The 246,463-nt window shown below is 32.2% G+C and overlaps 8 protein-coding genes, 2 long non-coding RNA genes and 3 pseudogenes across 30 annotated transcripts; 9 read left to right on the forward strand and 4 right to left on the reverse strand.

The window, feature by feature from the left end:
- The first annotated feature begins 29,919 nt into the window (after positions 1 to 29,919).
- LOC124843453 (WRKY transcription factor 22-like) lies at positions 29,920 to 31,699 on the forward strand. Its single transcript, XM_088102344.1, has 3 exons — positions 29,920 to 30,444; positions 30,601 to 30,711; positions 31,019 to 31,699. The coding sequence occupies exons 1-3, from the start codon at positions 29,930 to 29,932 to the stop codon at positions 31,467 to 31,469; spliced, it is 1,077 nt and encodes a 358-aa protein (XP_087958470.1). The 5' UTR covers positions 29,920 to 29,929; the 3' UTR covers positions 31,470 to 31,699.
- A 10,553-nt stretch (positions 31,700 to 42,252) lies between these two features.
- Positions 42,253 to 45,647, forward strand: LOC148191346 (uncharacterized; annotated as a pseudogene).
- A 13,290-nt stretch (positions 45,648 to 58,937) lies between these two features.
- LOC148191347 (ERBB-3 BINDING PROTEIN 1-like) lies at positions 58,938 to 67,429 on the forward strand. 18 transcript variants are annotated; one of them, XR_015783008.1, is made up of 6 exons: positions 58,972 to 59,124; positions 64,871 to 65,001; positions 65,162 to 65,274; positions 66,034 to 66,070; positions 66,159 to 66,206; positions 67,175 to 67,260. XR_015783008.1 is itself a non-coding variant. In XM_088102229.1 (6 exons), the coding sequence occupies exons 2-6, from the start codon at positions 60,021 to 60,023 to the stop codon at positions 66,580 to 66,582; spliced, it is 477 nt and encodes a 158-aa protein (XP_087958355.1). In that variant the 5' UTR covers positions 58,989 to 59,124; positions 59,889 to 60,020; the 3' UTR covers positions 66,583 to 67,017. The 18 variants fall into 18 exon arrangements, 12 of the variants coding, with proteins under 12 accessions (XP_087958360.1, XP_087958357.1, XP_087958350.1 ...); XR_015783012.1 differs by having other exon boundaries at positions 67,184 to 67,245; XR_015783011.1 differs by having other exon boundaries at positions 67,171 to 67,218.
- Positions 60,044 to 64,804, forward strand: LOC148191348 (uncharacterized). The gene has a single exon (XM_088102222.1). It carries the CDS (start codon positions 60,865 to 60,867, stop codon positions 62,182 to 62,184), a length of 1,320 nt encoding a protein of 439 aa, XP_087958348.1. The 5' UTR covers positions 60,044 to 60,864; the 3' UTR covers positions 62,185 to 64,804.
- A 1,247-nt stretch (positions 67,430 to 68,676) lies between the features above and the next one.
- Positions 68,677 to 89,246, reverse strand: LOC148191349 (uncharacterized). Its single transcript, XM_088101497.1, has 15 exons — positions 86,217 to 89,246; positions 85,885 to 86,133; positions 84,984 to 85,676; positions 82,848 to 83,666; positions 81,764 to 82,384; positions 81,101 to 81,143; positions 79,728 to 80,923; positions 78,128 to 78,925; positions 76,329 to 76,934; positions 74,854 to 75,630; positions 72,429 to 73,142; positions 71,200 to 72,012; positions 69,641 to 70,393; positions 69,295 to 69,392; positions 68,677 to 69,001 (listed from the first exon to the last, which is right to left on the reverse strand). The coding sequence occupies exons 1-14, from the start codon at positions 89,211 to 89,213 to the stop codon at positions 69,345 to 69,347; spliced, it is 11,127 nt and encodes a 3,708-aa protein (XP_087957623.1). The 5' UTR covers positions 89,214 to 89,246; the 3' UTR covers positions 68,677 to 69,001; positions 69,295 to 69,344.
- Positions 89,247 to 101,850: 12,604 nt separating this feature from the next.
- LOC148191350 (uncharacterized) lies at positions 101,851 to 195,855 on the reverse strand. The gene is made up of 4 exons (XR_015782819.1): positions 195,702 to 195,855; positions 195,499 to 195,568; positions 194,809 to 194,946; positions 101,851 to 101,875 (listed from the first exon to the last, which is right to left on the reverse strand). It is a non-coding gene; the product is annotated as an uncharacterized LOC148191350 (long non-coding RNA).
- Positions 110,904 to 113,472, forward strand: LOC148191351 (uncharacterized). Its single transcript, XM_088102353.1, has 3 exons — positions 110,904 to 111,929; positions 112,059 to 112,871; positions 113,020 to 113,472. The coding sequence occupies exons 1-3, from the start codon at positions 111,096 to 111,098 to the stop codon at positions 113,344 to 113,346; spliced, it is 1,974 nt and encodes a 657-aa protein (XP_087958479.1). The 5' UTR covers positions 110,904 to 111,095; the 3' UTR covers positions 113,347 to 113,472.
- On the forward strand, positions 154,642 to 155,958 carry LOC148191352 (uncharacterized). 2 transcript variants are annotated; one of them, XR_015782886.1, is made up of 3 exons: positions 154,682 to 155,040; positions 155,139 to 155,284; positions 155,626 to 155,958. It is a non-coding gene; the product is annotated as an uncharacterized LOC148191352 (long non-coding RNA). The 2 variants fall into 2 exon arrangements; XR_015782885.1 differs by having other exon boundaries at positions 154,642 to 155,040; positions 155,139 to 155,958.
- LOC124845698 (uncharacterized) lies at positions 162,803 to 194,686 on the reverse strand. Its single transcript, XM_088102079.1, has 14 exons — positions 194,555 to 194,686; positions 181,635 to 184,680; positions 181,301 to 181,549; positions 175,916 to 176,635; positions 174,889 to 175,701; positions 173,409 to 174,020; positions 170,986 to 171,981; positions 169,025 to 169,807; positions 166,898 to 167,269; positions 165,574 to 166,386; positions 163,696 to 164,640; positions 163,479 to 163,537; positions 163,330 to 163,387; positions 162,803 to 163,131 (listed from the first exon to the last, which is right to left on the reverse strand). Exons 2-12 carry the CDS (start codon positions 184,632 to 184,634, stop codon positions 163,496 to 163,498), a joined length of 9,345 nt encoding a protein of 3,114 aa, XP_087958205.1. The 5' UTR covers positions 184,635 to 184,680; positions 194,555 to 194,686; the 3' UTR covers positions 162,803 to 163,131; positions 163,330 to 163,387; positions 163,479 to 163,495.
- On the reverse strand, positions 184,698 to 186,803 carry LOC124827983 (uncharacterized; annotated as a pseudogene).
- An 8,878-nt stretch (positions 195,856 to 204,733) lies between the features above and the next one.
- On the forward strand, positions 204,734 to 209,180 carry LOC148191353 (uncharacterized). Its single transcript, XM_088101378.1, has 12 exons — positions 204,734 to 204,958; positions 205,010 to 205,116; positions 205,443 to 205,527; positions 206,730 to 206,886; positions 206,999 to 207,240; positions 207,340 to 207,546; positions 207,614 to 207,706; positions 207,787 to 207,888; positions 208,360 to 208,575; positions 208,674 to 208,715; positions 208,806 to 208,916; positions 208,992 to 209,180. The coding sequence occupies exons 1-12, from the start codon at positions 204,734 to 204,736 to the stop codon at positions 209,082 to 209,084; spliced, it is 1,680 nt and encodes a 559-aa protein (XP_087957504.1). The 3' UTR covers positions 209,085 to 209,180.
- A 6,155-nt stretch (positions 209,181 to 215,335) lies between these two features.
- On the forward strand, positions 215,336 to 218,318 carry LOC148191354 (uncharacterized). Of its 2 annotated transcripts, none has more exons than XM_088101499.1 (4): positions 215,336 to 215,486; positions 216,090 to 216,721; positions 216,995 to 217,705; positions 217,865 to 218,318. In XM_088101499.1, exons 1-4 carry the CDS (start codon positions 215,345 to 215,347, stop codon positions 218,078 to 218,080), a joined length of 1,701 nt encoding a protein of 566 aa, XP_087957625.1. In that variant the 5' UTR covers positions 215,336 to 215,344; the 3' UTR covers positions 218,081 to 218,318. The 2 variants fall into 2 exon arrangements, with proteins under 2 accessions (XP_087957625.1, XP_087957626.1); XM_088101500.1 differs by lacking the exon at positions 215,336 to 215,486 and adding an exon at positions 215,498 to 216,009.
- Positions 218,319 to 237,924: 19,606 nt separating this feature from the next.
- Positions 237,925 to 241,112, forward strand: LOC148191355 (uncharacterized; annotated as a pseudogene). The gene is made up of 5 exons (XR_015782774.1): positions 237,925 to 237,981; positions 238,035 to 238,376; positions 239,442 to 239,678; positions 239,988 to 240,696; positions 240,848 to 241,112. The product of XR_015782774.1 is annotated as an uncharacterized LOC148191355 (transcript).
- The last annotated feature ends 5,351 nt before the right edge of the window (positions 241,113 to 246,463 follow it).

Here is a 246,463-nt window from a genome sequence, read left to right on the forward strand (position 1 = left end):
TTAGTTTAAATAACTAGAAATAGCTTTTAAATAAATATTTGGTTAATTTTCTCTTTTTAGGCAAATAAAATAGGTTTTTAAGTAATTAGTTTTTTTAGAAAAATATTTTTGAAAACAAAGTAAAAATAGTTTTTTTAAGAATAGGTTATTTTTTTAGTAATCTTTGTTTTAACTCTTTATAATTCATTTTTATTTTGTAGGTTTTTGGGCTGATTGGAAGCTTACACTGGGCCACTGGAATGCAGTGATACATTGGGTTGCTGCTGCAATTTAATTAGGATTAAGTGAAGAATTTGGGCCGCCGAATTGGGCCACTGCTGCTGTTCTGAGGCTGCCACGCTTGGAGTTGGAGTTGATGCCACTGAATTGGGCCGTTTTAAGTTGGGGCGCTGCTGATTGGAACGCTGTTGCTGCCAACTGATTAATGAAGCTTTGGACTGCTGGTTGCACACACTTTTGGGCCAACCTTCCTTTAATGAAACGATGCGTTTCAGATGCTGTCACTGGGGGTCTCAGATTTGCAAATCATTTTGGCAAAATGAAAGAAGTTGTCGTGCATTTGAGTAGAAGAAAAGAAACCTCCAGCTAGGGCAAAAAGAAAGAGCGAAGTGAGAGCTGATGTGTGCGAACCTGCCCGGAGATGGAAGAAGCTGACCGTGGAGAAGGAAAGCTGACTGGAGCTGCCCATTGGAGAGGATCGAATGGCTGGAAACGCGAGTTCAAAGCAAAAGAAAGATGACTGTCCGAGGAGGGGAAGTGAAGCGTCCAAGTGAAGCAAGGTTTCCCTCTCCCATTTTTCTTTTCCCCCTTCCTTTTCTCTTTTCGTTTTCCAACCCTATAAAAAGGGTTTTTCACCATGTAAATAACACACTTCTACACACGCACTTTCTACCTTTTCAGTTTACAGTTCTCCGTTCTAGAGTTTAGGGTTTTATTCGCTTTTCTTAGAGTAGGATACTGTTCTTGATTCTGGATTTCGCTGATGAGATTCATGGAACTGTGACAATCCGTGAGTTCCTCGTTCGGTGATTTCTGGTAAAGTGTTTGTAATTTTCCTTTTTCATATTAATAAAGTTCAAATTCGTATTCTGGTTTGTGTTGAATTTGTTCTGTGATTGTTGATTTCTGCTATTGTTATGTTCTGAGAAAATGAATTGGATTCTGTATCTCTGCATTCTATAATTCCTTTTGGAATTAAATGACTCTGTATTGAGCAATTTTTACCGAGAAGTCTTCTCGAGTTAGAGTTGAATCCAATAGTGTTGTATTTCTGTTCTTGTGAAAGTGTGCATTGATTGAATAATTGAGTGAGAATTTCCATTTTAAGTTCTGAAATATGAACTCAAAAGACCCCAAGGAGGGCTTAACTTTCTCGGAATGTCTTTCTGAAGAGGAATTGAGACTCTTTCATTCAGTTTATTGCACATTTTCCTCTGTTGTTTGCTTTCTATCCAATATCTTTAGTTTGCTTCTTCATTTTCAGTATTTCTGTTGACTTTATATTAGAATAGTCTTGGTTTTTATTGTGATTTTATTTTCCTTCCATTTAAGTTTTGTTATAAGTTCCACTGTTCTTAGCATTTTTAGTTAGGTTTATTTTCTTGTTTTCTTGCATCATTTACCTATTGCAGTGATAATGTTTAGATTCTGTTATTAGGTAGTAATAATGCTCATTAGTTTAGGATCATTTTAGTTGCATTTAAGTTCTCATAGTAGTTTCAATTTTGTTTCTGTTTAGGTAGTTTAGAGTTCTATTCTCATTTCAAATTACATTTTATTTCTTCATCTTTTTTCCTTTATACAGATTTGATTCATTCATTTTTTCTCTTTAATTTCATTGTTCATATTTCATTTCCCCACCTTGCATTGGTAGTTAATAATTAGGTAGTAAATAAAATACAAGATTTAACTCTACACTTTGAGCTTAATTCTAGCCGAGTCTTTGGATTGATACCTAGGTTGTCCCTATACTTCATTAGTGGGGAAACTTAGTTTGTTCTGGTTTTAGGCGACAAAAATCAGTTTAACAGTCATGTTGATATGAGTGGATTACTTCTATGATTTGCTGATTGAGTTGACTAGAGAATTTCCTGATTAAATATTTTGTGAAAGAAAATTGAAACCATGTGAGTTTTGGGCTTAATGTTAAGGATGGACCACCATGTACCATACCTATATTTTTTTTTTTGTGTGATTTGCCCATGTTTTGTTGATACTCTAATAGTTAGCTTGATTCTGTGTTGTGCAACTGATTTGAATATGCATGATTTGATATGATTGAGGCATTTCTTGTTTTAGCTACTTGGCCAAATAAACTTGTCCTAACATTAATCCATTGGAACCCTTTTTGAGCCTTAAACCTATTTTTCTTGTTTCCAGTCATTGTCAAATGAGAAAAGAAGAAAAATCATATGTTCCTTACCTTAGGAAAGAAGAAGGAGTAATTGATTCTGTTAGAAGTAAAGTGATGAATAAGTGTGTGGGTGTGTACCTCACCCACAAAATAATAAAAAGGGAAAAAAGGAAGATAAAAAGTTGAAAAGAAAAAAAAAGGAGCTAAAAAAAAAAAAAAATCTTCCTTAAAAGAGCAAGAAATAGAGTTGATTTTGAAATCAAATGTCATTACTCTTTCTATATCAATTTCAAAAACTCAGAAATTCCAGAAAAATTCCCTACCTTTGCCTTGGCCTCAATAAAACCTTAAAAAGCCCTCTTGATCAGTAATTGCATGTTTACTGAAGTGTGTGAATGTTAGAGTCTTGCTAAATATCAAGAGTGTCTACTTACATGGGTATTTTGAGTGTAAACACAAGCCAAAAACACTTGAGAGAATTGGAGAGAAATAAATACATGTTGACTTGAGTGTTGTCTTTCATATTTGATTTTCTTGGGAATTCAAAAAGGTTAACTCATGTGTGAAGAATAAAGTGATTCCATTTGCATGTCCATGACAAAGTAATGCCTAAATGATTGATCTATGTCTAGTGTTACTCATTCTTTTGATCCAAATGCAAATATGAAATAAAATGACTCAGAACAAAGTTTTGGAATTAATCAATTTTGCCCAGGAGTGCAAAAGGATAAGTGTGGGGGTGTGATGAGTGCATATTTATGCCCATATTTATGCTTTAAAAATTCAAATTTTTGATGGGATAATTGTGCTTAAATGGTTTATTTAAGTGAATTTGTGATGATTGGAATTGTTGGGTTTGGGAAATAAAGAAACGTAAAAAGTGAATTTTAGCACATAAATTATTATTGGATGTTCTAATGTTTATTTGTGCAGCTGAGAATATAAGTTTTATTGGTCCAAATGGCAATTCAAGGCCCAAAATCAGATTTTATGTGGAAAATTCAGAAGGGGCTAAAGTGCAAATAGAGGAAATTTCAGCGTATTTGTGCAATTTTGGAAAGTCAGAAAATTTAAAAGATAAAATTCAGTTGTTGAATTTAATTTGGGAATATCAACAGAAAATATCTTCCAAATAATTTTATCATTATCTAAATCTTTTAGTTATTTGGAAGATATAAGATATAAGATAATTGAATTAATATCTATCAAATATTCTTTAAAACTGATTTAATCTAATGAATATTTGAAAGATATAATATATCAACAAAAAATATCTTATCAACAAACTATTCAAAGTCCAAGCCCAATCAAGCCTATATAAAGAGACCCAGGGACTTCACTTAAATCATTCATTCTCTCATACTCCTCTCACTTTTCTTTCATCTTGTATTCAACTCCATTCATGGAGAACTAAACATCTAGGGCTATTCTACTGTAATTCCATTATGGATTCTGAGGTTAGAGTGATTTAATGCAATTGTTTACTTTGGTTATTAATTTAAGTGTTCTCTCTCTATGTCTTTCATCTCTCTATCTTGTTAAAAGCAAAGATTTTTGCATCATAATGTGTTTGAATCTACATGCATATTGATTTTATGAGTTTTAGGGTTTCTAGGTTTAATTGAGAATCTACTTTGATTTAATTTAGGAACTTTCATATGATTAAATGGTTTTTACTATCAATTGAGAATTTACTTTGATTGATTAGCTTTTAATTTGGTTAGGAGATTTAAGAATAGACATGATTAAACACAATAGAATTTGATTGAGAATGTACTTTGGTTGAATTTATTGTGAATAATCTAGAAAGGTTTTGCATTTGATTGAGAATTTACTTTGGTTAAATGCATGATCGCCCTCAAATTAATTAAGAATGTACTTTAATTAATTTGAAACTTAAACAATAATCAATTGAACAATTATCCGTGAATAACCGATGATGAATCTATCTTGGAAAAGCAGCGGAATTAGCCTATTTAATCATAACTGTTTTTAAGTTTATTATTTGTTCTTTAAACATTCTCCAAACATCATTTTTATTCATAAGCATTGCATAGCATAAGAATTAGATATTCAAAAGCAATTCCGTGTTCGTTGGGAGACGACTCAGGGTTACTTTAGCCCTATCTACCTTCTTATACTACTTGGCAATACTGAAGTTGCCTTGAAAAGTAGTACTAATTTGATAGGTTCAACGACAGCTTATCAACTATTATAAATCTTGTTTATATTATCTTGTTACCAATGAGGAGCATTAATGTCTTGAAAACAATGATTTTGATGATGTTACAAAGTGAAGAATATGAAGACCCTTGTTGTATTAAGTTTAAAAGTATTCTTGTATGTTGGTCCGCGAGGAAAGGGAACAAGGGCCCAGATGCTAGGTAGAGGAAAAGAAAACCGAACACAACAGCTAAAAGACCGAACGACGTCGAACACAACTCGAACACATTTAAAGACTGAACGACGTTGAACACAAGCCAAACATAGTTAGAGACCAAACGATATTAAGTCCAACTAACACTGTAGAATAAAATGTTAAGAATTGGAAGGCGGAGAAAGGTTGAGTCGAACAGTGGACAACGGTGAGAGAGAAGAAGAAGGGCACCGAACGGTGGAAAGCTTTGAGAAAGAAGAAGAAGGGAGCTGAACGGAAGGCAGTGAGGAATCGAGCTGAACGGCAGAAGGAAGTGAAGAATCGAGCCGTACGGCAGAAGGCGGTGAGGGCTCAAGTCGATCGGTGGAAGGAGGTGAAGAACTGGAGCCAACCATTTGAAGAGTTAATATCATAACTGTTCCAAGTCTCGCAGATAATCGATTATCATTTACAATAATCGATTAACACTCGAAATTGAGAGATGTCTTTTTAGTTTCTGACTCTGCATGAACCTGGGCTTATAAATAGTGTTTTCCACAACTCTTAAAAGATAACTTTTCATTTTGAGAGTATTAGAGTTGTCTGCCTAAGGGGAGCTCTCTGTAAGTGAAAAGGAGATTTATACCATTTGAGAATACAGTGCGTCTAAGGAAGTTGTCAAGTGATAGTTTCTACTCTTGTCAAGTCTTGTGAATAAGAGAAGCTCGTGCTTTGTATGTCAAAGGTCAGAGCGATTCTCTTCAAGTTGGCAGAGTTGTTGCTCCCGATTCGTTTGTCGAAGGAAGTCTCTTCTGGTCCGTTCATCGAAGGAAGGTTTTGTTGTTCTAAATTTCCATTCACTTTCATTATAACTGTGAAACTGCTTTTAGTGAAATAGTTAATCACTCTTTATAGTGATTAAAAACTGGACGTAGAATTTGTTGATTCGAACCAGGATAAAAATCATTTGTGTGATTTCTTCTACTCCTTATACTCTTTACATTTTCTGCAGATCAACTGTTTGATAAAACGTTTATAAGAAAATTAAAGGAACAATTTTTTTTTAAAATTGACCAAACACACTTTCTGAAATTTTTTTTCGCTGCCCGAGTCAACTATACCAGTTGTTTTAACCAACACATCTAACATAAATTGATGTTCAAAGAATGAAAGATTTATGTTTAAATTTGAATTATTACTATAACATTTTTTCAACAATTCAATATAACATTTATCAGTACATAAAAACATACAATAATAAAGAGACATTTGAAATATTTTTTAATTTGAATTTTTTGTTCTTTTTATAATTGTGAAAAAATACATTTTAACTTTATCAACTTTGTTTCATTAATGTTTGCAAAATTTAAAAATGTTTTAGTGGACAAAATTAATTGAACTACATTGAACGGTTAAATCATGTTGTTAACTAAAAAATAGTTTGCCTAAACTGAACTAAACTAAAAAGTAGTTGAGACAAACTAAACTGAACTATTTGTTGATTCGAACCAGGATAAAAATCATTTGTGTGATTTTTCTACTTCCTATACTCTTTACATTCTCTGCACATCAATTGTTTGATAAAACGTTTATAAAAAAATTAAAGGAACAATTTTTTTAAAAATTGACCAAACACACTTTCTTATATTTTATTTCGCTGTGCGACTCAATGATACTGGTTGTTTTAACCAACACATCTAACACAAATTGATGGTCAAAGAATGAAAGATTTATGTTTAAATTTTAATTATTACTTTAATATTTTTTCAACAATTCAATATAACATTTATCGATGCATAAAAACATACAGTAATAAAGAGACATTTGAAATACTTTTTAATTTGAATTTTTTTGTTCTTTTTATAATTGTAAAAAAATACATTTTAACTTTATCAACTTTGTTTCATTAATGTTTGCAAAATTTAAAAATTTTTTAGTGGGAAAAATTAATTGAACTCCATTGAACGGTTAAATCATGTTGTTAACTAAAAAATAGTTTGCCTAAACTGAACTAAACTAAAAAGTAGTTCAAACAAAATAAACTGAACTATTTTTTGTTTTATCAAAATGCACTACAATGAACTGCACTAAATTACATTAAACTAACCTATAAATTGAGGTGAAATATAAATTGAACTGAATTGCTAACTGCTTTAATTTTAACTCATTAGGTTGTTTTTATAAATCTACAAAACTGCATTCTAGTGTTTGAGGCTTGAAAGTCCTTTGAGACTTGGAACTTTACTTTATAAATACTTATTATGAACTATGATATTAATATATTTTTGTTCCTATATTTCTTTTTCAATGGGTTTACAAATAAAATCATACATGGCTAGTACTTTTTGTAAATAATTGGTTATAGATATATGACCCTAATCACATCACTAGATATGAGAAAATGTCATTATATAATATAGAATTGAAAATGAGGAAACATACATAACACCTCAATCATACGCAAAAATTCAAATTCAAAATGGCTTTATAATTAACCAAAAGTAAACCATAATTGTAATTAATTGTAAAATAAAACTCGAGATAAAATCGTTAATTCAAAACCAAAATCATAAACTTTCCAACTCTCTCAATCAACTCGTTATGTTATACAACATCTGAATTATCTCATAATCATCTACTCCCATATAAAATGATCATAACAGGTGATAACCATAACCACAAATATAGGTGAGCTACCTGAGAATCAATCATAATCAGATAAGCATAATAAAAGAATCACAAGTGCTAATTATGCATCACAACCAATCGACACACCAACAACTTAAACATGGTTACACATCATTATCATAAACTTGTGGTCTATTCCTCGTAGACTACCATACCACCTATTCTCTTCTCACATCCACGGTCAAAGAGAACATTTCTCCCGCATCCACGACCCAAAGAATCATCTTTGGATTTACTAGGTACAATGAGACAACCCCACTACAACCTGACATATATTCACACACATACATCCCAATGGCAACACACATATACACAATTCACACACTAAAACAAATTGAGAATATAAAAACCAAGAATAACAAAAGTCAAGAATGTAAGCTCCCCTGTCTCTAATCCAACAAAGAGTTATAGATCTTCTAAGCCCTCTTAACAGCTTGATGCTCTCCTCTCAAACCTATCTCACGACTATTATAGGATTTTTTTTTGTCTCTTTTTCCTTATGGCTAGGGCTTCTATCTTAACATAATATAAGTAGGAGGTGTTAAATATAGTAAAACTCTGTATATGCGATTAATTTTTCTTATGTTGAATTTACATCTAGAATACTTTATTTATAATAAAAGAAATATAGACTAATCCCAAAATACAAATAAGGAATATTAATCAACAAACTTTATCTATCTATTAATATATCTAATAATATCATATATCTAATAGGAGGCATACCTAACTTGACTGGATTTTTTTTTTGAATATTTATAAAAGTCCATTCTTTTAGAATATGATAAAATAACATTATCTTTATTCTAATTCATTCTGATAAGTCCCTAAATAATATATATTATTATTATCTAACAATAATATCTAATTATATATAAGATATTTTAAGATAAGACCATCTAAGAATATCTTTTAAAATATCTAACAATATCTAATTGAATAATTTTTTATCGAACCTTATTTTTTTAGAAATTCTTTTAAAACAAAACTAAACCTTTTGAATATTAATAACAAACTATTTTATCTTTTATTTAGAATAGTTAACCACATTTTTATATTTTTTCTAATTATTAAAATTTCTAGAATGTCATATTTCCCACTAAAAATAATTTTTAAACAAACACAACAATACATTCAAACTTTAATAAAGGATGCATAACAATTATTATAAATATTAATACACACCAAAATTACATATAAACAAATAGTAGTTAAATAATTAAATATTTATTATGCACACAAAAATCAAACATATTACCACCCATTCATATTAAGAAACTCTAACCAGTTATGCTACAGTTTATTTTAATAATTATTATTTTTTATTTAAATAATAACTCTCATAATTACCACCTTTTCTCCATATCTAATTTTCTTAAATTGAAATATAATTTCATTATGTTATTTACATAATCAGATCCTTCAGTTCAATTATAATAACATGTCAGTTCAATCATATGGTTATAGATTTTTGTGTATTAAATAGTTTTGTTATTATGATGGATGACATTATCTGTATTTGAAATTTCAATCTAGTGATCCTGATCCAAATGGTTGAACTAACACAACAACATATAGAGCTCACAAAAATATTGAAGATAGTTATACTGAACCAGTACAAAAAATGTCAACCAGCTTATAGGGTCAATTATAGCGAAAAGAACACTACTAACTCCCTATGTATCCAGTTATAATTACACGTGCTGCTAACATACATTAGTGCAGAAAGGGCTTTAGACGTCCGTTATTTAGGTCTTTTGACGTTCGACGTTCCCTCGACGTCTTTGTGGGTGACGTCTATGTAGACGTTCGTTGTGTCAGGCCGGACGTCTATATAGACGTCCGTTGTGTCAGGCCGGATGTCTATATAGACGTCCGCTGTGTCAGGTCGGACGTCTATATAGACGTCCGCTGTGTCAGACTGGACGTCTATATAGACGTCCGCTGTGAACCCTCGGACGTCCATATAGACGTCCGGCGCCTCGCCCCCAAACGTCTACTTGGCTGAATTGTTAGTGGTAGGGGCTGAGGGGTTGGACGTGTGTTTGTGCACTGCCGGACGTCTATAGACGTCCGACTGTGCACTAACCGACGTCTACTGGGCGTTTTTTGCAATAATATAAATATGTGTTTCATATAAACAAAGTTCTACTTAATGTGGAGTTCAATCCACTACCAAAACTATCAACATAAAACTTAAACTAAAACTAAACAATGTTCAACAAGAAATAAAACTATTCCTAACTCCATCTTTGCAGAAGATAAGCGGTCCACTCCTGCCTTATCTGTTTAATTGTGTCCTCTGAAATAGGCGATGTACTCCTGAAGCGCTGCAAAATTCAAGAAAGATTCATTATGGTTTCATATATGTTGAAGATGAATTTGATTTGTAATGTATTGAAGGTATACATCATTACCTCATTCCAGTCATTTGTAATGACAGCTCGAATGATGGTCTTAATCCAACACATCACATAGAAGCCACATTCCCATGAATCTAGTTGCTGGTTACACTAAAATCACAAACTAAATAGTTAAGAATTTAGATCATTCAATAACATAGAAAATGAATTAGAAACTATAAATGACTTACAACCTTTGGATACAATATTTGAACCAGTTGACCATGAGATTTACCAATAACTCTGTACAGATTGAAAACAAAGTATAATTAATATCACTATATTTATCATAAAAGTTGAAGGTGAACATCAAATTCAAAGTCATTTTTGGAGAAACAATTACCCTTGAAGCATGGTTCTCAAGTCATTTTTCATCCTCTTGTGCAACGAACAAAACCATATAATTTTACATTGTTTGGGAATGATGACCATCAGCTGCCAGTGCGACCTATCACGAAGGACAAATAGTTATTCAACTAATTAAGGAAACTATAATAATAAACTGACCACATATAACAACACCTACCCCTCAATGTATGGCACAAGGTATACGTCTCTTTTTGACTCATCCATCCATGTTTGCAAATAATGTTGTCTGTTTTAAAGTGTGTTACCAGACGGTTGAATGGTCTGAGGTTCAACAAATCCGTACATGGAAGACCGACCTTGGTCTACAACGATTGTGTTCATGTACATGAAACAACAAAGTTAAGTTGTTAGAAACTATAACAGTGTAAATAAAAGTAATATGAAAGACCAAATTGACTATCTTACATGCACCACAACTGAATGATGGAAATATTCAACATCCGGTCTCCCCCAATAATCTCCAATGCATAAGATAATGTGATATAAACTGGCACATGTGGGGGAAGACCAAATACTCTCAAATCCCATTATTGTTCTAATGGTGCTTTCTTCAACCTGGGTAATTTTGTCATTACCTTCATTACCAGTGACTCTGTCAGATTTCTTTTTAAAACGGGATAAACCACATGTTGGACAATACTTTAACGAAGCAAACTCCTTTGTGTACAAAACACAATCATTAGGACAAACATGTATCTTTTGATATTCAAGACCCATTGGACATAAAAAATTTTGGCATCGTAATTACGAATAGGTAGAGTATTATTTTCTGGAAGCATCTCCTTCAACAACTACAACAACTCGGTGAAATTTTTATCGGTCCATCCATTCCTTGCTTTTATACTAAACAACTTTAAAGTTGAAGACAAACGTGTAAAGTTCGAGCATCCTGGGAACAACAGTTGCTCTGAATCATTAATAAGAGAATCATACAAATTAGCCCTTCCAAAATTATCTTCACCGACATCACGTATCATGTCCTCTAAATGGTCACTCATCCATTCTTCCACATAATCCGTTCCTTGTGACGTGGTAGGATGCTCCAGTACTTCTCCATGCCAAGTCCAAACGGTATAAGTCCTCATTATGCCGTACATGAATAGATGGTCACGCACATTGCCTAAGTCTTGCCATATTTGATTAAGACAACGCACAGAAGGACAAAAATATGTCCCGTTGACAGACTTAGCATTTTGTTCAACGTATTGCAAGAACTTCGAAACACCCTTATCATATTCTTCACTGATGCGATGTTCGTTCATCCAGCTTCGATCCATACTATGTTCGTAAAATCATCAGTTCAAGTGTTTTAACTCTCACAAGGTTAGGCCCTACCCATTCAAAAAAAATTAATTTTCATAATTTGCTCAGACACGTGCATTGAAGTCTACATCATAAAATTGATAAGATTTCGGCAGCATTTCGCATTGGTCTCTGAAATACACGAAATGAGAGTAGTCAACAATGACCACAATCAAATATGCATCCGGAGAACAACACAAGTACTGAACCGAAATTTTATCAATCTTATCCATAAACTCCAATTGACATGTTATTGCAAATTATGAAAATTAATTTTCTCAAACTGTCAAATCGGATAATTCAAAATTTAACACAAACAATTAAAAGATTAATCGTTTGCGTTAAATTTCAAACGGGAACTAAGTGTAACTCAATGATTTGATACTTATAATAACACAACTAATACATGCATATTCCACTACAAGAATTTGGATTATTACCGAAGGATTATTACCGAAGGCCAAAGGACCGTCGGTAAATAAATTTTTTCGACGGTCAAAATCGACATTACCGAGGGGCATGGTAAAGTGTAATTACCGAAGGTCAAAAGAGCATTACCGAGGGGTTGTGGCCTTCGGTAAGATGCTCGACACCTTAAATTAAGTAATTGGGGGTATTGTAATACCTCGACCCTAATTTCGTAAGAGAAGACCCTATTCCCTCTCTGCTGTCATCCCCAATTTCGTGAAAGGTGGACTTTGGTTGTGCTCCCCCATTCCCCCCTGTTCGTTCTCGTCCCCAATTTGTGCTTCCCATTCTCTCCCTCTGGCTTTTGCTTGAGTTTTTTCTTCCTCTCGCTGTCCCTTTCTCGTCTGTCTGGTGGAATTGTGCGGGTAGGGTTCGGTGGTGTTCGAGCAGTGCGTTGGCATTGCCGTGAGGAGGGTGGTCCGCTAACGTTAGGGTGTGTGCCAAGGCGCAGAGAGGAGGTTGCTCCCGTGACGTGAGGGCGACTGTCGTTGTCAAGGGAGGCTATCGGGCTTCGACATTGAGGTATGTTCTGTACTGGCTTTTAGATTAATAAACTGGGACAAGTTTTCGTTAATATTATTGGAAAGTGGAAATAAAATGAAAAGCAAGTTATATTGAATTGGTTTAGTGAAATGGGAATACCAATAACAAGAAAGAAAGATGCAGATTAGTTGGTAGAAGAGTGATTCATGTTGGTTTCAGGAAGGAACAAATGCAGTATAGTTACCAATTGTAGCATGTTTAGATGGCTGAGTTAACATAGTATAGATGAGAAGCAACGCGCAGAGGAAGCAAAAGAAGAAAGTGGTTTTGGTATTCATGTTTACTACTAGGTTAAGAGTTAGTGTGAGATACAAAGAACGTAGTTTCTCAATATATAGCTATTTATAGTGATCAAGCCAAAAGCATAGAAGAGTGCTGAAAGTAAATGATAGGTCTTGGTTCAAGAGAGATAAGAAAATGGAGTAAATGATAGGTTCGAAGGGAAGAAATTCCCTTATCTAGAGGACAATCCCTGTTCTGAAACAAAATAGAGTCCACCCACAGAACTACAACACCCTCCTCCTTAGAAGATAAGAACTGCCTCACTACCAATTAAAACTTCCCCTAACTGATGTTTAAACTCCTCCTAACTACCCCTATTATAACCACTTCATACTAACTTCTATTTATTATTTTTTCGAAACAATATAACTATTGAGATCCTCATTTGAAAGATTCATCCTGATCTACTGGCTGATATTGTCATAACTAATATGAAGCATTTGCCTAAGACTCCCCCACCACTGTCAAGGATTGGGAATTTACCAGCAACACGACAATTAAACTCCCAAGTCAGTCAATCACATGTTATAGCAACTTCTGTTCCAATAAATTCTGTCCAATCTGTGTCTGGTACTGGTCAAGCTGTGTTGCCTTCAACTACGGCCACTGTTATTGGCACTAGTTCATTACCGTCTGACACTTCTATCTTCAGTGACCTGCCTGCTGATTCTAAACGTGATCCTCGGCGGGTAAATCTTGCATATGATGGTACTTTATAAGTAATGAATGATATTATATTAGTGGAATGATTTATGTGTAAGAAATCACTGTGTTGCTTGTAAATTTCCACTACATATGTGAAGTAGGTTATCTTGTCAACTTTGGGTTTTGTGAATCTAGACATTTGTAAGATACATCATAGATTGTAAACAGGAGTGGCACAGTGCACAAGGCTCCCACCTAGTGGGGTTTAGGAAGAGTGTATGTTTGCATTAACCCTGTGAGTGGAGAGACTGTTTATTTGAATGGCTAGCCTTGAATCAAGAAACAATTAACCATTCAATTCCTTGAAGGCTCAACCTCATACCATAGATTAACCATGGAATAACTGTCAGTGCTTGTGCCACTCAAGGTTTGTACTACCAAGCAAAATCATATATAGTATTGTATTTGAAGCTCATGAATAGGATTTTACTTGGTGTAAAATGTGCTGTAAAGTATGTTTGGGAACATGATAAATAGATATAGTCTATTCTTCAAATCTGCATACTGTAGGGTGGTGTGAATCTTGCTATTGTTCCAATGTATAAAGAATTTATAAAGGAAGACTAGTTGGTAAAGTAGAGTTCTGTTTTATCACCTGGGATGTTTTTATAAGTATTGCTTAGATACAAAACTGATCTTAATTCTTGACGCAACTTTTTTAAGTACTTTTTTATGTAGAGTTTATGAATGTTTTGGGTGATTTGATTGAAATGAATTGGACAAAAACTATGGCCTTATATAAGTTCTATTGGATGCATCTCTGTTCCGGAATCTAAAAGCCTTGGATTAAATGCAATTGGAAGAACAATACTTCTTTTTCCCATGATTTGAAAAGTCCACACATCTTTTCACTTTTGATCAATTATTGATGTGGTTGAACGTTTATCTTAATTGCTTTTTTGCATGAATAATTGGAAGCATTGTACCGTAAATACCAATTCCAACTGTAATTGATTTGATTGGCATGGTTATAGATAGATGTACATGATTCATAGGTCAAAATTAACCTGTGAAATACTAAATGAGTTGATTTATATAAATGATTTTTTCCTTTATATTAACTTGTCAAAATTAACGTTTCAAGTTGGCTTTATATTCCTTTATTGCTATTTTTTCCAATAAATCTATTAATTATTTGATTGATTAAAATATTAGTGAATATAATATTTAAGTTAATTAGATTTTTCCAGTAAGATCGAGTTTGATTATTGCACAGATAAAGAGATGAGATATGAGTGTATAAATCAAATTTTGTATTTGATTTTATCAAATATAGATAGTGTTTTGTGAATTTCGATAGGAGTATAAATTAATATTTAAATTTTGATTTTATTTATAATTGAACCAAGTGCTCAAAATTATTACGTGCACGTCTGAAATTGTAGCAAGTATAAGTAGCACATATGAAATTATTACGTGTCTCGTGCTCATCAAATGTTGATCCTTACACTTATATATGTCCTTCTGCATATGATACTGCATATGATACGTGTCTCTGCAAATTGTTACGTGTCTCTACATATGATACTACATATGTAAGAGGTGCTATATTAATTACTTATTGTCAGTTTAAGAAGGTTTTAAACCCCTCTCTTGCATATCTTACCCATCATATTTGCTAATTATGTGGGCATAAAGCTATTCGTGTCTTGTTTATTTTTCAATACTAAAGTCTTGCATCATAAATTTCAATTATATTCTCTACCAATCTTTTATGATTCTGCATCTTAATTGATTTTTCTGATCATACTTTCTTGTCAACCATCATAATTGAGTGTTTGGTTATGGGTAATTAATCTGAAAATTGCATCTTCTCATCTTCCAGAAGTAACCATTTTACTTATGTTCAGAACAGAACAAGATTTGTGTCTTTGGGTGCCGTGAGCAATGATTTAGTTGAAGAGAGTGTGGAAGGTGATGACCTAAGGAGCAGAATCTTGAGGCTAAGGCTCCCCAAGCGAAGCGCCACAAACATTTTTCAGAAATGGGTCCTTTAAGGGAATCCTGTTACACTCTCTCAGCTTCGAGATATTTCCAAAGAGCTTCGAAGATCACAAGGGAAAGTAGTGCAATTGCTGTTTGTTTTGTCATATCATGCAATATGTATTAGATTCGTTTGGTTAATTGTAGGTGTAGTGCATTAGGAATTCAATTTTGCACGTTGCTATTATTCGTTTGGATAAGTGCAGATTTTTCAGAGAAATAAATGAGCTGTTATAGTAAATTGGAATTTGCCTTGTGATAAATGAGCTGTTATAGAGAAATAAAAGAGAAATAAATGAGCTGTTATGTGTTTTTCTTAACTGGATAAGTGCAGATTTTTCAGAGAAATAAATGAGCTGCTGTTATAGAGAAATAAAGAGAAATAAATGAACTGTTATGTGATACTGTCTTTCGGTAATTACCGAAGGCTTTTGGCCCTCGGTAATTGTTAGCGACAAGGGATTTACCGAGGGCTTGATGGCCGTCGATAAGCCGTCTGTAAATACCCATTTTCGACGGCTTCTGGCATTTTCCGAGAGCTTTTGGCCTTCGATAATTCCTTTCTTTTTTGTAGTGTTCAAAAGCCAATAACACATGCACACTTTAGAGTAAAAAATATGCATACACAAAACCCAATTACATGCATACAAAAATTTTTCAACCAACAAGCTAACCTGAAAAGTAGATTCGAAATGAAAGGGAGGGAAATCGAGGAGGGAACGGCCTAAAACGTAGCCCAAAAACAGTCAAAGAAGCCGCCCAAGAACACGCAAGAGACTGCAAAAAAACGAACCGAAAACGATTTTTAATCGGTTCAAATCAAAGGTATTTCATCGCAGAGCAATGTAATCAGATTGAAAGTCAATTTAAACGGTCCAAAAGAGAGAAAACGCACATGGAAAATCAATGGCGCAGACAGCGTTCGCGGGGGGAAGACGATGAATAATGAGCGTAACTGCTCGCGGGTTCGCGTTTCCAATATTAATACTGTTAGACGTCCGGTACTCTGGGGCCCGGATGTCTACAATATTATAGACGTCCGGTTCATCACTAATGTGACGTCTTTGGGGATTTAAAATTGATATTCGCGGGTGGTTTTAGACGTCCGTGGTGGTGGGCACAGACGTCTATAATATTATAGACGTTCGTGGGAGGGGGACGGACGTCTACTAGGCCTGAACAACTGAACGTTTCAACTCCCCATGTCAGCCCCTTAAACGTCCGTCCTGGGAGGGGCCGGACGTCTATAATATTATAGACGTCCGTGGGAGGGGGACGGACGTCTACTAGGCTGAACAACTGAACGTTTCAACTCCCCATGTCAGCCCCTTAAACGTCCATCCTGGGAGGGGCCGGATGTCTATAATATTACAGACGTCCGTGGGAGGGGGACAGACGTCTACTAGGCTGAACAACTGAACGTTTTAACTCCCCATGTCAGTCCCTTAAACGTCCGTCCTGGGAGGGCCCGGACATCTATAATATTATAGACGTCCGACCCCCCATATCGGATGTTTAAGAGGCTGAAGACAATTAATTCTCCAACCACCCTGTCAGTACCTTAAACGTTCGATATGGGGGGCCGGACGTCTATACTATTATACACGTCCGGGCCCTCCCAGGACGGACGTTTAAGGGGCTGACATGGGGAGTTGAAACGTTCAGTTGTTCAGCCTAGTAGACGTCCCTCCCCCTCCCACGGACGTCTATATTATAGACATCCGGCCCCTCCCAGGACGGACGTTTAAGGGGCTGACATGGGGAGTTGAAACGTTCAGTTGTTCAGCCTAGTAGATGTCCGTCCCCCTCCCACGGACGTCTATAATATTATAGACGTCGAGCCCTCCCAGGACGGACGTTTAAGGGGCTGACATGGGGAGTTGAAACGTTCAGTTGTTCAGCCTAGTAGACGTCTGTCCCCCTCCCACGGACGTCTATAATATTATAGACGTCCAGCCCGACCCAAGACGGACGTCTAGAGTTTCACTTATTTATGAATATGTCATCGGTCAATTATTTACGTTAGGACTTTTGTGGACGGACGTCTATGGGATGCACTAGTGATAGTCTCTATTAATAGAGATGATAACGGTTCAGTTTATGCAGTTAATTGAACTATAAATACAAAGGTTCAGAAAATAGTATAATTCAGTTTTTAAGGAAAAGTAGTTTATTTTTATAGTATAAAAAAACTAAAGTTTAATGCAATTAAATTAATTATGTCCAATCTTAGTAATTGTGAAATATTTTATATAATTCTTTTACTTTTACGCAACTGTTACTTGGTATTATGATTTAAAAATTATACCATTATAATTTTTTTCTAAATATTACACTAAAGATATGATAATATTATCTTTTCTTTTATGCGATTTTAATAATTCATATTGAAACAATAAAAAAATAAATATGAACACAAATACAAGTATTTTCGTTACTTGATGGAGACGAAGATGTGACAAAATTTTTATAGTGATTATATATGATAACACGAATGAGATCACAATGAATATGAAATAGGGAAACTCGTTCCTATCATACTTCAACATTTCATAAATGAATTTAGTAATTTCTTCATAAAAATCTTTCAATGATTCATGAAGATTTTCTTGTTAAAATAGTTAATTTCTTATTAATTAGATAAGTGTAATTCAATTTGAATTTTGAGAAAAGTTTTAAATTGCATTTAAATTTTTAGCTAATTTGGTAAAATTTATTGTATGACTGATGTAAAGGATAAAAACTAAAAAAATCATGTTTTGCTTTTTTACTTTTTTATATTTTAATAAATTTTATGTAATGAGAAATAGTCGATGGATTTTGGTATCAAATGTTAAATATCAAACATCAATTTATTTGAAAGGATAAAAACTAAAAATCCAAAATTTAGATAATTGATATCTAAAGGAACTACTAATCTCTATCACGTGTGTATTTTAAATGTTTTTTTTTATTCTTTGATTTTCAAGTTTTTATATACTTATTTGTTTTGATTTATCTTTATTTAAACACATTATGTAATATTCCATCAATAAAACTAGGCATTATAAAATTGATAAAATAAAACATATTTGTATAAACTTTTATATATATATATATATATATATATATATATATATATATATATATATATATATATATATAATATCAGTTATTTAAAAAAAACCATAATAATAAATATATCTAAACGAATTAAATATAATCACTGGATAACTACGAAGACTTTATGTTGCATCACTATCCTCTACCAGAGATGCTCCAACACCTATCTCTCATTTGCTCACACCAATAAGGTGATTATCACAAAAAAAAAAACAAATGAAACACCAAAGACAACAAAAAAGACAACAAGATAAGCTAGTGTTCAAAAGAGAACTCCATGAACACTATAACATATCACGTATTAGTTCAATATTTAACATTCTATAACTCATAAGCATATAATCTGTTGACTGTATACTTAATTATGTGGATAAATGCTTTGACATATGTATTCAATATATGTGTGCACCCGTAGTAATTATACTCTCCAGAGTCATAAACATAGGGCTTTTCATGCTTACACTAGTACAAAAACAAGAAAAGACACCGGTACTTTTTGTTTATAGGCATCGGTTTTGCAACCGAGGCATATACGACCGAGGTAAAAAAAAGTAGGCTATATGCCTCGGTCATGGACCGAAATAAAACAAGATAGGATTATGCCTCGGTTTTTAGAGAACCGAGGTAGTAACGTGTTCTTTTTTCAGATTTTAGAACTCGCCACCGTTAATCAATGAGATTCAATTTCTGATTTCAGATTTTAGAACTCGCCACCGTCAATCAGTGAGATTCAATTTCTGAGAGGCTGAATCTGAATGTAAGAAAACCCAAAAAATTATCAGTGGGAAGACAAGACCCTCGCCACCGTCACCACCGTCACCAGTTTCCTTTGCTCGCCGTCGATCCGTACCGGGGTCCAGTGGTTCAAGCCTCGTTCCTCGATCTGCACCGTGGTCCAGTGGTTCAAGCCCTCTACTCGCCGCCGATCCGCACCGGGGTCCAGTGGTTCAAGCCTCGTTCCTCGATCTGTACCGTGGTTCAGTGGTTCAAGCCCTCTACTCGCCGCCGATCCGCACCGGGGTCCAGTGGTTCAAGCCCCGTTCCTCGATCCGCACCTGGGAGCGTGGCAGCAAGCTTGGCGAGACAGAAATGGAGGTAGCCGCGACAAATGGAGGTAGAGGCAGCAGCAAACCGGCGACGGAGATGGAAGCAAAGACGTGCTCCAAACGTTGTAGAGGAAACGACCAAAGCACTTGGCGGTGGTGAAGAAGATGAACAGGAGAGTGGTTCTGTTTCGCGTTGAGAAGAAGATGAACATGAGAGAAGAGTGGTTCTGTTTCGCGGACGATTTAAACAGCTTACTGCCTCGGTCTTCCAACACCCGAGGCGTAAACAAACGTTACTACCTCGGTCACCAATGTAACCGAGGCGCAAAGAATCGACAAAAATAAAAAAAGATGCATCATCACCTCGGTCAGTGTGGAAATACGAATTGCAGGCCTTTTATGCTTCGGTTCTGAGTACAACCGAAGCAGTAGCTGTACATCAGAATAGCTAGCAGGCAAAGCAGTCCCATTTGGGCAGGCAGAGCAGGTATGGAGCAGAGTTTTATGCCTCGGTTTAGCTTAGAACCGAGGCAGTATCGGGCTTTAGGCAGCAGTGTTGGGGCAGCCGAGACATATAGATCTATACACTTCGGTTTCTATAAAACCGAAGCCTATACGGCGCTTTCTAATCCCTTTATTTTACTAGTGTTAAGACCAAAATTCCAAAGTAAAAACCTCTTGTCATTCTCCCCTCCCCCACCTCATTCATCTTTATATGAATTGAATGGTTGGTATATATCAAAATACCTACCTTCAGAATCTCCATATATGTCAAGCATACGCTAACAATCACCAAGACATATAATTTCTCCTTGAAATTCCCACAATAACCAAACCACACATCAACATATAAAAAACTGTCACTCACACACATACACATACACACTCGTTATACTCACCAACAACATCAAGTATGATACATATCAATATCAAACAACCAAAGAAATTAAACCAAAAAGCATGAAACATGAACTGGAACTCAGTGGAAAGAATGATGCTTAATGTCATTCTTCTCGCAATTTGGCTCGTTCAATGACTATTGTCTAACGCTTGATAATAGTTCATTTTACGTGTTTTTATGTGTATGTTTTGATGAATAAATCAATTCCTTCATAGAGTTTACCTTGTCTTGTCTTCAAGTTTAGTGTGTTTTCATGTTTTTTTGTGTTTAACTTAGTATATGCTTGTTTTACCTCTAATATCTCTTTTAGTGTATGAATAAGGAAATAGAAAGCAATTATGGTGGAGGAAAACAAGTTGGAACTCAAGGAAGCATGATTGGACAACAAAAGATGAATTTTAGGTGAATACCCACGCTCGGTGCCACAAGAGTCGTGTTTGATACATTTAAGAAGTGGATTTTAAGCTTAACTTAACCCCACAAAACTGACTTATAAGGTGAGGTTTGCACCCACTTATATATTATAAATTGGCCTTATCTCTAGTTGACATGGGACTTCCAACACATCCCCCTCACACCGAGGTATAGACATCATCTCAAGCGTGAGAATAGACATTAATGGGTATAGCGGCCCGATAACGGGGGAAACAACATGTCTAACAAACAACAAATATCGCTAGGATAAGTTCTAACCATAGCTCTGTTACCATGTTAAGAAGTGAACTTTAAGCCTAACTTGTGTTGAATATACAAATAGGGTCTTCTATTTATAATAGAAGAAATATGGGTTAAACCCAAAATACAAATAAGAAATAATAACAAACTAACTAAAGATAAAAGATAAATATAAAATAAAGATAATATATCTAACATTCCCCCTCAAACTAGTACATACATATGTACCAAGCTTGTTACTAATATAATTCATCAAGTCTTAGTGAAAATATATGCTTCTGCACTCGAGTGACACCAAATTGCTAATGATTTGTAAGAGGACATAAAAGACGAAATACCAACCCAGAATACTCCCTCTGAGCAACAAATCTGGGAGGTTGCTCCATGTAAATCTCTTCTTGCAAATCGCCGTTGAGGAATGCCACCAGTGGATAAAGAGGTAATTGTTGGAGAGCCACCATGACTATAAATAAATTAACAAAAACCATCTTTTCCATGGGAAAAAAACATATATGGATGGGTCAAATGCAATGGTGACAAAAGAGAGGTCAGAAGAGATAGCAGTGGAAGAAGCAATGGATGAATAGGAGAGAGAAATGTTAAAAAATCCAACATTCTCCAATCAAGGCACCTAAAAAAAAGGAAAAAGAGCAACCTCGATGCTCTGAATAAGTGCCTGGAGGAGATGAGACGTGTGACAACACACGATGAACCTGAAAGAGGAAAAAGGGCGACGTCGATGATCTAAATCGTTGTGAGACATGCCACTATGCATGACAGAAAAAGGAGCAGATCCACAACTTTAAAAGGCGCTGAGAGCACATAGGAGCTCCGATGAAGGCGTCGTTAATGGCATGGTGGTCGCCTAGCTGAGACGATCAAAACCATGTGATCGTCGGTCGAAACTAGAACTCCGGTAGTGACAACGGTAGATGATGGCACCTCCGACAGCAGTAGATGGCACTGCTGTCGGCAGAGACGAGTGTAGTGGTAAAGACAATAAGAATTTTTTTCTCAAAACACTAGTGGAAAAACAACTTATAATGTCATCCGTTCAACGTCTAACCACTAAATAGTCAATGTTAAAAATGATCGGTGACAATTTTGTAAATAAATGCAATTATTAAACGTCGTTTAGAATTATAATTCGACGTAAAAGGATATAAAACATCGAAGGCCTCAGTGTTAGACGTCAAAAGGCTAGTGAATTCATTAAAAATTTTAGCGGAAAATTGAAAATTCATTCACTTTATCTTCGCATGTGAGACCTTCTGCTCTACTCAAACTTTTCTCGAACGAGTTTGACGATCATCGTAATCTTTCTTTCGTTTGATACAAATGCATGTTAATTAACTACTTTAGGTATGATTTTCGTTTGTTTTCACCGATTATTTTCGTGTTCTTGTCTTTCATAGACGCATTTTGCTTTCTCTCTCACTGGTGGCAACACTTTATTTCGATGAACCCACCTTTTGAAGGTTAGTTTTCGTTTTCGTTTTGAAGAACTTATTTGTTGAACTTGTTTGTTATTTTTTTTTTTGAATTTGTTTGTTGTTGTTTGGTTGAACTTGTTTGTTGTTGTTGTTTGATTGAACTTGTTTGTTGTTTGTTATTGTTATTTGTTGTTGATCCTATATTACCGTTCATAGTTCTGCTTTTCAAGTTTCGTAGAGTTGTAAAAAAGGATTACAATTAATTAAAAAAAATAAAAAAAATTGATTAACATCGTATATTGACAAAATTCGATGTTAAATTAACGTTGTATATTGACAAAATTTGACGTTAAATTAATGTCGTATATTGACAAAATTTGACGTCAATTTAAACGTCTCTTGATATGACGTCGTTCTCGAATTCGACGTGAAAGGCTCAAAATATTCGACGTTGTACGCTATTTTTATACTAGTGAAAGAATCTTAGGCTCTAAATAACAAGTCAAGAGGTGGACTTTAAGCCTAACTCAACCCTGCAAAACCGATTTTGTGGGGTTGAGTTGGGCTTAAAGTCCACTTATTAACATGATACCAGAGCTATGGTTAAACCCTATCATAGCGATATTTGTTGTTTGTTAGGCATGTTGTTCCATCCGCTATCGAGCCAGTATTAGACCACCCATTAATGTCTAGTCTCACGTTCAAGATGATATATGTGCCTCGGTGTGAGGGGGTGTAGTGGAAGTCCCATATCGACTAAAGATAAGGCCAATTTAAAATATATAAGTGGGTGCAAACTTCACCTTACAAGTCGGTTTTGTGGGGTTGAGTTATCCTTAAAGTCCACTTCTTAACAAATACTATGAACATAATGAGAAAACGAAATTATTTCGGGAGGTCACTGTTTACTATTTACTGTTCACTGGTACAACTCACGTCAATGAGCGATGAATACTGATCGTTGAACGCCAGTTTTGTGAGAGCTCCAACATTGAGCGGTGAATAGTGATTGTTGAACACTAGTTTTTTCAACAGAATTAGCGGTTAGCGGTGACAGCGCTGACTTACCAAAATGGGTTATTTAAACATGTTTTTCATGATATTTCAGAGATTCTCTTCCACCCATACTTCATTATTCACCTAGAGTGACTAAGAGAGTCCTTTAGAGGTTGTTTAGGGTACTGGGAAGCTCTCCCACTCCTCCTTAGACCTTCAATCTTCATCAATGGTGATTTTGCCCCTTTTGGGTTGAGAAGGAAGATTGGTCACGAATTTGAGATGGAGATGTTTAGGGGAAGCACAATAGAGCATGGAGGAACTACCAAGGACCTTGGGAAAGGGCGTGAATTTCTCTATGGTTTTAATTTCTTCCTTATCTTTTCAATTTGTAAAACCCTAAGTTCTCTACCATTGAGGAATTTTCTTATTTGTTGAGATTAGTTGTAATAAACTAAATCTTTTATATTTTGTGATGTTAATGCATATGCTTTTACATTTCAAAGTTAATATTTGATTTCTATGCTTAATGCTTGTTGTGACTTGATCACCCATGGCTTGATTTGTGGTTCTTAATGTATTGAGAAATATGACTTGAACCTATAATTGAAATTAAACACCTAATGAAGCTTGTACCTAGGGATATAACATGACTCATTAGTAATCTTAAAGCTCTTGAACATAATGCATGGTTGCTTGTTGAGGATTCACGAAATTGGAACTTGATGAGTCATCATAGGCTCAAAGTCACTAGAGATAGGATTTGAGTATAATTTTGAGTTGATTTTGACTTGAGTATGGAATTGAGATGTTTTTGAATGCATGAGAATGAAATGGATGAACTTTAGTTTTAACAAATTGTAAATAATCTATTTTACATTTCCTTGCAGACTAACTGTTTGATGAAAATACTAAAAAGAGTTTCTTATATTTTTGTGTACTTTAATGTGTTATTGAGTTATGAAAGGAAGAGTTGTCATATGTTGCAAATACCTTGGGAGAGAATGATATTTATCACTTGCTACGTTGCGACTGGTGCACTAGTCGTTGGTTTTGCAACTAACAATGCTTAGTGAATTAGAATTAAAATGGTTAGTGAAAACTTACACTTAGTAGTACCTTGCCACTGCGCAGCACCAAAGCTTTCGCAAAATTCCCACTAAGCGTTACACCAACATCGCTCAACTCCACATCAGAAACCTATACACTCCATTCAATGATTTTAGAGAAACAAGGACCTGTTTAGACGACTAAATTAGTATTCTTGACTTAGTGTTTAGTTTAAAAGATATTTCAATGTCAGATTTGCATACCAATTTCCTCAAATGGCCAGATTCTTATTCCTTCAATTCAACATAATTCAAACAATTACAATCCACATGCAACCATTTCAATCAACATAAATTCAACAGGTTTAACCACCAATATCAGAGTTTCTATAAATCTCTTACAAACTAAATATGCAGTCTAAATTATCAAAGCATTAGAAACTTTAAACAAGACAACTAGGTTCCTTTACTTGACAGATGATCAAACCATTGTACAAAGCTTAAAGCAACTCTAAACACACATGAAACTCTATTTACTCCTACGAATAATAGAAAGAATTTCAAGTGAGTTTATGTACCACATTGGATAGAAATGAGAAAATAAAACACTATATAAAGGTGAAGTCTCATTAACTCATTGCTTTATGATTTTGAGTAGAGAATAATGTCAATCTCATATGTGGTTGAACTCAGATCTTATTGATATTATACTATGGTTCTTCAATTAGATTAATAGAATTTTTTTTCAAAATTTTATTGATTATTTAACTTTTTTCTTTATATTCAATTAACTATAAAATTCAAAACTACAATTACAAATATGCTTACCATATAATGTAAATAAAATACAACCAAATTATAAAATAATTTCTTAAATAATTGTACTTATATTCATATTAATTATTACTCGACTCTAAATGCATAATATAGTATCATATACAAATGCAAGTCATAATTTAGTTGGATTTTTATATTAAAAGTGTAAATTAAAGTTAATTTTGACCATCTAATTTAATAAGAGTAATGTATAAAATTTGATAATCACAATTTTTTATGAGTAGTAATAATTCCTTATAGTTAATTAAGATTATCAGCATTTTATTATTGACTTTGACCTTATTTCAAATACTGGATGCATATCAAATTATTGACTGACATTAAAACTAAAACTGAGAAAATAAATATGGAAACGCCACGTTTCAGTAGTCATACAGAACCGAATGAAAGTGAATGGCTGACAATTCCTCAACGGGCACGAAATTAAACACGCCATTATTTTCTTTTAGCCACTCGAGGAAATTGAATGACCTAGAATTCTTCCCGAGATAAAAACACCGATTTTTCTTTAGCCTTTCAAGAAAAATTAATGACCAACCGTTCTCAATAAACACGACAAACATAAATATTCTTTTTGAAAAGTTCGAACAAATTTTAACCTAGGAGTGTTGGACTATGAACCGAACTCTTTCCTTTGGTAAATTTTTATGCCTTAACGGTAAATTTTCTCCCGAGACCATTCTATCTATTAAAAGTATTCATATTCTCTCTTTCTGACCTCTAATAGATGTATTGTGGAAAACTATACTTTATATTTCTACAAAATTCTAAAAATATGAAATATGTCTTACAAGTTTATTTACAAATCTAAACATATTTAATAGGTCATTTTTATAATTGCAAATAAAATTTTTCATAAATATCTGAACATAATATTAATTATATCTTTAACCAATTAAAATTATTTTTAATTAAAGGATTCATATGTTAAAATCTTTATCACAGATATTTTTTTATCTATCCTTATTGCTAGCAAAAATATATATTTTTTAAATTTTAGAGAAAGAAAAATAGCATAGTTTTAGAGATATTTAATATATTTAAAATTTTATGAATACTGTATATTAAGTATTCAAAGATAATAATATATTTGTTGAAAACTAGTGTTATAACATATGTCTTGATATTTAATTAAAATACATATCATAGCCAATATATTATTAAGTAATTCAAGACATTATCATATTTGTTAAAACTTAATATTGAAATATACCTCTTAATATTTAAAATAAAGTGTGATAAAAGAAATATGAACTTAGAGGAGAAAATTAATTAAAATCAAATACAATTTAAACTAAATACAGGTAAATTTATATCTCAGCTATATTTTCTAAATTGTTTTTCTTCTAAAATTTGAAATCAATATTTTTTTTTTATCTCTAACAGGATAGGATGTAGTTAAATGCTTAGGTACAAGAACTAAGTATGTTATTTATATAAGAAGTGTGTTTGGTATTTTTAAATGAATATTTACAAATGATAAATATAATATATAAGTTTAAGATTGTTTTTCTGGTTTATTTTTACCCACAATAAATGTAAAAATTATTAACAATATTATTTTATTTAAATTTATTTTATTACAATTTATCATTGTATATAATAATTTGTTGTTAATAATAATATGAAAATATTTAATTCGAAATAGAAGTTTATAATTTTTATTTGTTTTCCTTGTTTAAAAATCAATACAGCACAAAAGTGCACAAGTTGGTTAGATGTCAGTTAAGTATTATATGATAAAACACATTTAATTAGATATTAGAAACAGGGTAAAAACATTATTTATAAATATCTATTGATTGGATATCATTAACTACTGCACACCTACAAATAACTTATTTTGACTTTTTAATACATAATAGAGAAGATAAATTAGACAAACTCTATTACTTTTACGATAATGACATAAATAATAAAATAATATTGAAATAATTTCTTATAGAAAATATTTAGTTATTCAAATATTAAAAAATAATTTAATTTATACACAATTTGATATTTTGTGTATAAAATCATATATTTTTAGCAAAATACTTTGATGAAAATTTAACTGCTGTTTACTTAATGATTAACAACATAAAGTTAATAAAGAAAGAGACTTCTAAAAACTGGATCAAATATTGATAAATTATTTTAGCTATTACACTACAAAATAGGTTATTCAATGGAAATATAATATTGTTTAACAACAAAATACACTATGTAGTAAATTTATTGATTTATAAATAAATATAGTATTATTAATTTTTAATTAACACTATATAACTATTTTACTCTCAACACTGTGTACCAACACTGAACAATCTGCGTAGGTTATTTAATGGTATAAGAGATTCACTTTACAATAAACTTTTGTATAATTTCTTATAATGTTGGTGAAAGTTTAGTTTGAAGATTTCTAATAATATGGTAAGGGAAGAAAAAAAATGAAATGTGATGTATATTTCTTTTTATCAAGTCATTTTGTTCATTACAACTTTGGAGGTCACATATACTTAAATTTATTTTATACGATATCAAAATTTATTTTCTCATATGATATATTATTGTCTATTCTAGTACTAGTCAGATTTTGTTGAGTCAAGCTTATCATATCATCTTGTATTATATGTTTTATGTAAGTGTAAGTTTTATTTTAAAAATCATATTTCTGGAGTGGAGTTAGAGTTCAAATTTATTTTTTAATACAAAATTTGATATATGAGATTTGTGGATTTATCCCACAGCTGGATTTTACTGATATTCCTTTTATTTTTCATATTTTTGATAAATTAATTTGTGAGATTAAGTTATATTTTAAATTTCTTTTCATAAAATAATATAAAATTTATTAAAATCAGGTAATCTAAAATAATGTATTGAAGATTTCTCATTCATTAAATATATAACCAAATATACACATATTAAACCTCAAATTTTAGTCAAACAAATTTTTACTGTCAATTTTTTTTTAATTCTCTAACTAAGTTAGCTCTGTAACAGACAACACAAATTTTCAGCATACTCTTCAAAATTATTCTTAATAGTACTCGATAAACTCTGCACATAAACTCACTATAATAAAAAATATTCTAAAATAATATTTTTTTTGCCAAAGTATTTTTCTCTTTTGAATTTTCTCTTTTTTATGGTCGAGTTGCAGGTTAGTACATGCATCAATCCAATTATTACCACTAAAATGAGATTTTCTTTTTTGCTGAATGTTTTTCACTTATTTTTTCTTTTTATAGCTATGTTTGTATATTGATGAATTTCTCTAAAAGTTCTCATACTAGTTATTTTTGGAGAATATTTAAACTTGAGAAAAAAACTTCACGACTATAGTCTTCACAATTGAACTAATTACCAATCCTTATTTTGCATAGAAAATAGACTAGATAAAACAATTTTTTTTTAATTTTATATTTGTATAAAAAATACCTGTATAATGTTATATTATATATAATTAATTTTTTAAATAGTTATTTATAAAAATTATTTTCTTGTCTTTTGTCTGAAATAAGATAAATGTTAAATAGTATTCTTAAAACGATTAAAAAATTAGTCATATGTAAAAAAAAAAACATTTTGAATAATTTTTAATTAAAATCCTTCCCTTCAATAGTATGATTTTTGTTTCTCTTCCTTTCCTTCTATGTGTTTTTTCACTTTCATCTCAAGAAGTTTTTACTACAATTTTGTCCTGTGTGAGCTGGCAACAGCATTCATATTTAATTATTTGTCTGCATATGAATTACTTTCAGTCACAGTCCCAAAGAGAAGAGATGCGTGCGGAACTGTGATTCTTTGCCATAATCCAAACCTAAAAGTCTCACCACTACCTTTGACATTTTAAAATGTCAACCCAAGTAAATCAAAAACTGCTTCCATAATAAAACAGTAATATAACAAAAGAAGAAGAGAAAAAAAGAAACACAAATCAGAAAGCACTTGAGAACCATCATACTTGGACATAGATACCAAATTCCTCATCTATTATCTCTCTTTGAAATATATAGTTACCAGTTATTTTGTTTGACTATAATATTTTTTTTAAATGATGTTAATTAATAATCTTCTAACAATCAATTGTATGTATTAACTCACTTCTTCTTTGTTACAATAAATATTTACATTAATATGTTTTTTCTTATATAAAGTCCTAAATTAAAGAAAAACACTAACATGATGTTTTTTAAATTTGGAAAGAGATAAGGACTTATTTGTTGGGTAATGATACTTGAACAACCATTTTTGACAATATTTAGACACGCGCACACGTATCAAAATCTGAGTGGTCTATTTTCATTTAATTTTTCCAATTAGACCACTCAGATTTTGGCACGTGTGCGCGTGTCTAAATGTTGTCAAAAATGGTTGTTCAAGAAACATTTTGCTTATATGTTTGTGAGTAGACTTTTGTTCAATGTCCACTTTCTCTTACTATCTATATATACATGTCTTTTCCTACTTATGGCATCTTATCTTTTTCTCCCTCAAACAAAAGTCAGCGCCTTTTTTTTTTCTTTGTCCTCTCTCAGTACCAGACTTTTTCAGACCTTGTCTTTACTGTTATGGAACCAGATTGGGATCTCCACGCCGTAGTCAGAAGCTGCACCACTACTTCCTCCGCCGCCGCCGCCACCACAACCGTATCCACCACCTCATCTGATTTTGGGGCTTCTGTCCCACCTTCTACTTCCCGCAGCTTCTTCTCTGTTTACAACCCTGCTGTACAAGGAGGTCAAGTTGTGTCTCCTTTGGAGAACCCCTATGGAGCAAGGCCTTCCATTGAAGAGCTTCACGAGCTTTGCAAGCCTTTCTTCATCAAACCACAGCCTCACACCTTCCAACCTTCTTCTCCTCTTTCTTCCTTTTCTTATTCATCAGTGTCCAAATCACCTTGTAGCCAGCAAGAACAGAAGCAGCCTCCCCAACCAGGTTCTGCCTCCACCCCAAAACAGAAAAGAAGGTTAATATGCCCTTTTTCTTCCTTTTTATAATTCATGGAATGGGAATTAGATTCTCCAATCCAGAAAGATTTTGAATTTATTTAGCTCTTAAAAACCATGTCTTTGTGGTTCATTCATGACTTTGTCTGAAATGCATGTTTTTTTTTCAACCACAGGAAGAATCAGGTTAAGAAGGTTTGTGATGTGGCAGCTGGGAATCTCTCCTCAGACATATGGGCATGGAGGAAATATGGACAGAAACCCATCAAAGGGTCACCATATCCAAGGTTTACCTAAAAAAAATTTCGTCTTTTTTAACAATAAAAGTTTAATGGAGTAGTTAATTCCTAGTCTAAAATAAGAAAAAGTTTTAAACTCAAACAAAACTCACAAATACAATTATATTTTCTTTATCTCATAGATATGAATGGAAACTTGTGTGTACAATTTTTAAGAAGCCAGACTTTGACTTGTTACACTTTACCAAGTCTTTGTTGTTAGATTTTGCCTTTTTTTTTTAAAAGAAAGCCAAAAGGGGTTAAAGTTATGAACTTAAAAGAACCAACGAGACATTTTTTGTTGTGTGATTTACAGGGGATATTACCGATGTAGCAGCTCAAAAGGATGTTTAGCCAGAAAACAGGTGGAGAGGAACAAATCGGACCCAACAATGTTCATAGTGACATACACTGGTGAACACGACCACCCTGCTCCTACTCATAAAAGCTCCCTTGCTGGCTCCACTCGCTACAAACCTCAGACTGGTGGAGACACAACCACCACAAAACCTGTTTCTCCAGCGACCTCATCAGAGGTGGCACAACACAGTACAAAGTCAGAGTGCATAGAAGAGGAGTTGGAAGATCTGATGAAAGATGATGAAGAAGCAAATGAATTTGACTCAACAGAAACAGTGGTATCAGATGATTTCTTTGAAGGGTTAGAGGAACTGACAGGGTCTGCCATTGACCCCTTTACAGCTACTAGTAGCATTGATCGGTGGTCACTGGCCAATAATGCTACCACTGCCGCTGGTGGTAGCTGAGTCACTCTTTTCATTGTAGAGAATAGCAACTTTTTTCTTTGAGGGGTAGAGGAACAGGTTGGTGCATTTTGGAGGAATCTTAACTAACAATTGCTTTGTGAAAGGGAGAAAAGTTCTTCCAAAGTATATAGTGAAAGTGTAGATTAGGCATTCATAAAATTTGTTAAAGTTGGTGATTCTTAGCCATACCTCTCTTAATTTGAAATCAATTTGTTTCCATAGCTTTTTTATTTTTGTGTCCAAGTAATTTGATTAAGTTGGTAATTGGTTATGATAAATATGGTAGCACTTTTGCATTGACTTTTCCTCCCAATGATGAGTATTGTGTGACTATGATATAAAAGGTCCATAATTGTTGGGTAGTTATTCCTACTGAGGTACGCTCAACCACAAAAACCTTATGGGAAATATAAAACTATTCTTTACGCGGTTTTTAAAGTATCATTATTTTTAGTATATAAAAAAATTTTATTATTAGATTTTATGAATGAAGAATGATATTTGCTAAATATAGATTAATGCAACGTTATAAAATCCTTTAGTTGTTTAAAATATACGTATAATTTCGTTAGATTATTAGAATGTATAAAAGAATCGTGTTATCAGAAGGTAGTTATATATATGTTCTAGACCTCATTTGATCCAAAATCTAATAATTATATATATATATATATATATATATATATGTCAGAACCATTAAATTCAGCTTTTAGTGGAATCCAAGTGTAGTACGAATGTTCAGAAAATTCAGAAAGTGAAAAACAGATGTGTGCATCTGGTTGGTCGATCGGTTTTTTACGGTAGTATATAAGCAAAATTTTCAAACGTTGAGCCACTTTTGCATGCACCTCTTCTTTCCAGAATTCAGAGTTTTCTCCTCCTTCTCTCTACAATCCTCCTTCTTCTCTCTAAAAATCCTCATTTTATCCTTCTCCTGATAATCATCTAGGTTGTGTGTGAGTTCTTCCTTGGTGGCAAGAAATTCTTTTCCATCAATTTAGTTGTTGTGTGAAGTGGGTAAGTAAACTCATTCGTTCTTTTTAAGTTTTTGTAATTTCTGATACATGTTAAGCTTGCATGTGTTCTTCATCTATCTTTTTATGAACCTGTTTCTGTTTTAATCCTCTGGTTGGTCCCATTTCACCGATCGGAATTGTAGTAGGTCGCTTTAGAAGTGGTTGCTGGTTAGTTAAAGTTGTGGAAGCTTAGGAAGTGTCTCGTTTATTCAAGGTAAGGGAAGCTAGTGATTTAATTATATTTTTCTGTGTTTGAAGTTGATGTGTGAACGTTTGTATGTATGAATGATGGTATGTTTGATTGAATTGTATTCAAATTTTGTGTTTGGCTGAGACATGTGAACTGGATTGGAATTCCTATTGTAGAACGTTCGGTCAGTCTCGGTGGGAGAAGAGAGTGTGTGAAAAGGTGAGTAGTGAGCAGTGTGTAATAGGTTCAATGGAATGGGTTTAAAATAACTTAGAAATCACGTTTGGAGGGTTAGAGATTAAGGAAAATATCTTATTTTGGTTTAAAAATTGTTATTCAAAGATTTGTTCTGTTGACCATTTGGCAGTGTTATGTACTCAGTCATTAACTGGGTTCGGTCTATTAGCATTATTATCTATTTAGGACTTTTTGGTCTAATCGCAGTGTTCTAATATTAAACTAGTGTTCGATCTAGATAGAGTATCCAATAACCTCTAAGTACTTGGTTTAGTATAATATTTGGTATAAGTTTTAAGAATTTCAGTGTAAGTTATGAGTGTTGGTTTAAACTCTTTGGGTTGAGCTAAGTGCCTAGTAGTTGGTCTCTATGGTGGTCGGTCAATAATAGCGTTCGGTCAGTTTCTTCTATTTTGTCTGTTATGAACCGTTCGGTTCTCTCGGTTGGGTAGTGTGAAGGTGTTCGGTCTCCAATGTTCACATGTTTTCTCTTTATTATGTGAAAATTTAATTGATGAATGATTGTGTAAGTTAAGAATTGAAGATTTATATTTTCAAATATTGTGGAAGAGAATTCCAAGGAGGAATGTCTCATGGATGATTGTGGAATTGTAAAGTATGAATATGGATATGCTAAGCTGGCGTTCATCCTGATATTCTGTGAGTTACTTATTCTCAAGTAGAGAGGAGTAACTCATGGGTGAGAATGGCAGGAGGTCCTACCGCCTCAAGGTGCCGAGGTAGGTAATATGGGATTAACCTTGGGTAGTACCTTGATTGGTGTCAACTGTTACACTACCACAAGTGCAAGGACGACTGTAGCTACATATTCATACAATCCGGATGGTCAAGTCATAGTGTTCGATTTATATATATTTATATGAATGATGATGTTTTGGTTGTATGTGATGAATTGTATTCATTATTGTATGATGTACCATTCGATTTCATATATATTGAACTTGCATGAAATGCATATATGTGTTTATAATTAAATTACAATAGCTTACCTTATTTTCTTGTTTTGTCTTGTCGTGTCCGTTCAATTTTGTTTTCCCTTGCGATGACCATCATGTGGATGTGAGCAGAAGGTGACGAGTGTTCGGTGGAGCAAGTGTTGGAAGGCGAAGATCTTGTCGCTTAAGTTATGACCGTTCGGTCATCTGTTGTGTATAATTTTGAATTGGATCGTTCGTTTAATATATTTAGTATTCCTTTTGCAAATCAATCGGTTTATACAGTGTGTTGTATCACCGTTCGGTTTATTCCTATGTTTTGTATCAAACTTATGATATTCTGTAAAGTTTTTAGTTTTATGGTTTTTTTTCGATAACTGTAATGGTTAAACACTTTACTAACTCTTATGAACTGATCTATCATATTATTATATGTGATTAATCTATGATATAATATTATGCTATATTTTGAGGATGTTACAAAATATATATACATACTTATATATATATATATATACACTAGTTTTTAACATAATTGTATTTACTTGCAGTTAGTTTTGATTAGATCACTTAGGGATCTTTAAGAAATGTTTTAGAGGTATTAAAATTTTCTATTATAAATATATACAAATTTGAAAGGGTTAAATGCATAAATTTTAATAATCTATTTTAAAAATTACTTTATTTATATATTATTTTTAGCTAACACAAAAAATGATTTTTAAGTTTGATATTTATGACTTTTTATGTTTGGTCTAGGTTCAGACAATTGCGACGAACGTAAATCAAATGTAAATTTATGTATGTTGCAAAGACAATATATAAGTTTATGGTTTGTTTTTTATTTTCTATATATTTTAAGCTAATATTTACCTCTATGAAAGTATGGAAAATCTTTATACAATATAAGAATATAATACGAAGGTTTAGAATCTTCTAAGTAGTATGAGTATCTTATATAAATCTATAAAATATAGAAAAATGGATAAAAAAAATACTAATAGGTGTTAGAATATCTTATTTTACACGTTTGATACTTATCATGCTTTAATTGATAACATTTTATAAGTAAACAACCCCTTTTAGCTCAAATAACGACATGAGGCATGGAGAATTGGAATTTAGTGAATTTATTGATTTATTGATTTCTTGATGTACTGTAGTGATTTTGGAGGAAAACAACAATGATGTAGCTGAGCCATAACTCTTGGCACTGAGCATTGAAGGCAGGAAAGAAAGAACATGAATTTTGGCCTTCTAATTGAGCGAAACAAAATGGTGTTGAACCACATAAGAAAACCCTTATTGCTAAGCACTAAGTTGTCACGAAAACCCTCCAAGAAAGGAAAATTCAAGTGTTGAATAAAGGGCTGAGATGAGAGAAAGCTTACCATGAGAGGAAACCCTTATTGCTAAGCACTACAAATGAAGGTAAACATAGTCGAAAAGAATTTTATATATTGTATTTGGTTTTGTCAAATTTAATTAGTTTTTAAGATGAAATTAGAAAATAATCACAAGTTTTCATGAACATTAATGGAGAGTTTTAAGACAAGATCGTTAATAAACTCTTTATTTAGAAGTTTAACAAAAAAATATAAAATAATAGCTTTTAGAAAAATTGACCGTATAGGATAACACATTAAACGCTATCTATGTTTAATCAAATATCCTAAATGCAAACGTTTTGATAAATAGACTAGTATAAACTCTATAGTACATGAACTATGCTAAATGGTATAATAAAATGTCTAACGTTTTAAATACGAATAATACTTGTTGCTTATTGTGTTGTTTCTTTTTATTTGTGCAGATCACATAAGAACAATGCTTTATTCAAGTTCTACGATAGATCAAAAGAATGTTAAGAGATAGGAAGACATTGTAGGAATGTTTCTTCAAAGCTTTATGTCTGATCAATCCGTCCAAGCTGCTCAGTCCATCTTTACGAAAGAATAGTAGCATCTGACCTAGTGCTAAAGGCTACATCACCTACTCCAAAATCAATGCTTCTAAGTAACAAATCTTTTTTCGAAATTGCCTATATAAGAAAGACCACATGAAGAAGAAAACAAGAATTGCATATACTCTTATGCTGTCAAAACTCTCTTTCATCTCTGTCGTCTAAGTTCTTTGAAAAAGAAAATTCTTTGTAGCAAGTCTTTCAGATAAACTTTGTATTGCTCATATATCCTTTCTAAGAGAGATTTTATCTGTACTTGTCTTATAAAAACACTTTGCTATTTTGTATAATCAATAATGATTTAAAATACTTGGTTATTTAACTCAGGGGGAGTTAAACGTAATCAATTAGACTATTGTTTACCCGGAGTAGTTATACTCGTTGTAAATGAGAAGTGGTTAAACTCATTGTAAACGATGAGTGGTTAAACTCGTTATTATAATATTTTCAAAGATTAGTGGAACCCTTTAAGAATGCTAAAAAATTATTAGACATAACTCCATTGTAGTGAACCAATATAAAAACAAGTTGTCCTTCTTGTTATCTTTTCACTGAATTTTTAAATGCTTTATAAAAATTCTTTAATTGTTCAACTCTATGTGTAGACCATTGAACCTTTGCAATAACATTTAGCACTAAAATTGTGAAAATTTTTAAACTACTCAAACATTCTCTTTCTAGAGTTTACATGTGATTTCAAAGAGTAGAATTTTTTGTTATAAATTAATTTGTCTCAAATGAATATACATGAAATGTAGGGGCTTAAACTATATATTTAGAGTTGTCAAAACGGGTAACCCGGCTATTAACTCTTTGACAAGTGTACCAAATCGTTCTAAATAATAAACCGGTAAGATCGAATATCGCATCCCAAGGAACTCGTATGACACTTTACAATCGTATACTTATCTAACTAATTTAGACTAAAGAATATTCCCTTTTGATATGGTTTTAGTGCAATGAAATTTAACTTCATATATACGTGATAAATTGAACTTCTTGGAGACAAAACACTTGAGAGTTTTTTAATGAAAGATGATACAATATGGAATGGAGATGTTGGAGAATGATTGTACTTACTACACTCTCATGCAAATGCACATTACTACTACTTCATTTAATTGCTCATGTTAACCTGCTTACAATACTCAAACCCAATCCCTTGGTAGAGAGAGAGTCTAGACTTACTCATTAAGTTCCAATCCCTTGGTAACCTAGAAAGTTCATCTGCATTAAGAATAGTGGTTTAAGACAACTAAAGGGCCAAGCTCTATCCCTAGACACAATTTCCTTTAGGTGTTTATTCTAGTTCAAGGTTCACATAATACTTCCCAATATCAAGCAAACCTAAGATTCATGCTATGGTTGATCAAGTCACAACAAGCTTTAAGAGAAGGAAATAAACACTCACAATAAATGAAAGAAGCTTAAATTCATTGAACACAAGTGCATTTACATGAAAGTTTCGTAGTTACATCATTCCCCAACAAATTGAACTTAGCTCTCCATAGTCATGGAGAGCTTGAGCTTACAATGGAAGAAAATGGAAGAGATGGAGACCCAAGGAGAAAGGATGGAGAGTTCCTACTGCCCAAAACCAGCTCCCAAAGGTCCAAGAATGGTCTTTCTAGCTTCAGCCGCCAAGAAGATGCCACCCTCAGTTCACGGAAGCCTTAAATAGGTCTAGGGTTCCAAGTCAGCAAAAGTCGCGCCTAGCCCCCTTCCTCTAGGGCACCCAGGCGCGAAATATGTGCTGGGGACTGGCGCTCGGCCCCCTGTCTGGGCGCCCGAGCGCGAGGCCTGTGCAAAAAGTGGCGCCCAGCCCCTTGTCTAGGGCGCCCGGGCACGAAGTGCTCGTAGAAAGTTGCGCCCAGCCCCCCTTCTGGGGCGCCCGGGCATGAAGTGTTCGCAGAAAGTTGCACCCAGCCCCCCCCCCCCTTTTCTGGGGCACCCAGGCGCGAGGTACCTTCCATGCTCCTTCAAAACACTTGCTTTTGTAGCTTTTCCTCGGCTCCCACTCTTGGTAGTTAAAATACTCCTCCAAAGCACACAAATTGAGGAATTAGTGATGAAAACTTCTATGTGAAGCCTAAGCTAAACTTATTCACAAACTTAGATAAAAGAGAGGATTAAACATGTTTCAAGCCTCAAAAGAGTTGATTTGGTAATAAAATTGCATCACAAATAATGGTAAAAATTACCGTTATCACCGGCCCAACCCAACCCGACCCACCACAGGTTGGTCACTTAGTGAGCCAACCCAACCTGGCTCATTTATTAGCAAGCTGAAAAAATTTGAACCTGACTCGACCCACCACGGGTTAGTGGGTTAAACGGGTTGCCTCACCGGCTCACTTAATTATAAGTTTTTTTTTAAATAAAAAATTTACAATTTCTTTTAATTCAAATCTAAATAAATTTCACTCTAAAATGATGTTCAATTCCAAAGACAATTCTAAATAAAAATATATATATCATACCATCTAAGCGTAATCCAAAAACAGTGAACAAATAAGTTTTTAAGATTAATAATTTTTGTATCATATGTCCATTTATAATATTAGAGTCTTGAATAGTTAAATCTATAGGTTTAAACCCTCGGATGATCCTCGTAGTTGTTGGAGAATCTCAAGTGGGTCCTCGTTTTTTAAACTATCAAAATTGGGTTCATATATTTGTAAAATTGAGCCAATTTTACCATCTCCGTTAAGTTTTGGCAAACAACGTTAAACTATGATGACGTGTTCATGCTGATATGTATTATTTGATTATGTGGAATTTTTATTTAAATTAAAGGATTATGACATGATAAAATTGAAAAGGGAATTAGGGATTTGGAAACACTTTTCTTTAGCTCCGCCGGACACATTGCGTTCAAATCCACCATGCACCCTGTGCTCTTACAGCTACTGCCGGAACCACTTATAGGAACAACAATCAGGGGCAGGTTGAACCCATCCACCAAGCTCACATCATGAAAGTCAATATCGTTGAAGCCGTCTAAACTGAACTCCACCAGCGTGTTCGATGGAGAGCCTTCACTTCCATTACATGTTATCTTGCCAGAACTGCAGTCTCTGGTAGCACAAGAGAATTTTTCGGTAATTGAGTCAGTGGTGTAACACCCCAAAAATCCAAAATTTTACACCAGTTTTTTTTTTTAAAAACATTGCAGAACTAAACATCAAAAGTGTAGGTGTCTTACAACATAAGGTTAAAACCTTACAAATATCAAATTCGTTATTCAAAGACATAAAATTTCTTTAAGACATGATAAATCCCCCATAGTTATTCCCATAACTCTCATCGGGCTACTCCATCTCTGCCTCATTTGCAACGCCATCTACTCCTGTACAAGTACGATCATTGTAGGTGGAACCACAACCACAAAAGGAAAGGGTGAGTAACTAAGAACCTAACATAGGATATAAATTTCAATATCAAAATATCATAACTTAGATTATCCTAGTCACAACCTTACAATACAACACAATATTCAACTCATAACTTAGATCCTCACCACTCAGACTATCAAAGTCACAATATCAGTACCTCAGATCATAACCACTCGGACTATCAAATTCACAATATTAATACCTCAGATCATCACCACTCATACTATCAAAGTCACAACATCACAATACATCACAATATTAAACTCACAACTCAAATCATTGACATAAGCTTCTGTTGTTTCGCAAAACAGGGCGATTCAAGTCGTTTTCCATCGCAACTTCAGACCTATCTCCCCGACTCCTCAATGAATTACGAGTAAAAACTTCGGTTAGGCGCACCCACCGAGCACTATACTCACACGAGCCGAAGTCATTGGGCGAGACATCCAACCCTCTCTAGTCCCCACGCATGAGGAAAGGGTGAAACTCGAATCTCAGTCTCCCTAGAGACTCAACACACTATCGTATCGCAATATGAACACCATCGATTCGACAAAAATTCTAAGGAAATGACAGACCGCTTGTTCTCACAATTTTACCATCACAACCATCACACTTGAACCTCAGTCTCCGCATAGACTCAACACACTATCGTATCGCAATGCAAATACCATCGATTCAATAACATTCTAGGGATATGACAGAACGCTTTCTCTCACAATTTTACCATCATAACCATCACCATCATATATAAAGTCAACTAAATTCATTGACTAACAAATAATTAAATAACTTAATTTAATTATTTATCCTAGTGTCGTACCCCTCTGAAATTACTAATTTCACACTTTCATCAACTAGAACAACATTTCTAGTGCACTCCCACTTTTTAACTAAATTCCCAAAAACACCTAATTCCGATACACCCTTTTTTCTCTAAACACACTCCCTTCTTTTCTCTTCCAACAATGGAAGCGAATTCTCAATATCCTCTTACCCACACTCTTGGTTAAAGAGTGTAGATAAGTGCCCCCAATGAGTAAAATTGAATGTTGTCCACACTGACCTTTGCTTGTTATTTTACTCATAAATCTTTGTACATAACTCCAATTGAGTTGATTTCTTTTTTATTGGAAACTAGACTCAATTATATTTCTTTGGACATAAAACTCGAAATCTTTGGACTACAGGGATAGCTGCAGTAAAATCATTAAAAATCGGAAACTTTAATCACGCTCTGGTATGCTCAACTTTGACCTTTGATGAATGTTTTGCTCATTACACTCTCTACCGAACTCCAATTGAGCTGATTTTTGCTTTGTTGGAAACTAGACTCAAATATCTTTCTTTTGACATAAAACTCTAAATTTTTGAACTACAGAGATAGCTGCAGTAAAATAATTAAAAATCGAAAACTTTAATCACCCTCTAGTATGCTCAGCTTTGACCTTTGATGAATGTTTTGCTCATTACTCTCTCTATGGAACTCCAATTGAGTTGATTCTTGCTTTGTTGGAAACTACACTCAAATATCTTTAATTTGACTACTCATACGACTATTTTGGAATTTGGGAAGGGTCTCAAATAAATCTCAACATGTTAATTTTAATCCCAACACACAAGGAAGAAAGCATGCAACAACATTATATTGTTACCTTCTACCCATCATACACTATGTTATATCCCAAGTTAAACCCCTTACCTCAATATTTCTCGACATTGATTCTCATCACCATTTATTATATAATACCACAAAATAAAATACTTAAGGTAATCATTTTATTTATACGGGTCTTACATTCTCCCCAACAACAAAAATTTTCGACCTCGAAAATTCTATACTCCAAGAAAATATATGATAGTACGATATATATGCATATATATATACTAATTTTTTTTTATTTATACGGGTCTTACAGGTGGTGCAGAGTGTACGGCCCCAAATTCGACCCAGCCAATTCACGGGTACATTGACACTATAGTTTTCACCGCTTGGCAAAACGAACCCCGTGGTTGAAAGACTGACCTTACCGCTTACAGCGGGCCACACCGTTTAAGTGTTTTTTTTTAAATATTATATTTAATTAATTTATAAATTACTTAAATATTTTATTTTTTGATAATATATTACGAAAATTATTCTTATTTTATTTTATTAAAAAATTATTATTAATTCAATTAAATTATAATATTTTTTAATTAATTATATTCAATGTGCCACATCCGTTAATAGATGTAGCCACATTCGTTTAAGTGTTTTTTTTAATATTTATTTTAATTAATTTATAAAGGTATAATACCTCTTTTTGTCCCTCTTTATAAGGGAAATGTTCAATTTCGTCCTACCTTTTTTAAAAAGTTCAATGTGATCCCAAGTTGTGAAAAAAGTGTCCAATTAAATCCTTTTTGGTCACAACGCTAAATATTTAACGATCCAGTTGACAACGTGGACTGATGTGTGTAACGTGGCTGTTTACCTTCATAATGTGGCAGTGACAGTGTTTTTCATTAAATTTCACGTGGCAGTGGCAGTGATTAAAAAATTCTGAGTTAGGGTTTGGGTATTCGAAATCGCGATTTGGGGATAAGCATTTTGGAGGACCTGGAAATCCAAATTGGGTGATCTTGAAGGTGAAATCTGCAGAGCAAATCCAATTCTACAAATCAAATCAGGTTAGAGTTTACATTTGATAATTTGAAGTGTTTGAGGTTTTTCGATATGTTTTCATTGTTGTCGCGTTTCAGGGGGTTTAACTATGGGTGAAATTGTTTTGTATGAAAAGTTGTCTTCTTTTGATGCATGATAGTGGTCCCATAGGTCATACTTTAACTGAAATTAGTGGTCCCCCATTTGCATTTGCAGGGTTCGGGTAGGGATGTCTGATGACATGTTTCGGGTAGTGGTCCACCATGGTGGGACCTTGATCAAAGAAGTCCCCTTTAATTATATAGGCGGGGAGATAGTTAATTGGGACGTAGACCCCGATAAATGGTGTTATTTTGGAGTATTAGGTTCACTTAACCATATGGGTTACATGCAAGTAGAAGAATTATATTACAGTGTCCAAGATGTTCTACATAAGGTTGATGATGATAAAGGAGCTGTGAACATGATGAATGTGGCTAAGTATTTGGGGAAAGTGAAGCTGTATGTTGTGCATGGGGTGGACGAAGCAACTATCTTAGTAAATGATGAGAATGAGATTCTTTTGCTATGTGAAGGTCATGGAGAGAGTGGTGAGGGTAGTGGCGTGGGAGGAGCAGCACATGTTGAGGGTGGTGAAGAAGGAATTACAAACATAGTGAAGAAGGAATTACAAACGTAGTGAAGGGTGCAGTGGAGGTTGAGAATGGCTATGCAGTGGATGTTGACAATGAGGATGCACGGGATGTTGAGAATGACGATGCATTGGAGGTTCAAAATGAGGACTTACTGGATGTTGACAATGAGGATTGGTTGGATGTTGAGCATGACGATGCATTGGAGGTTGAGAAGGAGGATTCAGTGGATAATGAGGATGTTGAGCATGAGGATGAAGAAGATGATGAGGTTGCACTAGAGGTTGAGAATGAGGATGAAGTTGAAGATGTAAGTGAAGAAGCATTAGAAGTGGATAATGAGGCTGAAATTGAGGTCGAAAGTGAACAAGTAGTTGATGTGGAAATTCAGGATGGAGGGGAGGTTGATAGTGAAGTGGAAGTGGAAGTGGAAGTGAACAGTGATGATGAAGCAGGAATGGATGATTTGAGTGGTGATGAATACGTGGATGATGAAGACAGTGAAAAAGAAACCCAACAATGTAGGGGTTTGTCAGATGATGATTGGGAGTCTGATAAGCTTTTAACTCCTGAAAATAGTTCAAGTGAGGAGGATGACAATGATGATACAATATATGTAGGTCCTTTCTCAAAATATGCAAAGCAGAAGTCCATGGCAGATTACAAGTGGGAAGTGAGCACTATTTTTACTGACAAGGAAGAGTTTAAGGATGCTATTAAAAGGTATGTTGTTCATGCTGGGAGGGATCTAAAATTTATAAAAAATGATAACCGTAGGGTGAGGGTGACATGCATGGGTGGCCAAGGTAAGTGCCCATGGCTAGCTTATTGTCGTTATTTGCCGTCACGAAAAATTGTGCAATTGAGGAAGATAATTGATACTCATAGTTGTAGTAGGCAACTTAATATTAAGCTGATGAATGCTATGTGGTTAAGTCAGGAAATAGATAGATCTTTAGTTGAGAATCCTAGTTTAAAGGTTAATGATATTCATACTAAAGCATAAAGAAAATGGAATACAAATGTTTCAATATCCAAGGCAAGAAGGGCAAAGTTAATTGCCACAAGACAGGTTGAAGGAGATTTCATAGAACAATATAAAAGGGTGTACGACTATGGACATGAGCTGTTGAGGTGTAATCCAGAATCAATAGTGCAGATTAAAGTTGACTCTCATAATGGTGACCCAATCTTTCAAAGAATATATGTTTGTCTCAAAGCTTGTAAAGATAGTTTCATAAGTTGTAGGCCCATTATATGTTTAGACGGATGTTTTTTGAAACGTGTTTACAAGGGGGAGCTGCTGACTGCGGTTGGTAGGGACCCAAACGATCAAATGCTACCCCTTGCCTATGCAGTAGTAGAAGTGGAGAACAAAGACAGCTGGACATGGTTTTTGCAATTGTTAATTGAAGACCTCGGGGGCAGTGAAGTATGCGGAGGGTGCACATGGATGTCAGACCAGCAGAAGGTATAATGTGCAGCTTATTTTCATTTTTAGTTAATGCTTTTGTATAGGATATGATTTTATTACTAAATTTAATTGTGCAGGGGTTAATTGTATTCACTATCATGTACTTTTGTGACAAACATGTACTGCCTTTATTTAATGAATCAAAGTGGTTTCATCATGTTTTGGTCAAAGCTTGTACTTAGATTTGTAATATGTGCCATTAGTCATTATCATATGCATTATTGGGTTGACCTATTTCAATATTTTTAAACCAAATGGGGGACTGATTCGAATAATCTCCACTGAATTTAACTTCATCTATTGAATTTTTAAACCAAATAGGGGACTGATTCCAACATTTTGTACATTGCATTGCATAACTGATGTTACACCAACCAAAACACCTTCGCATTGTCAACGTACTTTTTTCAAGCATCCAAATACATAACAGGTATTAAGCCAACTTATAACAAACACCCAAATTCACGATCTAACTAAATCAACCTAAACACAACTTGAAAATTACAAGGTCAACCACAATACACACACACATAGCTACAACTAACAACTTCATCCTTTTCTGCAAATCCTTCACTGCATTTTCCAGCTCACTTATTCTCTTCAGAATTGTGCAATCTTTTTCATCCACGTTGTCTTCACAACACCACTTGAAAAAGTTACAACAGCTCCCAATTGAAGATCCATCCTGTTATTCACCATGTTAGGGAATCTATGAACAAATGCATCAAATCAACTCAAGAAAACATTAACTGAGAAGGGTATACTTCAAACCTTGTAATGAGGACAACCACACAAATTTCTCCCAGCATTCTTCGTACTTCAAACCTTGTAATGAGGACAACCACACAAGTAGGGATTAACCCACCTCCCCTACAAGCACCACCATGGGACGAACGAGAAGATCCTTTGGCCCAACTTTTCGAAAACGAAGAACACCCTTGGGAACCCATTCCTTGGTCTCCCCAAACACTTCCCAATCCTCAAAGACCAATTCGAAGGAAACCAAACCCTAAGCCTTTATTTAATGAAAATCACTACCCACTGCCACGTGAAATTTAATGAAAAACACTTTCACTACCACGTTATGAAGGTAAACAACCACATTGCACACATCAGTCCACGTTGTCAGCTGGATCGTTAAATATTTAACGCCGTGACCAAAAAGGATTTAATTGGACACTTTTTTCACAACTTGGGACCACATTGAACTTTTTAAAAAAGGTAGGACAAAATTGAACATTTCCCTTATAAAGAGGGACAAAAAGAGGTATTAAGCCTTTATTGTATTAATAATAAGGCTTAATACATCTTTTGGTCCCTCAAAAGCGGGGGATTGTTCAAATTCGTCCTACCTTTTTAAAAAAGTTAAAAAGGTCCCAACATGTGAAAAAAATGTTCAAGTTAATCCTTTTTGGTTACGGCGTCAAATTTCTAACGGTGCAACTGCCACTCTGGACAAAACATAATGACGTGTCTAGTTTATGTCATTGTGTGGCAGTGTGAGGTTAAATGATGTGTAAAATTTAAATTTTAAAAAAAAAGGGTAGGTGTTGCTTGCTCTGCGTTGAAGAAGATGCAGATGTTGATGGCATGATGAAGACTGACGATGAAGGGTTTGCTTGTAGGTTCGAAAAGTTTGATGTGCTGATGGCAAATCTTGGTTGGTGATTTTCGTGAGAGGGTTTGACGTTTTTATTCGTGATGAACTCGCGATTAGGGTTCCTAATTTGGGATTTTCTGTCATGCGATTAGTGGTAGGCTTAAAACTTAGAGTGATATAGCAAGAATAAAAAAAATACGAGGGTGTTGAATGTGTTCAGTAAATTACAAATTTACAACTGTTATAGGTTTTACTTATGGTAGTGGAAAGTTATATTTTTGTGGTCCTGTGCTGTTAGATATTTCCATTTGCATATGGAATATAGTAATTTAAGCCCCTATTATCAATGAACTATGTGATTTTGCAAATTTTCAATTTTGGATTCAGATATCACTATGGTGAACTACACAAGTTTGTTTTGCTTTTTAACTTTGCACATCAATTTTAACAGCTTAAATGATTCCACCAGTTCAACTGGAAATAAAATAATTGCACCTAATGGTTCAACTGGAAATAAAATAATTACACGCATAAAATAATGAAAGTGACAATAGCCTTCAACCAGTTTATCAGTGGCCTAACTGAGAGGATGCCAAGGTAAGACTGATTTTTGTATGGATTGAATTTTCATATGCTATGAAAATAAATATTGTATTGGTATGGATGAAAATGTAGGGTAAGATTTGGTTATGCCCTAATTGTGAGTTCATCGCGAATAAAAATCGTCCAACCCTCTCGTGAAAATCCCCAACCAAGATTCGCCATCAGCACATCAAACTCTTTGAACCTACAAGCAAACCCTTCATCGCCATTCTTCATCACGTCATCAACATCTGCATCTTCTTCAACGTAGAGCAAAGCAGCCCTACCTCTGTCAAAATATTTTTTTTAAAATTTAAATTATACACATCATTTAACATCACACTGCCATGCAATGACATAAACTAGACACATCATTATGTTTTGTCTAGGTGGTAACTGCACCGTTAAAAATTTGACGCCGTAACCAAAAAGGATTAACTTGAACAGTTTTTTCACAAGTTGGGACCCTTTTTAACTTTTTAAAAAAGGTAGAACGAATTTGAACATTCCCTCTCTTTCGAGGGACCAAAAGAGGTATTAAGCCTACAATAAATTAATAAACTAAAAACTAAAAAGAATATTAAGCTTTAACGGATGTGGGCACATTCGATGTGGCATATCTGTTGAAGAATTTTTTTTCAACGGATGTCGACATCCATTGAAGAAAAGAATTATGGATATAGGATTTTTTAAAATATAAAGGTTAGTTTTGGAATTTTAAGAAAATGTGGTGGTGCAGGGAGCAATCTGGAGTGGTGTAGGAAGTAACCCTCTTAAACTACCTAACTATTTTTAGACAATTTAAGCGTATTTATTTACAAAAGGCCCTAGTAATTACAAAAGGCCGCAGTAATTATAAAATATGCTTGTGATCTGATTTCTAGTCAATCCAATCACTTAGATTCTGGTTATAAAAGTCCCTTCTTATTTGAACAATACAATAGGCTTGGTACAAACGATAACCTATTAAAACATGGTCTGTCTATTGTTTCCCGATGCTATCATTCTATTTAACAAATGTTTTTATTTAAAGCAAGGTTTAATACCCAATTTTGTCCCCAGTTTGGTTCGGAAATCTCAATTTAGTCCCTTTTTAGAAAAGTAAGTGTAATGGATCCTTACTTGGAAATTTGTGAGTCAAGTTAGTCCCTTCCGTTAAATATAAGCAAACAGAGTTAATGGGTTGATTATGTGGCAGTAGTCAGTGGTTAGGTGTCAAAACGCAATTATGTGCGTGCTTACGTGGTGTTAGGGAAGCTGTTACAAAAATTGTGTTTTATTAGAAATTGGGTTTATTTAATTGGGGATAAATTGGCAGCAGTTAGGATTTTTAATTAATTTTGTGCAATTGAATAGAAACAAAGTTAGGGCAGCTGGAGTTCTTCACGTAGATTGCCAACACGGAACAGTTGTGGGTGTTCTTCTTGTTGATGGTCTTCTGATTTGTGTTGTTATTTACGGGTTGTGCTTAAGTCAGTGGTTGTTGGTGGTTCGTGGTTGGCGAGTTGTTCTTCCTTCTTTCGCAATTGCTTGCCTTAGTGGTTCGTGTTTTGTGGTTGTCTCGCTTTGGGCTTCGCAATGTCTTCGAATCACTGTTGTTCATCTTGCTCATGGGGAGCTCTCGTGGTGGTTCATCTAGAGGATTCGTTGGAAGCCAAATATGCCATTGTGGGGAGGCTGCTGTGTTGAGAGTGGCAAAAATAGTTAAGAACGAGGGGAAACAATTATGGGGCTGCCCTAATTACAAGGTTTGTAGTTTAATGTTTGTGATAAATTATTTTTGTTTATTAATGAAATTTTTGTGGTTGGATACTTTGAACATCGAACAAGAAATGAAGAACTTCAAGGATGCAATTTCTTTAAATGGCTTAGTGAAGATTATGTAGATGATGCTGCTAGTACTATTGGTAGGCAAAGGAGGAAGATTAATAGCCTGGAGAAATGTGTTAGGGATTATCAGAAAAGGGATAAGATGTTAATATCAATGATATGTTTTTTGGGATTCATTAACATCATTGTTGTATGTATTTTGTTTAAAAGTCCATGATGTGTTCTATTAGACAGTTTATGTGAAGAGCACTTTGGGCAAATTGTAATATGATGTTTTGAAATGAACGTGAAATTTGAATTCAAGCATATGAAATTATGGTTTCAATTTCAATTTTGTGTGATATATACAACATAAAATGAGGAAGTGGTGTGTAACTGACAATAAAATGAGGAAGTGGCTTCTGTAATCCAAAAAGAGAGTTTTGTATAATAAGTGACTTTTTAGACAAGAAGAAGTATATGTGCCTTCTTTTAATCCAAAAAGAGAGTTCTGTAACAGAGGTATTAGACACTGTCAGTGTTTGTAATATAATTGAAGAACAAATCCACTGTCAGTGTTTGTAATATACAGGACTCTGTTGAAGTTGATATCATAATGAAAAAAGAAGCTGTGATGACAATATAATCAAAAATTGGACTTGTGAAATGCACATCCAAAAGAGAATTTGTCATTGAAATTCAGATTATAATCATCCAAACATCATTCATAATTACATGATAATGAAAAGAAAATCTGTCATGAGATTACAAAGTGGACTTCAAATGCACGTATGACAGTTTACAAAATACATGTCAAGGTTTACAAAATAGCCCTCACTTAAGCTAAACATACTTAACCTAAACATAAAGTCAATCCTAAATCACTTTTAAACTTGTGTTGTAGATGGCTGAGTTTATTCTAATACGCATTGAGTAAGTTGACTTGGTCCAGTAGTTGGCTGACTTTGTTCAGCTTGGGTTTGCGGTTGTTGAGTTGATTGATATTGGGTTTGGTTTGCTGGAGGAGCTTGTGGACAACTATTTCTTTTATGACCAAGCTGTCTGCATATGGAACATTTCTTACGAGTTCCATTTTGCTTCAGTTGTGTGTCATCCTTCTTTAGCTCCCAAGCCTCTAGCCTTCTCTTCTTTTTTGGTCTACCAGGCAACACCGTTTTAGTTGGAGGCAAAACATCAGGCTGAGAAGTCTTTTCCCATAGTTGAGGACCATTGACAGGGTATATGATTGGAATGTATGTTTCTTGGTAGGTTGACTTTGTAAACCAATGTGGGACGTACTCTTCTCCATTGATGTTGATAAATGTCATGGCAGCTAGTGCATGACAGCATGGGATGGCTGTTAAAGTCCACTTTCTGCAATTGCATTCCAGTTTATCTATGTCAACCACATACTTGTCACTCATCATTGAAATGTGTCTGACCTCAAAAATTTTTTGTCCTGACCAACTGCAATGATTAAAAGACAAATAAGTATTTATAGTACAAAATTGAATACATAAAGAAGTCCATATGGTAATGTAGTGATGTCAACATACCTAGGTATCCAGTATTTAGTCAAGTGCAATTCCTTGTCAAATCTTTTTTTAATCGTTGGACAAAGACTACCTTCATATGTAGTTATTTTGTTTCTATTTGTTGCCCATCTCTTCATGAGGTACAAACGAATGTCTTCCATCATTGTGATGATGGGCTTACCTCTTGCATGTAATATTACACTATTAAATGCTTCAAACATATTATTCACTAAGGTGTCACAAATAGCATTACTTGTAAACCTTGACCGTGACCAAAATCTATTTACACAAATAAGAAGTGAAAAATATCAGCTACGAAAACAAAGAAAAGTAAATAGGAACAATGAATTTTAAAGGCATCTGGATTGACATACCTTGGTGGAATGGCTAGTAAGTATTTAAAGGCATCTTGATTCACCTCTTTAACTTCTCTCATCACTACTTCTGATTCAGGTTCTACCTCAGGTTGTACATCGATCACTGCCTCTGTCTCAACTTCTACCATAGCCTCTACATCAGCCACTACATCAACCTCAACTTCTATCATTTCTGGCTCAACTTCTGATTCAGGTTCTACCTCAGGTGCTACTGTATGAACCTCTGCTTCACCCACTGCCTTAACATCTGCTTCACCAACCTCTATCTCAACTTGCTTTTCAACACACTCTCTCTCAACTTGTCCTTCACCACTAGGTCTATCAACTTGCTTTTCAGCACTCTCTCTCAACTTGTCCTTCACCACTAGGTCTATCAATTTCGGGTTCACAAAAGTATTCCAACTGTAGAAGATACTGAGGTTCACACACCTTATGTATAACATAAAGGTGAGCTTCACCATTCAACATAACAATATTGATCAGATGACAAGCACCCTTGTCATCTAATAAAGGTTCCAAACAATCTTCTAATACAGGACCACGACCCAATGAATACCATAAGTCCTTTACATTCCTATAACCCATCTCCTTTAGAATGCTTAATATTTCAAAATAACTCCATCGATCAAGGTCTATTTTTAAAGTTGTGGTTTCACCATAGTGATATCCAAATGTCCCATTATTCTCAAATTTCCCTCCATGGTGAAACACGACTTCAATGTCTGAGTTGGCCATATTATCTAATATAAAAATTGTTCACAGTTAGTCTATGCTTAACTCTTAACCAAAATGATATCTAAGTCAAACAAAGCAAAACCACATTTACCACAATAAACAAAGCAAATGGCACAACACAGTACCACACACTATCAGGGGGGACCACAACCACAATGTCGCAACAGAAACAAAGCAAATGCACTGACAATGGGGGACACAAGACAAACAAACCATACAAAAATCAAAACTTATGGGGGGACCACACCGAAAGCAACCAAACACAAAACAAAATCTACCATAAACGCACCTTTGAATGTCGTTTTTCGTTATTTACCCCATCAACACGATCTCCACGAATGCTCGTCCACTGACAAATGCTTTGTCTTAACGTTAATGGTTCTCGCGATCACTGCCTTTATCTTCTTTCGCACAAACCAAAATGCCCTAATCTACCACAAATCACCCATAAATCAATTTATCCCCAATTTCTAATAAAACCCAATTTTAAAATCAGTTGCCCTAACTCCATGTAAGCACGCACACAATTGCGTTTTGACACCTAACCATTGACTACTGCCACATCATCAACCTATTAACTCCGTTTGCTTATATTTAACGGAAGGGACTAACTTGACTCACAAATTACCAAGTAAGGATCCATTACACTTACTTTTCTAAAAAGGGACTAAATTGAGATTTCCGAACCAAACTGGGGACAAAATTGAGTATTAAACCTTAAAGCAAAGGCAAGTGAACACTGCTTATACAAAGCTTGACAAATTTAAAGTTCCATAAGTTCTTAGTATTTTTAGATCACATACATATCAATTAAATGGGTTAAGAATGTTGTTTTGATAGAAGAACTCCTTCAAATAGTATTTGAGAAAATATCACTTTGTACGTAACATATAATTTTGTACAAAAATAATAGAATATAAAAGTATGTGATTAAGAATAATTATTTTGTTAGATAATTCTTTCATAAATTAAACAAATTTAATATAAAGAAAGAATACTTAAGACAAAATGCTAGAGTAATCCAACAATTTGGATAAAAAAAAAATACTAGTACATATAAATACAAAGCAAAATAAGCCAACACAGATTCATAAATATATTGCAACTGGAATAAACAAATAATATTGTTTTAAATTAAATTCATTTCACGATTAAGTTAATTTGTTTCTTTATTATTTTTTATGTTGTACTTTACATAATACAAGTAACAGAAAAATAAATAAGATTTCCCAAATATCTAATATAAATAGTTCAATAATCTCAACAATAATAGTTGGTCAATTTCATCAGATCGATCGCATAGTGAATGTCAAATGTTTTTATTGAAAAATAATATGAATCATCCAAGATGACATGGAAAGATTGATCATGGATCGAATAAGAGGAAGAGTCATTAGTAGCATATTGTTCTTACGAAAAAGACCGTGTGTCCTTTTGAGATTGAATAAGAGGAAGAGTCATCTGTAGAACATTTTTCTATGTTTAAGTTAGTAAGAGTACAAAATATATGAATATATAAAATGAGTACGTATGAGAGAAATTGAGCCTATACTTTGAGAATGCATTATATATTTACAAGCAAAGGTGAACAAAAAATGTAAAGGTGGTAATGGATTGCGAAATAAAGTTAAATGGAAGAATATCCACTATTTGATTTATTATTTCCATATGTTCATCAATTATCAGATTTAGTAAAATTTGTGATATTATTCTCATAATTATATTTAGGCTCAAATCTCTTTTTTTATTAAATCCAAATTTTTGTTAAAACCAATCAATTAGACTCTTTCCCTTAGATTCACCTTAATAATGCCTTTGTACATGCCACACATGTCAGTTTGTAGTATTTTCTATATATATTTTTTATTTTTTTGCCATGTGTCAAGTAATTGCAGTATCACATGGTAGTGACAGTGTCACATGTAGTGTCGATGTCACGTATCAGTGTTAGTGTCACGTATTTGTATCACTGTTATATATCAGTGTCAATGAAGGCCACATGATAATGTCTTGTATTCAATTCAGTATTTACTATTAAACTTAATTACTACTTTGGTCTAGTTTTATAGAGTGACAATATTAGTCCATTATAAAAAAAGTTACAATTCAATTCAGTCAAAATTTCAAATATGAATACAAAACATTGTCATGTGACATTGATACTAAAATCGACATTGTAACGTGATACTAACATTGTCATGTAGTGTGACAATAATATTACGCGTGACATAAGAAATTAAAAAAAATAAAAAAATAAAAAATAAAAATAAAAAATTTAAAATATTACGAACTCACACATGACATGTACAAAGACGACATTAATGGTTAAACAAGAAAATGGAACTTAATTAAAAATAAAGAAGGGACCAAACTAAGTAATTGAAACAAAATATGACCAAATTATTATAAAATAAAGGTGATAGTAGAGAGAAAGAAAGAAGAAAAAGAGAACGTAGACTAACTTTTTGTCTTATTATTAATAGGAAAAGAAATATTTATTGTTACAAAATATAACCCAAAAAGTATACAAATCAAATATTTAATATAAATATTTAAACCTTATAAAGAGTAATAAATCATATGAGTGATTGTATCAATCATATGAGCAACTGCAACAAATGAATGGACAACCATTAATTCGTAATACTCCCTCTTGGGTGTACATTAATAAGAGAATGTGTCTAGTTAAAATCTTACTAGAAAAAATCCTTTGTGATAAAATCCTAATGAAGTAAAAAAAGTACAACATTCTTTATTCTTCAACTCAATATTGTTCATCATATATTCTATTTCTCTCCCTCGGGTAAACTCACATCATTAAGATGACAAAGTCTAATCTTGTGAACCATTTTCTCAAAAGTTCTCCTTAGTAAAGACTTTGTAAATAGATCTATCACATTTTCTAATGAAAGAATCTTTTGGATCTCTACATCATCCTTTCAATTGAACAATGCACTATTATCTTCATATATGGTTATTTATTTCATTTTTCCTAAGGATAGACCACAAGTTTGTCAAACATGTTGATTATAGACCTTAACCAAACACATTCACGACTCACCCCATGTAATGCTAAATTTCTGCATGATTTGATGATGTTGTTATTATGGTTTGTTTCATAGAAGTTGTTGTGTCAACATATGAGAACAAATATCTTGTTTGTGATAAACCATTATGAAGATCTAATCAATAAGCCACACATGCATAACTTATTAGATCTGATTTTGAATCATTTGGATAAAATAAGCCCATATTCATAATACCCTTAAGGTAATGAAGTATATGTTTTATTCCAATTTAATGTCTTTTTGTAGGTGAAGAATTATATCTTGTTTACAAATTTTCAAAAAATGTTATATCAAGTGAAGTATAATTAGTAAGATACATTAATGCTATTATAACAGTAAGATATGGTACTTCTAGACCAAAAGTTTCTTCATACTTAGTAAAGACATTGAAAATAGGTATGCTATATTTTCTAATGAACGAATATGTTGGATCTCTATATCACCCTTTCAATTGAACAATGGACTATTGTCTTCATATATAGTTGTTGATTCCATTTTTCCTGAGGATAGACCACACATGTTTGTCGCACATGTTGAATTATAAACCTTAACCAAACACATTCACGACATACCTTATGTAATGCTAAAATTCTGCATGATTTGACGCTGTTGTTGTTATGGTTTATTTCACAGACCGCCATGAAATTGTTGTGCCAACACATGTGAACAAATATCATGTTTGTGATCAACCATTGTGAGAATATGATAAATAACTTACATAACCCATTAGATCTGATTTTGAATAATTTGGATAAAATAAGCTCATATTCATAACACCCTTAAGCTCATATTTTACTCCAATTTAGTCTTCTTTTAGGTAAGAACTATATCTTGTTTAAAAAAGTTACAAAAAATGCTATATTAGGTCGAGTATAATTAGAAAGATACATTAATGCTCCTATAACACTAAGATATGATACATATAGACCAAAAATTTATTCAATCGATCTAAAAGGGCATTTTTCAATATTCAATGACCTCATAACCATTAGAGTGTATAAAGGATGTGACTTGTTCATATAAAACCTTTTAAGCACTTTCATTATGTACAAAAAATACCTTTATTTAAATACTCATTTTGTGATCCCTAACAAAAGTTTCTACTTCCAAGATTCTTCATCTCAAATTCTTTCTTTAAACAATCAATTGCCTTTAGGAGCTCATTAGGAGTTCCACTGATGTTTATGTTACCTTCATAAACAACAATATGACAAATTCATTTTCTGATCTTTTCATATATATACAAGGACAAATACCCTTCTTTTAACAAGTACTCACTAAGATGGTTATACCACACACGTCCTAATTGCTTTAATCCATGATATGAATCTATTCAATTTTATTGCATAATCCTCTTTAGGATTTGTATTGTTGGGCAAATTAAATCGTCTAGGAAGTTTCAAATCATTCTCAAGAGAAACATATAAATAAGCTGTTACAACATCCATTAGATGTAAATACAAACCTTCTTATGCAACTAGGTTAATCAAATATAAAATGTTATTGCATCCAATACTAGTGAATATGCCTCTTCAAAAATCAATATCAGGTCTTTGTGAAAAGAGCAACTAATCGTGCTTTGTATCTAAAAATTTCACCATTCTTATTTTGTTTTTAGGCAAAAGAAAACCATTTGTACCTAATGGGTTTTACAACTTCAAGTGTGTGAATTGCAAGTCCAAAAACTTTTTGTTTAAATAGCGAATCAAACATTGCTTCAACTACATCTTTCGATTTTGGCCAATCATTTCTTTGTTGACAATCTTCAATGGTCATTTGTTCTTGATCCTCATTTCTACTGATAACAATCATTGCTATGATGTATACAAAAGCATCATCAATGTTGACTACATTTTTGTTCCATATTATCTTATTCATAACATAATTCATTGAGATCTCATCATTTTCAATCATTTCAGGCACCTAAGGTTCTTCTGGAACTAAATCATTAATTATGTCATAAATCTTTTGGAATTTCCACCTTTTTAATTAGGTCATCTTGTCTTTTAGCTCATTTTCTCATTTGAGGGTTTTTAACTTTAGAACTAATTGACTTACCATGCTTTATATGTGTTATAAATTAATATCAATTTTATTTGGAGCATTAGCAGCTAGTATATGTGATTTATTTATTGTTTTTGAGTCAGTAAAAACATCTGGTAATTGATTTACTAATTTCGTAAATGAATTATCCTTTGAACTTCTAATTTAGATTCTTTTGTACGAGGATCAACATGAGATAATGATAATTCATTCCAACCAATATCTTTTTCCAATTATTTTATTTCTCCCCTTAATGTTGGAAAAACTGATTTATTAAAATGATAGTCAATAAATGAAACTGTAAATAAGTCTTAAGTTGGTGATTCAATATATTTTACTAGTTTTGGAGAATCATATCCAACATATGTTCTCAATCGTCTATGAGGATCCATCATAGTCCTTTTTTGTGGGAAAAGGGAACACATACAACACACCGAAAAAATCTCAAATGAGAAATATTAGGTTACTAACCAAAAACTAACTCCATAATAGAGTATTTGTGATAACTTGTTGGCTTGATGCGAATCAATACTACAACATGCAAAATGGCATATCCCTAAGTAGCCATTGAAAGATTGACTTTCATAAGTAATGTTCTTGCAATTAGCTTTAGACGTTTTATTAACGATTATGAAAGTCAATTTTGAGTATGAACATGTGCTTTTGGATGTTCTATTTCAATTCCAATTGACATACAACACTCATGAAAAGCATGAAATGAAAATTCACCAGGATTATCATGACAAATTTTTTTAATCGAATAATATGGGAGGTGAGCTTTTAACTTGATTAATTGTGCTAATAACCTTACAAATATCTAATTGTGATAATAAACAAATATGTTAAGTGGGTGTCCACATTTGTTTTCAACTATTTATTGCATCATGATAGCTCTAAGATGAGCCAACCGATCATACCAACCAAGAAATTCATTTTGATTTGTAAACTTTTGGTTTACAATGACATGCATTTTAATTGTATTAATATATGTGTAGTACAAACCATAAGAGAAGATTGATAATTTCTCCAGTGCAACATTTTTTATTCAACCCAAGTCTAATGATATAAAAATATTCCAGATCTGGTTCATTGTTCATCTTAATATGATATTCATGTAGACAAATATTTTTGGAGCTTAATAAGTTTCTATTAGACTTCATGGTAGAAGTATAATAGCTTTTCATGAACCGTCACTTATATTTATAGTACAAACAATAATGCTAATATTGACTTCTTGCACAACCAAACAAGAAAAAAAAATATTACTCTTGAGAATTGTATGAATTGTTGCACTATCAACAAAACATAGTACGTTTATTAGTCTCTACAACACTATTGCATACCAAATGATCATATTTAATTAAATTTTAATAGACTTAATAATCTTAACTCGTTGTTGGTTTATTCCAAAATTAATCAACTCCACAAGTCATATATTATCATCAAATATCAAATAAAACTAAATATAAAACATAATCTCCAAAAATCTTTAAACCTTTATATATATATATAGTATAAGAAAATAAAAATACAAATCTATATCAAAATTCCTATTTCACATTCTTACACATAATATGTATATTTTAATATATCATTAATTTAAAATATATCCATTTGTAATATATATATATATATATATATATATATATATATATATATATATATATATATATAACATGTACAATATTAACATTTGAATATTTCCATTCATACTTACATAACAATTACTATATAAAATCTATATAATAATAAATGCTCATCATACACTCATTGCACATATACATTCTATAATACAAAAGAAAAATTGATTCTTATACCTATGCATAATTAATACCAACATTAGATAGGCATATTTCAAATCAATATATACAATAAAAATACCATAGAAAATTAGCCTTAAATTAAATTATAATAAAAATAAATTAAAAACTTAATTACGTAAAGACTTATGTCATTTTATTAAAGAATGTATAACAAAGGATACTCGAGTGACCTTTACCATTACAATGATAATATATATTTTTATCTTATTCGTCATTATTTTCGCCTTTTTCCTTTTCTTTCTCACATTATTATTTCAAATTTGCTGATAAAATGATTTTGTTTGAAATTTTCTTTATGACCATGTCTACTACCATGATCACTGACACAATCATGATCCCGACTAATGCCACAACTATGACCATGAAAATATGAATATGATATTGCTACATTCACTTATAGGAAAGAAGCACAGTTAGTTGCACGAGTCTCGTGACTTTTCATAAAAATTTATTTGTTTTATTCAACCACAAGAAGACAGAAAATTAATTCAAAATGTTTGTGAAATCGTTTTTCATGATATTGTTGTTATAGAAATAAATTAGTCGATAAAATGCTTTATTTCTTTATTTAATGGTATGACCAATACTCGTTGCATCTAAATATATTTCATAATCTAGTATAGATAAATAATTCTTTCTCATAATATAAGAATTACAAATTCAAATTTTACAAAGTTTGACATATTTAGAACTAACACATAAAATATTTATAGTAATAACTTTTCATGAAACTCAAATTAATAAAACAATATTAAATGTTAAGAGAATAATAATAATAATTATAATAATCATCCTCATAAGAACAATTATAATAAAAATAATAATAATAAGATATAAATAAAAATTAATAAAATCAAGCAATTTTTATCACACAAATAAAAATATAAAATAAAATTATAAATAAGAAAAAAAATTAGAAAAAACATAGGTTAAGTAAGATACACAAAACACTGTCCTTAAAGAAAAAATACTTCCATTAGCTCAATTGGTTAAAGCATGAAGTTGATAATGTGGTATAAAATAACTCTGATAATAAAAAGTATGATAAAGTAACGTTGATAATGAAAGTGTTATAAAACAACTAGAGAAAAGAAGAAAGAGAAAAAAAAAAGCATAAGAAAGAACATAGATTAGTTTTCTGTATCTTATTATTAATAGAAAAATCTTATTTATAGATAAAAATATAATAAAAAATACAAATTAAATAATTAATATAAATATTTAAATCTCACAAAGAATTTTATCCTTATATTTATTATTTATTAAAGTGAGACACTTAAAAAAAAGTATTTTTAATTAGTGTTTTCTTTTCAGCTGTTAAGGAAATGACTATAAATATACTAATTTTTGTTAATTTATTTTAACCGCCACATTTTTTTCCCTAAAACTTTTGTACTGATATGTTAAGTGTTTAAGTATTCTTTATTACTTGAAAGTTAATTTTTAAAACTTAAACATAATATTAGAAATTTGCAGTTCCAGAACTATGGTGAGAAATGCGTGTGGCAGAGTGTGATCCTAAGATGTCGTCAAATTTTCACGTCTTCTCAACAACGAGATTCGCATTCTCTAGGTACAACTTCTCTTTTCTATTTCTATAACCCTAAACCTATTGATTAAGCTATTCGTTTGATGTGTTCGTTTTCGTCTTCTTAGCATTAGGGTTTCTGAGTTTAATTGAAATTTTGCTTTGGCTGGAGGAAGAGTTGAAGAGGACCGATCTGAAATTGGAATCTTATAGATCAAGGATATTCAGGATATTTAGAGAATTGTTGATCTTCAATTAGTAAGATACCATACAATGACTTTGTATAACAAAAATAAGCACCTAGATGATTAATCCTGAGTGAACGGAAAAAAATAGTTTGTAGAAATTAGCAACTTTCATTGAATTGGCGAGTTTTGGGTGGCGATGCTCTAATGCTTTTTATTAGGTTTTAATTTTTGATATGTTGGGTAACATTATTTATCATGTGTAGAGGGGGAAATATGAGCTATTAGAAGCAGCGTAAAAAAGACTTCTTGTCCATCTTTTAGGAAATAATTATAATGAGTTTAGCAATCACGAAATTTAGGTAAGAGCTCTGCTTTAGTTTATTATAAAATTTTCATTTCATTTTTCCTTTTATAATAAATAATTGTACACCAATTAAATATGGTTGACTCAACCATTACATGGAATAGATTTTGTATTTCATATCTTTGATTGGTTATGTTTTTCCTTTAATATATGTGAGCTTATTTGGAGGAAATGCCTTTTATTAGCTTCCTATGCAAGCACTTTTATTGAAAAGAATATGTAGCCAAACATATTTTCATATATCTATGTTATAGTAGGATGGAGTGCCCAAAATACTTGATGATGATGTGTTAACCCTGTTATAAAGATGATAAGTATGCTGCAAAAGATGATTTTGTCTTTCAAGCCATCAGATATAACAAAACCAAGTTTGAAGTCACTCCTACCTTATGTTTCTGCAAATCAGGTGGTTCAACTTCTTGAGCGAGTCCATCATACTCTGTTTGGCTCTTTTTTGACATGTATACATAGTTCTAAACAATATTTATCCTCAATGTCACAAATTATCTTCTTTAGTTAGTTTGTGGTCGTATTGACATACTCAAATAAGGTTTCCATTAACTTTGGTATTTCTCCTAATGTTCTAAAGTCACACAAGAATTATTGCTTTGATTTAAAGATGCATTGATGACTCAAACTCTGTAACCTTGTTTTTATACTTTTTTTTAGAATTTATTTCATTTTCAGGGATAGTAAAAATATGTTAAATGTTATTATTTACTTTGTATGACAAATAAATATAGAAATAGAAAGATGAATGTGTTAGGGATCGAGAGTTTACGAGTGAAGGAATAAAACATTAAATGCCCAACTGCCTTAACTACTTAGCGTTAGGAAGAGCGGGGTTATTGGTTGTATAAATAGCAAATAATCAATTGTAGTGGGGGGTCGATTGTTTGATTGTAGTCTAACAGGGTTTGTCATCCTGAGGAGGGAGGTTAGGCTCTCTAGAGGGAGGTTATGCTCCCAAACCCAGTCCTTGTAAAGAGATTCGTTTACGGTGAATAATAGCAAAACTCATTCTTTCATTTCTGTTTCTATCTTTTGAGTGTTTTCTTGTTAGGTTCCAAACCCAGGAACCTAACAGTTGGTCCAATCTGCCGGATATCCTTAGGAGAGGGGTCAAGAACGGATCAAGAAGTGGTCAAGAAAGGGGGGAAGCATGGAAGAGACAATTCTCGGGAAAGGAGGATCAACGAACAGAAAAGGGAGCTAGCAGAATGGAGAAGAAATATGCAAGAAATGGGGCAGGAAACCAGAGAACTCTTGCGAGTTCTTGGAGGAAAGGTGTGGAACCACGAAAAGGGATTAGAAGGCAGTCCAGGGTTTGTAGATGAAGATCAACATACTGTTAACGAGAATCAGAGAAGGAGAAGGGAATGCTCGGAGGAGGAACGAGAGCGAAGACAAAGGGGGGAAAAATTAAACGCACTAGAAGGAAGAATGGAGGAAAGAATGGCGGAAATGGAGCCGTCAATGGATGGACGAAAGGCGGAGATGGAGTCGTCAAGGGAGGAAATGAAGGTGAAAACGGCGGCAGTTCGACAAGACTCGGCAGCCACACGCCAGGATCTTCAAGAAGTGAGGCGATTATCGGGGGGACGACACCGCATTCAAGGGGAACTATCTGACGACAGTCAGGCGCTTGTGAACACCAATAGGAGTACGAGACGCAAGGACGAAATTGGGGGTGGAGAAGGTGAGCGGTTCAATTGGAGGAAGAGGGTGGAGCTGCCCGTGTTCGAAGGATTAGATCCATTGAACTGGATCAATTGGGCGGAGCGATTCTTCAAATTTCAAGGAGTAGCGGAAGAGGAGAAAGTACGATTAGCGTATGTGAGCATGGAGGGGAGCGCTGGCTACTGGTTCAAAGCTTGGAAGGAGAAAGCCAAGAATCGTTCATGGGATGGTTTGAAGGAAGCCCTGGTGATAAGGTTTGGAACCATTGTTGAGCGGTTGACAGCATTGAGACAGACGGGGACGGTGGACGAGTATATACAATACTTCAAGATATTGGCGAGTCGAACGAAGAGGGTACCGGACGAGCAGCTGTTGGGATATTTTCTTGTGGGATTGAAAGAGGACATCCGGAATCAAGTCCGACAGCATGAACCACAGGAATGGATGGTGCCGATGCGGATTGCAAGGGATGTTGAGGAGTTCCAGAGAGTTGCCGAACGGTCTGAGGACAAGTGCTATAGCCCATACCGATCGGGAGTGGCCGAGCAGTCTGAGGCCATAGAAGACCAATTGTTTGGGGGACGAATGTGCGGTGAGGTGACACGGTCCGAGGCCAATTGCTATAAACCAAGCAGATCGAAAGTTGCCGAGCGGTCTGAGGACAAGTGCTATAGCCCATGCCGATCGGGAGTGGCCGAGCGGTCCGAGGCCATAGAAGACAAGTCGTCTTGGGGACGAACGAACGGTGAGGTGACACGGTCCGAGGCCGATCGTTATAACCCAGGCCGATTGAGAGTTACCGAAAGCTCGGAGGCCAAGCGCTATAGCCCAGGTCGATCGAGAGTAGCTGAGCGTTCGGTCGGATCTGAATAAGAGAAGACTGCTGGACCCAACGGGAGAGGCTTGACGAAGCTGAACGGGCTAGCACTACAAGCTGCGAACCCGAGAGGACTGAAGGAACAAAGTTATACGAGGTTCGTGCGCCTCACAAGTTATACGAGGTTCGTGCGCCTCACCATCAAGTTATACGGGCCAATTTTACGAACAAAGTTCATAGGGTATGACACACCCTTCATAGGTGTCACGGCTCTTCAGCAAGATCCAGAAGGTTGCTACATGCTCTACCAGGTACGCTTCGAGGTAATCTCTTTCCTTTTCTTTGGACCCAAACGAAATTAGTGTCTTTATCTTTATTTAGCTCTTACTGTGATAACACAAAAACTTTAAGGTTCATGTTATTTAGCAAAATCTAAATAAAGAGGGGCAACTGTCAACACCCAATTTCGTCCGGGTAAGTAAATCAATAAAAATAAAAAATAAGAGAATAATAATTAATGGTGGATAAAAAAGGGATAAAATAATAACTTTAATACCAAATACAATATTTTTGAAATGTTAGTTTAATATGGTAATAATTTGGATTAATATTATGCTAATAATTATAAACAATAATTAAAATAGTATATTAATATAATTTGTTGCATCAGTTGCTTTGAAAGAGGAAAATATGATTTTCTGACAATAATGATAATCAATGTTTTGAATATTATTTAATTTGTTTTCTGGCAACCATGACCATTTCTTTCCCTATTTTGTTTTATTGTCAATTAAGGCAAGATTTTCATAATATTATAATGTGTGTATATAAATACGCACTCTGTCATAGAGAAATAGGGAGACGGAAAAAATAGAGAGAAGCATGCAGAAATAATAGAAAGAGAGTATAAAAAAAAAATAGGTTCTCACCCATAAGGCAATCATCAAAGAAGAAAGAGGAGAGTACTGAAAGCTAAAAAGGTATGTCATCTCTGTACCATTCTTTTTCTCTTTTTATTGTACTCTGAAGTTTTTTTATAAAGGTATGTTTTTTTTCCTAGACACAAATAATGTTTTTTTAAATCATAATTTTTTTATAAGTATGTGTCGGCCTATGGCCGGTTTCTTTCTTTTTTCCACCATTCTTAAATAAATAAAAAGTACAAAAATCTTGTTATACCAAATCTTTTTCGGATTCACTTTTCAAAAATCTAAATCAATCAATAATAATTTTTTAAACAAACTCAAAACCCTTTTTCTACATAAAGAACTACGTGATCCCTTATTGCCCATTATAAATGGATGTACGTAGGACCAAGGTCAATTCTTGTCGGGTTCATAAAACAAAAAATATTTTTTTTTGTGTCTTAATAGTTTCTTTATATTATTTTTTTAGGGAAAATTAAACATTTAAAAAAAACCACGTCAACCTATTTACATTTAATTAAAGGTACTGCCTTTGGGCAGGCGCGATAGGGTGCTAACACCTTCCTTACGCGTAACCGATTCCCGAACCTAAAAATCTACTTTTCGCAGACCATGTCTTATTTTTTAGTTTTCCATAGTTTTTCCATAATAAATTATGGTGGCGACTCCACAAATTTATTTCTCAAACCTGTTTGTTTTTCGGCTCGCCGTCCCGTCGCGATCCCGGTTGCGACAGACATTGAAGACCATTTCTTCAGGGATTATAATTCTGGAAAAGAGGTGACCAGAATGCTGGAAGCTAATAAAATCTAAGAAGAATGGAAGTCATTGGAGGAGGAATTGCCACCACCCAAACCTCCAGACCTGAGTTGGAGGGCAGTTGCTAGAGGGTTTCTTTCATATGAGTACACGATGATGAAGAGGAGCCATGAGATCAAGCCTCCCGTTTCCAACCTTGAGGACAAGGTTGTTCGGCAGCAGGGTGTAATGTTAGGGATGGAGAGTTTACGAGTGAAGGAATAAAACATTAAATGCCCAACTGCCTTAGCAGTTAGGAAGAGCGGGGTTATTGGTTGTATAAATAGCAAATAATCAATTGTAGTGGGGGTCTATTGTTTGATTGTAGTCTAACAGGGTTTGTCATCCTGAGGAGGGAGGTTAGGCTCTCTAGAGGGAGGTTATGCTCCCAAACCCAGTCCTTGTAAAAAGATTCGTTTACGGTGAATAATAGCAAAACTCATTCTTTCATTTTTGTTTCTATTTTTTGAGTGTTTTCTTGTTAGGTTCCAAACCCAGGAACCTAACAATATGTGAACCTGTGATTATGATAACTCATTATCAAGAGAATAATTAATTGTTGACATCCATAATGATATTCACAGTGTCACTGGTCATTAAGGTTCCTATTATATGAATGTTTGGCCAAGCGCCTCTGCTTCATGTTTTGAACTAGAACTTTGCAATTTGAAGTTATTGTGTGATAAACTAGTTAGATGCTGTTGTAGTTGATTTATTTATTTATTTTATTTAGTAAAAGTGTAAAACTAATTGAGTTGTAGCCAAATTAAAATTGTACTCCTCTTGCAGCATATCAAATAAATCAGCGTTTTTTTATTTCTTTATATTATATATCAATTATTATATACCAATTATCAAATAAACATAATGAGAAAATCAGCTTATATTTATTTCTATAAGATGGAGCATTGTCTGATATTTTAGCATGTGTACACGTTATCTCTTATTTATTTTTTTGTTTTTATTTGATTTATATTTACAGAGTTTTAATAATAGGTGTTGTTTCTTGTCTGTGTAGGCAAACTGAAAATGTTTACAAGAATGTGAACAGGAAGATTGAGAAAGGAGTTGCTTGTCCCACATGTATATCAGTAAACAACGTAGTCTGCCATTTCTCTCCACTAGACAATGACGAGTCAGTGTTGAAAGGTGATATATTGAAAAAGTAAAATTTTTAGAGCATTAATTTGTGATGTGTGGTTGGAAAATTGAGTCTTTGGATTTTGTTATTGTTTGGAAGTTGATGGTTGTTTCTTTGGTTGGTGTGGTGATAGGGCTACTCATATAGATGGTTTTATTTCTTCTGTAGCTCACACCCATGTACTTCAAGAAGGTCCTATTACAGGAAGGGCAGAAGATGTCATTGCTGCTGCAAATACTGCTGCAGAGGTGGCCTTGAGGCTTGTCAGGCCAGGAAAGAAGGTAATCAACTGTAACTAGTTTTTATTCTAGTTGCATCTTTGTAATGGGTTGATTTGGATTTTACAACATGTTGCCTTTCTTGAGTGTGTACCTTTCAGTGATAGTTGTAAATTCAAGTGATATGTAAGCATTAAAATTGGAGAGAAATTAGTTTGTTTCATGTGTATTATTTGAAGGAATTTCATTGCTCTGTTATGTGCCTTGTTGATTTTGATTTCTAAATTATGCAAACTGTCATGAGCTACGGATAAACTCCGATGAAGCTTAATTGTCATAGTTACACTGATAGAGGTCATTTATGGTTTCATTGCTCATCTTTGGAACTCATCTTGACTGTAGTGTGTTGTGCATTCTGCATGATGAATTCTGTCTTGAATTTGCATCGAAGACTTGATTTGATTTTTGTTCTAATTGAAATTGTTCTATATCTCTTATTTCTTTCCAGTTTTCCATGTTCTCTTAAAACTATCCTAATGTGGTTTATTTTATATTGTAATTTGATTAATTTTTCTCTGTATGATGACGAAATCATAGGCTATGGATGAACTCCAATGAAGCCTGATTTTTTCACAGTTACACTGACAGAGAATTGTTGATTTTCTATCCCATTATGTTCTTGGTGTTTGGCCTTTGGTCCTTGAAAGATGCATTGTTTGAACAAGATTATTATTTATCCATCACATCAGCTTGCTCACCCTTTTCTATTGACAATAAGCTTGAATCTTGGACTTCTGCTTAATGATTTTATTTGATGGACAGGGATGCTGAAGAATTGGCTGAAGTTGAAGCTAAATTGGTTAATATTTTTACCACTTTTTTTTTTTTTTGTTAGTTTAGGTTGACATTTTATTGTCTTCTTGATCGCACCTCTGTACTGTTATTAGGATAAAGATTGGAAGGCTAACAATGGAGCTGCAAAAAATGGCAACAAGGTAAGATAATATGTATTTTATTGGGTTTATACATAAATTTAGACATTGTTTGCTTCATCCTTGATTCTTATTTCTAAGATTATTTTTGTTTACACAGTTGGTATGTTCTGCTTCTTTATCAGTTATAGCATCTTGCTAAAATCGTTATTTAGTGCTGATTGGTTATGATTTTATATTTAATTGGGTTGTAATGGACTGCTGTATGCAGCATTTTGATGGATGTCAGATGCTTGGAACACGCCTTTTTCCGAATGACTTGCTTGAATTTCCCAATTGGACATTATTGCGTTTTGGAGTGTGCTTGTGTTTATGTGTGTACACACTTGTGTGTTTGCTTGTGTTTGGGTTGTGTTCTCATTCTGTTGTTAGGTTGTAAAAATGTTCTTATAAATGTGTATATATTTAGGATTTAGGGTACTTGAAGATGATAAATCTCCTTTGGCAAAGCTTATTTTCTCTGGGGCTACATTCTTTGTCAATGAATTTTTTTTTATCATTCTTTTACTCTTATTTAAAGAAAGAGTGCGAGAATAATACAAATTGGAAGAATATATTGACTCAAGAATAAAACAAAGACTAGTTTAAGTCACAATAATTTTGCAATTTATTAATTAGGAGGGTGAAGAGTTACAATTATAATTGTTTCATTATGTAGCATTAGAATTTGGGATTATGATGAAAGAGGATCTTATTGAAGGGTTCTCAAGTGTTTTTCCTTTTGTAACATTTAATATCTTGCTATTTAATATTTGTGTTATGAAAAAGTAATTAGTTATATTTATTTTCAATATAATAAATATTTATATTTTAACTTGCAATAACGAATATAAAAAAAAAATTGTTTATATTCGTTCAAAAGTCCATTGTTTCAGTTGCGGTTTGCTCTTTGAATTTGATTTGATATTTGTTCTTGTCTTTTTCTTTTCTTTGGTGGATTTTGGCTTGTTTTGTATTGAATGAGAAGGTAGATGATGCAGGGAAGTTCGAGAATTGCAAATAAAACTGAAAAAGCCTCAAGAAAGAAAATTGGCTTTGAAAAAAGATGTAATGCAATGTCACTGTTTCTGTTCCTTGTCCTTGTTTAGGGTATCACTTTGTGGTTTATTATATAGCTGAAACTGAGCTCAATTTTCTATATCTCCCTCCATACTTTGATGTATGAATTTCTAAAGTCCACTCTTGTATTGGGAGGTGCTTATAAAAAATTCTCTTGAGAATGAGTATCATAGTTTGTCATTTTTACTCTTTAATTTATATATTTGCTATATAAAAAGAAGTATCATGTTTTAAAATTTAATTATTAATACTAACTTTATCATCTTAAAAATAATTTTAAATAAAATAGAAAATTTAATTATTTACTGTAAAATTAGTGAAAAATTATTAATAATTTGAAAATATACAAATATATTTTAAATTATTTGTGACGGTTTTAAAATTTTAATAAGGATTAAATAATTGTAAAGTATAATATATTTGTGATGATTTTTAATTGTTACCATGTGAAAAAATTACATAAAAGGAGTAAATTTTGTAGCGTTTTTTTATCTGTTAGAACTATTTTTTTTCTGGCGACAATATTAATAGTTAAAATATTTTTGTTGCAAACTGATTTTGACATGATTTTACACTTATTTTTAAAACTCTTTATATTTATTTTCTATTTATATTTATCTAATATTATTTTCTAGTTCAGATTGAGGGTGTGTACATTACTAAATTTTCATTTAGATACTTATTAATTATAATGTTCTTTAATTTTGCCCAGAAAAAAAATTGAAAATGACCTGTATAAATGGCTGTAATGTAAACAACGATTAAAAGTGTCTATAAACTATTAAGGACTCACTGAAACCTTTGACAAGTAATTAAAACTTAGAAGACAAAATTTGAAACTATTATACATTTATAGGCACTATAGGCGAAAAAACGATTGTATGCTTATAATTTCAAGTTTGGTGTTTTAAAAATGGGTTCAAAGTAAACAAAGTGAAGTTTGAAAGTAACGTAACAACCTTGGACAAACCGTACCAATTTTTATATAGTTCACCCATTCCATAAAACTACGGTTAAAAATGTATGTGAATGTTTTAAACAAGAATCTATATATGATGTATATTTAAATTAAAATTACTTTTTTAAGTAGTTTATATATATAATCCCCTTTACTTCATGTCTTCCATCAACGAAATAACTCTTTCTATTAAAATGTTGTACGAAACATTTTCTCAAAAATCTTCATGCTCTCATCAACTTTCTTTTATAAACAAATATATGCGTGTACGTTAACTATGTGACAACAGAGGACTCAAAAGTGATCCATGATAAAAGTTGAGTACTAGATAAAATCATTATTATGATAATATGAAAATAAAATTAACAGCAAATGAATACAAACATACATTTGTTTTTTTTTAACCAGCATAACCAAATATTCAAATACAGTCCATATTTAGTGACAGTTCATCACTTCACCTTTAATCAATATTCATGACTGTTCATCACTTTTAATCTCACACATTACATAGTACAAATAATAATGTATTTCATCTCCAACTAGGTAGAACAACACAGTTTTTTTTTTAAATAAAAAAACACAATCATACCTAATAAAATAGGAACACATTCATCTTCAACTAGGTAGAACAACACTTCTTTTTTTTTTCGTTTTTTTCATTTTCTTTAAAACACAATCACACATAATAAAATCGAGACAGATTAATCTTCATCCATTCTTAATGCCTTCAATCTCCTCTTAATTACTGCAATATTGGAGTCGGCAACATAGACCCAACCTAGACGAATTATAAAAACAATTAATATACTTTCATAAAAACGATTTCAGAAAGTTATAAATTTAATTATAGAAGTATAAGTAGCATTAAGTGAATTTCAAGCTAGTCACTAGTCTCATAACTAAAACATGACAAAGAAATATTCACTTAAATAGATATGAATAAAACATAAAATAACACTAATATAAAATTACTTACGTAATAAAACGTAATCATGATGTTATCATGTGAAAAAGTGCTTTCTCACTAATCATCAGCTGCATGCGCATAGAGAAGATGACAGTAAAACTCACCCTAAAAAAGTGCTTTCTCACTGATATTTGATGTACCACGTCCATTATCTTCAGTATTGAAGAACTGAAATGTTGATACTAGTAGAAGCATCTGGAGCCTATTTAAAACATAGGACCATATAAAAGTTACTGTATGCAACTCAAAAACACATTACGCTAAAAATAATGTTCTCAATTCAAAGCGCCAATAACTAGCTTTGTTTATGGTTTTCTTATAAATTCTCCCGAAAGAAAATGTAAAGTATTTATAATGAAAATGAAAAATCATAGCAGTTGATAAAAGAGAAATTAAGAAGAATGTTACAAATTAGCAGGAACAAAGATTAAGACGTAAAAGTATTGATACCTCTTCTTCACAAGTTTTGTGCAGAGCAGAATTAAGATCAGTCTCCTTTCGAGGTCTCGCATATTCTGAATAATACCACCTTGTCGGATTACCTATTTTGGTGACTCCGCTGAAAGTTTTCATGGAGCTGCACTTGATGACGTGGACTTCCTCTAAAGATGGAAAATTTAAAGTGAAGTTGCCAGCGCAAAAGCACGTCAGTTGTTTTAATCTTTTAAGATCCAAAACCTGAAGCCGCTTAAATATAATTTCTTCATTCTCATGAGATTCATCTGCAACAATTGCCATCAATCCCTCACAGTCTTCCACTACTAGATCTTCAAGGTTTTTAAGGTCTCTGGCTACTGATGCTGGAAACACGCTTTTAAGGCATTTGCATTTATCAACGAACACATGTTCTAGATGGTGCATGCTTAGAATTCCACGAGGATCTTCATTCCAAACATTTTCCACATTTGGAAGATTCGATAAAACCAATTTCTCCAGAGGAAGAGTAAGTAAAGTGTCTTCCCTCGAAGGATTGACATAAAAAATGACTTTGACATAATTGCAGTTTCGAACTTCTAATATCTCCAATTTGGGTAATGAAGGAAGTAAATGAAAGGGTAACACTGCATCTGATAAAAAGTGGCAGTCATTCACAGTCAATTTGGCCAACTCACTGAAACAGAGGTCGGAGATATGCAGTGAGACATTCCATATCTCTTGTAGTCCTGGCCTACTTTCCAGATCAAGTTTGTCAAGCTTTGAAATCTGCACGTCCAAAACAATAAATAAAAATATGAAACTAATTATTTACCAGAATTAATGATATCTTTTAAATTAGTACTCTATAAATATGAAATACTCACTATTTTTATTATTAATTATTTTTTATTACGAAAAGAAATTCACTTTACTATATTTAAAAGAAATTTTCTACTGAATCACGTTTTCTAATTCACATTACTTGACTCCAAGACTTGCAAAACCAAGTTAAGAATTGATATTTATAATTTTACTTAGTTATCATAAAGTTAAAAATTTGTTGTACTATGTTTTGGACTAGTAAATAAATAAATAAAAATTGTTGTTATGAATAATAAAATTTATAATTATTTTAAACAATGTTCTTTTTCCTTCTTCTTCACATTTATTATTTTTAATGAAAAATAATATATATATATATATATATATATATATATATATATATCGAACTCTTTATTATTTATATTTTGTTTATTTTGAAATATTTTAGTACAGTACTTTCAATTTTTTTTCCCAAAAATTCAGTTATAGTTATTAATTAAATTTGTAAATAAATATTATAATTTTGAGTTTAAATTATAGACATAGTGTTAACTAGAAGTGATAGGAAAAAAGTGTAATAATCAAAATTACATCCTATAATCAAAAGTTATAGGAACAAATTATAATAATTTTCAAGCATGTTGTCCTAAGCCGTCTTGTATATTTAACAAGGGCTATAGATATATAATCAATGGCCTATCAGAGGCTGTATTTTTTATATACACAAGAATCCTAACAATGTTCAATAATAAAATATATTAACGACGTACCTTTTCCAGAAATTCCTTCTTCATAGTAGAGTTGAGACCAGTTTCCAATGTAGTGTTTGATCCTTCAAGTTTAACTTCAGACAACTTACTTGCCTCCAGAGTACCTCCACATAATCTTACCATCTCGTCGCACTCTCTTATTGACAATTCCTCCAACAATGGAAAACTTAAACTCCCTTTGTAAAACCTTCGGAGATTTTTCAGATATTTAAGTTTCAAACAATTGAGCTTCGAAAATATTATTTCATCCTCATCTGATTCCTTCCCTTCTTTAGACACTATTTCTTCAATTGATTCACACTTTTTTATTTCCATTCTTTGGAGTTTACCCAAACTTTTGGCTGTCGAAGATGTGAACAAATATGAAAAGCTATCACAATTTTCCACTTTTAAACGTATCAGATTTGAAAAAGACACTCTGCATGTTACCAAGTTTATTAAATTTGAACACCTAATGACTTCAAAAGTTTCTAGATTTCTAACAAAGGGTTCAGTCCATGAGTTTTCTAAACCAATGGAAACTAGCTCTTGAAGGGATTCCAAGCGTAATTCTTTCAATTGTAAAAGAATTTCACTTTTATTAGGTCTTTGATCGCAGAAAATCACTTTGAAGGAACTGTCACACACCACAAGCTTCATTACATTTGGCAACTTTTGTAGAAATCCATACTCCGGAAATTCATCACACTCAATATCAAAGCACAGACCGAGAACTTTTAACTTGTGTAAAAGGTTTTTCTGAAATTCTCCGTTGACAATCATCTTTAATTCATTTTTACCCACTGTCAGATGCTCTAAGTTGGGTATGATTAGCTGCAACGAGAAACCAATAACCATGTAAAAGCAGCTCAGTACAGTCATAGATTCAACTCCGTATAAAATTGAAATTGTGAAGTTTCATGCCAAAATAAGCCAGATAATCAGTGAAAAACTAAAACATTTCAAGATAAAATAAAAAAAGTGTGAACAAGTCCATTTAAACGAGAAAAAAAGATGAACTAGCCAAACCAGGTTGCTGCTCATAAGGCGGCAACCATTTTTATTTAAAATTAATTTTCAAATGAAAAGCTTAATAAATGAGATGAATAGTGGTTCGTATAGGAAGAAAATAATGAGAAATATTTGGATGGTTGGTAGGAGATTGTTTATCAAGATTTAAGCACTTTTAACGCATTATATATATTATGTGTGTGAGAATGTATGTTATTGAAAAAAGAAGAAGCGCAAACCTCAAATGTTGGTGCTGCATTGAAGTTGGGCAAATCACATAGTGCCAATGACGTCATAGAGGGAAACCTAAGCTTAGGATTTGTTCCATCTGGATGAGCTGGATTAGCCTCTGTAACTTCACTACAAACTGTTTCCAGATTTGGAAGCTTCCGTAATTTCAATGATTTGACACAATAGCAAGGAAACGTAACCTCCACATTTGTTCCTCTTAGATCTGTATTCTCCTCTGCAACAATTGTCATCAATCCTTCACAGTCTTCCACTGTTAGATGTTCAAGTGTCCCAAAATCTTTGGCTAATGATGCCGGAAACACGCTTTTAAGGCGTTTACAGCTATCAATTAACACTTCTTCTAAATGGTTTATGCTTAGAATTCCATGAGGATCTTTATTCCAAATAGTTTTCAGCTTTGGCAGATTCGATAAAACTAATTTCTTCAGAGAAAGAGTGACTGTGACTTGTGTTGAAGAATTGACATCAAATATGGTTTTGACAGAATCACAGTTATGAACTTCCAATGTTTCCAATTTAGGTAATAAAGAAAGTAGAGTGAAAGGTAGCACTGCATCTGATGAAATTTTGCATTTATTCACAATCAAGGTTTCCAAGTAAGTGAAACAAAAGTCGGATATCTGCAGTGAGAGACGCCATATCTCTTGTAGGTCTGCCCTATCTCTCAATTCAAGACTCTTTTCCCATTCCCGTGATGCAATCTTTCGAAATCAGCACATGTAAATGAAAAATATGAAAATATAAGGATTACCAAGAATTCAGTCTTCACAGTTTTGCTACATATAAATTTTAATATTTTTTCTTTCCTCCACAATTCTATTTCGAGACATTGAGAATTGGTAAAATTTTAGTTACATTTAAAATTTTATTTAATTCTCATAAAAATGAAAATTGTTTCTACGGTGAACTTTGATTAAAAAAAAACAATTTCCTTTGGCAATTTAAGTATAGAAGTTACTTATAAACAAAATCTCTAACTATTTTTTAGTTAACTTTGTGATTGATTTGATTGAGTTCTAAATTTTTTCAAATTATTATTTTGCTAATTTTTCTAATTTGTTTTGTTGAAGTTTAGGAATGTAACTAAATTAATATTATTTAAAAATTCAACTTTCATAATAATAAAAGCTTGAAGAATGAGACTGAATTCAACTTTCATAATAATCTTCCCTTAATTTTACTTTGATTTTATTTTTAAACTATTTTCTAATGTTTTCTAAAAATCTATTACTAATATCCAGGAAAAACAAATTTAGCAACTTAATTGTAGTACTTTATAAATGTTATTAGAAGTGAGGTTTTTTATTTTAGTTAACCTTTTATATTTATATCTATTTATCTTATAAAACAATTATTAGGTATTCTTTTTACTTTTATATAAAGTATTTATTATTTTTGAGTTTTTTACAGTAACAAAAAATTACCGTTTCTAATAAATTTCTAAATAAGATAATGACAATGATAACAAATTATTTTTGCTATTATTATTATTATTATTTTATAATTTGTAGGTTATACTTAAAATCCAATAATATTGACTATAGTAGATTTATTTTATTTTTTTCATTTTTATTTATTTATGCATTACAGATGATGCATTTTATCTCTATTTTTAATTTACTTTTAAATATCATATATCTGTTTAAAAATGTGTTATTTTTACATGATATAAAATTTGTGTAATATAATAAAACATATTAGAAGATTAAAAATAAATATTCTTTATGATAAATATATAACAATGAAAAATGAAATAAATATAATGAAATTTTTATTAATAAATAAAAGTTATAAAAATTTAAAATTAATTAAAAACATATTTTATTAGTAAAGATACTAAATTAATGTTAAAATGACATATAAAAGATATTTGATTCTTTTCTATTCCTTTATATTTATAAGTTATTTTAATTAATAAATTTACCATTTACTATGAGTACGTTAATTAAGTTAAATTTAATTTAATTTGTATGGGTTATTGGGACAATGTTTGAAACCATCAGTTTATCATAATTTTTGTCAAATATGATTTCTAAAGTAATTTATTATGAAAATTATTTGAAAATAATTATAATTGAATGATAGAGAATTTACATTTTATTAACATATAAAAAATTTGTTTGTTTATTAATGTATTTTTGTTGCATTTTATAAAAAAAAAATTGGAAATTTGTAAGATACAATATATTTTGCTAATTACTTTAAAATTAAAAAAAAAACAAGTGTTTTTAACATAAGTTGAGATAAATAAATAACTTTCCTATAATTAAAAATAATTTAATTAAACTTTTCTGCAAAATTTTTATCTTGAATATTTTATTTTATTGTCTTCCTTACTAATAAGTTTGTCATGGAGGCCATAAAGTTAAACTCTTAAAATATTCAATAAAAAAAATAAAATTAAACACGTACCTTTGTCAGATATTCCTTCCTCATAGTAGAGTTGAGCTCCGTTTCCAATTGAATAGCATTTGGGAGTTTAACTTTAGACAACTTGCCTGCTTCTATACTTCCTTCACATAAAGTTATCATCTCATCGCAATCTGTTACTGACAGTTCCTCCAAGGATGGGAAACCTAAACTCCCTCTGTAGAACCTTTTGAGCTTCTTTAACCATTCAAGATTCAAACAAGTGAGCTGCGGAAATATTATCTCATCCTCATCTGATTCCTCCCCATCTTCCTTATACACTATCTCTTCAATTGAACCACACCGTTTTATCTCCATTTTTTTGAGTTGATCCAAACGCTTGGCTGCTGAGGATGTCAACAAATATGATAAGTTATAGCAATCCTCTACTTTCAAACACCTCAGATTGGAGAAAGACACTGTGCATCCTACCAAGTTTTTTAAACTCTTACATCTAATCACTTCAAAGGTTTCTAAATTTCTGACAAAGGAATCGGTACAAGAGTTCTCTAGCCCAATGGAAACCAACTCTCCAAGGGACTCCAACCGTAATACTTTCAGCTGCTGTAACACATTATTACCACTTTCACAATAGAACATCTTCTTGAAGGAACCATCACACACTACAAGTTTCTCTATATTTGGAACCACTTCTAGAATTTTACATCGAAATACATCCGAACCAAAGCAGAGAGTAAGAGTTTTTAAGCTCTCTAAGAGCTTTCTCTCGAATTCTCCTCGCAAAATCATCTTCATTCCATTTTCTCCTACTGTCAAGCACTGTAACAACCACGAAAAAAAGTAAGCAAAAGTTAGTTAAGACTCACAACTCTTTTAAATTTTCATATCAAAACATATTGTTGATGAATATTGCTAAGATAATGTATATTTATTTGAATACGAAATTAAAATCCGTTAATACCATCCTTCTTCCCATAATTTTCAAAGATTGTGGCGGCATGAATACATGATACATGATAAACGAGTGAGAATCTCTTGAATTGATATGAGATGTTATTGATGAGTCGTGAAATCTATTCTTTTACTTATTTATATCAAAATATTAGTGAATTTTTTCAAAATTTATATTTTGACAGGATGCTCCTACTGTTTTTATGGAACAATGACAAAACAAAAGTATAGAAGCGATCAAATCATTCTGGGAGTCATTTGTGTTTAATTATTCCCTCCCATTCATATTAATCATCACAAATTCTGAATCCAAATTATTACTCTTTTTATAACTCACTATTGATTGCAGAGAAACCAAGCTAAGGGATACAATGAGAAATATGAGAAACCTAAAGGAATCGCCCTATTATTTTTCAACTTAAATAAAGTTCTTTCATTTTTAACCAAATCGTTTTAATTATCTTCTAAAAGTAAACTAACCTACCAAATTATATATAACACTTTACAATATTCAGTTTTCACATACCGATCCAATTATGCAATAAGGAGAGTTAAAACAATAATACCTTTTCAGGTTCGAGTTCTAGATGCGTATAGTAGTAAAAATACTTCAACTTTGGTAAATCCCGTAATTTCAATGATCTGACACAACAGCAAGGAAACGTAACCTCCACATTTGTTCCTCTTAGATCTGTATTCTCCTCTGCAACAATTGTCATCAATCCTTCACAGTCTTCCACTGTTAGATCTTCAAGTGTCCCAAAATCTTTTGCTAATGATGCCGGAAACACGCTTTTAAGGCGTTTACAGCTATCAATTAACACTTCTTCTAAATGGCTTATGCTTAGAATTCCATGAGGATCTTTATTCCAAATAGTTTTCAGCTTTGGCAGCTTCGATAAAACTAATTTCTTCAGAGGAAAAGTTAGTCTGTCTTGTGAACATTTGACATCAAATATGGTTTTAACAGAATAACACCTTTCAACTTTCAATGTTTGCAATTTGGGTAATGAAGAAAGTAAATAGAATGGTAGCACTGCATCTGATAAAAACTCGCAGTCAATCACAATCAATGTGATCAGCTTACTGAAAAGAGGGATCTGCCTTGAGCCTTTCCATATCTCGTGTAGTCTTGGGTTACTTTTGAGATCAATCCATGATTTCCCTAGTGTCTGCAAGTGCAAAAGAATAAATAAATAAAATGAAATTCATTATTTTATTTCAAGAGTTAATAGGAATTGAATTTTTTATATTAATAATAATATGAAATCTTCACTATCTTTTTTAAGAATTATCTTTTTTTAAAAAAACTTAGTTGACTATACCTAAGAGATTTTCTAGCGAATCACGTCTTCTAATTTACATTACTTGACTTCGAGACCTAAGAGATAAATAAAAGTTACTTTTATGAATTTAAAAATTTATATTTTAAAAGAACTGTCCAATTATGTCTAAAGTTTTCCAGCCAAGATGTCCTAAACCCTCTTGCATGCTTAAACATATGTCATGGATATATGTCTATACATAACAAAATGATAGTTTTTATAATGTATTAACAAATAATTATCGTGGTTTTAATATTTCATAGTTATTAAAGATATTGTGCATTAATATATTTAATCATTAAAATTAATATTTATAATTTTACTCTTCATCTATTAAAGTAATAAATAGTTTGATTCAATATGACTTATTAAATATTTTAAAATTTTAAAATGAAAGTATATTTTATTAAAGATAATAAAATCATTAGAATGGTATTTCGAATAACCATAGTCAGATTTCCACCACTTGATGATAAATATATTTTATTTTAATAAACTTAAAAAGTTATTATGGGTCAAGTTACGATTCATCTATTGTGTTAGTATAGATTATTATTTTGAATTTTAAGTCATAAAAATTTCGAAAAATGTGTTTTGATAAAGTGTAACCAAGGCATGTATAGAAAAAGAGTTAACAACAGTTTATCTAGTAGAAAAGTAAAAGTTATATTATTATTCAGTCAAAAAATTTTACGATAAAATTATTATATTTTTAAAATAATTATCTTAAGAATCGTACTTATTAGCAGGAAAAAAAAGAAATTATTATACTTTTTCAACTAATGTTAGTTAATTTTAGTTTATGAAAGAAATACTTTTATATTTTTCTTATATTTATTTTTATAGAAGTAGTAATAAAAGAATAGTTTGGTTGTATACAATTTAGTTAGAAAATAAAATAAAGATAATTTAATATACTTATCTAATTTGGAAGTTATTTAGAAGCAGAGTCATAAATTCAATTCATACTGAAGTTCTAATAGAGGGTATTGTAACGACAAAATCATATCCATGTTGAATTAAGAATATTAAACATATACCTCTTCCAAAAATTCCTTCTGCATAGTCTCGTTGAGATCATGTTCTATTGGAATAGCTTCTGAATATCGTGGTTTAACTTGAGACAACTTGCATGCTGTTATCGTACCGCTACAGAAAGTTTCCATTTCGGTGCAATTTGTTGCTGACAATTCCTCTAATGATGGGAAACTTAATCTCCCTCTGTAGAACAATCGGAGTTTACGTAAATAATAAAGATTCAAACGAATGAGTTTTGGAAATATGATCTCATCCTCATCTGATTTCTCCTCCTCCTCCTTAAACACTATCTCTTCAATTGAGTCACAACTTTCTATCTCCATTGTTTTAAGGTGATCCAAAGTTTTGGCTGTTGAGGATGTGAACAAATATTGCAAGCTATCACAACTTTCAAGTTTCAAATATGTCAAATTGGAGAGAAACACTTTGCTCGCTACCACGTTTTTCAATTTTGAACAACTAATGACTTCAAAGGTTTCTAGATTTTTGACAAAGTATTCCGTCCAAGAGTTTTCTAACCCTATGGAAACCAACTCTCCAAGAGACTCCAATCGTAATTCTTTGAGTTGTAATAGAAGTCCACTGTAATTCACATTTTTAGGACTTTCACGATAAAACATCCCTTCGAAGGAACCATAGCACACCACAAGCTTCTCTATATTGGGCACCTGTTCTAGAATTTCACATTGAAATACATCCCATCCAAAAGAGAGAGTAAAAACTTTTAAGTTGCTTAAGAGTTTTCTCTGAAATTCTTCACCCGAAATCTTCTCCATTCCATACTTCCCAAGTATCAAACACTGTAATAACCAAAAAAAACACAAGAAAAAGCAAGTTAGGGCATTATAATATTACCTATGATAATTGTTTATAAAGGTTGAAGCACCATTATTTTGTTTTAATAATGATAAAGTACAATAGTGTCTCTAATAATATATGGAATTGATCTCACATCTTATTTTGTTGTTGTCATAATGTGTATTCTTTTACTTATTTATACAAATACATGTTCTTTGAACTTTATTATTCAACCGGACAAATCTTTAATCTTATTTCAGTCAGAGTCAAACCGATTTTAATAAAATATTGCTGTTTAATTTTGTAATAAAATATAATATACTAATTTTAACTAATCTAATACGTATATTAATTATTTTTCATAAATTATAATAATATAATATATATTAATCACTACTCCTTTTTTTACCCATGTTTTCGAATTAACTTTTGTAATTTTACAAAAGAGAGATACTTGTGCAGTTGCCTTCAAATTTAATTTTGAATAGCCCTTTTTTCCTTTTAAGAACTTAACTACTCAATTATTGACACTTCCCAATCAATAAATAGACTCAGTGACAATGGTTATTCTTTTAACATGCTACCGATCCTATCACTTCAATGATATCTAAAACAAAAGTGGCGGGTTAATAGGCAAAGAAGATAGAAGACTTATACGTGAAAGTTACATATTTTTAATGATTATTTTGTACTATTCATATTGAACAATGGTAAACAACTAAAGAAACTGATGATTCCACATTAAATTTGCAGTGACGATTCATATTGTGCATAAAGAAGAAGTGGCAAAATAGTAGTACGTACCCTTTCAGTATCGACTTGATTCTCTGTATTCGATTCTAGACGCTTGTAAGTGTGACACTTGAGAGAGCAGTAGTAAAAATACTTGAAATTGGGCAAGTCCCGTAGATTCAATGATCTCACACAGGGACAGGGAAATGTAAACTCTAGACTTCCATTTGTATTGTCTTCTACAACAATAGTCATCAATCTCTCACAGTCTTTTACAATTAGACTTTCAAGCTCCACAACATCTTTGGCTACTGAAGTCGGAAACACGCTTTCAAGGCATTTACATATCTCAACATGTACTTCTTGAAGATGGTGCATGTTTAGAATTCCATGAGGATCTTCATTCCAAACATTCTTCAGATTTGACAGCTGCGATAAAATCAATTTCTTCAGAGAAAAAGGGAGGGGCAGTCCCGTAGATGTCACATCTCTGCCTTGTGTTGTGCATTTGACATCAAAAATGGCTTTGACATCATCGCAGTTTCTAACTTCCAATGTTACCAAGTTAGTTAAGAAAGGAAGTAAATTGAATGGTAGTAGTACTTCTTCGGCCCCTAAAGCTGGAAACATACTTGTAAGGCTTTTACATTCCTTAACATGTACTTCTTGTAGATGGCACATGTTTAGAATTTCATGAGGATCTTCATTCCAAACATTCTTCAGATTTGACAGCTGCGATAAAATCAATTTCTTCAGAGAAAAAGGGAGGGGCAGTCCCGTAGATGTCACATCTCTGCCTTGTGTTGTGCATTTGACATCAAAAATGGCTTTGACATCATCGCAGTTTCTAACTTCCAATGTTACCAAGTTAGTTAAGAAAGGAAGTAAATTGAATGGTAGTAGTACCTCTTTGGCCCCTGAAGCTGGAAACATACTTGTAAGGCCTTTACATTCCTCAACATGTAGCTCTTGTAGATGGTACATGCTTAGAATTCCATGAGGATCTTCATTCCAAACATTCTTCAGATTTGGTAGCTGGGATAAAGTCAATTTCTTTAGAGGTAAAGTCATCGTGTCTTGTGTTGTACGTTTGACATCAAAAATAACTTTGACAGAAACACAGTTTCTAACTTCCAACGTCTCCAATTTAGCTAAGAAAGAAAGTAAACTGAATGGTAGAAGTACATCTGATGAAAACTTGCATCCATCCACAATCAAAGAATCTAAGAGACCGAAGCAGGAGTTTGGGATGGGTCGTGAGCCAAGACATAACTGTTAAACATAGAGAAAATTATATATGGAATTAATCTCCCTTGTGTTAAATACATATAGGGTTCTCTATTTATAATAGAAAAAATATGGGCTAAGCCCAAAATACAAATAATAAATAATAACAAACTAACTGAAAGATAAACTGAAAGATAAAAGATTTAATATTTCTAACAATAACTCTTGTATTTCGCTCAAGCGCAAATTTGATATACTCTCCTGCGAAAGAAATTATGTTTAGAATTTTGTTTTTGTCGCACATCAGAATTTGTTTGAAATGTTAACTTTTTGGGAATACATCTTTTCATGGTTACCGTAACAATGATTACAACATGAATATAGAAAAATAAACTAACAAATCATAATAATAAAATAAAATAAAGAGTCTCACTTTTATATCTCAAATTTGTCCGTTCATTTTGTCTCACTTAATTCAAATGGAAAAGAGTGTCTTTGTAAGAGAATGTTAATTTTTACAGGATCGTGAAGAGAGAAAGAAGAAGAGTAAGAGAGCATAAAATTGAGTTTGAAAATTCACCAAGCAGCTAAAAAAAATTATAATCCTTGCTTCTTGACTATTGGATCATGCCAAAACTTGAAAAGCAAGTTCATGGTATATTGTCATGAGCGAAAATTCCCCCGTTGAATACCTTTTCCAAATTTGGGGAGTGAATTTTCCGAGTGCAGCTGGCATAAAATTGGCTTTAACAAATGTAATTAAGCGAATTCACCATTGCAAAAAACTGGCTTTAACAGCATTACTGTTAGGAACACGCAAACACAAACTATAGGCGTATTTGTTTTGAATGGTCACATAAAGGCAAAATTTTGAGAATTACCTGTTGTTTGGAGCAGTGTATAGAGTATTTGAGGGATGGCAATTCTTTTAGTGTCAATGAGGTGAGATCACGAAACACAAACTCTTGTGTTGTTCTTTCTCCTTCTCCACCCTTTTCATCCTTCCAAAAGATTTCTACCAATTCCTCACAGTTTGTTACCTCGAGCACTTCGAGTCTTGTAAGATCTTTGACTACCGATGCTGGAAACAAACTTTTAAGACTCTCACAATCTTCAACACGCATTTCCTTTAGCAGTTGAAGGCCCATGACTCCCTCCGGATCCTTGTCCCATACATGCTTCAGTTGTGGTAGCCAATCTAAAGACAATATTTTCAGACGGAATATTCGGGAAGGTTTTGTCATCACCCTGTTCTCATCATTCATATTAAATATCACCTCTGCATCACTGCAATTGTATACCTCTAACCCTTCCAAATTGTGAAAGCAAGAAACCAAATGAGATGGAATTATATGCTTTAGAGTATGACATTCCCATACTGTCAACCTTTTCAAATAACCAAAGTTGTTTTGCTGCACCCAATGAGTGTCATCCCATACTTGCTTTATAATAAAATCATCAGTGATATCAAGCAGCAGATATTCAGTATATGCGAAACTGACCTGTAAATCAGACAAATTATTAAATTACTTCTCTACCTTTAAAATTTAAAATAACTAACTAATTACCGTGCCAGATTGTGTTATTTTTATTTTAAAACAATAAATTTTAATATGTAAAATCTATTAATTAATTATAATGAAAATTTTGAAACATCTTGTGTGAAAATCACTTACCTGTGAAAATATGACACGTTGTTCAAGGCGTATTTTTGTTTAAATGGAAATTTATAGCACCGAATGCTTTTTCAGAAAAATAAGAGTGAATTTAATTCTTTAAAAATGGAAGAACAAAATCTAATTTAATAAATAGATAAAAGGTCTTAAAAAGGTATCCTAAAAAAATCTCAATGTTATTTAAAGCTTTCATGGGAAAAACATGTATGTATTTGTAATTTCCAATCATGATTTTTTATTTTTTTCCCACATAAGAATATAGTATTAAATAAAGAAAAAAATTAAGTACCTTATCATTGAAAACTTTTTGTATGGTGGCATTCAAGTGACCTTCCCATTGCCATTTGGATTTTTCATTTCCTTTCACACCAAATATATTCTTCAACTTTGGTGCTATAGACCTTTTTTCACTAAATTTCTCCATTTTCGGACATTCTCTTACAATAAACATTTCCAGTGACGAGAATTCAAATTCACACTCCTTGTGCCTGCAAAAACTTGCAAGCTTCTTTAGCCCCACAAGTTCTATAGAAATCAACTTGCCGAATACAATTTTCATCTCTTTGCCTTCTTCACTTTCCTCCATGCTTATTATTTGCTCTATTTTATCACATTCGATTACCTTCATTGTCTTGAGTTGAACCATACTTTTGGCAGTCGAGGATGCCATTAAATTCCTCAATCCGTTACAATTCTTCAGTTTCAAACACGTCAAACAAGTCAACATTACAGAGGAAGGAGCTAAAGTGTTCAATTCGTAGCAATATTTTAATCTCAAAAGCTCTAGTCTTTGTAGAACTTGGTATCGTTCAAATCCTAGATCCTTTATATTCGAGAAACAAACAAACAATTGCTTCAGCTTTAACACGGTTCCCAATTCTTGCGGCTCAATGTTTGAACTTGTCACTGACTCTTGAAATCGAGAGAAAGTCAACTTTAACTTTTCTAGTTTTGGCATTCTATACATAAACGAATAGAGAAGATCTGGAGACTTGACTTGATCTTCTCTCAAGATAATAAGCTCTTTTAAACATTGCATTTGGTACTTGGGTAATAACTTTTGAGCTTCGTTGAAGTGAATTTCCATATACTCCAAGTTAGGGAATACCTAAAGAACAAAGATAAATACTAATTAAGAAGAATGAATTAAATGCCTCCCCCACCCCTTCAAATTTGTTTTTGTTATTGTAGTTTGCATATTTAATTGTTACTGTTTATGATCAGTATTGCCTAAAATTTTTGTTTTTGTTTGCTTGTTTGTACTTTTAAAATTCTTAAATTATAAATTAAAATAGGAACATCATACTTTTCAAAATTTCATTTAATCATATTAATGTCATGGATGTAATTTGAGTTTAGAAATCCCAAAGATTCACAATCCTAGATCATGTATGTGCCAAAAACAAACAGTATTAGTTAAACTTCGTATTTATTTATGTTATATTCTTTAAAGATATTTTAGTTACATAAAATATTTTAGTTATAACCATTAGAATTTCAACTTATATTGATATAAATAAATGTTAGAGAGCCAAATAATATATATATATATATATATATTCTAAGTCAATATTATTAAGAAGGGAATTTAAGTCAATTCTCATATCACAAAATTGATTTGAAAAGTAATAATTACAATTTCGTATTAGATCAACATCAAAAAAATAAAAAATTTATCATGACAGAGCTTCTTATTATTGAAATTGTATGGCATGATATAACAGGTTCGTACTTGTAAAATTTAATTTTTTTTTTGACTATTTACATAAATGGAGCGAAAAATTACACAATTATCATAACATCATTAACCCTCTTTTACTCACTCTTATGTCACTTTGGTTATTCTACGGGAAATAAAAATTATAGTTAATAAAAAAATTCACTAAATTCTAGTTAAAAATTAAAAAATATATATAAATCAACCAGGATTTTGTATTTAAATCTGTTTTAAACAATGAGAATAATCCATAATTAATCATCAATTCAGAGTACCAGTTTGCTAATAATTAATGATAAGAAACCGAAGTAATTTTGATTTCACCTTTAAAAAAATAGAAACGTGCGAAAGAATACAAGATGAAAGACTATTTTTGTTTTGTCAAAGTACAAACTTTTCATCATTATAATAATAGCAAATTAAATATGTTTAATAACACTAAAAAAGGAAATTTGAATGACAGTAATAATCGTAATAAAAATTTAACAACAAAATAAAGTAGCAGTAATTCCTTTATTTCTTTTAAAATCAAATACTTAAAATTCAATTTTTTTTATTAATTCGTCTTTCATTTCTTCTTAATTACACAATCTTTATTTGTCTTTTCTCTATTTTTCTTTTATTTCTTTTAGTCTCTATCAAGCATATCATAAAACTAATTTATTTTTATTTTTTTCTGAAATAAGATAAAGATGGCATGTTGCTTACCTCTTCAGCTAAGAAAATGAAATTTTCTTCATTTCTCGTTTCACTCTGCTTCACGCACTTGTCTATACTCAGCTCCTTCAATTTTGGACATTTTATAGGATGTCTTCCCTCGTAGAATTGCTTCATGTTTGATAGCCCATATAGTCTCACATAAGTTAGCTCAGGAAACTTTAATTGATCCTTCATATCTTCTGCTGCATCTTTACTTGCCACAATTTCCACCATCTTCTTACAATAAAATACTGACATGCGTTCAAGCTTTGAAACATCTTTTGCTACAGAAGTTGGAAACAAATTTGTTAGTTCATCACAATAACGTACATCTATAGACTGCAATTTTTTAAAGTTGAGAATTCCATCTGGATCTTTGCTCCACAATTGCTTCAACTTTGGAAGACCTTCAAGAAGAATAACTTGCAAGTTTGTGTCTATTCCAGAAGCATTTATTTCATGAGAATCATTGATTTCAAAAATTTCAATCACGGACTTGCACTCAGAAACTTCCAAGTTAATTAAACTTTCAAACCATCCTTGCATCTGACTTGGAAAAATCTTGTTCAGTTGATTGCATTCTTCAATTCTCACGAAAATGAGATTAGAAAAGGAATCGGCGCTCACTTCAGTTTGCCAGATATCAATTAACCTATTCATTTTGCTAAGGTGGATTTCCTCCAACTTAGGGAAGACATAGACCTGCATTTTAAGGAAAACAAGCCATTAATATATATATATATATATATATATATATATATATATATATATATATATATATATATATATATATATATATATATATATATATATATAAAGGTAAAAAAAATACAAAAGTTAGAATGTGATAAAGAACCATAAACATAATATTAAGTCAACTAAAAACATATACTCATATAACAATACACACATTTTCTGCACTAATTCCTTCAGTCTCAAAAATCTTTTCCATAATTGGACATCCACTTATGACGAGGCTTTTCAACTTCTTCATATGGCTTGCCATAGGTAATGAACATAGATGTGTCAATTTATCACAATCTTTAACAACTAATTTTATCAAGTTTTGGAAGCAGACACTTGACGAATGTTGGTTGCTCCATATCTTATGAATGTTGAGTAAGGATAAATTCAAGTTCTCTAAGTTTGGAACTTCAACCTGTAAACACATACACAATTAATATGTTTACAACAATTGAGCTAATTATTTAAAATAAATATGAAAAATATGTAGTGACATACTAGTTCACCAAAAAGAGGAGGCGCCTTGTCACTATGATCATCTTCTTCGGTAGAAATTTCTGTGTGACACCTATTTGTAGTTTGAGCCTTTGTCAAATTTGACCCTCGAGAACTCTCCACTTTGGTACTAAAACATGTTAATGATGGCAATGATTGAAGTGTCAAAGTGCGCAACATAAGAAATTCAACCTTATCATAATTCACTGGTATTCGAAAGATCTCCTTTAAAGATTCACATTTACAAACCTCAATCATTTCTAGCCTAGCGAGAAATTCATTCATGTAAGAATTACAATCAGAAATCTCACTAGTTTCTTCTCCACAAGTAGAAATTTTAATTGTGTAAAAGGAGAAGAGGTTCTCTAACCGGTAACACATCTCAACCTTGATAGTTTTTAATTTGGCAAATGATTTAACTGTAACTTCACCGTAACATATCATCTTTAAGTTCATCATATTGTATAGGCATATATATTCCAAATTCGGAAAAACATTCCCGCAATTAGAGAGCTTTGTTGAACTGACATATTTGATGTCCTTGTTATTTATGATGGATAAATGTTTCAAATTCTGAAATCCATCCATATTCAAATCATTAACAACACTTTGAACACTTGCCTCTCCTAACATCAAACGGTCTACTGTTTTAAGCAACAACATAATGCCTTCTTTGGAACGAATGTCAGTGTCATTCTTCAGTTGCAATGCCAAAACTTTAAGTTCTTCATATTTATTGGACATCCAAAATTCTCCAACAGAAATCATTTCAAAGTCTCCAATCTCAATCTTGTAATATGTTAACTTGTCAAAGATCAATTGATTAGGAATACATGAAACACATGGGATGCTTATGTCTACCACTTTCAACTGATGCAAATTCGTTAACTCAGAAAGAAATGAATTTTGACCTTTATTTGTATCTGTTTCCACCAACATTTTGATCAAGCTTTTGCTTATGTACAACTCTTCCAAACATGTCAAACTTGATAAAAGATTAGATGGAATAATCTTCAACTCGAAACAATCGCTGATGTCTAGTAGTCGCAACTTATCCAAGAATCGTAACTCAAATGGCAACTTTTTAAGTTGAGATCCAGAAAAACTAAGAATTCTTAATTTTTTAAACATTCTCAGTATCGATAAATTGCAATCCAAAGTGCACCGCTCCAAACAAAGCATTCTGAGGTTCAATTGGTCTTCAATTGAATATGGTAAGCTTGATAGATGAAAACCAGTCAATATTAAAACTAACAAGTTTTTCATGCTGCTAAAAAAAAGGTCAGGAATTTCCAAAGATGGATTGTTAGTTTCTATTTGCAAAAAGTTAAGTTGAGGACAATTTATGACTCGAGGAAACCCATCTATAATGTCACTATTGCAAATAGAAATTGAAATGCATTTTTCAAGATTGGGCCAATAATCTAGTTTTCCATCTCTGAAAGCAAAAGCATCGTTATCCGTGAGAGCATTACTTAAAGCATAATCTCGAACCATATGAGACATACTGAAATGAATATTAGGACTTTCGAACGACACCAAACTCAAATTTTTTAGCTCTTGGATCGCTTCATTTATTTTTTCACGAGCTGCACTAAGGGAAGAGACCCCTTGAAATATACCTAATCCAAAGCAATATTTCACCAAGTCATTAACCAGAGGTAGGTGGCCCATTTGAGCACAAAGCATGAAAATGAACTTGTGTTCCTTAGTTTTTGGAAGGTCATATTTTATTTTATTAGGAATATCCGAAGACTTCTTCCATTCAACCAAACCTTGCTTTTTAAATTTGTCTAGTGTAGGTTCACTTTCTGACTCACTCCAGTTTTTAAATGCCTTTGCAAATTCAACTATTCTCATGGGCAACCCTTTACAATAGTTTTGGATTTCTTCTTTAGGCATAGACATTTTATTACATCCTTCAGTCGACTGCTCAAACAGCATCAAGGCATCATTGTCATCTAATTCCTTTAAACAAAAATTTGACTCAACATCAACCTCATCAGGAAATACTTTCTTATCACATGAAGAAAGCAAAACTTTGTATCCCTTATAATTACCAAGAAAATTTGTTTTTTTTGGCACTTTTTCGTCAGTACCCCGTGTGTTGTCGGCTGTATCTTGTTTACTTGACCTTATGCTTAACTCATTTGTCTTTCTTAAGTCATAATCATCATCAATCGGAATTCCCAACCTATTCAAGTCTAATCTTTCATGAACGTTATCCAAGATTATAAGGATGCTCACATTTTTAATCTTTAACCATCTCCTTAGAGAATCAGCTCTTACATTTTCACTTTCCCCTGCTAATGACAATTCTAACACATATGCAATTTCTTCCTGAATTTTAAGAGGACTGGGACTCATAGTTACATCTATTTCAGCCACCCTTTCAAACAACCCCTCATCTTTAGCTTTATTAGCAACTTTTTTTATTAAAGTGCTCTTACCCATCCCTCGTGATCCATGGAGTCCAATAATTTTCATATTGGGATCTTTAAGTTTTGTCATTATGTCTTCCATAATGGATTTTCTACTATTAAATTCAATGTAGCGAGAATTAGATGAAGTGATGTCAAAAGATGATATTTTCTCTGCATGGGAAACTTCGTCAACCTTGGGGGACTCACCTGTTAGCTTCAAAGCCTCCATTTCCATTTTTTTTGCTTTTCTACCCAATTTGTGCCTATAGTAAGGAAGAAAATAATAGAGACCCCATGTCTTCTTGTGACCTGCATTTTTCCTGTAGTTCTCAACCCTATTCTCAAATTCACCCACTTCCCCAAACCATTCTTCAACCCTGGGTTTAACTATGTGACCCTTTCTTTTAGCTTCATCACATTGACTATCTAAGCTCTCTTTTACTTCTCCAAGACGCTTAACTGTCTTATTTAATTCCTCAATATTTTTCTTATAATGAAAAATGTAGGTCACCTGGTTAATACCATGATCCCGCACATACTCGATTACTGGTTCAAATATTTTCAATACAGTATCCATACTTCGAATTTCTTTTCCTTGTACCCTCCTCGACTACATCTTTTTGCCAACAAAACACATAATAAAAATATATCAGTCTAGTCACTAATAAAGACAAATAAAAGATATTTTATTAAATAAAAATCACAAATACATTTGCATATATTCAATCAAGCAATCACGTTTTACAGAATAAAAAGGTATTTTTTTAACCTTGTGTTTCACTACTAAATTTTGTTAGGTCAAATTATTCCATTAAGAATTTTCCATGTGTTCTTACTAGATAAAGGATCTTTCTAAATTTACCTTATACACTTCTATATTTAGTCTTCCTGATCCGTTTTCAGTTATCTTCCGAGTAATCTTATCAAGTCAATTTAAAGGGAATGATATGTGTACAATAAACTTTGACCTTGTTCGTATTCTACTAGAAACAATAAAATAATAATAAATATGAAATAAATTTGTCCATAAATATTTAAAGTTATTATCTATTTATACAACTCTTAATTAGTTTTTATATTATGCGTCTTTGAGGTTAAGCTCATATTACTCTTAATCTTGGTTTAGGAAATATTGTAGTGTGAGAGAATTGGTTTATGTTTATTTTTGTGAAAGTAGTATGTTTAGGATTTAAAGATTAAAATTTTGTATGAAATTTGAAAAGGTCTCGAATCAACCAGAAATGGTTACGATAAGAAAAAATATTTATGAGTTAGTCACAAGAGGTTATAGTATCAAAAAAGACACAATCGTACCATAGTATATTTAGTGAAATTTGATTGGTTTGTTAAGAGGTAGAAATAGTCTATGTTATCAGTCAAGTCAGCATAAAAATAGCGAGTAATCATCTATCTCTTAATCTAGTATATTGCATATAATATGTATTTCATTAAATCAAAGAGGAAGAAGTTTTTTTTCAAATTATTTGCAAAAACATATGGTCAACCTTTCTACATACTAAAAAGCTGTTCATTCCTCTTTTTTATGTTTTTCTTGTTTTTCACAAGACCCTTGGATTAATCAACTCAAGACAATCTAGAAGGTGTATTGTGTTTGCAGATACAGTCTAATGCTCAAATAAGTGTTTTGATAGCAACAATGGAGTAATAAAAATGTGCAATAATATTTATCCATAAATACCTAAGGGTTGTTGTCTATTTACACTATTGGTTAGTTTTTACCTATGGGCCTTTTGGGGCTAGATTATGCTGTTCTTAATATTGGTTTAGGTATAGTTTAGTGTGGTAATTGGTTTCCGTGTTTGTTATCGAGAAAAATAGTATATTTGGCATTGTTTTACATGTAATCTATGAAGGCCTCCAATTGTGTAAACCTTCTCGTTGTTGTGGAACTTCAACTTTATAATGTCATTTACTTTGTCAGATGCTACTAATTATCTTAGTTAACTAGTTATTCTTTTGTCATTGTCATCAAAGTGATTTTTTTTATCCATATAGCCTAATGTTATTTGTTAATTAACATTAGTTACATTTTTTTAACTTCAACAAAATTTTTTATCCATATAGCCATAAGGGCTCACTGGCTACCGATCGGTCTCGACCAGCTTCTCATCCATTTGATCTTGACAAATATTGACGGCTACCGTTAAACAATTAAGGTTTGTATTAATAACCATTAAGATATAAATTAATTTTTTTCAGATTCCTTTAAACTTAAACTCTATAAATAAGGGTTTAGGTTTAAGGTTAAGACATATTCAACTCATACTACAATACGTTCTATTTACGTCATATTAGGACTTCAATATTTAACTGTAACAAACAGTTCATAAAACCACTCCTAACTTGAGCGTCGGAGTACCTTTTGTAGGTACCTCCCGTCTTTTACAAAGAGGGTGACTGAGCGATCAAGACTGAAGTTCACCGAGCGGCCAATATTGAAGGTGACCGATTGGTCAAAACTGGAAGCAGAGAAGCGGAGCGAACCTTTCGAAGGTTAGTGTCTCGGTCTCACATTCCTTACCGAAATAATTTTATTGCAACCTTCCAAGGAAATCATCATTTGCGGAGCACACATTGCTACCACTCGGGGCTGCGTTGATCACTATCGTATATTTGTGCTAAAGGTAATTATAGTACATGCCTTAGCCCATGAAGAGGAAAATATGGAGCTATAGAAAGTTATTGTTAAGGGTCAACTGTGTTAGCGTGATTTTTTTAAAACTTCATCACTGTTATTATTATTATTATTATTATTTACTTTGATTAATCTAAATAGTTCACTTAAAAGACTTATAAACGACTTTTTAAGGATAATATAAATTCATTGTTCGAACTCGACCTCCTTCAAAAATACACAAAACGGTAAATCAAGCAAGAACTTTTCATCTATTTTAAAATGATTACATTGTCTGATGGTGTTATTCCACGGTTTTGAATTTATAAAAGTCGTCAATTTTATTATTACAAATGACTTACAGTGAATTAACATTGTGTTTCACTAAAAAAATTTGTTACGACAAATTATTTATTAAGAATTTTCCATGTGTTCTTACTAGACTAGGTAATAGGATCTTTCTAAATTCACCTTGTACTCTTTTATATATAGTCATAGTCTTCATGATCCTAATAGTTTTAAGTTATTTTTGGAGTAATATGATAAAGTCAATTTAAAAGAAATTGTTGTCTGTATTCTAGTTAGTAGAAACAATAAAATAATAATAAATATGAAATAATATTCATCCATAAATGTTTTGTATATGGTGTGAAGCTTGGAATTGATATGGTGGAAGGAAAAAGGAGGAAGTGGCTTTATGAGGATGTCTGCAAGTTGGAGAGTAGAATAAATAGGAAGCAGGACTTCCTCGTGAATGAGGTGGCAGTCTATCTCAATACGTTTTGTACGTTCGTGGAAAACTTGATTAGTAGTAATCTTGATGCCAAATTGGTTATCACAGAAGATGGTGGCAGGTTGGGAGAAAAGAAGGTGAAGGTCGCTCATGAGATGACTAAAGCCATTGAATTTCGCATACAGTTGGTGAAGGGCGCGATATTCGGCTTCAAAGGAGCTACAAGAAACAATGGATTACTTCTTGGACTTCCATGAAATATTGGTGAGTCTCTGAGGTAAACAATATAACCAATGGTGGATTTTCTTGAGTCAAGACATTTAGCCTAATCATAATTGTTGTAAGCCTTTAAGGTAACATTGTTGCTTGCTTTGAGAAATATACCTTGACCAGGGATATTTTAGATGTAGCGGAGGATGCGAAAGGCAACTTGGTGATGAGCTTGAGTTGGTGAAGCAACATACTGGTTAAGACGGTGAACGACATAAGTGATGTCAGGGAAAGTGTTCGTGACGTAAATGAGGCGCCCAATCAGGTGGCGAAAGGCAGTAGGGTCGGCAAGCGGTTGTCCTTCGGAGGAGACTTTTGTGGAGAAATTCATGGGCGTGCTAACAGGGGCAGCGACGAGCATCCCAACTTCCCTGAGAAGGTCCGGTGCATACTTGCGCTACGATAGATAAATTCCTACAGATTTACGAGCGACCTCAAAACCCAAGAAGTAAAACATGTTACCCATATTTCGTTGTTTGAAATTCTCATTGAGCAGAGTAGTAATATTATCAATTGCATGCATGTTATTACCAATAAGGATGATATCATCAACGTAATAAGATGGTGATTGTCTCATCGTTGTGATGAGTAAATAAAAAGTGGTCACCAGATGTTTGAGTAAATGCATGAGAGAGAAAGAAGGAGGACAACTTGTCATATCATTGTCTGTTAGCTTGTTTCAAGCCATAAAGAGATTTGTGTAGGAGACATACTTGGTTAGGAGCTGAGAGAGTGACACCCGTTGGTGGATGCATGTTGACTTCTTCATTTAAATCACCATGTAAACAAGCATTTGTTGACATCTAGTTGCCTTAGATGCCAATTCTTCGCAGCAGCAAATGATAGGATTAACCGAACTGTAGTGAGTTTGACAACTGGTGACAAAGTGTCAAAGTAATCAATACCTTCCAATTGTGTATATCCTTTAGCAAAGAGACGAGCCTAGAATCTGTCAATTGTGCCATCGGCTTTGAGCTTGGTTTTATAAACCCATTTACAGCCTATAGCTTGCTTGTGGGGAGGGAGAGCAGTGAGAGTCCAAGTATGGTTCTATTCAAGGGCAGTGAGTTTGGTTTCCATAGCGACACGACAATGCTCATGTTGTATAGCTTCTTCGTAATCAGTGGGACCATGAGTGTTGTCTATAGAGGAAATAAAAGTTCTATATGCAGGAGATAGTTTATCGAGACTGAGCACATGTTCAATAGGATGCTTGTTTGTAATGATACTATAGGATGCTATTTGAAAGTCTTTTAGATATGTAGGTATGGTTCTAGTGCGAGCAGACGCCTAGGGGAAAGAAGATTGTTATTTATATGTTCTTCATTATTATTAGGGGGAGAGGGATGAGTAGGAATGGGGTGGTTGTACTGATCAGTATCATGCAGAATGGTATTATCCGGTAATGGCAGAGGTAAAGTGGAATGCAGTGAGGAAGTAGATGTCATATCAAGAAATTCATTTTCACGGAAAATAACATTTCTAGAGATGTGAATGTCATGAGTGTCAAGGTTGTAAGTGATGTACCATTTTGTAGTAGGGTGAAGACCAAGTAAAACGTTGGTTGTGGCACGTGGATCAAGTTTTTTTCTATGAGAGTGAAGGGTGTTGGTGTAGTAGAGGCAGCCAAAGACTCTAAGTCTTGTGATATCAAAAGTTGTATGGTAAAGTTTGTCATGTGGGGAGTTGTTATGGAGAAAGGGGGATGAGCATAATATTGATGACAAGAGTGGCATAGTTGAGGGCATAAGTCCATAATTGAGTGGAAAGTTTGGAATGAAAAAGCAAGGCCCTAGTGACATTTAAAAGATGTTGGTGTTTTCTTTCAACAATCTCATTTTGTTGGGTTGTTTCATTACAAGAAGTTTGATAAATGATGCCTTGAGAGTTCAAATAATCATGCATAGTAAATTTTGACCCATTATTAAATCTGAGAATTTTAATAGTGGTTTGAAACTGGTTTTTTTACACAAGAAATTAAATGCAGAATGTGATTTTGTGTTTCAGATTTAGCACGCATTAAGTGAACACATGTGTATCTAGTATGATCATCTACAATTGTTAGAAAATATCTATGAAAATGTATAGATGCAGTGGAACAAGATCCCTAAATATCTACATGGATAATGTCAAAGGCATGTAAAGCAACAAAGTTATGTGAAGTAAAGGGAAGGTTCTTTTGTTTGGCAATGTGACAAGCATTACAGTTATCTAGTCTAGAGTTTATGTAAGGATATTTTCATTTGAGAATCCCTAGTCTCTTATCAGATAAGTGACCTAAACGATTATTCCAAATGTTGTTGTCAGCAACAATATGTGGCTGTTGTGAACTGGTAGAGTGAATAGGAGTAACATTGAGGACTGGTCTGTGAAAAACATATATTTTCAATGGATGTCGTTAATGTTTTTTCGACATATTTTCATAAGAACATAACTCATAATAGTTCTCGACCAATGTTTAATCAAGATTTTCTCAATTAATGATTATCAATATTTTCTCGAGAAAACGTCGATCATTATTTTATTAAATCAACATTAGCACGCCAATTTTTCAAGCAATATCAGCTAGGTCTATTTTATTGATGTTAATGAGACTAATTTTTGACCGATGTAACTTTTTAATCATAGTTGATATGAATTATTTTTTAGTTGAAATTTTTGAGATTTTTTATTTGTCAATATAGTCCATAATTATTTCTCAGTTGATCTTCATTAAATTTGTTGCATATTGTCTCAAGGCTAAGTAGATCATGTTATGAATAAAGCATGATACTTAGTTAATACGTTCTTAAATATAAAGTGTCGTGTTCTAACTCTCATATATAATATTTTTTGTGTGACCTATGAGAAACATCAATTGTCATATACTAAATGTCAGATACATCAAATCACAATCAAATCAAATTTTGCAAAAAAATCGTTAGCTTTTTATCTAATAAAAATCACTCAATCCATGAAAGGTTTTTCTAATCAATGGACCTATTTTTAGTCATATAATTTGAATTATCTTATCATACAACACATTTGGAAACAGTAAGATTCCTAGGAATGACATACAAAGAGGTAAAAACAAGTTTTATTATCTCGTAGTCATCTTAAATGTAAAAGTTCAACCATATCATCATCGTAAGATATAAGATTTTTGTAGATAACAGATACATCCTTTACTTGTCACCATAATCGCTTTCTTACTCAATTAATTATATTTTATAAAAAAAATAAAAATCATGAAAAAATAATCTTTTATTATCAAATATTTAATATCAAAAAGACATATTTTAATATCTTCAATATCAAATATTTTAAAAGAATTATAAAAATTTAGAAAAGAAAATTATAAGAATATAAATTTAAAATCAGAATACCAATTAATTATATAGAATATTACACAATTAACAGAAATAAAATTTCACAACTAAAACACCTATAAATTTTGCAAATACTAATGGAAGAATGTGGATAAAGTTAAAAAGTATTTTTTTAAAATTATAAAAAAAAGACAAATATTAAGTTTAGTAATATTATAAATATAAATATTTTTACTATATCTTTTCAGATTCACCAAGTAAATATTATATTGAACGAAATTTAATAGAGAAAAAATATTAAACAAATAAAAAATTAAATGTAAACATGAATATTTAACTTTTTTTGAACTTCTATGTTAAATAATGTAAAAGAAATTATGAAAATAATATTAAATTATTATATTATAATAAATAAATTATTTTCATTGAATTGGTGGTAAAATTACTTATAAGAAAGAATTATTTAACAAAAGTAACTATATAAAAATTATCAAAACAAAATTTTACGAAATAAATATAAACAATGAATGAAAATATTAAAAAGAATGTGAAAAAAATTATTTAATACATGATTAAATAAAATCGCAGAAAAAGAAATTATAATTAAACTTATGATTAGAAGGAAAATTCCTTATATATATCAAAACTTCCCAAATATAAAAATAGTTGAAGAGTTGATAGATAAACTTGTTTTACCAAAACAAAACTTTTCAAATAAAACAAAACTTAAGGATTAAGGAAAATAAATAAAAGAAGTAAGTTTTTATATTACATAGTAAATCAATGAATGATTTAGGCAATTTTATACTTGAAATTGAAAATCAATTTTTTTCGTAAAAAAATATAAACAATAAATAAAAATATTAAAAAAATAAAAATAATTAAATGTGAGACTTAAAGTATATTTTTATTCACTAAAATTTATAATACATCATTTAAACATATCTCAAAAAACTAAATTTAATCAAGATTGTAATAAAAAAAATATCTTAAAAGTATATATCGATTTTATAGATATAAAATAAGTCAAATAATTTGAAATATCAAAATATATATATATATATATATATATATAAAATTAAATTATAAATAATTTAGTAATTTAAAAAAATATGAAATAGAGATGAAATATATTGTCACAAATATAAAGACGGAAACCAATATATACATATTCTTCGTTCCCATATCTAATTAAAAATCAAATATAATGTTATCCATATTGATATTCATATCAACTATAAATTTTCGGTAAAAAATGGAACGAAATCCTATGATACATACATTATTTTCTAAAGATACGCATATCATATATAAAAAACAATAATACAAATATTATACTTAAATGACTTTAAAATTTTATAAATTAATATAAATAAACCTTTATCTGATTAAAATAAGAAAACATGATAACAAAATATATATAAAAAGCTCAGTTTTACTAATCATATATAAAACGGACTTACCTCTCTCCTTGCTTCTCACCAATAAGACAAACTAACACTGAGGAAAATACTTGATCATTACCAAAAGCTCCATCTCCTGCGTCTGTCAGACTCTTTCTCTGTCCTCTACTAGTCGAGAGCCTGCAACATTGTAAAACTTATTGGATGAAATGCATTTTGTCAAAATTTTGTTATAATTAGCATTGATTTTATTTAATTTTAATATTTCTAATTATTTAATTTAATCTGAAATTAAAAAAGCATTTACTTCTTTTTAATTTTATTAAGCTAATATTTGTATATTTAACTTTAATGTAATTTAATTTTAAATTAAAATTAGTGGTTCCGGGAGCAATATGTATTAACATTTATATTTATTTAAGTTTAGAATATCTTATCTAATACTAATTTAATAAATATTTAGACATTTGTTTTTAGTATTAATATATATTTAAATTAAGAAGACTTGTTTATATTTAATAGGCCTATTATTGAAGTCAAGGTTAATGTAAATTGACTTTAGTTTTATTTATTTTTAATAATTATTTAAATTATTTATAATCTAAATCATAATAATTGTTTAAATATTTATTTGAATTGATGTTGTCAGAGCCCATTTAAAACGTATTCAGGATTCGTTTCAGTAGAATTCACGAGTCAAAATGAGGGCTCGACACTCAGATGACGGACGCCCGGTGTCAAGCGAAGAGGATCCGAAAATCAGATAGTGGAAGACAGGTGTCGGCAGATGAGCGGACGCTCGTTCTTGACGTTGGAATGAAAACTTTGAGTTTTCATAAATCCACGCCATTCTCTGCATGCAACCTCTCCTCCAAACTCTGAAATCTCATTTTCTCCTTCTTCTCTCTAAAAGCTCTCCCTTCTCTCTACGAAATCTCACCCTTTCTCTTCCTCGATCATCATTCAGACACCGTAGAAGTACTTACGGCGTCAAGAGCTTCCAGAAAAACTGTTCGGTTGGTGAAACTGAGCTGGTAAGTCCTTCCCTTCACTCTGTCATTCGTTCTCTGGCACATGCAAACCAAGTTCTTGTTGCATGAGTTCATAGTCTCATTCTGAACATTTTGGCATGTTGTTTGATTTTGGTTTGAAGAGTTGTTGAGCGTTGAGGGTAGAAGGAATTGTAGTCAAGTGAACCGTATTCTGTCTCTGGGACGTTCGTTCACGCTCAGAGGTAAGGGAAGCTTATTAGTTTTGTTACTACAGGCTCACTAGCTACTGATCGGTCAGGCTCACTGGCTACCGATCAGTCAGGCTCACAGGCTACCGATCGGTGTCAATCAGCTTTTCATCCGTTCGGTCTCGACAACTATTGAGTAGAGTTAATGCACAATGAATGTGATAACGGCTACCGTTAAACAATTAAGGTTTGCATTAATGGTCATTAAGAGGTAAATTAATGTGTCATATTCCTTTAAACTCTATAAATAAGGGTTTAGGTTTAAGGTAAAGACAGATTCTACTCATACTACAATACGACCTATTTACGTCCTAATTATGATGACAATATTTTAACTGTAGCAAACAGTTCATAAACCGCTCATAACTTGAGCGTTTGAGTGCCTTTTGCAGGTACCTCCCCTCTTTTCACAACCGAACGGGCAAGATTGAAGGTGACTGATCGGTCCAAATTGGATGCAGGCAGGTGGATCGCATCAGTCGGAGGTTAGCGCTCGGTCTCACAAAATCTCACCGAAACAAATTTAATTTGTATGATTATGTGTTGTATGAACGTTCGTTGACTTGATGATTGGATATGAAAAATGATTGAGCTATGTTATGATGCATGAAATATATGAAATCTCTATGTTTGGATGGTATGAAATATGAAAATTGATTATGATATGAATGTATAAAGTTATGAAACTATATGTTAAGAAATGAGTTGGAAAAATAAATGATCCTTGTATGAAATTCCCCTAAGAAACTGTTCGGTTTTCTAGTGAACTTGGTTAGAAGTGGATTCCTTTCATTTGGGAAGAATCCTAGTTGAGGATGAGGTCTGCATTTCGAAATACCGTGCTTGAGCGTTCGGCCAAGCATAGTTATGTCTTGGTATTCTCTTATAAACTTAAGTATCTATATATATATATATATATATATATATATATATATATATATATATATATGTATGTATGTATGTATGTATGTAATTGTATATTGTAGTTATTCTTAAACACTACTCCAATAGTATCTTAATATAATTATCAAGTCTCTCCTCTTTAAGATTAGTAGCACTTGGTCTTATATCAAGTGTTTGTCCTAATCAAGTGTTTGGTCTTACATCAGACACTCGTTTTAGTTCCTTAAACTAAACTTCATAATAAGAGCGTTCGTTCAAGCCCACTAGGGTTCGCTCACTATAGTGTTCAGTCATTAACTGGCATTCATTTTCTTGATGCTAAACTCAAATAAGCTAAGTAATTATAAACATTCGGTTTCTTCATGAGAATTCTTCTAGTATTATTCTTTGAATATCTTGAAGTGTCTACATCCATTCGGTTCCAGCTTAGAGTCTTATTACTTGGCATCGTCTTTTCGGCGTTCGGATGGAGCTCTCAGGAGTTAGTTCATATAATTGGCTCACTTTGTAATGTACGTTCGTTTTAGTCGTCCCTGTTATATATGATTGTAACCGGTTCCTTCTCAAACCCGATGGTAACCCTCTTTGATTTTAATCTGTTCTGGAACAGGAGACCTCTTGGTCTCGCTCCAAGCATTCGGTCTCGTTTTGAGTAATTGTTGAACGTTCAGTATTTCGTACCCTTATGGAGCTTTGTGCATTATATTAGTTAGTTTCCTTTATTATTTGTATCCCGTATTTTTTCTATTATTATTGTTATATACCTGATATTTTCTAGAACCTGATATTATTTATACAATAAAAAGTTAAATTTAAGTTTTACTTATGGATTATATTTTTATCATTTTTTAATTTCGGTCGAATATAAACTGTTTGATAAAGATATAAAGAGTTTTTAATGTATTTTTGGAAACATTATTATCTAATTCAGCTATAAGTTAAAATGTGTTAACAAGCCTCTTAGAAAAGAAAAATAAAATACTTATTACTTACTACAAGACCATGCACTTATCGTAGAGTTGGCCAATTCCGTAACAAATACAATAACTAGATGAGTGAAATTAAATATGATTTTTCATTTCTAAATGAAGATTTTCAGTGTAGTGTGAGCTTTGAGGATTTTCTTTGATGAAAGGAATGAGAAAAGGTGATACTAAAAAAAACTGATAATGATTTTGTTGAAACAATTGTTGATATTTTATATGTTCCTGATTTGAAATACGATATGTTAGGTGTTGGATAATTACAACAAAAAAAGGTTACACTATTAGTCTATCACCACTTGCAAAAGCACTTATCAAATCTCTGATTTTATTAGCGATGCTTTGTAAAAATTAAAACTGACTTTTCCTCCAAATATTGAAATCCTTGAATCTAGTTTAAGGATCCTTTTTAAATTTGGCATTATCTTGGTCATTTGAATTTTGGAGGACTAAAGATCCTTAAACAAAAAGGAATGGTAAGTCAATACTTAAACATAGCAAACAACATCAATCTCATTTTTCATGAAGAACAAAGAATGTTTTGGACCTTTTACATTTAAATTTACGTGGCCCAATAAAAACATGTATCCAATAGGTGTAATAAGTATTGAAATACTTCTATTAATGATCATTCTAAAAATGCATGGATCCAAATTTTTATAGAAAAAGTCGGAAGTCTTTCATGCATTTAACACTTTTAAGACAGAGTTGAAAAGAAATCAAGAAAGGGCATTAAAAATCTCCTAAGAAATTGCGATGAAGAATGCTGAAATGAGTTTGATATTTGTTGTAAAGAACATTGTATTAGAAAAGAACTTACAACTTCTTACACCATATATGATAAAATAAAATGGTGTATCTTAAAGGAAAAATGCTTGTTAGTGCTTGCGTCGTTTTATCCCATACACAATATATAGTTTTTAAATTAATATATGCAACAAGTATGGGTTAGGCCGATTCTGGATTTATATTTAGAAAAAAAAACTAATATAGCCCAGTTTATCTCTCGCGACACTCAGCCTCAGTTCCTTTTCGACGCGCTCGAAGTTACACCGCTAGGCGACGGCCAAGTCTGTTATGTGAAGAAGGCCATCTTCACCCTCATCGCCGCCATGCTGCACAAGGCAACGTCTATGCAAAGGGGATCGAGTGCAACCGATCCTTCAGGAGAAACACCGGTAACAACTCCGACACCAATAACAATGACCGCATGCAATCGCAATCGTGGGCGAGTTCAACAGCGGGCATGGAGGATTGCGCGAGTCCAAGGGGCAAGGAGATTTTCGGCTTAGGAAGGAACTTCGTTTTTTTAGTTCTGGAAGGGATTTTCGAAGAGGGAAATTGAAGTCGAAAGAGAAGGGAAGAAATTGAAAGAGAGAGAAAGTTATTTTTACTTTATTCTTCCACTTTACCACTGACATAACATTAATTTGAGTCGGCTCAATCACATTACTAATTTAAATAGTAGCTTATCAGTCACTTACCGAATTTCTGTGATGAACACATTAACAAAATTTTCCAGGAACCGACACTAATTCAGCTAAATACAGCATTTATATTTATTTGTAGTATCATTTCATCAATGAATCCATTAAAAGATATGAAGTAACAGCAATTAAGGGCAGTGTTAAGGATCTGACCTGGAGTGTGAGACAGACTAAGAATAAGAAGCCTCGGATTCATCACCATCAACAACTCCATTTTCCATTTCTTTTCTCCTTTATACGCGTTCTGAATATTTCTCTCCTTTTAGAACTGCTGCTGCTCTGTAAAACTTCAAGTTATTATTTCATAACTTCATAATATTTGTAAAACAGTGAGGGTTGAAAAATCTTAAAAACTGAAAGTAATATCTATCTTTGTATGAGTCAAATTTCTTAAAAACTCAAATAAAACATGAGGCCATATACAGCAGATTGATAGATTGATATTTATATAAGCCACGAAACGCACCTCTGTTATTCGAATTGAATAACCTTAATTGTGATTTGGCTATACTTGTCACTGTTCCAAATCGTAACACCAAGAAACACTGCAAGAGAGTTCTGAGAGTATACGAGAAAGTGATCCCACCAGCTTCATCGGTTTAGTTAAATGATGCGTGTGAGCATTGAGAGGTTTTACCTGTGTTGTATTAAATTGAGGGAAAATAATCTTTTCGTTGAGCTATGCATTTGATCTCTTTATAGCAAATGCTTAATTAATTTGTGTCCTTTCTTTTCTATGTTAATATTCTTTAGGATTATCATTTTCTCATTACATTAGATTTCATAAGCCTAATAACTTTTTATTAGTTTATTTAATTATTTCCAAAATTTAGCTTTTTCAACAAAAAGTATGCAATAAATACTAGACAGCAATTTATTCAAAGAGTTTTTATGTTATAAGTTCAACATTACTTCGACTATTTTATAGTTTATTGATGTTAGTTTTTTTTTCATACTAATATCATCCTTATATTTTAACATATTTTGTAGTGTACTTAATGTAAGATTCCAGATTATATAGAACTATATAATATAATAGTCCACATTTTAATATAATAGAACAATTGGAAGAGGAAGAATCACATATAAAGTAGTAAGATTACAGTCATCCCGAAATGGTTGTAATTAAAAACTTTAAATACAGCCGAGTATTTCAAAATAAATAAAACAACTAAGAATCCTAACTAGGCTAAGCAGCGACATCGTCTCTCTCCAATGTATGCTCCAGAGGCACCTCATCTACACCTGCTCACATCTAAACGGATTATCATTGGAACAGAAAATGTTGGAGTGACAGAGATGAAAGAGAAATGGTTAAGAGGAATAAAGGAGGTGAGCAAGAGTTTGAGACTTTTTTTTTAGTTTTGAGAATAAAAATTAGTAAAATACCCTTAACCTTAAAACTTAGAATCCATGATATAAGGTTATTTTTGTCCACTAAAACCCGATATACATTATTAAAATGTAGCAACTGAAAAACAGGCATATACGCCTTAGCAAACCTTTTATATATATATATATATATATATATATATATATATATATATATATATATATATATATATATATATATATATATATATATATATATATATATATATATATATATATATATATATATATATATATATATATATATATATATATATATGGGGTTTGCTAACGCGCGTACGCCTGTTTTTCAGTTGGTACATTTTAGCAATGTGTACCGGATTTTAGTAGACAAAAATATCCTTATATATATGGATTCTAAGTTTTAAGGTTAAGGGTATTTTAATAATTTTCATTCTCAAAACTAAAAAAAAAAAAAGGAAACCCCCCAAACCCTTACTCAGCTCTTTCATTCCTCTCAACCCTTTCTCTTTCATCTTTCTCACTCCAATCTTTTTTCTCTGTCATCCCTACTGTAAACCTAATTGAAAAAAAATCAGAAACACTTGCCGTTAAACAATCTTCACTAATCAGGCAAAGGTTCATTCAATATCTCTTCAATTTCACCATTTTCACTGATCTGTCTAATTTCATCATCTTCATATCTTGAATCATTATCTCTAAAAAAACCTTCCAGGCTAATTACCAATTCTTTCGGATGTCATTATGCTTGTGAAAGTTAGATAAAATTATATTCAACAAAAATTATAAAATGAAAAGTCATTTTTTGTAAGAAATTGTTTAACAACGAGTGTTTCTGATTTTTTTTCCAGGTCAATTACCAATTCCTTTGATGTCATTATGATTGTGAAAATTAGATAAAATTAGATAAGACAAAAATTATAAAATAAAAGCTCATTATAAAATCATATTTTGTAACAAATTGTCAGCGAGTATTTCTGATTTTTTTCCAGGTCAATTACCAATTCCTTTATGCTTGTGAAAATTGGATAAAATTAGATAAGACAAAAATTATAAGATGAAAACTCATTATAAAATCATTTTTTTGTAAGATTGTTTAACAGGAAGTGTTTCTGATTTTTTCAATTGGAGTACGGATGACAGAGAAAAGATTGGAGTGAGAAAGATGAAAGAGAAAGGGTTGAGAGGAATGAGAAAGGTGAGTAAGGATTTGGGGGTTTCTTTTTTTTTTTTAATTTTGAGAATGAAAATTATTAAAATACCCTTAACCTTAAAACTTAAAATTCATTGTATATAAGGATATTTTTGTCTACTAAAACCCAGTACACATTGCTAAAATGTACCAACTGAAAAACAGGCGTACGCGCGTTAACAAACCCCTATATATATATATATATATATATATATATATATATATATATATATATATATATCATTAAAAAAACATTTAATATTTAATTATTAAATTAATAATTTAGATTAAAATTATTATTATTGTTAAAATGAAAAAACGAAATATATAAAAAATATTAATCATTTCAAGTACACGTCAGGATATTGCGCTTGTCATATTCCCTTCTTTGTAAGTAAGAAAGAAAAAGTAAGTTAAAAATTGTTAAAACTTACCATGTAAAATTTTGATATTGTCATTTGATTATGGCTAATTATATATACAATAAAATATTGTTGAAATTGATACTAATTATTTAGACATTTTTACTGATACATGATAATTACTTGTGCTCCATGTAATAGAAAAATGAATAAGAGAAAAAAAAGTACTAAAGGCCACGTGAAACGTTTCGAATCAAATCCAAAACTGTCAAGATAAATGAATTGAAAGAATAACTTTTGCTACTGAAGTAACAAAAACACTTAAACATTGATATAGTAAATTAATAAATATCAGAGCAAATTTTAAACTTACAACAAATTAAAAAATATTTATATAGAAATGTTTCAAAATATATCTGCTGCTCTACTATATAAATTGGTTTTGATATATATGGAAAATGGAATTCGAAATTTAAAAGGGAGAGTGAAGTATGAGAGAGATACATGTAACATAATAATGAAATACAAAAAGAAAAAGAGAGAAAGAAAGAAAAATAAAAGAAAAGAATAAAGAAAAAAAAACACAAGAAAAGAATAAAGAAAAAAAAAACACAAGAAAAGAATAAAGAAAAAAAAAACACAAGAAAAGAATAAAGAAAACAAAAGGTAAAGGTAATATAGGTATCTATTAGGATTTTGAATTGATTTTATTTTATTATTCTTTACGTGACTGATTGGATTATAACATTTCTGAAGTCCTTTTGAAATATATCCGTAGCCACTCAATAAAGTAATAAATGATACCATACCCTTTCAATGGCTGTTAGATTACCCTTTCAATGGCTGATCATACTCTAATATTTATTTTTTTTCATTCAACATTCTTCTAACATTAAATAAATAATATTTTTATTTTAAAATCTAAAATAATTTAAAATAAATTAATAGAAAAGTATAAATATTAATTTTTTGTTAGATATTAAAAAGAGTGGAAAAATAAAAAGGTGTACATTAAAAACTTTCCTGCCAGCCCTTCATATATAATAAATAGGAAAATATTTTGATACCACTGTTTATCTGCATTCATCTGACAATTTCTTTTCATAATAAAATACTATATTAAAATAAAAATAGAATGTTGTAATAAAATAATAATTTGAATGTAAGAAAGCGATCTTGTGGTTCTAATAAATATATACCAGACCAATAGTCACAGTGATGACACCATAAAAAAAAGTACGTTCCATTGTTGTGAAAGATATCTCCGTGATTAGTTGTAAACATTATATTTTATTTTTGGTTTAGTTAAATTTTTAACTTTTCATATGTATAAATATTTTTAATTGAATTTCAATTAATTGTCGAGTATATCTAGTATTTAAATTTTAAATTATTTTTAATTAATTATCTGTCCTTTAACTTTTTGTCAATTAAATTATGTGACTTTTATCTTCTTCTTTTTTATCGTTTTATTTAATTCTCTATACGTTTTAATATGAGATCTGTAATTGATATAAAACAATCATTTTGCAACAAATTTATTGTATTGTTTAATTTTAAACTTGTTAGATAAGAAGCTATGGTTATTATTGCCATTACGGTTAATGTAGGAGATGACATAAAAATAGAAAATATGATAATAAGTAAATTTAAAAATATTTTTTTTTGTGAAAGTTTGTGATAGATTAAAAATAATATTTTAATAATAGAAAATTAAAATTATCAAATTGCCATTAATGTTAAAAATTATATAAAATTATATTTATATGACTTACATTTATTTTGTAAAAGTTATTTGAAATACTAAAATTAAAAAAATTATAGTAAATATTAACATTATGTGTGAAAAAACAAAGTTAAACTTTCTTCATACAAACCGTTAATAAAGTCAACTTAAAATGTGACATAAGATATTACAAGTATGTAGATAAAAAGAGTCAATATGATTTATGATAAATCAACGATATTTGAATCTACATCCTAATTATATGTTTTATATGAAATAGGTGTGAAGAGAGAAAGTTTTAGGATTAGGATTAGGCTTTCTTCACTGATTGTAATGCATGATTAATTGCTAAGGAGACAAGACATTGTGAACTAGTAATTAGGATTAGGCTTTCTTCACTGAGACATCGTGTTTAAGGTAAATTAGAAAATGACATTAACAGTAATGAAGAAGACGAATTCATATATGCATGAGAGTAAACTAAGTACAATCTAAAACCCAACAACAATATCATCAACTTCATTCATTCATTATTGTATTTAGCCTCAATTGATCAAATTGCATTCATGTTTTTTTTATTGCATTTGCATTCAAAAACCCCAAAATATGTTCTTTAGAGTCTTTAATTAGTTGAGTAATCACATAATTGTTTAATGTCGTGAGTGTCTTGGAAAACGATACTTGGTCTTACCATTTATTATTACTTGATACGATTCGATATACTTGTCGAAATCTTAACAAAGAGGTAGTGGAAGACATATGGGAGGTTAGTTCAGTTTAGCAGATACAAATTGGTTGGTCAAGCATAAAGGGATCATTAAAGCTTAGGTTTGGAGGTTGAGAAGTTGCTTTGAGAGTAGTGGCTAAACAAATATACACTATTTAACACTAGATCAGTTAGCACAAAGACAAGGTTTTCAATCAATTAAAGTGTTGGAGGTGTTATCTCGATCAAGTTTAAGTGTTTATGATAAGAGAAAAAGGAGGAAAGCATACTTTTTTTTCTACCTGATGAGTGCATTTCGTGGACAAAAGTTTTCTTGTTTGGGAGAATGTAAAGACCTAGAAAATGAAATTTTATAAGTGGTAGTGGTTTACAATTAGTGAAACTCGACTATTTTAATATTTAAATAGTTTTAATATAAATAGTTTCGTTATGAACGAGTTTCATTATTTTAAAACACATAATCTCTTTGGAAACCACTTTTCTAGAGTTCTCTAACTTCTCTCTAGGAGTTCTTATCCTTTATTCGTGTGATTGAAGAACTGGGATCGTAGGATTTATCCTTGTGGTGAGCTCTTCAATTTGGACCAATAAGTTTCTTTGTTTGAGTAAGTTGATTTTTAATCCTTTTTCTTTGGTTGTTTCTTATATTTGTTGCATGTGGGTCCCACTTAGCTTACATGTGTCTTTTGAGTCATCAGTTTGAGTCTTTGTTGATCAGTGGTTCTAATGGTCTATCCTAATCGTATTTTTGTTGTTTGTAGGAGTAGATAAAACTTCTTGTGTGTTTTAGAGTTGTTTTAAGGTTTCTATAATATTTTTGTCATCTGTCAGGTAAAGGAAGCTAATTATCTTCTTTTAAGTTCTGATGCTTTGATAATTTGAACTGCATATTTAGTTTGTCTAAGATTGGTTGAAATTATGATATTGATGGTTACACATGTTAACTTTGTGTTGATTTAATTGGTTGCATGTGGATTGTAATTGTTTGAATCGATATTGAATTCAAGGAATGAGATTTGATTTTGAGCATTGGTATCCAAATTTGACATTGAAATTTTTTTTAAACTAAACCCCAATTCAGGAATATCAATTTGGTCATTCGGAGAAGTCATTATTTCTTCAAAATCATTGAATGAAGTGTATTTGTTTTTTATGTGTCATTGAGCAATGCTGGTGTCGTGCAGAGTGGTCATTTCGTAAAAGCTTTGGCATTGAACGGTAGCAAGGTACCACTGATCATTATTTTTCACTACAAGTCTAGAACCATTTTAATTCTAATTCGCTAAGCACCACCCTTGACGTTGAGTGCTTCCTAAAATGAAGCCAATGTAAGTGTTTTTGTGATTTTTTGATTCTTACTGTTTAAAGTGATTCATGTAAATTAATTTCATGTGTTAACTGTGAATTGTTGGTGCTTATGGGATGTAAATATGATTGTAATAATGAATGATGTGTATTATGAGATAAAATCCCAAATAGAGATTTTATGTCTTGGTGAAGTATTCATTTATGTTTGACAGATAGAAATTCAAAAAAGAAGTATCCCTATATACTACCAACCATTCAACTCATATATAGATGAATAAGGTGGGGGCGAGAGAATGATAGGCGGTATTCACCCTGAACTTTTGGTCTCAAGTTTGAAAGATTAATCTCGTGAGTAGTAGGTGATAATCTTGTGTTTATAGCTCTACAAAGCATAAATACTACTATGGGTCCACACTTTCGCTAAAGATCTATGTCAAAGCATGTGTCCGGATAAATTGAGTCTATATATTGTATGTTTATGAGAAGTGAAATTTGATATTTGACGCTTGATTATATTATTTGTTTGAATTGTTGAAATAAGATTTCTTTTTGAAATACTAGCTTACTTTTTCTTCTTTTCTTCTGTGTTGTTTCTATCCTTACAATGATCATCTATTTGATGTGAACAGAGAATGAGTTAGGCGTAGATATGTCACTAATAGAAGTAGAGGATTGTTGGTTGCAAAACCAATGACAAGTGCACCAATCGCAGTGTAACAAGTGATAAATATCGTTCTCTCCTAAGGGACTTGTGCAACACATGAAAACTCTTCCTTTCATATCTTAATTAGACATCAAAGTGCATAAAAATACAAGAAACTCTTTTTGGTATTTTTATCAAACATTTAGTGTGCTAGGAATTTAACATAGAGTATTTACAATTTGTTAAGACTAGAATTCATCCACTTCATCCTCATGCATCCACAAACATTTTAATTTCATCCATTAGGTGTTGAATTTTAGTTATAGGTTCAAATCTTATTTCCCAATACATCAAGAACCACAAATCATGTATGGTTGGTCAAACCAAAACAAACATTGAGCACATAAATTGAATACTAACATGAATTGAAAAAGCATATATCATTAACATCACAAAATACATAACAATTTCATGTTTTACAACTAATCTCAACAAATAGGAAAAACCTTCCAAGGTGGAGAACTTAGGGTTCCACAAAATTGAAGAGATAAGGAAAAAATTGAAACCATAAAGAGATGCACAACCTTTTCCAAGGTTCTTGGCAGTTGCTCCATGCTCCAAGTGTACTTCCCCTTCACATTTCCATCTTTAATTCGTGATCCATCTTGTTCCTCAACCCCAAAGGAGCAAAATCATCATTGATGAAGCTTGAAGCTGAAAGAGGAGAAGGGCGAGATTCGGTTCTCGCTCAGGGAGCTGATCAACTCGCCTAGCAAAAAAACTCAACTCTCCCAACAAGAGTGAACAATGTTGTTAGTATAATTATATATTATGTTAGTATAATTATTATTTCGGATAAATATATTAAGGTTTAATAGTTTCGGAGGTCCCTATATTTGTGGGTTCGTTTCAATTGGGTCTTCCAATTTTGAAAGTGATCAATTTGGTCCCTAATTTAATAAAATTGAGTCAATAATACCCTTTCCGTTAAATGCAATGGACCGCATTAACTTTTTAAACATGTGGTATGTTGAAGCATCCTTCAAGTAAAACTGTGCAACCTGCAAATAAAAGGATGCCTCAACATGCCACATGTTTAAAAAGTTAACGTCATCCATTACATTTAACGGAAAGGGTATTATTGACTCAATTTTGTTAAATTAGGGACCAAATTGATCACTTTCAAAATTGGAGGACCCAATTGAAACGAACCCACAAATATAAGGACCTCCGAACCTATTAAACCATATATTAATGTACTATATATTTTTCTAAAAGTTATTGTGTATTATCAACATATTGAATATTTTGTTTATTTGATATTATTAAATAAAAATATAGTGTTACAATAATTATTAAACAAAAAATATTAAAAGATTATATATATATATATATATATATATATATATAATTTATGATTTTTTACTGGCTTATATTTATGCTTAAGCTACCAAATTAAAAAAAATGTTATTAAATACGAATTTAATTTTTATTAATGTTTTTATTATTTACAAAATTTTAAGTATGAATTCACTTTCTAAATTTTTGTTACTTAAAGCTATATACCAAGTTTTAAATTTTTTTCATTTTATCTTCTATAAAATTTTATAATTTTATTTTCATTTTTGATTTGTGTATTATAAATATTTAATTTTTTTAATTCATCACATGCAAACAAATTATTTTTCTCAAAACAGTTGTTTTTAAAAATAATAATAAATTTTTTTCATATTCTAATTGTTATATATATATATATATATATATATATATATATATATTAGATTTAAATAAACATATATTTCAAAATTTTTAAACTTACGTTTATTTTAATTGCAATGTTTCTTATATTCAAATAAATACACTTGAGGTATTATTTACTTGAAAAGAAAGTAAATATTGAAAATGGATGAATTGGACGTAGAATAAATAATGGAAGAGAGAAGAATGGTATCTCTGTAACTAAAAGGAAAAGTGTCCAATGCTTCAGAAAATTCAATTGCATTCAGTGAGAATTGAATGCCAAAGCCATAGACAACGTGCTCAGCATGCTTGGCAGAAGCGATTCCTATAAATATCGCCTAAGTGCAACAATGGACCAACAATTGATTTGAATCAGAAACTTCACTAAAACTGTACATTTGTTTTTTTTTTAATTGGTTAATATTATTTAGTTTTATGTTTCAGTTATGGCTTCAAACGAAGAAGTAGGAAACCGTTTGAGTTTAAAATATTGGATGAACCATGAGAAGACTAGTGTGATTGTAGCAGAAGCAGACGGGGACTTGGTAGATGTTCTCTTCAGTTTCCTTACCCTTCCATTGGGAACTATCATCCGTCTTTTGAACACCCCTCAACAACAAGAAGGACGTGAGAACACCTCTGAACAACGAGAAGGGCATGACAACGGCTATGAACAACAAGAAGGGCGTAATAACACCTCCTTACAACAAGAAGGACGTGATAACAGCTCTGAACAACAACAAAGGCAAGACAACACCTCTGAACAAAAACAAGAAGGGCGCGAGAACGGCTCTGGACAGCAAGTAGGGCTTGCAAACGGCTCTGAACAACAAATAAAACTTGGTTGCATCGACGAGCTGTACAAGAGTGTTAATAATTTGAAGCCTGATGATTTCAGGAACAATATCTGCCAGAAAATGTTACATTCTCCTCGCAACCCCTTAGAGAGCTGTTGCCAGAGACTAAAAGTGAAAGTGGATGATTCAGAACCCACAAAGTATTTCATGTGTCATAACTGTTCAAAAAAAGGAAGTAATTTGTTGGTGAGTTCCTTTTATGATGTAAAGTGCGACTGCGGGTCATTGATGAGGAAAGAAATAGAACTGCTGGAAGAGGCTGCTGCTGACGATGGCGTTTTTGTTAAAGGAAAGGCCAAGTTCTTAATCTATGATAACTTGACAGTGCGTCGAAGCTCTCCCAGTGAATTCATTAAACCAACGCTCAAACCTCGACACAAAAAACTCGCAGAGCCTGAGGAAATACTTCTTGACAGGGAAAAGGTAATATTTATGAGGAAGCGATTGCACGAATTCTTTTATGTTTCAAGAATGATACCAATATAGGATAGTAGGAGTTTATAGTGTTAACTGTTATGAATTTGGTATGTTCTTTTACTTATCTTCTTTCAGATACTTAGCATACTGAAGCAAGCATTAACCTCCGAAACCCCTCTTAGCGATGTCTTATTAGGAAAGAAAACATCCAAGCGATCGGTCTCTTTCTCACGAGTTATTGGTCCAAGTGATTGTAAAGATTATTTAGAAATCAAGGTAATGGTGAGTAAATCAGACAACAAGATTCAATTCGTTGAAGCAGGTGGAGATTTTGTCGATTTTGTGGCCAGTTTCCTCACAACACCTCTTGGATCTATTCTGAACCTTAAGAATAAGAAACTGTCCTGCTACCCCATACCACTTCTTGCATCTATTCTGAAGTTTAGGAATGGCAGATTGTCCTTAGGAAGCATTCGTAACTTGTATAAAAGTGTGAAGAATCTGGATCCATCGTGGTTCATAGAGTCATCGAACAAATCCTTGCTGAATCCCAAGGTGGCTCCTCATTTTGGTTGTGAGGGAAATCCACTATTAAATCCAAAGCAAGATGACACTACCAAATATTGGTATGGCCTTGGAGAAATGAAAAATAAAAACGGTCGTGTCATCTGTGAAAAGAGAATGATTTCAAAGAAACATGATATGCTACAACAGCCCAAAGATATCAAAATGTTGGACCCAAGATCTTCCGATAGAAAAAAAGAAGATGGTGTGGGATTTATGAAGAGGCCTTGTCTATTTCTTGTGTCGGATAATCTGAAATTGTTACCGTTGACAACCACCAGTCTTCCAGATTCACTTCATAATCTTTCAGATCCACTTCACGATTCGAATAATCTCCTGTCTGCTGATTTGGAGGAACATCTGCTGAAAATCACGAAGTCAAAGGTAACCTGCACAATCCACCCTTGACGACTTGTTCTTTCGCTATTTGTTTAAGAAAATCTGATCGATACCAATTGTTTTATTTAATATTTGTCTAATTATATATATATATATATATATATATATGTGTGTGTGTGTCGATTTTGGTCAGGCGATAAACCTGTTGAGGGCTTCTTTGACCTCCGACAAAGGTGCTTTTACTCGGAGCCTATCCTGCTTATTGTTGAAGTGGAGACTCCAAAGAGTCATTCCATTTTGGGATTCGTGGAGAAAGAAGAGAAACAAAAAGCGAGAGAAAAGAAACAGACGAAAAAGTGAGAAAGATATCAAGTTAAATGACAAGAAAGAGAAAAAGATAGAGAAAAAAAAACAAAAAAAGAGTGCAGTAGAAACTGAAAATGCAGTAGAAACTAAAAGGAAGAAGGAGGAGATTAACAATAATTCAGTGGAGAAGACAAAGGAAGAAATCAAAACCTAAATTGATAAAGGTGGCGTAGAACAATCCTGCAATATATTTTGATGTTTGAAATAGTTGTGTTTAAGTGGATTTAATGATCATTTAACATTTAATTTTTCTTGTTTTATAAAAATCCTTAGAATGCTCTTCAATTAGCTTTACAAGTACAAAGATTTAGTATTTTTAAAACTGAAAAGCAACCCTCAAGGACAGTTAAACAAAACTGTTTTGTCGAACACAATTATCAGACGCTCGTCTTGACTTCGAACATTACTACCTATAACTCTGACATTCGGCTTTTTACTCTAAGATCTACCATCTTCCTTTGGTTGAAATCTCCCAGCAAGTAGCGATCGTGAACTAACTTTTCTGCCCAGTAAGCATTCTTGTTCGCGATAACTCTTCATTATAACCCGTTTACACTACCTGCATCCCTCCACGTTAGGATCGACCGTCCACAGATGATGTCCTCCGCAGTTTAAAACAACTTACTAACCTTGTTGTCCTGAAATACCGAACGGTACAATTGATTGAAAAAAAATCTTACTGGAACCGTATCTCCATACACCTTCGTCCTCCGTCTCTTAGTGATTGCATCTGCTGACTTTCTACTTCCGCCTTCGTTAAATACGCTCGCTATATCAATCAGAACTGGAAACTTCTGAGTACACGAACACTTGATCATCAACTTAACTTCACTCCTTAACTCGTTCGCAAACTTTCTACACTGCCCTTCTTTATCCATTTTCTCAGTATGAGACCTCATAATATGTTTAAATCGATCGGCATATCCGTACAACGTCAAGTTCCCTTGGACCCATTCCAGAAACCCCATTTTCCTTCGCAAACCGAACGTTGTTGAAAAAATCTAAGTAAAGCTTTTGCGTGACTAATTCCTATGAGAGAAATGTACTATTACTCCACCAATGATTTGTTCCCCAGTCATCAAATATCCTGAATGATTAAACTGGCTCCCGCTAAGACACTTCTTAGTATTGGAGATTCTCTCCACACCTTTGAACCACTGGTCGTCCTTATCCAGACTGCACTTCCCACTGTACTCAACCGGGATGAACTAGCAAAGAATCTTCTCAGCTCCACTCTTGGTGATGAAGAGTATAAGAAATATACGCCTCAGCTGTAGTTCCATTCTCAATCATCAAATGCATATGCTGCTGCTGGGACTTCTCTGCTGAAACCCGAGCGCTTCCCAAATGCTGAAGGGCCTGAACTAACGCGACGTCCTGTTGCTGCATATCTGTGATTCTTCATTCCATCAATGTCGTGGGGTTAAGCGCATCCATGATCGCAGATGAGAGAGAAAGAGACCTAGATGTCCTCTTCCAATCATACAGGAAGAAATAGCCATCGGTCTAATTCGAGGAAACAATGATACTATCAAAACCTAACGCTGACTACAGCCAGAAGCCAAATCAGCTTATTCAACAAGACAGTGCATGACCGAACGGTTCAATTAATAGAACGTTCGGTCACTAGCAAGTCAGCAAGAGACCTTACGGTCAACAGGAAACCAAACTATACTAACGAACGTTGAGCACACAGCAAAAACATGGTGTACTCATAACCTACAGTGTCCTTTAAGAGAACAAAACTGCTCTGATACCACTAATGTAACATCCCAAAATATAGTGATAACCATAATCAGAATTAATTACATTAATCCTTAAAACAGTGCAGTCTTTACAAAAAGATGCTGGGTTCAGCACGTCGAACGGCTTAAAATACACAGGTATAATGTAGCTGACGATACCCAAATTCTTAGACTAATCAAAATACTACAGGCAACCACATGTCGAGCACTCTAGGGCTCGACCTTAACCTCTACTCCAACCGGATCGACATCTTCCGAAATTTCTTCCGCCAGCGCCTCTTCCAGCAGCTCACTTCCATCTGCTCCCATCCACATGGATGATCATCGCAAGGACACGACGGACGTACAAAGCCGATCGACAACGCAAAGAAGAGAACACAGGGTAAGCTTATTGAATTTAATTCAAGTAAAATCATTCATTACATAGTACATCAACATATCAAATATTCCACAACATATAATTAAATCAATCCCTTAACTCAAATCAATTCCTGATACTAGACTGACCGTCCGGACTGTATGAATCTGTGTAGCTACAGGCGTCCTTGCACCCGAGTGGTGTAGTAACTGTATTACACTCGACAGCTGCCACTCGAGGTTAGTCCGTCTCTTACGTCGCCCATGTTAACTTATGGACTAAGGACCTCCTGCCATTCCCACACATGAACCACTCTCCTCTACGTGAAGACGAGTGTCACGGAATATCAGGATGGACCAAGCCAGCATTAGCATAACCACAGTCATACTTTACAAATTCCATATTCAACCATGAGTCATTCCTCCCTGGAACGCTCGTCCAAAATTCACAACCGTTTATTCATCTCATATAATGTTCATCATTCACAATCTTTCACTTTTATTTTCATTTTTGTCTTTCAGTCCAAGTACATAAATATTGAACTATTAGCCCTCTTTACAACGAGGACAACCGTGAAGAATGAAACTGAAGAATTTACCCCGTTCCAAAATAAAGAAATATCGACTACCAGATAGATGAACGACCTGTGTTAACACGGGTGCTCGACACTATCGGTCGACCCAAATGGACGACCTGTATGAAGAAGGGTGCTCGACACTGTCAGTCGACACAGATGAATGATCTGTGTTATCAAGGGTACTCGACACTGTCATCGACACAGATGGATGATCCGTATTATCAAGGGTGCTCGACATTGTCGGTAACTCAAGGGTGCTCGACATTCTCGATCGACACAGATGAATGATCTGGGGTGCTCGACATTGTCGGTCGACACAGATGAATGATCTGTAATTCAAGGGTGCTCGACATTGTCGGTCGACACAGATGGAGGATCTGTATTACAAGGGGTTCGACACTGTTGGTCGACACAGATGAATGATCTGTATTACGATGATGCTCGACATTTTCGGTCGACACAGATGAATGATCTGTATTATAAGGGGTGCTCGACGTTATAGGTCGACACAGATGAATGATCTGTATTAACAAAGGTACTCGACACTGTCGGTCGATACAGATGGATGATCTGTATTAACAAAGGTACTCGACACTGTCGGTCGACACAGATGGATGATCTGCATTAACAAAGGTATTCGACACTATCGGTCGACACAGATGGATGATCTGTATTATCAAGGACTTTTCCAGAAAAGAGTGAGAGCGCTTGGTGTAAGACCGAGCACTGTCCAATACGATTACTATGTGTAAGATCGACACTGCTCATTATGAGCTCTAAGTAAAAGACTTACATAGCTCATACTCGACCAGAATCCTTCCCAAATGAAAGTATTCCAATTCAAGGAAGTTTACTGGAACATCAAACGGTCGAGAACCGTTTAATGTCGGACATACGTTATCATAGGGAAGTTGATATTCAAGTTTCACTTATGTTCACTGCTTCTAAGCATGTATATTTCATATTCACACGTATCACCCATATCATACATTTCAACCAACATATATCATGTTCATGCAGTACAGCAACGTTCGATCATGCATACTCAACCAATATACACCTCATACTTATGATCATATACCAACAATCAGATAACACAGTTCATACTTCATGCGACACACGTAATGTTCATATAGTACACGACAAACATACGAATTAAATTTAATAAGCTTCCCTTACCTGGATAGCAGTGTACTCCCGAAAAGTAAGGTTTCGTCCGACCTCTAACGGCGTCCTACCCTCAGGTTTCGCTCGACAACTTTCACTTAATCTAAAACACCAGAAATCAGAAACAACTCAGACCTATAACCCATGCATGCAACTGAATCTTAGTTTGCATGTACTACAGAACAAACGTTCAGATCGACGTCCAGAGTCGAGTGACTTACCGGTTACAGAACTAGGATCTGTTCGGTTCAGATTGAAGCTCACGGTGCCAGGAACGTTCCTACGGTTCTGAAACGTGATCGGAGAAGAAGAGGATGAGTTACAGTAAAGAGAAGGTGAAGGTTTCTAGAGAGAAGTTGGAGAAAACGAAAAGTTGGGTTCTGAGGAAGAAGATGAATGGTGCAGGTGAGAGAGGAAATTTTCAAAAGTTCTAATTGTGTCAACTCACGTTCGGTCGACGAACGTCTCCTAGTTTGACACCTGCACACCGACTCTGAAATGGGAAGCTTCTCCCGCGACAGGTTGCGTGTGTGGATTGCAGTGTTTGGTACGTTTTTAATGTTTCAGAGAAATGATGGGCGCGGCTTTTCCGTGTACGACAGAGAGGAAAGGGATCAGATTAGGTAGTGGGTTTAATGGCTGAGAAATGATGTGGCGTGAATTAATGGTGAGGGTGTCAGAAAATTATCTTTGCTAAAATCAAGGGTCTTACAAAAACCGAAAACAAAAATTAAATTATTGAACTGCCTTGTTAGCAAGGTGTGAAAGGAATTCAGTACTGAGAGAAAAAACTTATTTAACATCGGTCGAGACACTAAATAGCTATTAACTCCAGTTTAACATCAGCTTTGTATTTTACGTCTATGTTTGACTCTAACACTTAATAGTTTTTAAATTAACTTTTTAACTAAAGTAGTTTAGGGAAAGCGTTTTTATTTTAAAATTTTTGCATCAATTTAGTTAACACTGATGACAATAAATTATAAAAAAAATTTATAGTAACTTCAAATTTAAATAATATAATCAAAAAAATAAAGAAATAATCATAATAGACTCATGAAATAAGTGTAAATGAGAAGGATGAACGTGGATGAAAGAAATAACTATGAATGAAGAAGATGGATAGAATATTACATATGAAGGGGATGAAGAAAAAATGTAAACGAAGGAAATGCTACCACAAGAGTTTTGGTAATTATTGATGGGTTTCAGAATTTATAATTTAAATTAACCATGAATATTTTTATTAACAATAAATCCATTTATAAAATTTGTAAGAAAATTATAATTTGTATTATTGACAGATATTTTCATTAGTAACTTACTTGACGATCAATTTTATCGATAAATTCACTATAAAATATAATTTTTATTATCGACAATTTTTTTGGTCGATAAATTTAGTGAAAATTTTTCTTCCAAATATAATGAAATTTTTAATATTTTAAAGGAAGACGTGTGAGAAGAAGAAAAGAAGAAGAGAATGAGGAAGAGAAGTTGGAGCCGGTGCCAATAGCAACACAGAGTGGTAACGATAATAACAATTGGAGTAGGAGGGGACAAAAGAGAAAAGGAAATAGGAAGATGTTTCGGGGTACATTTTCCTGTGTGTTTCTTCCTGTGTGTCTCTGCTGCTCCTGGTTGTCTGGGATGCTTGCATTTCTTCAATTGTTGTTCTTCATACTCGCCAAAGGAGGGGGAGGTACCTGCAAAGATACTCCGACGCTCAAGTCAGATAGGAGTTATGGAGCTGAAGCTCTCAAGAGAATGATATGATACTGCTCTGAAATATTATTCAGGATCTCTAGAGCATAAAGAGAACGTACCTGGAATTTGGTCCTGTCACTGTATTTATAAGCAAAATAAGAATAACCACCTTACCTAAAAATGTGGTTAGTGGCTTTGATAAATGTCTTAACTGTCTAAGATATTTATGTTATTACATAAATATCCTTACTACATAACATGCCCCCCAAGTCCGAGTTAACCGTTCCGTTTTATGAACGTGGTAACTATAGGACTTATGAGTTTGAGGGAGGCTGTCTTCGCTGTAATTAGAGAGCGTGTGCAAGTGAGGAATTTGATGGACCAAAAGGAGGCGAAGATGAACGGTAAAAAGCGGGAGCAAATGAGGCCGAACGCTGATTGAGTGGACGCTCGTTAACCATTGAATGTCGAGCGTTGAGGCCGAACGACTGAACGAGTGGACGGTCGTTGACAATTGAATGTCGAGCGTTGAGACCGGACGAAGGACTGAGTGGACGCTCGCTGACATTTGTTTGTCGAGCGTTGAGGCCGAACGCTGACTGAGTGGACGCTCGTTCACAATTGGATGTTGAGCGTTGAGGCCGAACGTTGATTGAGTGGACGCTCGTTGACAATTGGATGTCGAGCGTTGAGACCGGACGTTGATTGAGTGGACGCTCGTTGACAATTGGATGTCAAGCGTTGAGACCGGACGACGGACTGAGTGGACGCTCGTTCACAATTGGATGTCGAGCGTTGAGGCCGAACGCTGATTGAGTGGACGCTCGTTGACAATTGTATGTCGAGCGTTGAGGCCGAACGCTGATTGAGTGGACGCTCGTTGACAATTGTATGTCGAGCGTTGAGGCCGAACGCTGATTGAGTGGACGCTCGTTGACAATTGGATGTCGAGCGTTGAGGCCGAACGCTGACTGATTGTACGCTCGTTTGACAATTGAATGTCGAGCGTTGAAGCCGAACGACTGACTGAATGGACGCTCGTTTGACAATTGAATGTCGAGCGTTGAAGCCGAACGACTGACTGAATGGACGCTCGTTTGACATTTGAATGTCGAGCGTTGAAGCCGAACGCTGATTGATTGGACGCTCGTTTGACAATTGAATGTCGAGCGTTGAGACCAAATGACGAACGCTTTCGATGTTGAACGACAGAATCTTTGAAAAGTTGATGTTCTTGGGTGAACATGAGCTAGGCTATGGGGATGGTCCCCTAGGTTGGATGGTCTGGGTGTTCTAGGGCGAACATCTACCAGTGGGAGTGTGTCCCTTTGTTCGATGCACCTGGGTGTTCTAGGGCGAACATCTACCAGCGGGAGTGTATCCCTTTATGCAACCGGGTGTTCTTGGGCGAACATCTACCGGGTTTAGGAGTGCTTCAGGATGAACGGTGCTCAGATGTCCGCTTTTACGTACAAGATATGATTATCTGCACTGTAAGAAATAATACTAAGCATATAGGTGAGATCATTTGGTCAAGTTGCAAACCTGATGGCTGAACGTCCATTAGCCAGCCCGAATGCTGTACGCTTGAGGCCGTACGTCAAAGAGATCCATTTACCGAACGCTTCCTGCGGTAGAGACCGAACGTCAACGATGAGCGAAATGACGAACGTCCGAGAAATGTAATGGCCGAACGTTGATGCCAATAGAACGAACGTCATTGGAATGGAGTGGCCGGATGTTCATGACGAGCGAACTGTGGAACGTTCTGGACCGAACGTTAATGACGACCAAAGCGAGCATCAGCTGTAGTTGAATGGGCGAGCGCTTGCAGATCCGTGTGGAGGAACGCTATTGAGCGGGTGGCCGACACTCCATTATTTGACGAACGTTCTTGAGCGAACGTTATGCATTTGGGTTGACGAACGCTTGGGATCCGAGTGGACGAACGATATTGAGCGGGTGGGCGACACTCCGTTATTCGACGAACGTTCTTGAACGAACGTTATGCATTTGGGTGGACGAACGCTTGGGATCCGAGTGGACGAACGGTATTGAATGCTTGAACGCTCGTCCACAGGCCTTGTCGAGCGTTCAAGTCCGGAGGGCAAGGACGAACGGTCAACGGTTGAACGCTCGTACACACTGATTGTCGAGCGTTCGGTTGTGAACGTCGAGGCCGAACGTTGGCTTTTTGGACGCTCGTACACACTGATTGTCGAGCGTTGTGTGGAACGTGCTAGACCGAACGTCAATGACGAGCGGTTGAAACTCAAGGGATGTCGAACGCTCGTGCACCTGGGTTGTCGAGCGTTGATAATAAGTAAAGTGACGAACGCTCTATGCCGAACGTCAATGTCGTACGCGAGGCTCAGCTAGGGACGTTCCAGGACGAACGTCATTGGCGTACGCGAGGCTGAGTTTGGGGCGTTCAGGACGAACGTCCTTGACGTACGCGTGACCGAGCTTGGGGCGTTCAGGCGAACGTCCTTGACGTACGCGCGACTGAGTTTGGGGCGTTCAGGACGAACATCCTGGACGTACGCGTGACTGAGTTTGGGGCGTTCAGAACGAACGTCCTTGACATACGTTGGCGAGCGCTTCTTGAACGCTCGTTGAAATGAATGGACGAGCGCTCGTTGCAATGGATTGACGAGCGCTCGTTGAAGTGGATGGACGAGCGCTCGTGGAAATGGTGGACGAGCGCTCGTTGCAATGGATTGACGAACGCTCGTTGAAGTGGATGGACGAGCGCTCGTTGAAATGAATTGACGAACGCTCGTCCACGTTCATGATCAGCGAAGTGACGAACGGCTAATTGGTTGAACGCTCGTTCATAGGCATTGTCGAGCGTTCAGGGCTGGAAGACGAGGACGAACGGCTGACCGCTTGAGCGCTCGTCCGGAGACGGTATCGAGCGAAAGGTGAGGACGAACGATCTTCTCTCTTAACGCTCGTCCACATTGAGTGTCGAGCGTTCGACAGTGATTGTCGAGCGAACGTTCCGAGGATGACGGGCTGATTAATTGAACGCTCGTCCACAGTGAGTGTCGAGCGTTCGAATCCTTGAACGTTCGTATGGTACGTGAGGTTGAGTAATGGACGTTTCAGGATGAACGTAATTGGCGTACGTTCCAGGACGAACGTAATTGGCGTACGCGTGGCTGAGCTTGGGGACGTTCCAGGACGAACGTTATTGGCGTACGCTAGGCGGGCTGGTTGAACATCAGTGTGGCCGAACGGCCGAACGCTGGAACGCTCGTGGCCATGGATGGTCGAGCGTCATTGAAGACGTTAGGAAGAACGTACGCGAGGCTGAGCTGTATGAACGTTCGACACCTATTTTGTTGAACGCTCGTACAGATTTTGAACGGTCGTCTGGCGTTTGGGGAATAGAAATTGGGTTGGATGACCTGGTGGCAGAACCGAATGACACGTGGATGGTGCGAATGTTGCGGAAGACGTGGATAATGGGTCCGACAATGCGGCGTTTTTGGAGGCACCGAAAGGGCTTGTCTCTGAACTGGGAATTTAGGGTTTCTGTTCTTCGATTTTGGGGATTGCGGTTTGTGGAAATTGGGAAATTAGGGTTTCTGTTCTTCGATTTTGGGGATGAACCATGACCCTGTGATCAGAGCGTGAGTGACGGTAGTGGTGGTCTTCTTTGCGGACTGGGCTCATCACCAACTGTAGAAGATTGTTCCTGTTCTTACGAATTGGGGTTGGTTGAGGGAGAGCGTCATGGAGGAGAAGACTATCCCCCTCGCGCGCAACGCGAAGAGAAAAGGGGAGCCTGATTCCGGGGCCGGTGACGACCTTGACGAATGGCGGTGGCCCTGGTTTGGTGGTCCCAGCCCTGTAAGAAGTGGGCGCGATCTTTGGGCTACGATTTGGGAATTTTAGGGCTTTCGGTTTGCGGATTTTCATTGATTGGAATTGATTGGAATTGTGATTTCGATCTTGTTTTGTTTTTGCGAGTAGAGATTGTGAAGTTCTCGAATTGGGGTTGATGTTGATTGCGCGTTTTGGACTGCATGTGTAGGAAGATTGACGATGGTGATGTGCTGTGAAGATGCGCGATGAAGAACTCGCGTCTGAGGGTTCCATGGCTGCACGATTTGGAGTTCTGTTGCATTGAGAAAATGGTTGTTCCTAATCACAATTTGGGTGCAGATTGCCATGAAGAAGGCACGATTTCACGACGGCGTTGTTCGAAGATTGAACTAGGATATGCGAATCGAGTTTTCAGAGGTTGGGTTTGATCTTTGTGTCTTGAATTATTGCGTTTCAGTGGTTCAGGTACAGATTTGTGGCTTTGATCTTCGCAGAGGTGTTCGCGGTGGCGTTAACGGCTCGCGGAGGAGATTCCTTGTGGCGATGCTGCAGTTTGATGGAGTAACTCTATTCGAAGGATTGATTCATTGAGGCCGAGGCTCCTCTTGTGGCTTCTTTGGGTTGGCACTCGGCCCCACGGTGGGCGCCAAAATGTTTCGGGGTACATTTTCCTGTGTGTTTCTTCCTGTGTGTCTCTGCTGCTCCTGGTTGTCTGGGATGCTTGCATTTCTTCAATTGTTGTTCTTCATACTCGCCAAAGGAGGGGGAGGTACCTGCAAAGATACTCCGACGCTCAAGTCAGATAGGAGTTATGGAGCTGAAGCTCTCAAGAGAATGATATGATACTGCTCTGAAATATTATTCAGGATCTCTAGAGCATAAAGAGAACGTACCTGGAATTTGGTCCTGTCACTGTATTTATAAGCAAAATAAGAATAACCACCTTACCTAAAAATGTGGTTAGTGGCTTTGATAAATGTCTTAACTGTCTAAGATATTTATGTTATTACATAAATATCCTTACTACATAACAGAAGATAAAGAGGAAGAAGAGGACAAAGAGGATGAGCCAGAGGCGGTGGCAGTGGATGCACCGATGACAATAGTGGTTGAGGCACGCCAAGAAGAAGATGGAGAGGAAGAGAGGAGAAGAATAAGACAAAAAAAAGGAAAAAAAAGAGGAAAAAGAGGAGCAAAAAGACCTAATTACAATTTTTACTAATGAATCTTAACAATGACCACAGTCAACCTGACTCACCATGAGTACAACCCGGATGAATCGAATTTTTAGTAGGTCGAGTTCATTTTTTAATCGTTTCAAAATTTGTAATTTTTTTAATGCAATCTCACTCGAACCAATGGTAGACCAAGTTGACTCGCGAGTTTTAACTTATTTTGATAATTCTAATTTTAGTTAAAATGTTTAAAGCTAGGCAAACTTAAATATTTATTACAAGAAAATTTAAAAATAATTTTATATTTTCTTAGTTTTCCTTTTGAAAAAAAATATTTACACACACAGTGTATATATATATATATATATATATATATATATATATATATATATATATATATATCATTAAAAATCATTTAGTATTTAATTATTAAATTAATACTTTAGATTAAAATTATTATTATTGTTAAAATGAAAAAACGAAATATATAAAAAATATTAATTATTTCAAGTACACGTCTTGTCATATTCCCTTCTTTGTAAGTAAGAAAGAAAAAGTCAGTTAAAAATTGTTAAAACTTACCGTGTAAAATTTTGATATTGTCATTTGATTATGGCTAATTATATATACAATAAAATATTGTTGAAATTGATAATAATTATTTAGACATTTTTACTGATACATGATAATTACTTGTGCTCCATGTAATAGAAAAGTGAATAAGAGAAAAAAAAAGTACTAAAGACCACGTGAAACGTTTCGAATCAAATCCAAAACTATCAAGATAAATGAATTGAAAGAATAACTTTTGCTACTGAAGTAACAAAAACACTTAAACATTGATATAGTAAATTAATAAATATCAGAGCAAATTTTAAACTAGCAACAAATTAAAAAATATTTATATAGAAATGTTTCAAAATATATCTGCTGCTCTACTATATAAATTGGTTTTGATATATATGGAAAATGGAATTCGAAATTTAAAAGGGAGAGTGAAGTATGAGAGAGATACATGTAACATAATAATGAAATACAAAAAGAAAAAGAGAGAAAGAAAGAAAAATACAAGAAAAGAATAAAGAAAAAAAAACACAAGAAAAGAATAAAGAAAAAAAAAACACAAGAAAAGAATAAAGAAAAAAAAAACACAAGAAAAGAATAAAGAAAAAAAAAAGGTAAAGGTAATATAGGTATCTATTAGGATTTTGAATTGATTTTATTTTATTATTCTTTACGTGACTGATTGGATTATAACATTTCTGAAGTCCTTTTGAAATATATCCGTAGCCACTAATAAAGTAATGAATGATACCTTACCCCGTTCTAACTTATTCTAATATGGTTGTTAGCACATTACCCTTTCAATGGCTGATCATACTCTAATATTTATTTTTTTTCATTCAACATTCTTCTAACATTAAATAAATAATATTTTTATTTTAAAATATAAAATAATTTAAAATAAATTAATAGAAAAGTATAAATATTAATTTTTTATTAGATATTAAAAAGAGTGGAAAAATAAAAAAGGTGTACATTAAAAACTTTCCTGCCAGCCCTTCATATATAATAAATAGGAAAATATTTTGATACCACTTTTTATCTGCATGCATTCATCTGACAATTTCTTTTCATAATAAAATACTATATTAAAATAAAAATATAATGTTGTAATAAAATAATAATTTGAATGTAAGAAAGCGATCTTATGGTTCTAATAAATATATACCAGACCAATAGTGACAGTGATGACACCATAAAAAAAAGTATGTTCCATTATTGTGAAAGATATATCCGTAATTAGTTGTAAACATTATATTTTATTTTTGGTTTAGTTAAATTTTTAACTTTTCATATGTATAAATATTTTTAATTGAATTTCAATTAATTGTCGAGTATATCTAGCATTTAAATTTTAAATTATTTTTAATTAATTATCTGTCCTTTAACTTTTTGTCAATTAAATTATGTGAGTTTTATCTTTTTTTTGTATCGTTTTATTTAATTGTCTATACGTTTTAATATGAGATCTGTAATTGATATAAAACAATCATTTTGCAACAAATTTATTGTATTGTTTAATTTTAAACTTGTTAGATAAGAAGCTATGGTTATTATTGCCATTACGGTTAATGTAGGAGATGACATAAAAATAGAAAATATGATAATAAGTAAATTTAAAAATATTTTTTTTTTTGTGAAAGTTTGTGATAGATGTAAGACCCATAAAAAAAAAAAATATATATATATATATATATATATATATATATATATTTATAGTAGTAAATTTTAGTATTTTATTAGTAATAATAATTTTAATGGATAGAAAAATGTAAATTTTGGATATAAAATTATAGTAATTTTAGAAGGAGAGGTTCAAATTTTTGGTAACTTATTTAGTAAATTTTTTAAATTGAATAGTAAAAAGTAAATAGTAAATAGTAAAAAGTAAATAGTAAATAGTAAAAAGTGAATAGTAAAAATAAATTTTCAGCATTTGGATTTCTTAGCATGGAAGAAAGTAGTAGGTAGAAATTAGGATCAGATTTGGTGAGAAAATGATTGAAATATTATTTTTAAATAATATTAAAATAATAAATAATATTAAAATATTAATGAATAGTAAATTTTTTTTACTATAAATAACCATGGGAGGGAAGATTATTCTGCACCAAGAGAAGAGAAATCAAGTGAGAGAAAGTTAGAGAGAAATTTTTAGTTGCAAGAAGGGTAGAGGTTCTGAAAGGTTTCGGAGAAATAAATTCAGAGCAAGAGACGTCTGGAATAGAGGTAGGGGAGCTAACTTTTCTATGCTTTTATATTATGATTTAGTATTTCTATGCTTTTATATTATGACTTAGTATTGTTTTATTTCTATTCATATCTTGAAATTATGTATGAATACTGTTAATGCTTACTGTATGTTTATCTATATTGAAATTCGGTGTTAATATTATATGCTGTTGTTTTGAATCTGTAAATAAGAAATTTGTTAAAAACTAGTTGAGGAACACTTTGGCTAAGGAAAGATTTGGTACTTAAGTTGTCCATTGTGACGCACCTCTCTTTCCTGGAAGTCTACTCGACAAGTTTTTAACTTAAATCTTATTGAACAGATTTTGTACTATTAAAATATTGTGCAATATATCTTGTTGGAATGGAAATGTCTGATGAATTCATTTTTGTGGTAGATATGGAATTATGAATTATAATTGTGATAATTGCATTTTATTATACTGCATTTGAATTTATGCATCTGAACATGTTATGGGTAGTATGGGGAGATTTTGTAAGGGTATAATGTGAGTTGAGGAATATTAGTATGGTATGAGTCTTGTGGAGAGATTAAATAAATGTTATGGTATTTGTGTATATGTTGATGTTGAGGGTCCCGTAGTTGGAGGTTATCCTGATACTCTAATAATCATCTAGTCTCAAGTAGAGAGGGATGAATTATGTGGTGAGAGGAGCAGGAGGTCCTGGTCTATGTGCCGGTTTTGGACATAGTGAGGGGATTAACCTTGTAAATGGTATGAAGTATTTTGAAAGTATATTAAAAAAAAAAGAAGTAGAAGTCATTACAAGTGCATAACTTCCCGTGACCGCTCATCAACGTATCATCCGGATGAGTGTCTATTGGGTATTGTGGTGTCTATTGGGTATTGTGAGACGAGTGTCTAATAGGAATTGTGGTATGAGAGTGTCGAACATAATTATTATATGATGTTTATATCAAGGTAATTATATATGTTTTATAAATGATTTGTTGCATGTTAGCTCACCCTACTTGTTTGTGTTTGTAGGATGTGATTGTTGTATGATGGTATGAGTATGTATGACATAATTATTATATGAGGTTTGCATGCATGTTTCATAAATGATTGGTTGCATGTTAGCTCACCCTACTTGTTTGTGTTTGGGTATGTGCGATGATCGTATAATTCGTTATACGGGAGCAGATGAAGGAATGTTGCCTCACTCAGTGCCAAGGAAGGGAGAAGTAGAAAAACTATAATTAGAACATTTTTACATGTATAGACTTATATCAACTAGGAAATTTTAAAGGGTGAGATTACGGGATGTTACCGTAAATGTAATGTTACAATATATAAATTATGAATTATCCAATGTGAGAATTTGGGATGTTACATTAATGGTATCAGAGCAGTTCGTCCTTAGGATGACCTCTGTGTTGTGGGTCTTCCGTGTCTTCTCTGTGAAGAATTGAGTCTAAATGGTATAATTTACCATTTCCTCTAAATCTAGATAGTAGAGTATTGTGTCTAATTACCATGACTTTTACCATAGATGATTTTCCTTTCTTAATTCTGAGGGTTTGAGGAAATATATTAGAATTAGTTAAAGCCTTGATAGGGAGATATAATACTAGAGTTTAAGTTTCAATGGATGAGTGAAGATGTTGGTGTTTAGAAGTAAATTTTTTAGAAGTTTCTAGAACAAAATTAATAGATGAGATATCTTACGTTTCACAAAAAGGAGTTGAGTTCAAAGGCTAGATTAAGATAAGCTTTGGATAAGCAGGAATGTGGCAAGGTTTGAGAAATCAGTTTGGTTTAGTATATCAGTAACGTTAGAAGTCAGAAGAGAATGAAGTATTGATGAGAAACAGAGTGGCATTGTGTGAGATTGGTAACATGGATTGATGTATCAGCGATGATTGGAATCTGAAGAAAAAAAATGGTGGAAGATTTGAAGATAAAGTTTAAAATAAAAAGGGATAGGAATACTGAAGTAGATTAAGAATAAATCAAATATTAGACGAAGAAGAGTAAATAAGAAGTTGTATAAGGCATAAAGAGGATTGAGAGAAAGTTTAATAGGAGGAGAAATTTATAAGTTAAGAGAACACGATGTCTTTAGAGAAGAATGAAGTATTGGAAGGATTCTAAGCTAAATGGATGATTAAAAGGAGATGGTTAGATTTTTTCAGTAAATGCATTAGAGATAAGATTTGAGAATATGTGAATTTGGTATGAGGAGTAGTGGAGAAAATCCAGGTACGAAAATTTTGGCTTTCGGCTTATGCAAATATTTGGTATTTTTATGATAGGATTAAAATGTCATGATTTATGGTTGTAAATTTTATTGATTTTGGAATATTAAAGTTAGTTGAGGTAGTGTAGGTTGAATTGATATTATTATGAACATGACAAGATAAGGAAGAAGAAGAGTTTGGAAATAGATAAAAAGGAGGGTTGCAATGTGATTAGGGAATTTGGAATAATTAAGAAGTTGTAGGTTGTGATTGGAGAAATTTCATCAGGTATAGTTATGTGGTAGTATTCAAACCTCAATGGTGATGTAAAGGATGAGGATGAGTATTTTAGGGATGTCTGACCAATGCAAGTGAAGGATAGATATTGCAGTCTAGGGTATGATCGAAAGGATAGTTTGGTCATGTTACAATATGTTTTTAGAAGTTTATGGTCTTCAAGAATTGTGAGTTGATTGTTGAACATTAAGTGTAGTTAAGGGTAAATGCAATATTATCGAGAATCAGATAAGTTCATCAAGGACGAGTGAAGGAAATGATGCATAATCTTAAGTGTGGAAGAGTTTCTATGGATGTTATAAAGCNCTTGTTTACTTGACCTTATGCTTAACTCATTTGTCTTTCTTAAGTCATAATCATCATCAATCGGAATTCCCAACCTATTCAAGTCTAATCTTTCATGAACGTTATCCAAGATTATAAGGATGCTCACATTTTTAATCTTTAACCATCTCCTTAGAGAATCAGCTCTTACATTTTCACTTTCCCCTGCTAATGACAATTCTAACACATATGCAATTTCTTCCTGAATTTTAAGAGGACTGGGACTCATAGTTACATCTATTTCAGCCACCCTTTCAAACAACCCCTCATCTCTAGCTTTATTAGCAACTTTTTTTATTAAAGTGCTCTTACCCATCCCTCGTGATCCATGGAGTCCAATAATTTTCATATTGGGATCTTTAAGTTTTGTCATTATGTCTTCCATAATGGATTTTCTACTATTAAATTCAATGTAGCGAGAATTAGATGAAGTGATGTCAAAAGATGATATTTTCTCTGCATGGGAAACTTCGTCAACCTTGGGGGACTCACCTGTTAGCTTCAAAGCCTCCATTTCCATTTTTTTTGCTTTTCTACCCAATTTGTGCCTATAGTAAGGAAGAAAATAATAGAGACCCCATGTCTTCTTGTGACCTGCATTTTTCCTGTAGTTCTCAACCCTATTCTCAAATTCACCCACTTCCCCAAACCATTCTTCAACTCTGGGTTTAACTATGTGACCCTTTCTTTTAGCTTCATCACATTGACTATCTAAGCTCTCTTTTACTTCTCCAAGACGCTTAACTGTCTTATTTAATTCCTCAATATTTTTCGTATAATGAAAAATGTAGGTCACCTGGTTAATACCATGATCCCGCACATACACGATTACTGGTTCAAATATTTTCAATCCAGTATCCATACTTCGAATTTCTTTTCCTTGTACCCTCCTCGACTACATCTTTTTGCCAACAAAACACATAATAAAAATATATCAGTCTAGTCACTAATAAAGACAAATAAAAGATATTTTATTAAATAAAAATCACAAATACATTTGCATATATTCAATCAAGCAATCACGTTTTACAAAATAAAAAGGTATTTTTTTAACCTTGTGTTCCACTACTAAATTTTGTTATGTCAGATTATTCCATTAAGAATTTTCCATGTGTTCTTACTAGATAACAGGATCTTTCTAAATTTACCTTATACACTTCTATATTTAGTCTTCCTGATCCTAATAGTTTTCAGTTATCTTCCGAGTAATCTTATCAAGACAATTTAAAGGGAATGATATGTGTACAATAAACTTTGACGTTGTCCGTATTCTACTAGAAACAATAAAATAATAATAAATATCAAATAAATTTGTCCATAAATATTTAAAGTTATTATCTATTTATACAACTCTTAATTAGTTTTTATATTATGCGTCTTTGAGGTTAAGCTCATATTACTCTTAATCTTGGTTTAGGAAATATTGTAGTGTGAGAGAATTGGTTTATGTTTATTTTTGTGAAAGTAGTATGTTTAGGATTTAAAGATTAAAATTTTGTATGAAATTTGAAAAGGTCTCGAATCAACCAGAAATGGTTACGATAAGAAAAAATATTTATGAGTTAGTCACAAGAGGTTATAGTATCAAAAAAGACACAATCGTACAATAGTATATTTAGTGAAATTTGATTGGTTTGTTAAGAGGTAGAAATAGTCTATGTTATCAGTCAAGTCAGCATAAAAATAACGAGTAATCATCTATCTCTTAATCTAGTATATTGCATATAATATTTATTTCATTAAATCAAAGAGGAAGAAGTTTTTTTTCAAATTATTTGCAAAAACATATGGTCAACCTTTCTACATACTAAAAAGCTGTTCATTCCTCTTTTTTATGTTTTTCTTGTTTTTCACAAGACCCTTGGATTAATCAACTCAAGACAATCTAGAAGGTGTATTGTGTTTGCAGATACAGTCTAATGCTCAAATAAGTGTTTTGATAGCAACAATGGAGTAATAAAAATGTGCAATAATATTTATCCATAAATACCTAAGGGTTGTTGTCTATTTACACTATTGGTTAGTTTTTACCTATGGGCCTTTTGGGGCTAGATTATGTTGTTCTTAATATTGGTTTAGGTATAGTTTAGTGTGGTAATTGGTTTCCGTGTTTGTTATCGAGAAAAATAGTATATTTGGCATTGTTTTACATGTAATCTATGAAGGCCTCCAATTGTGTAAACCTTCTCGTTGTTGTGGAACTTCAACTTTATAATATGTCATTTACTTTGTCAGATGCTACTAATTATCTTAGTTAACTAGTTATTCTTTTGTCATTGTCGTCAAAGTGATTTTTTTTATCCATATAACCTAATCTTATTTGTTAATTAACATTAGTTACATTTTTTTAACTTCAACAAAAAATTTTATCCATATAGCCATAAGGGCTCACAGGCTACCGATCGGTCTCGACCAGCTTCTCATCCGTTCAGTCTTGACAAATATTGACGGCTACCGTTAAACAATTAAGGTTTGTATTAATAATCATTAAGATATAAATTAATTTTTTTCAGATTCCTTTAAACTTAAACTCTATAAATAAGGGTTTAGGTTTAAGGTAAAGACATATTCAACTCATACTACAATACGTCCTATTTACGTCATATTAGGACTTCAATATTTAACTGTAACAAACAGTTCATAAAACCACTCCTAACTTGAGCGTCGGAGTACTTTTGTAGGTACCTCCCGTCTTTTACAAAGAGGGTGACTGAGCGGTCAAGACTGAAGTTCACCGAGCGGCCAATATTGAAGGTGACCGATTGGTCAAAACTGGAAGCAGAGAAGCGGAGCGCACCGATCGAAGGTTAGTGTCTCGGTCTCACATTCCTTCCTGAAACAATTTTATTACAACCTTCCAAGGAAATCATCATTTGCGGAGCACACATTGCTACCACTCGGGGCTGCGTTGATCACTATCGTATATTTGTGCTAAAGGTAATTATAGTACATACCTTAGGCCATGAAGAGGAAAATATGGAGCTGTAGAAAGTTATTGTTAAGGGTCAACTCTGTTAGAGTGATTTTTTTAAAACTTCATCACTGTTATATTATTATTATTATTTACTTTGATTATTCTAAATAGTTCACTTAAAAGACTTATAAACGACTTTTTAAGGATAATATAAATTCATTGTTCGAACTCGACCTCCTTCAAAAATACACAAAACGGTAAATCAAGCAAGAACTTTTCATCTATTTTAAAATGATTACATTGGTGTTATTCCACGGTTTTGAATTTATAAAAGTCGTCAATTTTATTATTACAAATGACTTACAGTGAATTAACATTGTGTTTCACTAAAAAAATTTGTTACGACAAATTATTTATTAAGAATTTTCCATATGTTCTTACTAGACTAGGTAATAGGATCTTTCTAAATTCACCTTGTACTCTTTTATATATAGTCATAGTCTTCATGATCCTAATAGTTTTAAGTTATTTTTGGAGTAATCTGATAAAGTCAATTTAAAGGAAATTGTTGCTGTATTCTAGCTAGTAGAAACAATAAAATAATAATAAATATGAAATAATATTCGTCCATAAATGTTTTGTATATGGTGTGACGCTTGGAATTGATATGGTCGAAGGAAAAAGGAGGAAGTGGCTTTATGAGCATGTCTGCAAGTTGGAGAGTGGAATAAATAGGAAGCAGGACTTTCTCATGAATGAGGTGGCAGTCTATCTCAATATGTTTTGTACGTTCGTGTAAAAGTTGATTAGTAGTAATCTTGATGCCAAATTGGTTATCGCAGAAGATGGTAGCAGCTTGGGAGAAAAGAAGGTGAAGGTCACTCATGAGATGACTAAAGCCATTGAATTTTGCATACAGTTGGTGAAGGGCGCGATATTCGACTTCAAAGGAACTACAAGAAACAATGGATTACTTCTTGGACTTCCATGAAATTGGTGAATCTCTGACGTAAACAATATAACCAATGGTGGATTTTCTTGAGTTAGGACATTTAGCTTAATCAGAATTGTTTTAAGCCTTTAAGGTAACATTGCTGCTTGCTTTGAGAAATATACCTTGACCAGGGATATTTTAGATGTAGTGGAGGATGCGAAAGGCAACTTGGTGAAGCAACATACTGGTTAAGACGGTGAACGACATAAGTGATGACAGGGAAAGTGTTCGTGACGTAAATGAGGCGCCCAATTAGGCGGCGAAAGGCAGTAGGGTTGGCAAGCGGTTGTCCTTCGGAGGAGACTTTTGTGGAGAAATTCATGGGCGTGCTAACAGGGGCAGTGACGAGCATCCCAATTTCCCTGAGAAGGTTCGGTGCATACTTGCGCTACGATAGATGAATTCCTACAGATTTACGACCGACCTCGAAACCCAAGAAGTAAAACAAGTTACCCATATTTTATTTTTTGAAATTCTCATTGAGTAGAGTAGTCATATTATCAATTGCATGCATGTTATTACCAATAAGGATGATATCATCAACGTAGATTAATAAGATGGTGATTGTCTCACCGTTGTGATGAGTAAATAAAGAGTGGTCACCAGATGTTTGAGTAACTGCATGAGAGAGAAAGAAGGAGGACAACTTGTCATATCATTGTTTGTTAGCTTGTTTCAAGCCATAAAGAGATTTGTGTAGGAGACATACTTGGTTACGAGCTGAGAGAGTGACACCCGTTGGTGGATGCATGTTGACTTCTTCATTTAAATCACCATGTAAAAAGGCATTTGTTGACATCTAGTTGCCTTAGATGCCAATTCTTCGCAGCAGCAAATGATAGGATTAACCGACCTGTAGTGAGTTTGACAACTGGTGAGAAAGTGTCAAAGTAATCAATATCTTCCAATTGTGTATATCCTTTAGCAAATAGACAAGCCTAGAATATGTCAATTGTGCCATCGGCTTTGAGCTTGGTTTTATAAACCCATTTACAGCCTATAGCTTGCTTGTGGGGAAGGAGAGCAGTGAGAGTCCAAGTCTGGTTCTATTCAAGGGCAGTGAGTTTGGTTTCCATAGCAACACGACAATGCTCATGTTGTATAGCTTCTTCGTAATCAGTGGGACCATGAGTGTTGTCTATAGAGGAAATAAAAGTTCTATATGCAGGAGATAGTTTATCAAGATTGAGCACATGTTCAATAGGATGCTTGTTTGTAATGATACTATAGGATGCTATTTGAAAGTCTTTTAGATATGTAGGTATCGTTCTAGTGCGAGTAGAACGCCTAGGGGAAAGAAAATTGTTATTTATATGCTCTTCATTATTATTAGGGGGAGAGGGATGAGTAGAAATGGTGTGGTTGTACTGATCAGTATCATGCAGAATGGTATTATCCTGTAATGGCAGAGGTAAAGTGGAATGTAGTGAGGAAGTAGATGTCATATCAAGAAATTCATTTTCACGGAAAATAACATTTCTAGAGATGTGAATGTCATGAGTGTCAAGGTTGTAAGTGATGTACCATTTTGTAGTAGGGTGAAGACCAAGGAAAACGTTGGTTGTGGCACGTGGATCAAGTTTTTTTTCTGAGAGTGAAGGGTGTTGGTGTAGCAGGGCAACCAAAGACTCTAAGTCTTGTGATATCAAAAGTTGTATGGTAAAGTTTGTCATGTGGGGAGTTGTTATGGAGAAAGTTTGTCATCTGAGAATTTTAATAGTGGTTTGAAACTGGTTTTTTTACATAAGAAATTAAATGCAGAATGTGATTTTGTGTTTCAGATTTAGCACGCATTACGTGAACACATGTGTATCTAGTATGATCATCTACAATCGTTAGAAAATATCTATGAAAATGTATAGATGCAGTGGAACAAGGTTCCTAAATATCTACATGGATAATGTCAAAGGCATGTAAAGCAACAAAGTTATGTGAAGTAAAGGGAATGTTCTTTTGTTTGGCAATGTGGCAAGCATTACAATTATCTAGTCTAGAGTTTATGTAGGGATATTTTCATTTGAGAATCCCTAGTCTCTTATCAGATAAGTGACGTAAACGATTATTCCAAATGTTATTGTCAGCATCAATATGTGGCAGTTGTGAACTGGTAGAGTGAATAGGAGTAACATTGAGGACTGGTATGTGAAGAACATATATTTTCAATGGATGTCGTTAAAGTTTTTTCGACATATTTTCATAAGAACATAACTCATAATAGTTCTCGACCAATGTTTAATCAAGATTTTCTCAATTAATGATTATCAATATTTTCTCGAGAAAACGTCGATCATTATTTTATTAAATCAAAATTAGCACGCCAATTTTTCAAGCAATATCAGCTAGGTCTATTTTATTGATGTTAATGAGACTAATTTTTGACCGATGTAACTTTTCAATCATAGTTGATATGAATTATTTTTTAGTTGAAACTTTTGAGATTTTTTATTTGTCAATATAGTCCATAATTATTTTTCAGTTGATCTTCATTAAATTTGTTGCATATTGTCTCAAGACTAAGTGGATCATGTTATGAATAAAGCATGATACTTAGTTAATACGTTCTTAAATATAAAGTGTCGTGTTCTAACTCTCAGATATAACTTTTAGCATAAAATCTAATATTAATATTAGAAAAATTATTATAAGTGTCAACAGAATATTTTTTGTGTGACCTATGAGAAATATCAATTGTCATATACTAAATGTCAGATACATCAAATCACAATCAAATCAAATATTAGCAAAAAATAGTTAGCTTTTTATCTAATAAAAAGCACTCAATCCATGAAAGGTTTTTCTAATCAATGGACCTATTTTTAGTCATATAATTTGAATTATCTTATCATACAACACATTTGGAAACAGTAAGATTCCTAGGAATGACATACAAAGAGGTAAAAACAAGTTTTATTATCTCGTAGTCATCTTAAATGTAAAAGTTCAACCATATCATCATCATAAGATATAAGATTTTTGTAGATAACAGATACATCCTTTACTTGTCACCATAATAGCTTTCTTACTCAATTAATTAGATTTTATAAAAAAAATAAAAATCATGTAAAAATAATCTTTTATTATCAAATATTTAATATCAAAAAGACATATTTTAATATCTTCAATATCAAATATTTTAAAAAAATTATAAAAATTTAGAAAAGAAAATTATAAGAATATAAATTTAAAATCAGAATACCAATTAATTGTATAGAATATTACACAATTAACAGAAATAAAATTTCACAACTAAAACACCTATAAATTTTGCAAATACTAATGGAAGAATGTGGATAAAGTTAAAAAGTATTTTTTTTAAATTATAAAAAAAGACAAATATTAAGTTTAGTAATATTATAAATATAAATATTTTTACTATATCTTTTCAGATTCACCAGTAAATATTATATTGAACGAAATTTAATAGAGAAAAAATATTAAACAAATAAAAAATTAAATGTAAACATGAATATTTAACTTTTTTGAACTTCTATGTTAAATAATGTAAAAGAAATTATGAAAATAACATTAAATTATTATATTATAATAAATAAAATATTTTCATTGAATTGGTGGTAAAATTACTTATAAGAAAGAATTATATAACAAAAGTAACTATATAAAAATTATCAAAACAAAATTTTACGAAATAAATATAAAAAATGAATGAAAATATTAAAAAGAATGTGAAAAAAATTATTTAATACATGATTAAATAAAATCACAGAAAAAAAAATTATAATTAAACTTATGATTAGAAGGAAATTTCCTTATATGTATCAAAACTTCCCAAATATAAAAATAGTTGAAGAGTTGATAGATAATCTTGTTTTACCAAAACAAAACTTTTCAAATAAAACAAAACTTAAGGATTAAGGAAAATAAATAAAAAAAAGTAAGTTTTTATATTACATAGTAAATCAATGAATGATTTAGGCAATTGTATACTTGAAATTGAAAATCAATTTTTTTTCGTAAAAAAAATATAAACAATAAATAAAAATAATTAAATGTGAGACTTAAAGTATATTTTTATTCACTAAAATTTATAATACATCATTTAAACATATCTCAAAAAAATAAATATAATCAAGATTGTAATAAAAAATACCTTAAAAGTATATATCGATTTTATAGATATAAAATAAGTCAAATAATTTGAAATATCAATAAATATATATATATATATATATATTAAATTATAAATAATTTAGTAATTTAAAAAAATATGAAATAGAGATGAAATATATTGTCACAAATATAAAGACGGAAACCAATATATATATATATTCTTCGTTCCCATACGTAATGAGATGTGAGTTCAACCTTGTAAGTAGTTAACACCATTCTTCACCCAAAACCTTAAGGCAATGAGTTAATGGGTCTTCCAACTTATAAACCACTCTACTTTCTCATTTCTCTCCAATGTGGGACTTAAACTCACACTTGGATTCCCAACAAAATTCACATACATATATAAAAAACAATAATACAAATATTATACTTAAATAACTTTAAACTTTTATAAATTAATATAAATAAACCTTTATCTGATTAAAATAAGAAAACATGATAACAAAAAAAAAAACAAAAAAAAAAAAAAATATATATATATATATATATATATATATATATATATATAAAGCTCAGTTTTACTAATCATATATAAAACGGACTTACCTCTCTCCTTGCTTCTCACCAATAAGACAAACTAGCACTGAGGAAAATACTTGATCATTACCAAAAGCTCCATCTCCTGCGTCTATCAAACTCTTTCTCTATACTCTACTAGTCGAGAGCCTGCAACATTGTAAAACTTATTGGATGAAATGCATTTTGTCAAAATTTTGTTATAATTAGCATTGATTTTATTTAATTTTAATATTTCTAATTATTTAATTTAATCTGAAATTAAAAAGGCATTTACTTCTTTTTAATTTTATTAAGCTAATATTTGTATAGTTAACTTTAATGTAATTTAATTTTAAATTAAAATTAGTGGTTCCGGGAGCAATATGTATTAACATTTATATTTATTTAAGTTTAGAATATCTTATCTAATACTAATTTAATAAATATTTAGACATTTGTTTTTAGTATTAATATATATTTAAATTAAGAAGACTTGTTTATATTTAATAGGCCTATTATTGAAGTCAAGGTTAATGTAAATTGACTTTAGTTTTATTTATTTTTAATAATTATTTAAATTATTTATAATCTAAATCATAATAATTGTTTAAATATTTATTTGAATTGATGTTGTCAGAGCCCATTTAAAACGTATTCAGGATTCGTTTTAGTGGAGTTCACGAGTCAAAATGAGGGCTCGACACTCAGATGACGGACGTCCGATGTCAAGCGAAGAGGATCCGAAAATCAGATAGTGGAAGACAGGTGTCGGCAGATGAGCGGACGCTCGTTCTTGACGTTGGAATGAAAACTTTGAGTTTTCATAAATCCACACCATTCTCTGCATGCAACCTCTCCTCCAAACTCTGAAATCTCATTTTCTCCTTCTTCTCTCTAAAAGCTCTCCCTTCTCTCTACGAAATCTCACCCTTTCTCTTCCTCGATCATCATTCAGACACCGTAGAAGTACTTACGGCGTCAAGAGCTTCCAGAAAAACTGTTCGGTTGGTGAAACTGAGCTGGTAAGTCCTTCCCTTCACTCTGTCATTCGTTCTCTGGCACATGCAAACCAAGTTCTTGTTGCATGAGTTCATAGTCTCATTCTGAACATTTTGGCATGTTTGATTTTGGTTTGAAGAGTTGTTGAGCGTTGAGGGTAGAAGGAATTGTAGTCAGGTGAACCGTATTTTGTCTCTGGGACGTTCGTTCACGCTCAGAGGTAAAGGAAGCTTATTAATTTTGTTACTACAGGCTCACTGGCTACCGATCGGTCATGCTCACTGGCTACCGATCGGTGTCAATCAGCTTTTCATCCGTTCGGTCTCGACAACTATTGAGCAGAGTTAATGCACAATGAATGTGATAACGGCTACCGCTAAACAATTAAGGTTTGCATTAATGGTCATTAAGAGGTAAATTAATGTGTCAGATTCCTTTAAACTCTATAAATAAGGGTTTAGGTTTAAGGTAAAGACAGATTCTACTCATACTACAATACGACCTATTTACGTCCTATTATGATGACAATATTTTAATTGTAGCAAACAGTTCATAAACCGCTCCTAACTTGAGCGTTTGAGTGCCTTTTGCAGGTACCTCCCCTCTTTTCACAACCGAATACGGGTAAGATTGAAAGTGACTGATCAGTCCAAATTGGAAGCAGGCAGGCGGATCGCATCAGTCGGAGGTTAGCGCTCGGTCTCACAAAATCTCACCGAAACAAATTTAATTTGTATGATTATGTGTTGTATGAACGTTCGTTGACTTGATGATTGGATATGAAAAATGATTGAGCTATGTTATGATGCATGAAATATATGAAATCTCTATGTTTGGATGGTATGAAATATGAAAATTGATTATGATATGAATGTATAAAGTTATGAAACTATATGTTAAGAAATGAGTTAGAAAAATAAATGATCCTTGTATGAAATTCCTCTAAGAAATCGTTCGGTTTTCTAGTGAACTTGGTTAGAAGTGGATTCTTTCATTTGGGAAGAATCCTAGTTGAGGATGAGCGTCTGCATTTCAAAATACCGTGCTTGAGCGTTCGGCCAAGCATAGTTATGTCTTGGTATTCTCTTATAAACTTAAGTATATATATATATATATATATATATATATGTGTGTGTGTGTGTGTGTGTGTGTGTGTGTGTGTGTGTGTGTGCGCGTGTGTGTGTGTGTGTGTGTGTGTATGTATGTAATTGTATATTGTAGTTATTCTTAAACACTACTCCAATAGTATCTTAATATAATTATCAAGTCTCTCCTCTTTAAGATTAGTAGCACTTGGTCTTATATCAAGCGTTTGTCCTAATCAAGTGTTTGGTCTTACATCAGACACTCGTTCTAGCTCCTTAAACTAAACTTCATAATAAGAGCGTTCGTTCAAGCCCACTAGGGTTCGCTCACTATAGTGTTCAGTCATTAACTAGCATTCATTTTTTATGCTTAAACTCAAATAAGCTAAGTAATTATAAACGTTCGGTTTCTTCATGAGAATTCTTCTAGTATTATTCTTTGAATGTCTTGAAGTGTCTACATCCATTCGGTTCCAGCTTAGAGCCTTATTACTTGGCATCGTCTTTTCGGCGTTCGGATGGAGCTCTCAGGAGTCAGTTCATATAATTGGCTCACTTTGTAATGTACGTTCGTTTTAGTCGTCCCTGTTATATATGATTGTAACCGGTTCCTTCTCAAACCCGATAGTAACCCTCTTTGATTTTAATCCGTTCTGGAACAGGAGACCTCTTGGTCTAGCTCCAAGTCTTCGGTCTCGTTTTGAGTAATTGTTGAACGTTCAGTATTTCATACCCTTTGGAGCTTTGTGAGAAACGTTCTATTAGTTAGTTTCCTTTATTATTTGTATCCCGTATTTTTTCTATTATTATTGTTATATACCTGATATTTTCTAGAACCTGTTATTATTTATACAATAAAAAGTTAAATTTAAGTTTTACTTATGGATTATATTTTTATCATTTTTTAATTTCGGTCGAATATAAACTGTTTGATATAAAAATATAAAGAGTTTTTAATGTATTTTTGTAAACATTATTATCTAATTCAGCTATAAGTTAAAATGTGTTAACAAGCCTCTTAGGAAAGAAAAATAAAATACTTATTACTTACTACAAGACCATGCACTTATCGTAGAGTTGGCCAATTCCGTAACAAATAAAATAACTAGATGAGTGAAATTAAATAGGAAAATGACACTTGAACAACCATTTTTGACAACATTTAGACACGCGCACACGTGTCTAAATTTGAGTGGTCCAGTTGGAAAAATTAAATGAAAATGGACCACTCAAATTTAGACACGTGTGCGCGTGTCTAAATGTTGTCAAAAATGGTTGTTCAAGTATCATTTTCCAATTAAATATGATTTTTCATTTCTAAGTGAAGATTTTCAGTGTAGTGTGAGCTTTGAGGATTTTCTTTGATGAAAGGAATGAGAAAAAGGTGATACTAAAATAAAAAAACTGATAATGATTTTGTTGAAACAATTGTTGATATTTTATATGTTCCTGATTTGAAATACGATATCTTAGGTGTTGGATAATTACAACAAAAAAAGGTTACACTATTAGTCTATCACCACTTGCAAAAGCACTTATCAAATCTCTGATTTTATTAGTGATGCTTTGTAAAAATTAAAACTGACTTTTCCTCTAAATATTGAAATCATTGAATCTAGTTTAATGGCCAAAGTTAAGGATCCTTTTTAAATTTGGCATTATCTTGGTCATTTGAATTTTGGAGGACTAAAGATCCTTAAACAAAAAGGAACTGGTAAGTCAATACTTAAACATAGCAAACAACATCAATCTCATTTTTCATGAAGAACAAAGAATGTTTTGGACCTTTTACATTTAAATTTACGTGGCCCAATAAAAACATGTATCCAATAGGTGTAATAAGTATTGAAATACTTCTATTAATGATCATTCTAAAAATGCATGGATCCAAATTTTTATAGAAAAAGTCGGAAGTCTTTCATGCATTTAAAACTTTTAAGACAGAGTTGAAAAGAAATCAAGAAAGGGCATTAAAAATCTCCTAAGAAATTGCGATGAAGAATGCTGAAATGAGTTTGATATTTGTTGTAAAGAACATTGTATTAGAAAAGAACTTACAACTTCTTACACCATATATAATAAAATAAAATGGTGTATCTTAAAGGAAAAACGGAATAACTCTCAACATAGTGAACATAAAGGTGAGTTCCAAAGACATTAGTCAGAATTTGCAAATTGTAGTATTTGTGTTTTTAATGGTCTGACCCTCGCTAACATATTAAATAACTCATTTAGTTTAGTGTGGACCCAATTCACTTAAAATTATATTAAAAAAAAAATGCTTGTTAGTGCTTGCGTCGTTTTATCCGATACACAATATATAGTTTTTAAATTAATATATGCAACAAGTATGGGTTAGGCCGACTCTGGATTTATATTTAGAAAAAAAACTAACATAGCCGCAATCCAGCCCAGTTTATCTCTCGAGACACTCAGCCTCAGTTCCTTTTCGACGCGCTCGAAGTTACACCGCTAGGCGACGGCCAAGTCTGTTATGTGAAGAAGGCCATCTTCACCCTCATCGCCGCCATGCTGCACAAGGCAACGTCTATGCGAAGGGGATCGAGTGCAACCGATCCTTCAGGAAAAACACCGGTAACAACTCCGACACGAATAACAATGACCGCATGCAATCGCAATCGTGGGCGAGTTCAACAGCGGGCATGGAGGATTGCGCGAGTTCAAGGGGCAAGGAGATTTTCGGCTTAGGAAGGAACTTCGTTTTTTTAGCTCTGGAAGGGATTTTCGAAGAGGGAAATTGAAATCGAAAGAGAAGGGAAGAAATTGTAAGAGAGAGAAAGTTATTTTTACTTTATTCTTCCACCATACCACTGACATAACATTAATTTGAGTCGGCTCAATCCACATTACTAATTTAAATAGTAGCTTATCAGTCACTTACCGAATTTCTGTGATGAACACATTAACAAAATTTTCCAGGAACCGACACTAATTCAGCTAAATACAGCATTTATATTTATTTGTAGTATCATTTCATCAATGAATCCATTAAAAGATATGAAGTAACAGCAATTAAGGGTAGTGTTAAGGATCTGACCTGGAGTGTGAGACAGACTAAGAATAAGAAGCATCGGATTCATCACCATCAACAACTCCATTTTCCATTTCTTTTCTCCTTTATACGCGTTCTGAATATTTCCCTTCTTTTAGAACTGCTTCTGCTCTGTAAAACTTCAAGTTATTATTTCATAACTTCATAATATATGTAAAACAGTGAGAGTTGAAAAATCTTAAAAACTGAAAGTAATATCTATCTTTGTATGAGTCAAATTTCTTAAAAACTCATAAAAAATGAGGCCATATACAGCAGATTGATAGATTGATATTTATATAAGCCACGAAACGCACCTCTGTTATTCGAATTGAATAACCTTAATTGTGATTTGGCTATACTTGTCACTGTTCCAAATCGTAACACCAAGAAACACTGCAAGAGAGTTCTGAGAGTATACGAGAAGGTGATCCCACCAGCTTCATCGGTTTAGTTAAATGATGCTTGAGCATTGAGAGGTTTTACCTGTGTTGTATTAAATTGAGGGGAAAATAATCTTTTCGTTGAGCTATGCATTTGATCTCTTTATAGCAAATGCTTGTGTTAATAATTAATTTGTGTCCTTTCTTTTCTATGTTAATATTCTTTAGGATTATCATTTTCTCATTACATTAGATTTCATAAGCCTAATAACTTTTTATTAGTTTATTTAATTATTTCCAAAATTTAGCTTTATCAATAAAAAGTATGCAATAAATACTAGACAGCAATTTATTTAAAGAGTTTTTATGTTATAAGTTCAACATTACTTCGACTATTTTATAGTTTATTGATGTTAGTTTTTTTTTTCATACTAATATCATCCTTATATTTTAACATATTTTGTAGTGTACTTAACGTAACATTCTAGATTATATAAAACTATATATAATATAGTAGTCACATTTTAATATAATAGAACAGTTGGAAGAGGAAGAATCGCATATAAAGTAGTAAGATTACAGTCATTTCGAAATGGTTATAATTTAAAACTTTAAACACAGCCGAGTATTTCAAAATAAATAAAACAACTAAGAATCCTAATTAGGTTAAGCAGCGGCATCGTCTCCCTTCAAAGCATGCTCCAGAGGCATCTCATCTACATCTGATATAAATGAATGATCATTGCAACACAAAATGTTGGAGTGACAGACATAAAAGAGAAAAGGTTAAGAGAAATAAGGGAGTTGAGTTTGAGAGTTTTTTTTAGTTTTGAAAATAAAAATTATTAAAATACCCTTAACCTTTTATATATATATATATATATATATATATATATATATATATATATATATATATATATCAATAAAAAAACATTTAGTATTTAATTATTAAATTAATAATTTAGATTAAAATTATTATTATTGTTAAAATGAAAAAACGAAATATATAAAAAATATTAATTATTTCAAGTACACGTCAGGATATTGCGCTTGTCATATTCCCTTCTTTGTAAGTAAGAAAGAAAAAGTCAGTTAAAAATTGTTAAAACTTACCGTGTAAAATTTTGATATTGTCATTTGATTATGGCTAATTATATATACAATAAAATATTGTTGAAATTGATAATAATTATTTAGACATTTTTACTGATACATGATAATTACTTGTGCTCCATGTAATAGAAAAGTGAATAAGAGAAAAAAAAAGTACTAAAGACCACGTGAAACGTTTCGAATCAAATCCAAAACTATCAAGATAAATGAATTGAAAGAATAACTTTTGCTACTGAAGTAACAAAAACACTTAAACATTGATATAGTAAATTAATAAATATCAGAGCAAATTTTAAACTTGCAACAAATTAAAAAATATTTATATAGAAATGTTTCAAAATATATCTGCTGCTCTACTATATAAATTGGTTTTGATATATATGGAAAATGGAATTCGAAATTTAAAAGGGAGAGTGAAGTATGAGAGAGATACATGTAACATAATAATGAAATACAAAAAGAAAAAGAGAGAAAGAAAGAAAAATACAAGAAAAGAATAAAGAAAAAAAAAACACAAGAAAAGAATATGAAAAAAAAACACAAGAAAAGAATAAAGAAAAAAAAAAGGTAAAGGTAATACAGGTATCTATTAGGATTTTGAATTGATTTTATTTTATTATTCTTTACGTGACTGATTGGATTATAACATTTCTGAAGTCCTTTTGAAATATATCCGTAGCCACTCAATAAAGTAATGAATGACACCATACCCCGTTCTAACTTATTCTAATATGGTTGTTAGCACATTACCCTTTCAATGGCTGATCATACTCTAATATTTTTTTTTTTTCACTCAACATTCTTCTAACGTTAAATAAATAATATTTTTATTTTAAAATATAAAATAATTTAAAATAAATTAATAGAAAAGTATAAATATTAATTTTTTATTAGATATTAAAAAGAGTGGAAAAATAAAAAAGTGTACATTAAAAAATTTCCTGCCAGCCCTTCATATATAATAAGGAAAACGTTTCTTCAACAACAGATTTTTGACAACAATTTGACAACAACACGTGTCTCACTGTCATTGGTTGTTTTTATTAAATTTTGTTTAAAGATTCATTTTGTTTTGGAGGGCATTTTTGGAATAATTTTCAGAAACTTTTTGGCGCTTTTCAGAAACCCTGCAAAAGTCTCTTTTCTCATTTTCGAAACTCTCTCTCTATCTTTTCGAAACTTTCTCTCCCCCTTCACCGAAAGATCCTTCAAAATTCTATCTCCGTCATTGAAGTTCCTTCCTTTGAAACTCTCTCCGTCATTGAAGTGGTGTCTCTGTCCACCGTTGTTCGTCCGTCGCTTGGGTCCACCAATGTCTTTGGAGGAAGTCGTCTCTCTCTCCGCCATTGAAGTGCTTTCTGTGCGCCATTTCTCCAAAGCTCTCGTTTTTCCGCTGACACCGTTGTTCCTTCGTCGCTTAGGTGCATTGTTCCTTCCTCTTTGGTTAGCGAGTGGTTTTGTTGGCATCATTTCTCCAAAGGTATTGTTTTTTCGTATAAACAACCTATAAACAATGGTGCAGAACGTCACTTCTCAACCTATAAACAACCTTCGTGGGTCTTCCATCCACATAGGACTCACCAAACTCGAAATTGCTTGTTATGGACACCTTAAACCATGGCAAACAGGGGATCAATCCATAAAAACTTGAAAACACAGTCGTCAAGACTGTTGGGGAGTGCTTCAGCCATGTCTGGGTAGCACTCCTTAACTTTTGGTACAAAAGGGGATTTTTCCACTGGTGCAGGGAGCACACCCAATAACGTTTAACTCACTCACCCATCTCAAAAAATGAAAAATTCAACAAAAATAGAGAATGGGGAGTAGTGTTCATCTAGCTAGGGAGTACAGTTGAAGTTTCTGTACAAAATACCCATTTTCTTTTGGTAATCGATTACAGGGGTCTTGTAATCGATTAGCAGAGGAAAAAGCGTAATTTGTACAGAAACTTCAACTGTACTCCCGAGCTAGATGAACATTGCTCCCCAACTCTGTTTTTCTGACCTTTGCTACTTGTTTTGTTATTAAATTTCTCCACCGAACTCCAAATGACTTGATTCTTGTTTTGTTGGAATCTAGACTTAAAGATCTTTCCAACAAAACAAGAATCAACTCATTTGGAGTTCGGTGGAGAAAGTTTTGAGGAAAACAACCAGCAAAAGTCAGAGGTGGTAGAAATATATAAAACCTTAACTTTAAGGAATTAACTGCACCTACTCAGGTGTCCAAAAATTATAAATTAGTAGTCATTGGAAAGATATTTGAGTCTAATTTCTAATAAAAAAAGAATCACATCATTTGGAGGTTTGTGGAAAAAGTTATGATTAAAATAGTCAGTAAAGGTCAAAGTTGACAGCATGGGTTATGCACATCACCTCAATTGGAGAAAACCACCTAAATGAACATTTTTATTTTGAAGAAATCAATGACCTAACCTCATTATTGGTGCAGAGAGCTCACCGAATAACATTGAACTCACTCACCCATCTCAAAAAAGGAAAAATTCAACAAAAATAGAGAATGGGGAGCAGTGTTCATCTAGCTGGGGAGTACAGTTGAAGTTTCGATACAAATTACCCTTTTTCCTCTTGTAATCGATTACAGGGGTCTTGTAATCGATTACCAGAGGAAAAAGGGTAATTTGTACAAAAACTTCAACTGTACTCCCCATCTAGATGAACACTGCTCCCCAACTCTGTTTTTCTGAACTTTGCTACTTGTTTTATTCTTAACTTTCTCCACCGAACTCCAAATGACTTGATTCTTGTTTTGTTGGAATCTAGACTCAAAGAGCTTTCCAACAAAACAAGAATCAACGCATTTGGAGTTCGGTGGAGAAAGTTATGAGCAAAACAACCAGCAAAGGTTAGAGGTGGTAGAAATATATAAAACGTTAACTTTAAAGAATTAACTGCACCTACTCAGGTGTCCAAAAATTATAAATTAGTAGTCATTGGAAAGATATTTGAGTCTACTTTCTAATAAAAAAAGAATCACATCATTTGGAGGTCTGTGGAAAAAGTTATGATTAAAATAGTCAGTAAAGGTCAAAGTTGACAGCATGGATTATGCACCTCACCTCAATTGGAGAAAACCACCTATAGGTGTTTGAACCAAGGTAGTTCAAGTTCATGACAATTTTTGCACAACTCGTAGAGGAAGAAGTTATTAACTTCTGCAATCAATTTGATCGACAACCATCTTCTTATATTACATTTCATTGTATACTGTTATGTATCTTTTCATTTCAAAACTTGTTGTTTCGTGAAATGTCATTACGTTTTTTTATTAATGTATGTGCTTTTTAATATTGTTATAATTTTTCATTACTCAATACCCTTCATTATTTCGTTTATATTTGTTTAATATTGAAGTATTCCAACTTGAAGTGTTCCATTAATGATCCATCCATAAAACCTTCAAAAGACAGTCATAACGAATCCAAAATATTCCTGGGGAGTGCTTAAGCCACGTCTGGGTAGCACTCTTCAACTTTCGGTACAAAAGGAGATTTTTCTACTGGTAAGCGATTACCAGCTCCCTGTAATCGATTACAACAACATCAGTTCTTTGTCAATGGTGCAGGAACTCACCTCTCAACCCAGAAACACCTTAACTTGGTCTTTCAATGATGACGAACAAACAACTGCAAAAATGGAGGAGGGAGAACACTGCTATGAAGAGAGAAGTTGAAATGAAATTCAAATCCCTAAAATGGAGAGAGAAGACAGTGATAAGGAGAGAAGATAGAGTTCGAAAACGAAGAGGGCAGTTTCGGAATCCAAACTTCAACCCATTCCAAATCAGATTTTAAATTAAAGAAAACATTCAAATTCGACCAATTAAAACTTGACACGTGGCGTTGTCAAATCTTTGTCAAATTGGCGTTGTTGGAATATCGCGATCCATATAATAAATAGGAAAATATTTTGATACCACTTTTTATCTGCATTCATCTGACAATTTCTTTTCATAATAAAATACTATATTAAAATAAAAATAGAATGTTGTAATAAAATAATAATTTGAATGTAAGAAAGCGATCTTGTGGTTCTAATAAATATATATCAGACCAATAGTCATAGTGATGCCACCATAAAAAAAAGTATGTTCCATTATTGTGAAAGATATCTCCGTGATTAGTTGTAAACATTATATTTTATTTTTGGTTTAGTTAAATTTTTAACTTTTCATATGTATAAATATTTTTAATTGAATTTCAATTAATTGTCGAGTATATCTAGTATTTAAATTTTAAATTATTTTTAATTAATTATCTGTCCTTTAACTTTTTGTCAATTAAATTATGTGACTTTTATCTTCTTTTTTTATCGTTTTATTTAATTGTCTATACGTTTTAATATGAGATCTGTAATTGATATAAAACAATCATTTTGCAACAAATTTATTGTATTGTTTAATTTTAAACTTGTTAGATAAGAAGCTATGGTTATTATTGCCATTACGGTTAATGTAGGAGATGACATAAAAATAGAAAATATGATAATAAGTAAATTTAAAAATATTTTTTTTTGTGAAAGTCTGTGATAGATTAAAAATAATATTTTAATAATAGAAAATTAAAATTATCAAATTGTCATTAATGTTAAAAATTATATAAAATTATATTTATATGACTTACATTTATTTTGTAAAAGTTATTTGAAATACTAAAATAAAAAAAATTATAGTAAATAAATAATACAATATATTTTGGTAACACACTCAAAATTATATGTTTAGATATTAAGTGTATTTTACTATATAATTTAGTCATATAGGATACTAAGTTTTGTTTTTATTGTAATTTTGAATGCTCTTTATTTTATTACTGTTATTTTTGTCATTCAAGATTGTGAATGTTTATCGGTTGGTTTATTTATATTATAAATTATGAAAATAATAAACACAATGTACATTAAATAAAAGTCGGAACATTGCAATAGTGATATTAACATTATGTGTGAAAAAACAAAGTTAAACTTTCTTCGTCACAAACCATTAATAAAGTCAACTTAAAATGTGACATAAGATATTACAAATATGTAGATAAAAAGAGTCAATATATCTTATGATAAATCAACTGATATTTGTATCTACATCCTAATTATATGTTTTATATGGAATAGGTGTGAAGAGAGATTGTTTTACCACTGTTTAAATAATTTGTCATTTGGAATGTTCATTGTTGTTAATAACTTGGAAATTTGTTCTCCAATATATTGAGATGAAGGGGTTCCATTGATTAAGTTATTTTTCTTTGTAATAGGACATTTCGATGTTCAATAGTTGCAAGTTGTTAGTTAACAATGGCAGACATTCGTCTTCTTTAAACATTTGCTTCCTCTAATGCATTCCATATTCTAGAATCCATATGATTTGAAGAGTAGTAAGTTAAAATGAGAATAAAAAAGTGTTAAGAAGTATTATATAGTAAAATATAATTAAGGTTGCTGAAATGTAATGAAGCAAAAGAGTACGAGGATACAATTATGCGAGCAACAAAGTCTGGTTAATCTTCTAATTTTGGAGAATTAAGTTGATATTGAAGTTATATGGTTGTTTATATCTAAAGTTAAATTGGATAAATTTATTTCAATTTGCTTAACACATCTTTGCTCCCCCTTCCACACTTGACTTAGCAATTCAGAATTTGAATGGAGGGAAGATTGTTGAAAATGACCACTAGACTACTGCTTTCTTACAACAAGCTTGTCATGCATAGGACTTTGTTCTTTTGCTTGCCCTTCATCATCGTTAATTGGATGATCTTGCTATCATACATCGTTGACATTAACAATATCGAACTTCAAAATTTGTAGAAAAGTAGAAGTGGCGTTTCACTAGCCTTCCATTTAAGCATGTGTTGCATGATATAATGAGGTCAATTCATGAATGTTATTTTTTAGCACTCATAAGATAAAAATATCTTCTTAAAGTAGTTTTGTAAAATTAGTGAGACGTGCAGTCAATATATGCACTACCATGTAATGAAGAAGTCTGTCATTTATATATTAAGACAACCAATAGTTTTTACACGTTGACCCTACATGTCCAATTTCACCATAGAAGTCAATGCCATGTCACGGTTGAAGGGGAAGTCTTTTGGTAAATCTGCAAAGGAAAATTTTTGATCCTAATACTTCAAATGAGCAATATTAAACCAATTATCAAGTTTTAGTAATTTTTCCTGTTAACCTCACTTAGTAGGTATCCATTTGCAAAAATCCTTTGATTTGAATAGAATATTTTGATCAGATCTAGAAAGAATAGATGGTCCAATGCTACAAAGTTAACGAGTCTTTGAAATATTAGGCGATGATGAAAATAAAGACTATATGTAATAAGGAATTATAATTCATAATTTTTGGTTCCACAATTCTTCTTTATAAAATTCATGTGTATAGCGTTCCATCTGATGATTGTTAAAAATACATTGTTGATCTAAAACATTGACTAATGACTTCTTGGGTGCAAGAGGTTGTATGTATGTAGCCGAATGTTTTCCCTTTCTACCTTTATGTCTTTTATGTGATGATGATACTGCCACTAAAGATTAACTTCAAAAATAATGAAACAAAAATATGAAATAAGAAAAGAAAGAAATAGTAAGTAAATTCCCACTTATTATATTTAAAATGAAAACGTAAAAAACATAATACATTATAATAGTGTTTCATGAGAGAATAAAGTAAAGATAAGTATTTGTTATATCCATGGACTCAACTACTATCTATCATCATGTTAAGTAACTTATTGTATGGATAATGGATCAACATACTCATTAACCTTTTGGTGTAACTGAGGTTTGTGCATAAAAAATCATAACGCAAAAATTTTTTCTTTTTATATTTGTTAAGTTCACAATCGGAATAAAAAGGTCACATTTTACATTTTTTAAGTCTACAATAGGTATAAAAGCTTTTTACACGGATAAAGTTTGCAACTAGTAGAACAACTTTTTATATCGGTTAAGTTACATCGATTGACGTTCCAACTAATAAAAAAAATACTTTTATTATAAAATTTCTACGTACACTTTCTAATATCAAATTTAGAATTCATATAAAAATTGACTTTCCATGTTTTCAGAATCAATAAAAAAAAATCGAAATTTTCTATACCACGTCTATTTTAATTGGTTTTAAAATTGGTATAAAAAATCTTTTCTAATCAATATAAAAATATTTTATTGTATAAGTGATTAAATATACAAGGTGATTAATTGAAAAAAATTTATAATATTAAATTGGAGTACTGCAAGCTTATCTGGCATGCATGTCTTGCAACTTTACTTTAATTTTCGTTTGTGACCACTCTTGCGGTCAAATGTGAGAATATCTCACTGAAAAAAAGTTTCAACAAACTAACATTTTGAACAAATGAATATAATTCCTACGTAATATGATGAAATTAGATCAGAATATATAATTGTAAAACATTGTTACTGTAAAATCTATAAAAAATATTTACCTTAATAAATAATAGTATTTTCTATTAGTATTATTATTAGTAATAATTTTTTTGGATAGAAAATATAATAAAAAATATGGTAAGTTAAAAAGAAATATGACAGAGAATCATAGTAATGTCAAAAGATGAGTCAAATTTTTGAGAATAGAAGGTTTTGTAAAAAAGAAAAAAAAATAAAATCACAAAGGACGAACCATCCTACGGTGCAATGCCGGTTTGTGAGGTTGAGTGAGTTCTTAAATTTATTTCTAATATGGTATTATAACTATGATTATCAAGCATTTCTGTTTCCAATTTCTATCCTCAAATGTCTATACTTAAGAAAATCTATTTTTAATATTAATAATTTCACTCCCATGTAAGATATCTTCATTACAGACTCTTCCTTTTTTATTCAACATTATTCAAAAAATTTCCTTTTTTATTCAACATTATTCAAAAAATTTCATCATAATTTTTAATTAAAATTATAAATAAATCGTATAATTGGAAGTTTAAATTGTAGATATAGTGTGTAGATTTTAATAAGATAGAGAAATTTGTAATGATTAAAACTACATTATATCTTTTGTGTCACCTGCACTTTGTTGGCTTATAGTAGTTAAAAAAAAAGGGAAGAGCAATCCAATTATGACTATTATTTTTAAGAATTGTTTAAAAAGTCGTAGATACACACACATTATATTATATATCGTATTATATATATATATATATATATATATATATATATATATATTATTTTAAAAATATTTAAATAAATTGTAATAATTTTGCAGCATGTTTAATCATATTTCATAGATATGAATCAGTGAGTTTTTCACATAACTTCTCTTTAATTTTTATTTGTTGAATGATCAACTACAATTCTCTTAATTTTATTATTTGTTAAATGACCAACTACAATTTTATAAAGTCATTGAATCCGTCCTCAACTTAATACAAAACAAAATAACAAAATGGCGGGTAAAGTCAAATGTAAAATGCTAACTATTTACCTAAAGTGAATAAAGTATATAGGAATTATAATGTATTAAAAAATAATTATTGTGGTTATAAAATTTCATAGTTATTAAGGACATTTGTGTATTAATATGATTTTAATAATTAATTGTAAATTAAAGATTATAATTTTACTATTTATCTATTAAAGAATTTGATTGACCATGTATTTATTAAATATTGTAATATGTTTTTATCAAAATCATATTTTATTAAAGATAACAAATCATTAGAATAATATTTTGAATAAATATACATAGTTGCCACCACTTGATGATAAATATAGTTTACTTTAATAAACTTTCAAACAATTTGATAACTACTTTTAGGGGAAAAAATAATATTAAATATGATCCTTAAAATAATTATTTAAATAAATAATTTTCACCGTAAAAAGTTATGATTGAATAATAATATAATTTTTACTTCAGAATTAGATAAACTATTCTTAACCCTCTATATCTATATATATATATATATATATATATATATATATATATATATATATATATATATATATATATATATATATATATATATATGGTTTGGTTGAAAAAAAAAATTCCAAATTTTTATCAGAAGCAGGGAACTGTTATTATGAAAACTTAATATATCCGAGTTGCATAGATATGCTGAGCTTTGACTGATAGTAAGTAAGTTTTGACGTTATTTAGAACAACAAAAATAATTTAATATGCTTCTCTAATTTGGGATTATTTAGCAGGCATAGTAAAAAAATTGAATGACCATCATAAAGAGATTATGAGACGGTATATATAATGAGAAGAATCAGAACAATGCTGAATTAAAAATATTAAATACATACCGTTTTCAGATATTTCTTCCGCATAACACAGTTGAGATCAGTTTCCGATAGAAGAGCTTCTGATAATGATAGTTCATATTTAACATGACATAACTTGCCTGTTTCTATAGTACCTGCATAAAGTTACCATCTTGTTGCAATATATACATTATTGTCAATTCCTCCATCAATGGGAAACTTAAACTCCCTTTGTAAAATCTTCGGAGTGTTTCCAATGTGATAAGCTGTAGCAATATTTTACTTCCATGCATGTCAGATTGGAGAAAGATACTGTACATGCTATCAAGTGTTTTAAACTCCAACAACTAATGACTTCAAAGGTTTCTAAGTTTCTTGACAAAAGAATCAGTTCAAGAGTTTCCTAATCCAATCGAAACCAGCTCTCCAAAGGACTCTAACTGAAATACTTTCAGCTGCTGTAAGACATTATTACGAGGATTTTCACAACAGAACATTTTCTGGAAAGAACCATCACACACCACAAGTTTCTCTATATGGGGAACTTCTTCTAGAATTTCATATCCAAATACGTACGTACCTCTTCAGTATCGACTTGATTCTCGGTGTGTGATTTTAGATGCGTATAAATGTGAGAGCTGAGTGAGCAGTAGTAAAATTACACTACAAGAAATTATGAAATTATATACAAATCATTATATACGGATTTAGAGTTGTATAAAAAAAAGCTTTATATACGGATATTATATACGGATTTTTATATACAAATTATCCGTATATAAATTTCGTATATAATTTAGCATGAGGTGGCGAGAAAGTTAACCAAATGTTAACGGCAGATGTTATATACGGATATGGGAAATATGTTTTTTTAAAAAATGAATTTCTGATTAAGTCAAGCTGGAAACCCGTATTCACACTCATTCTGAACCTCTCTCGAGCTCGCACACTCACAAAGCACTCTCTCGAACCCTAACACTCACAAAGCACTCGCGATTTCTCCCTCGCCTTCACAAAGCACTTGCGATTTCTCCCTCTCTCTCCCACTAGCAGCATCACAAATCACTCGCGAGTCCAATGATAATCGCCTTTCTACCATTTGTTCTTCAATTTTCCACCGATTAAACCTCCATTTGCACCGTTTAAACACTTTTGTACCGATCAATCTTGCGTTTGAACTGATTAATCGGTTCATATTGAGTTTCTCCCCCTTTTTAGGGTTCCTTCGGTCCTGATTAGGGTTCGTCCTCCATTTTAGAGTTTTTCCCCAATCGTTCTAGCTTTTATCCGTTCGTTTAGGGTTTTCTAACATTTTCTTCCGTTCATTCTCCGTTTCAGTCTCGATCTCGAGTTCGTCTCATTATTCCACTACGTTTCCTCATCAAGGAAGCTTCGAATGAGTTCGAGTCGAGTCCACGTTACTCTTCTGGTCATCTCGTTGGAGGCTAGTGGTATTTAGAGCAAGGTCGAGCACGCTACATGAGGTAAGTATTGCTTTCCTTGTTTCTATTCATTTGTCTTGAATTGATTCAAGTTGATTGTTCTTTGTTTTGAGTTATGCATATCTGCTTGTTGAGTTTTCTTCAATTTTTTCGCATTGTTAATTTTACTTTTCCTTTGGTGTCTTGATTAGTTGTAAGCTGCGTTTTGTTTTCATTCATTGTTGTCTTGAGTTCTATTTTGTGATTTTTCTCATAAACTGTTTGTTTAAAATGTCTAAGAGAGCTAATATGAAAATGTTCATTCTTGAATCAAGCCTAGCATTCACGTTCCTCATTTCCTTTTTCTTATTCTCTCTTTTCATTTCTTCTTCCTCGCCTATAAGTCATGAAATCCATTGTGCAATGAGACGTGAAAGGAAGCAATTATGTTCGGAGAGAAACGAAATTAGTAGAGTTAAGAAGGGAATGAGTGGGAGAAGAAGTGGAAATCACAAAAAGGAAACGCAAAAAGAGTCTGAGGAGCTAACGGAAATAGGAAAGGAAAACAGAGGCCAAGGTATGGGGGAGTTAAATTGCTTTTGATCTTGTATCTTGTTGTTCTATGAATTGTAATGGTGTCTTTGGATTCTGGAATTTATATAATATAGTTGATAATAACTTAAATAAGTGTATGAATGTATTATTTTGAGAAATAAATGTGTATGGGTGTTGTTATCTTCGCTTGGGTTGCAGTTAGTGACATGTATGAGTATGAAAAAGTAAGTATAAGATGTATGCTCTGTTTTGGAAATGAAATATGGTGTGTGAGTGCTCATAAATCTTTTTTTCCATTCCTCCTGAGGAAGTCTGTTGCATGTATCAAGTGTGCAAATTGGTTTTAAAAGTTATTTAAGCCTAACTATGGTGCAATTACTGTTTTAAAAAGTGTTTTAGTAAGTTATAGTGGCTGAAACTTGTTGGATGGTATTTTATTTAACTTTTAGAATCCCGAAATTTTTCTGGTTATGGTTTGCTATGTATATTGTCTCAGAATTCTGCATAAACTGTCACTGGTGCAAAAAAAGATTTTTTATACATATTAAAAAAGATATTTTCGAGTAGGTACAGGAGCCGAGAGTATAAAAAGTTTTTGATATTTCACACCGGTTTTAAAAACGGTATAAAATTGTTTGTAATAAGGGTACAATTTAAAACAGGAACAGTCAAACATAAGCTCAAGACGTCGATCTGTATTGTCTTCTGCTTTGGATTAACTCAATTTCTTCAGGGGAAAGGGAAGGGTTGATCCCATAGATACAACCTCTTTGTTTTGTGTTGTACATTTGGATAAACTTCCAACGTTTCCAAAAACATGCAAATCATGATAATAAAATAAAATAAATAAAACGACTTACAAAATTAACAACAAATAGAACAATAACGAAGTACAAGCAGGTTCAGCTCACTGTATAAAATTGAAATAATGTGAACTTTCATGCTCAAAGAAGCTTCATAATTAATGAAAAACTATATATTTCAATGTCTCAACTCAAGATGCCAATCCCATGTTCCCCTCTTTCGAAATCACCACATGTAAAGGAATAAATAGAGTTAACAACTTTTTTCCAAGGATTAAATAGAATTGCGATTTTTTTAACAGTTTTGCTAGAAACCACCAACTTTACTTATAGCTAATTATTCAGAAATGCAAAAGTTCTTCTTTTCAAATCACATCTTTATCACACAGTTGTGTTTCCCACTTTGGAAACAAACTAAAATTTGTCTTAGATTTAAAATTCAATTTAATTTTCGTAAAATTGGAAATTGTTTCCACTGTCAACTTTCAGTAAGAAAATATAACTTGCTTCTGCAATTTAAGCATATTATAAAAAGATCTCTAACTATTTTTTAATTTTTTAATTTTTATTTTGTGATTATTATTGAATTCTTTAACTCTTAAAACCATCATAAATTTTCATTATTTATTAGTTTTAAGACGCGAATTCCTTTTTTTAGTTTAGGAATAAAACTAAGTAGATATTATTTTGAAATTTAACTCAAGCTGACTGAATGAGACAATTAACGGACAAGGATGTAAATTACATATTTACTTAATTTTAATTTGATTTTAATTTTCTATCACATTAAATTTTAAATTATATATGTTTGATTAACGTTACCAGAAGTAATATTGTTGGTTTTAAACGTTTTAATATTTATTTTTATTCTTCTCTTAAAATATTTACTATTTTTCTTTCTAATTTAATATAAGATATGATTTTATTCTTTACTCATAACTTCTTTAAATATTTTATATAGGAAAAAATTAGCATCTTTAATATTTTACCAAATAACATATTTTAAACAAACTTTCCTTTTAAAAATCCTCACAAACCAACAAATAAAATTAAATAAAATCCTACAGCGAAAACAGCACAAATTCATCGAATATAAATATTTTATGACGAATTTCTTAAACAAAAATCTTTGGTAAAAGTGTTATAAAAAATATTTATCAACATGTTGATGGTTGGTGATAAACAAATTTTTAATCCCAAAACGGAGTCAAAAACTTATTAATACCTCAACAAGTATACCGAATCGTATCAAGTAATAATAAAAGGTAAAACCAAGTATCGTTTCCCAAGAGACTCACGACATTAAATAGTTATGTGATTACTCAACTAATTAAGACTCTAAAGAACATATTTTGGGGTTTTTGAATGCAAATACAACAAAATAAACATGAATGCAATTTGATCAATTGAGGCTAAACACAAAAATGAATGAATGAAGTTGATGATATTGTTGTTGGGGTTTAGATTTCACCTAATTTACTCTTATGCATATATGAATTCATCTTCATTAATGTTAATGTCACTTTCTAATTTACCTTAAACCCGATGTCTCGATGAAGAAAGCCTAATCCTAATTACTGGTTCATAATGTCTTGTCTCCCTAGCAATTAATCATGCATTACATTCGCACAGAAGCTTAAAGGCAACCAATCCTCCTATCCCTATGTCTAGGTAATATTGCTCTTGGGAGAATTTCCCCAGTTCTTGATTTACCTATATGTGTCCATATCGATAACATCAATGATCATGCAATTGAATGAGTTAAAACAAGCATGCAAAGAGCGTAGAGAAAAAACCTTAAAAATTAATGAGTAAAGCATATATAATCAAGAATCAATTCAATACTTGAGAGTTTACAAAGGTTACATCTTTCCCAACAACAATAAGGTTTAGCCCTCAATCGTCATGGAAAAACTAGATGAACAATGGAATGAAAGAATGGAAGAGATAGAAAAACCTTATAAAGAGAAGAGGAGAGTCGTCATCATCTCTAAATCTACCCGTAAGGGGTGAAAAGTGTGTTTCTATGTATAAGCCATCAAAAGATACTAACCATAGGACGTCCAAGTCCTTAAATAGACCAGAAAAATAATAGAAAATGAGTCCAAGCCCAAAATAGATCATAAAAGTGATAGAAAATGGGTCTAAGCCCACGAAACTGGCGCTCAGCGTTGGAAATTGCACTCAGTGGTAGGTGCGGCACTCAAATGACACTCAGCGATGGCGCTCAGCGCATGATCGTTCAATTTCACTTTTGACCGATCGGTCTTACACTGTTGACCGATCGGCATGTCTTCTACCACTTCATTCAGCTTCTCCTCTCACAAACCATTTGGTTTGTCTATGTTTTTATGCAGCCGTTCGGTCCTCAGTTACACCGTTCTGTAGTTTTCTTTCTTGCTCACACCGTTCAGCCTAGTTCCACCACCTTCACACCGTTCGATCTCTGTTATGAACCGTGCGGTCTGTGTCAATAACCGTTCGATCTGGATTCTCCCGTATCCTACCGTTCGGTCTGTCTTAGTAACCGTTCGATCTGGGTTCTTAATCGTTCGGTTTGGATTCTCTCGCATCCTACCGTTTGGTCTGGTATTGTTTCTGACTTTTCTGGGTTCCAACTACGGTGTGCAAAAAAACCCTTACTCGCGGGTATCCATGGATAAAATCTGTTACGGATATTTAGTACCCGCGGGTAAGAGGTACTCGCGGGTAACGGGTAGCGGATATTTTAATATTCGCTTATTAACGGGTCGAGTTCGGGTATCACACTATCTATACCCACGATTACCCGTTACCCATTAAGCAAATAAAATTACACATTTATCCCTTATTAGGTTTAAGAAACTCAAGGTTTCCATATTTTCCTTTCCGCCGTTTCTTGTTTTCATTTTTTTCTACTTCTGGAAGAGTAATTTGTTGGTGATAGATGAATCTCCTCAAAGATGTGAGATACTGTCTGCTGAAAAAAAAAAATGGTATTGTTCTGTTCCAAGTACTTCTTTCTTCTTTCCCTACTTTCTTCATTCTTTTCTTTCTTCTTTCCCTACTATCTTCATTCTTTTCTTTTTCAGATCTGTTGTGAGCTCATCGTTGTTTACGTTTCATCCCTCAAAAGTTTCCTTCTTCCTGCATTTCAAAGTCTAAACACTAAACAAAGCCAAATGAGAATGCGTTTTAAAAAATGAAGAGTCTAATCTTGCCCTAAATATGATTTTCTGATTTTTCCCAAATACAAAATAACTAAACTATTGCTACCATTTATCCTAAGAATGCTATTTTCTTAGCTGAACTTGTTGCATGAGTGACATCCCAAGAGGAGCGAGACAAACACATTTGGTTTTCGTCTATTATCTTCTCATCTCCCTCTTTATCAGCCACAACTTTCTTCAACTCTCTCCATTTTTAATAGAATAGCTTGAGCTTTCTTAGCCGGTGTCATTTTGGTTTTTTATATGATATATATAAAAGTGGGTTCGGTTAGCCTTACCTTACCTATGACTCTTTCTACCAATTCATATTTTATTCATCAAAACTAAACCTGTCATGGAGATTTCTACTTGTCATGGAGGAACTAATGGCCATAACTATAGTGCTCGAAAAACGGTTTCAGTAATAATGACTCTTCCTACATTTTCAATACTAATTAATGGAAGATTTCATTTTCAATACTAATTAATGGAAGATTTCATTTTCAATACTAATTAATGAAATGTTTTTTTGCTGAAGTTGGAATAGGAACAGCCCAAAACCTTCTCGACTGTCCATGACCTATATTTCCTTCACATTTTGGAAATCTAAAATATTTTTTTAAAAACATAAAATAATTTTTTAATAATATTTGCGGGTATCTAATGGATATCCGCGGGTTAGAAAAAATCTGCAGGTTTTTTTTATGCGGGTATCTGACGGGTAGCGGGGCGGGTAACGGGTACTTTTTTTCATGCGGGTTGGGTTCGGGTATCACCCTATATGTGCCCGACTTGACCCGTTGCCATCCCTAGTTCCAACTTCTTGCTACTTCAAATTCTTTCATCCAATTCATCTTAATTCCTGTCAAAACAAGGAAAATCAAACATAAAACTCATCCAACTCTTTTATTTCCAAAACTTAAATAAAAACATGAGTTCAAGCAAGCTTCTAAGTCAAAAAGGGTGTTTTTAGTATCAAAATTAAGTATAAAAATAACAATTTTTCAACCGTTATCAGTTGATAATTATTGATGACAAATCCATTGATAATTATCAAGAGATAAATCTATTAGTAAATATCGAACCATAAATATATCAGTAATTATCAAAAATATATCTGTTTGTAATTATCGACAACCAATATCTATAGATAATTACGTGAAGCAGTAGTTGACATTACTAACGGTTATCTGTTGATAATTTTTGTTGGTAAATTGCGGGATAGTTTAAGTGTAATGGACGGTATTTCCTACCATAGATTGAACCCTCCACGTAAAGGCAATCAAATAATCTGTCAAACAATTAAATCCATGACATTAATATGCACACAAACATGTTAATGTAATTGATACGTACACAAAACATTGTGCAATATAAATGTTTATAAAACTAAAAAAATTCTAATAATTTGCAACTTCATTGGAGAGTTGGGATAATGTTGGGGTGGATTGAGGTCATGTGCATCATAAAATTTAGAAATGCTGAAGTTTAAACATGCAATGACAAACAATATGCTTCAGTTGTACATGAAATATTGTTAATTTTGATTTCATTTAATTAGGAAAAAGACTTCTGAGCAAAATTTTCACATCTAATTGCATTTGAACTTTAATAATATCTAGAAGAGGCATATGGTTCTCGAGTGGCAGAAATAAAGAAGACAAACTTAATGGTTCAGGTCCTTCTTGATGAAGAAATGAAGTCTAAAATCTATTCTTGTAAAAGACAGTAGGAGGCAAGTTTGATGAGCAATTTTCTATACCTATTAATTATTATTACTGGAATAGTTTTTACAGGACTTGATTCCCTACATTTTTCCTTCATATATAAGGTTTTTCACGTTAAGAAAAGGTTTAGTTTTGGTTAATTTCTTTCTTTTATTTGGTACATTTCATTACTTTGCATATTTTTTATATAAAAAAATTATGTAAATTTGATTTCCATGAGTATCTATCTTGATTTCAAATAATTTCCAGATTTGGTAGCTTGAATAAAACCAACTTTTTCATAGGAAAATAATTTGTGGTACATTTGAAATTAACTATGATTTTGACAATATGATAGTTTCTAATGTTTGCAAGGAAGTAAACTGAACATTCATAAACTCTCTTTCAAATGTCATGCTCCATTTAAAAGGTTTTAATTTCTTTATTCCGTCGTATTGCAACTCTACTTCTCCATTTTAAGAGGTATAATATTACCATGACACATTTTTACATTCATTTGACATAGAGTATAAAGGTAAAATAGTCATAAAAGTGTAAACTATTACATTTTTTTAAGAAAGAAGAAAATAAAAAGTAAGAAATGGTATTGTTAAATGTGTTGGGTACAAACAATGTCCAACATCGGATAAAATATGAAATACACATGGGTTTATATACACATCAGATACATTCCTTAGTAAGACGCCTTTTGGAGCGGTACCACAAGCAAATCCGTGAGGGCTTAGCCCAAAGCGGACAATATCTTCCATTTGGGACCAAAGTATAACCTTGTAATGACAACATCCCCAAAATTGTCGACCAACATTTTGTGGAGTGAGTTCTCACCACTTTGCTTCCAGCAAAATCACCACATTTGCAACGAGAGATTATCCCACCTCCCCTCCAACCACCATCATGTGAGGATTAACGCCAAATTCTTTCTGACCCTATATTGGAACAAGAAGAACAACCTTGGGAAGAAACCATTTTTATCTATCCACAATCACTTTGCTCAAAAAAAGGAAGAAGTTGCACGAACCCTAACCAACGCTAACCCTTTTATTTTATCCAATAACTTAAACTTTAAACATTTCCACCAAGTCAATTCATTTCACATTGTCATGTATTCATCAAAGTGCACAAGTCATTTAGTTTTCGCCACGGTGGCAGTTCCACCGTTAAGTTTTTAATGTCAGTAAGGCAAAAGGATCATGTTGAACATTTATGAGGCCTTACTGAATTTTTTTTTTAAAACGTAGGACGATTTTAAACAAAAATCATAAAAGTAAGGACCAAATGATGTATTAAGTCTAAAATTAACAACATATGAATACAAGCACACATTTTTTTTTTTATTTTTTATGGGCATAAGCATGTACAGTCAATATTTAGTGACACAGTTCATGACTTCAACTTTACTCAATATTCATGACCGTTCATCACTTTTAATCTCACACATTACATAATATAAATAATATAATGTATTTCATCTTCAACGAGGTAGAACAATACAATTGTTTTTTAAACTTTTTTTTTTGTAAAACACAATCACACAAAAATAGTAAAATAGAGACAGATTCATCTTCATCCACTTTTTAATTATGCCTTCAATCTCCTCTTAATTACTGCAATATTGTAGTCGGCAACTCAGATTCAACCTATACAATTTATAAGAACAATTACTACTTTCATAAAAGTTATTAAGAAAAGAATATGAATTTAATTATAAAGGAAGTAAAAGTAGCATTATATATAGAGAATATCATTCTATAAGTCTCAACTAAAACATCACAGAGAAATATCCATTTAAATAGAAATCAATAAAACATTAAATTAAACTAAAAAAAATTACTTACATAATCAGTCATAATCATCATGTGATGCTGTGAAAAACTGCTTCTTATTGATCACCATCTGCATATGCATAGAGAAAATGATAGTATAACTCATAACTCACCATAAAAAAAGTAACAATTTTAGTAGCATTAGATAATATTTGATGTACCATATTCACTATCTGAACTATTGGAGAACTGAAATGATGGCACTAGAAGCATCTGGAGCCTATTTAAAACAAAAGAATTTTAAGCACGATGCAACTAAAAAACACATTACACTAAAAATAATGTCTGAAAATATTGTTATACAGGAACCTAGAATTCTTGGACAATATCATCTATCATTATCTATGAAGAAACATTAAGACGTAAAAGTGTAGGTACCTCCTTTGCAGAAGTTTTGAGCACAGCAGAATTGAGATCACTTTCTTTCTGGGGTCTCTCGTATTCTGAACAGTACCATTTTGTGGGATGATTTATTTTGTTTACTGCACTGAAAGTTTTCATAGAGCTACACTTGATGACGTAGACTTCCTCCAAGGAGGGTAAAGTTAAAGTTAAATTGCCAGAATAAAAGCACCCTAGCTCATCTAACTTTTCAAGATACAAATCCTGGAGCTGCTTAAATATTATTTCTTCGTCCTCATCCGATTCTTTCCCCTCCTTCGACACAATCTCTTGAATTGATTTACATTCTTTTATCTTCATTGTTTTGAGTTCAGCCAAACCTTTTGCTGTCGAAGATGTGAACAAATATGGCAGACTATTGCAACTTTCTACCTTCAAATAACTGAGCCGAGGAAATATTATCCCATTCTCATCTAATTCATCCCCCTCCTTAGATTCATCTGCAACAATTGCCATCAGTCCCTCGCAGTCTTCCACTACTAGATCTTCAAGTTCCACAAGACTTTTGGCTGCTGATGCGGGAAACACACTTTTAAGGCCCTTACATTCTTTTACATGTATTTCTTCTAGATGTTGCATGCATAGAATTCTATGAGGATCTTCATTCCAAACATTTTCCAGATTTGGCAACTTCGATAAAACCAATTTCTTCAAAGGAAAAGTAATTGATGTGTCTTTTGTTGTACATTTGACATCAAATATGGTTCTGACAGGATCACAATTTCCAACTTCCAATGTTTTCAATCTAGGTAATAAAGGAAGTAAATGGAAGGGTAGCACTGCATCTGATAAAAATCGACAGTCATTCACCGTCAATTTGGCCAACTCCCTGAAACAGAGGTCGGGGATATGCAGTGAGCCATTCCATATCTCTTGTAGTCCTGGCCTACTTTTCAGATCAAGTTCCTCACGCTTTGAAATCTGCACGTCCAAAACAATAAATAAAAATATGAAACTAATTATTTACAAGAGTCAATGATATCTTTTAAATTAGTACTCTACAAATATGAAATACTCACTATTTTTACTATTAATTATATTTTATTACAAAAAAACCCCACTTTACTTTATATAAAATAAATTGTCTACTGAATCCCGCTTCCTAATTCACAGTACTTGACTTTAAGACTTGCAAAACCAAGTTAAGAATTGAGACTTATAATTTTATTTTCTTATCATAATGTTCAAAATTTGTTGAACCGTTACGGTATTTTTGAGACGTTTAAATAAATAAATATAGATTGTTATGAATAATAAAATTTATAATTATTTTAAACAATGTTCTTTTTCCTTATTCTTCATATTTATTATTTTTAATGAAAAATAATATATATCACGAACTCTTTATTATTTATATTTTTTTTATTTTGAAATATTTTAGTATAGTACTTTTAAATTTTTTTCACATAAATTTCGTTATAGATATTAATTAAATTTTTAAATAAATATTATAATTTTGAGTTGAAATTATAGACAAAGTGTGAATCAGACGTTATAGAATAAAATTGTAATAATCAAAATCCATATATCTTTTTTTTTGTGACTTAGTCTTGCAGTAGGCAACTCTTAGTAGTTAACAAAAAATATGACGAGTATAATCCTATCATGAATATTATTTTGGAGAATTGTTAACCATACATAAGGTTACAGTTATATATATTTTCTCTGTCGCCTAGATTTGCAGTAGGCTATTGTGAATTTTAAGTATCATTTATGACTATTACTTGAAGAATTGTTTAACAAAGTATAATAATTTTCAAGCATGTTGTCCTAAGCCGTATTGCATATTTAAACATGAACTATAGATATATAATCAATGGCCTATCAGAGGGTGTATTTTTTATAACGACGTACCTGTTTCAGAAATTCCATCTTCATAGTAGAGTTGAGACCAGTTTCCAATGTAGTGTTTGATCCTTCAAGTTTCACTTCAGACAACTTACTTGCCTCCAGAGTACCTCCACATAAACTTACCATATCGTCGCAATTTCTTATTGACAATTCCTCCAACAATGGAAAATTTAAACTCCCTTTGTAAAAGCTTAGGAGATTTTTCAGAGATTTAAGTTTCAAACAATTGAGCTTCGGAAATATTATTTCATCCACGTCAGATTCCTCCTCTTCTTTAGACACTATTTCTTCAATCGATTCACACTCTTTTATCTCCATTCTTTGGAGTTTAGCCAAACTTTTGGCTGTTGAAGATGTGAACAAATATGACAAGCTATCGCACTTTTCAACTTGTAAACATACCAGATTCGAGAAAGACACTTCGCATGAAACCAAGTTTTTTAAATTGGAACAGCTAATGACTTCAAAGGTTTCTAGATTTCTGACAAAGGGTTCAGTCCATGAATTTTCTAAGCCAATGGAAACTAGCTCTTGAAGGGACTCCAAGCGTAATTTTTTCAATTGTAAAAGAATTTCACTATTATTAGGTCTTTGAAGGCAGAAGATCACTTTGAAGGAACTGTCACTCACCACAAGCTTCATTACATTTGGCAACTGTTGTAGAAATCCATACTCCGGAAATTCATCACACTCAATATCAAAGCACAGACCGAGAACTTTTAACTTGTGTAAAAGGTTTCTCTGAAATTTCCCATCGACAATCATCTTCAATTCATTTTCACCCACTGTCAGATGTTCTAAGTTCGGTGTAATTAGCTACAAAGACAAACCAATAGCGAAGTTAAAGCAGTTAGCACAGTCATATATATTCGTTTCTCTATATAAAATTGAAACCGTGAACTTTCATGCTAAAATAAGTCTGATAATTATTAAAGACTAAACAAATCTATTTAAAATAAAAATAGGTGTGAACAAGTCAATTTGAAAGAAAAAACGTTTATTTAAAAAGATGAACAAGCCAGGCCGGGTAGCTGTTACTAAGGCCATACCGTATGCACTTACAACAATTTCGAGTTTAAAATTTTAGATGAAAAATTTCATAAATGAGATGAAAGGTGGTTCCTCCGTGAAGAAAATAATGAATTGTTTATAAAGATTTAAGCAATATTTGATGCATGATAATTTCAATGGAAGTAGAAGAATATCTGTAATTGTCTTGGAAAAAAAATCCTCAAATGCATGTACTATTATGCTGTTGCAATGTAATCGACTATGCTTGAACTTGGGCAAATCACAGTGTCAATGAGGTTACAGTGGGGAATGTAACCTTAGGATTTGTTTGTTCTGGATCAACTGGATTAGGCTCTGTAACAATTTCAGCAGGATCTTCGTTCCAAACAGTTTCAAGATTTGGCAGCTTCAGTAAAACTAATTTCTTCAGAGAAAAAGTGATTGTGTCTTGTAAATATTTGACATCAAATATGGTTTTAACAGAATCACAGTTTCGAACTTCCAATGTCTGCAATTCAGGTAACAAAGGAAGCACACCGAAGGGGATTACATATGATAAAAGTTGGCACCCATCCACAACCAAGGTTTCCAAGTTAGTGAAACAGAAGTCGTGGATTTGCAGTGAGACACGCCATATCTCGTTTAGGTCTGCCCTATCTTTGAACTCAACACTCGATCTCCATCCAATCTTGCGAAATCAGCACATGTAATATGAAATTAATCTTTTACATGGATAACAATAATTCTGATTTTTTTAATATACTTTTGCTAGAAACCACCAACTATGACTAATTTTTCAGAAATGCAATGATCAATTTTAATAGCTTTTCTTTTCAAATTACATTTTTCTTACAAAATTCTATGCGCTACTTTGCAAACAAGGTAAATTTTGAGTTAGATTTAAAACTCTTTCTAATTTTCGTAAAATTGAAAATTGAGATATGTTTGACATATTCACTTACTATAATTTTGTGTGAACCTATTACTAATATTCATTAAAAAAAATCAATAACTTGTAGAAATTTGTAAATATTATTAGAAGTAACCTTTTTTATGTTGGTTTTAAATTTTTAAACAAATTTTTATTTTTTTTCTTAAAACATTTAATACGTTATCTTTTAACTTTTATATAAGGTATGATTTTATTATTTTTAGTTTTTTGCATTAGATAATGATAGATCGTTTTTTTAATATTTTCCTAAATAAGATATATTGGCAATAATAACAAGATAATTGTTGTTAAACTTTTGTATTTTAGAAATGCAAGACATACATTGTATCGAAAAAACTTCTCATTTCCTCTGTAGAATAAAAATGTAACACACAGTTTAAAATTAAAGAAAACACACATTTATTTCACACATTTTAAGATAAATTAATGCAGCTTTTCTAAAGTTAAATTATTTAAGATTTTTATCTTTTATCTTTATATTATACACTATAAGAAAGTCTCTAAATAATAACAAATTTTAGTGATAACAAATAATTTGTTAACTCAGTAACCAATTTAGAAACTAATTTATAATTTAAAAATTATTGATAATTAAAATAGTTTCTAAATTAGTTAATATAATACATTAGTCTCTAAATTTATCACTAACATTAATTACAAAAATTTGGCTATCGAAAGTAAATTAATTTCTAAATTGGTCTCTGGACTAATTTCTCTAAAACATTTGTATTGCTTTAATAGAGGTATAAGTATAATTTCTATGAAACATTTTAGTAACATCACAATTATCAAAACCTTATTAGTGATGTCTTATTTAAGAAAGCAAAACTGATTAAACATAGTATTTAGTCTCAATTTGGGAGTTATTAGAATTTATCTGCCTAAACTTCTCTGCAAATTTTTTAGCATGAAACATATATTATTTTTCTCTCTTTGTAACAAGTTTGCGCACTATAGGTAGTCATAAATTTATAAAAGTTGTTTTTTTTTTGCAGATATCTGCTAGCAAGTACTATACATAATTTCCATCCTAAGTAACCATCGGACATGGTCATCCAAAGGAGTTTTGATAAGGTATGTATTCTTTTATATATATGAAAGATAACATCGAATAAACTTTAAGAATGTTAAATATATAAAGAAAACGCCAGGTTTAAATGCTTTACACTTCCGTATAAACAATGTAATTACTACTATTCATTCCAACAACATAAAGCTAACTGGTGAGGGAGAATTCTTAGATAAGAAAATAATATATATATATATATATATATATATATATATATATATGAGTTATTTGATTTCTGAGTTGAATGTTTTGCACGACTCAATTTGTAATTTTTTTTCCAATAAAAGGTCTAAAGGAAAGGTAGATACACTTGATTACACCTCTATTATAAATTTTATGTATACTTATTCTATATTTTTTTTTTGTTATCATAGAAAGTGTCCCTTATTTGCTACCAGGATGTTGAATAAATAAACACGTACCTTGCTCATAAATTTCTCCCACAGAGTAGAGCTAAGATCAATTTCCAATGGAATAACTTGAGACAACTTACTTGCCTCCAGAGTACCTGGACATAAAGTTACCATCTCGTCGCACTCTGTTATTGACAATTCCTCCAACAATGGAAAACTTAAACTCCCTTTGTAAAACCTTCGGAGATTTTTCAGATATTTAAGATTCAAACAATTGAGCTTTGGAAATATTATTTCATCGTCATCTGATTCCTCCCCTTCATTAGACACTATTTCTTCGATTGATTCACACTCTTCTATTTCCATTCTTTGAAGTTTAGCCAAACTTTTGGCTGTTGAAGATGTAAACAAATACGACAAGCTATTGCAGTTTTCAAGTTTTAAACATATCAGATTCGAGAAAGACACTCTGCATGTTACCAAGTTTTTTAAACTGGAACACCTAATGACTTCAAAGGTTTCGAGATTTCTGACAAAGGGCTCAGTCCAAGAGTTCTCTAACCCAATGGAAACCAACTCTTCAAGGGACTCCAAGCGTAATTCTTTCAATCGTAAAAGAAGTCCACTATAATCTTCATTATTAGCACTTTGACAGCAGAATATCTCCTTCAAGGAACCACCACGTACCACAAGCTTCTCTATATTGGGAACCTGTTCTAGAATTTCATACCCAAATGCATCCGAAAACGAGCAGAGTGTAAGAAATTTTAAGTTGTTTAAGAAGTTTCTCTGAAATTCTCCTCGCAAAATCATCTCTACTCCATTTTTCCCCAGTGACAAGCACTTGAGTAACTGAGAAAAAGCACAAGCAAAAGCAGGTTATGGCAATTAGTAATCCATCTCTTTTATATAAAGACATAAATAACCTTGCATGCTCAAAGATTCCTGATAAGTTATAATCGGTGACAAATTAACTACGTGATGGTACAAGATTGTTTGTAAAGGTTGGCGCAACCTTAGTTTTAGAAATGCAAAAGTAAAGGCTGCAGAAATGTTTACTCATGCACAACTTAAAAGTATAGGCCTGAATCATAAATAAGTATCCAATAAGTAATTTTTCGTATTGTTCAATCACGTGGGTAAAATCAATGCACGTTTAATCACATTATAAGAATAGGTTATAGGCATGTCGGAATTCATTTTCATGTTTGTTACCCAAAGTTACACATAGATTGAGGGTTGAGGGCTGGAGGCCAACGATGATACGTAATAATCACTGTCATAGTTTTTATAATGTAGAGGACGAATTGATGATGTTTGACCTATAATTAATTGAACATACATTTGTTCGTAGAAATAATGTAAGGAAAACACTTGCAGCAAAGTGTAAGTCACATGCTCAATGATATCAACTCTGTCTTGTAAGTGACTTGCAGCAAAAGTCACATCTCATTTATATAAAAGAAAATGATTCTTTGACACTACTATCACCACTTGACAATTAGGTAATATACTAATAAAAAAAGGGAATTTTTGTATTTATTAAAAAAGAAATTAAAAAATAAAATAATAAGTATGAAGATTATAAAAATTTATTGAGTGTCAAAGTATTATAATCCATGTATAGAATATTTGATGCATGCAGATAGTACGTATAGGTGTATATGTAGGTGGGTCATAGGAATTTTAGATATGTTGTGGGATGGGTAGTTTCTTCTGTATCGGTAGATCTATTACGAGGGTCACATAATCCAAAGGCACAAACATTTGGTGGATGAAAGAAAATACGATATTTATATTTTTTTTTATGTAGGTTACCTCAGTATTATGGACAAAAAATAATCTTAAGTTATGACTGATATAAAATGTAAGTTTGAGTTGGAGAGGAATGATAAGTTGATAAACACAATTAGAGACATCTCAATTATTCCTATTTAATATATTTGTTTTTCTGATGTAAAGTAAAAAAATGGTGTCCTTTAATATTTGTGTAATTGATCTGGATCAAGTAATAAAACACTAGTATGTACCTTTTTAGTACCGACTTGATTCTCGGTGTGTGATTCTAGATGTACAAAATTGTCGAACTGCAGTGAACAGTAGTAAAAATACTTGAACATGGGCAGACCCTTTAGTTTCAATGATCTCACCCAGGGACAGGGGAGCTCTTCGTTTGTTCCTCTTGCATCTGCGATATTATTCTCTGCAACAATAGTCATCAATCCCTCACAGTCTTCCACTTCTAGATTTTTAAGCTCCACAATATCTATGGCTATTGATGCAGGAAACACGCTTCTAAGACATTTACAGTTCTCAACGTGTACTTCTTCTAGATGCTGCATCCTTAGAATTCCATCAGGATCTTCATTCCAAACATTCTTCAAATTTGGCAGATTGGATAAAGTCAAATTCTTCAAAGAAAAAAGGATTGGTCCTGTAGATGTCACATCTTTGCTTTCTGTTGTACATTTGACATCAAAAATGGCTTTGACGGAATCACAGTTTTCAACTCCCAACGTTACTAAATTAGTTAAGGAAGGCAGCAGACTGAATGGTAACAGAACATCTTCCACCACTAGATCTTCAAGTTCCACAATATCTTTCGGTACTGTTGGTGGAAACACAGTCGTAAGGCGTTCACAATTCTCAACATGTACTTTTTTTAGATTATTCATGTTCAGAATTCTGCGAGGATCTTCATTCCAAACATTCTTTAGATTTGGCAACTCAGATAAACTCAATTTTTTAAGAGAAAAAGGAAGGGTTAGTCCCGTAAATGAGACATCTCTCTCTTGTGTCGTACATTTGACATCAAATATGGTTTTGATAAACTTACAGTTCTCAACTTTCAATTTTTCCAAATTAGTTAAGGAAAGAAGTAAATTGAATGGTAGAAGTACATCTGATAAAAACTGACAACCATCAACCTTCAGAGATTCTAAGAGACAGAAGTTGGAGTTTGGGATGACCTGAGACCCAAAACATAACCCTTGTATATCTCTCTCACTCAAATTTGATGTACTTCCCTGCAAAACAAATTATATTTTCGTCACATTCAATTTTTTTTATATTTCCATGATATATATATATATATATATATATATATATATATTTCCAGAAATTGGTTTGGTTAGATAAAGTTCCTGAGGTGTTTAGATTAGTTTTTTTCTCTTTATCTTCTTTTTATATGTATGCTCCTTGAGCCTTGTAACAAGTCAGAAACTCTTTTTGTATTACGCTTATTTTTTTTAATAAAGTTTCTCCTTTTCTGCTATGCTGATGTTTATACACACATACACATAAAATTGTCTATTTTCATTTGGTGTTGTTGATTTCATTATATGCTTAATGTTTAAATATATCTTATAGATTTCAATGCAACAAGTGCATCTAACATCCAATCATAATGTTGAAATATTTATTGTATATTTGAGAAATCAACATTTAATAATCATTCTTAGACAACTTATATTTGAAGAATCAAATAAGTAATTTCATATTAGTGGAAAAAATATGATGTATACTAATAAAATAGGGATGAAATAAAGGGTGCAGTCCACTTCCGGTTTCTATTTACTGAATTTTAAATTTGTTTCAAATCAACCTTTAACTTGAATGTTGACACCATCGTTAAATTCAATTCACATTATGAATATAATGGAATTAGTCATTTTTGTCTTAAATATAATTGATAATGGTTAAACTCGTGATAAAGATTGATGTTTCTTTGGTTCAAAAATCCTAACCCTATTTGTTAAATTTGCTTAATTTGGGCACTTGCCAACATAGATCAATATTGATTAAATAATTATCATAGTTATCTATTTACTTAATTTAAATTGTAGTCAAATATCGAGTTTGAGAACTTGTATATATACCTACCCAAAACCAAATACAAATTAAGTATATTTATAATTAAGATATTATTCTAATTATTCAAATAGTTATTTGTATTATTATATAAAATAAAGTCCAACATCATATATACTGTTTGTTATCTCTACTATATATTTATCGATTACTAAGAACTTATATAATATATATATATATATATATATATATATATATATATATATATATATATATAATTTTAATCAAATATAACAAGTAAATAAGTACATAATGACTAGAATATGAATCTCAAATTCAATTAAGCCAATTTATGATTACATAAAATCAGTTTTAACAATAATGTATTTTATTAAAAGTCTTACATTAATCAAAGATAAAAACAATTTTCATGTTTGTAAAATTAAGGTAGTTTTAAAATTTAATTCTTAACCCTCTTTAATATTTCTTTATTTATCTTTGTATTAACTGTTGTTTAAATAACTTTTTTCTCTAAATAATACATTTTTTGTTTATTAATGAAACTGTTAATAGGAAGAAATTTATATTTTATAAAATTGAAATAATAAGAGTAAGAATAGATAAAGTAAAGTGTGAGAATTGCCTGTTGTTTGGAGCGATGGATAGAATATTTGAGGCGTGGCAATTGTTCAAACGTCAATGTGGTGAGTTGATGAAAAACAGACTCTTGGGTTGATCCTTCTTCTTCTCCACTCCTTTCATCCTTCCTAAATATCTCTTCCAATTTCTCACACTCTGTAACTTTAAACACCTCAAGTCCGGTAAGATCTTTGGCCACCGACGCTGGAAACAAAGTTGTAAGACTCCTACAAATATTAACACGCATTTTCTCTAGCACATCAAGGTCAATAATTTCCTTCGGATCCTTGTCCCATACATGCTTCAGTTGTGGTAGCCTATCTAAATACAATATTTTCAGACGGAATATTCCGGAAGGTTTTGTCATCACCCTGTTCTCATCATTCATATTAAATATCACCTCTGCATTACTGCAATACCGTACTTTTAACTCTTCCAAATTGTGAAAGCAAGAAAGCAAATGAGATGGGATTATATGCTTTAGAGTATCACACCGCGATACTGTCAACCTTTTCAAATACCCAAAGTTGTTTTGCTGCCCCCAATGAGTGTCATCCCATAGTTGCTTTTTAATATTATCGTCAAGCCACAGATATTCAGTATATGCGAAACTGACCTGTAAATCAGACAAATTATTAAATTACTTCTCTACCTTTAAAATTATTAAACAGATCTCCTCAGTATTTGAAGCTAAAAACTTTAATTCTCTATCCTTCGCTTTCATAATTTAATATATTTTTATTTTAAAATTAAAACTGTAAGATATACTTATGATGTTCGTACAAATAACAGTAGAAATGTTATATAAAATTAAAATGATTAAAGTATTATGTAAATATTAATCAAATTTAATATACTCCATAATTTAACATAACTAGCAATATACTATAAAATATATAATAATACTATTTCTTATATTTTTAGACAAGTATTATATAATACAATAATTTATAAGTTAAATATTTAAAATAATTTTATTTAATAAAAGTATTCATAGTGATAACAATGAAAACATAAGTAAAATTATTAAAAGTGTTATATTACAATTAGTTTTAAAAAAATAATTATTTTAAATTAAAAATTACTCACTCATTACCGTCAGGATTGTGTAAATATTCATTTTAAAAATATAAATTTTAATATATAGAAAATATATGAAATTATTATATATGTTTTATAACAGTGTCGTGTGAGAAAATCACTTAGTATCAGATTTAAATTTAAAGAAAATATCAATACGATGCTCAGGGTGTATCTTCTTTTACAGAAAATTAAGGCTAAATAGAATGCTTTAAAGAACCAGATCGAATTCACTCTTTCAAAATCTCAACAAACATACTAATTAACGTTTAAAGCTTTTATGCCAAAAACAAGGATTCATAATTTCCCATAACGTGATTTTCTCTTTCGACAGAAGAAAAGTTGATAAGATTAGGATAAACGAAATTAGATAAACGAAATTAGATAAGCGAAAAAGTGAGTACCTTATCATTGAAAATTTTGTGTATTGTGGCATTCAAGTCACCTTCCCACTGCCACTTTGTTTTTTCATCTCCTTCCACACCAAATATATTCTTTAACTTCGGTGCTATTGATCTTTTCTCACTGAATTTCTCCATCTTCTCACATTCTCTTACAATCAATATTTCCAGTGATGAGAATTCAAATTCACACTCCTTGTGACTGCAAAAACTTGCAAGCTTTTTTAGTCCCACAAGTTCTATAGAAATCAATTTGCTGAACACAATTTTCATCACTTTGCCTTCTTCACTTTCCTCCATGCTTATTATTTGCTCTATTTTATGACAATTGATTACTTTCATTGTCTTGAGTTGAACCATACTTTTGGCAGTGGAAGATGCCATTAAGTTCTTTAATCGATGACAATACTTCAATTCCAAATGTGTCAAGTAAATCAATGATACAGAGGGAGGAGCCAAATTGCTTAATTTATAGCAACATTCTAATCTTAAAATCTCTAGTCTCTGTAGAACTTGGCCTCGTTCAAATCCTAGATCCTTTATATTTGAAGAGGAGAAAATTAATTCCTTCAGCTGCAATACAATCCCCAATCCTTTTTGTCGTCCAATGTTTGCTTTTGGGGCTAACTCTTTAAAATAACAGGATTTGAATTTTAGCTTTTCTAGATTTGGTATTCTGTATGGAAACTGGTTGAGAAGATCGACACTTTTAACTGAAATCAAAGTAAGTTCTTTTAGACGGTGCATTTGGTACTTCGGTAACAATTCTTGTGCTTCGTCGAAGTCAATTTCCATATGTTCCAAGTTGGGGAATACCTAATGAATAAACAAATAAAAGTAAATAATATAAAAGATTAAGTGAATTTTTATTTTTATTTAATTCATATTTTATTTCTCTCAAACAAAATAGTTTTTTCTTCATTTAAGTTGTCTTTTTACTTTTGTATCTTTTTATTTTCTACCAAACATATAATAAAAAATTTACTAAATGTTTTTTCTCGAACTCCGACAAAGATAGAATATTGCTTACCTCGTCAATTGAGAAAACAAAATTTCCCACTTTGTTTGTTGTATTAATGGTATCTTTGACAAATGTTTTAAGCTTCAAACATTTTGTCACACTCAACTCCTTCAGCTTTGGACACTTTATAGGATATTTCTTCTTGTAGAAATACTTCATGTCTGGTAGACAATGTAATCTCACCGAGGTTAATTCAGGAAACACCAATAGATCTTTGTTAGTTTCCAATGCATCTTGACTTGCAACAATTTCCTCCATTTTATCACAATACAATACTGACATGTGTTCAAGCTTTGGAACATCTTTGGCAACAGAAACTGGAAACAAATTCTTAAGTTCATTACAACTATCTACATCTATGGTCCGCAATTTTTTAAAGTTAAGAATTCCATTTGGATCTGTACTCCACAATTGTTTTAACTTTGGTAGCTCTTCAAGAAGAATTATTTGCAACTTTGTGTCTATCCCTCCAAATTCATCTATTTCTTGAGAATCATTGATTTCAAAAATCACTTCAACCGACTCGCACCAATAAACTTTTAAGTTGTCCAAACTTTCAAACCACCCTTCCATGTGACTTGGAAAAATCTTGTCTAATTTATTGCACTCCTCAATTTTCACAGAAATGAGACTAGAAAAGGAATCAGCACTCACTTTAGTTTGCCATATATCTGTTAGCTTATTCATTTTGGTAAGGTGGATTTCCTCTAACTTAGGGAAGATGCAAACCTGTATTTGAAAACAAACTATTATTATATATAGTAGATAAGCAAAAATGCACAACGTAAAGTCTGATCGAGAACCTATTAAAGTATAATGTAAATTCTAGAACAATATAAAAAGCCTAAGATAAAATTATTGAAATATAATGAAAATTATAGAATATTGCAGAAAAGTCTAAGACAAGAGGAAAAAAACAAAAAACATTCTACAAAAATCTAGAAAATTCTACATAAGTTGTGGTTAGCATTTTCTAAAGTAATCTATAGGTCTATAAATACACATGTACACTATCATTTGATGTAAAACAACATTTATGGCAACCACAATACAACACAACTACAAAATATATTTCTTCCAACTACTACTTTCACATTCTACTATCCACACATTTTTTTCTATCCCATCAAGTATACCTTTCACAACTTCAAAATGGTAATGGTGGTAAAAAAATTTCAACTACTTAAAAAAAATTATAACTTCATTCTATACTATTTCCAAAATATTTTCTCGACCAATGACCACTACCAATCAAACACCATCAATTATAGTACCTATTTTTATGAGAGAAAATTATGATTTTTGGAGCGTCAAAATGAAGACATTCTTTTGCTCCCAAGATTTATGGGACATTATAAAAGATGGACTCACTATTCCAGAAGACACCTTTACTCTCTTTACAACTGAGAAGAACGAGTTTAAGGAAAACAAGCAAAAGGATTCAAGGGCTTTATTTTCTCTTTAACAAATAGTTGATGACACAATCTTTCCAAGAATAATAGGATTCACAAGTGCAAAGCAAGCTTGAACATAATACAAGAGGAGTTTCATGGAAGTGATGAGATACACAATGTTAAAATTTATTCTCCAGGACGGTAGTTTGAATAAATAAGAATGAAAGAATTTAAGATCATCAAATACTACTATTCTCTGATAAAAGAAATAATTATTCATATGAAAGCCTATGGGAAAAATATTCTTAACAAAAAAATCGTTGAGAAAATTTTCATTCCTATTTCCCAAAAACATGATGCAATTGCAACCACGATTGAACAAGAAAGGGATTTAGTCATATTGTCAGTAAGACAACTAATGGGCTCTCTTAAAGCTTATGAACAAATATTGAAAATGTGTGAAGAGGACTTTGTCGAAAATATCTATCAATCGAAACTAAAATTATGATCTCATAATAAAAAGTGTGAAGGAAATAAAAGTATAGGAGAAATTTCTATAAATAAAAAAAATTCTAGAAGTTTCTCTATAACTTGTTAAGGAAAATATCTTTCATGTGACATATGTAAGAAGATAAGTCATTCGGAAAAAATATTATTGTTGGCATCGTGGAAAACCTTAATGTTCATACTATAAGATATTTGGTCACGTTGAAAAGTATTGTCGTAATAAAAATAAGCATCAAACAAACTTTGCCGAATAACATAATAACGAGAAACACTTATTCCATGCCAACCAAGAATCTTCTAGCGGAGAAGGAAATTGGTACTTGGATAGTGGACGCATCAATCACATGACCAAAGATCAAAGCATCATCAAAGACATCGATAAATTTGTCAATGTCAAAGTTTGATCGAGAAACAACACCATAGTGGAATCTCGAGGCAAATGAAGGAAAATGAATATTCTCTTCACTTTGAGAAAGATACATGCAAAATTTATATAATAGAAGGTTAAAAATTGGCCAAATAAAAATGGTGAAGAGAAATAAAAGTTTTCCTATAAGCTTTAAAAATGGAATTAATATTACCATGAAGGTAGAAGTTGATGACTTATGACTTTGACATAGGAGATTTGGTCATTTCAACATACATGTCTTAAAACTTTTATATGAAAAAAACATAATGAGAGATCTTCCATGATTGAAGAAGAATAATGAATCATGCAAAGGATGTCTCATTGGCAAACAACATCGATTACCATTTTCAACAAGAAAAAGCATGGAAAACAAAAGACTTACTAGAGTTGATTGATACTGATGTTTGTGGACTGATAATGAGGCCTTAACACACTACAAAAATTTTTGGAATTATCAACGAAATTTTACCCACAGAGATAAACCTATCAGCAAAATTTAAATTACCAACAGATTTTATCAAAAGATTTAAAATTTTAATTACCGATGAATTTTTTTGTTTGTAATACATATTGTATTTATCGACATATTTTTTCATCGATAATACATTTATCAACGGATTTTTTGATCGATAATACATATTTCATTTACCGACAAATTTTTTCATTGATAAAATCCGTTAATAAAAGGAGTAACAAATTTCTCACCCACTATTTCTCTCTCTCTGCGAGCCACCCATTATCTCTCTCGTGTACATCATATCGCGAACCCCTCTCTCCCCTTCTCCCTCTTCTACGAGCCACCAACATAAACCACTAAATGAGACTCATCGTGACTCACCATGAACGACACCATTGCAGAGAGATACACTATGAGCCAGACCTTTCACGACACCAGAAGAGACAACTCACTGTGACAAAGAGTCCTCTAGCTTCCACCACAGACGACGAACTAAATCGCGTAAGGGCATCACTATGATGAATCAACCACTATGACAAGGGCACCATTGTTGCAATTGCTCCACTACCACACACTTTTTCTGGGAAGAAGAAGCCTCCACTATTACCTCCTATTATTGGATTAGCCTGAACTCTAATAATGTTTTCCTCAAAATTTTATTAGATATTGTAATGACTAAATTCTATTGGATTGAAGATGAGCTACCTCTTTCATTTGCAATATGTTGATATTTCTGGATTAGGAAAGTTAAAAGAAAGAAGGAGAGAAAAGGAAGATGAACCAAATTGTGATATTTACTAACAGAATTTATCGACAGATTTTCTTTCGGTAATTACCGATGAATTTTTCTCCTAATTACTGATGGATTTTTCTGTCAGTATCTAGCGACGAATATAAAATTCCATCAGTAAGTATTACCAACAGCACTATTACCAACGATTTTGGCTCGTTAGAAATCCATCAATTTTGGTCATCGATAATACTTGTTTTTCTTGTAATGACATCACAACAACCGGTATTTCATACTCTTCATTAATGACTTCTCTAGAATAATATGGACCTATTTCTTAAAGGAAAAGTCAAAATTGTTTGGAATATTCAATAAATTCAAGGCCCTTGTCAAGAAGCAAAGTGAGAAACATTTAAAAGTACTTAATAGGGATCGTGGAAAGGAGTAGACACCTCGTAAGTTTGAAATTTTTTTGCAAAGATGAAGGCATAGAGCGATAACTCATAGTATCATATTCTTGGAAGTCCCACATTGACTATAGATAAGGCTAATTTATAGTATATAAGTGGGTGCAAAACTAACCTTACATGTCAAATTTTTGGGGTTGATTTAGAGTTAAAGTCCACTTCTTAACGTGATATCAAAAGCCTAAGGTTCTTTTGAAAAAAAAAATTATGTCGCCTCTACCACTACACTCGCCGCTGTCAGTGGCTTACAAGCTGGTTTTATAGGGTTGAGTTAGGTTTAATGTCCATTTCCTAACACATATTCTCCACAACGAGATGTTGTCTCAAAGAGAAAGAATTGCACTATCATCCATATGGCAAGATCAATGTTAAAAGGAAAATATGCCTAACACTTTTTGGGTAGAAGGAGTCTACACTGTAGTTTACATTCTAAATAGATGTCCAAAAGCAGTCCAAGACAACACTCTTATTGAAACTTGTAGTGAAAGAAAGCCTTTAGCTAAACACCTACGAGTATTTGGATATATCTACTACATATATGTTCTTGATCAAAGGAAGCACAAGCTTGAAAACAAGACTATACAAGGAATATTCTTGGGATACATTACTCAATCAAAAAAGCTACAGTGTCTACGATCTTCAAACAAAGAAGATAACTATTAGTAGAGACAATGAAGTAGATTAAAGTGCTACTTGGAACTAGGAAGAAGATAACAATATACGTGCTTCAGAATCTCTTGCAACTCCAACATCAATTCAAGAACAAGAAGAATCATCACATGAATTTACTCCAAGACATGTAAGATCTTTCGTAGACATATATGAATATTGCAACTTGGCCATAGTAGATTTGCAAGTTTTGAAGAGACCGCAAAACAAGTAGAATGGGTCAAGGCAATGGAGGAAGAAGATTAAATTGCGGATATTTTCACAAAGGCGTTACTAAGACAAAGGTTTGAAGTATTAGTGCTATGCTTGGAGTTACCAAATTTGCATCAAGGAGGAATATTAAAGTGTAATGCAAATTCTAGAACAATATAGAAAAAGCTAAGATTGAATTATTGAAATGTAATGCAAATTCTAGAATATTGTAGAAAAACTTAAGATAGGAGGAAAAAATAAAGAACATTCTACATAGGTAAAAATCTAGAACATTCAACATAAGTAGTGGCTAACATTTTCTATAATAATCTATGGTCTATATTTACCCATGTACATTACCATTTGATGTAAGATAACATCTATGAAAACACACAATACAAAACAACTACAAAATGTACTTCTTTCAACTACTACGTACTTTCACGTTCTACTTATTCCCACATTTTCTCTATCTCATAATTTATTCCTTTCACAACCTTATTACTAGCAAAGTCGTAAACTTATATTTGGTCAACTACAAACATTTACTTATTTATGCCAATACATACCTTGTCTGCACTATTTCTTTCAGTCTCAAAAATCTTCTCCATAACTGGACACTCGCTTATGACAAGACTTTTCAACTTCTTCAAACTTCTAGCCATAGACAATGAACATAGATGTGTTAATTTATCACAATCTTTCACAACTAATTTTATCAAGTTTTGAAAAATGAAAGTTGACGAGTTTTGGTCACTCCATATCTTATGGATCTTGAGTGAGGATAAATTCAAGGTCTCTAAGTTTGGAATTTCAACCTACAAACACATATATACATGATTAATATATTTATAACAATTGAACTAATTATTTAAAATTATCGAAAAAAATGGAATTTCATACCAGTTCACCAAAGAGAGGAGGTTCCTCATCACTCTGTTTATCTTCTTCACTCGTAAGATCTTTGTGACCCATAATTGTAGTTTGAGCCTTTGTTAGATGCGGCCAGCAAAATTTATCCACTTTGGTATAAAATGATGAAAGTAATGGTAATAATCGGAGTGTCAAAGTGTGCAACTTAAGAAACTCAACCTTTCCGTAATGCTTTGGAATTTGAAGGATCTCCTTTAAAGATTTACATTCAGAAACTTCAATTATCTCTAGACTAGAAAGAAATATATCCATGTAAGAATTACATTCAGAAATATCACATGTTTGCGAACCAATAGGAAACATAATCATGTCAAGGGAGTAGAGATTCTTCAATCGGTGACACATCTCAACCTTGATGATTCGTAATTTGGCAAATGACACAACTGTAACTGGACCATAACATATCATGTCTAACTTCCCCAGATTGTAGAGACGAAGAGATTCCAAATTGGGAAAAACATTCACATAATTACACAATTTTGTTGAATTGACATATTTGAAGTCATTGTTATTTATGATGGATAAGTGTTTCAGATCTTGAAATCCATCTATATTCAAATCATTGACAACTTCTCGAACACCATTTGTCTTTCCCAACAACAAAGTTTGTACTGTTTTAAACAACAATTTTATGTTTTCGTGGGAATGAATGATAGTGTTATCCTTTAGTTGCACTGCTAAAACTCTGAATGTTTCATGCTTATTGAGCATCTTAAATTCTCCAAGAGAAAAGAAATCAAAGTCACCAATCACAATATTGTAATCTCTTAACTTGTCAAAGAACAAGTGATTGGGGAAATTTGAAACACATGGGATGCTTAACTCCACCACTTTCAATTGATGTAAATTCTTTAACTCGGAAAGAAACAAATCTTGACCTTTGTTTGTCTCTCTTTCCACCAACATTTTGATCAAGCTTTCTCTTATATATAGCTCTTCCAAACATGTTAGACTTGATATAACATTAGGTGGAATAATCTTCAGTTCAGAACAATCACTGATGTCTAGCATTCGTAACTTATCCAAGCATTGCAACTCAATCGGCAAACTTTTAAGTATAGATCCAGAGAAGCTGAGAATTCTCAATTTTTTCAGCTTTCCTATTATAGAAAGGTTGCAATCTAAAGTACATCGCTGCAAACAAAGCATTCTGAGTTTTGATAGGTATTGAATTGAAGATGGTAAGTTTGATACACAAAAACCAGTCATTATTAGAACTCTCAGATTTTTCATTCTTCTAAAAAAACTCTTGGGTATTTTCAAATATGGATCATTAGTGTCGATCTGGAAAAGTTTAAGTTGAGGACAATTTATGACTTCAAGCCCATCAATGATATCACTATTGCACATAAAAATGGAAGTGCACTTTTCGAGTTCGGGCCAATCATCTAGTTTTCCATTTCTCAAATTAAAAGTATTGTGATACTTATGTGCTATAGACAAAGCAGTGTCTCGAACCATGTCATGCATGTTGAAATGATTATTAGAACTTTCGTCCAACAATAAGCCAGAGTCTTTTAGCTTTTGGATTGATGTCTTAATTTTTTCTCGAGCTTCCCAAAGCGAGGAGACTCCTTCAAGTATACCTAAACCAAAAGAATACTTCACTAAGTCCATGATTAATGCCCGACGACCCATTTGAGCACAAAGTAAGAAAATAGACTTGATTTCTTCATTTTCAAGATGCTCATAACTCATCTTCACTGAAATATCCATAGATGTCCCCTCACCCACCAATTCATGCTTTTTATGTCTTTTTATTGTTGCTTCCCACACTGACTCACTCTTGTTTCTTAATGCCCTTGCAACTACAACTATTGCCATGGGTAATCCTTCACAATACTTCTTCACAATTTCTTGTTTAGAGCTAGGCATTTCATTATGTATTCCAGTCAACTTTTGAAACAACATCAAAGCATCCTTATCATCTAATTCCCTTACACAAAAAGTTGACTTTACATCCATTTCAGCACACAACACATTTTTATATCGTGAAGTTAGTAAAATCTTGCACCCCTTGTGACCACCGGGGGTGTTTTCTTTTTTTAACACTTTGCTACTAGGATCATTGTTACTATCTTTATTATCCGGCTTTTGGCGATTAAAATCTTCATCATCATCATAATCTTCAACTGGAATCCCTAACTTATTTAGGTCTAATTTGTGCCACAGGTCATCCAAGATTAAAAGGATGTTCCCTTTTTCTTTCTTTAACCTCCTTCGTAGACAGTCAGCTCTCACATTTTCACCTTCCCCTTCCAATCTTAATCCTAAGACGTAGGCAATTTCTTCCTGAATTTTATGTGGATTGGGGTCAGCTGTTATCTCTACTTTAACAACCACATCAAACAACTTTTTCTCTTTAGCCTTCCTTGCAATTTCTTTGACTAAAGTGCTCTTACCAACACCCCCTCTCCCATACAATCCAATCATTCTCACCGCAGAATCTTGAAGTTGGATCATTACTTTTTCTATTATGGATTTTATAGAACTAAATTCTACAAAACCACAATTAGACAATGTGGCATCATTAGATGTTACATTTTGCCTATAGAAAACTTCATCAAGCTCAGGGGACTCACCAATTAGCCTTTTAACATCCTCTTTCATCTTATGTGCTTGTCTTCCTAACCTGTGTCTGTTCCATAAGTACGGAAACACAAAACAATTGGGTGATCGGGCTCTTGTGTGACCATCATCGTTCTTAAACACCTCTATTGTGGTCTCGATTTCACTCACTTTTCGATCCCATTCAATAACCTTTCCTTCAATGTTGTTTAGATTTTTCTCAGCCTCGTCACGTTGATGATTTATCCTTTCTTTTTCTAATGCAAGATCCTTAACATTATCTTTTAATTCAACGACATTGTTATTGTAATTGACAATGTAAGTCACCTGTCGAACACCATGTTTCCATACAAAATCAATCAGTCCTTCGACAACTTTGCCAAAAGGCCCCAAAAAGTCCATCTCCAAATATTGTTTATCTTGTACAAGAACGAATTACATCTATTTCCTAACAAACATAAAGTTGAAACATATCAGTCAATAACTAATTAAGAAAAGAGGATATTGTTTAATCAATTAAAAAATCATATGCACATGTACTAAAGTAAAAGTAATCAATGTTGTGTTAAAATTTATAAAGGCGTGCTAAATTTTTAAGAATGGAAAAAATATTGGTTAGAAAAGCAATAGATTGTTACTTTAAAATAGTATTTTTGATAATAAAAAAAGTGTTGCAAATTTAAAAGGACTATGTGAGTGATACACTTATTTGATTTTTTTTAGAAGACTCTAAAAGAATTTAGATTTTGTAATTTCAATTTTTAGGTGTTTATGAAGTAAGAGTGTAAAATGTAATTTTATAAATTTATAAGATTTGATATAACTTTATTGAGTTATAAAACTTTAAAAAATTACGTGATTACATGTTTGAACAAAATAGAAAAACCAAGAGAACTTTTTTTCAGTCTTTTAATAAATGATTAGTTTTTAGTTCATGTTTTATTATATTAATTAATGTATTACTATGATTATCATTTTATTCCTCCTATTGAGTTTTAATAATAAGCTTTAATTACGGTTTATATTATCTTGAAATATTAAAAATATTATGCGTATACTATAGTTCAGTTGGAAACTTTTCAGAATTACATTATTTATAAGGAAACTAATTCTGCTGTACAAATGAATATTTTACCTTCAATAAATAAAGAATATATTGTGTGTAAGAGGGAGACATATAGGAGATCGTAAGAATAAATAAAGACTACTTTCCATGATTATTTTCCTTATTATGTTTGTAATGTTTTCAAATTAAACAAGCATGCATAATTGGAATTTTATGGCTTTGGAGATGAGATGTATGTCTATAAATTATAGGTTTAATTGATTCGGAGATCCCTATTTCTGCAGATTCGTGTCAATTAGGTCCTCGTATTTTGAAATAGCTCAATTGAGTTCCTATTTATGTGGAATTGAATCAATAAAATCTCTACCGTTAAATTCTGTGGACGGCGTTAAATGTGTTGTCTAGTGGCATGGTGAGGTGACATTTCATAAGCACGTAGCACATAAAAAGGTCATTACGTGGAGTTAAATGATTTTAAATTAAAAAAAATTTCTTTGGACTATTTAATAAAAACACGAACGTTAACCATCATCTTCCTCTTCACAGTCACTGCAATTTCATCACCGAAAGCTGCAGCACAACCCTCTCCATTTTCGTCTACAAATAATAAACCTCCTTGGTATAATGCAAAGTGATGATATGATTTTCATCATCAGGAGAACCAGAGATCAACATGTATTTAGTCCAACTTGGACCATCATTCACGGGAATACATCTCTCTTTGTAAATAGACTCCGCCACCATTTCTCTTTGCATGTCGAGGTGAACGAGCTCATCGATGGTCGAATCAAGAGCAGATCCTCCTTCTTTGCCAACAACTTCACCTCCGGAATGACATGAATCCCCTAACCATTCCTCAGATCCAGAGAGTACATGTGTCGAATCGCGTCATCGATCGCCTCTCTTTCCACAAAACGCACAGATCAAAGATCCTCCGGAGTCACCGTCCGCCGCTACAGCTTGCGCGTGTCCACCTCCTCGAGTCCCATCGCCTTCCTTGCCACCGTGAACAGATAGTTCCTCGCCGTCGTGTGAGAGCTGGGAAACGATGGATCTAAGATGGAAGGACAACGGCGGAGACGATAACAAGTCCTCTACCTCCTGTGGCGGCTTCTAGTGCATGCCTTTGGCGTGGAGCTTCTGGAGGTGGCGTCGTTGCTGCTCTTCCAGACCGACAAAGGTCACACCACCAAAACCTGCCTGAACGACAAGATCTACGACTGTAATTGACTCCGATTTGGGATCCCGCCATGGAAGCACTGCCAGCGGCGAACCTTGGAATGGTTTTGCGACAGTGGTTGAATCACACAAAAGCTTCCCCATTATGATAGATGAATGTGTGTGGATACTGATTTCGTCTCTTTCACTTCACCTCTCATTCCTTTTCTTCTCCCTTATTGTTTGTAAAATTTAAATTATGACACAAGAGAAAGCTTTAAAACTACAGACGTGGTTGAATAAAAGCAAAGAGAAAGGAAAGATAATTTATGGGTTGTGAAAATAAACATTTAGAGGTTGAGGAGGTTGTGAAAATAAACATTTTCCCCTCATTACCCTCACGAAAGCTTGCAGAACTGTCCAAAGTGCCATTCATCGAATTCCCTCTCTATCCATTAGTAAAGCTCCCCTTGAAAGCCAATTCCTCAGATCTAGCAGTAGTTAATGCCACGCCATACGTACCCGAGATGCACAAAAATGTCCAAGAGATTGCGGAAGAGATCGAATTGGAGAATAAGAGGGTTGTTTGTGTTGGGGTAAATTAGAGAGTGGTGGAGGAGAGAGAAAGGGTCTCACATGATTTATGAAATAAAGGCCTTTTATCCGATTTCGGAAATATGCTCACCGTCAACTCAATGGTTGACAATCTTCCGTGGCAAGCGATGATGGTTGGATTGGGGGATGGGTGTTGATGTAGATGTTGAAGAGGTGGGTGTGGGAGGGTGAGAGAAGGTTTCCCAGGAAGGGGAGAAGATGAGGTTGGAGTTGGTGAGGATGAGGAAGGGGAGAAGGTTTCCACTCTTTATTGTGACACGTGTTATTAAATGTCAGCTCACCATGCCACAAGGCAAAAAACTTAACGTCGTCCACAAGAATTAACGGCAAGGACATTATTGACTCAATTTTACATAGAAAAGGGTCCAATTGAGCTTTTTCAAAATACGAGAACCTAATTGACACAAATATGCACAGATAAGGACCTCTGAAATGATTAAACCTAAATTATAAGTGTCTAATTTACACACAATATAGCTAAACAAGTAGCCATACAAGAAAGTGATTCTACAAAAATATAAAATTTTAGCAGGGTTTATTTTCAATCTCTAGAAAAATACATTTTCTGCAATTACGAAAACCGTTGAGAAAAGTAGCATTGGTAAGTAATTATCAATAATTTTTCACTAATCTTTGCGATTTCCCAGGGTTTTACGCAAACCACCAATATTTGCAAAGGTTTAGTGGAAACTGTCATTATTTACAAAAGTTTTGAGAAATCATTGAAACTAACGAGAGTTTTGAAAGTGCCGCTACTTAGAGGAGTTTGGAAAACCATAGATACCATCTAGGATTCCAAAACTATCGGAAATGCAAATCAGATTAAATTTTTTTGTATTATTTAATTTATTTGAATATGATAAAGTTACTTTAATAAACAAAACATACAAACAAATCATTTAATTTGAAACTAAAATTAAATATTATATAAAATAAACGATAAATATATTTATACAACTCATTGTTGAACGTAGAATAATAACATTATTAGTAAACAATAAAGAAAAATATGTCCAATAACAATGATTAATTTTGTTTTTTTTAATTACATCAATTCATACACTTCCTTGATCTAGACACTTACCGATAATTTGATAAAGAAACTGCCAAAAATATATTTCTTAAAAGAAAAAACCTTAACTACGGTTTTGTTTTAAAACCTCCGAAAAATTATTATAAAAAAAAACTCATTTGGGGTTTTGTACCAAAGAACTGGGACGTCGTAGCTAGACTCAAAATAAGAATACCATTTAGGGTCCGGTGTCAACGAAAAAATCAATGAAAATGAACAACCAGGTGTATATTGTATCGCTCGAAGAAGAAGAAAGAGAGTCAATCAACTCTTACAACTGATAAAGTGTAATGCAAATTTTAGAAGAATGTAGAAGCTCCTTAGATAGAAGAATTGAAATGTAATATAAGTTCTAGAATATTGTAGAAAAGCCAAAGATAGGAAGAAAAATCAAGAATATTCTATATAGCTAAAAATCTTGAACATTCCACATAAGTTGTGGCTAATATGTTCTAGAATAATCTATAGGTCTATAAATACCCATGAACTCTATCATTTGATGCAAGATGTAGACAACATCTACCATTTGTAAGAAACCAACATCTACAACAACAAAGACAACTACAACACTTCTTCCAACTACTACTTCTACATTCTACTATCTCTACATTTTCTCTACCACATCAACTACTCATTTCACAACCTTAAAATACTAATAGTGGTACCAGAGCTACGTTCGGTAATCTACTAGGCGTAGATAAAATTTTCAACTACCTCAAACAAAACTATAACTCATTCTACTACTTCTAAATATATTCTCAACACATGGCTACTATTAATCAAACATCATCAATTCCAGTACCTATTTTCAAAGGAGAAAATTATGATTTTTGGAGTGTCAAAATGAAGACATTCTTCCTCTCTCAAGATTTATAGGATATCATAGAAGAGGGATTCACTATTCCAGAAGACACCTCTACTATTACTGCAGCTCAAAAGAAGGAGTTGAAAGAAAACAAGCAGAAGGATTCAAGAGCTTTATTTGTTCTTCAACAAGCAGTTGATGACACAATGTTTCCAAGGATAAGTGCAAAACAAGCTTGGAACACAATACAAGAGGAGCTTCAAGGAAGTGACGAGGTACTCAATGTTAAACTTCATTCTCTAAGATAAGAGTTTGAATTATTAAGAATGAAAGAATCTGATACCATTAAAGACTACTATTCGAGAATAAAAGAAATAGTTAGTCAGATGAGAGCCTATGGGGAAAATATTCTTGACAAAAAGATCGTTGAGAAAATTTTAATTTCTATTCCCCAAAAATATGATGCAATCGCAACTGCGATTGAACAGACAAAAGATTTGGCTACATTGTCAGTCACACAACTAATGGACTCTCTTGAAGCTTATGAAAAAATATTGAAAAGGCATGAAGAAGACTCGGTTGAAAATGCCTTTCAATCAAAACTAAAATTACGGTCTCAGAATAAAGAATATAAAGGAAATAAAAGTATAGGAGAAATTTATAGAAATAAAGAAAATTCTAGAAACTTCTCTATTATTCGTCAAGAAAAATATCCTCCATGTGGCATATGTAAAAAGCCAAGTCACTTGGAAAAAGATTGTTGGCATCATGGAAAACCTCAATGCCACTATTGCAAGAAATTTGGTCAAGTAGAAAAGTATTGTCGTAATAAAAATAAGCATCAAGCAAACTTTGCAGAAGAAGATAATCAAGAGAAACTCTTATTCTACGACAATCAAGAATCTCCTGGTAGAGAAGGAAGTTGGTACTTGGATAGTGGATGCAGCAATCACATGGCGAAAGATCAAAGCATCTTCAAAGACATTGATAAATTTGTCAATGTCAAAGTTCGGCTAAAAAATGGCACCACAGTGGAGTCTCTATGCAAAGGAACTGTCATGGTGGAGACAAAGAAAGGTACAAAATTCATCAAGGATGTTTTACTAGTTCCCAATCTTAAAGAAAATCTTTTAAGTATTGACCAAATGATGGAGAATGGATATTCTCTTCATTTTGAGAAAGATACATGCAAAATTTATGATAGTAAAATGATAGAAATTGGCCAAGTAAAAATGGAGAAGAGAAATAGAAGCTTTCCTATAAGCTTCAAACCTGGAACTAATATTGCCATGAAGGTAGAAGTTGATGACTCATGGCTTTGGCATAGGAGATTTGGCCATTTCACACATGCCTTAAAGCTTCTATATAAGAAAAACATGATGAGAGATCTTCCATGCTTAAAGGAGAATAATGAATCATGTGAAGGATGTCTTTACCATTCTCGACAGACAAAGCATGGAGAGCAAAAGACTTATTAGAGTTGATTCATACTGATGTTTGTGAACCAATGAGGACGCCTTCACATCACAACAACAGGTATTTTATCCTCTTCATTGATGATTTCTCTAGAATGACATGGGTCTATTTTTTAAAGGCAAAGTCAGAAGTCTTTGGAGTATTCAAGAAACTCAAGGCCCTTGTTGAGAAGCAAAGTGGAAAACAGATAAAAGTGTACTTAGAAGTGATCGTGGCAAGGAGTACACATCTCGCGAGTTTGACAAATTCTAAGAAGATGAATGCATAGAGCGACAACTTATAGTTGCATATACTCCACAACAAAATGATGTGTCAGAGAGAAAGAATCACAAAGTTATGGAGATGGCAAGGTCAATGCTAAAAGAGAAAAACATGCCTAACACTTTTTGGGCTGTAGACTACAGTTTACAATCTAAATAGATGTCCAACTAAGGCAATCCAAGACAAGACTCCTATTGAAGCTTGGAGTGGAAGAAAGCCATCAGCTAAACACCTACGAGTATTTGGATCTATCTTCTACATACATGTTCCTGATCAAAAGAGGCACAAGCTTGAAGATAAGACTATACGAGGAATATTCTTGGGATATAGCACACAACAAAAAGACTATCGAGTCTACAACCTACAAACAAAAAAGCTCATCATCAGTCGAGATGTTGAAGTTGATGAAAATGCTTCTTGGAATTGGGAAGAAGAGAAAGTTGTTAAAAGCAACATTCTACTTCCCGTACAGCAATCTCAAGAAGAAACTCAAGAAGAGGCAGAAAATTTAGGTACGCTTTCTCCAGCTCCACAACAAGATTCTTCACCTGAATCTAGTCCAAGAAGAGTAAGATCTTTGGTAAACATATATGAAACTTGCAATATGGTCATGATTAAGCCTAACTGTTATGAAGAAGCCTCAAAGCAAGAACTATGGTTAAGGCAATGGAGGAAGAAGATCAAATTGAAGACATGTTACCAATACCAAGATTAGAACTACTACGCACTATGCTGGGAGTTACCGAATTTGCATTAAGGGGAGTGATAAAGTGTAATGCAAATTTTAGAAGAATGTAGAAGCTCCTTAAATAGAAGAATTGAAATGTAATATAAGTTCTAGAATATTGTAGAAAAACCAAAGATAGGAAGAAAAATCAAGAATATTCTACATAGCTAAAAATCTTGAACATTCCACATAAGTTGTGGCTAATATGTTCTAGAATAATCTATGGGTTTATAAATACCCATGAACTCTATCATTTGATGCAAGATGTAGACAACATCTACCATTTGTAAGAAGCCAACATTTACAACAACAAGGACAACTACAACACTTCTTCCAACTACTACTTTTACATTCTACTATCTCTACATTTTCTCTACCACATCAACTACTCCTTTCACAACCTTAAAATACTAACAACAACTGCAAAATGCTGCATCTAGAGGCCAAAATTTTCAGACGAAGAATCATCAATAGAAAACTTGGATATATTATCATCTTCGTCAGAATGTTCGTTTGTAAGTGATCGTGATCAACAAATGGTGAAAGGGACATCGGGGGATCACAAGATATATTAGTCAGGGGAGATCGCCGACAAAAAAAATTGTACGCCAGGCAAACAAGGAAACGGTGGAAGCCCAACAATCAAACCAAGTCTCGATGGCAAACATAAATGGTATAGGCCTAATGGAACTGCAAAATTTAGGTTGGACAGATTTCTAGCTTCCCAAGAGTGGTTACAAGATATGTATGTATATAAAGTGTAGAAGGGTTTGAGCTTCCAAAGCCTCTATTAGTAATACATAATTCTCTATTTTATTAAAAAAAAATTCTTTTAAAAATTGTACATTAATCTTATATAGTTTCTAATTGTTAGAATTATTGGTTATTGTGTATGAGTTGTGTTCAAGTATGTTCCAACTAAGAGTGAGTTGGAAAGGAGTGTGATTAGTTACTTTGTTTTCTATAAATGTAAGTGTAGAGGTGTTTAAGACCTCAAGTAATACATATTCTTGTATTCTATTTTAACACTAATTAAAGCTATTTTTTTTATTTGTATATCCTTCTGTATATAACCTTTTGAAGGGTGCATTAAGTTCAAGATCGGAGAAGATAGTAAGGATTTAGCTTAAGATATTGACTTATTTTTGAATTGTTTCTCTGTTTATGTTTGTCAATTGATTGAATTAATTTTGTTGATATTAAGTTGTAGCATACTAAACAAAATGTACAGTATGAGTGTAAACGTAACTTAATGCAATGGATGTTAATTATTGTTCACACTGAAATTGAAAGAAGTTTGGATTAAGTAATTGAAAAAGTAGATTAATTCTAGAAGCTAAATATAGCTTAAAAACATTTTGCAAACTTTTCATGAGAGGTGATCAAATGGTTTAGTGATCTTTCGATGGTGAAAAGGGTTTCAATAGCTTTTTGCAAGTTACTTCTAAATGTTAACAAAAAAAATCTAGTACAATTGTGATAAATGAGGCATTAAGCTGTTTAATTTTTATATTGGCTTACCTGTTAAGTTTAATTTTTAGGCTTGATTATTATTTTGTCCTCTAATTTTTTAAGTTGATTTAATTTGGTTTTTTTAATTTTTTTATTTGATTTAGTCATCCTACTTCTTTTTAAACAGTTCAATTTATTTCCTTTCTTAATATTTGAGTAAACGTCAAGCAATGATTTGTCATTGTGAAATGCAAACGTCACAGAAATGCTAAATTTGGAATGCAATTGGAGAGGAGAAAACATAATTTTTGTTCAGTGTCCTTTTACCCAATCCCTTAAGGTTGTTTCATCTTTGTATTGTTTATACATGCTAAATTATATCAAGGGTCATTCGTCTTCATCTTGCTCATTTATGATTAGGTGTATTTTGTATGGTAAGTAGATTAAATATTTAAGGTTATAGGATTTTACTTTAAGTGATGAAAAAGTTTAGTTGTATTATGTAATATTGTAAAATGAAAATTTTTAATTATTAAAAATTTTGAATTATTGACATCTGCCAATATTTTCCACTATTTTCTACTATTTGAATTACAAATATAATAATATGGGATATGGCAAAAATTAATTAAGTTATAACATAATATTATATAAATAGAAAATAATACTTAATATTTACATCATAAAATATTATATTTTAAAAGTTTCACTAATCAATAAATTATTATAGTAAGGTTGGATGAGAGTATTTTACTATTATCAATGTGAGCCAAAAAAAATTAAAAATAAAAAATTAATTTTTTATTTTATTAAATTAAACTTAATTAAAATTAAAATTAATTTATATTTTATCAATTAAATATAATTAAAATTAAATTTTAATTTATGTTTAATTTAATTTATTATATTTTATATATTTTTTTTAATTTTACTTAAATTTTATTTTAAAAATTTATAAAATATATTTTTTTAAATATTCACATATGTCAATAGGTAAAATATTAATGGTGAAATAGTTACAGATATTAAAAAGACAGATACATGAACGGGTAACAGATGAATAACAAAGTGACTATTTTTGTAATGGATCGAGTAGTAGATAATATCCTATCCGAAGCGTTGCAATCTCTAATAAGTTATTTTCTCGTCGTCACTTCCAACTTACATAAATCTTTTTGGCTTGACGACTTTAACTCTCCTTCAAATAGATAATCATCTTATAATAAAAAGAATCGATTAACAAATTAAAAAAAATTGAAATCGGTAAATATGACAATTGTTTTGGGTCGGTGAAATTTTTTAATATTGTTATATAAATTAATAGACACTTTCTTTTCTATTTGTATTAAGTGGTAAAAATCTATAGAGTATGCGTTCTTTTTAATTTCAATTACGATATTTTAGTTTTTTAATATTATTATTATTGTTATTATATTAATATTGATTTAATTGTAGTTTGACTGAAACATTGAATCTTAATATGATGACCAATCCAGTTTTTAATACAATCAAAATGATTTAATATTCTATTTTATGTTTAAATGAAATGATTAAATGATTAATATTATTTCATATTAACTAAATTTTACACTAACCGTGACCATAATTCAGCCAAAAACAGCTTGTATCATTTGAGCAATGGATCCATTAAAAGACATATATAGAGTAAGTGGTAATATAAAAATCTTACCTTGAGTGTGAGACAAACTAGAATAAGAAAGCTGTTATTGATCACCATCAAACGCTCCATTTTCCATTTCTTTTCTCCTTTTTGTGTTTTCTTTCCCTTTCTGAATATTCCCGTCGTTTAGAACTGCTGCTGTGTGTGTAAAAGTTAATTATTTCAACTATAACGACATGCTTAACCCGCATGCTACATAAGTATTTGGGTTTATGATTTGAGCAATGGATCCATCAAAAGAGGTGAAGTGTTTAGGATCTAACCTTGAGTGTGAGAAAGACTGAGAATACGAAACCTCTGATTCATCACCATCAACCATTTTCCATTTCTTTTCTTTTTTATATGCGTCTGCCCCACCCTTACTGAATATTCCCCTCGTTTACAACTTACTGCTGCTCACCCTTGACAGATCCAAAAAATTGTAAGTAATATCCATCTTTGTATGGGTCAATTTTTTTAATTAAAAACTTAAAAAAAAAGAGTCGATATATAGATCGATGGATTGATGTATATATATATATATATATATATATATATATATATATATATATAAGCTACAAAAAAGCTGTTAAAAATAAACAAAAAAAAACAGAGTAGCTTTCAGTTACAATAGTTTGTTTTGTGTATAAATAATCTTTGTATCATACTTTCAAAAACTGAATAAAATTTTGAGAGTTATACAGCTTACCTGAATGTCTCTGTGAGCTTTTGATCGGTTGAATCGGTGTGTGGTGTTGCTCCGTGGTGGTGGTAACCTCAGGAAGAGGGTTGAAACCCTAATAGAGCGTCTGGGTGTTTCTTTCTCTCACTGCATCTCGAAACTTCTCTCAATTTGAAACACTTCTCTCATTAGCACTGCCTGTTTTCTTTAATAAGGAAAAAGTAATAGTCTGGGTGGTTTTACATTTCTACCCTTTATTCTAATAAAAGCTCTGTTATTGGAATTCGATTACCTTATGCTGTGATTTGCCTAAAGTTGCCACTGTTCCAAATCGTAACACCGAGCAATACTGCAAGAGAATACTGAGAGCATACGAAAAAGAGGAGAATGATATTTTGGTTGAGCGATGCAGTTTATCTATTTGTAAATGTTTGCGTAAGTAATTAATTATTTAGAACAAGAAATGAGGAAGATGATTATAAGACAGAGAGAAACCTGAACTTCAAATGGAAAAGTATCAAGTTCTCAAGAGTGTTTACTTGACCATCCTGAGGGTAACTGAACCAGTCAGAGACTCTGAATAAAGCTTCAAAGAGAGCACTGATAATGGGAGAAAAATAATAGTACACTATCCTCCTCCTATCATTTGCTTCGTTTCTAAATATACCAAATGCATTCATGTATCTAACTATTTCATTAATTAATTTCCGTTCATATTACTATATATATATATATATATATATATATATAGGAAAATGATACTTGAACAACCATTTTTTACAACATTTAGACACGCGCACACGTGTCAAAATCTGAGTGGTCCAGTTGGAAAAATTAAATAAAAATGGACCACTCAGATTTTGACACGTGTGCGCGTGTCTAAATGTTGTCAAAAATGGTTGTTCAAGTGTCATTTTCCATATATATATATATATATATATATATATGAATATGACAACATCATCATAAATGTTTCCAAAATTATCTCCTAGGCTTGCAATGCTATTTGTTTATGTACCAACTATAATTAACACTAAAATTAAAGAGTAAGCTTTAGAAAAAAAAAACAAGATAGTATACTATTCAAACTCATGAACAACTTATACATTTACGGGGCAAACAATAAAAAAATTAATTTTCTTAATTAAAATCGATTCATCAATGCATATATATAATTCAACACTTTCTCATAATAAACATTCATAAATTTATGAAAATTATAAACTAAGATTATTAAACATATAAATACTTTTAAACCAGGTTAATATATGTTTAACGAACATGTGAGTATCACTTGAATGAGATTATCTTGCTTAAACAATATTATAAAAAAAATCATGATTACTCTTGATTCCCCCATACTTAGACACCATGTGATAAGCTATATCACTTAAGGTTCATAGCAGTGCTTGACTGATATTCATAGCTCTGAAACCTAGTAATTATTCCAATGTCTCACTTAAAATACTAGAATTTTACCACTTGAACAATAAAATGTTTCACTCAAAATCAATGAAAAAACTAAATTTAATCAACTAAGTCCAATTACAATTTCATTAATAATTATTTTCATACTCAAATAAAACCTCAGTTACAAATCAAGTTAGTTTTTCCTATTGGATAGTTACTTGTAGAAAAGAATAGTTGATTAAAAAAAATACTAAAATCCTAGTTAAACATTAGCGAATCCAAAATTAAAAAATAAACTAATTAAAAGAATAACTTTTATCAACTAATAGAACTAGCAAAAAGATTAAGCATTTACAGAATAGTAAACTGACCAATGTTAGAGCAAATTTTACAATTGCACTAAATTAGAAATTGCTTGGATACAAATGTTCCAAAACATATATTCTACTCCACAGTATAATCTCATTTTAGTATATATGAAAAATGGATTACAAATTTAAAAAAAAAAAAGTGGAGAAAATTAAGTGATTGAGACACGTGCTAATAGAACACAGATATAGAAAAAAAATTAAAGAAAAAGAAGAAAGAGACAAGTGAAGAAAAGAAGAGACCAGGAAAGAAAAGAAGAAAAAGAAAGAAAAAAAAGAGTTACTAGCCAAAAGGCCTTTTATCTCGGATTTTCCTTTATTTAATTTTAAAGTCATAAACAAATATTTTAATTAGATTTATATTATGAATGATATTTATTAATGAAATTGATTAATTGTTGAAAACTGAAACTTCAAAAAGTTATTGAATATTTACAAGAAAATGCAATTGAATTTTGTTTCGTTTTATGAGAGTGAAAAGGTAGACGGGCAGAGGCTCCAATCCAACAAGTTACGTAGCTTTGAAATTGAATTTCCTGAAGCATTGGACAGTGACAACACGTGCTTCATTTATTATTATTAATTTTTTTCTGATGGCAATAATTGCAGCGATAGCATTGTTTGTTCCTCTTCACCATTATTGAGATTTTTTTACCCAAACAGCTATGACCCATTCAAATCCAACCACGTTCCCTCTTCATTGTTTGTTTTTTTCTTTGCACGTTTTAAAAGTTTTGTTTTGTTAGTACAATGTGATGACGATGTGACTGACTCTTTTACTTGTGAGGGTGAAAACGTACACAAAACATTGACTCCACAACCTTTCGCATTATATTCTCACCCAATTATGTACCTTGCAATTAATAGTTACCTTCTTTTCACACACTCCTATAATAAATAAATAATACTTCAAGTGCATTTATTTAAATATAAAAACATTACAATTAAAATAAACGTAAGTTTAAAATTTTGAAATATATGCTTATCTAAATCTAATAATAATAAATATAACAACTAAAATATGAAAAACTTTAATTATTATCTTTAAAATAAGTGTTTTGCGAAAAAAACATTTATGCATGTGATGAATTAAAAAATTTAATATTAAAATTTAAACATTTATAACAAACAAATAAAAATAGAAAATAAAATTATAAAATTTTATAACTGATAAAATGTAAATTTTTGATATATACATTTAAGTAATCAAAATGTTAGAAAGTGAATTCATATTTTAAAATTTTGTAAATAATAAAAATAATTAATAAAAATTAAATTATTTAATTACATATTTTAAATTTGGTAGCTTAAAAATAAATAATAAAAACAATTTAATTGATAAAACAAAATATTTTAAAATTAAAAAAAAAATAACATATGGTCTTAAACTATAAATATATAATATTACTAGAGTTATTTTAAAAAATAATTATACTAACAAAATATATATGAATCAATTATAGACAAATTATTAGACTAAGATCATGAAAAATTAATATTTTTCATAAAAAGACTTCAACACTTCTCTTTTATTTGTTCTCACTAATAAGATGATTATTTTAAAAGAAATAAACTAACATACAAGATATAACAAAAGAGATAACAAATAAATTTATGTTCAAAAAAGTTTTCATAAGAATTGAATTCATATAAGATATAATCTAAACATGAATTAAATATAATAGATAATATAGATATACATAAATAACTCACATTATACTCAATTATCCAGATACATGTTTTTGACATTGGCTTTCAATGTATGTGTCTACTTATGATAGTATTTATACTCTGCAAAGTCATAAATAAATGGATTATCACCCTATAAACTCATAAAAAAATGAGTTATCACCCTGCAGAGTCATAAACAAAGTGGTTGTCACTCTACATAGTCATAAACAAAGTGGTTATCACCCTACAGAATCATAAACAAAGGAGTTATCACCATACAAAGTTATAAACAAAAGAGTTATTATCCTACTATTCATCAAGTTAGTCCTCTTTGTGCCTAAGACCAAAACAACCCAATGACTAGGACCTCCTCCCATTCTCTTTCTCATCGCATTCCTCTATGTATGAGTTGAAAGGTCGATAATATATTAGGATACATCCTTAAATAATCTCCAATGTCAATGCATACACAATCACATCATTACGAAAAATCTCTCCTTGAAATTCTCACAACATCGACACCACACATATTGAGAACCTTGTTTTCAATCCATAATACATATTAAACATATACATTACATCCATAATAATGCATTTTAAGCAAATCAAAGCAAAATGAAAATCACAACATATACACCGACGCTCAAAAGTGATACTCAATGCAAGACATCTCATAAAAGAGAGCGCTTAACGATAGACTTTGCGTTCAGCGCCAAACCTTTTGCAAAAGGTGACACTCAATGATAGTCCTGACACTCAGCATCATTTTTCTCACAAAATGTTTCGCTCACTAACACTATATGTTGCTCAGTTACATGGAATTAACTTTTTCCATACCTATAGTGAAAAGTGACATTTAGCAGTGCCTGCCTCCGCTCAGCGTGAAAGCATTCACAAATATATGTGCTCAGCAGTACAAACATGACGCTCAACGGTCTGAAGCTAAAAATGCTCTCAGACCTGCATAAGGAACTATCACTCAGTTCCAACTCATCACTTCTTAACGCTATACCAGAAAATAACAGATTCAATTATGTGATTTGGGGAAAAAGGGACCTGATCAAATTGGTATTTCCTACTTAGTACTTGGTTCAAAAATAATTTTCAATGTTGGAATGCATACTAACTTGTTCAAATGATCAAATCCTAAGTTGGTGAAATTTAACAAAAATTCGTACAAAGTAAACAACACATAAACATTGTATCATATTCAAATTTCAACAACGCAAACACCAAATAAGCAATTTAACATACTCACATAAACTAGAAATGTAATTTACCATATTCATCACATTTATAACTTTTTAACAAAGTAAGTAGTTTTTCTTACCTGACCAATATCTCATAAGACCCTAATCAACGAAACTTCTCCCAACTTGTAGATGCATTATGTATCCATAAAATCATTACAAGAATGATAAGGATATATCATTATGATAATGAGACTCATATTGATGGAAGCGGCTCCAATCTTGAAGACTTGAGCGGCTTCTGGGTTCAGAAGTGGCAGCGGAATGAAGAAATGGTTGGTGAAAATAGTGCACTCAAGCTGTTTGTGAAATTGTTTGGAGCGGTTTGGATGTGTGTGTGTAGATTCTCTAACTCAGGAGGCCTTCTAAGAGGGAAGGAAGCTAGAGGATGAGTGTTCTAAAGTGGCACAATGCAATGAACTCGAAGAAGTAGTGGTTGGATTCAATTCAGCAGCATTTCACTATATCAATTCAAGTTCCCCTTCACAAAGGATTGAAGCTCTCTTTTATAGATGAAGAGAAGCTCTAAAACGTGCAGGTAAAGCTACAATTTACAACGTGCATGAAGCTAAGAGAGACTTGCATGAGAAGCTTTACAGCTGGCTGCATGTTTCACGTGGGAAGCATTGAAAATGTGCTTCAAAGAAGAGAAGTTGCACTGGTGGCTGTGTTTCACATGGGAAATATTGAAAATGTGCTTCAAAGAGGAGAAGTTATATGGCTGGCTGCAAAATGCACTCTTCTTTGTCTCCTTTGTGCTCGTTTGCTTGACAAGCTTCCTAGGATGTGTAGGCATACTTCCCAGCCTTATTAGTGACCTACAAAAACAAGGTAAATGTATTTAGGTAAAGAGAACATTCTAAGACTTAGAAAGAAAAGATCATTTTGTTCAACTTCCCTTTCTTAGTCTTAAGTTGATACTTCTTTGGATGAGAAGTCCCTAAAGGGGTTGCCATCATTCCCTCCCTCTTTAAAAACGATTTGTCCTCAAATCGGGAAGAAAGAAAGAAGCACAACTTTGGTTTTTATTTTCCACCTGGGTCAAAAATATATCTAAAAAAATAGCAACAATTAGTATGAGGAAAAGGATGTATGCTAGGATAAGAAGATAAGATGAAGGCCTTTTGACAAAAATTTTATTAGAAGAAGTATTGGCCTTTAATTTATTTTTGGTTTCACTTTGTTTGGAACATTCCCCATGTTGAAATGTAGAAACAAAGTGATATTTTTGAGAAGAAGAATTAAGGTATTTACCTAGGAATGAAGAAGTTAACAACATGCATACCTTTGTCTCCTTCGTCTTTTCTTGAGAAGGTTGTTTTTCCAACCTTTTTTCTTCTTTTCTTTCTTTTTCAATATTTATTTTTATTTTGATTTCATCCTCTTTCACTTGTTCGGGTGTAAGAGAAATCAATGTGATTTTATTTCCTTTGTGGAGAAAATTTATTTTGTTGTTATAACCATCATGAATGGAGTTATGATCATATTTCCATGGCCTACCAAGTAACACATGTCCAGCATCCATTGGAACAACATCACATAAAATGTTTTCTTCTTAGTTGCCAATGGATATTGGTATGGTTACTTGTGTGTTGACTACTATTTCTTCATCCTCTTTTATCCACTGAAGCTTAAAGGCTTGGGATGAGGAATAATAGGTAAGGCCAACTTGCTCACACTCTAGAACCACAACAATTGCAAGAAGAACCACTATCCACAACTTGCTCTCTCTCTTTCTCTCTTTCTTTTCCTCTCTCTCTCTTTCTCTTTTTCTCTTTCTTTTTCTTGAGGTTCGACATACCTCGCTGGACTACCCTCCCTCTTAGGATCTTTCCTATACATGGAGGTGGTAGGGGAAGTCCTTTTAGTGGAAGCTTTTCTTCTATTTTTCTCTTCTACTCTTACACATAGCTGAAAAAAATCATTGAGATCTAGGTAAGGTAAAAGCTCTACCTTATCACGGATCACATAGTTAAGGCCGCTTTGGAATCTAACTATGGTGAATTTCTCTTCTTTGATCCCAGCTCGTAACATGAGTAATTCCAATTTCTGTTGGAGTCGATGGAGCTTGTCCATGATCTCCCTTGCATAGTAAGCTGAAACATGTCGTCGATGCAAGGCGGCTTTTAGCTCATTCCAGTACTGTATGGTATAACAATCATATGAATGGGTGACCAATCGGGTTTCTACTATAACATTAAATGCTAAATGTACTGGCTGAGCCTTTTAAACAAATAACTCATTTCTTAAGAAAAGTACGTTAAGCATAACAACTCAGTACTTTTGAGGTTTAGGTTTACGATTTAGTTGAAATTAAGATTAAACTAAAACTTCAAAACAGATAGAAAATTCCTAAATTTAAGGAAATAAAACATTTTTAAAAATGAAAATAATTTTATTTTAGATTATTCGTAATGTTAACATCTTTAAAATTAATAAAATGTTTATTTTTCACGTACCATCAACATAAAGCACATAAACATAAAAAAACGTGCTATTATTAACTTTTAAAAAAGCATGTTTAGTTTTAGTAGTTTCTATTTTTGTGTTTATTTTTTCTCAATTTTCAAATTTTATGTTTCTCGTTTTAGTTTATGAGGTGAGGCTATGTTTTTTTGTCCAAATAATCTTTTAATTCCAAACTTAAGGCACAAGTCCCCTTGCCTTGTTCGGTCTGATCGGATGCCACCTATAGAAAGCACTCTTTACGCTTAAGTCAGTGTCCTTCTGAATAACATGGCAATAAAATGTTTAGCCAAAATAAAAAAAGTACCTGAATATCAAACCTATATTTATAAACTCTCGTGATGGGCTTCTGATTAGGGTTGACCCAATTGCGGCCCATACACTAATAATCTGACTTAAGATCGGCCCAATTATTAACTTATTCTCACTAGTTAATTTTATTTGTGGTCCGATCGGTTGGCTTACTGACCGTTTCGTTGTTGGATAGATGATCGCTCGATCCTTGATTAATCGGGCGATCATATAATACACAAGCTCCCTAAACTCGAGCACATCTTCCGGTTGAAGAGGTGAGTAGGGGTTTGTTGTCGGCGATTAAGATATTGTGCATGTTAGGATGGGACGAGGTTTCTTCATGTCGCTTGTTCAGGGATAGTTACTCATGTGGTCAGTTATCGTAGCGGCTACAAGGAACTGTAACCAGTGTAAGTGGGACACGTGGATCCTTAGGATTCATGCATTCGTTCGAAACGAAAGCTTTAAATGTGAAGAGATCCGTTATTTGAAATTATGTAAAGATAAATATATTTTTTTTATTTTTTTAATAATAATTGATTGAACTAAATTTACATATATATTTTAATTTTTGTATTTTCATCAAATCTTATTCTTTTATCATGAAATTCTTATAAATATTATTTTTTTACTAAAATTCCAGTTAGATTCTAAATTTTCAGAACTTCAAGAATGACTTATTATATTTAAAGTCTTTTTTATTTTTTTTATGAGTTTTAAAATTGAAGCATATTTGTTAATTTTTGTGTTAAAAACTATATGGATTTGACTTTCTTTGATTAATTTAAATTTTTATAATTTGACTTATGAAATTATTAGAATCCACGTGTAATTTATATAAAGACGAAACGAACTTTAAACTCATACAATAAATTCATTTCCTGTTGTGTTCACTTGCTATAAGGTCTGGGACCAGCCAACCAATAATGCGTTAAAGTTGTAGTCATTATTGCCACCGTCTATACATTGTAGGGCTATATATGTTTGACACTTTTCCCCATTTATATTTTCATTTAACACTTTCAAAGATATTATTTTATTTTAAAATTTTATTTATATTTATTTTTATTCGTTAAAAATATTATTTTATTATTGAAAAGGTTGTAAAATAAATAAAAAAATGATGGGTGTGAAAAGATAATTTTTCATTATTATATTAGCTTCGCCAATGTAACTTTAACTTTTGGATTGTAATAAAACATTATTTATTAGTTTACAGAGACAAGCCAGGACCCAAACTGTGACAATACATTCGTTTTCTTCTCTCTCAACTGAGTCAATTATGAGAAGAAAGAATAAAAGAATATGGAATATCCCCAAAACATTTATTGTGTGTTGTTGAGATAATCCCAAAAATATATATTGTAATCTTATACAGAATTTTGTTTCTGCATATAAAAATCTTATGTACTGTCTCTGTCTAGTTAATGAGAAATACTATATTTCTTTCTATCCTTTAAATTTGTTACATCTATCTTGTACGTGTTTGTCCAAATTTCCAAATGATATCAAACCTAAGTCTAACATATGTGCTATGAAAGCAGTTATATATCATGAACTAACACTACAAAAATAATTAATTTTAAGAGGGGTTATTTACCGGCGGTTTTACAAACTCCGAATAATTCCTGCGGTTTATGTCTAAAACCGCAGGTATTTCTGGCGGTTATAACAAAACCACCCCTAAAATATAATTTTTTAATTTTTAGAATACTTACTAACCTATATCCCCTCCCTCGCTTTCAGTCATTAATTTCAGGAATATTCCATCTAATCTAATTCTCTAAAACTATTACTAAACCCTAACCTCCTTCTCCGCCTTCATCAAATTTTCCTCCAAACCCTTCACCGCACCACAATCTTCTCCTGCTTGGCTTCGTGTTCGTTTTCTCCTGCTCTCCTTCGTGTTCGTCTTCTCCTGCTTGGTTGAGCGTGGAGTTGGAGGCGTCCAGGCGTCGAGCCATCTGTGGGTTGAGCGAGTTCGAGGTGCTCTGGCGCGCTCCCGCACCGACCGTCAAGGTAAGACTGTGTTCGATCTTGGCTCTCTTGTTCTTTGTTCAATCTACTGATGTTCGATCTATGTTTTGTAACTCAAAACATTTCATCTCTGGAGAAGTTGTCTCTTTTGGAGTGGTTTGCAAATGAATACAAACGGTTTGGTTGCACTCTTGAGTTTGTCACCGATAAATCTCAAGAAGGTTCACAGTTTTGTAGAGGTTTTGGTGGGATAGGTGGAATCTCGCGTTACCAGCTTGATATGCGAACATTTGATGATTTCTTTGATGATGGAGGCGTCTATGACTCTGAATAGCAATCAATGAAATACTTCCTACTGCTGGTGTAGGAAAGGGGAGCCAAAATACCTGCACCAGTGTTGGAGCTGGTTACACTCACTGCTCCTCCTCCATATTTGTCCATGGTGTTGCTTGGAATGTTTGATTGTGAATCAAGGTTTAATTTTATTACCCTTTTTCTGTTTCATTTTTGGAATAGGTTTTAGATTAGGTATATTGTTCTGTTGAAAATAAAGCAAGTTTCTCTAATTCTTTTCTTAATATGGTTTTTTCATATGCTTTGCCTCTGAAGTGCCTCTTTCTGATACGAGTTACTCTCTTGTTCTCCTATCTTGCACACTCTGGCTCCACAAATTTCTACAAAGCTTCTGGCAACACCTGGTGAAAATTTAGCATATCCTCTTACATGTAGTTTATTGCTATTATTTTTACTTAATGTGCGCATAATAATTTCTCTAAACATTGCTGTTTTTTGTTTTCTAGCTCCCCATCTCTCTATTGCTTGCCCCCAGAAAAGCCAAAACAATATATATGTTCCTCAGAGAAACGCTACTTGGAATCAAAGAAGGTCAGTACTCATCAATGAACATACACAACCAAAAATCTTTTATTCCTTTGGACATTTAATTTTAAACTGCTAAAAAGCAGAATGTAGACGTTGAGTTGTTTCTCATGCTTTCAGATCCCTCACACTGGCTGCCATCTTTTTCATATTATATGCTATGCTAATACACTTTTCTTGACCATAGATCCACTGTGTGAAGAACTTATTTTTCTGGCTTAAGAATTGACTGACTGTTTCTTCATTGTTGGACATAATTGATGCCAATAACATTGTTTCTTAGAGACTTTATGTTAAAGATACATATTCTATTTGGATTATTCAATGAAGGATTTTTTTTATTTGAGTGTTAACTGTTTATAATTGGTTTACTTCTTTGTAAATTAAGTGCTAAGTGAACTCATTGAGTTGTCTGTATTTGTCTCCTATTTAATTATAACCCTTAAGTGTTGGCCATAAGAAGGTAGTATCTTTTATATTTTGTGCCTAAGTTTTTCAAAATGATAAGTAATTTCATTGCTTAGGTTATCTTAGTAATTCGATTTTGATCTTTTATTCCTTCATATAAGCAAGGTTTCTTTAGCGCATCACTGATGCATTAGTGGTATTTTCCAATATATAACCAAAAACTGTATATTCTTTTTGCTTGCTGAGAACTTAGTTTTTAGATTCAAAGTACTGTGTATGGGGACTATTCATTTAGAGGATGATGACTTTTTTTATTGAGGGAAACTTGTACTGCAGAGATTTAAGATCGACAATGTTGTAATGATACTAAATGTTGAGTGTAAAAGGGCAACAAGAGAATAATTCGTGACAACAAAAACGGTAGAGAGAGATAAAATAAAGGCCCATTAGTGTGGAGAAGTATCATAATGGGCTTTTGAGTGTGGATTGGGTGAGTGAGTGGGGAACCCATTTGTTGTTTTGCACACGTCGAACCCCGCGTTCCTCCCTCTTTCAAATTCTCATGCTCTCTCTCTTTTCTTTCCCTTCAAATTGAAATCTTCCCCACGTCACATCCCATTGCCCCACACGCTTCCCTCCCTTCTACTCTCTCACGTTTATGGATTACAATTCCAACTCTACTTTTCCTCAATCTAGTTTCTTTTGGCACCAGTTTAAGTCAATGTTGACCTGATGTACTGATTTTAAATGCGAATTTAAAGAAGTATGCCACTATAATTAATATATCTTCCTTTGTGTAGCCCTCAAATGAAGATGATCTTCATTCACCACTTCAAGTAGGAGGAAATTCTCATGTACAAGATGAACATGAACAAGATGAAAATCAGGATACTTTGTTGGAAGTTGAACAAAAAAGGCCACCAACACACAAGGGAGCATGGTTGGTTGATGTTATTGGTAAGACACAAGTTCAACATATTAATGCTTTTCATTATGTTACTTATATGAATAGTTACTGCTGAAGTTGTTTGACACAAGAATATTTGACACAAATTTTCTTTCTTCACAGATGACCAATGTAAGATGACTACCAAACACTTAAAAACAAATGATGTTTGGAATTTGCCTCAAAATGAAAGGATTATTGTACATTGGAATGAGGAATATCAACCAATTGGAGATGGTGGCGCATTATTGAATCGATTCTTGGGAAGTATCGCTAGAAACTTCAAGGTATTCCCTATTTGTTATTCTACTTGGAAGAAGATTCCTAAAAGTTACAAAGAAGACATAATTCAAAATACAATTCAAGTAAGTAATGTAAATTCAAAATACCATTACAAAGAAGGCATCCAAAATTTATTTATTTGGTAATTGTTGTTAATTTTTTTATTAAAATCTGTTTTGAAGGCAAAGTTTGTAGTGAATTTCGATATTCAAATCAATTACATCTTGAAAGAGCTTAATCATAAATGGAGAGATTGTCGCCAAGAATTGTGGCAACAAAGAGATGATGGCACCCGTACTAGAGATGAATTGATTGCCATGGCTCCAGAAGGCATAGATAGAGATCATTGGGCTTCTTTTGTTGACTATCGACTTGATGAAAGAACAAAGGTAAAACCTATATCTCTTTTCATAAAATTTTGTTATGATTTAATAACTTTTCTTATCACAATGTTAGGAGATTTCCCTAAAAAATAAACACAATAGGACAAAACAAACTCTTGCTCACACAGGGGGATCCAAGAGCATTGCAAGGAAGAGAGAAGAAATGGTGAAGTGTTATTTATCTTCAATTTTCTATTTCTCATAATATTTATAACATACCTAATAAGCATTTGTTATTTTTCATAGGAAAAAGAGTGTGGGCACAAAGTTAGCAGAGGAGAAGTTTGGATACCTACTCATAAGACGACCAATGGAGCTTTTATCAGTGATGAGGCAAGGGAAATTGGTGTAAGTTCCAATCTTTTTAGTATTTCCTATAATTGTTGTATTTCGGCATATTGTTTCATAAGGTGACTTTGTGATGAACACACCTCTTGCAAAAATTGGTGTTATTTCAGTCGCTGTTCATTTTAGTGCTTACTATTTTAGTACTTCTAATCTGTTTGCTTTTTATGCTTGTTGTATGGTGTACTTTGATGGCTGGATTTCGTTCCTTTTACATCACTCTCCTATATTGTAAAATCAAAGCCATTCATTGTAAGAAACCATTATAGTTTAGACAGTTAAGCATTAGATGTGATCTTTCTTTGGATTGTCATAATCTCTTTAGTGATATAATTATTGATTGGCAATTCTTGCTACTGTTTTTGCAAACATCTTAAGTTTAAATATAAGTATATTGCTGCCAACTCAATAGTTTGTCTCTTTATACAAATGCAATGTTTTTAATGTTGGCATCATTGATTACGTTGTATGTAGGAAAAAATTCAAACATATGAATCTACAACATTGTCTCAATCAAAAGAAATATCAAGTTTAGATTCATTGGCTCATGTTTTAGGAACCCAAGAGCATTGTGGACGTGTTCGCGGTCTAGGTTTGGGTCCTTACCCATCTAAAGTCTTTGGAGTCCATGCTCGTTCTCATATTGGATCATCTTCATCTACTCCTTCTAATGTTGAATTACAATCTCAGGTTAATGAATATTTAAATATTTATTTGGTTTGTTCCTTTTAAAATTAACATGTTAGGTATCATATTTCTCACTTTTTAAATAAATTTTTCTGTTATAGGTATCTTCATTGACTTCTTCTAATGTTAAATTAGAATCTCAGGTTAATGAATATTTACTTGGTTTGTTCCTTTTTAGATTAACATGTTAGGTATCATATTTCTAACTTTTTAAATAAATTTTTCTGTTATAGGTATCTTCATTTACATCACAAGTCAATGAAATGAAGGCAATCATGACACTTTTGTTGCAAAATCATCAAGGTTCATTGCCTTCACAATTTGCAGTATTTCAAAGATCATCGGTAATAATTGTTAAATTTATTTGTATGAATTTTTTATTAAATATATTATCGACTAACTATTATGTTATATTGTAGGTATCTGATCAAGGGAGTGGACCAAACAATGGATGTAATGAAGAAAAAAAATTAGATATTGTTATTGAATACTTTTATGAGTCATACTTTTAGTATTGAACATCTATATTAAACATATGTAATGAACCTCTTTCTTTTTAATTTTTATGTATGAACAATTAGTTGTATGAATGATATTAGGTTGAACAATGTAGTTTATTTTATACAATATTATTAAATTTTAGTTCATATTAATTTATTGTTTGTTTTGTCAATAAAATCATTTTTATTATAATCTAATTTTATTACAATAAAAAAAATGAACTATACAAATTCTCGGCGGTTTTAAAACCCCGGTAAACTAAACCATCAAAAATAGGGGCGGTTTTGAGATAACCCCAGCTAGTTCCGACGGTTTTTGAGTAGCCCCGCTATTGCTGGCGGTTTTCATAAAGCCCCAACTAATTCCAGCGGTTTCTACAAAACCCCTGGAAATTCCAGCGGTTTCTGGGAACCCCCGTTAATACTGGCGGTTTTTTCAGAACCGCCGGTACTTGCTTGGCGACGGACTTTTTTCCACCGGTTTTTCCAATTACGGGAAATATGATTTGCAGGGGTTAAAACCGTCGGTAATATTTAAAAAAAAACCCAGTAAAAATACAGATTTTGGTAGTGTAAGAGAAGCTATATAGTCTACAAACTATCTCCTTAACATTTTTTTTAGTGTTGTTCACCTATGATATTTAAGTTGTAGCACTAATAAATATATTAACATATCAATATTTTTATATTTTGTCATCATAATCAATAAGAGAGTTATGTTCAATGGCTTTCCAAAAAGAGTTATGTTCAATCGTTTTAAAAAATTGAATTATATCTTGTGTCTAGTTTTACACATGGTTAACTATCTTAAAGGAAGATAGAAATATAATTAATACAACTAAAAATATGGTATACAAGAAAATTTGATATCATATATTAGGTACAATTATTGGTCTATTTATAATATATTTATTTCTTATTTATTTTGTTTCTCAAACCTAAGTTCATAATTAATTACTTACGGAACAAAATGCAAGTTCATGAATTTTATGAATTCTTATTTATGGTTTTTAGTCTTACTATGTAACTTCAAATTAATTATTTAAAACTTATCACTTATTATAATAACTTATTATATATATATATATATATATATATATATATATATATATATATATATATATATATAATTTTGTATATTACTTTTTAACTATTGAATTTCATTGGAAAGTTATTATAAAAAAATCAATTACTTAATGCAACTAATATAATTCTTTTTTACATATATAATTTATTTTTGCAATCACTCCCAAACTTAACACATTATATTGTTGTTCAATTCATTTTCAAAAAATATTTAATAATAATTTAGACTAATATATGTCTAATTTTTTAATAAATATTTTATTAATTATTATTATTTATTATAATTCAAACATAATACATAAAATTAATAATTTATTATATATTATAAAATTTATTTTTATTACTAAATATTAAATTCTATTATAAAACAAAATCATGTTCATTGTCGTGTATAAGTTATTAAAGTGTAATGCAAATTCTAGAAGAATGTAGAAGCTCCTTAATTAGATAGAAGAATTGAAATGTAATACAAGTTTTAGAATATTGTAGAAAAGCCTAAAATACGAAGAAAAATCAAGAATATTCTACATAGGTAAAAATCTAGAACATTCCACATAAGTTGTGGCTAGTATGTTCTAGAATAATCTATGGGTCTATAAATACTCATGAACTCTACCATTTAATGCATGTAGACAACATCTACCATTTGTATGAAGCCAATATCTACTACAACTAAAGACAACTACAACACTTCTTCCAACTATTACTTTCACATTTAACTATCTTCACATTTTCTCTATATTTCACTATCTCTACATTTTCTCTATCCCATCAATTATTCCTTTCACAACCTCAAAATACTAACATAAATTCTAATATAACAATTGAGGAAGCACATATAACAATATTTTTACATATGAAACTCTCTTATTAATTCACATAAAAAAAAGATATTCCCTATTTAAATAAATGAAAAAACCAACTTTATACTTGGTGTAAGGCTCCAAATTCTGATATGTTTCGGGTTTAAATAAAAATAGAATATTTATAAATTTTTTATAATGCAAAAACATACTTAAAAAAACCTTATCGAATTATATTACAGTAATAAAATAATGAAATAAATACTTCAATTATATTGTCTTAACTTATAAAATAAAATAGCTTTAATCGAATTTCAAGGTTATTCATCATTCTCTCGAGTCAATCACGTTTTCGGAACATCTGTAACATTATATGCTTACGTATAATCAATTATACGATCATTGCCTATAATTTCATTCACAAACACAAACATAAACACATATGGGGTAAGTTACTAGTAAAACAATCATAACAACAATATTCATATTTACTTATTATATCCACCATAATAAATCACACAACAAGATACAAACATTCTCATTATATCAACTATAATCAAACACCTCATACACATAAGTAAATACAACATGATTTTTAATCCTCAAAACATAACAAATCAAACATATCTGAATACTCAATACTCTATCCTCAATTTTCACTAACATCACATACCTAAACTAACAATCTATACTTACTGTAGCACCTATGCCAATTATACTACCTAATATTATTACTACCAACATAGTATTTTCCAAATGCTTTATCATCATCGTACTCATCAATATGTGTATCTCCATCATGATTAACCCATCATGATCACCACCATGAGCCTCCTCAAATACCATAACACCATTGTGGAAAGAATTAGTCACACTCTTGTACCCTATCTCACCGGTTGCAACTGCTTCTATAGCCCAATCTGTAGCCTCCCCTACAAATATGTTCGAGTAGTCCTGTAATTCAACTAAGGAACATGGCATCCTGCCACACAAGGACAAGGAAACCACCATCACCCCCAAATAAGGAGGGTTCAATACTCGAACAACCAAAACTTTTCCACAGATAAAACCAGGATTTACTAGGTATAACGAGTAGACCTATTCTCTACTCTTATGCTCATCAATCACATACTCAAGTACATCTCAACACTAACTCATGTTTCATTCTCAACCACAAGTCAAACTAACTCTAAACATAACCATTAACTTCAATATATGATTATCATCATGTTTCACAGCTCCTAAGGTTTGGTCCACATTCATTTTTCATCAAATTCGTCATTTTTTGCCGTGCACTAAAGTAAAATTAAAAGTATTATTACAATTTATTATATTATTTCTAACTTATAATTAATTGAAATTCAGTCATTATTAAGTTTATGCTTAAATTATTAATTATTAATTGAGTTATCATTTATTATTGGTGTGATAATAACGTTAATTTTTATTATTACCTGCGTTCATTTTAGTGACGAAAACAATTGTCTTATAATTTATTACTTGTTTAAATTATCACTTTTATCTTTTTTTAAAAATATTTTTCTTTTCGGCTATACTTATATAATTATAAATCTAATCTTTTTTTATTTATTTTGGTGTCAGAAAAATACCCTAACAAATCGAAGAACCTTGATAATTTAAAGATAAACAAGAAGATAACTGAAAAAATGGGAGTTTAAAAGCCTAGGTAGCTTTTAATAATATAATATAATAATATAATAATATACTATAGTACATAATAATATACTATAGTACATAATAATATCTAATAATATAATAATTTAATAATATTAATATAATAATAAAATTAATATTTGATGTAAAACATTAAATAAATAATTAAATAATGAAATTTCTAATAGATTAAAAATAAAATAAATAATAAATCTTGAAAATTATTTAAAAACTAATTTTAATAGTATAGACAAAAGCGTATTATTAAAATGTGAAAATTATAACCTTTTTAAACTTTTAAAGATATAAAAAAACTAATGATTTCTATTTCAATCTTTTTCTAATATTAAAATTCATATTACTAAATTTGAAATTCAAAATTGTAAAAAAGTTTGAATTTTAAATTTAAATTAAAATAAAAAATGTAAAAAACTGAAACCTTTTCGTGGAACTGCCTGTGAAAAATTCTGATTTTTTTCAATCCTTTGAAAAGAGTCCGAGATGAGAACAAATTTTGGAAGCTGAAGAGTTTAAAAGATTGGATGATTCTTAACAGTATATTAATATATTATAATATGTAATAAGATTTAATGAATATAATCACATATTAATTCTAATAAAATAATAACAATAATTAAAACATAATATAAAATAATAAATAAATAAATAATTGAATAATGACATTGTTAATAAACTAAAAAATATATCACAAATTATATATTTTTTAATTTATTCAATCTAATTGTTTTCTTAGTAAAGTTAATTATTAAACTATTTATATTACTTTTAATTTTTCATTTAAGAAAAATACTGCAAATAAAATTTGGAAATACGAATTTGTGTTAAGATTGGGCATTCAATATTTATATTTTTACAAAGTTTACGCCTAATATTTTTCTACATGGTCTATTTTATGTCATTGAACCTTTTTATTTTTACATAATCAACTCTTTATATTTTTTAATATCGTTTAAAATTTATATTTTTATAGAATCTATTCAACAATTTTTTTATCTGTCATCATATGTCTCTCAAAACTAAAATAGAGATACTTTTCTGTTTTATTTTCGTAGGTTTGTTAATTTCGTTATGATAATATACAACATATTATTTTTTTTTTCTTTTCTTGAATGACTTTAAGAACAATCTCCATCCTTTGAAATTTTTAACGATATTTCTTTTAATCGTCTATCACTTTTATCTTATATTTAACATCAACTTGATCTACGCCACGACAGTTCGAAAACTATCATTAAAAATCTGTTTAAACCATCGTTGGAAAGTCCATTATGCAACCATATTTTTTAACTATTAGTAAAACTTTAGTGAATCACAATTAATACATTACTCCTCTAATTAAATTCAAGCTCAAAATAATCGAAATCCTAAATTCAATCAATATTACCCGACAAAAATTTCACCAATAATTACTTTCATACTCTAATGTAGGAACTCAATTACACCTCAAGTTAGTTTGTTTTACTAAATACATACTCGTACTTTTAGTAGAAACTAAAAACAGAGTGGATCACACAAATAAAAATCCAAAAGAACAAGTGAAACATCTTGAAACAAATCCAAAATTTAGTCAAAATAAAGTAACTAAAAGAATAACTTTTGGTCAAGTGATAGAACTAACAAAAAGATTAAACGTTTACATAATAATAGTAAAATAAGAAATATTAGAACAAATTTTACTCTTGCATTAAATAAAAAAAATATTTGAATAGAAATGTTTGAAAATATATCTGCTACTGAAACGTATAATCTGATTTTAGAATATATGAAAAATGGAATTAGAAATTTAGAAGGAAGTGGGGAGAAATAAAGAGACAGAGACACAGTGTAACAGAAAAATGAAATAGTAAAAGAAGAAAGAGACAAGAGAAGAAAAGAGAAGGGTAAAGAAAAAGACAATATACTGGTCTAAAGGCCTCTTAATTATCTCACATTTTCCACTTGTGGTGTTCAGATGGTGGGTCTGCTGACAGCCAAGCTCACAATAATGTGTTGAATTTGGTAATCAATGAGTTTGGTCTCCTTCCACTCAATAAAGTAATCAAATGATTGTAAGCATATTACCCTTTTCACAGTAATGTGATGCACAATTCTAAAGGATATCTCCATACTTTACAGTACTTGAGATTTATTTTAGATAAGACTGTTAAAATTAAATTGGACCATAAGTTATAGTTAAAAAAATGAGGTATATTATTATTTAAACAGTTCGAATAGTTGAATTATAGTTTTGTTTAACAATAGTTTAGTTCTATTTTTACATTTTGTCCATCCCTAATTGCAACAACGCCTGCAACCACAATTTCTATAATGCAATCACAATTTAGAACCTAACTAATTAATCAACTTAATTTTTGTCAATTGAAAATCTTTATGTTGTATATGAAATATTGTTTCCCTATAAAAGGGGGCTGCAAAATTAAGATCATTAAGGAAATCAATCACTTAAAGAGTGAAAATAAATTAATGATTATAAAGTACCAACCAATTAAAAGAAATAATCAATAGCAAGTAAGAAGTTTTGGACATAAAAAAAAAACATATTATGATTGAAGGCTGGAATTTGCCAAAATATTATATTCTGCAATTGGAAAGTTGAAAAATTAAACGTAATGCAGCTAAGATAATGGCTTTTGGGTTAATAAAACATGTTGTCCTTAAAGATTAATTAAATATATATGAGGATCTGGAATGTATAATTGTAAAGCATACTTTACAGTCTACTTTGGAAGTTTTACTCATCTCTATGAGGCTTTAGGTCAACATCCGTTTCAACGTTCTAAACTCTCGCAGATATGTGCTGAATTCTTTCCGAGGCCTCCGGAGGGAACAGGTTCTTCAACGACTTTAACATACCTCCATTACATTTCTCAATCATCTCTCCATTACTTTTCAACTTTTTCTGTCTCTCCCTCTCTCTATAAGCAATGTATATTTCACGACTACTTAAAAACCTGGAGTTTTATTCTTGCCCCTAATCAAAGTCTCTCCGGATCGGTTCTGCTGTTGACACTCAAACTTTTTTTTTTCTTTTTTCTTGAGTGATTTGGTTGTAATGTTACTAATTTTAAGTATTTATATTTCATCAATGTTGAGTGAGTTCATGGGAGAGAAATGAGTTGACTCGATTTTTCTCCTAATTTAGAAAAACTTTTAAAAATCTAATTATAATCCAAGAGAAATTGGATCTGAAAACGGAACTTGCTCTAACAAATTTTAGAACTTCAAATTGAAAAGCATCTTTGGTAGAACCAAACTATACCTTTTTCTTCGCAGCTTCCTTACTACCAAGAGCATACATAACGCTCTCATCATTGCTTATCTCTTAAAAATACACCCAGAAGTGTAATGATTGAGTTGAGTATAAGAAATTTCACCAAAATCGTACATGTTTTGTTTGATTAATTCGTTAATGTTCTTTAGTTTTATGTTTCAGTTATGTCTTCCAACGAAGAGGTAACGATCCCTTTGAAATATTGGGTGGACGATGACAAAAAGCGTGTAATTGTGGCAGAAGCAAGTGGGGACTTGGTAGATGTTCTCTTCAGTTTCCTCACCCTTCCATTGGGAACTATTATTAGGCTTGGAAACAAATTGGATCAACATATAAAGCTTGGTTGCATCAATAAGCTGTACGAGAGTGTTGATAATTTGGAATCTAATGTTTTCTGGAACAACGTCTGCAAGAAAATGTTGCATTCTCCGCGCAACCCGTTAGAGCGCTCTTGCCAAAGACTGAAAGTGAAAGTGGATGATACAGAACCCACTAAGTATTTCGTGTGTTACAGCTGTTCAAAGGAAAAGGATTTGTTGCTGAGTACCTTTGATGGTGCAAGATGCCATTGTGGAAAATTGATGAGAAAAGAAACGCAGTTGCTGGAAGAATCCAAGGAAGAGCTAGGTAGGGACAATGGTGCTTTTGTTAAATCAGATGCCATGTTCTTGATCTTGGATGACTTGAGAGTCCTCCGAAGCTCTGTTGGTGACTCTGTTCAAACGTTTCTCAAGCATCGACACAAAGACATCAGCAACCTCACCGAAATATCTGGAGAAGTTGGCATCAAGGAGGTAATTGTTTTTAATACATTTCTAATCAAACTTGTAAAAAAATAAGAAGGTAAAATCTGTGGAGTTTAACCCTTCGTATTTTTTTCAACAGTATGTTTCAGTCGCATGCCCTTAAAATATTGAGCATGATATGTGTCAGGGAAAGAAATAGGATTTGATATGTGGATGGAGAAAATACTTTGGATATTTTCAGTTCAAGACATTTTTCTGATTTGCTCAACTGATAACCTTCCTAGACTTCCTTAATTAGCTTGGTTTTGGTTGTATTTTCAGATATTGAGCATACTAAAGCAATCCTTAATCTCCAAATCTCCTCTGAGTGATGTATTATTGAAAAATGAAGAATATAAGAAATACTCTTCCTCACAGTATACCGGTCCCATTCATTCCAAAGGTCATGTAAAAATCAAAGTAATGGTGAGCAAATCAAAGAACAAGATTTTATTTGCTGAAGTAGATGGAGATTTTGTTGACCTTCTAGCCAGCTTCCTGACAACACCTATTGGATCTATTGTGAAGCTTATGAAAGGAAAATTGTGCTTGGGAAGCATTCGTAACTTGTACAAAAGTGTGAAGCGTCTCAATCCATCATGGTTTGTAAGATCATCTAACGAATCTTTAAAGAATATAAAGGTTGCTCCTCATTTTGGTTGTAAGAGGAATCCATTAGAAGAGGACGATTCTCCTGAATATTGGTATGGCCCTGTAGTGGAGAAAGAGAACGAGGGGCGTACAATGATTTCAAAGAGAAAAGAGTTGTTACGAGATCCAAAAAAAGTGAAACTTTTTGACCCAAGATCTTCTGATGGAGCAAGAGAACCTCCTGTGGGATTTATGAAGAGGCCATGTCTGTTTGTTGTGAGCGATGATCTGGAAGTGAAACCAATGACAAGTGCTTCTAGCATTTCGCATTTGAAAGAGCTTGGAATTGTGAAGTTGAATGATTTGGAGGAACATTTTATTAAAGTCAGAAAGTCACATGAGGTGATATTTTCAATCAACTCTTTATACTTGTTCAACCACAATATTTATGGTTTTAATTAATCTAATAAAATAAATGGCTATAGTCAACTCTTTATACTGCGTACAACATTTCTTCCTTTTCAATTCATTATTGACATTCATTGTATCTATTTTGGTCAGGCACTAGACCTTTTGAGGGTTTCTTTGACATCCAATAAAGCTGCTTTGACAGAAAGCCTATTCTCTCAATTGTGGATATGTCAAAGATGCATCCCTTGCTGGGGTGTATTGGGAAGTCGACACCAAACTGAAAAAGAAAAAAAAAAGGTAGAGAAAGTGGTACAAGGTAAAAAAAGGCATGACGAAAGAGAAAAAGATAAGAAGGAAGTGAAGTAGAAAAAAAAAGGAGGTACAAGAGACAATAGGTGTATGTTATTGATAAATTCTGAAAAAGTCATGAAGAAATTAAGCCTAAACTGACGAAGATCGGAAATGGGTGTTCAAGTGCATTGTTGTAATATATTGATGCGTGAAATAGTTATGTTCAAGTAAATTGGACGACTATGTAACATTTAGTACAAATTTGATTATTGAATTAAATTACAAAGCTATACAAATAACTAATTTAGAAAAACATTATAAGGTTTTAGCACGAGTTTTGGAACGAAATCTCATTGGAATGAGATTTGTGATAAATAAGCAAAAAGGTACAAAAATAAATTACTTAAACTACATTATAAAAATAGGTTTGAAAGATACAAGAAAAACTCGTTTGAGTCGAGGTAGGGACATGACTGTTTTGTTCTATTCCAATGGTAAAAATCTACACGGATAATAGGAAACTTTTTGTTTTTTATTTTTTATATGGAACAATATTGTTGTGTGGTTTCGCTAATGATTATATGCAAGAACCAAATTTGCGACAAAAGTGATTGATCAAGTATCTCTGGCTAGTGACAATAGTGAAACGAAGTATTTGGACACTTGTTTTTTTTGATATATTTGAATCGAAGTATATCAAGATAAAATAAAAAAAATGAGATTTTTTAATTTTAGTTCTGAACCAAAACATAAACTTCAACATTGGACTTTTATTAGTAGAATAAAGATCACGAACAATATACTTCCTGAGGCGTGTAGATCACTGTCCTTAAGGACTTATCGGCTCCCAGGATACAACAAGAACTTCTCAGAATTTCTGAGGATCTCTGAGGATCTCAGAACTAGCAAGGATCTCTTAAAAAGAGAATAAATAAACCCAGAATATTTTTAGGAAAAGAGAGAGAATGAAATTAGGAGAAAAGAGAAAGAGAGAAAAATGATTCTCATCCCCTTTTAGAGTGAAGGAAGTGCTCTATTTATAGAGTTGGTGAATCAGTCCCATGATACAAAAGATCCAAAATATCTGCCAAAATATCTACTGGGGAATATAATATTTTTAATAAAATAAAACAATGCAACCTAAATTGAACGTTGGCAGCAACAAAATTGATGGAAGCACAAGACTCGGAGATGCAACGTTCCGCAAGAATTGGAACATGCACAACCAAATCAACATTAGATATTTTGCAATATCTGTGTAACGACACACTTTTTATAACAATCCCCCACATATTGCAAAATATATATAAAAAAGAAAGAGAAATTAAATTATTCTGGGTCTCACAAAATGTATTGCATCAGAACTGGTATAGCAAGCTATAAGAATCAGTCTTAGATCAAGAAACTTAACACACAGTATAGTTGGTATAGCAAGCTATATGAACCAAAGATACTTGAGTGTGTTAGAGGTTTATCAATCATAATACACCCCCACAATCCTTGTTGTTATCGTTGTGATGCGCTTACTAGGCCATGCGCGTGCCCGGTATTCATGAGTGCTCTAGAGATCATGCCAGGATCTCATGCAAGCGACCCCACTTGACACTCATATAGGTGATTTCATCAAGTGTATGCTGCAAGTCATACACCACCCGTAAGGGTTATGAAGATCATTAAAAACTTTGTTTATTTACAAAGTTTAACCTCTCAATAATGCAGTCTCTAGCACTTTCACACACACACACCATAGGAAGGGACATAATTGATTAAAATCAATTTAGTGCTATCAAAACTAACAAATGACTTGTTTTTACCCATATGAACCTTATTCATGGGATCTCTAATCACAAAGGTTGGGTTACCATCACTTGTTTGTTTGCCAGTGGCTTAAGTCTCATTCCCCTCGATGTTCATAAGATCATATTTCTTCCCAAGGGTTTTGTCAGAGGATCTGCTAGATTCCGTTCTGACCTCACATAGTCAATGGAAATAGTTCCACTCTTTAGCAGCTGCTTCACCAAATTCTTGTTTTTAGCTATAGCTATTGCCGATTGGCAATCACAGTGTATTGATATCGATGGGTTGATTTCATTTCTAGTGGAATGCTTGCTAAGAAGTTTTTCAACCACTCAGCCTCACTACCAGCCATCTCAAAAGTGACAAACTCAGATTCCATTATTGATCTTACAATAATTGTTTGTCTGGCTAATCTCCATGTAATTGCACCACCCTCTAGTGTGAATAGATAACCATTAGTGGATTTTGTCTCATCTGAATCAGAGATCCAATTAGCATCAATGTACTATTCTAGTACAACGGGAAATCCACTATATTCAATGGCATAATCTATTGAACCTCTTAAGTATCTCATAAGCATAACAAGTACATCCCAATGTTATTGATTTGGACATTGAGTGTACTTACTCAGTCTACCTACTGCATAAGCAATATCAAGTCTAGAAAAGCTCATCAAGTGCAGTAAGCTCCCAATTATCTGGACATACTGAGGCTGAGATAATGATTCTCCTCTATTTTTCATTAATTTAGAGTTAACATCATAAGGGATACTCACTAGTTTTAGGTCATAAAACTCAACCTTTTCTCAATATATTGTTCTTAGATAGTAATATACTATCTCCATCCCTTTATGATTCTAATTGGCTTCACCCATTTCTTTTATCTCAAATTTTGATCCTAAAACAATTTAATTCTAGTGACAAGAATCATTCTCATTCTTTGTCTAACACTTCATTCACCGTTATCTCATTCAAAATTATAATGTCATGATTTGTAGTTCCAATTCGATATTCCGATAGATTTAACTTCTAGTAACCCAAAGTTCTCATAACACGTCAACTCTCACTGCCGTAAGGAAAGGAACAACCCTCTGTTAATCAACGCAGTCCCCAAAACACGCTAGGAATCAATAGGAAAGAATTTACCCCAATCGCAAATCAAAATACACAAAGTTACGAAACCCCCAAAACGATCAAGAACACGAGATTCCCACAAACAGAGATTCACGTCGTTGCCGCCACACTGACGCACTCAACCCGTCGTCAGTTCTGGACCAAGGGGCTTCCGCGATTCCCACCGTTACAAGAGCGTCCTCAAACCCGCGGAGGGCCGCCATTGCGGCGCACACTGCTACGGAGAGAACGTCGCACATGTGCCACCAAATCTGGTCTTTCCTCCATGACAAATTCCAAGAAGGAAACCCCAAGATTAGAGAACGAAAATGAACCCAAAACTCGACGTCGCCGCTGCTTTCGCCCATCAGGGCGCCGCTGCCGTCGCCATCTTCATGCATTCAAAAAATGTGAGCTCTTCACACAGGAATCGAAACCCCCAAGATCAGAATCGAACATGAGAACAGAGAAAACCCAAAATCCACAACGAAACCCGAAATGTTACCACAAATTGAAAACCTAAGCTTGCAAGAGGAACACGCAATTCGCTCGACACGCCACGATCACCATCGCGATTTGCTCTGAAGAAGCATGCCTCCACGATCCCGATGCTGTGGCGGTCACACCTACCACCACGAAGAGACGCCGCTGTGAGTTACCATAGGAGAGGAAGGAGAAAGTTCTCCTTGCGCGAGACTTGTACGATACCAGAAAAAGAAAATGACCCCTCAAAGCTAGGTCTGACTCCCCCAAAGCCGGGTCGATCGTGAGAGAAGCAAAGAAACCAAGTGGAAAAAAGAAAAAAATTTCCACATTTCAAACCCAATCTGAAGCCCCAAAAAGAAGATAATCTGAGGTTATCTTAAAATGCTGCAACCTCTTTCAAACGTAATTCTCTTTTTCTTTTCCTTTTTCTAATTTGAACAAAACCCTAACTTTATTATATCCTAAATAAAGAAGTCTCAATTTACAAAATTATGCTACAGAGTTCAATTACGTGAATTCAATCACGTGAATTCAACTATGGAATTCAATTACGTGAATTTAATTGTAGAATTCATTATAGAATTCAATCATCCAAATTGATATTAACATATTAATACGCAATAATCAATTCCATTTATTTATGATTAGACGTATCATTCAAAAATTCAAACATCATCATACAATAAACAAAAGTAAACTTCCATACCTTTTTTACTTTTGACAGTAGCTTGTATATATGAGAGTGGTTTCGCAAATACCTTTCAGTTTAGAAGCAAAGTTTTGATCCTCCAAGATTGAATTGTTGATGTCAGCCATAAGTCCTTAAGATTGTTGTAGAAGCGATGTATTGCACAAGTCCCCCAGGATACAACAGCAACTTCTCAGAAATTCTGAGGATCTCAGAACTAGCAAGGATCTCTTACAAAGAGAATAAATAAACCCAGAATATTTTTAGGGAAAAAGAGAGAATGAAATTAGGAGAAAAGAGAAAGAGAGAAGAATGATTATGATCCCTTTTAGAGTGAAGGAAGTGCTCTATTTATAGAAGTTGGTGAATCAGTCCCATGATCCAAAAGATCCAAAATATCTGCCAAAATATCTACTAGGGAATATAATATTTTTAATAAAATAAAACAATGCAACCTAAATTGAACGTTGGCACCAACAAAATTGATGGAAGCACAAAGACTCGGAGATGCAACGTTCCGCAAGAATTGGAACATGCACAACCAAATCAACATTAGATATTTTGCAATATCTCTGTAACGACACTTTTTATAACATATTTATCTCTAAAATTGAAATCCAGAAAATAATAAAAATTATAAAAAAAAAATGAAGGAATAGGTAAATGTTGGGCAACAAAAACCTATTGTGGTATTTAAAAAAATATTTTCATTTTGAATAACTCTCACATGGAATTAAACAACCTTAAAAATTAAACCAAAATTTAATACCACCAGATAAATAAAAAAATATTTTCATGCTTTTACTATATATGTACAAAAATAAATAAATCAAACATATCATTATATTAATTTTAGGATTAAAAAAGAGAAATGCACACCTAAAAACATAGCCTTGAACGATAACTAAGTCCAACAACAATGGTTCGATTCACTACAGAAAAACATCCAAGCATGTGAGGTTATAAATAGTGAACAAATGATGAACAAACAGATAAAGACAATAAACTTGAACAACAAACATCAAATACTCCTTTAAACATGGAGGAACTTATGAATGAAGAAAGCAAATGAAGGGAGCAAACGAGAGAGAAAGCAAGAAGAGAAATTGAGAGAGAAGAGAAAACCTAGAAATGAAGGGTTTGTATGAGTGGGAGTCTAAAAATATTGTGATGGGAGACATAAGAAGATTTCAATTCTTTGTAAAACCAAAACCTATAGTTGTACATATAATTACAAAAATATCACTGGTGACATTTTTGAAAGTGGAACCTATTAAGCAATATCGAATGCCTTGTTTACACTAATGTAAGGTGAATCAAGCTTGACCTTGAATTAAAAAGGAGTGAGGTGAATCAAGCTACATGACGAAGAGCAAGAAGAGTAGGTCAGAGGATACTCCTATGCATTATGTCCCATATTTGTGCACTATTTTTTAACTTCTTACATTAAACAGTTTTTATTTTCCTTCTTTTGATTTACAATTATTGACTCATCTCTTCCTCCCCTGTTTATATAATTCCCGTGTTTATACAAGTGATTTGTGATTAAGGATGACAACGGGACATAGACTTATAACATAAATAAGCACCTAGATGATTACTCCTGAATGAAGAAAGGAAATGGTTTTTAGAAATTAGCCACTTTAAGTGAATTGGCGAGTTTTGGAGGCAATACTCTAATGCTTTTTACTTAGGTTTTAGTTTTTGATAGGTTGAGTAACATTGTTTATCATGTATACAGGGTAAAATATTAGTTATCAAAAGCCATGAAAGAAAGACTTTTGTCAAATAATCATGAATTTCGCGAGTCACGAAATTTGGGTAAGAGATCTGCTTTAATTTATTATCATTGATGTTTCATTTTCATTTCATTTTTTCTCTTATAATAAATAATTGCACAACAATTAAATATGGTTGACTCAACCATTACATGGAATAGATTTTAGATTTCACATCCTTGATTCATTATGTTTTTTCTTTAATACATGTTAGCTTATTTGGAGGAAATATCTTTTATTAGCTTCCTATGCAAGCACTTTTATTGACAAGAATATGTAGCCAAACATGTTTTCTTACATCTATGTCATAGTACGATGGAGTGCCGAAAATACTTGATGGTGATGTTTTAACCCTGTTATAAAGCTGATAAGTATGCAGCAAAAGATGATTTTGTCTTTCAAGCCATCAGATATAACAAAACCAAGTTTGAAGTCACTCCTATCCTATGTTTCCATAAATGAGGTGGTTCAACTTCTTGAACGAGTCCATCATGCTCTGTTTGGGTCATGTATATTTATCCTCAACTTCTTACCCATCCCTTGTGATCCATGGAGTCCAATAATTTTCATATTGGGATCTTTAAGTTTTGTCATTATGTCTTCCACAATGGATTTTCTACTATCAAATTCAATGTAGCCAAGATTAGATGAAGTGAGGTCAAAAGATGTTACTTTCTTTGCATAAGAAACTTCGTCAGCCTTGGGGGACGCATCTCTTAGCGTTGAAGCCTCGTTTCCCATCTTCTTTGCTTTTCTGCCCAGTTTGTGTCTATAGTAAGGAAGCAAATAAAAGAGACCCCTTGTCTTCTTGTGACCTGCATCGTTCCTGTAGTTCTCAACACTACTCTCAAATTCACCCACTTGCCCAAACCATTCTTCAACCCTATCTTCAACTATATCACCCTTGCTTTTAGCTTCATCGTGTTGACGATCTAACCTCTCTTTTACTTCTCCTAGACGTTTAACTTTCTTCTTTAGTTCCTCAAAATTTTTTGTGTAACAAAAAATGTAGATCACCTGCTTAATACATTGATCCCGCACAAAATCAATTACTGGCTCAAATATTTTCAACACAGTATCCATACTTCGAACCTTTTTCTCTTGTCCCCTTCTCGACTACATCTCTTTGCCAACAAAACATATAGTGAAAATAGATTAGTTTAGCAATTAATAAAGAAAAATAAAGGATATTTTATTAATTAAAAATCACAAGTACATTTGCATATATTCAATCAAGCAACCACAGTTTACAAAACAAAAAAAGCATGTGAATATATATATATATATATATATATATATATATATATATATATATATATATATGTAAAACCCAAAAAAATGGTATTTTAGAAGTGATGATAGTTTAAAAATAGTGACACTCGGTTATTTTAATATTAAATGGTTTAGTTATAAATAATTTTGTTATAAATGAGTTTCATTTTTTTAAAAAGCATCATCTATCTATAAACTACTTTTCTAGAGTTCTCTACCTTCTCTCTAAATGTTCTTGTTCCTAAGTCATTTGTTTGACGATTAGGAGATGCCTAGACGATTACGACGTCAAGGCCTACAAATCCAACCGATCAATTTCTGTTTTAGAACAAATAAGTTTTTACTAATTTTCTTACCTCTATGCTTCGGTAAATTATCATGCATAGAAACTGTTATGCATGTATCATTTAGCTCTCTTTTCTTGTTCTTGGTGAATTTAAAGTTCTAAGAACTCTGTCCATTTCTAGTTTGGTACCTTGTAGGTTCGTTTAGGAATTTCTTGCGTGCTAAGCAATCGGCGAGACATTTCTGTGGGTTAAGCTGTTATATTGAGGTCAGGGAAGCTAAACCTTGTCTTGGTTGTGTTTGTAGTGTAAATTTAGTAATTTTATATATTTTGGACGTTTTAGTAAAAATTGGTGTGTTTGGGTAAATTTGACGTATGTTAAATTGGTGTTTTGATGATACGATGTTATTGTAATTGGTATGAGGATGTGTTTGTTGTTGTATACTGTTTTAATTGTGTTGATGAGGATATTTTATGGTTTGAACAGAATTCAAGTGGTTGTGAGAGTATTCACTAGTGCAAAAATAACGTATACCGTCATGCGTTTAACATCGAACCACTAAATAGCCAACGTTAAAAATGACTGGTGGCATTTTTGTAAATAAATGTAATTATTAAACGTCGTTTATAATTGTAATTCGATGTAAAAAGATATAAAACGTCGAATGTCCTAGCGTTAGACGTTAAAAGGTTAGTAAATTGAATAAAAATTTGAGCGGGAGATTGAAAATCCATTCACTTTATCTTAGCGCGCGAGACCCTCTTCTCTTCTCAAACTTTTCTCGAACAAAGTTTGACGACTATCACAGGTAATCTTTCTTTCATTTGATACAAATGCATGTTAATTAACTACTTTATGCATGGTTTTCGTTTGTTTTAATCGATTATTTTCGTGTTCTTGTCCTTAATAGATGCATTCTGCTTTCTCTCTCACGGGTGACGACACTTTATTCCGATGAACCCACCTTTTGAAGGTTAGTTTTCGTTTTCGTTTTCAAGAACTTATTTGTTGAACTTGTTTATGGTTGTTGTTTGGTTGAACTTGTTTGTCGTTATTGTTTGGTTGAACTTGTTTGTTGTGGTTTGATTGAACTTGTTTGTTGTTGGTTATTGTTGTTTGTTGTTGATCAAAGGTCATGCTTTATAAAATACCAAAAACTTAAAATTTGTTGTTTTTCTGCTTTTTAGATCCCGTAGAGTGTTTAAAAAGGATCACAATTAATTAAAAAAATGATTAACATCGAATATTGACAAAATTCGACGTTAAGTTAACGTTGTATATTGACAAAATTCGACTTTAATTAACGTCGAATTTTTTGAAAATTCGACGTCAATTTAATGTCTCCTGATATGACGTCGTTCGCGAATTCGCCGTTAAAAGCTCAAAATATTCGACGTTGTACGCGATTTTTGTACTAGTGATTGGTCAAGTTACTTAGACTTTAAGCTTAAAAGGAAGGGTTTTGGGTAGTGAAATTTAGAAATAGGTATGGAGATGCCATGGGATATGTTTTGGTACTCTCATGAGGTAATTTATAACTTGTTAGGGAGTTATATGGTTAAAAACTGTATGAAATAAAAAAAGGTAGTTTATAGAGGTTGTTTTCAAGTGTTTTTGGTGTAAAAAGAGGGTGTTGAGTAGTGAAAAGTGTAGGAATAATCGGTACCGTTATAGAGTCGCGCAGCGGAATAAAATATAGATAACGAAAAGCGTGTAACGATCACAACATAAGTTAAAATAGTCGGTTTCAAAAATTGATTTTTAGCGAACTTTTATCGAACAGTTGATGTGCTAAGAGTTTAGGGATTAAGAAAATGAACACTGAATTTTTATCCTGGTTCGAATTAAAAGATTCTACGTCCAGTCGTTAATCACTATAAATAGTGATTAACCTTTTTCACTAAAAATATAGTTGTACAGATTACAAGATAATGAAATGAGCAAAGAATAGAAAACACCTTCCTTCGACAAACGAACCAGAAGAGTGCAACAAGTAACTTCCTTCGATAAACGAACTGGAAGAGCTTCCTTCGACACACGAACCGGAAGCAACAGCTCTGCCAATCTTGAAGAGAATTGGTCCGACCTTTGACACACAAAGCGCGAGCTTCTCCTATTCACAAGACCAGACAAGAGCACTCTATCACTTTGAAAACTTTCTCAGACAAACTGTATTCTCAAAATGGCATAGATCCTTTTCACTCACAAAGAGCTTCCCTTAGGCACAAAGCTCTAATACTCTCAATTGAAAAGTTCTTTCTAAGAGTTGTGAAGACCTCTATTTATAAGCCTAGTTTCGTGCAGGGTCAAAAACTGAAAAGACATCTCCCAACTGCCACTGATAATCGATTATCAAAAGTGATAATCGATTATTTGTGTCCGTTATGGGGTTTTCAAAAAAGTGATAATTGAATATCCTGAGCAATAATCGATAATTCCAGAGACTTGGACAGAATTAAATGAAACAGTGATAATCGATTATTCTTTGTAATAATCGATTATTTGCGCAAGCAACTCTCTTCTAAACTGGCTCGTGATAATCGATTATTCCTGTTGATAATCGATTATTTGTACAATGACTCAATAAATACGAAAACTTCTAAGAGTTTTTACATTATTACATTTTATCCTATACATTTGTTTCTACAAAATGCGTTTAACAAAGATGCATTTAGAGTCTTCAATTCTTCAGCTTTTATCATCATCAAAATTTCACAGTAACTTCAAGATACCAATGCTCCTCATTGGTAACAAATAGTTGAGATAAGTGGTCTGCACTATTTTAGAAGGTTAGAGGTATGTTATCTCACCTATTAGGACTTGTCTAGGTGTTTAAACCAGTAAAATCTATTCTGAAATGGAAAATGGCTTCATAGGTTGAGATTTTAGCCCATTTTAAAGGTTTTAAGGGGTGAGAAGTAGCAGAACTAGGAGTATTTTGTAGTTTTGGAGTGTGCTAGCAAGTGCAATTGGACATGTTTAAGCAGGTTGCAATCTGGTTTGACGGTTTAAAAGAGCATAAATGAAGTTGGGTAGCTTGTAGAAGTGAAAAATGGGTTTTCAAGTGTTAATTTGAGTTGCAGCAGGGTTCTCTATGTTTTCTAAAGTTTTGGATGGTCCTAGGGATCTTTAGAAGTTGAGGTAGGGTCCCCAAAGTTCAATTCAAAGTGGTTTAGTTGTTGTTATACCGCTAGGTAGAACGGTAGTGGGTTGTTGGGTGTTAGCTGCCTGGTTGGAGCCCGTTGGGCGGCACAGTGTGGTGCAGCTGGGCACCACTAGACTCCATTGCAACATTTTTAGGGAGTTTTCAGGGTTTCGGATGTCCGTTTTGGAAGTTCTTTAGGTCATTTTGGGGATTTGGACCCTTCCGAAGCTGATGGTGAGGGTTTCATAACTGTTTTCCTTACCTAAATATGAGTATCAAGATGCCATGAAAAATTGTGTTATTATGTGATTTCTTATGACTTGTATAGGTGTTTCTATTTCTTTAATGCCTGATCAGTATTCTCATGTATTGGTGTATTATTTGAATGTGAAAATGTATGGACATATGTATGATGTCAAACGGTTTTCGAGGTTGGAAAAGAGAATTCCAAGGAGGAATATCTTATAGGGGATTCATGTGTATAAATAGTATAAATTGTAGGAAGTCAATATAGGGTTATCTTGACACTCTAATGATCATCCATGCTCAATTAGAGAGTGATGAGTCATATCGTGAGAGAAGTAGGAGATCCTAGCCTGGGGGCCTTTCTTCATGGTGGTAAAGGGCGTTTTAAGGACTAACCTTGTGTGACAGCTTTGAGTGGGTTAGTTGTTCTGTCACACAAGTGCAGAACCTTCCATGGCTCGACATTTATACTATATTGTAAAGGGTTTGGCCAAGTCTGAGTCAGTGGTGTGAATGGGAAAGATGTTTTGATATGTGTCAATGGGAGAAGATGTTCTACTAATTGTGTGATTGAAATTGTATGTTGAATTTTATTCTTCCATGTTAAATTGTTTTATCATTAGCTTACCTTTGTTTTTGGTTTTGTTTGTTTGTATGTTTTCTTTTTTGCGATGATCACCTTGATGGGTTTGAGCTTAGGGAGGGGATCTTTCCAGTTGTCTCAGCATAGGGGTTGGTGGTGAAGCAACAATATAGTTAGCCTCTTTTGAATTTTCAGGTGTAGATTTTTCTTCTCTTGAAATCTCAAGTTTGTGTTAAGTTATCTTCTTTGTAGCTCTTATTTTAGTGATTTTATATTACTAAAATGGGATGTTAGAATATATATTGTCCCTGTAAACGAAAGCCAAATACTAGCTAAGACAATTGTTAGTACTTGAAGAGCTTGGTTAGATTAACCATCAAGGAGCTCGACTAGAAAGTCTTCATGATAAAGAGCTTGGTCGACCTGTCTAAAGAGCTCGACTCTAATGGCCATCAAATAGCTTGGCCAAATGGTCAACCTATCTGAAAAGCTTGTCCAAATTAGTCATCAAGGTGCTCAGCCAAACAACCTTCACAATAAAGAGCTTAGCCTTATAGCCACCAAAGAGCTCGACCGAATGGCTAACCTGCTTGAAGAGCTCAACCTTTGTAGCCATCAAAGATCTTAGCCACCATGGTGCCAACATCTAAAGAGTTTGGCCTCAATGGTCATCAAGGAGCTCAACCTAAATGGCCATTAAGGAGCTCGTCCTATATGATCACCACTTCCAAACAGCTTGAGCCCAATAGCCATCAAGGAGCTCGACCTGGAGGCCAAATTACCTTAAGCTAAGAGAGAGCTCGACCCTGAGGCCTAGCTACTTTAAGCTTAGAGAGAGCTCGGCCTTGAGGCCAAATTACTTTAAGCTTAGAGAGAGCTCGGCTTCAAGACCACATCAAAGCTACTCTCATAAGGAAGTTTTTCTTCCTTGAAACATCATATGTCCAAATACCACTCCACAACTTCTTCAAATCATCAATCAAAGACTCTAAATAAACATAATCACTGACTTAGGATTAGATGGACCTAGTATTGGACACGTTAAAAACATGTAAGGCTTTGTCATATACAACTTAGGTGGAAGATTGTATGGAGTGACAATCACAGGCCAACAAAAATAAGGTGATGAGGATGCCTTAATGTACGAATTAAATCCATTTGAACATAGACCAAGTCGCACATTATGGGGATCACTGAATAAGGATAGATATTTTTTTATTGAAGTTGTTCCAGGATTCCTCATCACAAAGATGACATAATATTCCTTGAGTTTTGTTACCATCATGTCATGTCATGTGTTGTATTGTTTGCATTGAAGCAAACATTCTTTATAATCTTGGAATTACTGGAAAATAGAACATGGACATTAATGGAATCAATTTTTTTGCCTCTGAGTTGCATGCATTATGTAATACCGAGGTTGCCCACAAAATTTACATTCAAGTAAGGATGCATCATTTTTGCCAATGTCATTGTCATAAAAAAGCATGCAGTCACTGACACAACAATCAATCTTCTTGGTTTCCAATCTCAACTTAGAAACACATATCTTGGCTTCACAACAATTCTTTGGCCAAGAATTATTTGGTGATGTCAAATCTAAAACGATTCTTGAAATGAAGTCCAATGCTTGATTGAGAACATTCCAATTAGATTTACAACCCATAAGTCTAATGCAGGCTGACAATTTTGACTATGTTGATCCTTGAAGTACAAGCTCATTTGTCTCTATCAATAAATTATAAAACCTTTGAGTGGCTTCATTTGGAGACTCTTCATCACGACTATGGTTTGCTTATTGTTGTTCAGTTGACTAAGAGCATTATTGACATTCTCTTGCATATTCATAAATTGATCCATCTCAAAGGTCTTTACAAAAGTGTTTGAACTTAAGGGTTGTCAACTTTCACGAGTAGTCGAGGTAGAAGGAATTTCTTCACCGTGAAATGTCCAAATCTCGTAATTTCATAATGATGGTTGAGGGGGTTCGATGGAGCACCCACTTACAACTGTGGAGAGTTTATTATATTGAGAGTAGCTAGAACTACTAAGAATGGCGAGAGATATTTTTGGGGTTATTCTAACTACAAAGTTAGATTCATTGAGTTTTTGTTGTTCTGGGTTGGAAGTTAACTGCAAGGTTATGTTTTCTTCTTATTGTTGTGAATAATAGAGTGAAAGTGAAGCTTTGATTGAGTTTAATTATTTCAAATGGTGCATGGAAGATGGTGGTGACAAAAAGAATGTGACTATTATAAGGCAAACGAGGAAGATATATATTCTAGAAAAAAAAGTTAAGGTTTTAGAAAGTGGATGATGTTATTAATAGAGTTGGTTGTTTCTTGGGTTGTTCATATAATTGTAAATCGGTAAAATACGACCAAAACAGTGGGTTTGTTTTGGGTCGGTGAAATTTTTTTAATATGTTGTGGTTTTAACTTTTCAAGAAAAGTAATACAAATTGATGGAAACTTTCTTTTCTATTTGTATTTTAAGTGGTAAAAGTCTATAGAATATGTGTTCTTTCTAATTTCAAGTACAATATTTAAGTTTTCAATATTATTATTATTGTTATTATATTAATATTGATTTTATTGTAGTTTGACTGGACCATTGAATCTTAATATAATGACCAATCCAGTTTTTAATACAATCAAAATATTTTTTCTATTTATTAGATGTTAAAATGATTTAATATTCTATTTTATGTTTAATATTATACTTGAAATTAACTTCAAAATATAAATATGATTTCATATTAACTAAATTATACACTAACCGTTTGTATAATTTGAGCAATGGATCCATTAAAAGACATAGGGTATAAGCGGTAATATAAAAATCTTACCTTGAGTGTGAGACAAACTAAGAATAAGAAACCTCTGATTCATCACCATCAACCATTTTCCATTTCTTTTCTTCTTTATATGCGTCTGCCCCACCCTTGCATTCTCTTCCTCTCACTGAATAATATTGCCCTCGTTTACACCTTACTGCTGCTCACCCTTGACAGATCCAAAAATTTGTAAGTAATATCCATCTTTGTATGGGTCAATCTTTTTAATTAAAATCTAAAAACAAAAAATGAATCGATTTGAGCAATGGATCCATTAACAGAGGTGAAGTAAGAGTAGTGTTAAGGATCTAACCTTGAGTGTGAGAAAGACTGAGAATAAGAAACCTCTCATTCATCACCATCAATCGTTTTCCATTTCTTTTCTCCTTTATAAGCGTCTGTCCCACCCTTCCCTTACTGAATATTCCCCTCCTTTACAACTCACTGCTGCTCACACTTCAAACATCAAAAAAAATTCTAAGTAACAGTATTTCTCTTTAATTTCTTTTATTTACTGTCTCAGTTTTTTATAATCAAAGAAAAACTTCAAATTTTGGTTTGGTTTCGGTTTTTAATCGAGATCAATTTTTTTTTATCTCGTCTTTATATTTCAATTCTAAAACTACTGCCATAGATAAAAAATATCCACTGTCGTATATCTTTATTGTATTAATGTACCAAATAAAAATCAATAACAAAAAAAAGAATAACCTTTAATCAATAAAAAAAACCATGGTTTGATATTATAGATAAACCTAAATCAAAACTTGGTGTTTAATATGCTTCTCTTGGAGCAAATAGCAACAGAGTGAGAAAGCAGAACTTGAAGTAGAAAGTATGAAGTTTGGGAGAGTGTTTACCTGAGCACACTATGAGGGAAACTAAAGCAGACAGAGACTCCGAAGAAAGCTTCAAACAGAGCACTGATAATGGATGATTAACAATACTTCACTTTCCTTTCTCCTCAATTCACTTCCTTCACTTCAAAATATACCAAATAATAATGTAGCTCAGAGTTTTGAATGAATGAGTATTTGGTTATTGTAAAACATGTCTTACTTAAACATTAGTTAGATGTATCAGGATCATTGAATTAATGAGTATTTGGTTATAGTCAAACATGTTGTCTTACTTAAACATTAGTTAGATCTATCAGATCATTTAATTAATGAGTATTTGGTTATAGTGAAACATGTTGTCTTACTTAAACCTGTGTCATACCGATCAAGGGAAAAATAATCTTTTCTTTGATCGATGCATTTTAATATTCGAGATAAGATGTAAAAAAGGATAAAAGAAATTAATTGTTTCAATTATATTCACATGCTTAACCCACATATTGCGCTTGTCATGTTCCCTTCTATATAATTAAAAATAATCAAATATTTTAATTTATAATGTTATCTCACTTAAACATGAGTTAGATCTATCAGGAATCAGGATCCTGTATTCAGATTATTTTATTATTTTTTACATGGCTAGTTAGAACACCTTCTGCTTAATTCCTTCTTAAATATTATTTATTGGGACACGTTCCTGTATTCAGATTAGTTAAACATTAGTTAGATTTATCACGATCCTGTATTCAGATTATTTTATTATTATTTTTACATGACTAATATACGACGACTTCTCCTCATTCCTTCTTAAATATTGTTTATTGGGACACGTTCCACCTACTTAATAAAGTAATTAAACGTGTAATGAATGAGTATTTGGTTTTGGCCTTGTTTTCGGTGAACCGAGGCAGTGGATTAACAGACCGTGGGTATATTCATATCTCAGTAGACGCATCTTTATGGCATTAATAGGAGCAACAGTCTCAGTTTATGCCACAGGATGCTTGATTTCAAGTATAGAAGGGTGGTGAGAGGATCATGAAGAAGCTTTACTTTGAGCAAATATGTTAATTAATCGACTAACTTTGTGTGTGAAATAGTGAAACCCATTGGCATTGACCCTGCAAAACAATAGAGGTCACCATAAGTGCATAACTCACAAGTGTCTGATATCAATACACGTATCCAGATTGTTGAGTCTTTTGTATGTGACATGTTTGTGATTATGAATGATTATATGTGATAATATCCCTATACTTGTTTTTTGATTTCTCTTTTGGTATATTAGATTATCCTTTCTTCTGTGCTGTTTTGTCTGTGTGTTTTTTTTTGTAATAATTAATTTAATAGTGTGAAATAAATAAAGATGTCTCAATTGATTCAATGCAGGACGAGGGTGATGCAACAACGTAATTTTTAGGACAATTTTTTTTTTGTATAATCTCTTTATTTTGACAAACTCTAGTTTCAGTTAGTATAAATATATAACTATATACACTGTACATACTTTTATAGATTACTCTTATATAATTGTTATGTGTTTGTCTCTTCTCCTCTTCTTCTGGTTGATTATCATATATATATATATATATATATATATATATATATATATATATATATATAATATTTTATTTAGTAGTTTCACGGTATTGAGATGTTACATTTCTCATTTTTAATTTAATGTTAGTCCATGATAGTCTTTTTATTCAATTTATAAATATTAAGTAGTGAATAATATGAAATACTACCTTATAAAAAGTGGCTCCAAAATTAAGATCATTAAAAAAATGAATCGCTTAAAAAGTAAAAAGAAATTAATGATCAATTAAAAGAAATAACCAATAGTAAGTAAGGAGTTTTGGTCATAAAAAAATAACATATTATGATGGAAGGCCATAATTTGAAGGTATCCTAAACTCCTTAACTAAATTAATTGACACTTTTTTTTTGTTTCTGAGTAAAGTCATGAGCATGAGCAAGAGCAAAATAAAGAATAAAGAAGTGAAACAATTGCTCTAAAACTGTGTGGTGACAAGCTATGTGATTCTACTTGTATCCTTTGTTACTTGAATATTGACACCCATATATTATACTCGCTTATGCAATTGGAAAATTGAAAAATTAAACGTAATGCAGCTGAGAGAATAACTATTGGGTTATAAAAAAAAAGTTGTCCTTAGAGATTAATTAAATATCTATCAGTGCTGAATTCTTTCTGTGGCCTTTTGGGAGGAAACAGGTTCTTCAACGACTTTAACATACTTATTCTTTTAGATCAAAACTTGACGAGAAGTCTCTTTATGAGGCTTGACATAGGTCTAACAAGCTGTCACTAAACTTGATGCGTATGTCTATGGCAGAGAATGTAAAGTCTTCTATGCCTAAAATAGAAAACGCAAAGGAATTCATGAAACTGATTAAGGAGTACTCACAATCAGACATAACTGACAAGTCTATTGTAGGAACTCTTATGAGTGAGCTGACTACCAAAAAGTTTGACTGGTCACATCCCATACATGACCATGTAACTAGAATGACTAATATAGCAGCAAGATTAAAGTCAATGGGAATGGAGGTGAATGAGTCTTTTCTGGTACAGTTTATCATGAACTCTCTTCCTCCTGAATTTGGCCAGTTCCAAGTGACCTATAACACTCGTAAGGATAAATGGAACTTTCAAGAAATCAAAGCCATGTTGGTACAAGAGGAAGGGAGATTGAAGAAAATGAAAGATCAATATATCCATCTCATAACTCATGAAGGTGCTAGCTTCAGTAAAGCCAAATCAGGAAAGAAGAACAAGAAGGACAAAGCCCCAATGAAAGTGAATAAGGGCAATATCCAGAAGGACCATAAATGTTTCTTTTGCAAGAAAGTAGGCCACTTCAAGAAAGATTGTCCGAAAAGAAAATCTTGGTTCGAAAAGAAAGGTACTTTTTATGTTTCTGTAAGTTTTGAAGCAAATATAATTGAAGTGCCTAATAATACCCGGTGGTTGGATTCTCGAGCTACCACTCATGTTTCTAATATTATGCAGGGATTCCTTTCAATCCAGCCCATAAAGGAACTGAAAAGTATTTATATATGGGGAACAGAATGAAGGCACTGATAGAAGGAATTGGGACTTACAGATTGATTCTAGACACTGATTGTTGTCTGAATCTTGAAAAGTGTCTCTATGTTCCTGGTTGTGCTAGGAATTTAATTTCTGTTGCAAAGTTGGATTATTTAGGTTTTAACTTTAAGATTGAAAATGATATTTTTCATTTGTATAAACTTTCGTACTATTATGGTTCTGGTACATTATTGGATGGTTTATATCGTTTAAATCTTGATGTTAATTTTTCTGAATCCCTGTTTAATGTTGAACATGTTGTTGTAGAAATTGTGGGGCAGGAAAAGAATGTTCTGCTTTCTTATGGCATAAAAGATTGGGTTACATATCCAAAGAAAGGATTTTGAGGTTAGTGAAAAATGAAATTTTACCTCAATTGGATTTTGATGACTAGGATGTATGTATTGATTATATTAAGGGTAAACAAACAAAACACATATCAAAATATCCCGCCACAAGAAGTAGTCAACTTCTTGAGTTAATACACACTGATATTTGTGGTCCTTTTAACATTAAATCCTGGAGTGGTGAAAAATATTTTATCTCCTTTATTGATGATTTCTCACGTTATTGTTATATATATACATATATATATATATATATATATATATATATATATATATATATATTACATGAAAAATCTCAATCAGTGAATGCCCTTGAGGTGTTCATAAATGAGGTGGAAAGACAATTAGATAGAAAAATAAAAGTGGTGAGATCTGATAGAGGTGGTGATATTATGGTAAAACTGATGAGAGTGGACAATGTCTAGGTCCATTTGCAAAGTTTCTTGAAAGTCGGGGTATATGTGCATAGTATACAATGGCCGGTACACCACAAAAAAATGGTGTAGCAGAAAGGCGGAATCGTACTCTTATGGATGTGGTTATGAGTATGTTAAGTCATAGTAATATTCCTTTATCTTTGTGGATGTATTCATTAAAGACTGTTGCATATCTAGTTAACAGGGTTCCTATCAAAGCAGTTTCTAAAACTCCTTATGAACTATGGACTGGAAGGAAACCCAGTTTGAGACATCTTCATGTTTGGAGTTGTCTGACAGAAGTAAGGTTATACAATCCACATGAAAAGAAGCTTGATGCAAGAACCATTAGTGGTTACTTCATCGGTTATCCTGAAAAATCAAAGGAATATAGATTTTATTGCCCTAACCATAGTACAAGAATAGTTGAGTCTGGAAATGCTCGGTTCATTGAAAATGGTCAATTTAGTGGGAGTGAGGAATCACGAATAGTGGATATTCAAGAGCATACTGATAGTGTTTCTACATCTAATGTCTCTTCTAAAGTTGTTATCCCTCTTATTGTATCACAGTCACATAACAAGCAAAGACAACAAGTTAATGTTCCAATCCCACAAAATGAACATATAAATGTTGAGCCAATTAACAATGAGCAAGTCACAAATGAGCAAGTCATAAATGAACAATTGATAGAGGAACCACAAGAAGCAGCATTAAGAAGGTTTGTAAGGGAGAAAAGACCTGTTATTTCGAATGATTATGTGGTTTACTCTATTGAACATGAATGTGACTTAAGCATTGATGAGGATCCAGTCTCTTTCAAACAAGCCATGGAAACTAATAATTCAGAGAATTGGTTGAGTGCTATGAAAGAAGAATTGAAATAAATGGATGACAATAAAGTATGGGATCTAGTTGAATTGCCTAAGGGTTCAAAAAGAGTCGGTTGTAAATGGGTCTTTAAGACTAAACATGACTCAAAAGGAAATATTGAAAGGTATAAAGCTAGAACTTGATTGGGAGTTTGATGTATGCTCAAACTTGTACTCAGCCAGATATCAGTTTTGTTGTTGGAATGTTAGGCCGATATCAAAGTAATCCCGGAATGGATCACTGGAATGCTGCAAAGAAAGTTCTTAGGTACTTACAAGGTACCAAATAATACATGCTCACCTACAGAAGGTCAGATCATCTTGAGATGGTTGGCTACTCGGATTCAGACTATGCTGGATGTGTGGATTCAAGAAAATCCACATTTGGGTATTTATCTATTAGCTAGAGGAGCAATTTCTTGGAAAAGTGCAAAACAATCAATCATTGCTACTTCCACCATGGAGGTTGAATTTGTGGCATGCTTTGAGGCCACGGTTCATGCTTTGTGGTTGCGGAACTTTGTATTGAGGCTTGGCATTATTGACAATATTGTTAGGCTGATAAGGATTTATTGTGATAATTTCACAGTCGTTTTTTTCTCTAAAAATGACAAGTACTCAAAGGGTGCTTAACACATGGATTTGAAATACTTGTCGGTCAAAGAAGAAGTGTAGAAACATAGAGTGTTGATTGAGCATATTGGTACTGATTTGATGATAGCAGATCCGTTAACTAAAGGACTACCGCCCAAAACTTTTATTGGCCATGTTGAAAGTATGAGCATTATGGATAAGTCAATATTAACATGATGATGTTATCTATCTATATAGATATGTATAGTTATATGCTTGTACTGTCATGACACTTGTGAATTCAATTAAAGTTATGTTTCTCTTTATTCTATTGTTATCCACATTAAGTTATATACATGTATTATTGATTGTGGTAACATGTTATATCTCTTTTTAGAGACATGAAAGTTATAAGATTGATTAAAATTATGTTGAGTTGGTTTGATTATGTGATACATGGAAGGAATCTTGTCGTTCATGACTTTTGCCCGCCATGATCCGATCATTTCAATTCATATAAGGATGATGACTTGATAATTCTAATGAATGGTGCGCACTTAAAGTTTAGTTTTAGATCTTCAAGTCATCACATGAACCAAGTGGAAGAATGTTAAATTATATTAATATTTAAGATTGGTTCATGTAATTTAAAGTATAATTTTGATGTACAGATTATAAAGTGATGATTATTAGAATATAAGGTATTAAAGTTATAGGGATTATTTTAGAGTTATTAAAATTAATCCCTCTCTTCTCACTTCCATAAAGGGCATTTTGGTATTTTATTAAAGTTGATTAAATATCATAAAAGAGGGAAAATGTTTGACTATGGTTGACGGGTTAAGTTTATGAAAGAGAGAAAGAAAGGTTACATTCTCTGAAAAGAAAAGAAACTATGACTTTTTGACAGAGAAAAACATCCTTGGCAATTTCTATATCATCAAGAAAGCATTAAAGAGGAGTAATGGAAGAAATTGTACAATGGATCCAAGTAAGTTCTTTTCTACTGTGTATGAGAGAATAGTGAGTATTATGAAAATCTAGATCCTGTGTGTGTTTTTCATTCAATTGAAAATTAAAGAATTGCTTACGGAAGAATCCAAGGAAGAGCTAGCTAGGGACAATGGTGCTTTTGTTAAATCAGATGCCATGTTCTTGATCTTGGATGACTTGAGAGTCCTCCAAAGTTCTGTTGGTGACTCTGTCCAAACGTTTCTCAAGCATCGACACAAAGACATCAGCAACCTCACAGAAAGATCTCAAAATGTTGGCATCAAGGAGGTAATTGTTTTTAATACATTTCTAATCAAACTTGTAAAAAAATAAGGTAAAATCTGAGGAGTTTAACCCTTCGTATTTTTTTGAGGAGTATGTTTCAGTCGCGTGCCCTTAAAATATTGAGCATGAATATGTATCAGGGAAAGTAATAGGATTTGATATGTGGATGGAGAAAATACTTTGGATATTAAAATAATTATTTTGTGGTATAAAGTTAAGATATTTTCAGTTCAAGATATTTTTCTGATTAATTGCTCAACTGATAACCTTCCTAGACTTCCTTAATTAGCTTGGTTTTGGTTGTATTTTCAGATATTGAGCATACTAAAGCAATCCTTAATCTCCAAATCTCCTCTGAGTGATGTATTATTGAAAAATGAAGAATATAAGAAATACTCTTCCTCACAATATACCGGTCCCATTCATTCCAAAGGTCATGTAAAAGTCAAAGTAATGGTGAGCAAATCAAAGAACAAGATTTTATTTGCTGAAGTAGATGGAGATTTTGTTGACCTTCTAGCCAGCTTCCTGACAACACCTATTGGATCTATTGTGAAGCTTATGAAAGGAAAATTGTGCTTGGGAAGCATTCGTAACTTACAAAAGTGTGAAGCGTCTCAATCCATCATGGTTTGTAAGATCATCTAACGAATCTTTAAAGAATATAAAGGTTGCTCCTCATTTTGGTTGTAAGAGCAATCCATTAGAAGAGGACGATTCTCCTGAATATTGGTATGGCCCTGTAGTGGAGAAAGATAATGAGGGGCGTACAATGATTTCAAAGAGAAAAGATATGTTACGAGATCCAAAAAAAGTGAAACTTTTTGACCCAAGATGTTCTGATGGAGCAAGAGAACCTCCTGTGGGATTTATGAATAGGCCATGTCTATTTGTTGTGACCGATGATCTGGAAGTGAAACCAATGACAAATGCTTCTAGCATTTCGCATTTGAAAGAGCTTGGAATTGTGAAGTTGAATGATTTGGAGGAACATTTTATTAAAGTCAGAAAGTCACATGAGGTAATATTCTCAATCAACTCTTTAATACTTGTTCAACCACAATAGTGATGGTTTTAATTAATCTAATAAAATAATTGGCTATAAAAAACTGTGTACAACATTTCTTCCTTTTCAATTTATAATTGACATTCATTGAATCTATTTTTGTCAGGCAGTAGACCTTTTGAGGGTTTCTTTGACATCCAATGAAGCTGCTTTGACAAAAAGCCTATTCTCCCAAATGTGGATATGTCAAAGATGCATCCCTTGCTGGGGTGTATTTGGAAGTCGACACCAAATTAAAAAAGAAATAAAAAAGGAAGAAAAAGTGGTACCAGTTAAAAAAAGGCATGACGAAAGAGAAAAAGATAAGAAAGAAGTGAAGTAGAAACAAAAAGGAGGTACAAGAGACAATAGGTATATGTTATTGATAAATTCTGAAAAAGTCAGAGGAAGAAATCAAGCCTAAACTAACGAAGATTGAAAATGGGTGTTGTAGTGCATTGTTGTAATATATTGATGCGTGAAATAGTTATGTTCAAGTAAATTGGACGACCATGTAACATTTAATACAATTTTGATTATTGAATTAAATTACAAAGCTATACGAATAACTAATTTAGAAAAACATTACAAGGTTTTAGCACGATTTTTGCAACGAAATCTCATATTAGGATGAGATATGTGATAAATAAGCAAAAAGGTACATAAAAAACTACTTAAACTACTTACATAAAAATGGGTTTGAAAGATACAAGAATAACTCGTTTGAGACGAGGTAGGGACACGACTGTTTTGTTCTGTTTCAATGGTAAATATTCTCAAGGATAATAGGAAAAGTTTTGTTGAAATGACTTGTTTTTTATTTTTTGATATAGAACAATATTGTTGTGTGGTCTTTCACTAATGATTATATGCAAGAACCAAATTTGCGACAAAAGTGATAGATATAAAGTATCTCTCGCTAGTCACATTAGTGCAACGAAATCTTTTGACATCTGTTATTTTTAACATTGTATTTTGGTTTCTGAACCTAAGTATATCACGATAAGATATAAAAGAAGATTTTTTAATTTTATTTCTGAAACCAAAACATAAACTTCAACATTAGTTTTTATTTGTCTCTAAAATTGAATCCCAAAACAATGAAAATTATAAAAAATATAAAGGAATAGGTAAATGTTGAGAAACCGAAACCTACTGTGGTATTTAAAAAAGTATTTTCATTTTGAGTAACTCCATGGTATTAAACAACCTTACAAACTGAAACAAAATTTAATACCACCAGAAGTGTAGGTAAATCAAATGCGACTTTCATGCTTTTACTATACATATACAAAAATAAATAAATCAAACATATCATTATACCAATTTTAGGATTCAAAAAAGAGAAATGCAAACCTAGGAACACATAACCTTAAACGATAACTAAGTTCAACAACAATGATTTGATTCACTGCAGAAAAACATCCAAACATATGAGCTTTTTAAATGGTGAACAAATTATGAACAAACAAACAAAGATAACAAACTTGAACAACAAACATCAAATACCCCCTTTAAACATGGAGGAACCTACAAATGAAGGAAGTAAAAGATAGAGAGAAAGCAAGAAGAGAAATTGAGGGAAAAGAGAAAACCTAGAAATTATAAGGGTTTGTAGCTGCGGAAGTCTAAAAATATTGTGACAGGAAAAAGTTTAACCCAGAGAGAAAAAGGATTCAATTCTTTTGCAAAAAAAAAAAAAAACCTATAGTTGTACATATATTTACAAACATGCGTGGCATTTATAAAGCAATCTCGAATGTCTTTTTTACACTAGTGGAAGGTGAATCAAGGTTGACCTTTGAATTAATTATTAAAAGGAGTGAGGTGAATCAAGCTACATGACGAAGAGCAAGAAGAGTAGGTCAGAGGATACTCCTATCCATTATGTTCCATATTTGTGCACTATTTTTTAACTTCTTACCATAAACATTTTTTTTCCTCCTTTTGATTTACAATTATTGACTCATCTCTCTCCCTTTTCCCCTGTTTATATAAGTGACTTGTGATTAAGGATGATAGGGGACAGAGACTTGTATAACATAAATAAGCACCTAGACTATTACTCCTGAATGAAGAAAATAAATGGTTTGTAGAAATTAGCAACTTTAAGTGAATTGGCGAGTTATGGGAGGCAATGCTCTAATGCTTTTTACTTATTACTTAGGTTTTAGTTTTTGATATGTTGAGTAATTGCACACCAATTAAATAATTGCACACCAATTAAATATGGTTGACTCAACCATTACATGGAATAGATTTTGTATTTCATATCCTTGATTCATTATGTTTTTTCTTTAATATATGTTAGCTTATTTGGAGGAAATACCTTTTATTAGCTTCCTATGCAAGCACTTTTATTGACAAGAATATGTAGCCAAACATGTTTTCTTACATCTATGTTATAGTACGATGGAGTGCCCAAAATACTTGATGGTGATGTTTTAACCCTGTTATAAAGCCGATAAGTATACAGCAAAAGATGATTTTGTTTTTCAAGCCATGAGATATAACAAAACCAAGTTTGAAGTCACTCCTAGACAATATAGTCTGTCATTTTGCTTTTCCATATGTATATCAGTAAACAATATAGTCTGTCATTTCTCTCCACTAGACAGTGATGAGGCAGTGTTGGATATATTGAAAATGTAAGATTTTTAGAGCATGAATTTGTGATGTGTGGTTGGAAAATTGAGTCTGTGGTTTTTGTTATTGTTTGGAAGTTGATGGTTGTTTCTTTGGTTGGTGTAGTGATATGGCTTGCATATAGATGGTTTTATTTTTTCTGTAGCTCACACCCGTGTACTTCAGGAAGGTCCTATACAGGAAGGGCACATTGCTGCTGCAAATACTGCTGCAGGGGTTGATCTGGATTTTACAACATATTGATTTCTTGAATATGTACCTTTCGGTGATAGTTGTAAATTCAAGTGATGTGTACGCATTAAAAGTGGAGAGAAATTAGTTTGTTTCATGTGTGTATTATTTGAAGGAATTTCATTACTCCGTTATGTGCCTTGTTGATTTTGATCTCTAAGATGCAAACTGTTATGAGCTATGGATAAACTCCGATGAAGCTTAATTGTGATAGTTACACTGATAGAGGTCATTTATGGTTTTTCTCCCGTGGACTTTCCAATTGAGCACGTTGCTTATCTTTGAAACTCATCTCGACTGTAGTGTGTTGTGCGTTCTGCATGATAAATTCTGTAACTGACCTTATAAAGGTCTATAATTTAGTAAGTTTTCATTTAGATATTCATTAATCATAATATTCTATAATTTTGCCCCAGAGAAAATATTGAAACTGACCTGTATAAATGGCTGGAATATAAACAACCATTAAAAGTGTCTATAAACTATTAAGGACCCATTAAAACCTTTTACAAGTACTTAAAACTTTTTAATTTCGACAAAATTTAAAACTACTACACTACAAATTAATTTAACTTACGTAATGAGAAGTAATCATCATGTTATGCTGTGAAAAACTGCCTTTTAATTAATCATCACCTGCATGCGCATAGAGAAGATGATAGTAAAACCCACCATAAAAAACATTAACAATTGCAGTGGCATTAATTAATATTTGATGTACCATATCCGTTATCTTCCGTAGCTGAAGTATTTGATGTACTAGAAACATCAGGAGTCTATCTAAAACACAATTCTTATATTATATTAGAAAGTAGACTTTTAAGCTTAATTTAATTTCACAAAAATCGATTTGTAAAGTAAAGTTTGTATCTCACTATTTATATTATAAATTGATCGTATTTCTAATCGATGTGAAACTTGCAACATATTCAAAACCTAAAACCGCTCAAATATAATTTCTTCTATCTCATCAGGTTCATCTGCAACAATTGTCATCAATCCCTCACATTCTTTCACTACTAGATCTTCAAGTTTCACAAGGACTTCGGCTACTGATGCTGGAAACACGCTTTTAAGGCATTTGCATGTATAGTAGATGGTGCATGTTTAGAATTTCGTGAGAATCCACGTTTCAAACATTCTCCAGATTTGGCAAGTTTCATAAAACCAATTTATTGAGAGGAAAAGTAATTGATGTGTCTTTTGTTGTACATTTAACATCAAATATGGTTTTGACAGAATCACAGTTTCCGACTTTCAATTTTTTCAATCTAAGTAATAAAGGAAATAAATGGAAGGGTAGCACTCCATCTGATAAAAATCGACAGTCAACCACAGTCAATTTGACCAACGCCCTAAAACAGAGGTTGGGGATATGCACTAAGCCACGCCATATCTCTTGTAGTCGTGGCCTTCTTTTTAGATAAAGTTTGTCAAGCTTTGAAATCTCCACGTGCTAAACAATAAATAAAAATATGAAACTAATTATTTACAAGAGTCCATGATATCTTTTAAATCAGTACTCTACAAATATGAAATACTCACAATTTTTATTATTAATTATTTTTTCTTACGAAAAAAAAATCCCACTTTACTATATTTAAAAGAAATTTTCTACTGAATCACGTTTTCTAATTCACATTACTTGACTTCAAGACAAAACCAAGTTAAGAATTGAGATTTATAATTTTATTTAGTTATCATAAAGTTAAAAATTTTGTTGAATCGTTATATGTTTGAGACGTGTAAATAAATAAATAAAAATTGTTGTTATGAATAATAAAATTTATAATTTTAAACACTGTTATTTTTCCTTCTTCTTCATATTTATTATTTTTAATGACAAATAATATATATCACGAACTCTTTATTATTTATATTTTTTTTATTTTAAAATATTTCGGTATAGTACTTTTAAATTTTTTCCCATGAATTTCGTTGTAGTTATTAATTAAATTTGTAAATAAATATTATAATTTCGAGTTTAAATTATAGACACGGTGTGAATTAGAAGTTATAGAAAAAAATTGTAATAATCAAAATTACATCCAATCTATCTTTTTTTTGTGAATAAAGATATAATTCTATTATAAAAAAATATAAAGATATAATCCTATTATGAATATTACTTTTGAAAATTCACTACAAAAATATTTAATATATTTTTAGGTGAGGTTATTTTGTGGAGGTTTTAAAAATCCCGAATATTTCCGGCGGTTATTTAATGAAACCGTCGGTAGTCTCTTAAAATTATTATTACCTCCTCTGCTACACCTTATTTTCTTCTAATTCCCTAAATGTGCCCTAATTCTCTCCCTCCTTCCCCGCTGCCTTCATTAAAATTTTTCCCAAACCCTGTGGGTGGAAGGAACATGTGGTTGATGAATCAAATGGGTCTGATTGGTGGTGATTTGGGAAAAAAATGTTTCTATCAGAGCATTCTAGCAAGGTTCATCAACAGATACCAATATACGGTGAAGTTGAGAAACGATATATTCATGATCCACTACTTTCTCAGGTAAACAATAGGGTTTGGGTGAAGCTAGCAAAGATTTCCATGATATAGATCACTGCAAGAAAATATTTGGTATGGGAAATGTATTTAACCCTGAAATTGACGTTGTTTTAAATTGCAAATAGATGATTGAACTTAGTTTGATAGTTGTTTAAACTGTTAGATATATTGAGTTATTTTTGATCAATTTACAACTTCTGTTATTGATTTAGTTGGTTAATGTTGACAAAAACACTGCTGAAAAACAATGAGTATTCGAACTATGAAGATCAAAACCAAGCTGAACTAGGAAAGGAAAATCAGAGACCTACATTCTGCATTTAATTCCTAACATACACAAAGTACAAGAGG

The sequence above is a fragment of the Vigna umbellata genome, chromosome 11 (genome assembly GCF_029865625.1).
Source record: "Vigna umbellata cultivar VRB3 chromosome 11, Vumbellata_1.0, whole genome shotgun sequence".
Taxonomy (NCBI): Eukaryota; Viridiplantae; Streptophyta; class Magnoliopsida; order Fabales; family Fabaceae; genus Vigna; species Vigna umbellata.

Coding starts and splice junctions, on each gene's coding strand:
- LOC148191351 (XM_088102353.1), top strand. CDS start 111,096: ATGGCTTCAAACGAAGAAGTAGGAAACCGTTTGAGTTTAAAATATTGG. Junction 111,930..112,058: donor TACTTCTTGACAGGGAAAAG/GTAATATTTATG, acceptor ATCTTCTTTCAG/ATACTTAGCATACTGAAGCA. Junction 112,872..113,019: donor TGAAAATCACGAAGTCAAAG/GTAACCTGCACA, acceptor GATTTTGGTCAG/GCGATAAACCTGTTGAGGGC.
- LOC148191354 (XM_088101499.1), top strand. CDS start 215,345: ATGTATAATTGTAAAGCATACTTTACAGTCTACTTTGGAAGTTTTACT. Junction 215,487..216,089: donor GAGGCCTCCGGAGGGAACAG/GTTCTTCAACGA, acceptor TTTATGTTTCAG/TTATGTCTTCCAACGAAGAG. Junction 216,722..216,994: donor GAGAAGTTGGCATCAAGGAG/GTAATTGTTTTT, acceptor TTGTATTTTCAG/ATATTGAGCATACTAAAGCA.
- LOC124843453 (XM_088102344.1), top strand. CDS start 29,930: ATGTCTTTTCCTACTTATGGCATCTTATCTTTTTCTCCCTCAAACAAA. Junction 30,445..30,600: donor ACCCCAAAACAGAAAAGAAG/GTTAATATGCCC, acceptor TTTCAACCACAG/GAAGAATCAGGTTAAGAAGG. Junction 30,712..31,018: donor AAAGGGTCACCATATCCAAG/GTTTACCTAAAA, acceptor TGTGATTTACAG/GGGATATTACCGATGTAGCA.
- LOC124845698 (XM_088102079.1), bottom strand. CDS start 184,634: ATGGACTTTTTGGGGCCTTTTGGCAAAGTTGTCGAAGGACTGATTGAT. Junction 176,636..181,300: donor AAAGAAATAGTGCAGACAAG/GTATGTATTGGC, acceptor TTTCAAATACAG/GTTTGCATCTTCCCTAAGTT. Junction 167,270..169,024: donor GGGAGAAATTTATGAGCAAG/GTACGTGTTTAT, acceptor TGATTTCGCAAG/ATTGGATGGAGATCGAGTGT.
- LOC148191348 (XM_088102222.1), top strand. CDS start 60,865: ATGCAAGAAATGGGGCAGGAAACCAGAGAACTCTTGCGAGTTCTTGGA.
- LOC148191353 (XM_088101378.1), top strand. CDS start 204,734: ATGTTCGATCTATGTTTTGTAACTCAAAACATTTCATCTCTGGAGAAG. Junction 207,707..207,786: donor CAAGGAAGAGAGAAGAAATG/GTGAAGTGTTAT, acceptor TATTTTTCATAG/GAAAAAGAGTGTGGGCACAA. Junction 208,576..208,673: donor ATGTTGAATTACAATCTCAG/GTTAATGAATAT, acceptor TTTCTGTTATAG/GTATCTTCATTGACTTCTTC.
- LOC148191349 (XM_088101497.1), bottom strand. CDS start 89,213: ATGGATACTGTATTGAAAATATTTGAACCAGTAATCGAGTATGTGCGG. Junction 85,677..85,884: donor AAGGAATTAGTGCAGAAAAT/GTGTGTATTGTT, acceptor CTTAAAATGCAG/GTCTATGTCTTCCCTAAGTT. Junction 76,935..78,127: donor AGAAGGAATTTTTGGAAGAG/GTATATGTTTAA, acceptor TTGCACTTGCAG/ACACTAGGGAAATCATGGAT.
- LOC148191347 (XM_088102223.1), top strand. CDS start 59,048: ATGCGTGTGGCAGAGTGTGATCCTAAGATGTCGTCAAATTTTCACGTC. Junction 65,002..65,161: donor TGACGAGTCAGTGTTGAAAG/GTGATATATTGA, acceptor TTTCTTCTGTAG/CTCACACCCATGTACTTCAA. Junction 65,275..66,158: donor TTGTCAGGCCAGGAAAGAAG/GTAATCAACTGT, acceptor TACTGTTATTAG/GATAAAGATTGGAAGGCTAA.